Consider the following 286,517-nt stretch of genomic DNA (forward strand, 5'->3'; position numbering starts at 1 on the left):
CTGCAGACCTTTTATGCAACTGTAATACAGTATGTTAATGATATCTGTGATTCTGCCAAATACCAAATACTGTAATTGAGTAAAGAACGTAAACTTCAATTCAGTTCATAAGTTATTATATATTTGTATGCACTTATATAAAATGTATACATTTGTCATTATGCCAAACTAACACTGGGAGGAGGGACAGCAGACATTTGAGAAGTTTCATAAATGTGTGCATTCAATTCTTTATTTAAATGATTTCATCATTCTAATATAGGAGTCTGTATGTTGCTGAAAGGTCATTGCTTTCTAATAGGTAACTATTAGCCTTTAGAAATGGAGAGACTGTGTAAAAATGTATGTAATTCATGTTAACACTATATTTTTTGTAAAACTTCTTAAATTAAAGAATCTACCTAAATTCACATCCTGATTCCATCATTTAAAATCCATTAAGTTGGTGGATAGAAGCAAAATGACAAAAAGCATGTCACTGTGCACATGCTAATCCTGTTTAGTTAAGCATGGTTCTACTTGACGACTGAAGTGTTCTGGCTAACGTGGAATCTCTCCCACATGAGCTTCATTACTACAGTTTTTATTTAATAGTGGTTGGTGTGGCGCAACAGATAACACCACCACCTACCATTGCGTTACAACAACACCATGTGGGAGACCAGGGGTCGATTGCCGGTCTGTGTGACTATGCTGCGCTACACCAATAAGAGTCCCTGGGCAAGACTCCTAACACTACATTGGCCCTCCTCTGTAATACGAGTAAACTTGTAAGTCACTCTGGATAAGAGCGTCAGCTAAATGCCATAAATATAAATGTAAATGTAAATTTAATCATGTGACTCAAACACATGCATTGGTCAAAGGCCCAGTAAACACCACTTGAATTTAGTATTTATGTAATGAAATAAGTAATGCATTAAATTAACTTTATTCAAATGTGTACTTACTTTTCTCATAAAAGCATGAATTACACACACAGGGCTATAAGTGAGTACACATTTAGACGAAAAGACATTTTATTAATGTAGTTATAAAGTCTTACCGTTTAACCCCTTAACACTCCAAGGCTAATCTTTAAAAATAGAAGTTTGTAATAACACTTTTGGCCCACTGGCGGTCCATAGGCTTTTCAAAGGGCTAACAGCATTAGATATTTTGTCAACTTTTCCAAAAAGAGGAAACGCTATGAATGGGTAGTCAATTATTTTAAATGAAAATCTAAGGATCTATATGTGCAACTTGTCAGAGTAGTAACTGCATAATTTTAGTGGATACTGGATAATCCACATTAAATTCTGTAAAATTTAGAAATGCTGACTAGTATTGAATAATAGATAGATACTGAATAATCCTTAACAGATACTGAATACGTCATAGTAAATACTGAATAAGTTATGGTAGATACTGAATCCTTAATAGATGCTGATTAAGTCATAGTAAATACTGAATAAGTCATAGATACTGAATCTATAATAGATACTGAATAAGTCATGGTAGATACTAAATAAGTCAACACAGATACTGAATAATTCGTAGAGGTTCTGGAGTAATGTGATTTCATTAATAAATAATATCAAGCCCAGCTCATGTGATAGATAATACTAAAAATAGAGCCTGTCACACATGTTTCCTGTACACTATCTTATATCCCATATCAGCTGAATTCACTGTGAGGGGCCCTGATAAGACCCCACTACTGAAGTTCCAGCAGGCTCAGGGAGGACAACAGGCAGTGTGTGAACTCCTCCAGGCATGTCTGATTACAGAACACATGCTTCTAAATATTTAACATTGTTTTGGTTCATTTCCTTGGAGTTTACATGGAAAGCATCCATGTTTAAGGGTTAAACAGTTAACATGAAGGCAAAAAATGATAAATGTTGAATACTTGGATAGTAATAGTCTTGGATAGTGCTCCAGTTGGTAATATGAATGTTGTTAACTGCATAATAATTATGACTTAAATTTTCTTAGAAAATGAGATTTGGTGGTTTTGAACTGGTGAGTATTGGTCAGTAATGGTATTCTGTGATTGTCACTATTTAAAGGACCCTGATGCTTTAACAGCGCCTGTGAGCTGTGACTGATTCTGCACACTAGCTGGGATTCAAATGGGATCTATAGGGTGTCCTACAGGTTTCCAGCAGTCTCTAATGGTAACCAATACGCCTATCTCCATTAAGCAAACCCATCAGGGGTTTAATGTGGAGTTATTGTAATTAGATATATTTTAATGATGCGCGCGCACACACACACACACACATTGCACTAAACACAAAAACAGCAGCATCACGCAGGGGGATGTTTATCGCACGGTCACCATGGCAACGCGCTGGCATAAAGGGTTACGTAGACCAGCTTTGCGCATGCGCCCTGAGCTAGCACTGCAGACAGCTCCCTTTCTTTCTGTGTCCATCGCTCTCTGACACACACACACACGCACGCACGCACGCACACACACACACACACCCCTACGCTGACACGCGCGCACATACGATCCGGTTTCGTGCGGCCAGCCCGTGAGGATGAGGTCGTGCTAGTTTGTTTTTTTCTTCACACACCGAGCTCCAGTTTCCAGCCGCACACTCGGTGTGTTTATGCGGCGTTTATGAAGCCGGGTCTCTCCCCCCCGTCCGGAACCGAAGCAGCCTCAGCATGTCCCGTTCCAGCAGGCCTGCTGTGACGCATGCGGAGGACGAGCGTAAGCAGCGTCAGCTCCTCTCGTTCCTCTTCTACCAAGCCGTGAGGGACCACAAGCCCGTATGGATGCTGGAGGACATGCGCACTATGGAGACGTTTCACTGGGAAGAGAGCGCGAGGCAGCGCTCGTACACCCCGTCCGAGGCTCTGCTGTATGCCATCGTGCACGACCACCAGGCCTATGCTCAGTACCTGCTCAGCCACTTCTCTGACGGTGCCCTGGCCATGCCTGGCGAACGCTTCTGCTGCTGCGCGTCCTCCGCTCCACACCTGGCCATGGCCGTCCGGTATGACAGGCGGGACATCCTGACCCTCATCCTGCAGGTGGCCCACCGTCTGCCCAGCTTGCGCTCCTACATAAACAGGGGTGGGTGCTTCCACGCAGAGGACGGCAAGACCCCGCTGCACCTGGCCTGCGAACTGCTGAGGTCAGAGGCCGTCATGCTGCTGCTGGGCAGCGGCGCCTCGCCCCAGGCCCAGGACCACAACGGTATGACCCCGCTGGACGTCATCCTGGAGCAGCTTTGGGATTCCAAAGTGAACACGGGGCCCAAAAAACTGTGCCTGGACAGCCTGCTGATGTTCATGCCGGACGTGCGCTTCAAAATGAAGAGCTCGCTGGAAAAGGACCCGCAGTGCTGGTCTAAAGTGCTGGGGGAAGACAAATTTAAGTACCTGACTGGAAAGCTGCCAGCGCCTCTGTTTCTCATAGCTATGCAAAGGATCCTGTCTCAGCTGCCCCCAGAACAGTTCCCTAACAGCCTGGACAAGCTGCCCATACCGGCCGCTTTGAAACCTCTCCCGCAGGCCTTCAAGCCACAAGGCCGCTACACTGTGGCCTAGCGCATTTGCACTTTAAGAGATGTGCTCGCATTCGTTTGAACTGGCATGAATTGTAGTATTTTAGCACTGCGTGAATGATATGGCATGAAATGGATGATGGACGTGTGTCAAAACCATCGGCCTCAGTAACTCAATATGAACTCAGTCGAGCAATACCGTCTTCCTGTCCTCTTATGCAGTGGATTTGACTTAATAATGGAAACATCTGATTTTAAAAACAAGGGATCATGTTTTTATGTCACAAACTAAAAGCAGTTTCTGTGTTTATTACTGATTTTAATGAGAACATGAACTGGCTTCTGTTTCTTTTAACTATTTATTATTTAATTTATGCCTGTCAAGTTGTTGTTTTTTTTCTTTACAGAAAGCCAAAGATAGCCTTTGACTCATATCACGTGTTTTTTATTGTTCAGCTTGTCTGTGGGTGTGTTTTCCTACTAATTACCGCATAGCAACCAGGACCGGCACCACTCTAAAGACAAAAGGCTGTCGCAACCATCATTACTGATAAACTGGAAGATCAGGTTGATTTTGCCTACTCCCTGCAGGTCTACATTTGAATGCCGACATTTGCAAAAAAAAGCCTCCTAATTATAATGCTGTAGATTATTCCTATTGATAATATGCAGATCTGCAGTAAACATCTCTCACTGTATCTGCTCCATTGTCCAGCTGTCTATCATGGTTCTTACCTCATCCAGTCTGAAAGAGCAAAGATGACATGAATTAAAAAATCTGAAGGTCTGAACTGGGTCCAGAACTTATTCTGCGTGTCCTGCGTGTTTTTATCAGCGTATACACCCATCCAAACACCTATGCTTAGTCAGGCATGTGCTTGAGTGTGCATATCCAGCTGAATGCATTTCTGCTGTCTTGCTTGGTAAATGGATGTTGTGTGACCATATAAACAGATAAGCTCAGATGAGTGAGGATGATTCTGTCATTTAGAAAACAAATAATTTGACTGAATTGGTGAGGTGTTTGAAACCGACCCAGCTAACACGTCCATTTGGGGCCTGTATGGGTAACCAGAACATTTTAGTCCTTGCATTCCACGTTCGCCCCATTTATGGATGCCCACCAGGGTCAGTTATGGGACCAGGAGGTGTTAAGCATGGGTCCCATCTTAGTTGTACACTGCATACAGGGTCTAGAAGGGATGCATGTGATATTACAGTGGGCTGTGAAGGTGGGACCCATTTGGGAAGCCCAATGGAGTCTCAGTAGCATGTTGCTAGAAAGGTTTTCTTTACTTGTGTACAGTATTGCCTGGAACAGGGGTGCCCAAACATTCTGTCATGAGGACCGATGTGAAATGTCTGTGGTGGGCCAAGGCCAAATCAAGTGAAGCCAAATCAAGTGTCCTCTAATGCCCGATCTAGAGCAGTATACCGTCTTACGCTAAATTGTGGGCCCTCCAGTCAAATTACATGTTGATTTTTTGAAAATATGTTGAAGTGTCCTCTATAGAGACAAACCTCTATACATTCTTTAGCATAAACTTAAAACATTCTTTAGCATTAACTTTAAAAAAAATCAACTGTAGCAGGCACAAATGTACTAGCTTTTATTTTTTACAATTTGGTCAGTAAATTAATATAAATTATGTGCAGAAAATTTTAATTTGTTTCCTGTACAGAATTTCTTCACTTAGCTTAAGCTTAGAAAATCCAAACAATGTGTCCTTTGACAGAGGACAGAGGCCTAACTCCTTTTGGTAGGGATCTTTTTTTGTTATATATATATAATCATCATGATACATATTATCATCATGATAAACTTCATCACAACTCTATTCTGAGTGTACGAACACAAGCAGTGTATAGTAACTGACTGAATGCTTTCAAAGTACAGTGATAGCTATTGTGTGACTTAGGATCATCTTTGTGTCATCCTCACTCCATTAGCACATTGTAGTGCTCTGGAAGGGTACAGTGGATTATTTTACTCTTGGATACATGCTCACAGTCATCCTTAACTACAAAAAAACAAAGGTTTTATGTAAGATAAGATAATCCTTTATTAGTCCCACAGTGGAGAAATTCTCAGTGTCACAGTAGAAAAGAGAAAGCAAGACCTCTGTTCCCTGAACACGTGTGTGTAGTGTGTGTGTATGTGGTCCGCTGGAAGCAGTGCTGGTTGTGGAGTCTGACAGCAGCTAGAAGGAAGGACCTGCGATACCTCCTTCACACACTTGGGGTGCATCCCAGGACAGAGCCGGCCCTCTTTATGAGCTTATTCAGTCTCTTCTTGTCTGCTGTCAAGATGCTACTGCAACCACAGACCACTCGATAAAAGATGGCAGATGCCACCACTGTGCTGAAGAAAGTCCTCAGGAGTGCTCCCTGCACCCAAAAGGACCTCAGTAGGTAGAGTCTGCTCTGGCCTTTCTTGTAGAGTGCAGTAGTGTTAACTGACCAGTCCAGTTTGTCCACTCTCCAGAGTCCACTCTCTCAATGTTCTGACCCTGGATGTTCACTGATGGAGGCGGGTGTCTGCACCTGCGGAAATCCACCACCAGTTCTTTGGTCTTTCCCGTGTTTATCTGAAGGTGGTTCTGCTGAAACCAGACCACAAAGTCCTGAATCAGTTTTTTTTTTTTTTAATCATTGGTTATGTGGCTGACCATCCCCAAGTCATCAGAGAACTTCTGGGGGTGACAGGTCGGTGAGCTGTACATGAAGTCAGCAGTGTACAGGGTGAAGAGGAACGGTGCCAAGACCGTTCCTTGAGGGGCTCCTGTGCTGCTGACCACCATATCAGAGACACAGTCCCGTGCCCTCATTTACTGTGGTTGGTTGGTGAGATAGTCAAGCATCCAGTTCGACAGGTGACTGTTCACTCCACAATGTCCCAGCTTGTCCTTTAGGAGCCCTGGCTGTATGGTGTTAAAAAGCACTGGAGAAATCAAAGAAGGTGATTCTCACAGTGCTGCCGGGCTTCTCCAGGATATATAATGATGCTGACTACTCATTCATATTAACCATGCATAACATAAACTGTAAAATTCTTTTTCTTTTATATAGTCATATATATATATATATATATATATATATATATATATATATATACATATATATATATATACATATATATATATAGTTTTTAGCATTTGAGATACAAAATATTTAGATAGAGAGCTGTAGATAGATAGATAGATAGATAGATAGATAGATAGAAGAGGGACCATCCTCCTCTGATCAGAACTATGTATAAATTACTGATAACAGTCACCGAACCACCAAACTTTCTGCTCAGGTCTGCTGATACTAGGTTTTAACATGGTCATTAGACAGGTAGCAATGGCAGGAGGTGTGTGCAGCTGGTTTGGCATGGTGGTGGGGGAGCCTGGTGGTCGGACTGGTGGGTGGCGGCTGGTCTGATGCAGGTAAAGGGGACCCCAGCGGTCAGTCTTCTAACAGGTTGAGCCAGATGAGCAAGCAGCCATTTACTCGGAGATGGTAAAGAGACAGAGTTAGTTCTGAGAGGAATTTTATGGAGAGCAGAGAATGTTGAGCAGTATCAGTGTGTGTCTGATGACTCCGGCAGGTCTGACTATACCAGCCAAATTAAAAGGAGAGAGCCAGAAGGTAACACAGACATGGGAGCACCCTGAAACGCTAGCTAGCTCCATTTGCTCCACCGTCGACAAACCTGAGTGATCGTGTGTAAGCAGCGAGATGACAGCTCCAGCATCTCAGTGTACTACAATTCCCTGGGTCCGCGAACCCCTGGACCTACAACCTTTATCTAAGGGGAAACATTAATTACCAAAAGCTAAACTAAACAGATGAGTTTCCAGTCTAAATTTGAAGATTAAGGTGTCTGAGTCCCAAACATTATCTGGAAGGTTATTCCAGAGTTGGGGGGCTTTATAAGAAAAGGCTTTTCCCCCTGCTGAGGTTTTCTGAGTATGGGAAAACCAAATTAAGAAGCCAGCACCCTGAGATCTAAGTAACCTTGATGGTTTGTAGTATGAAATAAGATCCCGCAGGTACCCAGGAGCGAGGCCATGTAGAGCTTTATATGTTAATAGAAGAATTTTGTATTCAATACAAAATATAACTGGGAGCCAATGAAGTGCTGATAGAACTGGACTGATATGTTCAGATGGTCTAGTTTTAGTAAGGGCTGTAGAACTAGTTGAAGTTTATTGAGGTTCCTGCTGAAACAACCTGACAGTAGTGCATTACAGTAATCTAGCCTTGAGGTAATAAAAGCGTGTACTAGCTTTTCTGCATCCTGTAGAGATAAGGAGTTTCTTAGTTTGGCAACGTTTCTAAGATGTAGAAAGATGAACTAATATTACCTATATGTTGCTCAAATGTTAGATCTGAATCGAATATGACTTTTTAGCTGCTCGACCAGGAATAATGGAAACATCAGCCAAGTCTAACATTAAGTCTGATAGTTTATTTCCTAAAAGGAGTTATACAGAGAAAACACACTCACTGACCACTGACTTTATGTTTATTAGGGTTTATTCTAATGTTATATAGAGTTTTACAGTAAACACACTCACTGACCGCTGACTTTATGTTTATTAGGGTTTATTCTAATGTTATATAGAGTTTCACAGTAAACACACTCACTGACCACTGGCTTTATGTTTATTAGGGTTTATTCTAATGTTATATAGAGTTTCACAGTAAACACACTCACTGACCACTGACTTTATGTTTATATGGGTTTATTCTAACGTTATATAGAGTTTTACAGTAAACACACTCACTGACCACTGACTTTATGTTTATTAGGGTTTATTCTAATGTTTTATAGAGTTTTACAGTAAACACACTGACTGACCACTGACTTTATGTTTATTAGGGTTTATTCTAATGTTATATAGGGTATTACAGTAAACACACTGACTGACCACTGACTTTATGTTTATTAGGGTTTATTCTAATGTTATATAGGGTATTACAGTAAACGCACTCACTGACCGCTGACTTTATGTTTATTTGGGTTTATTCTAATGTTATATAGAGTTTTACAGTAAACACACTCACTGACCGCTGACTTTATGTTTATTAGGGTTTATTCTAATGTTATATAGAGTTTTACAGTAAATACACTCACTGACCACTGACTTTTTGTTTATTAGGGTTTATTCTAATGTTTTATAGAGTTTTACAGTAAACACACTGACTGACCACTGACTTTATGTTTATTAGGGTTTATTCTAATGTTATATAGGGTATTACAGTAAACACACTGACTGACCACTGACTTTATGTTTATTAGGGTTTATTCTAATGTTATATAGGGTATTACAGTAAACGCACTCACTGACCGCTGACTTTATGTTTATTTGGGTTTATTCTAATGTTATATAGAGTTTTACAGTAAACACACTCACTGACCGCTGACTTTATGTTTATTAGGATTTATTCTAATGTTATATAGAGTTTTACAATAAACACACTTACTGACCACTGACTTTATGTTTATTAGGGTTTATTCTAATGTTATATAGGGTATTACAGTAAACACACTCACTGACCACTGACTTTATGTTTATTAGAGTTTATTCTAATGTTATATAGAGTTTTACAGTAAATACACTTACTGACCACTGACTTTATGTTTATTAGGGTTTATTCTAATGTTATATAGAGTTTTACAGTAAATACACTTACTGACCACTGACTTTATGTTTATTAGGGTTTATTCTAATGTTATATAGAGTTTTACAGTAAACACACTCACTGACCACTGACTTTATGTTTATTAGGGTTTATTCTAATGTTATATAGAGTTTTACAGTAAATACACAAAGGCAGTTGGAGATGTAATGCCTGGTTCCAGTACCCAAGTAGGGGCGACCACATAAACTCAATGACTTCAGGCGTTAAATTAAACAGTTATTAAAATATTGAGTTTCACCAAAATTATCCTATTTTTGGTGAAAAAAAGGGGGGGGGGGTTCAGGACAAATGCATATAGTCATTTATGTATTTTTAAATTATTACAATTATTTTTAGGGAGCTTTTCTCCTCTTGCTGTGACGTCACTGCAGACCACGCCCCTCTGCTGCTGCCGCTCTCACCGTCAGATGAGTGAGAGCTCTGAGATGGACGGTGTGTAGCTGCTGAAGTTCCTCATTAGTACATAATTTAATTGAATTTAATTCGTTATTCATTCTTTAAAACATTGTTCTAACACATTATAGGAGCATGTAGTACATTTTTCAGAGTGTAGTTGTGCTTATAAATGCTGTTTTTTATCGAATTACTGCTCAGACTTGTGCTTCAGCTAACTGAGCCATGGCAGCAAAATAGCTAGCTAGGTTAGCTAGCCTAAACTTTCTCTCTGCAGCATTATTCGGATTATAAAAATAAATAAACCTCTCATTTCTCTCATTACATGTTTTTAAATGTTCAGCTTGTGTGGTCTGAAGCCGTCTAAGACAAGAGAAGATGAACACACTATAAAATCTCAAGTCTCAGGTTTGTGCTCCCTAATCTGTTGCCTCAGATTAGTGTGCAGGGCATGTTGCTGCTGCTAGCCACGCAGCGCTAAGTGGGGGGTTTGTATTTGTTCTGCAGTTTGTTCATTTTGTTGTGCAATGAGAAAATAATCACTTTTCTGTGTAGTTTTGAATTTTTTATAATGTGAACAAACTATATGATCTTGTGCATGTTATGGTACTATGAAAATTGCTCTTTCAAAAGAAATACTGTAAGCTCAGATGAGTGAGAGCTCAGAGATGGTTGCTTGTGTGATCTGCAGCCGTCTAAGACAAGAAAAGATTATAATATACTATAAAATCTGTTTCAGAATAAACAGAGTGGAAAGCGAGCCTTGTGTCTGACTGCTTGGGGCCAAATGGTGGTCGTTACACGTGCTAACATCACATGTCATGAAGACACTGGAACGCCTGCTTCTATACCACCCTAGACCCCAGGTTCAACATGCAATGTACCCCCTGTAGTTCACCTACAAGAAGAAAGTGGGAGTGAAGGATGCTATGCTGTACTTTCTCCATCAGACTCACTCTTATCTGGACAAGGGGGGCAGTTCTGTGAGAGTCATGTTCTTTGATTTGTCCAAGACTTTTAACACCATTCAGCCCCTCCTACTGAGAGACAAGCTGGAGAGAATGCAAGTGGATCCACACCTGGTCATCTGGATTACTGACTACCTCACTGACAGACCTTAGCAGTACACCGAAGACTGTGGTCAGCAGCACAGGACATTTACATTTACATTTATGGCATTTAGCAGATGCTCTTATCCAGAGCGACTTACAAAGTGCTTTGCTATTTACCCAAGAAAGAAACCTTAGCTAGTTAGAATAGACCAATAATTCAAAGATAAGGAGCACCACAGTTGACTGAGTTATCTGTATTATTTATTTTCATTATTCCTCATTATTGTATTGTATTACTGTGCTGTGTTGTGTAACTGCTACTGGCTGCTGAATGTTTTTTGGAAGCAAGCAAGCATCCATCCAGGCTGTTTTACCTGTAAATTGCCAGACTGTGCTGCCCTCTTGTGGCTGTTGTGCTAAATGCAGTGCTGGTGTCTCATCAGCACTTCTCAGGACTAAATCAGTTTGAACATGCTCACGTGATCAGATTTTTGGTCTAATTAGATGCCAGACTCTCACCGGCCCTTGTCATGCCCACAGTGAATCACAGAAGGCCCTCTTAATGGCACCTTTAAGCATCTTGACCTCATAGACATGATTCATTCTTACCACATTCTGATGTATCTACGATAGACACCTGTTAGTAGCGGCTGGTAGACTAACTGCAGCCTTCCATAGTTTATTCAGATGAGATGGGTCAAAGCAATATCAGATTATCTGAAGAATGTCACATCAATGTCTACATTTTGTTTACCTCACATTTCATTTTCATTCTTTTTTCTTTTATTTATTTATTTATTTAATGTTTAACATTTTAATCCTTTCACTTTTTTATTACACTGTGATATTTTATTTTGTGGCTGTTGGAGCCTTAAAAGTTTTGTTTTGTTTTGTTTTTTAGCTGGAAAGAAGCTGCTGGGTGATGGTCTTCTTCTGCTGGAGGGGAACTGAACAGACTCTGTTGCGTCTCAGCTGTGAAGGTTAAGGTACGACTGAACTGGAAGAGACAAACGTAAAAGAGATTAGAGGCTTTTTTCTAATCTCCCTAAAACACCACCTCTAAACCACTACTTCACTACAATTCCCACAATTCCCTGGGACATACCTTCTAGTTTCTGCAGCTTTCTCCTTTCTTCCACATTTTCCTGGAGCTTCTCCATCAGCTCCAAGAACTCCAGGAGGGTTTCCCTCGGCCAGATCATGCGCTGAACTTCCTGCTCATCAATGCCCTGCATTTTTTCAGTCACAAACGCATCCCAGTTTACTTCCTCTCTCGCACACTCAGAGCTACAGAAAGAGGAAACGGGAACAAATTAGAACCTCAAACCAATACAGAGCAAGTCTGAGTAGCATATAGGAGATAACAAGGTGCCTCAAACACTTGTTAAGATTAAAGGCTGTTAACGTGAGGCATACAGACCAACTGTGGGGTCATCTGTGGAAAAGTATGGCATGGGCTGACCACTCACCTGTTCAGTTCCCCTTGCTTCTGCTTTATCTGTTGGACCTCTTTGGTGAGCTCCTTCCTCGTGTGTTCAAAGCTGCTCACTGTGGACAAACCACATTGTGGAGCGTGATTTTTCATCAAATGTAAAAAACCACTGGAACTCCTCTGCTGCTGCTCTGTGGTCTATGCACTTCAGTACTTCAGTGTTTTCAGCAGTTTACAGTGTTTCCTAGCACTACTTACCCACATCAGCCATCAACACCATCTTCACCATGAACCCAGCCAATACCACCCAGAGGACGATGAAGATGTTCACTGCAGTGCTGTGCAGGTCTGGAACCCTCCAGGTGTCTTTTAGAAGGTCGTGCCAGTTGTCTCCAGTGAACAGGATAAACAGGGTGCAGATGGAATTGCTGAGGTCTCTGTATCAAAAGTGAGGAGTGTTAGTTATCAGCAGACCTGTCAGACTACGTTGTAGCAAAAGCCTCAGAATTAAAGAAAGACTCTAGAATAGATTGAGGCAGAGAGAGAGAGAGAGAGAGAGAGAGAGAGAGAAAGGGCGATCAGTGACTGTTTCCTAAAGAGGTCATTCAGTAGTGGGGTTGTACGATACTGAATGCAGTCAGGATCTTAGAAAGGATTCAGAAATCAGGGAAAAATGAACTCACTTGAAACTGTCCTTGTAATTCAGGTTTTCTGTGTCTGACTGAGTGTACTCTTCAAACAGGACGATGCCCACCAGAGCGAACACGTATCCCAACACAGCGAGGAGCAGGAATGTGGCAGTCGTACCCTGCAGAGAGAAGCCATCGCTCTCAGTACTTCTAATAACAGGATGTTTTACCAAGTCAACTGTGTTTGTGTTTTACTCCAAACCTTTAAACTTTTGACGATGATGAGCAGAGTGAGACGCAACGGTCTGATCCTAATGACCATCTTCAGTGTGCGGAGGACTCGGAATTGCCGGAGAATCACCAGAAAACCAGCAGTTTGTGTTTCCGTAAAGGCATTGATGACCTCAGGAAGGACGGACTACCAGAACAAGACATACAGAACAGTGAGATACAGCACACTGCTACATGACACGGCAAACTGACCTGTACTAATGGTTCTTTCACACACACACACAGACACACACACATACATGCACACACACAGCTTCATGGTTCTCACCAAGATAGTGACAGTGAAGTCAAAGATGTCCCAGGGGCTTTTCCAAAACTGCCGGAAATTGTCCAACCATTTGAGGAGCATCTCCAGGAGGAAAATGACCAGTATGCACCAGTCCAGCGCAGTAAGAACCAGCTTGGCTCTCTGCATGCTTGGGTCAGTACTATCAGAAAGCTCTGAAAAATAAAAGAATGGAGCAGGTTACTCTCAGGTCTCAGACTGAAAGAGACACACAGTTGTTTTCCATATATTTCCTGCTTCCTCAACCAGCATTTCTGAACCACATTTCCCACAATCCTCATGTGTTATGTAATCTTGACCTCACCTGCCTGGACCACCAGCACAACCACGTTCAGGATGATCAGAAGCACCATCACATTCTGGAACAAGGTACCTAGACACACTGGTTAAGGACAAGGCACTTTCATTTCATGGAAGCCATTCATGGCTTTCCCAGTGAAGAAGCATGGCTCCAACAGAACATTCAACATGGCAGGTTACACTCCTGCTGAGGTTTAGTAGAAGCACAGATATGAGAGGATACTTCCTAGGATCCTCTGAGCTGTGTCCCTGGGCAGGAATTTAGCCATGTAGCTCTTCATCCCTCCCCTCTGCTCTTCTTCACACAGTGATGAGGTCATGGTCCTGTCTTGATTGAAGCTCACAGCAGTCTGGAACTCCTGGTGCTTTGCAAGATCCACGCTACCTCTGTAAAACAGTTAGTTAGTAGAACAAACAGAAGGACTACTTACCTGACTCTCCGTATAGTCCTTCTGAAGTTGATTGCATCCAAACCACACTTCCTTTATGACAGCAAGTGTGTCTCCTTGGTCTCCTAATACCGCGTCTGAAATTCAGTGCAGCTCACTCTGCTTTATACTGACCAGCTGATGATGTCATAATGCCTCCCCTGTCTACCACTGTGATGTCATCAGTGCAGACATTCCACACTCACTCAAATATGGAATATGGAGATCTGATAGAGGACCAGGGGGTGGGGCCAAAGGGTGGGGTACCTGTCCATCATTTCCTACTGCAGCCACTCTCCTTAACAGTTCATCAGAAAGAAAGAAAAAAAACACAAAATCACAAAATGAACAAAAACAACCATCATTTTAGATCAATCATTCTTGATTTGTGCTTCATGGCAATAAGTAGCATGATGAAGTTACTTCAAACAGAGCAGATTTACATTATTACTTTATTATTTCATCAGCAGAGATGACAGTCTGAAAGAGAAATAAAAAACACCTATTGATCTGCATTTACAAAATTAATAATCCAACAACCATCTAGTGTTTCATATTTATTCAGAATTCTGGGAGATATGTCAAAGTGTATATTTTTTCTGAAGTTTGATAAGTTCAGTCAAAGGATTTGATACCAATTTTTAAAACATGATATCAGAAGCTTTTAGAACAGTCATAAGAATCATTCACAAACGATGCTACAGACAATCCAGAGAAACATGACTTACCTCCCCCGAGGCGATCCCGAGCCGCCGCCCACAGACCCATATAAGGACTTCCTGTTTGTTTGTGTTTGTTTGAGTTGTTCCTATTTGTTTGTGTTTGTTCGTTGTTCATGTGTTTCACTTGGGACTGGGAGCACTTAAGGAGCGTTACCCCCTTTGTTCACTGCCGTGAATCGACTCTGTTGGAGACGCTCATAGATTCCTCACGTGTTACCGGCGTGTTCAGGTCGGCTCAAGATTGCGGTCCATGTTCGGGAGAAGGTCTGCACCCTACTCTAGAGGCAAGCGTGGTTTGTTTGCTTCCGGCTCAGGTTTCAAGGCGACCCACGTTCAAGGCAGTACGCTGCAAAGTCAGGTTAGGTCGGCCTTGCCTTTTGGGCTAGCAGAGCACGGCTCTGTCCTTAGCTTTATATCTCCCCTTTAGTTCTCCCCCTAGTTTTACCTCTCGTTTAGCTCCCTGCTCCTCACAGTCCTAGGTTTGTTTTGTTGGCTGTCTTGTTTGTCACGTTTAGGTTCTGTGCATGGTTTTGCCCACGTTGCTGCACTTCACGTTTCTTGTCCCTTTGTTTGGTCTTTGGTTTTGTTAATAAATCGTCTTCCTTTGATCTCAAACTCTGCAAGTGTTCATCCCTTCAGGTTTGGCCCCACACGCCATGACAGAATACACTGCCGAATACTGCCGCCACGCTAGCTGAGGCAAGGAGGAGAACTTGATAAATTTGGGCTGGACCCCCCTTGCCAGGTAGAGGTTGAGTATGATTGGAAGATGTGGAGGAGCAGGGGCGGTTTTGGGGTGCAAGTTTTTGTCACAAGAACGAGAAGGGAGAGGAACATTTTTAAAGTATGTAGAAATGGAGTGGAGGAATTTGGGCGTGGTCGTTCTCCCAAACTTTTAGTTATTACATAACTCCATTTTGCGAATGCGGACCACGCTAGCTGAGGCAAGGAGGAGAACTCGAGAAATTTGGGCTGGAGTTCTGGGGAGCTTCAAGCTGATGGGACCCGAGGCCAGACCCCAAAGGTTCTCGCTTACAGTGAGGCAAGTTGCTCATGTGGTAGTCTGAGGTTGGAAGCTGTAGAGGCTGCACCAATTCTGAAAGAATGACCAGAGAAATGATTAGAAGGGTAACAGCTGAGAGAGCGAATGTGTCGGAGGTGAGTGTGGAACCATTGACGGATTATGGCGGAACCTGCTTCTGTGACGAAAAGTGGGTCTGTTGATTGACCATTCTGTGAGAGCCTTCAGTTGATATGATGTACGAGGGGTTCATATGGACTAAATTGGGAGTGGGAGACGGGGTTCTTACTTTTGAATTCCTTTGAGAAGAAGCAAGATCTGGGGGTGGTTAGAGGACGAATGAGGTAAACCGGTAATGAGTTTTGTGAAGAAATTGATGGCAGCTAGATATACTTTTAAGGTGGAGGATCGGATTGAGTGCTGTGAGCTGGCTGATGTGAGGAAGGCTGAGGTTATGAAGAGGTCGTTTGAGGGGAAGGTAATGTTGTGCAAGGTGTGGAGACAGAATCAGCAATGGCATTTGATCGGCCCGGGACATGAACAACCCTAAGAATGTATTTGTGTAGTACTGAATGGTAAGTGAGGCGACGGATAAAGGGTGTAAAAGATAAGGTTCTGGATCTGCCTTTATTGATTATGTGAACAGTGGCGAGATTATCAATGTGGATTTGGATGGCCTTTCCTGTCCATGCATGTCACCAAAGAAGGGCGGCGACGACAACTGGGTAGAGCTCCCAGAGGGCTGAACAATCATCAGGCCCGGACATGAGGTGAATGAACTGAGTAGGCCAGGGAGAGGCAAACCAGCAACCATTAGAGTAGCCCCCGAAGCCGGTAGAAGGATCCGCGTCTGTAAAGAGCCGAACATCCGCAGGGTCATAGACGACATAGTCGTGAAAGAAGTATATGCCATTCCAGTGACGAAGCAAGGCAAGCCAAAACTTCAGGAGGCAGGAGTCGTCCAACATGACTGTGCGATGCAAGGATTGGACTGAAGAAGCGAGGTGAAGGAGGTGAGATATGAAGGATCGACCCTGTGGAATAATTCGAGTCGCGTAGTTAAGGTGGCCCAGAAGGGAGAGGAGCTGCTGTTTGGTACAGGTAGGAGAACTGAGAAAAGCAGAGAGAGACTGAGCAATGCGGTCATGCTTCTCCTGAGGAAGGGAGGGTTGGTACAAAACGGAGTCCAAGGTGATGCCAAAGAACTCAAGGGTGGTTGAAGGACCCATGGTTTTCTCATCAGAGAGGGGAATTCCCAGGTGACGAAAGGTGTTGGAAATAGCTGTGAGACTGTGTGCTTGGGGTGCAGATGGGGGGTCGATGACTAGAAAATCGTCAAGGACGTGGAGAACAAAAGGCAGCCTTTGTATGTTAAGCAGAATCCAACAGAGGGCTTCAGCAAGGATATCAAAAATCTTTGGACTACTTTTACAACCAAAGGTAAGATGAACTGAAAAGTAGAATTTGCCATCCCAGAAGACCCCAAAGAGATGCCAGAAATCAGGGTGGAGAGGTAGGACCTTGAAGGCAGAGATGACATAAGCCTTAGACAGCCAAGCACCACGACCAGCCAGTCTAATCAAGGCAATGGGGTGGTCCATGGTGGCATAGATGAGACGGAAATCCAAACTGGGGATGAGGCTGTTGACAGAGGGCTCAGAGGAACCATGAGGGGCCAAAAGATCAATGACAAGGCGCTTCTTGCCAGAGTACTTGCGAGTAGCTGCGGCGATGGGGCTGATCCGGTGAAATGAAAAGGGGGAGAGGAGAAAGGGCCAATCATGAAACTCTCAGATACTTTCTTCGCAAAAAGGGACGTGACTACAACAGGCTCTGAGAAGGCAGAGAGAAGGTTGCGACACGAGAGTGAGAAAGAAGGTAGTGCAATGAGGCCAGGGGAGAACCCAAAAAGGATACCATCCAGAAGGTAACAGGCAAAAGACGCATCGGGATGGCTCGCCAGATCAGCAGCCAGGGCAGGCACGTTAGAAGGAGTGGAGAGAAACCAGAGCTGTCAGCTACCACCGAACTACCCACCTAAACGAACAGCCAGATCCAGAATGGTGGCCAGATAATCGCCCAATTCCTGGCAACAAAAAGGGAAGGCAGAACACAGGACATCTCGATAAATAGAGAAGGCGAGAGAAATTTGGAGGTGTGAAGGTGAGAGGAATGTAGAGTGCGAGGAGCAGGAGAACCTGGAGATGAGAGCAGCAAGGAGGAGAGAGCCACGTCCGTACCTTGAAGGATACACTGCCTCAAGGCGGTCGAGACAAGAGGAGGGTTGAAGATACGAGCGTTGGCAGGCGGGGCGGGCAGAGGCATGGTGGAGAGGGTGAAAAGAGGTGCGGCGGAAACAGGAGGGGGCACGGTGGGCAGACTTGGAAAAGCAATAGAATAGGGTAGGGGAAGGAAGAGTGAAGCAGAGGAAGGGACGGTTGAAGGAGGGGGCGGACAACTGAGGAAGGGGGAGAGGGACGATTGAGGGAGGGGGAAGGACGATTGAGGCGAAGGGGTTGTTTACCTCCCAAGGACGAGAGACAGGAAGAAGAGTTGAGCCTTGGGAGCAGAGCGAGCGAAGGAGACCTCACAGTCCCGGAGAACCTTCGGGAACAGGCCCGTCTCTGTTCCTGTCCAGGCCAGTGCCAGCGGTGCCCGCCGCATCTGCTCTAGTGCAGGTGGTGCCTGCCACATCTGCTCCAGTGCCAGCGGTACCCCTTATCAAGGCTACCTGGGGTACCGACCACCACCGGCCCCCTGGAAGGCCTCAGTGGTCTCATGGAGGCACCAACAGTGGGACAAACTCCCTGTTAATGCTCTTGTTCTCAGATGCTGGAGAAGCAGGTGTTCACAAACAACTGGACACATGTGAAATGTGTTTGACTGAAAAATGCCTGATTTTTAAAGGGTCTCTTCTCTTTTAGTCTCAGTGATGGCGAGCAGCACAGCGGTGGTAATGCGGCAGGGCAAGCTAGCGCTAACTAGCCGTAGCTAACCCGAACTAGTCACACACCCACTGGTTCACTTCAAACTGATATCCATTCCAACCCAGAGAAAAGCTGTGTTTACTCACAACCAGCTGTGCCCAACGCCAACCAGGCAGGAAGATGCCCCCAATGGCAGTTTTCTGCTAACGATTTTTAAATAATAATTATATTAATAAACAACATTTATTTCACTGGTTCAAAGAATATGAACATCCAATCTCACCAGACCAGTTCAGAAAGATTATCAGATGAACGTCGTCTGATTAAAACACATTTCATTTAGAAAATGGAAAGGTGTCTCATGGAGGAGATCAGATTTCTATCAAATAGATTTCCTTCATGTTTTTATTGAGAAGACTGAAGCAGAAAGAAAGAAGGAATGTCATTCACTCTTATTTGGTTTAAACTGATTATTATTTATTCATCCATTTTTAATCCTGCATTTCTTTGCCTAATTAGTTTCAATTCTATTTATTAATAATTTTTAACCTAATCATTTTTATCTTATTCCTTATTATTAAACTGTAGTATCTTTTTCTAGCTATTTGAGCTTTACTTTACTTTAGTTTAATTTAATTAAGTTTAGTTTAGTTTAGTTTAGTTTAGGTTTTTATTTTTGGGGGGGGGTGTAGTTGTAAGAAGCTGCTGGGTGATGGTCTTCTTCTGCTGGAGGGGAACTGAACAGACTCCGTTGCGTCTCAGCTGTGCAGGTTAAGGTACGACTGAACTGGAAGAGACAAACGAAAAAGAGATTAGAGGCTTTTTTCTAATCTCCCTAAAACACCACCTCTAAACCACTACTTCACTACAATTCCCACAATTCCCTGGGACATACCTTCTAGTTTCTGCAGCTTTCTCCTTTCTTCCACGTTTTCCTGGAGCTTCTCCATCAGCTCCAAGTACTCCAGGAGGGTTTCCCTCGGCCAGATCATGCGCTGAACTTCCTGCTCATCAATGCCCTGCATTTTTTCAGTCACAAACGCATCCCAGTTTACTTCCTCTCTCGCACACTCAGAGCTACAGAAAGAGGAAACGGGAACAAATTAGAACCTCAAACCAATACAGAGCAAGTCTGAGTAGCATGTAGGAGATAACAAGGTGCCTCAAACACTTGTTAAGATTAAAGGCTGTTAACGTGAGGCATACAGACCAACTGTGGGGTCATCTGTGGAAAAGTATGGCATGGGCTGACCACTCACCTGTTCAGTTCCCCTTGCTTCTGCTTTATCTGTTGGACCTCTTTGGTGAGCTCCTTCCTCGTGTGTTCAAAGCTGCTCACTGTGGACAAACCACATTGTGGAGCGTGATTTTTCATCAAATGTAAAAAACTACTGGAACTCCTCTGCTGCTGCTCTGTGGTCTATGCACTTTAGTACTTCAGTGTTTTCAGCAGTTTACAGTGTTTCCTAGCACTACTTACCCACATCAGCCATCAACACCATCTTCACCATGAACCCAGCCAATACCACCCAGAGGACGATGAAGATGTTCACTGCAGTGCTGTGCAGGTCTGGAACCCTCCAGGTGTCTTTTAGAAGGTCGTACCAGTTGTCTCCAGTGAACAGGATAAACAGGGTGCAAACGGAATTGCTGAGGTCTCTGTATCAAAAGTGAGGAGTGTTAGTTATCAGCAGACCTGTCAGACTACGTTGTAACAAAAGCCTCAGAATTGAAGAAAGACTCTAGAATAGACTAAGGCAGAGAGAGAGAGAGAAAGGGCGATCAGTGACTGTTTCCTAAAGAGGTCATTCAGTAGTGGGGTTGTACGATACTGAATGCAGTCAGGATCTTAGAAAGGATTCAGAAATCAGGGAAAAATGAACTCACTTGAAACTGTCCTTGTAATTCAGGTTTTCTGTGTCTGACTGAGTGTACTCTTCAAACAGGGCGATGCCCACCAGAGCGAACACGTATCCCAACACAGCGAGGAGCAGGAATGTGGCAGTCGTACCCTGCAGAGAGAAGCCATCGCTCTCAGTACTTCTAATAACAGGATGTTTTAGCAAGTCAACTGTGTTTGTGTTTTACTCCAAACCTTTAAACTTTTGACGATGATGAGCAGAGTGAGACGCAACGGTCTGATTCTAATGACCATCTTCAGTGTGCGGAGGACTCGGAATTGCCGGAGAATCACCAGAAAACCAGCAGTTTGTGTTTCCGTAAAGGCATTGATGACCTCAGGAAGGACGGACTACCAGAACAAGACATACAGAACAGTGAGATACAGCACACTGCTACATGACACGGCAAACTGACCTGTACTAATGGTTCTTTCACACACACACACACACACACACACATACATGCACACACACAGTTTCATGATTCTCACCAAGATAGTGACAGTGAAGTCAAAGATGTCCCAGGGGCTTTTCCAAAACTGCCGGAAATTGTCCAACCATTTGAGGAGCATCTCCAGGAGGAAAATGACCAGTATGCACCAGTCCAGCGCAGTAAGAACCAGCTTGGCTCTCTGCATGCTTGGGGCAGTACTATCAGAAAGCTCTGAAAAATAAAAGAATGGAGCAGGTTACTCTCAGGTCTCAGACTGGAAGAGCCACACAGTTGTTTTCCATATATTTCCTGGTTCCTCAACCAGCATTTCTGAACCACATTTCCCACAATCCTCATGTGTTATGTAATCTTGACCTCACCTGCCTGGACCACCAGCACAACCACGTTCAGGATGATCAGAAGTACCATCACATTCTGGAACAAGGTACCTAGACACTGGTTAAGGACAAGGCACTTTCATTTCATGGAAGCCATTCATGGCTTTCCCAGTGAAGAAGCATGGCTCCAACAGAACATTCAACATGGCAGGTTACACTCCTGCTGAGGTTTAGTAGAAGCACAGATATGAGAGGATACTTCCTAGGATCCTCTGAGCTGTGTCCCTGGGCAGGAATTTAGCCATGCAGCTCTTCATCCCTCCCCTCTGCTCTTCTTCACACAGTGATGAGGTCATGGTCCTGTCTTGATTGAAGCTCACAGCAGTCTGGAACTCCTGGTGCTTTACAAGATCCACGCTACCTCTGTAAAACAGTTAGTTAGTGAAATAAACAGAAGGACTACTTACCTGACTCTCCGTATAGTCCTTCTGAAGTTGATTGCATCCAAACCACACTTCCTTTATGACAGCAAGTGTGTCTCCTTGGTCTCCTAATACCGCGTCTGAAATTCAGTGCAGCTCACTCTGCTTTATACTGACCAGCTGATGATGTCATAATGCCACCCCTCCCTCCCCTGTCTACCACTGTGATGTCATCAGTACAGACATTCCACACTCACTCAAATATGGAATATGGAGATCTGATAGGGGGTGGGGCCAAAGGGTGGAGTACCTGTCCATCATTTCCTACTGCAGCAACTCTCCTTAACAGTTCATCAGAAAGAAAAAGAAAAAAAAAATCACAAAATGAACAAAAACAACCATCATTTTAGATCAATCATTCTTGATTTGTGCTTCATGGCAATAAATAGCATGATGAAGTTACTTCAAACAGAGCAGATTTACATTATTACTTACATTATTTCATCAGCAGAGAGGACCGTCTGAAAGAGAAATAAAAAACACCTATTGATCTGCATTTACAAAATTACAAAATGAATACTCCAACAACCATCTAGTGTTTCATATTTATTTAGAATTCTGGGAGATATGTCAAAGTTTTTCTGAAGTTTGATAAGTTCAGTCAGAGGATTTGATACCAATTTTTAAAACAGGATATGAGAAGCTTTTAGAACAGTCATAATAATAATTCACAAATGATGCTACAGACAAACATGACTTATTTGCGAATGCGGACCACGCTTGCTGAGGCAAGGAGGAGAACTCGAGAAATTTGGGCTGGAGTTCTGGGGGGCTTCGAGCTGATGGGACCCGAAGCCAGACCCCAAAAGTTTGCACTTTACAGTGAGGCTGCTCGTGAAGTTGCTCGTGTGCTAGTCTGAGGTCGTTAAGATTAGAGCGGATGTAGGTGTGGTAGGCTTGGGAGGACCAACGGAGGTCCGAGACGTTGGATGGTGTGGTCGGGAAGTCCTTTATAGGAGGCTGTAGAGGCTGCGCCAATTCTGAAAGAATGACCAGAGAAATGATTAAAAGGGTAACCGAGAGAGAGAACGTGTCGGAGGTGAGTGTGGAACCAATGATGGGTTATGGTGGATCCTGCTTCTGTGACGAAAAGTGGGTCTGTTAATTGACCATTCTGTGAGAGCCTTCTGTTGATATGATGTACGAGGGGTTCATATGGACTGAATTGTGACTGTAGCTTAAAGAGGTAGATGGGGACGGTTTTCCCCAGCTGATCAGTTTTACTTTGTTTGAGGTTGAAAATTAGAGATAAGCAGAAGAATTTGGTGCCACTGAAGCTGATGTAAATTCTGAACATCTAAGAAAGCCAAAGAACGCTAAAAGAAATATGGCTTCGAGTGTAGAGGAGATGGTAGCCGAGTAATGACCAGAACAGAGTGTCTGTAAGCAGTGCCATAGAACATCTGAAGTGATAGGTGATCTTTGCAGTGGGAGACGGGGTTCTGACTTTTGAATTCCTTTGAGAAGAAGCAAGATCTGGGGGTGGTTAGAGGATAAATGAGGTAAACCGGTGATGAGTTTTGTGAAGAAATTGATGGCAGCTAGATATACTTTTAAGGTGGAGGATTGGATTGAGTGCTGTGAGCTGGCAGATGCGAGGAAGGCTGAGGTTATGAAGATGTTTGAGGGGAAGGAAATGTGCAAGGTGTGGCAGTTCTGGAAGGATTTCCAGCCTGTCCAGTAGGTTGACAGCGTTCGCGGGGAAACGGCAGAGAGGATGGTATCCTGGGCTTGGGATATAAGTTGTACTAGCTGAGGGTTAGATGGATAATGGTGTCTGCTTGAGGTGCTAAGGATCTGAATTTTGAATGGCATGTGAGGCGACAGATAAAGGGCGTGAAAGATAGGGTTCTGGATCGACCTTTATTGATTATGTGAACAGTGGCGAGGTTATCACAGTGGATTTGGATTGCCTTTCCTGTCCCCAAAGGAGGGAGGCGACGACGAGGGCTAAAGAATCAGGCCCGGACGCAAGGCGAATGAACCGAGTAGGCCAGGGGGAGGCAAACCAGCGACCATTATAGTAGCCCCCAAAGCCGGTAGAAAGAGCCGCATCCGTAAAGAGCTGGATGTCCGCAGGCTTTTACGACATCTTCGTAAAAGAAGGATATTCCATTCCAGTGACGAAGTAAGGCAAGCCAAAACTTCAGGAGGCAGGAGTCGTCCAACATGACTGTGTGATGCAAGGATTGGACTGAAGAAGCGAGGTGAAGGAGGTGAGATATGAAGGATCGACCCTGTGGAATGATTCGAGTCGCGTAGTTAAGGTGGCCCAGAAGGGAGAGGAGCTGCTGTTTGGTACAGGTAGGAGAACTGAGAAAAGCAGAGAGAGACTGAGGAATGTGGTCATGCTTCTCCTGAGGAAGGGAGGGTTGGTACAAAACGGAGTCCAATGTGATGCCAAGGAACTCAAGGGAGGTTGAAGGACCCATGGTTTTCTCATCAGAGAGGGGAATTCCCAGGTGACGAAAGGTGTTGGAAAGGGCTGTGAGACTGTGTGCTTGGGGTGCAGATGGGGGGGTCGATGACTAGAAAATCGTCAAGGAGGTGGAGAACAAAAGGCAGCCTTTGTATGTTAAGCAGAATCCAACAGAGGGCTTCAGCAAGGATATCAAAAATCTTTGGACTACTTTTACAATCAAAGGTAAGATGAACTGAAAAGTAGAATTTGCCATCCCAGAAGACCCCAAAGAGATGCCAGAAATCAGGGTGGAGAGGTAGGACCTTGAAGGCGGAGATGACATCAGCCTTAGACAGCTGCTGCTCTTCATACTTGCTCATACTTGCACATAAAAGCACATGTAACTTTTATTTAAATTTTTTAATTGTAAAAAGGGAAAAAGTTTACTTTAATTTTATTTACTTCAACTTATATTATTATACTTTATTTATTTTGCATATATTTTTTATTATTAATTTCTTTTTTGTTATCTTTATCTATTGAATGTGAATGGAGGGACAGCAAAGTAAGAATTTCATTGTACAGCGTAACTGTCTGTTTCTGCTGTGCATATGACAATAAAACTCTTGAATCTTGAATCTTGAATCTAGACAGCCAAGCACCACGACCAGCCAGTCTAATCAAGGCAATGGGGTGGTCCATGGTGGCGTAGATGAGACGGAAATCCAAACTGGGGATGAGGCTGTTGACAGAGGGCTCAGAGAAACCATGAGGGGCCAAAAGATCAATGACAAGGCGCTTCTTGCCAGAGTACTTGCGAGTAGCGGCGGCGATGGGGCTGATCCGGTGAGATGAAAAGGGGGAGAGGAGAAAGGGCCAATCATGAAACTCTCAGATACTTCCTTCGCGAAAAGTGACGTGACTACAACAGGCTCTGAGAAGGCAGAGAAAAGGTTGCGACACGAGAGTGAGGAAGAAGGTAGTGCAATGAGGCCAGGGGAGAACCCAAAAAGGATACCATCCAGAAGGTAACAGGCAAAAGACGCATCGGGATGGCCCGCCAGATCAGCAGCCAGGGCAGGCACGTTAGAAGGAGTGGAGAGAAACCAGAGCTGTCAGCTACCACCGAACTACCCACCTAAACGAACAGCCAGATCCAGAATGGTGGCCAGATAATCGCCCAATTCCTGGCAACAAAAAGGGAAGGCAGAACACAGGACATCTCGATAAATAGAGAAGGCAAGGGAAAATTCAGGTACGGAGAGAAATTTGGAGGTGTGAAGGTGAGAGGAATGTAGAGTGCGAGGAGCAGGAGAACCTGGAGATGAGAGCAGCAAGGAGGAGAGAGCCACGTCCGTACCTTGAAGGATACGCTGCCTCAAGGCGGTCGAGACAAGAGGAGGGTTGAAGATACGAGTGTTGGCAGGCGGGACGGGCAGAGGCGTGGTGGAGAGGGTGAAAAGAGGTGCGGCGGAAACAGGAGGGGGCACGGTGGGCACACCTGGAAAAGCAATAGAATAGGGTAGGGGAAGAAGGACGATTGGGGAGGGGGGGAAGGAAGAGTGAAGCAGAGGAAGGGACGATTGAGGGAGGGGGTGGACAACTGAGGAAGGAGGAGAGGGACGATTGAGGGAGGGGGAAAGACGATTGAGGCGAAGGGGTTGTTTACCTCCAAAGGACGAGAGACAGGAAGAAGAGTTCAGCCTTGGGAGCAGAGCGAGCGAAGGAGACCTCGCAGTCCCGGAGAACCTTCGGGAACAGGCCCGTCTCTGTTCCTGTCCAGGCCAGTGCCAGCGGTGCCCGCCGCATCTGCTCTAGTGCAGGTGGTGCCTGCCACATCTGCTCCAGTGCCAGCGGTACCCCTTATCAAGGCTACCTGGGGTACCGACCACCACCGGCCCCCTGGAAGGCCTCAGTGGTCTCATGGAGGCACCAACGGTGGGACAAACTCCCTGTTAATGCTCTTGTTCTCAGATGCTGGAGAAGCAGGTGTTCACAAACAACTGGACACGTGAAATGTGTTTGACTGAAAAATGCCTGATTTTTAAAGGGTCTCTTCTCTTTTACTCTCAGTGATGGTGAGTAGCATAGCGGTGGTAATGCGGCTGGGCAAGCTAGCGCTAACTAGCCGTAGCTAACCCGAACTAGTCACACACCCACTGGTTCACTTCAAACTGATATCCATTCCAACCCAGAGAAAAGCTGTGTTTACTCACAACCAGCTGTGCCCAACGCCAACCAGGCAGGCAGATGCCCCCAATGGCAGTTTTCTGCTAACGATTTTTAAATAATAATTGTATTAATAAACAACATTTATTTCACTGGTTTAAAGAATATGAACATCCAATCTCACCAGACCAGTTCAGAAAGATTATCAGATGAACGTCGTCTGATTAAAACACATTTCATTTAGAAAATGGAAAGGTGTCTCATGGAGGAGATCAGATTTCTATCAAATAGATTTCCTTCATGTTTTTATTGAGAAGATTGAAGCAGAAAGAAAGAAGGAATGTCATTCACTCTTATTTGGTTTAAACTGATTATTATTTATTCATCCATTTTTAATCCTGCATTTCTTTGCCTCATCAGTTTCAATTCCATATATTAATTATTTTTAACCTAATCATTTTTATCTTATTCCTTATTATTAAACTGTAGTATCTTTTTCTAGCTATTTGAGCTTTACTTTACTTTAGTTTAATTTAATTAAGTTTAGTTTAGTTTAGTTTAGGTTTTTATTTTATTTGGGGGGGGGGGGGGTGTAGTTGTAAGAAGCTGCTGGGTGATGGTCTTCTTCTGCTGGAGGGGAACTGAACAGACTTCGTTGCGTCTCAGCTGTGCAGGTTAAGGTACGACTGAACTGGAAGAGACAAACGTAAAAGAGATTAGAGGCTTTTTTCTAATCTCCCTAAAACACCACCTCTAAACTCAACCACTACTTCACTACAATTCCCACAATTCCCTGGGACATACCTTCTAGTTTCTGCAGCTTTCTCCTTTCTTCCACGTTTTCCTGGAGCTTCTCCATCAGCTCCAAGAACTCCAGGAGGGTTTCCCTCGGCCAGATCATGCGCTGAACTTCCTGCTCATCAATGCCCTGCATTTTTTCAGTCACAAACGCATCCCAGTTTACTTCCTCTCTCGCACACTCAGAGCTACAGAAAGAGGAAACGGGAACAAATTAGAACCTCAAACCAATACAGAGCAAGTCTGAGTAGCATGTAGGAGATAACAAGGTGCCTCAAACACTTGTTAAGATTAAAGGCTGTTAACGTGAGGCATACAGACCAACTGTGGGGTCATCTGTGGAAAAGTATGGCATGGGCTGACCACTCACCTGTTCAGTTCCCCTTGCTTCTGCTTTATCTGTTGGACCTCTTTGGTGAGCTCCTTCCTTGTGTGTTCAAAGCTGCTCACTGTGGACAAACAGCACATTGTGGAGCGTTATTTTTTATCAAATGTAAAAAACTACTGGAACTCCTCTGCTGCTGCTCTGTGGTCTATGCACTTTAGTACTTCAGTGTTTTCAGCAGTTTACAGTGTTTCCTAGCACTACTTACCCACATCAGCCATCAACACCATCTTCACCATGAACCCAGCCAATACCACCCAGAGGACGATGAAGATGTTCACTGCAGTGCTGTTCAGGTCTGGAACCCTCCAGGTGTCTTTTAGAAGGTCGTGCCAGTTGTCTCCAGTGAACAGGATAAACAGGGTGCAGACGGAATTGCTGAGGTCTCTGTATCAACAGTGAGGAGTGTTAGTTATCAGCAGACCTGTCAGACTACGTTGTAGCAAAAGCCTCAGAATTAAAGAAAGACTCTAGAATAGACTGAGGCAGAGAGAGAGAGAGAGAGAGAGAGAGAGACAGAGAGAGAAAGAGAGAGAGAGAGAGAGAGAGAAAGGGCGATCAGTGACTGTTTCCTAAAGAAGTCATTCAGTAGTGGGGTTGTACGATACTGAATGCAGTCAGGATCTTAGAAAGGATTCAGAAATCAGGGGAAAATGAACTCACTTGAAACTGTCCTTGTAATTCAGGTTTTCTGTGTCTGACTGAGTGTACTCTTCAAACAGGACGATGCCCACCAGAGCGAACACGTATCCCAACACAGCGAGGAGCAGGAATGTGGCAGTCGTACCCTGCAGAGAGAAGCCATCGCTCTCAGTACTTCTAATAACAGGATGTTTTACCAAGTCAACTGTGTTTGTGTTTTACTCCAAACCTTTAAACTTTTGACGATGATGAGCAGAGTGAGACGCAACGGTCTGATTCTAATGACCATCTTCAGTGTGCGGAGGACTCGGAATTGCCGGAGAATCACCAGAAAACCAGCAGTTTGTGTTTCCGTAAAGGCATTGATGACCTCAGGAAGGACGGACTACCAGAACAAGACATACAGAACAGTGAGATACAGCACACTGCTACATGACACGGCAAACTGACCTGTACTAATGGCTCTTTCACACACACACACACACACACACACGCACACATACATGCACACATACATGCACACACACAGCTTCATGGTTCTCACCAAGATAGTGACAGTGAAGTCAAAGATGTCCCAGGGGCTTTTCCAAAACTGCCGGAAATTGTCCAACCATTTGAGGAGCATCTCCAGAAGGAAAATGACCAGTATGCACCAGTCCAGCGCAGTAAGAACCAGCTTGGCTCTCTGCATGCTTGGGGCAGTACTATCAGAAAGCTCTGAAAAATAAAAGAATGGAGCAGGTTACTCTTAGGTCTCAGACTGAAAGAGCCACACAGTTGTTTTCCATATATTTGCACTGATATGGAAGCAAAGTGTTCACAGCTGTTCCTCAACCAGCATTTCTGAACCACATTTCCCACAATCCTCATGTGTTATGTAATCTTGACCTCACCTGCCTGGACCACCAGCACAACCACGTTCAGGAGGATCAGAAGCACCATCACATTCTGGAACAAGGTACCTAGACACACTGGTTAAGGACAAGGCACTTTCATTTCATGGAAGCCATTTATGGCTTTCCCAGTGAAGAAGCATGGCTCCAACAGAACATTCAACATGGCAGGTTACACTCCTGCTGAGGTTTAGTAGAAGCACAGATATGGGAGGATACTTCCTAGGATCCTCTGAGCTGTGTCCCTGGGCAGGAATTTAGCCATGTAGCTCTTCATCCCTCCCCTCTGCTCTTCTTCACACATTGACGAGGTCATGGTCCTGTCTTGAGTGAAGCTCACAGCAGTCTGGAACTCCTGGTGCTTTGCAAGATCCACGCTACCTCTGTAAAACAGTTAGTTAGTGGAACAAACAGAAGGACTACTTACCTGACTCTCCGTATAGTCCTTCTGAAGTTGATTGCATCCAAACCACACTTCCTTTACGACAGCAAGTGTGTCTCCTTGGTCTCCTAATACCGCGTCTGAAATTCAGTGCAGTTCACTCTGCTTTATACTGACCAGCTGATGATGTCATAATGCCACCCCTCCCTCCCCTGTCTACCACTGTGATGTCATCAGTGCAGACATTCCACACTCACTCCAATATGGAAAATGGAGATCTGACAGAGGACCAGGGGGTGGGGCCAAAGAGTGGGGTACCTGTCCATCATTTCCTACTGCAGCCACTCTCCTTAACAGTTTTCACAATAAAACAGACCAGATTTTCCATAACAGACCATAATTTCCTTATGATTTCAGCAGAAAAGAGAACTGTCACAAAGAGAAACAAGAAGTACCATTGGACTATTGAGATACAACATTACTAATCCAACAACTGGCTAGTACTTCACTTTTATTCAGAATTCTGAGGCAATATTTAGTTTTTCTGAGGTTTGATAAGTTCAGGATTGTAATAGTCACTTTTGAAGACTCTTTAGTGAAAGATGCAGTTATTCAGTTTTCTAAAAGTACAGTGATATCCACAGTATGATCAGAAATGTACATTACAACATAATTCATCACAACAGTAATAAAAATGGTCACATTGCCGCAGCTTCATTCAGAATAAGTCACATTATGTCTCACTCTCATACGTTAGTTCATATGTAAGTTAGTTCCCCTAATAGAAAACCTTTCCCATAGTGCTTTCTCTGTCTCTGTAGAACATCTACCAAGTTTTACTACACATCTGCACTCTTCTGGATGATGAGGAAACATTAACAAGCCTCTAATTCTTTCAGAAGGGAGATGGTCATGTATTAAACATGTCCACTGTTTGTTTCCCAAGGCTTGTTTTGTTGCATGTTGAGGGTCATCTTCACTGAAAAGAACAAGCGATTACATAATAAAACATTAGTTACTGTAGAATTGAATGGTTTGCTTTAATGTACAGTTGTACTACGGAGGGGAGGGAGTCAGTTTGGTGGTATGGTGTGTGCTGGGGAGACATAGATTGGAGTGTGAAGACAGCAGTTTAAAAAGGTAAAAGTGCACGTATTTGTCAGTGTACACTGTACAGCAAAATGTGTCCTCCACATTTAACCCATCTCTAGTGAACACACACACACTAGTGAGCTAGGGGCAGTGAGTACACACACACACCCAGAGCGGTGGGCAGCCAACTCCAGCGCCGGGGGAGCAGAGAGGGTAAAGGGCCTTGCTCAAGGGCCCAACAGTGGCAGCTTGCTGAGCCCAGGAATCGAACGCCTGGCGCTCTAACTGCTGAGCCACCACTGCCCTACATGTACTGAAGTTTAAAAAGGGTAAAGTTAGTCTGGACCCATTGATTGCATGCATTACGCACAATTCAGTGCATTGTAGCATTGTTTTCAGTGGATGACCAAGGGCTTGTTTACGCAGGGCGATCTGCTGCACGCACAGCAGTGAGCTCACACTCATAATGAGGGGTGTGGAATCACTCACTACCCTGCGGAATGCTGTTCCCTATAATAGTGCACTATGTAGTGATCTGGAGTTTCACACGTAGGGCGCAGGGACTAGGGTCCAGTTCCATGCGCCATCATTTGGTGTCAATCATAATTCTCAGATTCACACCAAACCACTATAAATGACCTTGTCTAAACATGGAAACATCGTTTGGCCCATTAAGACATTGCTGGCTTGATTTTTCCTTCAACACGCAGCGACTGCCTACTTCCGGGATGGCTCACACCTGAGCAGGCAGAAAGGGGGTCAGATCGCAGGTGTGTCGGAGTGAGAGACAGCGGAAACAGCGTGAGCAGACGGCGCCTGACTGAGCCTGTACTGAAGCCGTGAAGGAAACAACGGCGTCCAGTGACAGTATTTATATGAGCAGGGTTTCTGTTCTCACCGCTGCTGGGAGTGCTGGAAGTGTTTGTGCGCTCGTGCGCGCGGCGACATAGAAGATGGCTGTATTCCGCGACGGCGCTGTGGGGTTAATGTTAGTGGTGGCGGCGGCGGCGGCGATGACGGTCGTCGGAGCGGAGGTCTCGCGGCAGAGCTGCTCTGAGCTCTTTAAAGCGGGGCGCGAGGACTTCGCTGTGATCGCGGAAGACTCCGTGCAGGAAGGAGCCACCTATCTCTCCAACCCCGTCGCGCGCACCGCCGAGGACTGTATGAACGCGTGCTGCGAAAACCCTCGGTGCAACCTGGCCCTGATGGAGCGCGCGGCGGAGGTGGCGGAGGTGGAGGAGGTGGAGGAGGACTCGCTCGCGAACTGCTTTCTGTTCGACTGCGTGTACCGCAACAAGTACGTGTGTCGGTTTGTGAAAGCAAGCGGCTTCACCAACTACATCCGGCACTCCGTTTACGACGAATACCTGGGCGGACCCCCCGGAGCTCACGGTCAGTCAGAGACCCCCTCCCGAGTTTACCTGAGAAGTGCTGAAGGTTCAGGATTTTCATAGTTCAGGGTGTTGAGTACAGTGTAGTGCTCCGTGTTGTGGTTTACTGGTCAGCCAGCGCCAGACCAGCTTAAACCAGTATGTGCTGTGTTTTGAACACTGGTATACTGGTCAGCCAGCGCCAGACCAGTATAGCCTGTATTATGAACATTGATATACTGGGCAACCAGTACCAAACCAGTACATGTTTTGTTTTGGCCCCTGAAATACATTGGTCAGTCAGCACCAGTCCACTATGTCCTGTATTATGAACACTGGTATACTGGTCAACCAGCACCAGACCAGTATATGCTGTGTTTTGAACACTGATATAATGGTCAGCCAGCACCAGACCAGCTTAAACCAGTATATGCCGTGTTTTGAACACTGTTATAATGGTCAGCCAGCACCAGACCAGTATATGCTGTGTTTTGAACACTGTTATACTGGTCAGCCGGCACCAGACCAGCTTAAACCAGTATATGCCGTGTTTTGAACACTGTTATAATGGTCAGCCAGCACCAGACCAGTAAATCTTGTTTTGAACACTGGAATACTGGTCAACCAGCCCAGTAGCCAAGTAAAGCCAGTATAGTTTATTTTTCAACTCTCGTATACTGGGCAACCAGTACCAAACCAGTACATGCTTTGTTTTGGACCCTAAAATACACTGGTCAATCAGCACCAGTCCAGTAATTCCTGTATTATGAACATTGATATACTGGGCAACCAGCACCAGACCAGCATAAACCAGTATGTGATGTTTTGAACGCGGTTATACTGATCAACCAGCACCAGACCAGTATGAACTGTGTTTTGGACACAGATATACTGGCCAACAAGTGCCAGAACCAGAACACCCAGTCACCCAGAACAACATTGTCCTAAACCAGCATCTGACCAGCACCAGACCAGTATAAACCAGCATGTTGTTGCTCTTGTGCAAAAACCTTGTATCTTCAAATTAGCATCTTTACAACAGAATAAGTCTGTTTGGAGCTGTTCTATTGGTCTGTTCATCATGAAACTTTATGTCACTGTGTTAAGAACAACTGCCAGATTCCAAAATGTCAACATTAGTGGCACAAAGAGATGAAAGGCAACCTTTGCTTGTCACCTTTGCCACCCAGCCTTTGCATCGGACTAGTATAAACCAGTATATGTTATGTAGAATCTTAGCGGGTAAGGTCATAAACGTACAGTGTAATTTAAGATGTTTAAGATCTTTTAAAATATGTAAAAGGTGCTAGACTGCCTCTGGGGTGGAACGTCTTCAGTACCTTTAGTGAGAGAACAGATCTAAACAAGATTTCACAGCCCCTGTGTTTTAAAGCTTTTGCTCTGTCTGACGCCATACGCTCTGTCTGACGCCATACGCTCTGTCTGACTCCATACGCTCTGTCTGACTCCATACGCTCTGTCTGACGCCATACGCTCTGTCTGACGCCATACGCTCTGTCTGACTCCATGCGCTCTGTCTGACTCCATGCGCTCTGTCTGACTCCATGCGCTCTGTCTGACTCCATGCGCTCTGTCTGACTCCATGCGCTCTGTCTGACTCCATGCGCTCTGTCTGACTCCATGCGCTCTGTCTGACGCCATATGCTCTGCCTGACGCCATATGCTCTGCCTGACGCCATGCGCTCTGCCTGACGCCATACGCTCTGCCTGACTCCATATAGTTGCTGTCCAATGAAATACACGTATCTCTGTTTTTGTGAGTTTTTAGTTTTCTCCCAGGTTTAAAGCTTGTAGCTGCTATGTCCACTGTAAATAACTCTGGATGAATAAACCAATAGAAAAGCTCTAATTAACTTGGAACAAACTTTTTGTTTTACATCCATGGTTTTCATTGGACAGTGACCATATCCTTCACAGAGGAGTCACACAAAGCACAGCTACACTGCTAGAGGAACAGAAACTACAGTATTTTTGGACAGGGTTATCAGAAATGTGGACTCTGTGAGTAAAACCAGTCCCAGTTCAGTTCAGGGTTAATGTGTCACTGCTCTGCTCTGTTACTGAAAGACTTCTTACACACTTGCATGGTGTGCTTAATTACAGGGGTCACCCTCTGTTCTGGTGGTTTTCTGTCACTGTAACTGAATGTGACCTTCAACTTCAAAATGCTCCAGTGACCTGCTGACCTGCCTTTCAGTTTGGACCAGCTAGTTCTGTGGAATGCTTATTTCAGGTTCTGACGGTTCTGTGATGTTGATCGAATAGAATCACCCAACACACCTGGCTGGTCCAGTCGTAGACTTTGCATTGTGTTCGTGTGCTGTGGATGTCTCCTATTAGTCCACAAATGTTTTAAGTCATTTAACATTTAACATGCTTCTAGAGGTGTTTAAAGGTTCTACCTCCCTCTGTATCACACAATTTACAGCACAGCAGCAGTAGCACAGCAGAGTGAGCTTTTTATTTATTACCATAACCATTCATAAACTGAGAACACCTTTAGGGTTCCAATATTGACCACTTGAAATACATTCAGGCAGTGAGAGAAACTTGTTGTTTTGACAAACCTGCATAGAAAAAGAACTAAAATATATTAAGAAACCAAAAGTGACTGAAACTATCTAGACCTGAAGGATTGATCTTAGGCATAGCTCTCCCCTCTCTTCGGCATGCTCAGTAGATTAATTTTCCACAGCTTCGCTTGGTGAGCCCAGATTCTTGAACTGAAACGATTGCCTGAATACAGTTAAACTCATTCACCCATTCAGGGAATCTTAAGTATAATAGTTCTTAGGCCCCAAGTGTTAAAACTGTGACAACAGTGATTCTTACATGGTTCTTTGACTGGTTAAAGGGGTCTAAATAGCACCAAAAAGGGTTTCACTAATCTTACAGATCAAAGATCGCCTTTTCTGTACTATATAGTCCCCTTTTTGCTCAGAGTGTAGCTCCTCTGCAGGTAGTGAAGATGTTCAGTTCAGTTGGCCCCATTAGAATTGAGGATTAGTTCAAAAACGTAGTTGGTGGTGGGTTTAACTTTTACTGTTCCTATAAATGACTGATTTCTTTCTCTTCTGTTCCAACCCTTCACTCTTAGGTGAGGAGGACAAGCGTCCCATCGCAAACGCAGGGCCAGATGTGGTGGTCAGGCCTGGTCAACCGGTGACCCTGAATGGCATTGAGAGCTGGGATGACAAAAAAATTGTTAGCTACGATTGGAAACAGCTGAAGGGAAACACCTCTGTAGAAAGCGAGGTACAATTTTACTTATGTTTTAATGTCATGATGTAAACTTCCTTCTTCCGTCTTCTACAACATAAGTACCACTATGTACAAAAGCATTCTACTTCTAATTAGTAGATTTAGCTGCTTTAATCGCGTAAATCCTAAGATGATGATTTGGTTTTAAATCTAAATCCTAAACTGACCTAAATGCTAAAGCGAAAACTACTGTATAGTCATTTTCCAGACTTTGTGGAGTACTACTGGGTTCTATTTTAGGGTCAATGAAATTGTCATAAATTGTAATATTAATGAAGTTTACACCATTTAAAGGATTTGAGGGGTTAAAGCAACATTATGTAGCATTTTGACCTTAAAGTAACCAGCCTCCAAATCATTGTGATCCTCCACTGACTGTAATAGGAAGAGAAGCACTTCTGTCATTGCCACTCCAGGTTTGGCAAGCGGGCAGAACCTATTGCTGGGCGATATGACCTCAAATCAGTATTGCGATTACTTAAACACGACCTTGATTGCGATTACTTAAACACGACCTTGATTGCGATTAATGAGTTTTTTAATGAATGAGCTGCTTGAGTTGCTCGAGTGGCTCTGTGTTTGATTTCTTCTTCGTATTGCTTCTATGTCACAGACTGAATGGGGCGGAGTCACATGTCTACACATGTTAGGATGTCTTTAAAGGGACAGTATAGGAGCACAGTGGGGAGGGTATTAACAGTATTAAAAAAATAATATACACATAAAAATTGCAAAATTGTTGATTAGAGGTCCTGAATGTCGATTTCAATTAATTGCACAGCTCAGGCAGAACCAGAAGTGCTTGCAAGAACTGCAAACTGCTGCAAAATATTCATATTCATGTAATATTCATATTTGTGTAGAATTTTGTAACTTTACTGTGTCAGTCCACAAGCTTCTTTCACTTTTAATAACTGTTTGGTATCTCTCGGTTTGTCCAGAAATGTCTGTCCTTTAGGGGTGACTCAGTGCAAATTCCACTTCCCAACTGTATGGGGAGCTCAGGAGCAAGACAATTCTCGCATAATGCTGCTTTAAGGTGTATCTGTTGCTGACATGTGTTCACACGCTGCTTTGTGAAGTCTCTATAGAAAGGAGCTGACCAATAAAACATGATCATCTGAAGCTTTTTTGTTTGTTTGGTTATGCTCGAACACACTGACCAAGCTCTGCAATTAAGGGGTGAGTTATATTAGGTGTGCTTAAGCACAAAACTTTGCAGGATTCTGATTTCCATGTTGTTTCAGCAGAAAATTATTTGAATACTGGGTGTCAGTAGGCCTTTACGGGAAGGCACAGGCAGAAATGGGCCAATACCTTTAGGCTGTGGCTGCCTTTTTTCATCTGGTAGAAGAAAACTCATTTTAAACAATGTTTAGGTTTGCTCCCCTCTAATAAAAATGGAGTGCACATGCTCCACTTGCTCCATTGCTCGATTGCTTACTCTGTTCAGGTGCAGTTTAGCTCCACCCATCCCTTGCCCACTCATATTGCAGTCCTCATGAGTGTTTCAGCCTGGACTGTAAAAACGCCAGTCAGAGCAGAGAATATTTACATTTTTATTTAATTCTGGAAGAAATACAGGTTGGAAATTGTGTAAAAATGAGTTCTGAAAGCTGCAAAAACATTGTAAGTGGAGCTCAAGGAAAAATGACAGAATTACAAGAAATAAAATAGTATATGGGCCCTTCAAGTGGGAATCTCAGTTAACTGGTAGAGTCTCTTCAGTTTATCAGATAAATTTATACTGCAGTGTTGGAGATGCTCCTTAATGTATTAATACATGACTTTTTTTTTTTTTTTCTCTCCCAGAAAACGGATTTGCCTGACCAGCTGGTGTTGTCCAACCTGCAGCCTGGAGTGTACAAGTTCCAGCTTACAGTCACTGATTCAGCCCATCAGTCAGACTCGACATCCGTCACTGTTCTGGTGCTGACCGCCGAACAGGCTGAGCGTGAGTGTTCACTCGAAACCCTAATCTGAGATCTTACACTTGTACACTGTACAATGTTATGCTGTGATAGTGTTATACTGCAACAGTGCTGCACTCCTACACTGAGCCACATTTGGCCCTTGGCATGGCTCAGAGATTGTCTGAAATGTAAACCAAGCAGTTTAAAACATATAAAAACCTTTTTTTAAGCAACCATCCAAATCACAAGAGACAATTTCTACATCTTTATGTTTGATGTTTAAATCCACAACCTGCGTTTTCTTGTACTTTCCATTATTTTTTTGAGCTCTGCTCTGCTTTATGTTCCAAAAACAGCCGTATTCATTGTCCAACTTCTGTATATCTTGGAATGAAATGGGTTGTGTCTGTTTCTGCACCCTTAGGACTGATCTGTGTAAATGAGCTTTGTTCAGACTGGCTGTCCTGTATTGTGCCTGAACAGGTGGAGATATGTAAAGGAGTTTGGTTCTCGTTACATCAGAGAAGCAGTTAATTTACACTCGCTGGAGTGGCACAGGGGTGGGTTATTGTAGTACCCCTTCATAAAAAAAAAAAAGCGAGGGGAATTCATGCCCTTTAAGAGTAGCTACAATTCAATACGTAGAAGTATGCTTCTGTACACCCCTAAAAAGCTTCTTAAGGGTTCTTTAGTTTTAAATGGTTATATTTAAAATATAGGAGGAACAGTTGTGGATGATTGTTTTTAAAGAATGTTGGTTAAATGGTTCTCTATAGCATTAAAGATGGTTCCTTGAAATGGAACCCCAAGCTTACATATGTAAGCAAAAATTGTGTTTATATAATTAAGACGTCTTCGTCATCGTCGTCAGTCAGGTGACATCAGAGTCTGGAGTTCTGGAGCCTGGCTCAGCTGCTCTTTTGTGTTCTAGGTGCTAGTCTGCCCCTCCCACACTGAGAACAGGTTTGACACGTTTGCTAGTGATTCAGTGTGTTTTGAAAGCAGGGTGGGAGGTGAATTCTCACCACACCCCCCAACAACACAAACCGCCGCCCACTGATGAGCTCGTGCTTATTCCAGCTATCCTTTACTGGTGATTAGAAGCACAGATTAGTGTTGCCTAACGGAGAGCCAGAGGAGGGAACGGAAGAAGCAAAAGAGTTAACCTAAGAGGGAGAAATATAGCTGCTGATCTAACAGAAATAGCAGTTAGTGTTCTCCCCCAAGCTTGTTAAGCTCCAGTGGTGGTGTGTTTGTGGCAGTTCGAAAACCTTAGACCTTGATCTAACTCTGGAGAAGAAAATGTAGGCCTTTACCCTCCCAGCGCTGGTGGCATCATGTTATGGGGGGTCTTGGACACAATTCAGTTAAGGAATTAGTAGTTTGGGTTGAGTTGTGTACAAACAAATTCTGGAATTTCTCTATGTAGCTCTAGGCTGATTAGTGTGGTTTGTTGTTCCAGCCTAAACAGAGCTGCTAGCTCAGCTGCAGAAGAAAGATCAGAAGAGTTGGAAGAATTCCTCTTGGGTTGGTTACTGTGGACTAAAACGCAAAATCCAATCACAATCAGCAAACTGGGGCTGTAGCATTTTGGTCAGTTTATGAGCCTGGTGTAGAGGGCAGCTTGTTCAGACTCTGCATGTCAGTATGAATCTGATGCTGGTTAATATGACAGGGAGTGGTCTGCAGCCTGTGTTACATTTAGCATTGTTTAAAGCCAGTATAGCCACAGGCAATGGAATGCTGTGCCATTTTATGTGGAACGGAAAATTCACATAATTTAACTTGGTGGGTCAGTTAGGGTTGGAGCTTCAGGTCTTCAGGAAGATTGATCTTAAGGACAAGGGTTGGTGACCACTGTCTGCTGGCACTTGCAGTATGACACAAGTCTGAAAGTCCCGACATGTCCTGACATGCTTACCTGAAAGCCGGCGGTGAAAAAGGACCTGTACGAAACACAGAAACGTATTTCCTTCACAACTCATGAAGACCAATTCTGTGTTTTGGATTTTGGCTGAGTGATGTTGCACCCCCAATAACACCTGATTCTTGTTGCGATACCAAAAGTTTAGTACAGGACCTCTTAATTGCAAGGCAGTTGTAGACCATATAGGAGTTCATTTCATTTGCAGCTTTCTACCTTGACTTTTGTTTGCTGTCAAACTGCTGATTTGTGCTGGATTACAATCCTAGTACAGTTATAATTGTTATATATTAAAAAAAATCTACACACATTGCTGATTCATGCTGGATTACAATCCTAGTACAGTTATAATTGTTATATATTTAAAAAAATCTACACACACTGCTGATTCATGCTGGATTACAATTACTGTAAAACTCTGTTTAGGTTTATACCAGATTAAAATCACAGCACGGTTACTACTGGCAGTCTGTAAAAACATGCACTACAGATTCATACTGAATGGAAATAACTGCAATTATTACTGCCAAACTGATTTTCTTTTTTTCACCAGTGAAAGCGTTAGAATACAAATGTCAACAAGAGTTATTTGCTTTTGGGCTTACTGGGCTGCATTATTCTCAGTATTGATCAGTGTGCTCCCCCAGGTCACTGTTTGACCCCAAAGAAGGCGGGTCCCTGTCGTGGGTCGTTCCCACGCTGGCACTACAACGCTGCGTCCAACAAATGTGAGGAATTTATATTTGGAGGCTGTTCAGCAAACGGCAACAACTACCTCTCTGAACAGCACTGCTCTGACGCCTGCAACGGCACCACAGGTAATAGAACAGAAATTATTATTATTTTTGTGTATTATTATTTAGTGGCAGCAGTGAAACTGTATACAAGGATTGTAAGCTCCAGGTTTGCTACAGCATCCCAAAAAATGCACGATTGTTATCATGTGCATGTTTCACTCATTTCTTATTTCCCTGTGGGGTTGCCAGATTTGTGACTTTCCCACCAAATAGAGATATTTTGAGAATGCAGCCAGATGGAAATGCTGAATTTGCAGGGTGCATCATGTATTTTTCTAAAGATGATTTTCTAAATAAGCTGCGGCACCAAATAGATTCAAAACTTTCATTTTAAACAGTATAAAAATAAAAACAAATAGTCTTGAGAGAGAATAGCTGTCAACCTAAGGACGGCACATATGGTGATTTAAAAAAAAAAAAGGAACGTTAGCCAGCTTAAGGCTTCTGACATTATAAAAATGGATTTAGTGATGTAAAAATAGTGTTGTTACAAGGTCAATAAAAGGATTTGTGAGTAACATGAACTTACAGAAGATTAGTGTTTTATCCATAGATATCATGAATGTAAAAACGTAACTGCCTTTATGTTACGTTACTGTCCCTATCTTAAATCAGTCGTCAATTCGTCGTTCTTTGATTAGAAAATCTCAGTTTCAGTAAATGTTTTTGTGTATTTCATTAAATTAAATTATCCTATGTTTCATAATTATTGATAAACATGTGCCTGGTTTTGCTCTCTTTTTATGTTTACGTCTGTTTGGTTACGTTACCAAACTGGCAAACATTTTATATATATATATATATATATATATTTTTTATAGCTGACTGTTTGCTATCTAGAAAAACAAATCTTTTAAAAATGGACATAAAAAGACAAGACACTTGTGTAATGTTTCTACACTGTCCACATGAGTACAGCATGACTGGAAAAATAGCCCTTTGATTTCAAGGTTTTCCAGACTTTCCACTGTGGGTGCACAGTGAACAGTATGAGTAATTTCATTAATGAATGATCACCTGTATCTGATCTCTCTGCAGTTACTTCAGGAGCGAGGAAAGTTAAGGCTGTTGTTGAAGGTAAGTTATTTCATGCTTTCTGAATGTGAGAGCTGCAGCTGTTGTGTGTTTGGTGCTTTATGTTTAGTTTAAGGTGTATTCTGCCCTATGAGATGTGAGATGGTTCCCTGGCATTAAGCTTTTACAGGTTACCTGTAGTTTCTGTTACGTGAGGAAGTACTAAAATTAATATTAAACTAAGTAACATGATGATTGATGAGTTAATGAGTTTAACTGAAAAATAATAAAATGCCCAACAGGTTCTAGATAGGTATATAGATGAGTTAAATGACATTGATATTTGATTATTTAGGTAATTATGTTGACTGAAAAGGTACCCAGTATAAACACTAAAACTAAGGCACTACATTACAATTATGTTGTAATGATTCAACCTATTAACAGATGGTTTGACATTTACATACAGGATTTGCTTCTATAATCAATACTGCCAACATTGCTGCTGGGCACACAAACCCCAAAACGTGGTATATGTACACACCCATACTTCACAGTTGGTATTCTTGTAATGAAATGCAGTTCCTTTATTTTTCCAAACAAACCTTTGTTGGTTGTGAGTTTTTCATTCTTACCATAGTTTTCTGACCATACTTTTATATTCTGCCCATAGTGCTTGTTTCCAAAAACTCATCTGGCTTCTCTGGATGTTGTGTAGCACCTTTTAGACATGGAGGTTTGTGATATGGTCACAGGCAACAGCCCCTTTTTTGACTCCTCCAGGAAGATTGTTTATGCATTGTTTATCCTGACCTCTACAGTTCCACTAAAATTACCTGTTGGAGTAACCTTAGTTTAATGTGTTGGAACTGTATCTAAATAATGTTACTTAAAAGAAGGACTTTGTAGTGAGTATGTACCTCACACATGCCTGACTAATACCTAGAACATTAGGCACTGTGATAGAACACATTGCAGTGTCTGTATGGAGACACTGATAGTTTGAAATGTCTGATGCAAATGAGTTAATTCATTTGCATTGTGTGTGTGTGTTTTGCTGCAGTGTGTAAGACTCCATGTGAGGACGGTGAGTTCAGCTGCTCAAATGGCTGCTGTTTAGACGCAAGTGGAGAGTGTGACGGAAATAGAGACTGCAGTGACGGCTCGGACGAGAATAACTGCCAGCGCTGTGAGTCTGACGGCCCCCTCACAGCTCTAACCCTTACTTTATTAAATGATCAAATTTACTTTATTATGCCTTTATTTATCTTATTACACATCTGAAAATGAAAACAAAGCAAATTCAGACCAAAGAGTACGTTTTAACGCTCTGTGTGTGTGTGTGTGTGTGTGTGTGTGTGTGTGTGTGTGTGTGTGTGTGTGTGTGTGTGTGTGTGTGTGTGTGTGTGTGGGTGATTTTCATCAGTGAACAGTACTCTCTCCAGACTCCTGCAGATTCCTGTAAATGAAGAAAAAGGTGAGGTATAGGTCATAATGTAAACTATAATCAATTGCACTGCTTTAATGATTCCCAGGTGGTTGCAGTGGTATCCCATGTTGTTGCAGTGCTGTTCCATGGGGTTGCCATGGTTTTGCTAATTGGCTGCAGTGGTTCCAAGGTGGTTTGATTTGCTGTGTTGCTCCATGGCTGCTATGGTGTTGCTAAGTGAGATGATATGATATTCCTGGTAGTTGCTGTGGGGTTACTAAAAGGTTGCTGAAGGATCCCTATGGTTGCAGAGGGGTGCTAGGCCTTAGATGTTATGGGATCTCTTGGGTTGCTATGGGATTGCTTGTGGCTGCTAGAGCGTTGCAAGCTAATTGCATTGGTACTCCAGGTGGATGCTAGGGTTACTATTAGAGATGGACGATATGGAAACATTTTATTGTGTATAGATTAGGATCAAAAATATACCTCTAAGCTCTAAACCATAGGTGTGTGTGTGTGTATGCGTGCGCGTATGTGTGTTTTCAGCGCGATGTGTTGACCCGCCAGTGACCGGACCCTGCAGGGCGAGCATGGCCCGTTGGTATTACGACCCTCTGAATCAAATTTGCCTCCGGTTCACGTATGGCGGCTGCAGTGGAAACAAGAACAACTTTGATGGGAAGGAGAGCTGCATGGAGGTCTGCAGAGACGTTACAGGTCAGAGAGGTCAACAAAAAACTTATCAACAAAACCTCCCAACTCCAGAATTCCCTTTTACTCAATTTGCTCTCTTGCTGCTCTTTACCCTCAGAAGAGTGCATGATGAACGTTTGATGAAGTGTTGAATGTGTGTACTGCTGATGGTATCATCTCTGAATGTTTTTTTTGTTTTGTTGTTTTAGAGAAAGATGTGTTCGCTCGGGGGGTGTTTGAACGCTCTGAACAAGAGGAACATCATTCAGGTTGAATCTTTCAGAAATTGTGGTATAATCTGATCATTGCATTGTGTAAATAAGCCCCTAACCTGATCCTGACATTCTTCATATGAGCGCCTACTGTGGTGAGGATTTTAGATAGAGCATCAGCCAATAAGCAAGATTTTCAAGAAATCTCGCTCCATCAGTAAACACAAGCAAACTAAACAGCGCTAACTCTGACAGTAGCATGGTCTTATTGTTAGCTTAGTTACATGGACTAGTATGAACAGCACAGACGAACTGAAATGATTGACTTTTCTGCTATTGTGCAATAGTGCTGCTTGGCACGAATTTCAAAAGGATTTCAGATTTCAATCTTTGTGTTAAATGTACAGCAGGTGAACTAAGTATTAGTATAAGTATATAAGTAAATACATTTCTAAAGGTGCTATTGACATGAAATTCTCACCAGATGTCCGCAACATCCCATTCAATCTACACATGCAAAGAAACCAAACCCATGATTTCCATAAATTAAGTCATGTGTAATGATGAGAAATGACACAGGGGGAAAGTATTAAACATGCTTACTAAAATTGATTTAATACGGCGTACAAAAGCCTTTGTTGGTGATGAAAGCTTTAAGACTCCTCCTACATGGAGAAACAAGTCACATGTAATGCTCAGGTGTGATTTTTGGCCTATTCTTCCACACAAACACTCCTCAAATCCTGAAGGTTCTGTGGGCTCTTTCTGTAAACTGTGAGCTTTAGGTCCTTCCATAGATTTTCAGTTGAATTCAGGTCAGGTGATTGGCTGGGCCATTCTAGCAGCTTTATTTTCTTTCTCTGAAACCAATTGAGAGTTAATTTATTAAATTTCTTGGCTGTGTTTGTGATCATTGTCTTGCTGAACCATCCACCCTCGTTTCATCTTCATCACCCTGGTAGATTGCAGCAGCAGATTTTTATCAAGAATGTCTCGGTACATTTTGTCCATTCATCCTTCCTTCAATTATATAAGGTGTGCCAGTGCCGTATGCTGAAAAACAGCCCCACGCCATGATGTTCCAACCTCCAAACATTTTTGTGTGTTTTCAGATTTGGTCTCATCTGACCCGACTATATACTCCCAGTATTTCACAGGCTTGTCTGAATGTTGTTGAGCAAACTTTAAACGTGCTTCAACATGCTTTTTCTTTAGCAACGGAGTCTTTCATGGGGAGCGTGCAGATATGGTGGTTGAGTACATTACTTATTGTTTTCTTTGAAACAGTTGTACCTGCTGATTCCAGGTCTGTCTGTAGCTCTTCACAGGTGGCCCTTAGCTCTTGGACATCTCTTCTGATGATTCTTTTCACCCCTCGGTCTGAAATCTTGCAAAGAGCACCTGGTCGTGGCCGGTTTACTTAAGTAGTTAAGACCTTCTTCTGTAACTAATGCCATCAGTATGTTTTGCAACAATAAGGTTGCAAAGGTATTGAGAAAGCTCATTGGTTTCACCCATCATGAGACCGTTTTATAGGCCATCAGTTTAAGCAGATGGTATTAATTTGCACTAGAGGCTTTCCATGGCTTTTTGCACTTCTCTTTCTTCATGTGTTCAATACTTTTTCCCTGTGTGGTTTCTCATTATTATACATTATTCAGATTATGGATATCTATGGTTTGATTTCGTTGCATGTTTGGATTAAATGGGTTGTTACCGACATCTTGTGCCACCTAATACAAGCCTACCGACATCTGGTGTCTGTAACAACCCGGTAAGATTTCTTGTTAATAGCACCTTAAATTTACTTTGAAAATTGATGTGTTCAATACTTATTTCACCCGCTGTATCTGAAGTGGCACTTTGCAATAGACAATACTGTAAGTGGCTGAAATGTGAAGCATATAACTAAGCTAATGCTAACATCACTACTCAGTCATCATGGTTGATGCGTTTTATCATTTAACATGCTATAGTTCCCTGTAACATGATGAGATTTAAAACATAAAAAAAACGAAAAAAACTTTCTGTATTTGAGTTTTGTATTTGTGTCTCAGGTTCTGTGGCAACAGCGGTGATCCTGGCAGTGGTGATTTTAGCTCTGCTATCTCTGCTGGGGTTCTGTTTCCTTAAGAAGAGGAAGAGTCGGTCTCAGCGTCAGCGCGTCCCCACGGCCAACCCAGCAGTCACGCTCACTGAGGACACGGAGCACCTCGTCTACAAACCCACCACCACCACCAGCTCCTAACACACACACACACACACACACACACACACACACACACACACACAGTTGGGATTATTAGTGCAAGGTTCTGGTTCACTCATTGTGGTAGAGAATTAAGAGTAAAAGGAATATTTTATGTATTTATGTTTTTTATTCATCTTTTCATAGTTTTTAAACTTTATTTCTCGCTTTTCTAAATCCTCAGGGTTCTGTGTTTAGGACAGCACATCACTTTACTTGTTTTTAATGTTTTTCTTCATTTGATTTTTCCCCCTCTTCTTCTGTGCTGTGGATGCTAGGGATATGTGTGAAGATGATTTTAAAAAAAAAAAAAAAAAAAAAAAAAAAAACTTTTTTTAAGGTCTGTTTGTTATAATTCTCCTAAAGACAACTGCTGAAATATTTTTTCTGGTCTAAACAGATATGAAATATTAACCTGCAAAGGGTGGTTATGGTAAACTTAAGTGTTTTGTGCTGAAACGGTGATGTTTAAGGTAAGAGACTGATATGATGTTCAGGTCGGAGGGGCGCCTGTGGTAATCAAGTGTATGATTTAAATGTTTATAAATAAATACAAGACCAAGTATTGATACGTTTATTAAAACATCCTCCATTAATAAATGACACCTAAACATAAAATATTTACTTAGTCTCGTTTTCATTGCCATAATCTATAGCGGTCATGGATTAGACCTACAGTATTAACTTTTTTTTTTTACATATGTATTTAAAATGATTTTGAATTCAAAATATTTACCTAATTCAATTGTATATTAAATTATCTTTATATTGAAATATATTTGTCTAATTGAATGTGGCTGAATGGGCAGTAAATACACAGGGGCAGTATTACCTTTTTATTCTGTATTTAGATTTTGGGGGATGTTTTATTGATTTAATTTTTATTGAATATTGCTTTATTTGGTTTTATGCGAATCATTGACGCAGCAGAGTTGCCTTGTAGCCTTGTTTTGAGCTTTTTGACCTAAACCTGTAGAGGGAGCTATTGCGCTGATACACAATGGTGTGCTGGGGGGTGGGGGGGGGGAGGTGGATAATGTGGAGAGTTGTTTGGGCTCATGACTTTGTGTGTAACGTCTGGCGAGTAAAACCACAGACCCAAACATTACTGTCTCCCCACCTGTCTCTGTATCTGTACCTTAGAGCCATGCCTCAGAAGAACCACGTTTGGCTCCAGAAACCACCATGATTGTAGTAGAGATGAGCGCATCACTATTCTAGTCCTTTTTGGAACCAAAGGAGGTTCTTCTATGCTTCTATTCCAAAGAAACATTTGTAGCAACCTCTCTGTTTAATAGTGTAGTTGATGTGTTGATGCAGGACGTGTCTGATCAGGCCTGGATAGGTGAGCTGAGTTTCCTGTTGCTTCACCTCAAACCAGCAGGAAGCCCATGCTGCTCTGCAGATTAGACAGGTTCAGACGGGAGAGTCAACCCCTGGGTTTAGGTGCTGTCAGGACGCAGTCCGGCTGTCAGAGCTGATTAGACGTGGTTTGTGGGTTCTGCTGAACCTCGCCCTGCGGGTGAAATAACAGAGCTCTAATGATGTGCTAAACTCTGATCAGACGGGCTGTTCTGAGTCGGAGTCTCTTTCTGTGGGAGGCCGGGTTCTCCGCACTCTGTTGCTGAGACGCTGTTGTGGGTTCTGCTCTGCTGTGGTTCCCCTACTTCCTGGACAAGACCTGATTCATCTTCCTTTCTCTGTTTCGCTGCAACTCATCTTTCTCTTTCTTTCTCTCTACAAAGACCAATATCATCACATTTGCAATCAAATAAAGCTTCAGAAATAAAACAGCAGAAAAGTGGTTGTGGCATGCAGCACTCAGTGATGAGCGTTAAAAGGGCTAACAGCTGTGGTCAGTGTTCTTGCTCTAGAGACTCCCGAGGCCTTCGCCTGACCCCAAGTCGACAGCTTTTGTCGTCCGAACTTCAGTGTATGATGAACTGGAGCAGCATCAGACAGTTGTCGTGATGTCGATTGCTCTTCACTGGACATTTGTATAACCCACAAATAACAGCCCACAGCGTATTCCAAACAAGGCCTGATCAGAGTGGAGTAGACTGGGAGCAGGTCCTCCTGGGGAATCGTGTTTCTGGCCCTTAGAGGATGGTGTAAGGACCAGTAGGGCGGTCATCTTATTATGAAGGTCACTGCATGAGATGTTTTCTAAGTGATAACCCAGTTTACAACAGCCTACCAAAACCTACCTGCTCGTACTACTGCTTACATTCACGGCCTATATTCACAGCCCTGATTCCTAATCATGTTGGTGGTTAATGGAAGACCTTCAGTCCACTTCATCTGCCTGGAGAAAATGATCTTGATTGGACAATTATATAATTGGGCGTTTCGAAATTTCAGCGGTATCCTTTTAGGTGTGTAGATTTTCTTTAAAATCCCATAATTATGATCCTGATCCTGATCAAGTCAAGTCAAGTCAAGTGGGGTTTTATTGTCATTTCAACTACATACAGAGTACACAGTGAAACGAAACAATGTTCCTCCAGGACCATGGTGCAACATAGACACAGTGCATACAGAACACAAGGGCAACACAGTACAGACAGAGAATAATGAATAATTAGGGGTAGTGTGCAAATTATGCAATGTGTAATAAATATTGAGTCCGGTGAGGTAGTAAAGTTATTAGTGCAAAATGCTTTGTGCAAAAATACTTGTATCTGGGGTAAATGGTTGGAGAGAGAGAGTGAGTGTGTGTGTGTGCATGTAACAGAAAAGACATCAGTTCAGAAGTTGAGTTGAGTTGAGAAGTCTGATGGCTTGGGGGAAGAAGCTATTGCAGAGTCTGGTCGTGTTGGACCGGATGCTGCGGGACCTTCTTCCTGATGGCAGGATGGAGAACAGTCTGTGTGATGGGTGGGTGGAGTCATCCACAATGCTGGTTGCTTTGCGGATGCAGCGGGCAGTGTAAATGTCCATGACGGAGGGGAGAGAGACTCCGATGATCCTCTCAGCTGTCCTCACAATGTGCTGGAGAGGACTGTGCAGGTCTGCAAGACCCTCCAACGCATTGTGATATATTCTCTCCAAAGCCTGGATCTGATAGGATTCTGATATACACGATATCGGCACTGCTCATATACATCATCATACATACTACTACTAATGCTATTACTAAAATGTTCTTATTTATACTAATACCTAGAAAAGTGCAACACTCAACCTGCAGGAAATTCAGAAGGGGGGGCACAGTTTTAATGGTTCCATCTTTCATGCTGTTGCTAGGCTGTTTCTACATAGTTCAGAGAGTGAAACTGTGCTGGTTGGTTGCTATGGTATTCCAGGTGGTGGCTATGAGGTTGCTAGGGTGTTGCAAAGTTGTTGCTAGAGTGTTGGTGTCATATCCTAGGTGTTTACTATGGTATCGCTGAGTGGTAGCTAGACAGATGCCAAAGTATTGCAGGTGATTTAGTTGGCTGGATGTCAAAGGTGTCAAAAGTACTGACATTCATTACTCAGGTAGAAGTGGAGATACTAGGGTTTAAAAATACTTCTATGGAAGTTGAAGTATCAACTTAAGCTTTTTACTCCAGTAAAAGTGTGAAAGTACTGGTTTCAAAAACTACTTTAAGTGTAAAAGTAAAAGTAATGGAAGGAAAACAAAGGCCAAAAGCTTAGGCCGCACCACGGGGGTCTATAGTGCACTACCCCCCCTCCCCACATTTTTCTCTAAAAGCCATAATGACTATAATGTTATATTAAATGTTCATATTGAAAAATGTTGGGATGCACTAGGCTGCCTGTTTCAGCTGCAGATCTGCCCATTGAAAATCAAGCATTTTAGTAATATCAGATATATTAAAGGAGCATTAACGTGTTTCATGGAGGGGAAAATATGATGAGCAGTTGCCGCTAAGTATTGTAATGGTGCAAAAAGTCAAACTTCAGAGGAATGTGATCAATAAGCTTTACTGGAATGTAAATGTGGAGCTTAGTCGGGACATTTCACTCCAGTTCTCCGGAGTCTCTGCCCCAGACATCTTCATACTAGGCTACACACGTCTGCTGTGTCCTTGCTGGAGTGTGATGTCAAGTCAAGTCAAGTTAAGTGGGTTTTATTGTCATTTATTGTCATTTTTTACATAAAAAATACACAGTGAAACGAAACAACGTTCCTCCAGGACCATGGTGCAACATGTGATGTGTGCAGGTGCGAGGGATCGCTTACAACACTGAGCCCATTTTAGAAGAACACACTGGTTTGAGTATTGATAAAACAAAGTATCTGATCCAGTTCTGTAAGAAATCTATCCTGAAACAGCACACACTCACACTGTGTGATGACATGGTGTTTAGATGCTAATTTTAAATGAAGGGCTTCAAATAAACCCCCAGGGCTTGATTTCATAAGTGGTTATATATAGCACCAAAAAGGGGTCCACAACTTTTATGGATTGGCATAAAAGTTGCATAAATACTGTAATGTTTATACTTCTCATCCAACCACAATCAAATTCACACTTTCCGGATAGCGTGATTGATCTGGATAGGGTTTTATTTGTTTGTTTGTTTGTTTGTTTTTCTGAGCCGGAATAAAACAAACGGAAATGAAAAAAATAAGAGTAACAAGGCTATTTTAAAATGTACGGAGTAGAAAGTACAGATAATTGCGTGACATTTTAAGAAGTTTAACTAAAAAGTAGTCTGAAAATAATAAAAAATAATTACTCCAGTAAATAATAGATAACCAAAATATCTACTTAAGATATTTTACATAACTTGACACCTCTGCTGGATGTTACTAGCATATTTATGTCATTGTGTGCCATTAGTGTACACAACTTTTGCACTTAATTTACTCCCATGAGAAAACAAATCTGATAGAAAAAACGGCAGACAGATAAGAGTAAAAATAATAATAATAAAAAACAATAATATAAATAACAATATAGTTGATAGCATAATGCCATACAATAATACAATCCACCATACTGTTAACAGATGTTTGTGTTCTGTAAAGCCTCTCTCTCTCTCTCTCTCTCCCTATCTCTCTCTCTCTTTCTCTTTCTCTCTCTCTCTCTCTCTCTCTCTTTCCCTATCTCTCTTTCTCTCTCTCTCTCCCCTATCTCTCTCTCTCTCTCTCTCTGTCTCTCTCTCTCTCTCCCTATCTCTCTTCTCTTTCTCTCTCTCTCCCTATCTCTCTCTCTCTCTCTCTCTCTCTCCCTATCTCTCTCTCTCTCTCTCTGTCTCTCTCTCCTCTCTCCTCTCTCTGTCCTCTCTCTCTCTCTCTCTCTCCCTATCTCTCTCTCTCTCTCTCTCTCTGTCTCTCTCTCTCTCTCTCTCTCTCTCTCCCTATCTCTCTCTCTCTCTCTCCTCTCTCTCTCTCCCTATCTCTCTCTCTCTCTCTCTCTCTCTCTCTCTCCCCTATCCTCTCTCTCTCTCTCTCTCTCCCTATCTCTCTCTCTCTCTCTCTCTTCTCCTCCCTATCTCCTCTCTCTCTCTCTCTCTCTCTCTCTCCCCTATCTCTCTCTCTCTCTCTCCTATCTCTCTCTCTCTCTCCTCTCTCTCTCTCTCTCTCTCTCGGAACCGGTTCGGGAATAAGCTCCGCTCCGCGCGCTCATTTCCTTCTGCCGCGAGGCGCATGCGCAGACGGGATTTTTCGAAAAACGCCAGTTGTGAGTTTGAGGAGGGAGCAGGGAGAAGGAGAGGGAGAGACAGAGACAGCGAGAGGAAAAGGAAGAGAGGCTTACTTACTTACTTACTTTCTTAGCTAGTTGGTTAGTTTCACGCTTTTTTGCTACCTTGACAGTAAAACCCGATTTAAATGCGACTCCATTAAAAACACATTTACGGATAAAGAGCAGCGCGTGAAGTTTGTTACACTGTGTTCCTTCTGGCGGTGAGTTAACTCTAGGCTACACCTCTTCCACACACTCACACACACTCACACACACACACTCACACAGTCCTCTAACACTGTACCTACCCGCTCTGCTACTGTTCTGTGGTTTAACATTCATTTGTTTCTGATAGTAAATGAAGGTCTGAGTAGTTCTGAGACTTTTTAAATGCTTAGAATTAAGTTAGTGAAAGAAGGTTAGCTAGTAAAGTGCTGCAGCTCCTGAATACAGTCTATATTAATTAAACCTAAGTACAGGAGTCTGAATGTATTTGCTGTGAAGTCAGTTTAGTTCAACCCAGTTTTAGCAGATCTTAGATAAGTGTGTGTGTGTGTGTGTGTTGTCTGTCCTGTATCACACTGTACTATACTGCATTACACCCCAGCTGGTCTCTTCCAGTGTCTTCTTCTGTACATGGCTTTATACTGTGTGAATACTAATGCAATCATTCACGCATTTCACAAAATTTATTGCACACAATACAGTAGGATGTGTATTTGATCATTTTTTAAAATGCCTGAGAATGTGCCATCTGTTAAGACCCTTATGAAAATGCCTTCAATAATACTGAGCTCTGTAGTTCTGAATATTGCTTCTGTAATGACCTGCCTTTCCCGTATACCCGTTACCTGTGTACTAGACTCCCCTGATCAGCACTGACATTAAAACCCACTGCCTAATATTGTAAGTTCCCCTTGTGCCGCCATAACAGCTCCAACCCGTCAAAGCACGGATTCCACAAGATCTCTGAAGCTGATCCTTTATATCCTGTCATTTGTGAGGTGGGGCCTCCATGGATCAATGAGCCTTGGGCGCCTATGACTCTGTTGCCAGCTCACTGGTTCTCTGGTTGTCTTTCCTTGGAGCACTTGTGGTAGGTACTAACCACTGCATAACTGTAACACTGCACAAGACCTCAGGTAATAATCGTTTAGCCATCACGGTTTAGCCCTTGCCAGAGGTGCCTAAATTTTCCCTGCTTCCACCAGCCCAGTTTCAGGAACCGACCGTTCACTGGATGCCCGAATACGTGCATGTCACCCCTGGAAAGGTGCTGTCGTAATGAGATAGTCCGTGTTGTTCACGTCATGCCAGTGGTCATAATGTAGTGACTGATCAGTGTGTGTTATGTAAACTTTACGGGTGTTCTGTAAACCCGCTCGTCTTTGCTTGCCATTCACAGTAAAGGAATGTGTCCTCTAGTAAAGTACAATAGTCGATAGTACCGGTGTAGTGTTCCATAGTAGACTGTATGTAACTTATAGCCCTGGTGTAACGGCTTGTAGTAAACTCTAGTAATAATCTATAATACTAATAATGTAGTGTCTTATAGTCAACTGTAGTTGTTTAGTTAAAGTTAGTGTAGTTAAAGTAGTTGAACTAACTTATTGTAGTAGACCAGACAAGTATATTTGTACAGGACTTCCAACTGCAGGCGTTATCACAAAGCAGCTTCACAGAGATGAACAAACCAGAGGATTAATTCTGAACGGCTGAACAACTCAGAGAAACCAAAATGCAAAAAAGGAACCCATCCTCAGTAAGTTAAAGTTAGTAAAATATGTTGCCGTAAATACATGTTGGTTTTATGAAAGCCACGCTGTGTGTTGAGAACTGTGTATTGCTGCATAACCCATGCATTATATGTATATGTATGTGTGTGTATATATATATGTGTGTGTGGTGTGTGTGTGTGTGTGTGTGTGTGTGTGTGTATATATATATATATATATATATATATAACTGTGATAGGTCTGTATCTCTCAGCTCGTTTAAAATGCATGTGAACTATAGAGGAAGCCCAGGGGCAAGAAATGACAATTCTCCATAAGGCTGCTTTAAAGTTTGCATTTAGTAGCTTAGTTAGTTTAGTTTAAGATTAGTCAACATTAATTTATGCTTTAGTTAATATTTAATTCAAGATAGCTTTAAGTTAGATTATGTCAGTTTAGTTGAATTTTGTTAAAGCAGCATTATGTAGCATTTTTACTGTAAAATAAACTTAAGCTTCAAAATCATGCAGATTCTCCACTGACACACTGTAACAGGTACAACAGCATCTCTATTGTTGCCATTTCTGGGCTTGGAACATTACCAACCGCATATATAACTTTGATAAAGAGGGCAGGACATTGCTCTTCAGAACTGCATAATAAGTCATATCTGTGTAAAATCCTGTAATATTACTCTGCCACATCAGTCCACATGATTCTCTAAGCTCGTCCAGAAGTGCATGTCCTTTACTGCTGTCTCAAAGTGCAAATTACACTTCCCCACTTTTAGTTAAAGTTCACGTTATGTTAATGAAATCAATGTAGTTAATATGTAAAGGGTGTTAAGTTAACTTCAAGTTACTAAATATAATAATTTAAATGAGCTTAGCTTTAGTTTACATCAGGTTAGGTAAAGGTAGTTTAGATAAGTGTTTATTTATCGTTAGTTATTGGTAGTTAAATTAACAAGTTAGTTTAGTGGAATTGAGTTCTTTAAGTTAGTTAAAGTTAGTTTGGGCAATGTTTAGATTAATTTATTTAGTTTAAACTAGTTTAACATTGATTTAATGTTTAAATAATAATTCAATGAAGTTATTTGGATGAAATTTAGCTGAAGATAAAATAAAGTTATAAAGCAAATGTCAGTCAAAGTTCAGTTGGTTGATGGTTTGTTTGGTTTAAATTTAGATTACATTTATTTAGTTCAATTTAGTTTAAATTAGTGTTGTTAAAGTTAGGCATAGCCAGTTAGTTCACTACACTACACAAAGGATCTACAGCTGGGTATTTTTTATTTAGTCTAGTACTGCATATAATCTTAAAGTAGGTGAAACGGTTGTGAAATACTGATACCATCAGACAGGGTGAGTTCAGCTCAAAGGAATGTTCCAGTCAGTGCAGTGTATTCTCTAAAGTGGTGCAATGGTTCTTCAGCCGTTCTTGAAGTTCAGTTGAACCAATTGGATGCTTAAATGGTTCTTTGCCTGGTTCAAGGATTCTTCAGATTGATGGAAACTGTGGATTCGGATGACTCCACTATATTGTTATGTGTTCGAGAACCATTTGTCCAAAATTTGTAGCACCCATTTGCTCAGTGTGCAGGTGTGTGATGCTGATACCTGAGTTGCTCTTGGTCTATCTTTTACTTTACACTGTTTACTGACACTGCAGGATGTACTGTGCACAATACAAACATTGCTCCTTCTCTCTAATATTGATTTAAGGAATGTAAACTATTGTAAATAATGTCTCTTCACTTCTCTTTCACTCCGCCGCTGTTCCCATAGTCCTCTGCGTGCAACTCCCACCGGGCTCCATAGAACTGAATGGATGGTCCGCTGTTGCGTGAGCTGTAAACAGGCCTCTGTCTACTGTGCAGCAGTCAATGTGTTGCATTTACCGACCATCTGCATCTGATCAGTTAATGATTATACAGCAGCACAAAAGCAGCATGGAATAATAATAAAACCACAATTTGCCTCAGCCTGAGCTGGATGCTCGCGATTTGCATTGCGACTGTTCTGCCTGGATTTGTTTATGAATGTACTAGATCTGCTTTCTCTGAGCTGTGAAAACCTATATTAAAGCAGGGTGCAGAAAGAGTACAAGAGCAGGGGGGTTTAATTATCTATAAAGTCGGTAAATATGAAGCGCTGCTGTTCTACAAAGACTCATCAGCAGCTAAAATAGTCGACGATGGAAAAAAAATTGCCTGTAATTTCATAATAAAGGAATTTCTGAATTACAAAACACTGCACAGCCTGCCCAGCCACACCACTGTTTATTGTCTTAGCGGGTGTGTGTTGACAGTAATGCGCATAAATTTGTGTAGCACAACCGTCCATTAGTGCCGCCGCAGAGAGGATCCCAGAATAGGACTTCTTGTATCTTTTCATGGTCATGTGACCCTGCGCCGGCCTGCAAGGGGCTGTTTGTTCATTGTTAATCTTCAGCTGCGTCATTTAACCCCCTTTCCTCTGTGTAGCCGAGACTGAGATGCTTCTTTATGGTCGCTGATTAAAAACATTCAGATTCTCGTTTATAATAATCCGGAGTGTTTGAAGTGTTCTTCTCCGCTCAGCTGCCGCCAGGGCTGCAGTAATGGTGAGTAATCGTAGAGCCGTTTTCCGTAGTCAGTATCACTCCCTTCATTTCTCGGAGCGTGTGTGCTGTTGATAAATATCATGATGTCATGCTTGAGGACGTGACTGTGAGAAGAGTGTGATGCTGATTGCAGGGTTGTTCTTCTCAGTATGAGTTTTCTGAGTGCAGTGGAAGGCTCACCTGGGTTCCTCACAGGTTTTAATGAAAAGTCGACGATGACGTCGCTCTTTCGACTGTCCTGATCTGTAATGAGCTTCATGACTGGAAGATTTGCAGGAGCTCCTCAAAGAGACAGTACTGGGTAGAGCTGGGCGATTTGAAAAAATACAATACACAATATTTAAAGACATTTTTTACGATATATGATATTTATCACAGCATTTCATCATGTAGACAAAATGCACCAACAGCGTAACTGCTATCCAAATACTCGCCCATAGTGAGTACTGTGATTTGTACTCAATACACTCTTTGTAATGAAACTCTTTAAGCACTGGTGATATTCGTGATAAACTCACAGAAGCATATTGTGGACCGTGGTAACAAAATGTATCACAATATGATAAAATATTGTTCTATTTCGCAGCTCTAGTACTGGGGTCAGTAATGGATTTATGAATTTTGATGAAAACCCTAATAAACCCTGTTTTGCTTTATTATGTAATGAATGCACAATCACTGAAGTCCTGATTTGAGGATTTTAAACAGTTCCAGCCTCTTTACAGAAACTGCGTGATTAGCAGTAATCATCTGCTCATCTCTCTTATCGCAACAAACCATTTAAAGGAAGTTCTGCCTCTTACACAACAATATTCATAAAAAATATCTTTAAAAAATTACGTGTACTGAAGAAAAGACACGCTCTTTTTATTTAAAGTGATTTGCGGTTGTTTAAGTTGTTCAAAAATCTCAGGAAAAAATGTTCAGGAAATGTTTCCACAGTGTTTTTTTGTTTTGAGTTCTGGTTCTTCTGATGTTTTCTTTTTGAGTCTAGATTGGAGACTCTTGGAGAGTCTCCACTTTTAGGTCTCTGCTCCTTTCAGTGGTTCTTTCTCATGTTCTCATTTTGAGTCTCGGTTGCTGGCTGTGCTTCTTCTGCGTGCTCCTAGACAGGTTCTCATTTTGAGTCTTGATTCCTCTCTGTGGTTTTCTTAATGAACTTGGGGAGGATCTCATTTTTGAGTGTTCCCTTTCAGTTGTTCTTCTTCATGCTCTTGGGAAGGTAAAGTTCCTTTTCGAAAGAATTGTACAGCAGGATTCTGAATCACTGTAATTTTGCCTTTGCTGCCATGCAGCATCCAGCTCCGGTGAGGTCACATGGTCCAGCAGATTGAGACCACATCCTTACCTAGAAACCAAATTTCTGAGCTTGCGTAACTCCTTCCTGTTGTATCGGTTCATTTTAAATGCACTCATTGGTTGCAGTTATAGTTTAAATTATGATAACCCTGGTAGTGCCCCCTCAAGGCATTTGGAGGAAATTACACACCAAATTAGACTGGTGTAGATGGTCTGTTTGAAGGATTAGAGTTTGAAGGATTAGAGTAGGCTGTCAGTGAGATAATCAGTCTAATCACAATATTTAACCTCCAAATACCAATGGCGTTGAACATTAATAAAGTGGGTCTTAAGGAGCTCATAACATGGAAAGCTCAGCGGAGCGTGAGGGGGATATAACCCACAACAACACAGTGGGGATATTAGTAGGGCTGAGCAGGTGGAAACCTTAGCTCAAGTGGATTCTGGGTTAGTGGGGTTGGATTTATTTTAAATCAGGGTGAATGCAAAAACTTGGGATGTGTGTGTGTGTTAGCCTGCTTTGGCTAGCAACACATTAGTGTTGGCCTTAGCAATTTACATGGCCGTGCAGCAGCCAATGGTTGTGTTTTGCAGCATTTAAAGCAGAAACTTTCTCACCACACTGCTCTGTTCTACCAAGCTGTCAGAGAACATCACATGGTATCATCTCTCTATAAAGTTCACCTCACTAACAGACACCTGATGACTGAGTGTGTTTCTAAGGAAACTGGGGTTTGGGTGTGGGATCCTGATGTTCGCTTAGTTCTTTTTTTACTTTTCCTCAAATGCAGGAAGTGGACGGACGGGCAGTAAGGGATGAATGTTAATGACACTGCAAGATATGTTCATAATGCCATGGTTAAAATTAAATTTTTCCTCTGTGTTCTAATGGACAGTTTACAAAAGCCATTATATAATCAACACCCCACCTCCCATAATAAAAAAAAGGAATGGTGGGTAGATGTCCAGCTGTGAAAACACCAAAGCCTGCTTCTGCTTTCTCAGGCCAACTCAGGTGAAATCTACTGTACTGATCTGCTGGCTTTTACAGACAGACTCCTGTTTCACCTCTGTAGCTTTGAATCCCCCAGCCCTACTGTCCCCATCTCTAAATGAAGCTAACATGTAATGGAATATGACGTCCCACCGATTAGCAATGGTGCTGAATAGATGTCTAAATCATTACACACTCTCCTCCAAACGTTGTGGTGGTGGTGGTGGTGTTTAGTCATTTCTAACAGACTTGCTTATGTGGTGTCAGGCATTCTTTGACACTTCCTTATCTATGAACATGGACTAAAGTACTGACAACAGTAGCAGCATCTGGACATCTGACTTTGGTCTATATATTTGTTCATGTTTATAGATAACACTGCATTTTCTTTATCTAGATACACACTTTGTAAGGTCTACACTTGGACTAAGTATGCATGATCGTGATCATCATAATCATATGTTTGGTGAACAATTGTTTTAAAGTAGTCTAGTTTAGGGTGCTGGACTGCAACGGCTGCTTGACTCTCTCTCCCATTGTTTTACAGGACTGAGGTGAAGGTGGCATGCCCGAGGGATCCCACAGCACAGCCCACGACGTCCCGATGGGCGAAGGTAAGACTGTCTTTAAAGCATTGCTGTGAACATTCTCTCAAACTCTGCCAAACTGTGATTATACAGCAGGAGGGTTACCATTCAAAAGGTTGTCTGGGATACAGAGGGGATAAAGGCAGCAGGGTTAATGAGACAGGCAGAAAAATCCTCATACAGACGTGCTTTAAGGAATATTTCATTAAAGAAAACACTGTGTGTCTGTGTTTCTCTGAATAGTGTTATTTTTATTTATTCTCATTTTGTGAGTTATTATTCGTTTCTCCTGTACATTCACGTGTAAGGATCAGTTGTTCAGTTGTAAGGATCAGACAACACCCTGGTTCACACCTTTTTTGCACTCTTTTACCCTTCAATGAATCATTACATCACATCACTCTCACTAACTGTAACCGCAGTGTTTTGCTGCCTCGCTAGAGCTTGTCTTTTGGTCTTTTTTTGTGTGATGCAGACTGTACAGTCAAGTCCTGGATGTAAAGAAACCCACCTGCCTTGCTGGGCAAACATTACATCCTCACACGCTGGGATGAAGCAGAGTGGTTACTGTGCAGATGGCTACATTAATAAACCATATACCTCACCATGTGAGCGAGACTTAAAGCATCAGAGTTGCCTTACTTTACTAACTTTGTAAAACAAACTATAACAAATAAGCACAGATATAAATGTACAGCATTGCTGTTTATTTGTCACAAAAATTAATATTTGTGCTGGACCTCTGGCTCAGGGCATTTATTCTGAAATCTAGCTAGCAGCTCCTCCCTTCTCAGTTCTCCTTATATGGAAGAACAGCTGTGGCAGTGATCTCATTACCCCCTCTCCCTCGCTCTTGGCTTTCCAACATTACAGGCGCAAGTCTCCAACCGAGCAGTTCATCTCTGGTCTCTCTCTATCGCTGGAAAACAGCAGAAACAGCAAAGCTGTGGCTTTTAAAAATGGCGGCAGATCAGTCCGTGGATTTGCATAATAATCCGATACCCAATTGTGTTAGTATCGTAGTCGATATCCAATCCTGGTATTGAATTGGTGCATCCCTATTAATTAGCCCTGAAGGTATGAAGCAAATGTAGTTAACATGTAATTGGAGCTTCCACTCCATAATTTAGCACTGGAGCTATGAGGCCTACGTTGCTAACAATTAATAGAACCTTTTACCCTAGCAAATATGAAGCTAATTTAGCTACGATGTAATGGAACCTTATACCCTGCCAATTAGCAGTGTTGCTACAAAGTGCTAACCATGTGCCAAAGACATCCAAACACACCTTAAGCAGCCTGAAGTTTGTTAGTATATCTTATAGACTGAATAGACTTGCTAATGTGTTTTCTAAAAGCTCTCACTTTTTCATTCACTTGAAATCATTCAGTACTCGTGCTGCTGTAAGGTGTACATGTCTGTGTGTGCAATGCTGCTGTAATGATTCCAGGGGGCGCTAAAGCAGTGGATCCAGCAGGTCATTAGAGTTTGACCTCAGGTCTCCAGGTCCATGTGGATGAACACGTTGTGGGAAGAGTGCGCAGGCATGTGTCTGTTTTTAAAACAGCTAACTGGATTAGCGGGATTAGCCCAAGAGCCGTCCTTAACCTGAGAGTGAGAAAGTGGGAGGAGACTTCTGTGTGGGTGCAACAACACACACACATGCACACACACGCACACACACACACACTGTTAACTTAAACCAGTCTTACAAAAGCTGCATCTGCATGTAATCTGGATGCTTGAGGCATGTGTGTGTTTATTAAAAATGCTTATTTTGTAAATTATTTTTGATTTATTGTTATTCACATCATCAGTCACTGCCCAAAACAGCCACCCCTAGAGTCCTCATTAACACCTCAGTATGTACAAATATTTACCAAGAGCATTGTTTAAAACACACACACAGATAATCAATCTGAGGAAGCTGTCCATATCCACGCATGAGGAGTAGGCTTTACTTTACTGTGTATTATAATGTTCCACACCATGTTTTTGAAGATGATGCCAGTGTGTGTTTTTCTTGTCTCGACTGCCTTGCCTTGCCTTGTATTGTGTTGGAGACTCTGCATGTGTGTTTGTGAGTGAGTGTGTGCATGTCCCATGGGTTGGCTGTAACAGGGGGCTTACCCTCCATGTCTCTCATGTCTCTCTCTCTCTCTCTCTCTCTCTCTCTCCAAACACTCACTGATTGGTCGAGTATTTCTGTCTCTGCAGAAGAGAGAGAGAGAGAGAGAGAGAGAGTGAGAGAAAGAACAGCAGCAATTTATTTAATGTTGGTGTTTAATTATTGCATTTATTTTTATGCATAATAGTCTGTGTGTTGTTTGGCTCAGGCTGGAGCTATTAAGTCAGGCTGGAGCTAAAGCTGATCATCAGGTGTGTTTTGGTCTATAAGGTCAGTTAAACAGTCAGAATTTGCTCTTTAGTGAGTCGTGTGCAGCTGGACTTCACCAGGAGATCTTTCATTAAGAAGAAAAAGAAGAAGGTCGATGCAGGTTTGCAAAGCTAATTTGATTTGAATATCTTCAGAACTTTTATAAAGATGTGTAAAAGTTCTGTACAGTTATTGATTTTCTGTGGTCAGTAAGGTACTTGAAGTGACTTAAACAGTTTCATTTATTCTGGTTAAACTTTAGTCTGATTTTGATTATATAACTTATTACACACAGTCATCCCACTGTTCTCCTTTATCTGCAAGGCATTTTAGTCATGTCGGTTTCAATCGTTTAAATTATTTCAGTAGTATTATTTTTTCCCAATTATTTCAGTGGTGTCAGTTATTTCAGTCATGTCAGTTGTTTGCCATTTTAATTGTGTCATGTTTCTGTCTGTCAGTTGTTTCTGTTTCTGTCATATCAGTTGTTTCAGTAGTGTCAGTAGTTGTTTTGCCTTGTTCCAGTCAGGTCAGTAGTTTCGAGCATTGCAGTCGATAGTTGTTTCAGTCGTGTCAGTTATTTCAGTTGTTTTAATTGTCAGCTGTTTTTTTTTGTTGTCAGTAAGGTCAGTTGTTTTAATCATGTAGTCCTTTAGTTGTCAGTTGTCTGTTGTTTTAGTTATGTTAGCTGTTTCCATTGTTCCAGTCATGTTAGTAGTTTCAAGCTTTGCAGTTGTGCCAGTTGTTTCAATCGTGCCCGGTTTTGTCAGTTGTTTCTGTTTTATTCGTATCAGTTGTTTATTTCCATTGTTTCAGTTGTGTCAGTAGTTTTTCAGTTGTTTCAGGTGTCAGTTGCCGTCTGTTTATTTTTGTTGTTAGTTGTTTTTCATTCTTGTCAGTTGTTCCATTATTTTTGTGTCAGTTGTTTATTTCCATTGTTCCGGTCATGTCAATGATTTCTTTCATGTCAGTCGTGTTGGTTGTCTTTTTTTTTTTTTTTTTTTTTTTGTGTCAGTTGTTTCTGTTTCAGTAGTCAGTTTGCGGTTTTAACCATTTTAGTCATGTCAGTTGTTTTAATCATTTTGGTTTTCATTTGTTTTATTTTGTTGTCAGTTGTTGCTGTTTTAGTGCGTATTGTTTTTTCTGTAGTTTTAGTTGGTTGGTGTTTCAGTTACATGTTATAAAAGAGAACTAGAATAACATCATTTTACAGTGCTCTTACTGTATAAGCCCCCATCCCCACCTGGAAAAGCGTTTTTTTTTTTTTTTTTTCATGGTTTTGCCTCAATTATGTAAACTGTTTCAGTAATGTCAGTTCATGAATGTATTTCAGTTAGTCCTGACACTAAACTGTTTTCTGGTCAGGTTATAAAAGAATTAGGTTTACTGGATACTTGAGAAGTTCAGACCATCAGGAAAATCTTTGTCACACACAAACAAATGACATGCCTGACCTGCATGCAGAGTTCAGCCTTGCACACAAGCGTGTAATTACACACAACAAGATAATTACACCTTTCAATAGCCCCAAACAAAAAATCTGAGTTTTCCTAATGTGTGCTACCTGCATCACTGCACTGACCAGTCTGTATTGATGTATCCATTTAGAGCAGGGGTAGGCAACGGAGGCACAGAGTCCAGCACAGTTAGCTGATTTCCTACTAAACCTTGCAATTAACCGACGAATCAGGTGTGCTTGAGCAGGAAAATCACAAAACTGGCCAGGAATCCGTCCCTCCTGGACCTGAGTTACCCACCCCTGCTTTACAATATGCTGCTGTTGCTGTTTTTGTTGTCTTATACGTTCAGTGTATGTCACAAACTGGACTGTACTGGATAATTTGTACTTTGGAACACCCTGAAAACCAGAATCTCCGGTTAGAGTTACAGACTGAGGAGTTGTACTGAGGAGTGTTATTAAATATGCTCTGTGATCAGTGATAGCCAGTGATTAGCCAGAGTTCTGTCCAGCAGGAACCTCAGTGACTCTCCTACATCTGTCATCTCTTTACCATGCAAAGAAATATAGGTTAATATCTTCAGAGAATTGATAACCAGAAGCCTAAGTACTGATATTTTAGTTCATTATTATTATTTTTGATAGATATTAAGTCTGTTTGGCCTCATTCATCAAAAAAAAAAAAGTTTTTACAGTTTCTTCTGATGTTCACCAGTGTTTTCTGATTTGGAATTTGTTCAGCGGGATCAAGCATTATAAGAGCATAGCTGTGAACAGGTCTGCAGTTTACTAAATTAAATGGAGGATTTGTGAATGGGTATGGGGATAGTTATTGTGATGTAAACTGAGGTGTTAGTTGGTTAGTCATTAGGTGCAATATTTAGATTAGCAAAGAATGACTATTCAGGAGTAAAAAATGAACAAAAAAAGACCTGTTTATAATCAGCAACGCTATATAGTCTGAATCCTGGATACATATAAACACTCATGGCCTGTAACACTGCTGTGTACACACCACTGGGCCTGGGGGAACAGAAAGGTCTAAAGGGGGATTATTTCTCAGGTTTTGCAATTATGTATTCCAGAAAAACATGCTGTTAGAGTGTTACAGTGCTCCTACTATAAAAGGGTTTATGGAAACATGACCCCTCCGGAAAAGCACATTTTTTAAATAGTTTTGCCTCACCGGGTTATTATTGATAAACACATTGTTGGAAGCATTTTTTTTTATAGGAACTACATTAGTGTTAAGCCGTGGTCACACTAGGCTTAAACTTGGGCTCACACTAGGTAAGTGATTTTGCATTCATGTCTTCTGGAGCAAATAAATGTCTGACACAAATTCAAGTCCATGTCCATTAGCTGCACTGGCCTTTTTAGGGGCGGTCTAGCTCTGAAGACTCCACAGACTCCAAATAAGCTGATAAAGCAGAGAAATGCTGCAAATGCAGGCACCAGGGAACTGTATCGTCATCTTTCTGTAGTAGTTGAATATTATCACAACATGGCAATAATACAGGAAAAGGACAACAAAGCTTTCTTATATTTCATTTTATTAAATTTATTTAGTCATTCAATATTCTGTTCAATTCAATTCTGACAATAGAGAAACAAGGTTTTTGCACCACAGCAACAATATGCATTGCAATATGCATGTGCAATGTACTGTAGTTTTTATGCTTACTTTGCTATATTATTATTTGTGCTAACCAAGTTAGCTGGCATGCTAATCACTAAGTTAGAAGATGAACTCCTGAACCTTATGTTAAATCACCCAACTGTCCCGACCATGGATACTGTATGTAGTTTTATACATGGGATAGTGTACTGAGGTGAATTTACACAGTCGTATCAGAATATTATGACCACCTACCTAATATTGAGAATAAGCACCCTTGGGTCAGATATATAGTTGGTAACAGCACCTAAATGAATGACTGTTTGTGCAGAGTGATTTTTATTGTGGGGGGGAGGATGAATGATTTTGCGAGACGATGTAAAGTGTATTTAGACTTATGAGAGGGGTCATGGCTATATCTAAGTTTGTTAGATCTATTACCATTTTAATATATGAAGAATGTGAGTGTATGTGAGGTGTGTAAAGGCGAACAGTGATGTTACACAGCATTCTATACATCAGTCAGACGAATCTTAACATTAAAATCAACTTCCTAATGTCATGGAGAATCCCCTCGTGCTGCCAAAGCAGCACTGACACATTGAGGCATGGACTCCACAAGACCTCTGGAGGTATTCTGTGGCATCTGGCACCAAGATGTTACCAGCAGATCTTTTAAGTTCTGTAAGTTGTGTGGTGTTGGCCTTTTGGTAGTTGCTGACCACTGCCTGCTTGGAACACCCAACAGGACCACCGTTTTGAAGATGCTCTGATCATCTGGCCATAACAGTTAGGAACCTGGCTAAGTGGTTCAGATTTTTACGCTTGCTAATTATGTTTTGCTTCTAACACATCAACTTCAAGAACTGACTGTTTACTTGTTTCCTATTGTATCCCACTGTGAGCAGATAATCAGTGTAGTTCACTTTGTTGTTGGTTACAGTAAGTTTGCGTGTTTGAGTTTGAGGTTGCTTGATCAGTTCTGCTTTAATCTGAAGGCCGTTCTGAAGGTCAGTTTGTATCGGAACCACTTTTTCAGTTCAGTTTATTTCATTTCAGTAAGCTGCTGCTGTAAGCACTTTGTCCAGTCAGCTCAAAACATTAAAAAATACTGTAGTTTATTTTGAATGCTGTGACTTGTGCTGTGATTTGAGGCAGTTTGAAAGAGTTGTCAGGTGTGATTGGTGCTGGATGCAGGAATCTAAGCTTGTAATGATTCCTATGTTGTGGACATAAGTCCAGGACTGTGGCAGTTACATTGTTTCCAGTCCTGTACAGAAATATATTTCAACAGAAAACACCAGAGGTAGAAAGTAGCAGCTTGTAACTACTATTGTTAAATGACTTGAGCATTGTCTTACCTCCCTCTACTTGTATTTTCTGCCTAATAATTTGACCTTAATAAAAGACCTTTATGCCCCACCCACACACTCCTGGCCATCTCTGAAGTGACCTTCAAAGCAGAAACGACACCGAGCTCCAAACGTGTAGCTCTGAAGAAAGGTCAGCTGACCTGCAGGGGGGTTACAGTTCACACAGATGGGCAGTGTGTGGGGGTGTCTGTGAGTGTAATACACTACAGTGTGTGATTAAAGGCATTTGGTTTTTGGTCTACTATGATTATTTGAATAGAGAAATATGAGGATAATAAATGGCCTGATGAACACATTTTTATATACCTGTTTCCACGTGTATAATTTGTCCTCTAAACTGATTCATGTGGCGCTTTTAACAGTGTTCACACAGAATGCTGCAGTTTATACTGGCTTCTGTAGTTAGGAATTGTTATTGTTTGCTCCTGGGCTCCCCCTACAGTCGGGAAGTGGAATTTACGCTATGAGACTCCACTAAAGGACACGCTTTTCACATGCACTAGAAAAGCTGAGGGATACAGAACAGTCACTGACGGTAAAAGAAGCATGTGGACTGAGGAGCTTGAGGAATACTACAGAAGTTTATCACAGCAGTACACAGTCAGCGCTAGCGTTGTCCTGCCCTGAATCTCCAAAGTGTCATAGTGCAGTTAGCAGCGTGCTGAGCCCGGAGTATCAACAATAGAGACGCTTTTCTCCCTGTTACAGTCAGTGGAGCATCGACATGATTTCTATAACGCTGCTGTAATGCTGTAGCTTAGCCTGAATGCAGTATTCCCACATGTAATTTGTCATCAAATCTTTACATATATATATATATATATATATATATATATATATATATATATATATATATATATATATATAGCGTATAAGAGCTGTTTAATTATACAATAATAGCAGTAGTGTCCAAATTAACTGTGGACTTTAAACTCTCATGTTCCTGCCTCCTTCTGTTTTACTGCACTGTATATATTATACAGTGTATTATATCAGTGTCAATAATTTAAAGACATTCGGAAATCTGTTTTGTATTTCTCACATCCATTTCTGACCTATGTTGATTGATTCTCAGTCCCAGTTTCTTACTTAAGCTTGACTCCAATTGAACGTGAGGGCAGGACCTAGTAAATAATTAGCTACTAAACAAGCAATACAGCCCCAGTAAAAACACAATGGATTGAATGTGGTTAATGCAATATTAAATTCCTGGTAAGGCTGAATGAAGTCTAGGCTTCAATCTCACCCATCAATTCCTTCATTTCAAACCCACTGAGGTAGTGGACGCTACAACACTTGTCACTGTCTGTATATCAGTCTCAAAATCACAGAATCCAAAACGGTCTATTTATTTTTAGTTATGTCTCTTTGGTTCATACATAAACCCACACAAGCTTTAGATGGAGCTCTGGAGGTGAAGCGTATAAGAGCTGTTTAATTATACAATAATAGCAGTAGTGTCCAAATTAACTGTGGACTTTAAACTCTCATGTTCCTGCCTCCTTCTGTTTTACTGCACTGTAGAACCCCTCCTTTTATACACACATACACACTGCTGTGCTGACCTCCCTCCTACCTGAGAGAGGCGTTTTCCTCCTGAACTTGTGGCACACGTGCGTGTGTGTGAGGTTCTGATGGTTGGAGCAGCAGATGCAGATGTTTCTCTGTGGAGAAGAGCTCTTCAGGAATGTGGAGCTGGTTCTGAGTGTGCGTGTGTGTGAGGTGGTAGTGATGAGCATAATGGTGCGGAGGCCACAGCAGGCTTGGGGTTCGATTCTCCTGCCGGAGCTGAGGAGTGTTTGTGTGTGCGGTGTTGGTGTGTGTAAGCGCAGGATGTCCCACTGGTTCGGTAAGTCCACTCAGCTGCTTCTGGGATTTTTAGGCTTCTTTTGAAGGGAGGGGGAAACAGTCCTATCTGCAGAACGCCAGTTCTCATTCAGACCCAGCAGAAGACTTGGCTCTCCTGGTTTACTGCGCTGATCTCAGATGGAGAGATCAGGAGCTCCTGCTGGGTCAGACTGAAGGCCAGCTGTTTGTATTCGAGATCAGACACTGGGTCCAGATGTTCTTTGTGTGTGTAAGTGTTGAGTTGAATCCGACCGATTCTGAAAACAGTCTGATCACTTCAGGTTTTCAGTTCTGCACTGTGTAGAATACTGGAGCTGCAACACAGCTTGTCCAGAACGCAGTAGTTTTCTCACACAGGACTGTTATGAACATGATCACTTTAATAACCAATTATTATTATTGTTGTTGTTGTAGTTGTTATTATTATTATTACTATTATAGTGTGTGAATGTAGTGTCCCTGGCTGTGTTTTATGGTGCTGGGTGAAAGTCCAGCTCAGTGCAGAGTGTGTGTGTAAGCTGAGCTGTTTGAATGTGTTTACTTTTAAATGCACCAGTAGCATACGAGCAGGTGGAGCCGAGAGCCGGCATTTCCTCCCTCCTTCCTGCTGGTCACCTTCAGTCACCTTCTTCCAACCATTAATAACACAAACACAGAGCTGCTGACCACTACTCTCTACACTGCCCAGCACACTCTCTGCATCTGCTGAGGTGAACTGAAGACTTTCAGTGTCCATAAACAAACAAGACAAGAATATAGAAGATAATATAATATAAAATATGGACAAAGTATTGGGACACCTGCTCATTCAATGAAGGGTTTCTACTGTCTAGGAAAAGCACCTCATCCCCAACATCCCAGCTCATCCCCAAAGTATTGGATAGAGCATCATCATTCCGGACAACACCGTTCACCTGCTCTGCTGCTCAATGCTGCTGTGTTTTATACTCCTCTAGTCAATGCCTGGCATTAGGCATGGCGCCAATAGACTCTGTTTATCTGTTCCAGAGAGTCCTATTCTATTGGTGGTAGTTCTCTACAGGGACTAGACAAGCTGTGCTGAATTAATTAATTAGAAGGGATGTCCACAAACATTTGGACATCTAGTTATGTTAGTTTAATTGGCTCAGTGTTTTAGTGTCATGATGTTCTTGGCTGTTGTGGTTGTTACTGGGTTTTACCTGCAGATCTGATCTGTAAACTGTATGTTTTTATCTCTGTATCAGGTTCAGTTCTGCTCAGATTTACTGTGAAACCGTCTCTCAGTGGGCTGCTGGGTATGTTTTACATATTAAACCTCACCTGGATATCAAACATCACCGATCATTCCTCCATTGATTCATTGTGTGTGTGTTTGTGTGTGTATGTGTGTGAATAGCTTTGCATGTTTAGGCATCACCGCAGACCTTTGCATGTATTAATGATTCATGTAACGGCTGATCTGAGTGGATGATTTGACTTTGATGTAATGGAGGAGGCTGGGTCAAGTTTATTACTGGTGTGAAATATCTGTTTCATTGCTGGTGTTCTCTGTGGATTTACTATCCACTGCTGCTCCTTAATCATTGTGTATTTTCCCTGGAAATCTGCTCTTTCTGCCAAAGTTCATGTCTGTTTAATTGTTCATTGTGTTTGCAGGATGCACACTTCATGCACAGTGTGTTCTTAAGGGCTGTGGGGCATTTCTTTATGAAACACTTTCATCTAACAGTACTGTAAACAGCATAGCTAATTAGATGGTTCTGAAATTCAGGCGCACAACTCTGATACAGCCACGTTAGTTTGAAAAGTCCAGAAATTTCTTATTTTGCTGGGTAAAAAGCATCGTTATGAAGGTGGTGATTTGGATTTAATTTATGGTATTTAGTAATTAATATATTATCAAGGCAGATTTTTTTATTTAGTATCATTTATTATTACATGTTTACACCAGATTTATCTATTCTGACACCACTAGGCTTTCTACTGTTTTTGTTTATTAGGATTTAATGTGTTCATGGGGCAGTGGTGGCAAAGCGGTTAGAGCAGTTAGAGCTCCGGGCTACTGATGACAGGGTTGTGGGTTCAATACCCGGGTTCGACACATTTCGCTGTACACAGATACGTGTACTTTACTCTATTATCATCTGACTTTTGAATTATTGTTTATAATTGCGAACTTTTCTCTCTGTTCATCTGCAGAATCTCCTCGGTTGTCCACCGCCTCGGTCAGTAGCAGTGACCGGGCGTCCACAGCCACACTGTCCGACTGCTCTGACTTCCCGGACAGTGTGAGGCCCGTGAGCGTGGTGTCCACGGTCTCATCTGGATCTGGCTCATCACGGGACGACATCGGCCCTGTCGGCGCCGCACTGATCGCTGAGGATGACCTGGAGCTGGACCTGTGTCCTGCCGCGGAGAGCGTTGCGACGCAGGAACTCGAACATTCGGCCCCGCAGCACTGCGGTGTGTGTGCTGAGCTGAGCGACCACAGCGCAGTGTGTGTGCAGAATCAGAATAGCGACCGCTCTGTAAACAGTCTGATCCCATACGCCTCGAAAGCTATGGCTCCCAACCCCCAGCTCACATACCTGGACCGTGTCATCATGGAGATCATTGAGACGGAGCGGATGTATGTGCGGGATCTCTGCAGCATCGTGGAGGTAAATGCTTACCTGCCCTGAATTAAAGCAACAGTTCTATGAGAAGTCGAACTTGCCCACTTTCCCTCTCTTATCCAAAATTTAGTCCAGCAGCCAAGACGTGTTTGCCTCTTGCCAACAACAGCAGTCGCTAAACAATAAAGGCTAATAACCCGTCAATTAGCACTGCAGCTATGAGGCTAATGTAGCCTAACAAACAGTATAAGCTTATACCCCACCAATTAGTGCTGCAACTACAAGGCTAATGCCGGTAACAAACTATATAAGCTTATACCCCACCAATTAGCACTGGAGCTACAAGGCTGATGTAGGTCGCGAGGCTCCATGACATCATCTTATAGCATTCTTTAACCGGTCTGGAACAATTACATTGAAGGTACACACACACACACACACACACCCCAAACAGATCTGAACACTAATGGAATAAAGAGCTTAACTAAATGGCTGCACAGTGAGGTGTGTGTGTGTGTGTGTGTGTGTGTGTGTGTGTGTGTGTGTGTATTATTGAACCAGGACAGTGAGTGTATATCTCAGATTATCCTCCACACCTGGTTAACAGTTAAATCATTGCTGCTACTGAAACACTCCTGTCAGGTGTACATGCAGCCCAGTTTTACTGCTGTAAAAGCAGGACACTTTGCCTTTTCATCATGATCAGGCTACACTGTACAGTACATTATAGCTCCAGTGCTAAATGGTGGGGAATAAGCTTCCATTATTGCTAGCGTAGGTTTATGTTAATATGCTCCAGAGAGTCCAATTCTGTTAGCAGTACTTCTTTACAGGGACTCTGCAAGCTGTGTGTGTGCATTTCTGTATCCGTGTCAGCAAAGGGTGCAACTTTATTAAAAGGGGTGTTCACAAATATTTGGACATACCGGGACAGTACAACGGGTGCAGCATGCCCCAGGCAAGGACTAGTTCGGACTTGTTCGGAAGAAACAGTGAATGAGCAGCTGTCCCGATACTTTTGTCCATATAGTACATCATGCATGATTGGTGTAGAGGTCAAATCTGCAAACAAGTGTTCAAAATAAAAAAGTTAATTCTAGCTGCTACAGTAACTGAGGGGTGACTCCCTCCTGTAAGGTGTAGTTGTCGTAGTAACTGAAGGCTGACTCCCTCCTGTAAGGTGTAGTTGTCGTAGTAACTGAAGGGTGACTCCCTTCTGTAAGATGTAGTTGTCGTGGTAACTAAGGGCTGACTCCCTCCTGTAAGCTGTAGTTGTCGTAGTAACTAAAGGTTGACTACCTCCTGTAAACTGTAGTTGTCGTAGTAACTGAAGGCTGACTCCCTCCTGTTGGGTTTAGTTTTCATAGTATCTAAAGGGTGACTCCCTCCTGTAAGGTGTAGTTGTCGTAGTAACTGAGGGCTGACTCCCTCCTGTAAGGTGTAGTTGTCGTAGTAACTGAAGGGTGACTCCCTCCTGTAAGGTGTAGTTGTCGTAGTAACTGAGGGCTGACTCCCTCCTGTAAGGTGTAGTTGTCGTAGTAACTGAAGGGTGACTCCCTCCTGTAAGGTGTAGTTGTCGTGGTAACTGAGGGCTGAATTCCCTCCTGTAAGGTGTAGTTATTGTAGTAACTGAGGGCTGAGGGCTGACTCCCTCCTGTTGGGTTTAGTTTACATAGTATCTGAAGGCTGACTCCCTTCTGTAAGGTGTAGTTGTCATAGTAACGGAGGGCTGACTGTGTGTGCGTGTGTGCGTGTGTGTGTGTGCGTGCGTGTGTGCGTGCGTGTGTGCGTGCGTGCGTGCGTGCGTGCGTGCGTGCGTGCGTGCGTGCGTGTGTGCGTGCGCGTGTGTGCGTGTGCGTGCGTGTGTGTGTGCGTGTGTGCGCTCACAATAGGGTTGATTGGTTGTGAATGGGTTTGAGGGGTTAAAGTCCTAATAGCTGCTGACCTTTAATGAGCTGCTCATCCTGTGGATTAGTGTTGCGTAACTCTCAGCGTCACTCCTGAACGTGCAGGAACATGCAGTCCAGATCTGCTCCGCCCATAATTACTCAGTGAGGAGACTGCACACACACAATCACTATACCAGCATTTTGTTTGTCACGTTTCACGTGTATAACAGGCACACTCTCAGTTTCGACAACAAGAGCGCTGTTGGGTTGTACAGGAGCTCCCATATTTGTCTCTAACTGCTATTCAGTTAGAGACAAATTCCTCTAGTCATCTACTTAAGTCTCTCCAGTGACCCTTCTTCTCTTCAATCCTCCTTGTAAATTTTAGCCCAGATGAGAATATTTTCCCTTTCTGAGTCTTGGTTCCTCTGTGTGTTTTTTTTTTTTTTTTTTTTTTTTTTTTTTTTTTTTTGGTCTTTTTTGGGTTTTTGGAATGAATAATGGACCTTTGTTGGTTAAAGTTTATGCACTCCTATTTCTTGTTGCACTGGCAACACTTTTGCAACCATGTGGGAAACCAGAGCAACCACCTGGGATACCAGAGCAACAACCTAGCAACTTTATAGTAGAGCTGGGTAAAAATACTCCATATGGGAGAGTATTTGGATTTGTATTTGGTTGTTTTTGTTGTTGTTGTTGCTGTTGTTTTACACTGTTGGTGCATTTTGTCTACATGACAAAATATTGCGATTAATATTGTAGATCGTAAAAAATGTTTTTAAATATTGTGCTATAAATTTTTTCCATATCACCCAGCTCTACTTCATAGTACAACAATTTAATTACTTGGTTGGCACATTTTCTACAATTATTGTCAAGTCAGTGTCTATTGGCTTAGGATAAAAATGGACCCTTGAAGTTAAAAGGAGTAGCAGCGTCCTAAAGCCTGAATTGTGTCTGAACTTTAGTCCATGACTATAGATAACCATGTGTCAAACAGTGCCAGAATGCATTTATAATGACGCATTTATTGGTGTCACAGCACTGGGCGCCTCAAATGACCACATTTTAATGAGTAACAGACATAATAATGATCCTCCTGTTTTTCTGAGGCAGACTTCCTCAATCTCCTAATGGTACCAATACTGCCCCCTGTGGTCAGAACACTAAATGACTATTGTGTTTTTGCAGGACTATCTGGCCCACATTATCGACACAGCCGACCTGCCCATCGGCCCAGAGCAGGTGTGTGCTCTCTTTGGAAACATAGAGGACATCTACGAGTTTAACAGGTGAGAAACCTGTATACTCTGCCCACACGACTCTCTGACCTCATTTTTTAATCCACCTTTAGTTAAACTCAGAATAAATGAAAGATGACCCTTATTTACAATGTGGTCGAGCATTATATAGAAGGGTTAGAAACGCGTATACATGTATGGTTAGCAAAATATGCAAATAAGACCACAAATTTAATTAAAATAAAAGTAGGATGCGATAAAACAAACACGCTAAACAGGGCTACCAAATAAAACTAAAAAAAAGATTTTAATAATAAAAGTAAATAAAATAACTGAAAAGGAAAACTAAAAATAATTAAAATAATAAAATAATAAACCCAGAAATATCATAGATAAGAAAAAGTTAATATTAATAAATAAGAAATCACTGAAGTCAACTAAAATGAAGAAATAAAGAGGTTAAAATGGTCAAGTGACTGAACAGGAGAAGTTGTAGATTTGTGTTTTAAATTACAATTAGGGTTTTTTTTGAGGAATTGTGTCTGATATCACCATGGTTCAGTTCCATTACTGCGATACAATTGAGCTCTTAAAATACACAGATATAACTGGAGTGGAGTACAGACAGCCGCAACAGCACAGCAAGATTTGGTTGAAAGTAAGCTCAGATAAAGATAACAGATATTCTTATAGGGAATAAAGTTATCCCCTATACAGTCTCCACGTTACTTTGATATTAAAACTCTGAATGTAATTTATTTTGTAATAAATTATGAATTATTTGTTTTATTTTGCAGTTTTTCTATGGAGAAATGTTCAAATAAGTTTAGTTTTGTACAGTAATATCAGTTGGGTACTGTAACTTTGTAATAAAAAGGACTACATTTTGCCCTGTATTAGCAATACAGAAAATATGAATATTTTTATTATTATGTTTATTTATAATTCAAATGGTAAAGAGCAATGAAACACCACATTATTTCATTAATGACATATACATATGACGTGTCATATTAGCACTCAGTATTTCTAACTGAATCACTTCATTAAGATGGTGATCTCCGCACTCGGACTGCCCCAACGCTTTCCTGCCTTGCAGCCAAAAATACAACTCGTACACACTGCATCTTTCACAGCACACACACACACACACACACACACACAAGAATATGCTTAAATACGGAAATGAGAACACACATAAAACCCTAATCAGATGATGGGTATAATATAGTGTAATATTTATCTGATCTCTCATTACTGTAATAGTAATGAGCAGAACGTAACTGACCTTAACACTGCTATCAGCTTCAGGAATCTGTCCTCACCACCCCTGCTCCCTAACTCGTCCAGTCACAGTGAGGGATTGACTGAGGTAATGAAGGAGTGCTGTGAGGTGTTTTGCTGAAGAGTTTGGAGTGTTACTGAAGTGGTTGTTGGTTGGTTGTGTCTGTGTTTTTTTTTTGTTTTGTTTTTTCTTGCATGCTTTCAGAGCTGCACATTTAAACTTACAAAATCCAGATAAACCTACAGGACAGATTTTAATGAAGACAGAAAACAGACGCTGTCGTATCTGATTCTGTGTGTCTGTTTAGAGGGGTCCAAGTTGATTTTGTGCATAAGTTGGTTTAGAGGGGTCCAAGTTAAGTTGTTCGGTTTGTAAACGTGTAGACTAGCATTTTCTAGAGTGAGAACGTTCATTCCGGTCATTGGTCAGACCTGCCTGGGACAGGAGCAAGAAAGTAAATACAAGAAGGTGGTCCTGTGTTCTGGACTAGTGCGTATTTCTGTGCAGTTTAACATGGAGCAACGGCCGAGGTGGCATCTGTTCATAGCTGTAGTAGTTAGCTGGGCAACATACCAGGTTAACACCTGGCTATGGGACCCGTTTCTTGAGGAGTACACCTGATTGTTGGGTCGGCTCGTGGTCAGGTCACATTCACACCACGAATAAACCACTCTGGAGTTCGTTAGGACCGGGCTAAGACCACATCTTCTCAAGTTTCTCCCATAAGTTGGTTTAGAGGTGTCCAAGTTCAGTTCGTATATGGGTCCGTTTAGGGGGGTCCGGGGTCAATTCCTCTGTAAGTTTATTTAGAGGAGTTGATCTGAGTGTAATACACCCTTAAAATCTGTCCTCAAAGACACAGATAAACAGTGCAGCTCTGAGCCTCTAACCAATTACAATGTGTGTTATTGTGTGCTGTGAGCATCCTGACCAATCACAGCTCCAGGTGAGTAAGCATGTGTGTGTGGGTGTTGTGATGAATCACATGGACTCTGTGTGTTTACAGAGTCTATAACAACTATTTTAGTTAAAACAAAGCAGATATTTACATTAATGATCACCAGTAAGTTTTAATTGTGTAAAATGTCACAATTACAGTACATAGTGATCTAGTCACTGTGTGAGATCATGCAGGTGTGTGTGTGTGCACTGTGTAATCATTGTTTTTCTAATGGTGTTTTGTGCTATTCTGTGGTCAGTGAGCTGCTGCAGGCACTGGATTTGTGTGAGAACGACCCCGTGGCCATCGCCAGGTGCTTCGTGCTCAAGGTCAGTTTGAACAGTAATGTGGGTCAAACTTCAGCAGATTTTTAAAGCAGATGTGTGAAGAAGTTTGATTCCCTCGAGTGGAGCAGCTGTCTAAGCATTGCTTGGCTGGTTTGATCCCCAGTGACGCCACAGTCAGCTAGGAGTCCCAGAGAAAATAACCAGCCTCACACTCTCTGTGAGGGTAGGCTGGCCCTCCCTCTCCCCCAGCACTCAGCGTAGTACTAGATAGTGTGGGCATCTGTTGACTGATTGTTAAGATTAGAATCCTAGATAGCGGAAAGAATTGGAAACAACTACATTTAGGGGAAATCATATAGAGATTTTCTCATCTGAAAGTGATTTCTGCTGAAGCATTGGCTCACTGCTGAGTTTTACACATATTTGTTATGTTTGTTGTTTTGAAAGTGTAAATAAACAGCGATTGTGCTGAAATGTGTGTGAAGTTTGTTCTGTACACATATGGCCTGAATGGGTGCTTAAAGTGTCTCACAGCTGTTCTTTGTGTGTATTTACTTACTCATTTAAAAAAGGTGCATTATTTTCAAAACAAAGAGAAAATGTGGCGAGCAGTGGGTGTGGGTAAATGTGACTCAGAGGAGTGTGTAATCTCTCCTGTGGCTGTATGATCTGTGTAGTAGAACAGTGTGTAAACATGCTGCTAATGTTGTTTTTGTGTTTTATTAGAGTGAATACTTTGAGATCTACACTCAGTACTGCACCAACTACCCCAAGTAAGTGAAACAGCTGTTAAAGGACGTTAAAACTGTCCTTAATTATGGTGCATCAATAAACATCCTTTCTTACAGAAGTGTTCATTAAGATTTGGTGGACATTAACTATTATCATATGTGTAGTTTAATCTAAAAAGCTGATGCAGGGCTGCCCCCTGGCTGTGGGAACCTGCCATCTGTCTTCTATTTCCCTTCTGTGTAGTCCTGGACTAAACAACATTCATTTCTTTGTTCAAATGGGATAGTTCAACCCAGGATAAATCCATGATGTTTTATACCCTGCACATAGCAAAGCTAAGGGAAAAATAAGTATTATGTATAATTTTTCATAATAAACAGTAAAACTGAAGAATTGTGTTTGTAAAATCATGAAAAAAAATATTGTTGTTTCAAAAGCCTAAAATTAGAATCCGGTCCACATCAGCTGTAGATGATTAGAACATGATTAGGGAGGATTTTGGAGGAGCCTGTCTTAGACCCTAAGACATTTAGTTTGGTTTGCTCTTGATTGGTAAAGTGAGTGCTATTACCATGGTGCGATACAAAGAGCCCTCTGGGGTCTTCAGCAAGAAGGTTGTAAAGGTAAAGGTGCACGTATTTGTCACTGTACAGTGTACACTGTACAGCGAAATGTGTTCTCCGCATTTAACCCATCTGGTAGTGAACACACACTCACACACACACATGTGTTAGGGGCAGTGAGTACACACACACACCCAAAGCGGTGGGCAGCCAACTCCAGCGCCCGGGGAGCAGAGAGGGTAAAGGGCCTTGCTCAAGGGCCCAACAGTGGCAGCTTGCCGAGACTGGGAATCGAACCCACAACCCTGTTATCGATATCCCAGCGCTCTAACTGCAGAGCCACCACTGCCCATAAATGCAGATGCAGAGGACTCTGGTGAGGGATTTTTAAAAAATCTCAGCACACTTAGAAATAAGCCATAACATTTAGACATGTAGAACAAAACAGCAGCCAACATGACTAAGTCAGTAAAGAGGTTTCCGAAAATCCTAAAAGGTCATTAAGGTCATCAAACAGGATCTACAGGTAGCTCTTGCCACAGCTGAAGTCAAAGTACAGCATCTGCAGAATCAGAAAATGACTACACACCTTAGATTTTAATTGGAAAAGTGCACATTAGAGCAAGACTAAAGTTTTCCAAAGAACAAAGACCAGGACATCTGGAACAATGTGCTTTGAACAAGTGAATACAAAGTTGATTTTTTTTAGACACAGTAACAGAAGCCATGTTTAGTGTGAGCCAGACACAGCATTTGAGCACAAAAACCCTGATCAACTGTGAAGCATGTGGAATGCCATGGTTTGGGCAGCTTTTCTACAGTAGGGCCTAAAGAGCTCTCCAACATTGAATCTGCTAGGATTTCTTTATTGTATCAGAGGGAGCTTGAGAAAAATGCTGAATCATCACACAGCTGAAAGAATTCTGCATGTGGGAGTGGGAAACACTTTCTCCCAGTTGATGTCAGAGACTGGTAGATCATTATAGGAAACGTCTAACTAAAGTTATTTTAGCCAAGGAGGGAAATACCGGCTATTAGGGCATAGGGTGTCTTAACGTAATGCGGTGTCTTAACTTTTTTACATGACTGTGTGTGTATGTGTATGCAATCGGTATGACTTTTGATTATCTGTCCTCTCTGTGTTCAGCTCGGTTGCGGCTCTTACAGACTGCATGAGAAACAAAACTCTAGCAAAGTTTTTCAGAGAGCGGCAGGAGGTTTTGAAACGCTCACTCCCACTTGGCTCCTATCTGCTCAAACCCGTCCAGAGAATCCTTAAATATCACCTTCTGCTTCAGGTGAGATACTCACTGTAGAACACGGTCTCCGTGATAGATTTATGATGTCAAATCTGACCAAGATGATCTGATTAGAGGAGCTAAAATGTCTAGCTGGTGAAGGACAGTCCATGTCAGTGCACACACTGACCAGACTTAACATGATTCTTTACACAATCCGTTCGTGTTTGTCTTCAGGAAATAGCTAAACACTTTGATCCTGAAGAGGAAGGGTATGAGGTGGTGGAGGAAGCCATCTACACGATGACCGGAGTGGCGTGGTACATCAATGACATGAAAAGGAAACATGAACATGCTGTTCGTCTGCAGGTAGGGTTCTCTCGCACTCTCTCGCTCTCTCTCGCACTCTCTCTTGCCTGAAATAAAACATTTGAGCAGTTCCCTGAAAGAGAGAATAACAGAACCCATGAACATTTAATCTTATCTGAATAGGGAGTTTGTGGACTGAATGGTATGAGCCTTTCATCTGTTGAATTATTTAATTAAACCCTTTTATTGTTCATCCTTTTTACATTTGTGTATGGATTTTGTCGGTGTTGTACTTACAGACTATTTGTGTTTAGGGGTAAGGGATTGTTGTCCGTCTGTGTATTAGAAAATATTATAATGTGTGTGATGTTCTTCATCTCATACTAAGTGAAAAGATTTCTCTTAAGTTGATCATTTTATTCACATCTGACCCAAAACAGGAGATTCAGTCGCTGCTCATCAACTGGAAGGGGCCGGACCTGACCACATATGGAGAGCTGGTGCTGGAGGGTACATTCCGCGTCCATCGCGCCAAAAACGAGCGAACGCTTTTCCTGTTTGACCGCATGCTCCTGATCACCAAACGCCGTGGGGAGCATTATGTCTACAAAACACACATTTCAGTAAGACTGAGCTAAATTGAGCCGCTTTAGTACTGTGTATTAATAGCGTTTTACTGTTATGTTAACAGTGAATTAATCAGAACTCTGAGTAAAACAGTGGCAAAGGGCCCATTTCCTGTTAAACCAATTATGAAATAAGAGGTTTAGTCTGCTTACACTGTTAAAGATTCAACACATACCTCTCACCCTGTATATAGAAACAAAGTTGCAGATGTTATTAAAGTTATCATGTCATGAAAATCATTATTCCAATACCTGCCCATTCAACTTACAGCAGTTTTGACCTAGCCACTGACTTACAGCACTTTGCTCCAATCATTCAGCCTACAGCAATCATTCAGCACCCATTCAGGCCCACGGCAGTTTAGCCCCGGCCATTCAGGCCCACGGCAGTTTAGTAAAAGTTTGGACACCCGTGGCCAATGACATCTTGAGAAGTAGTAAACACGGCCTCTGTAGCTAATCCGACAAAACCCACAATATTTACAACAGATCCTTATGCACCGTTACTCTGCCTTTCATAACGTAAAAATAAATAAATCAAGTCAATTAAATCAGATGCTGAGGCTTGTGATGAGGTTGCAGTACATTTTTTTAAATTAACTCTTTCATGAAGATTGTTTGTGCAGTCTTCTGGATTTAAATGTTGATGTATGTTAATGTGTTTTTGTCCGCAGTGTTCGACGCTGATGCTGATTGAGAGCGCCAAAGACTCACTGTGCTTCAGTGTTACACACTACAAACACCCCAAACAGCCCCACACTGTGCAGGTGTGTCCACCTAACTAGCCTTACGTGTCCAGTCTAACCTCTGCAGCTTTACATCATTGAAATAAACTCCCTCTAATGACTGTGGACTCTTTCCCATAGGCACGAACTGTGGAGGAGAGGAAACTGTGGGCTCACCACATCAAACGCCTTATTTTAGAGAATCACCAGGCAGTTATTCCACAGAAGGTACTGAATGTTGAATGTTCTGCTTTTGCCTTTAAGGAAATCTCTGTACAGAGTGTAAAGGGTCCTGTTCAACATCAGAGTGTAACAAAGTTGTGTAGAACATCGCATAGTTTACGGGGTTCAGTGTTCTGACTCTGTGGATGTTTCTGTTTTAGGCAAAGGACGCCATCCTGGAAATGGATTCTATATGTGAGTATTTCACATTGTTCCTCAGTATAGGGAACCTCTGAACCTCTGCTAACTGAAGAACTATATAAAAGTTTATGCTTAAAGTGTATACTTGAATGCACTGTTCCACTGTGAAAGGGTCTGTTACTATTCACTTGTGAGGGCTGAGCCTTGGGCTTGGGCTTAAAACATCAGATTAGTAAAATATGTTTATTGTGGTTCTTATTTTGTTTCCACATATCTTTCACATTTCTGTTCATTTACCTATCACCCAAAACCAGCTTGTGCTCTGAATTCTGTTTATCAGTCTGTCGTTCCATTTACATGATTTACTGATGATGTGATGACTCTGTTCTGTCATAAAACATTGTTGGTCGCCAGACAGTCTCCAGTATGGCTAATGCAAATCCATTTTTTTTTCTCATGTTTTTGTTCATTTAAACTTCCCCACAGACGTAGTAAATGACCTTTCATGTTTGCCCTAACTAAAGGCATGCCCCCTCTTTATTTTTAATGCCCCCCTCCTAGTCAAAGCAGCCTAGAACAGGTGCCGGACACAGTGAGAATAATACCCTCAGTCTGGATCTTTAGTTTAGCTGCTGGTGTAAAGTTGTTCCTTTGTTGAAGTCTGAAATTGGAATGTGGATACATTTATCACACACAGATCCAAAGTACAGGTACAGTCCAGAGAGACTGAAAAAGGCAGTAAGTCAACAATCAGAGGACTTTAACGGTTACCACGGACGACGCCATTCAGGTGTGTAGCCGGTGTTTAAATCCATCTGACTTTCAGACAACAACAACAAATCATTACTGTGGTCATTTCTCGACATAATTTAAATATATAATCATTTTATTTTACAGTTAAGGCTTCAAAACAGATCCTGAAAAACACCAAAGGTGAATATTTAGATTTTATGATCTGACTGTGAAGAAACATTTTATACTGTATTTTAGTTCATATTTTCTTTTTCATTGACCCACTTCACTGTATTAAGCAATATATAACATACCAGCTTAAAATGAGCTTATAATGTTAGAATGATCACTTCTGGGCCTTTTTAATGTCCTATAATAATAATAATAATAATGAAAATCTCTCTCTCCCCCTCTCTCTCTCTGTGTCTCTCTGCTGGTGTGAATCAGATGAAAAGGTAAGAGCTTGCAAATGAAAACTTAATTATTTTTGTTTGTTTTATTAAAACATCATTATGTAGCATTTTTACCTTAAAATAACAGCATCAGAGACATGCAGATGCTCCACTGACTTGGAGAATAACGCGTCTCTGTCACGGCTACTCCGGACTCTTTTAAGAGGCAGAACAGAATCACCACTGCACCTTTTCTCCATTCCGTAATCTGTGCCATATTTTGACCGGTTGCTCCAGAATGCAGACAGTGAAGGGGAATTATCTGCTGACCAGCAGCCGTTACAGGCTGCCGCAAGCATCAGCAGTTTAGGCTCGAGCATAGGCGAACCTGACGCTCTGAGGCTCGACCTGGCAGAGGACTCGCGTGGCCTGAACCCTAGTGACTGTGAAGAAGCTCCAGATTCACCCTCAGCGAAGCCCAAGCTGTTCCGGGAGGAGGAGAAGGGGGAGGAAAATGGATCTGATGATATTCTAATGGAGGATGACCAGGTAGCAGACTTTGCCAGCTCCATGCTCGCAGCCATCTCCTGCTGGCATTACAGAGCCCGAGCTTTGCTTTCCTCATCAGGGTTCTCAACGGTGAGGTTCTCTGTTGCTGCGGGGGGTTTTTCCTATCTTATTTACTAGACTTACATCTCATCTATACATCACTCCTGCTGAGCTGCATCAACTTTTCACCCAGCTAACATGCGGACACCCCGATACAGAGAGTTCCTAAGATTCACTAACAGACTTGGAAATGCATGAAGCTTCTTATCTTCTGTTTGTGATCCTCCACCTCACAACGTTTGAGTTGCGCCTCCCAAGAAATGCTCTGCAAGTGTTTTTGAGTAACGGCTTGAGTGTTTCTGTGTGCAGTTTATTATAAAGGTTAAACTTTTAGGAAACTTGATCTCCCACATACAGCATCGTTGCGAGTTTGCAGGTTCGACGACAAGTAATGCCAAGGCAGTCTGTGGCCGGGAGTCCCAGAGAACACAGTTGGCCTCACTCTGGGTGGGCAGGATGAGTAAACTGGGGAGAAAATTGGAAGAAATGCAGTTAAAAGATCTACTTGTATACAATAAGCTTTTCCATTTAAAAGCATGTGATAACTGAAAACCCTGAAAATAGAGAAAATGAGAATCCGTCCTTCTCATAATGTCTGCTTATCTACCATTCATGTAGTTACTGCAGCCCTCTGGGTTTAAATAAACTTCTCTGTAGAATTGTTTGGAGTGGAATATACCATTTATTTATTTTTTTGAACTGCAAAAATTCTGCATGTTTCAGTGGGACGTGTTCCTGTGAACTTTTTCTCACGTATAACAATATTTCTAATCATGTGCATGAGCGCATCCCTAATCCATTTTGACAGTGTGGTCAGTGTGGCTTTCTTAGTTCAGCCTGGAAAGAAACTAAAAGTGTCTTAATTTATTTCTGCTCTGGTCAATCCTGAAAACTTTCATTCTTGCGTGAAAGGATGAAGATGGGAAAGATTTCAATGATAATAACTGCAAAAACGGAAACGTCCCGCCAGCCAGTCAGGAAGAGTCCCGGGAGACGGAGACCCCATACAGCACAGAGCAGGTGGGCTTTCACTTTCAGACATTTCCCCCTCATACAGTTTGGCGATGACAATATAGTATCACAAAAAAACATGTCATCATAAGCATATCTTGATAACAGTCCTTCCATAACACTAAACTGCTGGGTGAGTTGAGGAGCGTTGCTCTTGGAGCTGGATGTAGTACTAGGATGTGAACTACTGAAATGAACAAAAAAAACATTGGACTCAGTTTGTGGTGATGCTTCTTATCAAATGTGGCATTACGTCATTTTCATCACAGTACATTTTGCCATGTGCCAGCCCCTATGTTTAATCAAAATTTGTAGTGAAAATGAGAAAATACCCACTGTACCCATTTTTTACCTACTGTTACTCCCTGCATTCATTTGGTCTCTTTCATTCTTCAGTCTAAACACTAATGGTTTAAGGACTTACGTTTACGTTTAATCTTTTCATGACAATAGAACTCTTAATGTATGTGTTTCCTGCTTTCTAGGCCTCAGAAATGACATCAATACACACTAACACACCTCAGGGGGGTTCTTCAGAAGAACTGCCATTAAAGTTTGTGTCTAACACCGAATCTACTGAAATGGAACAACAGAACAGGAGCGACCCTAATTTTGTGGGACCACAAGAGAATAAAGATGACCAAGGGAACATGAAAGAAGAGAGAGGGGAAGTCCCACCTCCATTGCAGCAAGATTTGACTCCTGGAGAGTCCTCAGAAGAGGAGGAGGATGTTGGGCATCAGATGCAGCCCAGCAGCATTCTGCCATCCTCTGTGCTCGACAAGGCTAGCGCCATTGCTGAACATTTTATCAGTAACACGCGACGCAGTAGCCTGGTAGGAGATGAGGTTCGCTCTCTGGGATGTCCATCTCCGCGGCTACCCAGTCGGACTGGAAGCAGCGTCAGTCTAGCTGAAGGCCGTGAGCGGTCACACCGGCGTGGCAGCACCTCTTCAGAACAGCAGGGACTTCCACTGACCCAAGAGGCTTTTTCAACAGCAGATTTTTCCTTTCTGTCCCCAAGGGATGACAACCTGTTCGACTTGGATCGAAGCATTAATCGAAGAAGGGATTCGACTCTCTCGAAGAAAGACCAGCTGCTTATTGACAAGATCAAGAGCTACTATGAGAATGCAGAACACCAAGATGCAACGTTTAGCCTCAAGCGTAGAGAGAGCCTCACTTATATCCCCAGTGGGCTAGTCAGGAGTTCGGTTAGCCGTTTTAACAACATTCCCAAGGACAATAATCTTGTGGTAGACAAGTCCACACCTGAGTCAGCAGATCCAGCACGAGAAATGTTTTCTGTGTCCGAACCCAGTTTAAGTTCCACTGATGTGTTCGGGAACCACGTTGTTACCAGTGTATCTACTGATTCCATTGCGTCTGATAAAGCCAGAGATGAAGACTTGTTTGGTTCTGATGTGGACGGCACTGTGAATCTGCAGGATGTTAAAACCCAGCCAGAGGGACCTCAAGAAGAGTTTTTCCGTCCGTCAGCTGAGATGATCAAGGTTTGGCAGGATATGGAAAGAGAGGTCACCAGGTCCAAGCAGGAGCCCAATAAGGTCATAAGGCCCAGAGAAACGGCTCGATTTAGAGGAGCTTACGCAAGCCTTTCCAGGATGACCCAAAATCCAAGTCAAAGCACAGAGGCTCCAGATGGAGATAGCATGATGATACCTGAAGGCCTTGGCACCATTACGGAGGAGTCCTCTACTCCGTCACCGGTCAAAGGCAAAGGAAAAGGTTTGGGTCGTGCAGCCAGTCTAAATGAAGCAGTCAGGTCCAAACCTTTGGAGGAAGAGTGCAAGCCTTTCAGAACTTTAATTCCAAGGATTGTCCAGTTGAGAGCTGAGGCGGAAGATGGGGAAGGCACAGATCCACAGTCATCAGAAAATGCAGACAATGCCCAGAATAAGGTCATCCATCTTGCACGGAAGTACAGTCAACGCATCAAGTGCACCCCCTCTGTGGTCCAGCAAAGAGGCCAGGATGCAGAGATGATGTTTGTCAAAAGAAATTTGGCATCTGTGATTGAAGAAAATCCTGAAAAAGAGAAAGGTAAAATTTATCAAAGTTACTAATTTAATCTTTTATCAAGCTAATTTGGTCAGATGAGAGCTTTTTGGCAGCAACAATGGCACCAGTCATTTTTGAGTGTTGTACGGTCTATTTTAGCCATGCACATTTATGTAGTATTTGTGTGGTACCATTACAGTACTGCTTAAGCTTGTTTACCTTCAAGAGTCTTCAAGAGTCATATTTCATTCACGTTTTCATTTTAACACTCCTTTGTAATGTGTTTTTTGATTGATTTACAGGGAAACCGAACCTGACCTTGTCCCTAACTGCATATGACAAGACTCCTCTTGACCAAAAGACACAGGTTGACCCCACCAGTTCCACCACCAGCAGCAGCTCGAGAGTTTTATCTCCAAAATGCCCACACTCAAAGAGCCCTCTGAGCTCGTCATCAACCGAGAGCTTCAACTGGCCAGATGTGCGTGAACTGCGTTCAAAATACGCCGACCTGCACACCACATCTCTACAACTGCCCCCTGCTGGCCGGAGCCGCTCTGTACCCGAGAGGATGACCGACTGCGGCCCGAGAAGACGCTCCAGCTGCAGCTCCAGTCTGGTTCTGTCTGGTGCGAGTGCAGAGGCTCCAGCCCACAGGACCAACTCCAGAAAGGACTGGGAGGATGCTCAGGTACGCATGCACCGAGCTGGCTCCCTGGACCAAAAGCTTGGTGGGCTGTATCTGAACGACCTGCAGAACCTGCAAAACAAGAAAGTCAGTAGTGGCTACTACGTCTCTGCTGAGGCCACCTTACCCAATGACAAGAAGGTTATTGTTGTGGAGAAGGTTTCTGAAAGTGCACCACATGCTGAAAAGGAGGACCCTTTGAACGAACCACTGGAAAAAACTGTAACTGTGATGGAAATGGACAATGTGGATGACCACTATGTGCAGATTCGTTCACCGACCTCTCGGGAGAAGATCTCTATAATGGCCGTCATTGACCGCTGTCGTGCTTATCAGGAATCTGAAGAATACCGCCAGAGGGAAGAGTGTGTGTCTAAAATGGACAAATGTAAAGAACATGACAAAACTCTGTCCTCCAGTGAACGGTTAGATGATGCCCTCAGGGATACTGTTTCTGTTTCTGATTCTGGGAAAAAGACTGATGCCAGTCAGCAGGGTGTTGTGAAGAACCTCAGAGAGAAATTCCTAAATTTGAGATAGAAAAAGCTTACAGAATCCTTGTATAATGGAATCTTTATTTCGGATTTGCTTTAGAAGTTTTAAGTTTTACCTTTAGTGGTTTTTGTTTTAAGATACATGGTTTTAATGTATATAAAACACATAATTAGATCATAGAGGTGAACAGGCTCCTGATAAGCATATATTATAGTCATGTACCTTCCTCTAATGTCCAAGCTGCACAAGTCAAACCTGTATCAAACCTGTGGTCAAAGATGAACCCTCCTGATTTTCCAAAGTTCCTACATAATTCAGTGGTTGATACGAATTCGGAGTGGGTTTGGTGAGAAATTGTGGTTTATTGTAGAGAAACTGACCGACTCTTTACAGTGGTGATGATGGGAATCTGGCGTCACCATGAGTGCAACACAAAGATAGCCATATTTTTCACTATCCAGAACCACAATTAAAGCTACACATTTTAGAACACAAGAAGCTTCTTTCTGAAACTCTGGTAAAACAGTGCCATAGGCATAAGATAGTGTATTCATAACCATTTGGTGTAATAACCTTCTGTGAGGAAGCTTATAGAGGGGCATTAAGGTCCTAGATGACTTTGTTCACTTTGTAAGTGTTTAATTATGCAGAACTTTGGAAATTTCCTTTAAAATTATGAATGTAGCCTTTGTCTGTGAATGTAAAACTTCCCGGTGATGAACTGCAAGAATATGCACCCTAACAGTTGATTTTCTTAATGTGTCTCATTCTCAAGCACAAAAGGACCTTGATGGTAAAATGGTGAACTCACCATTTTACTGTTCCTGTTTTAGCACAATGCATCTGAGAGAAGAGTGACAAACTTTGATTACTACAACAGTGTCTGAATAGCTCACTCAAGTTAGCATCATCATGCCTTGGCATTTTCTTTTTAAGAATATTCTGACCACTCAAAAGAAAACCCAGGGAACAGGACCACTTGTATGCTTCTTATATATTCCTGTCCAGACCACTCTAGCACTTTTCCACCTTCAGTTATAACACTGAACTCATCATACTGTAACTGTGCAACATTACATCTTAATTGTATTTTATTATAGAAAGTTATAATGTTTGTTTCTGACCTTTACACACATGTAAAAAACTCCAGAGTGCTGAAAAGGATTTTATTGGCATTCCAGCAAATCATCATCTGTTAAAATAATGTAAAGGTTTTGCTTTTGCTGCATCTGGGTAGATTTGCTGTCTGTGTGTTTCTGTGGTTTCAGCACTTAAAGACTTAAATCACTTGTTTGCACAAAATGTAACATGTAAATGTCTGTAGTTTTCTGTAACTCATATTTCCTAACACTGTATCTTGTGTTTTGATCTTTCCTTTTCCTGTTTTTTTCCTCTTTACTCTTTTATTTCTGTTATTTATTAAGATTCTGTAAATGATATCATTCCTGTCTGAATTTATAGAAATATACTATATATAAATACATGTATATTCTGGTTGTGTAAATATCCTGCATTTAAATGCTGATGGTCCAATGTACAGGACACACAGTCCATCAGTATCAGTCACACATTTTATCAGTATCAGTCACACATTTTGTTCTAGATTCTTGGTTCCAGGGTTCTTTTAGTTTTGTGTTCGTCCGTCAATCGATCACTGACCTTTTGCATCCGTGATGGTAATATGTAAACCTTATGCAAATCTGTCATTTTCTAACCGATGGTGAGGACTTTTATTAACATAGCGCACGTAGCCGCTTTTCAGAGAGCTCAGGTGTAAGAGACCTACAGGACAGGTTTATTTAATTAGGTAATAGTGAAATTTTAATTAGTCTGTGGAATAAGTCAGTGTTGTAGAACAAGGAGAGTGTGCTGACATTTTCCTGCTACTGTATTCCACATCTACACCAGGAATTTATTCGTATTTATTGTGGGGTAAGGGGAAATGGGCTGTACAGGTTCCACCGAGCAGGAGCTCCAGTGTGAGCCTATGGAAGAGCTGACCGTTGTAAATCTTGGTGAAAAGCAGAAAGAGCTCATCAAGGAGTCATGGAGAGCACTTCAGCGTGACGCTACAAAAGCTGGAGTCATTATGTTTGTGAGGTGAGTTGTGTTTCTAAAGTGTTTGTTGAATCCTGTAATAAACTGTGAACATTAACAGCAACATATACAGTCCTATGCAGAAGTTTGTGCACCCCTGTTTTAATGATGTTGATGTTCTAAATGTAAAAAAGTTAACAAATCATCTACAGGAAACCTGAAAGGGGCATTTTACAGAACACATTTTCATGTTTATTTACTTAAATTTAACATATTGGAGAAAAAAACTAGGTGCTGTAATCTATACGCAGTTAGACAGTTTAGCTGTTTTTTATTACAGTATGTAACGTTGTAACAAGATGTGATCTACTTTCACATCAACATGCATGAAGCCCTAGTCCATGCCAGTAGCCTGAGACTTGTCTTTATTACAATGAGACAATCATTGTCCATTTCTGTTCTTTGGTGTCTGAATTCCACATAACTCTCAGACTTACACACGATTAAAACTTACTTCCAAACAGTGAATTTTTAAAATGAAGTTTAATAATCATATGCTTTTGGTCACATATGACCTCTGACAGGAATTGACCACAGGTACTGTTTGATGACCATTCAAGGTGGCATTTTCCCCCTTCCCCATCATAATAAATAATAACTGATGGGCATGAAGCATGGATTGTGAAAATAGGTCAGAGAAAAGTTCTCCTCTTAGGAAGACTTACCAGATGTTCTGGAATTTCTCTCTTCCCTCATTCTGAGCTGGCAGTAAAATGCAGAAGTCATGATGTATATGTAGGGATAAGTGCCGAATCCGTTTCAGAGGAGGGCAGGGGGTTGAAGGAACTTCAAGCTGAAAGTCTTCATCACACTGAAGCACCATTTTATATGTACCTTAATGTTGCCCATGTTTGGATGGATCTCATCTTTTCCCTGAAGTTCCTGTTGTTGGATCAGGGGGTGGAGCTTAACTCTCCTGGGTTGTCGATCATTAGGACCAAGGTTCAGGCATCAGTTGGTGCTCCATGCGAGGAGCCTATCTTTATCCTGTAATTTAGGGATGCTCAATCCTGGTCCTGGAGATCTACCACCCTGGAGAATTTTGGGTCCAATACATCTAAAGGTGGGTTGATCTCCAGAGAAAGATCTAATAACTAATGAAAAAATTAAAAAAAGACTTTTTTTTTTTTTTTTACCTCACAGACAGATCCAATAACCCAAAAAAACCCAACCTCCCCTTGTTTAGCCATTGCTCATCACCCAGAGGCTTCCTATTCCTCTGAATTATGCATGTTGTCATGTTGTTTAGAAATCCACAGTGATAGATTTGACTAAATGGTAGATATTTTGAGAAGATAAACCTCCACAGATCAGATTGTTTCTTCTGAGGAAAATGTGTGCTGTGCTATTTGATCTTGAACACAAAGAGGAAAACAGGTAGTGCTTGTAGAGAATGTGAAGGTTTCTTTTTGGTTCTTTTGACGTCAGGTTGTTTGAGAACCACCCAGAGTGTAAAGATGCTTTCTTCGACTTTCGCAATGTCACAGATCCAAAGGTCCAGGCTAGCAGAGAACTGCGCACTCATGGCCTTCGGTAAGAAAGAGCACACACTGATCTTTAACCTTGTTCTCCACGCTGCAGACAGAGTAATGTGTTTAACTTCTCAAAGCCCAAAACCTTGTCTTTTCCAGAATGTCTGCGAGCGATGTGAAAGATCTGCTAGAGCCCAGGGGTCCAGACTTGTAATCAGTGTAATGACTGTGGTCGAGAGCCAATAAGACAAACTAGTTTGAATGCAGGTGCATTTTAAAATGCTATAGAATCACATTGTAGACAGGTTTAGGTCTAGTCATGGACTAAACTGATTTACTAATTATTGGAAATCCAGTCTACTGGATTTAGTGAACTGGTCCTGTAGGTTTTGTGTTGAGAAGTACCTGATAAAAAAAACAAGCGTACTAAGAAAAGCATAGTAGAAAAATCTGTTCCGTCATTGAATGAACTGAAAGTGGTTCTGTGACACTTTTTTGTTGTGTTTCCAAAAATAGAATCAGTGAAGCCTTGAGATCAAGCAAGGCCTGAAAGATTAAGTGTTTTAACATTGAAATCGCTATTTGAATTAACGCAGTTTTCTAATCACAGGAGCTGCACTTTGAATTAGCTGCTAGTCTGCAAATTTTACACTGTCCGTGAATATGAAACTTCCTGCTGATGATCAGTCAGAAGCCACCAATAATGCATATGCTAAGCGTGACAGAAATACAACTATTTAATTAACAAGCAGCTTCACGACTACTAATTAACAAGCAAATTGACACTAGATGTCTGGGAAAAGATGAGTGCTTCATCTGAGCATGCGAGTAAGGCATAAGGTCCAGTTGGACGAGTTTACCAAAGGAAAACAGCACATCATGTGTGTGGGAGTGCTTTGGTTGCAGGAAACCTTTGAGCTTTGGTGCGAACCTCACGAGGCAACACCACAAACCTCTATCAACATTTGAAGAAGCATCCAGACATGTATATAGTACTAGAGAGGTAGAAGTGTTCTTTAAGATCCTTACTAAAGTATGGAGCTTAAAGCTAAAGTATTCAACATTTCTGTACTTAAGTATTGTGAGTAGTTTATTCTGAAATGTACTTCTACTTTCAGTATGTTATGTAGTTATTACAGAAAGCAGTCAAAAGTTTGAGTATCATTGTTTATATTATTTCAAATGCTTAGACTTAGGGACTGTTGCAATTCATTTGACTGTAGTAGAAGGACAGGAAATACACAGGGCAGAGTTAATGTACATGAGTCTTCAATTAACTCTCTAAACAAACTCGCCCTGAAGAAAGGCTGAACAGAATTGACAATTAGCAATATGCCTAAAAACCAGTGAGAAGAGCAGCTTAAAACACTAAGCTTCACTCTCTGTAAACTAAACTACAACTAAAAGATCTCAGGCCATTAGGCCACATACAAGTGTTTGAAGGTGGTGAAGACGGAGTTTCTTCTGATGGTTCTTCTTCCATCTGGACATAAGCTAGTTAGTGTTCTCACTGCAGCAGCGGAGTGAAAGGTCGCTTGTTCTGCTCAATGTTGAGGCGGCTTCATCAAACCCGGTGACGGTGTCGCCTTTTAGTACTTCAGTACAGTAGTGAAGTAGTTCCACTTCCTTACTATACATCTCTGGAAGCATCACAGACATCTGTATGATGAGTGCATGTCTAAAAGGTCCAGCCAGTCGCAATTTCCTAACGTGGCGGCCAGGCAAGGCCTGTGATAGGCAAGGCCTGTGATAGGCATGGCCTTATGTGATGAGATAGCTCTTCTCTCACTAATACCGCTTCAGATCCACGTTATTGTGTTGTATGTGTGTGTGTAATTGTACAGTAGTATGACAGGCCGATCCTGTGCCAATTATTATTTTTAGTGTCTTATTTTATTACACTCAGTTATTTCATGAAGTGACCTTTTCTTCTACTCGTCCTGTTTTCTGCAATCAATTTGAATCTCTAAGCAGTTTATTTTGTGTTAAATTTGCTTCTCTGTTCCAGAGTGATGTCCTTTTTGGAGAAGTGTGTGGCCAGGCTGGAAAAGCCAGAGCGTTTAGAACAGCTGGTGCTTGAACTCGGACGGAAACACTACCATTATCACTCCAACCCTAAATACTACATGGTCAGTCTGAAAACATGGCTGTCACTGCTGGAGTGGACAATGTAACAATGTATTATCAGTACTGTGTACTGAGTGTTCTGTTGTGAGTGTGTGTGTGATACAATATGGTCAACACTACTACAACACTGACCACCTGCCTGAATCCTAGTCAATCACTATTTAAGTCACTTGTGATGAGTCTATAAACAAGTGGCTAGACTACACTCTTACAAATAAAGGTGCTTCAAGAGAGACCACTTTTTTTGTAATAACACATGTGCGAGTGGTAAAGGAAATTTTTAATGAGGTGACGGTCCTTGAGACCTTGCGTCCTAATATGGGGACATCACATTTCTGCTTCTCTGCACCATGAAACTTCATTTTTTAAAACTTGTCTAGCCTATTATGAGGATGTTGTTTTTTGCAAAAACGACTTCCTGTACAAAGACAAATTTTAGGTCCTACTAATGGCCAATTAGGAGAAAAAGTAAAAAGCAAAAGTCCAGGTCTCAGGAGGTTTAAAGGTTCCTCACACTTACCCATCTGTTTTGCAAACAAAGTGGTTCTTCCATGGCATCGCCTAAAGAAGCACCTTTATTTTTAGGAGTGTAGTGTCCAAATATAGTTTTGAGCATGACTGCCCAGTACGAGTTTGTGCTGATACCCAGCTAAATACAATAAGAGTTGTAAGTGTAATCACAAGCCTTGGGCCAATCCGAGTGTGGATGGTATACGTGAAAAGAGTTGCAGTTGCTAAGCCTTGAGAGATAAAGGGAATTCTCAGAGTAGAGAGCAAGATCGAACTGAGGATCTGCAGTTTCTGCAATGTACAGCAGCTTAGTCCTGCTGGGGTGATGGGCTAGCAATTATAATAAGAAGTCAATGAGACGTTCTAAAATATATAAATAGAAACCTAGGTGTCAGACAGTGCGAGCGGGCGAGTTGAGTGTCCTCAGCGTAGCAGTGGTAAAAGAACCCATGAGAGTGAAAAGTGTACAACAAGAGAGGTTCCAGTACAGAGCCTTGTGGGACACCGCTGGAGAGTCTGCATGTAGGGGATGACGAGCGCTTATCTTGGTAGGTTGCGAACCACTGCCAGTTTGCTGATTGGATGGCACTGTTATGAAACCACCTTTTTTGTTCTTTCTTACATATTATAAATAAAAGTATTGTTTTTGTTTTCCTGTCCAAATGTGGACCTAAACAAAAATGCTAATAACTATGGCTTTTTGTGGCTCTTTCATCAGGATGTGTCCTTGTGTTTTTGAGGTTACAGTTAGTGAACGCTGGTTGGAACAGTAAAAGTTAAAGACTAACCTATTTTTAATTTTTTAAAAACGCTGATGATTTTCCTGAATGTTTGACAGCACTTTCCCCTCTCTCTGCAGAACCTAACCTACCCCCATTCAGCAACCGTTCTGTCAGTAGCATAGTAGCATGCTCTGCTGATGGTTTAATGTGAAATGTGTTTATTTCAGTATCTGGGGTTGGAGTTCATCCGTGTGATCAAACCAATTCTGAAGGAAAGCTGGTCCTCAGAGCTGGAGGAGGCCTGGAAGGTAAACACACCCTTTCTCTCAATAACAAGGCAAACAGTATATGCTTTATGAGCCCCCCCCCCCCCTTTTTTTTTTTTTTTTTTTAAAGAATTGTATAAATTCTGTATTTGGTTTTCTCTCTCTCTCTCTTACTCACAGACCCTCTTCTTATATTTGACACAAATGATGAGGCTAGGCTTTCAGGAGGAGGAGGGGACACGGCGGGTGGGCAAACCCACACTATCACAGCCTGTAGAGAAGAATTGGAAGTAGAAACACAGAGCAGAACCGAGGAGCCTCTCCGTACTTCAGTGTTTACTGGCACACTGATTTTAGATAACGGGCTTTTATACAACTCCAGTCGTGTGTGCACCCCTGTACAAATAACATTTTGTGTAGCTATTTTCTGAGTGTAAATAAGTAAACAAGTCCTCAGCTGGAAACATGGCATTAAAGATGGCATTTCTCTGCACATTTTTAGACACAATTCCTGAAGATTTTATTTTCTGAATTTCGCTTATTGGACAAATGCCCCAATTAGTTTTTGATTCAGGCAATAGTGAGTGTATCATCAAGTAGTAGACATGGAGCTCGACCAGGGGTGCACAAACTTATGACTGTGTGTGTATCATTGGCATAATGCAAAAATCTTGCATTTCCTTTTAGGTATAAACAAAATGTGAATCTAGCTTTTGGTCTTTACACTGTCCAAATATCATACTGATTGGATCATCAGAAATGCTCCAAAATTAAAAGTTAAGGTTTGTAAAATTGCGGATAGAATGTTAGTGATTACACTATATGGACAAAAAGTATTGGGACACCTGCTCATTCAATGTTTCTTTCAAAATCAAGGGTATTATAAAAGCATTTTTTCTTTCTTTTGTTGGAGTAACTGTCTCTACTGTCCAGGGAAGGCCTTCTCCTAGATGTTAGATCATTGCTGTGAGAATTTGATTGCATTCGGAGACCAGAACGCTGGTAAGGTCAAGATGTTAGTCGGTCATCACCCCACCTCCTTCCAGACTCCCCAACTCTTTTGGATGGATGGAGCTTCATCATTCCAGAGAACACAGTTAGGGTGGGGTGGGGGGTTATACCCCTCTAGCCCCCACCTGGCACTAGGGATGGTGCCAAGAGGTTTATGTTGAGCCATGCTATTGGCAGTACTTTTTTTGGAGGGAACAAGCAGGCTGTGTGTGTATGTGCACATTTGGCTGCAACTTAAAGTAGCTGATTGCATTCATTAGAAGGGGTGTCCACAAACATTTGGACATATAGTGTATATTAATGCTTCCCCAGTATTTCTTCAGTGCACAGATTGTTGGCTTGTGTGGAGAATTGTTTGACAAAGTGTAGAAGGGAGAAGCTTCACTCTTTGAATCCGAGCCGTTGAGTTTGATAAAGAACGGAGGCCTGCGGTTCATATTCAGCACATGACTGAAACTGATTTATTATAAATGTGATGAAAAATCACGTACAGTCTAAACGGTGAGTAAAATAACAATCTGTGTCTGGTGGTGCAGTGCTGCTTAATGCAAACACAAGCTGCAATAACTTAAAAAAATGTACAAAAATAAGATTAACAATGTAGAGTATGAACACAATTCCTCAGACTGAGAGTTCAGGAGGAGCAGCAGCCCAGATCTGATTCTGGACGGTTCGGAAATTTACATATACGGTTGGGCGAGCATCACACTGAACACGCTCGCTCTCGCTCTCTCTCGCTCTCTCTCGCTCGCTCTCTCTCTCTCTCTCTCTCTCTCTCTCTCTCTCTCTCTCTCTCTCTCTCTCTCTCTACCAGTTCAGATGGTTTTGCTTCACTCTGACACTCTCCAGTCTGAGGACACCAACAGCCAGTCACATCACAGTTGGACAGTGAAAACACGCCCCCTCACAAAAAGAAAGAGTAAACAAACCCACATGACACCAGTAAAGCAGCGTGGATTTGGTGCATAAAAACAAAACCAAGGGAAGCTCAAACTAATAATTAAATAAATAAATAAATAAATAAATAACTCATGTTTAGAAATGTACAAGTGTTTCTTCAGTTGTATTTTCTGCTCTTGATCGTTAAGATTAATGGATTCGTTTAGTACAAATGTTGCTGGAACATCTGTCCACTCAGCTCACACAAATAAAAGCACATTTGGTGAAGAAGCTCAAGCCTCGACCCGCTGAGTTACACATGCAGCTTCACAAAATAACTTCAGGAGGTCTTACTTGCAAGTCAAACACACCTTCACAGCCTCTACAACACTCAAACCAGGCAACCAACCACCACTTTCTCATAAACAGCTCATCAGTGACGTCGCTGGAGTTCAGTAACTGTGCCGGTTTCTGCCGAACTTCAGCAACATCTGGATTTTTATAGAAAGATATTTTCATTTTAGTCACTTTTTCTGATTTTAAGCTGAATTCATATTTCTTACATACATCATTTTCTCCGTTTGCTAGAAGACGATCGGCTGACTGCAGGAGAGCCCAGGACATTCAGAGTGTGCTCCTTCAGTGAACGCAACAAAACAGCTCGTGAGTTTATGAACAGATCCGGCGAAATGACCTGCGGCTAGAACCGGATTATGCTAATTTTACGCACACACAAAAAAAACATTCACCAGTCAGCAAAGACATTCAAACTAAACCACAAAGTACATTAATATCATAACATTAATTCTGGTCAATAGTGGGGGAACACATTCTTGTACAATTTGAAAGGGGGGTTCTTTAATCAAGGCAGTGGTTCTATAGAGAACCTTAACAACTCTAAGAAACATTTGATTGTTTAAATAGTTTTTTTTTTTTGCCTGGTCTCTTGTATTTTATAAAAACCCTTTAAGACATGGTACTATATAGTACCAGTAAAGTTGGTTCCACTATTCAGGGTTCCACTGTTCAGGGCACAGGTTTCTAAAGCCTCTCAGAGTGCTGATCTAAGATTAGGTTAGGGTGTTACTAAAATTCTTGCATCTCAGGGGGTAAATAAAAGCTCTTGAATCTTAAGGGTATAACTAAGCGATCTCTCACTTCAGAGTCTCACTTCTGAAAGTGTTTACATCTTGAATTCAGGGTGTAAATAACACCTCTTGCATCTCAAGATGTAAATAAAAGCTCTTGTATCTCCGGGTATAACTAAGGCCTCTTGCCTCAGAGTGTAATGTAAAATCTCTTGCTTGTCAGGGGGCACATACAAACTCTTGTATCTCAGAGTGAAAATAAAAGCTCTCAAATCTGTGAGTCTAATTTAATGCTCTCGCAAGTTCAGGGGGCACATAAAGGCTCGGATCTCATGGTGTAGCTAAAAGCTCTCGCATCACAGGGTGTAACTAAACGCTCTCACATCACAGGGTGTAACTAAACGCTCTCACATCACAGGGTGTAACTAAAAGCTCTCGCATCTCGGGGTTTAACTAAAAGCTCTCGCATCTCGGGGTTTATCTAAAAGCTCTCACATCTCAGGGTTTATCTAAAAGCTCTCACATCTCGGGGTGTAACTACAACCTCTGAATTCTTAGATCTGATTCTGAGAAGCTTGTTAACCTTGAGCCATGATTCCTCTTATTTACCTGACCTCACTGATCAGCTCTTCTGCTCTGAGAGACTTACAGTCCTGATGTTCCCACAACCTCTCAATCCAAGAAACCTCTCACACTTTAAAGAACCACATCTGAAAATCATACAACAGTGCTATTGCAACCGTGACTCATACCCACACACACACACACAGTCCTACTGTAACTAAGGATGGGACAGTTACTGGTTTTCTAGAAAGTGGAACACAGTCTACCACAGCGTGAAATGTAACAAATTTTGAAATCTGCCAATTTATCCACCTTCTTTCTGAAGCCCAGACACCAGGTATGTGTGTATAAGTCACAGAATTCACTCAGAATCTCCTCTTAGTGTCTGTAACAGAGCACCATTTCAAAGCAGATCAACATCTCACAGGTTTCATTTATGGTATTTGTAAGAATTTACCACACTGTTAAGTGACTGTTACAATTAACCCCACTTATGGGAGGAGTTTTTCAATGACAACACAGTTTTACATCTTTGAAAGAGATTTACCCAAATGTTAGACTGTGTGTCGCTCTCCTGTGTGTATAAAACCCGATCATAAACACACTGTTCATTATTCTGATCTCGTAAAGTTTCCCAATGTCAGTAAACTGTCCCGTCTACTTGCAGAGCACATATCTACACCAGCAGTACAGTGTGTATCAGTGCTGCTTTTTAAACATCTGCAATATCTTTAAAACGAAATGAATCATTTAGTCCCCACTCCTAACTGTAACACTGACCCTTACACATGCAGTCATACCGTAACAGTGACCTGTCATACTTTTTTTTTTTTTTTTTTAAATCACACCAGACCACAGCACCACACACACACTTCTACCTCAGACTGGTCCAGCACCTCACCTACACACACCTCCGAGCTTTCCCTGTGGCAGGCATAAGAGATTCATATTCTTAAGGGAATGTTTGTATATCATGTGTGTTCTCTGGGCTTTTACAGAAATCAGCCTGAGCAGCATGGGGGTCGGATATATTCTCAGAATCACTGCCGTAATTGATAATAATAATAATAATAATAATCATTTTCAAACTCCTTACCATTCACTGTCAACAACAATCATAAACATCTTTAGCATCAATCACGATTACTGACAATCACAGCAGAGATGAAGAATAAGCGAGTCTCCGAGGCAGGTCATGGATGCGCCGTTTTCAGCTCATTCAGATATATTTTATAAAGCGTTCAGGAAACAGTTCTCACGATCTGACAGCGTTTGCTGTTCGGGTCCTCCATGGGGCGCTGTGGAATTGGAGCCTAACACACATTTAATACAGCTTCTTTTTTTTTTTTGCCTAATCTTACATTAGTGTGTGCAGCGTAGCAGCAGAACTCTAGAAAGCGTAACAGTATTTCCACCAGTAATGATACAGTATGAACAGAATCACAATGGTTGTATGTGGGCCCTGCAGGGGGCAGTCTCCAAGGGAGGTGCAGAGGCTGAGCACTCACATTCCGTATCGCTCCGTCTCCGCCCCGCGGACAACTTTTTTAGCACTAGCATTAGCGCTAGCGGCAGTGGAGCTGGAGAACTCCCTGGAGGAGGACTTGCTCTTTCCTGCTGGCGCCGCGGCTACAGAGGGCAGCTTCAGGGTTCCGCCCGGTTCTACAATCGTGTTGATCACTGTTGGATTTCACAAACAAACAGAAACAGAAAATCATTTTGGATAACAACCAAAGTACAAATGCACAATCTGTGCGTCCCAGCTGAGCAATAAACACTAAGGCTATACGGTTTATACTATATACTAATCTTAATGGTGTGAGTTTGGCAATTAGTACTCCAAATCCAGAAACTCAAACTACTAACATGCTAATCCATTTGTTTCACACAGCATTGTGGGATAATAGTAAAACCACACTCCAACCAGTTCTAAGAATGTGAGTATACTCAACTTTGACACTTTTATCTATACTACCTATTTCATACTCTTAGTCTTTACAGTATTATTACAATCATATTTTTGTAAATGAGCCTCTAACCAATCTCAGTTTGTGTTACTGGGTGCTGTGAGCATCCTGATCAATCACAGCTCCAGGTGAGTGTGTGTGGGAGGTCTGATGAATCAGTGTGTTTACAGAATCTAACAGAAGGAGATTATTTTAGTTAAAACAGCAAGGTCTTTCATATCGCTACAACGCTACCAGATATTTTTTCAAAATGAAATAAAATAAATATAAATAGTAAAATCTAATCACACCATATTATAACTCACCCTCTAGCTGCCTCTGGACTCTCCTCAGCTCCTGCAGAATTGAGGAGATTTCCTGTTGAACACAAAGCATTATGCAAAGTTAAACTGACATCTTGAAATATAAAAAAACAACAATATTTACATAATATGTACATGTTATTAATGTATTTTCCAAATTTTTAAAAATACATTCATAAATAAATTACTCTCAGTGTGTAGAGGTCTTAAGTTGAGTGACTGTAGCCTGATTTTAGTGAGCGAGGTGAGTGGCTACAGACTCTTACTTTGTTGGAGGTTTTAAGGATGGGAACTTCATTTTCAGCATTGATCTTCGCTTCAATCTCCTCCCACACCTCTGTCTTATTATGGAACAATGCCCTGAAAACACACAAGACTGGAGTCAAGATATCAATCAACCAACCAACCTTTATTTAAGCTCGGAAGTACGTTTTGGGTGACCCTCATTTTTCAATGTAGCCAAGCATGTTCAAAAAACAGGAATAAAAACAATAAAGATACAAAAAATAACAAATACTACATAACATCTAAGTATAAAACAAGGACAAATCATTTAAATAAAATACCTACATCACTATTAAATAAACCTAAAATATTTACATTTGCATAAATACTAAAATCAATAATCATTAAAAAAATAAAGAGAACAATAAATATTTTTTACAAAATAAAAAAAAGGGAACAAAGAAGTGAAGTAACAGTAACGAAAAAGTGCCCAATAATTTAAATAAAAGTTAAATAAGATCAGATAAAACAGGTACAGGCTGACTATAGTTGGTTAGAGATCAGTTAAACAAAAAAAATTACAGGATCTAAAGATTTATGGTGTTAGTCATGTATAAATCATCCATATAGATGGATAGATATTATTTTGCAATCTTACAATCTTTTTCCTTGTGTAAATCGGAAAGCACATTTTGTTTTGCTATATAAAATTAAAGTTGTGTTTGTTTTTGTAGTGTTTATAGTAGTATCTAAAAGTACATTTATCATCTAACTAAGCAACGTACTTATATTTATTACCTCTTTTAAGGCCAGATCTGTTCAGGACGGTGATTTAAAGTTATTCAAATTAATGCTAGAAGCTCAAACAAAAAACAAATATTTTTTTCTTTATTTAAAATTAGTTCTAAAATGCAAATTTTACAATACTGACACAACACTGCATGTACTTTCCATGTACTGTGATTGTGTCAGCTGAACAGAATCTACAGAATCCAATCATCAGCATGGAGGTGCACTCTACAATCAGCAATGGAGATAGCAATATAGTTAATATTGCTGCTATTCAATAAAAAACATGCATCTCCATTTTTAGTTTAAGTTTTAGTTGGTCTTAGTTGGTTTTAGCTGCTCTGTACACTGTGTAAATAATTCTAGATGAATAGACCAATAGAAAGAAACTCTTATTATACATTTCATACTTCCATTCAAAGTTCACGTTTCTGCCTTCTCCTGTAAAGTCACCATTTTGGAGATACATGTTTTTTACTGGACAGGAACTATATAGATAATAAACAGTATTGGCCCCGAGCACTGAACCTTGAGGAACCCCTTAGTTACTGGTAGCTATGGAGCGAAAATGAACAATGGTCTAAACAGAGCATTTTGAACTCAACGTAGCTGGAGGTGCTGTAATGTAGGGATTCTAAATGTCCAGTAAAGTCTTACTTCATTTTCTCGGCCAGCTGCTCTGTGTTTTCTCGGATAGCCTGGGAGAGCTGAGATACTGGGTTCAGCATCAAGTTGTCCAAAATGACCTGCGGGAAGATGGACGGGGTGACAAGACAGAAATAGATTAGATGCATTTTGAATATTTTTGGACAAACTTGCTGCTGGGAATCTCTGGTGTGCAGTTCGATCTGTGTCACAGTGATGTAAAGGAATGTGAGTGTTATACCAATGATCTGAGCATCAGAAGCTTCACTTACACAGGTACAGGCTAAGAACTAAGGTCAACACAGCTCTCAGGGTTTTGTCCGCTCTGTTCGGATTGTCTACCTCTATGTCTATGCATCTCCCTGCAGCACTTTGATCTGATTAGATGAGTATTTCACAGTTGCTGGATAAAAAGAAGTGTGTGAAGTGTGTAAAATCAACACATCTTGACAATAATTCTGCCATTTTAAGCATTTAGAAGTCAGCTATCCTAGTGTGTTTACCAGGCGATAACACCTTCTTTGCCTGTGGGTGTGTTTTTGCTGTAGTCTCATTTTGAGAATCTCCTGCCCCCACACAAAATCACCACAGTCTGATTGGTTAGTTTGTGTGTCAGTCAGATGGCCCTTTCCTGCCAAAGTAGGCGGTTCTTGGCCAAATTATCAAAAGCACAGCAGATTCTCTGACGACAGGCAAGGGTAGATGGTGCTGTATCCACAAATTACAAATGCAAACTACAAAAAAATGACCAAACTGAGTCAGTGAGCGCATTAGAATTTGACCTCTTCACGGTTCCAGGGACGCCGTTTGAAGCCATCCTGGTCGTTCATGTTTGAGTCCTGGTCCACTGGACTGGTTGATCCTGGGGGAACTTTCTGGTAGTTCAGACTGGCCTCGGGTATGTGGTGCACAAGCTGCAGGATAATCAGTCATATTAAAAGCAGGCAAAACCAACCAAACAAACAAACCATCAGCGGTCAGAATTAAAACTAAGGTGAATTAGGACTGATCTCTGGGACTGAGATTGGGGTGGGATTTGGTTCAGTGTAGCTGCTTAGTGAGGGTGTGTAGATGAACATGCTGAAAATAATGTGAATGGAAATAAAAGGGCAGAATGTTCACAAACATTAGAGAAAATGGTCAGCAAAACACAGATACAGCACCGTCTAGCACCCTTGGTCGAAATGAGTATACTGCAAAAATAACTTATTGGGAGGTGATCTAGTACTGTAAACTTGAGAAATGTTACCATCTGTTGTCATGAACGACAACAAAATGAGAATAAAAAGTAAAAGTAAAAGCATCCGGATATACAGGGAATCCCATTGCTTCACATAAACTGCATGCTTGATCTGAGTTACAGTTTATGTGACTGGTCAGAACGATCTCTCCTATCTATGTATCTGTTTATCTATGAATTAAAACTGACCTGCTGAAAGCTGCTGGTGTGAAATACTGATTACTGAAATTGTATTAATGCTCTAAAATCCTTCTCAAAAGGGTCGAGTTTTAGTTGGGATGTTCATCAAGCTGCTCAATCCAAACAGGCCAGAACAAGCTTTATTTAACAAGCTGGTTTAATCAGCTGAGTGTGTGACGCATCAAAACCCATCTGTGAGAGCCGAACTTTTCATAAACGTATAGAAAAGATCAGTAAATCCATTTCAGCTTCAACAATGTTTTCTCCTAATGCCATAGAAATCTGCCAGTGTGTGACATTCCTGAACTACTGTGTTACTACTGGTCAGAATACAGTGTCTGTACTAGCCACAGAGTGGGCGATCTGTTAATTTGCAGCTGTTTCAGTCACTTGATTTTAAACTTCGCATCACATTTCATAGTTTGTGTGAACACACAGCCCAGCCAGGTGGAGGAGCACCATGCATTCAGGAAGATGGAGCTGCAGGCGTGAGACAGGTCGTCAATATAAGCCAAAATCCTCCACAAAATAAACATCATAAACTGATGACAGAATTCATTCCATCATCAATATCAGTTCACGGAACTAATACTGATTACACACACACACACACTCGAGGCAAGGTGTGGAAAATGCTGCTGAGTGAAAATGAAAGATGTACTTAGGCACCTGTGAGGTAAAGAACCCGTGTAATGATGAATATGAGCTCTGCACAAAAGAGATACAACACAGTGCCCATGTATTACTATCATATCTGTCCTTCAACATGCAGCCATAAGTGGTCCTGTACATACAATCTGAATCTAACCCCTTACACCCCAAATGTAACCTTTTGCATGCTAAAGTAAACCACATAAACGTCACATTGAATCTTACACTTTAAAATGAACACATAAACTTTTAATGTAAACCTAACCACTTCAACTCCAAATCTAACCCTTACACTCAATATCCAACCCATATACTCCATATTTAACCCTTCATCAAAAAACCCTTACAGTGGAAATGTGCCTATTTAACTAAAAAAAAGTAAACTCTAAATTTACCAATTACACTTAAGCTTTATATTTAATAGTAATCAATTAATAATTCATAGTTGATATTAAATATTTCATAGTATTACTAAATAACAGGTCTTAAGGTTTAGAGCTGAATAATAATTATAAGGTTTACAAGGGGTGAAATAGCAGATATTGGCTACTCATGAATAAAATGTATCCTCTGTTTAATTAGATTTATCTTCTACCTCAGAATTGTCCTGTCATGATACTGTTCTTAAAGGAAGATTTTACAGTTTGGGGGATGGTGTATTCACTAATTTACCTATTAGGAGAAGCATCAGCATATGTCGGTGTGTCAGAAATGTCAGTGTAAATCAGTAATGTTTTCAGACCCACCTCCTCTCTGGCAGAGATGGTGGAGGCTGGAGTGTTGGGCATGGAGCTGGGAGAGGTGGTGGTTCCCATGCCTGAAGAAGTCTGAGAGTCTCCGTCTCCAGCAACGTCATGTATTTCACGCGCAAGAATGGCCAGATCTTTGGCTAGATCTTGACTCAACCTGTACAAAAATTCATAAAATAAGCACACATTAATGTCTGAATGTGTTATCTAGAGTTTATAAAGAGACTGCTGTTGAGCATTTTTACATAATTATAAATGTATGTGGTGTATTTGGTGTGATAGGTGCAGACCTCTGTAGGTAATGCACTAGATATATTCAGTATTGTATACTACACAAGCAGAAGCCTTGCAAGGGTAAGCATTACAATGCATTATTCAGGGGATCACAGTGTTCTGTATCAGCACTACTGAAGCTGAATATGAAGAGAAATGCTGAGTGAGTATTAACTTGGCGATCTCTGCACTGTGAGTAGACCAGTTCTGAAAGTGCTCGTTCTGAGACTCATCCTCCTCCATCTCCAGAGAGACGGGCTTCAGCCGAGCCTGGATGGTCTTCTGTGGCGTCTGGGTCTGTGTGGAGGCTGACGTGTGAGAGCGTCTATGTTTAGAGTTGGAACTGGTTTCGAACTCCTCCTCTGAGGTAGAAGAATAATCGGAACCTTTCTGTCTGCGTCGGGAACCTCCAGGAAAAAGTGCAAGAGAAGAGTGACAGCATGTTCTGTTAAAAAATCTGTTCAACATCATTGTCGTTGTCATACATAGGCCTCACCCTCAGTCTGGAACACATGCAGTTTGTATGTATATAAGGCAAACGTCTCAATTACATCTGAATAACACTTTTAGCGTACGGCATGTTTGTTTATTTGAGCTCAAGCTGTTTCTTCTTACGGGGAATTTACCACTAGCTTTACTAACTCTTACAGCTGTAGCTAACATTACTGAGAAAGCATCAGATTTATAGAATTCACAGTTTAGAGAATCTGTACTTTTCCAGGTGAACGTAAAGCTGCCCAGCACTATTATAACACTATTAAAGCAGCACAATGCCAGAAATGGTATTTCTTGCTCCTGGGCTCCACCTACAGGTAATTCAAGCTTTGAGACACCTCTAAAAGACACACTTTATACAGCATTTGGTGGCAAGCTAAGCGATTTGGGTTAGGCAGTGTTTTGCAGTTTTCAAGAGAGGTGTCCTGTCTGCTACACCAGAGTAATATAGTGCAGTTAGCAACATTTCCAAGTCCAGAGTGACAATGATAAAGATGCTATTCTGCTTATTACTGGACAATAGAGCATCACAATGACTTTGATACTGTTATTTTAAGGTAGAAATTCTAAATAATGATGCTTTAAGCCTCCAGAATGGAAACCAGAATAGTCCAATGTGCTGGTTGTCCATGTTTGACCTTTTTAGGAGTGTCCAATTCACCTGTTTCTAGGACAAGATACAGATTGGATTACTGTTAAAATGTATGGCAAATTATTTGTATAGAAGCTCTGTCCATTGCTTTGAAAGATGAGCCTTACATTTCTTTACTGTCCTCAGCAATCTTGGAATGGAGAAGGCATAGAAACCTGCTGCTGGATGAGCAAACTTAGCTTGTAGATTCCATAAGGTTACACTTTGATGATGTCTGCTATACTACTCTATATTTTATCCCTTTAAAACATGTGCTATTTTGTTTTGTCTTGTGCATACAGGTTGTCACACGATTTGTATGCAAATTAATGCTCTTTTATGCCATGAAAAATAACTGCCCACCAGCCCTTAGCGCTATCATGTGGGTAATATATTTGGCTAATACTCACTGGTTGTGGTACTGTGCTTGGCCTGGGTAGTGCGTGTGCGGGTAGAGGAATGCGTGCCTTTCCCTGTAGCCTGTTTTGGTTCTCCTGAAGATAACCTTCGTCCACTGCTACCGGTTTCAGCAGGACGGCTGGGTACCCCAGGTTTGCCACTAGCTGATTCGTTATCACTGGGAGCAGTGAAGGACCCTGTGCGTTTGCGGGGCATGGCCAGAATGTCCAGCCTGGAGAGCTTCTTTGGGTCACCAGGGATCTTTGTTTGCTCAGAACTCTGAGAGCCACGGTCAGTTTCTGTGCCTTCATTGTCAGAAGCCTCTCCCAGACGAGCACGGCGCAGCATAGAGGCCCGGGTGGGTCTGGGGGCTGAAAGACTGTTGGATCGAGTCAACACCTGATGATTTCCCTTGTTTGACTTGCTGGAATCTTCCTTAGGCAGGGGTGCAGTCAGTTTCTTGCGGCTGGCCGGCCGTGAGGCTGATTCATGGTCAGACGATGCAGTGTCAGGCCACTGCTGCTGGCCATGGCTCTGCTGATTCTCAGACAGATCTAATGAACCACGGTTACCAGCACTGCGCCGTAACTGAAGACGACGGGCTGACTCGGCTTTTCCAGCATTATCTGCAGTGGCATGGTTACGGCGTTTCTCTGAAAGTCGCTCACGTGCCGTTGGCTGACGACTTTTCTCCTGAGCAGACACACTGGAGGATTTGTCCTTACGGACTGTGCTTGCAGCTGTCCGTTTCTTGGGTGCGCTGATAGGAGCATTTTTACTGCTGACCAAGCTCACAGTACTGGCAGTGTCCACATCTGATTCACCAGACAGGGACTCGTCTGCTTGTCCAGGGGGACTTCCCTTTTTGGAACGCTGAGTAGATGTTGATTGCTTTTCCTCTGGAGACACCAGGGACCTCTTTTCCTTGAGTAAAACAGTGGAATCTCGGTCACTTCCTTCTGTGCCCAAATCCCTTAAGGCAGGGTGACTGGAAATGTGTGGCAGCCTCTTGACTTGGATGTTGTCACTGGGTCGATCTTTGGTGAAGCTTTCTTGACGAACGAAAGAGGATGACGGGAGCTCCTTGGTGGGAACTGCATCCCTGTCTTGGGTCTGGAGGTTGGGTGCTGAGGAGTTGGGTTTCACTGGCCTCCTGGGCTCGTGGCTACTCAGGTGTCGTATCAAGACAGTGGTTGGAGGCATCTTGGGGGAAGGATCTCTCTCTGTTTGGGACAGAACAGGACTCCGGGATGTGTCCGACTTGCAAGAGCCGTCCTCAGAACCAATGTAGAACGAAGTGGATTTAGGCGTCGCTGCAGGGGTCTCCTGACTCCTGGAATGGGGTATATTTTCAAGAGGTGAGTTGGCAGCAGTTCCATGTCGCCCCTGACTCCTTGCGCTCCTATCAAGGATGGAGCTGTCATCTGAGCGACTTGTGTCACTCAAGCTATCGTGATCCACATCTTCCTGAACCCGCAACCTCTGGGTGGGGTCCTGCTGCTGTGATACTCTGGAGCCTCTTTCTGGGGGCTCATGATCCAGGTTTGGTTCGTGCCGTATTAGGATGCTTGGTGTGGTGCTGTCCTGCTTATCTCCAGCGAGAGGGACCTGGGGAAGGAGTCTTCTGGTCCTGGAGCTCTGACTGCACTCTGATTCTGACTGATCCAAACTTTGGCTCATCATTACCACTCTGCCATCTGCAAACCAAAATAGCTTGATTTAGATGTGTTGCAAAGATGGTAAAGTATAGATTTGCTTGTGCAGTGTTTTATGTTATTTATTCCACCATATTGGATGAGTGAATAGTGATGTATGGCACCAAAAAAAAGCATGCCGAGAGAATCTGAACGCCCTCTAATAAAGTTCCACACAATATGATTTGAAAAGTTTCTGGAACTACTGGCATAAAGAGAGTCCAGAATTAATAACATATAAATGCTCATGTCCTTGCTTTGCCTATTTCATTTTCACACTGCAAATGTAATTTGTAAAAGTCACCTCTGTTTACAAGTCCTCCTTGTGGTGAAGTGCCTAAAGGTGTCTGTGTACCAGATTCACTATAAGTGTCTGCAAGGCTCGCCCATCGAGACACCCATTTAGGTCCCCCCTGGTCAGCATTTCCCTAAAAATGATCATTTTGTCTCATTTTATTACAAAGTAATACTAATCTCAGAACAACATCTTAAGCAATGAGTGAGGTGTTCTCATATCTATTGAGACTGAAATACCTGCATCAGGTCAGCTGGATCACCACTGAGGCCAGGACCAAGATCTTGTGCTGATGAGATTGGCATAAGGTCAACAGGAACACTCGGTGCATGACTAAAGAGTGCTTGCTCATTGATCACAGGTCTGTAAACCCCAAGGGACTGACCACTGTATTCTGGGGCATCCAGCACCCCAAAAACCTGTAAAATGCATAATGTGTGTCAATTTCATTTATTCATATATCAATTATTATTATTATTATTATGCATATATATATATATATATATATATATATATATATATATATATAAGAAATATGAGAAATGACCCTGTGCTCAGTGATCAAAGCAGTACCCATGTCTGGTGGGGATAAGTTCAATAAACATTATCTTACAGCTGTACTGGATAGTTCCAATGAAAAATATTTGGTTTTCAGATCGAACATTTAATGCAGCACATGAATACATTACCAGTGTGTAGGAACACCCCCATTTATTGAACTTTTACTAGTAAATCACCTACAAAGGGTAGGTCAAAGCAAGTAAGATGGACAATCAATCAAACCGTTAAAAGTGCAGGTTTTCCCTTTAGAGAAGTGTTTGCGAGGACAGTTTTCATAAATCGTCTAAAGCATATTTTAAATCTACAGGAAGCTCTGACAGGAAAAGGCTGGCAGACCAAAAACACTCACTTAGGGTCTAAAACTTTTGACCAGTAGTGTATATACATATATATCTTTAGTATGCACTAAAAACACCAACACATGTTTCACCTGATCAATCATACTCCGAGCCTCCTCCACTTCTTTATCTTGAGACTCAGTCTCAATAGTGTAGGTACCAGCATCACTCAAACTATCCTCCTCCTCTGTGCGTACCACCCTGGAGGCCTTGGGATCTACCCCTGTGACTCCCAGTGGAGAAAACTGAGGTACTGCTGAGCGCACAGGAGAAGCACTGGAGACTGGACCCAGTGCTGGTGGGTGAGAAGGGACAGGGACAGGGACAGGGACAGGGACAGGGACAGGGGCGCTGGCCGGGAGAAGTGGCTGGGACAGTGCAGGTAGTTGAGACGGAGAGGATGGGTAGGACACAGAGGAGGGCCCGTGAGGTTCTGCTGGAGATGGCAGATGAGTGTGAGATGGGGACATCATCACGGGTGGTGCAGACATGGGTGGTGGGGATGTCCGTTCTGAGTCCATAAGAAACTCAGCAGCAAAATCTTGAGCCAGTTTGGACTTCTTGCCAATGCTGCCAAAAGGCTTAATGGTGATAGCTGGAGAAGAGCGAGAGGAAGGGCCAGAAGAGGAAGGGGAAGAGCTGCTCTTGCTCATTGCCTCCTCCGTTTTCTCCCTTTTCAGAGAGCTGGACCTTTGGGGACCACCGTGACTGGAGCCTTTTAGAGGAACTGTAATTTGCTGAGTAGGAGGAATGTGCCCGTGAATAGAGGCGGGCCTTTCACCATGAGCTCCACCCTTACGGCGCTCCAGCTTAGCCTTAAGGGCGGAATAAGTATCAGCATGTGCTGGATTGTGGGTGAAAGACTGCGAACGCTTCTTTCTGGGATTGTCGTCGAAGAACTCAATGATAAAGGCCTGCTGGATAAGAGTCTCCTGGGGTCCAGACCTTTCCTGGCTTTGAGTAGGAGGGGGCATTTCCTGTACAGGCCTATCATCAGTTCCCTCAGGACGAACGGGAAAGTCCTGGGGTTTTTTAGGTGGTGAGAGGGACTGAGGCTGGTAGGGCTCCTGGGAGTAGACAGACTGCTGGGGCGGCATTGAACTGGATGGTCCAGATATTTTGCTCACAACTGACTGGTGGGACTGGACGGACTGGTGGGACTGGACGGACTGGACAGACTGGTGGGACTGGACTGACTGCTGTGACTGGACCGACTGCTGTGACTGGACCGACAGTTGTGACTGGACTGACTGCTGGGACTGGACTGATTGCTGTGACTGGACTGAGTGATGCGACTTGCTCCGCTTTCCTTTCATTACAGGATCTTCCGAATCACTCTGAGTACCATCTTCATGATGGTGACCTACAAAGAATTAAGCAAATGTAAAGAGGTCACATATTTCGCATGTAACAAAATGCATGGGGTAAAAGGCAAATACATAATATTACCATATGTTTAGAATACTCATCATAATAATCAAATAATCAAAGTGTAATTTCCAAATCAAGACCTTTGAGTGTCCTAATATGCATAGCGAGGTCACTCTTGGTGCTGTAGACGTCGTCACATGGTGGCCGCCTGCGCATCATGCTGACATCACTCTGCACCAGCCAGTCAGCCACTTTGCTCTCAGCCGACAGGACCTCCGTAGGCGCCACAGTTAGCGGCTTACCGCTCTGCTGCTGTTTACTGCGCTGGCGAGACGAGAACTTGGTCACATGATCCTTGATTGTGATCTTTCCCGGTGTGCAGTCATCAAACTCAATGGTGAACGAGGCGTGGCTCTGGACCACCGGTGGCGTGGAAGTAGGGGGGCTGTCAGTGTCTTTGGTTGGTATGTCATTCAGCTCCACCGTCAGGGACTTGGGCTGCGCCTGGAACTCCTTGGTGGGAATCTCGAAATAGCTGGGCTCTCGGTGGTACAGAAACACTGACTTGCCCTGGCTATCGCGAAAGTCCTGAAGAGAGCCGTTCACCTCCGTTTCAGCAACAGGCCCCTCTTTTTGGACCTCTGTGGACAGACAACAGTGTAGAACTCTGGGTTTAGAAATAGCCAAAGTAGTCTGCTAGTGGGTGCTAGTGGGCAATATACTACTGTATTGTACTACTATACTATATTAGTACTGTCTACTATAGAAGTTACATCACGATACTTCACAAAGACATTTTTACACATGCTAAGTATAAATATTACGTCTTTGTGACATTTGTAAACAAGCTGGAATCAATCAAATCATCAGAGGACTACAACTAGCACAGTGAGAACATGTTTTTTAGTCAAATAAAATAGTCATTCAATCATCCTCTCATGCTGCAGGTCTGAAGGTCTCCTCTGGGATGTCAAGGTGTAAGCAGCGTGGTCTGTGGTGATGAGGAGTACTTACCTGAGCGGCTGTCATCTGTCTTGCGCCCATCAATCTGCGGTTCCTTTCCCGAGTCCTCCTCTCCCCACCATGATGGCTGGCCGTAGAGAGGTGTGGGACGAGGCACTGGGGCATCTGCAGAGATATAACAGGGGCGGCTTCAGCGTGAACATGAGCCGGAGTGGAAACCCCGGTAAAGTGGCCAGCAGCCACTTTGCCAGCAGCCACTCAGCAGCCACTTTAACTGCTGGCAGATATTGAAGCTATTTTGGTCCAAAGTTGGTTTAAACAAATGAAGGGTTTGAGTGCTGATCTTAGCTGACATTACAACAAGGAGTGTGACATTTGGCTTTATTCCCAAGCTTGCACTGTTCCTAATATTCAGTCCTTCTCTAAATGACCCTGATTAGGCTTTGTTGTGGTCTGTTATTGAAAACTGAGAGCAAAGCCAAAGAGAACATGACCAGTGGTATGATTTTTTTTTAAAAGCTGAGTTCAGGATTTTGATGGGCAGTGTAACTAAATCATAGATGCAGCAGATCACTGTGAATATAAATCTCTCTTTAATAAATCTCTGGAGCATATGTGGAAGAAGAGATTTAAACAGACAGACTGAAGGTCACGTCACACTGATGCAACTCCCCACGATGGCCTGTTTCTGAGACAAAGCTGCATCTGCAGGATTATCTGAGAGCCGGAGCAGCAGACTGCTGAGAGAGACCGGGTAGCACAGTCCTAAGTGATTAACCATGACAACAATGGACAAATTTAAACCATGAGAAAGAGAAGGATCGTTATATCCTGCAGATATTGTAGAATAGATTTTATGAAACCCCCTGCTCTTTCTTTCTTTCTCACTCTTTGATTTAGATTCTCTTACCTGTGAGGCTTTTGCGTTCAGATTTGTCGAGTTTAGATCTCTCATCCTGCAGCTCTGGCCTCTTCCCCTCAGAGGACTTTAAACCCATCTGCAGCTGACTGGTGTACTTCTCATGCTGCCACAGCAGGGGGCAGTCAAACAACAATGTTAGCATTATTAGAGACTGGAGAATGTAATACATTTACAAACAAAACCACAGAATTTCCACAGGTGTATTTAATAAAAGCTATCTGGAGCCTTAAAGTATTATTATTATTATTATTATTATTATTATTATGTGCTATTTATATAACATTTAAATTCAAGGTCGGGTTTAGAAAATACATGAACAAATAATATTAGGGATAAAAAGTACAAAACTCAGTGAAAGAGTGAAAATCGAAGTAAGAAGGCTGTGATAGTGAGAACTATAGATAGAGACTGCACCAGAAGCAGCAGGAGGAAAATTCATAGATAGGAAAAGCACTGACACCTGGGTTCAGGTGAAGGGAGAAACATTTAAGGGAGCACCCTGAGCAAACTGGGTCCACATGACCTAAGGGTATGGGCTGAGGTGTAGTGAGAACTTATGTCCGCTGATGGCATTTAAAGTAATGAGCAGTAAGTTTTAATAAATGCGGAATAGAAAAGAAAAGAGAGAATCACTGATACTGAAAAAATAGCTGTCTGAGGTCAGGAAATCCAGAGCACATAACTGGCCTTGCTCTCTCACACTTCCCTCAGTGTGATACTAGCCAAATGGGGCATCTGCTAACTGATGTAACAGAATAAGCAGGTAGTGTTCACCTCCAAGCGTGTTGGGCTCTAATGGTGCTACATTAGCAGCAGTCTGAAAACAGCTTCACCAAACCAGTGTTGCTCGCAAGCATCTTAAAGGACGTATTCATAGCTAATGGGGAGGAGGGGGGACTGGATACAAGGGGGGGGGGGGGGTGTAACAGAGGCTACAAGCAGGTAAAAATCCATACTCCATACACCATTTTTTCAGAATACAGTGAACACATTATAACCTACCTTCAGCGCTTCTTCTGGAACTTTGTGTTCACTCCTCTCGAGGACGTACACATGAGAATGTGCTTTCTGAGTTAATCCAATACCTCCATTCCCATTTACAATGAACAGAATGTGTGACAGCACATTAATTACATTAATTACAATAAAAATAGAATTACTACCCAGCTAACACTGTCAGTTCCTCAAATCCTACTGTAGAACATCTAGAACCTCCAAACCGAACAAACTATACATGTCAGTTTTGGATCAGTTATGATGCTTAAAATATTTCTGAAAAAATGAACGATTAAATATTTATATTTCTGAATGTCAGAACTGAAATGACATTTTTAAATATACAGTAGACACTACAATGTATAATGGCTAATGTATAGTCCATTCTATTAAGGACAGTTCTGTGTATGTTACAGATAAGCTGTGACTACTTAAGGTCATATTAGCTCAAACAGCTTCAAGCCTAATGCTCTCGAACATAATGTACACGTGCACTGAAAGTGACTCAAAAACCAGTATGTCTGGCAGCAGAAGGATATCATAGCCAAAGCGAACGATGTCAGACAGCTTTAGGGTGATGTAGGTCTGGTCAGGAATTCTCAGGTCATTGACAAATGTCTGAGTGGAAAAAAGACACACATTAAATCTAGATTAATCTAGATTAAAAACGAAGTATTAGTCAGCATCCATACATATTTTTTTAAATAAAAATCCTAATATGACTAATATGATTATATGAATATGAATATGATTATACTTATGATCATTTAAAAAAATTATCCTTGATGAAGCTGCTGATGTTCCTGAGTGAAGAGTTAGTGTTCATTTTGAAACATACATGTGCTGATCGATTTAGGCTTATCAATAATGCCCTGCAGGTACTTGGGTTAATATTTCTATAAGACAATAATTTAAAAATACATTATGATTTTACTTATTATTTATATTTATTTCAAATACTGGAGTGAAAGGCTATAATTAATGCATTTTTGCATTAGCTTTTGCACTCAAAGCGTTTTCAGGTAGCCATGTCCTCAGTTTTGGAATGTAATTAAGAAATGGCAGTTACCAGGAATGGAGGAGGTTAGGAAGACCAATAACTGACATTACTCAAAGGACTGCCACTGTTTGGCTGCAAAAGACTTTCAGGAAGATTTAGCAGACTCTGGACTGGTGGTGCACTATTCTACTGTGCAGCGACACCTGCACAAACATGACCTTCATGGAAGAGTCATTGGAAGAAAACCCTTCCTCTGACCTCATCAAAATACTCAGCATACTAAACAAGCCTTATGCATTTTCAGAACAAGTTCTGTGGACTGATAGAACGTTTTGGCAGCAATGAGCAAAGGTGTATATCTGTCAGATCTGTCAGATCTCTCTCTCTGCCTGTGTTTGCCTGTCTGTATATAGACTGTCATTGGTATGCGATTGGTATACCATGTTTGGTAGGACAGCTGCTGCTGCGGTAGATCCCTGGTGCATGTATTAGATTATTTCTGCAATCCAGTAATAAAGCACCAGCTTCAGTCCCACTGCAGTGTTGTTCAGCACGTCCACATCGCTACCCCTCTGAACACGCTGCAAATATTTTAGAAAACTAATCTATCATTGGACTTTCCTCAGCATATCAGGTTTGACATTTTTCAAGACAAGTTGCTCCTGTAAAGCTGTTCCGCATTCTGGAAGAGGCATTACAGCCAATTTATTATATAGTGTGGAAATTTGTGAAATGCATGCATGCTCCTGTTTGTGGTTTTTCGCAAGTCATCTTTGAGTAATAGACCTAAATCTGTTTGTACTGGGATTGTAATTTCTGATCTTACCCCATTCAGACTGCCCAGATCTTTGACCAGATGCTCATCTGTGGCAGGGTTGTAGTTAATGACCGCATGCTGTTTATCCACACTGCGAGACTGGATGAGAGTGGGAGAGACAGTGTGAGAGAGCATGAGTACACCCTATTGCAGGGATGTGGAAGCTTGGTCATGGAAGGCCAGATTCAACACACTCATTAATTATGAGATTTAGTAGGTGTTGTGGAGCAGGGAAATCAGCAAACTGTAGTGGCACATGGACCCTCACCCCAGCCATACCGGAGCTCATCACAGAATCTTCAGGGCAAGTTTAGTTTTTAAATATAGCTCATTCTACCACAATGACTGGTGGGTGACAATGTGAGCCCAATAAGCACCCCAGAAGAGTCATGGGAATCTTCTCTAGGAGTGTAAGGAATAGCCACTGAGAAGAACCCATCCTCCTCTGCAGTAAGGATGCAAGTAGGACAATCCTAGTCATCTCCTGAGACCAGTGGAACCAGGCAACTCAAATGCAGGGAATATGCAGCATATGTAGCTTCAGCCAGCTATGCAGCCAGGTCCTTCCTATGTTGCCACCTCTGTCCAACATTAACAGAACCCCCTCAATTCCAGCCGTGGGTGCCACTGGTTTATTCTGTTCCAGCACTGGCCAGCACAGCAGGGTAAGGCTCCTTCTATACTGCTCTGCTTCTTCCCCAATGGCAAACCCTTGTTCTGTTTTGTACGGAGGTATGGGCACCTGGGACAACCCCAAGACATGAACAAATGGTGCCATTTGTCCATTTGGGACCACACAGAAACCCTGCTGAAAAACCCAGAGAGTGCAACAGCAAGTTAGAAATGAGAGGCAGTAATATCCCAGCATACTGTCTTCTATGTCTCCTGGAACCGATAGAAGATTGCGTATAGATATGTTGGGATACAAGCATCAATGCTGAAGCACTTGAAGGAACTCTCTACCCTGCAGAAACATTCTTTCATATAGACACTCTCCAGACGGCGTCCTGTGATTCTATCTATGAGGTATTTGTTGTGTCTACTCAGTAGTCTATGGAGTTCAAATTATACCATAAGAAATTCACTATAATTGGTTTTGTATAATGAATATAATGGAATATAATGAGTATAATTGGTTTTGTATTTCTCAATAAATTTATATTTTTAAATAAGTTGCATCCAAATCGTTATTATGGGAAATGCCTGCCAGTTATTTATTTAGAAGTTATTTAGAAGGCAAATTAATAGAGAAACTAAACCACAAGTCTTTGTGATTTCCAATTTGCACCCAGTAGGTCGGACTCATCTGTAGGTCGGACTCCTCTGTGCTTCCTCTGACACACCTGAAGCTTCACTGTGTGTTTTCAAACTGCCCTTATGCAGCGTCACTGGAGCTCAACACTAACTGCTAATTCTGTTATATCAGCTAATAGACTTTCCGTGCTGGCTAGCATCACGCTGAGTGATGGGGCAGAGATGGGTCATCCTACCCAAAGGTAGTGGGCCCAAAGCAAGTGAGGCCAATTCTGCTCTGGGATTGGCAATCTCCCAGTAGAGCCGATGCCAATGCTTTCTCTTACAATTTAATTATAGTTCAAAATTCAATTTCAGATTTTTTTGCTTTCAAATTCAAATTTATACTTTCATGATTCCAACCTCACAGTAGTCTAACAGAGAAACCCATCCACACCTCATTCATGTGACAGACAGATCTTGTGCTGTCCCTAAGAAACAACTATCAATGCCTCAATTAGAGCTCTGTGCAGCGCTCAGCACTGACCAGCTGGCTAAGACAAAGCGTACAGAACTGACCGCATTGTTCTCTCCCTCTCCTGTGAACTCATTAAGCAACTGTGCTGAATTGGCTACAGTCACACTTTTGCTGCAACAAGATGTTTGTGGGCATGCAGATCTCTGAGATTCAGGATCTAATATCCTGACCAGTGCATGTGTGTGACCTGTTAAAGAAGTGTGCAGGAGACTGACTACTTCTGTGCTAAAACTAGTTTTGTCATTCCCATCACCCCTATTCCTGTCCATTGTACAACTTTCAACAACTTTCAGAGGGAGAAGTAAGCAGCTCAGAGAGGCATTTGAAGGCACTGAGCCAGCTCTCCTGGGCATCAGCAAACAAAACCCCAATTTCATGTTTTAACTCGTCTCATCTCCTTATTTTGGAGGTGCTTAGGAGGGAGAAAAAAGATCTGTAAATTATGCCTGTAAGTCAGCAACTTAATCATTAAGTTGATTATCAATAATCAATAATTAAGTGTCCTTAACTCCAAACTCTTTGGGCTTGCCTCAACATAAGTGGCAGTTCCAGACACTATTATTCGATCAATGGCATCCAGCACTCTCTCATGCTGCACATGGATGTGGGACTGTGAATGATTCTCCTCAAGCAGATGCAGAATGTAAGAGTTGGTTTACTATCTCAGAGGCTTTTAACTCCAAAAGAAATGGAAGACGTCTACTACCCACGCTTGTGTCCTAGCATGCCCTCATGTTCCTTCAGCCTCAAAAGTACCAAACTGAAAGCTATTAGGCAGTGGTTCATATCAAAAATATTCAGAGATGAGTGATTACGTTAGATTAGGGATGCTGCCACTTTAATCATACCAGCTACCAGGATTGAGGACTCCACATCACTTCATTGCCATTAATTTACAGTATATTCCAAAGACAGTAGATAAATTAATTCTGTTTATATTTTTAACATATAGAAATGTGAGGCCGAGTTCGCTAAAACTAAAAAAAACGCACTAAGAATATTAAGAAAAAACACTAAGAATCTCATAAATGCAATACGTCCTCAAATGTTCTCTTAAGATAGGCTTAAATATTTTCTTAACATTTTAAGACATAAACGTTTTCTTCTGTAGCTATTCAACATGTATGCCTTTCCTGCTGCATTTCACAGCTTAACCCAAACGATGCAAGATACATTTAGAATAATTCAAATGAACCGCCATTTCCATTATTCCATAGAATCCACATAAAGGATGAAAAAGCATTCAATACATTTCAGTAAACAAGAGCTAGAGATGATGGTGGAGTAAACAGACAACAGGACAACAGACAACGCTGGAGAACAGAAGATGAGGCATTGCGATCATGCAGTCAATAAGAAACACTGAAGCAGTTGGAAAGAAATGGGCCAATATAAAATCTACTTAAAAACAAGGGAGCTGAGACAGTACGAGGTTTAAAGAACCACCTCCACTTGAAGCCCTGTTATAGTAAACATTCATTCATTATGGATAATGGCTTCCACCCACTCTACAGTACGGTGATGAGACACAGGAGCACATTCAGTACACGGTGACTTATTCTACCGAAATGCACCACAGAGTGCCACAGGAGGTCATTCCTACCTGTGGCCATCATAACTCCTCCCTCAGCGTGTGACGCTATGGTTCATCTGTGTAATACTCAGATTATACTGTTTATATGTGAAATAATAATAGTACTGTAATTTAATTTAATACGTGTGCAATAACTTGAGTGCAATACTTTTCTATATTTGTTATCACAGTTAACAAAAAAAAAACACTATGCCACTTACTCGACCCTGAGGCGAGTGCAAGGGTATCACACAGTCAAGAAAATATTTAGTCCACACCCCCTAGACTTCCCAGACCACCTCAGAACACCTCAGACCATCACACATGGTAACGTTCAGCTCACCTGCAGCATGAGCTCACAGTCTTCTCTGCCCACAAAAATCATCTCCCGTGGCAGCCGGTGCCGGGTACCCGAGCTGCTCACCAGGAACCATGACGTCACACTCATCTTTACTCTCCTGAGAAACCCCTTTGCATCCTGAGAAACAGAGGAGACATACATGTGAGGATACAAGGTGCAGGAACTCCTGAACTGAAAAAACAGCTCTGCAACTAAGTGAACTGATTCATTAATTGTTTGTGAATAAATATATTCCAGCCAGACAATCACAGCTAACAGCGACTAAACTGATCAGCAGAACTGTGTGGGTCTCATATATTTAATGAATGTGGGAATCAATATCTACATTTAATAAATTCATAGCTTTTTTCCATGTAATAATTAGTAGCTCACTGCTGTTAACTGTCGGAAAATCAGCTAACAAGTGACGTTTTCTTTGCATAGCGTAATACGCAGATCCTCCAAAAAAAGTTCTCAGGTTGTTCACCATATGATTAAAAATGACATTTCGGTTCCAGCATTTAGAAGTGGACATGTTTGGTCAGTCCATTTGATCAGAAATCATTCAAAACACATAAAGCAAAGGGCTCAGAGTCAGCGATCTAACGCGACTATGGCCCAGGGGTCACAAGTTCAAATTCCAGGCCATCGGCAGCCGGAGTTGGCTGCGCTCTCTCCAGGTGGGTAGATGGTGCCCTCTCCCCTTCCTGCTCTTAAGGTAATGTTGGCCGACACAGGCATCTGTTAGCTGGTGTGGCAGAGCTGGGGACTCTGTAATGAGTAGGCAGCAGCTTGAAAAGAGGTGGTGGTTGACTCTGCATATACCGGAGGAGACATGTGTTAAGTCCTTATCCTCCTAATGTTAGGAGCATTGCTAGGAGCTTTGCTTCTAGGGGGAGCCAAGAATGGGTGGGTTAATTGGCACGACCAAATTGGGACTGAAAAACACTTGGAGCACCGCCTCGTCTCCTCAAACTGCCGCTAATGCAATGTCACTGTAGCTCATCGTGCTCGAAGGAGGACTCTAACTGCTGACTCTGTTACATCATCTAACAGATGCCCACACTGACTAGCACCGCATTGAGTGCTACTCAACTGAAGAAAGTGAGGTTAATGCTCAGCTACAGCTATGTTCTCTGCGACTTCTGGGCACAAATGTCAGTGGCATGACCAGGGATTGAACCTGCGGCCCACTGGTATTGGAGCCAGTGGTTTGATGGCTGCACCTCTCGGGGGGCCCCCAGTGCTGTATTTTCTATGCAACATTCATGTCATTAACTGGAATGAGAGAGTTTTCTACAGTAACAGTGAAATCAGAAACCTCTCTCCCAATCTAAAGAGCAGCTTAATGTCAGAAGCTGAAAAGGCTTTCAGTGTTCAGTCCAGCTTAGTCTCAGCTTATTCTGAGCTGTATCAGTTATTAGCGGTCTAATGCCACAGTTAACAGCTCTGAAACCCTGATATTATCCTGCAGTTCTTCAGTCCGGTGCTTAAACCTTCATGGCTGCCTTACTTTCCTGCAAGCCAGTTTTTTCTGCAGGAAGTACATTTTTATCAAATCGTTCTTTGATTGGTGCTAGAGAAGCAGCACTTTAGCAGACTGTCCGGTCTTATCCACAGAGGGTCGGTGTCTGCAGGTTTTCTTTCCAGCCTTCACATAATTGATCGTTTAAACCAGTCCCTGCACTCTAGGTTTCTTAATGGTTCCCAAGTGGTCCATGATGTATAGCCAGGGGTCTGTATTTTTTTTTCCTGAGCCAACATACACTTTGACCTGAGCCAAAAGAAACAAGTGGTTCTCCTGTTGTTCCTATGCAGTTCTTATAGTCTCCCAGATGGTTGCTATTGTGGCTGCTGTGGTATGCCGGATGGTTGCTAGTGTTTTTTCAATGCACCGTCACTCACTAATAGATCTCTCAGGGTCTGTGGATTTAGGTGGTGGCTCCTGATTGCAAAAGGTTCAAGACCCACTGCCCTAAAGCCCTGATTGATATAGACCTCAACATGATTTGACAAAAGCATGTGTGGTGAGTGTTAAGAACCTCACAGTAACCTTTTCCTTTTTTTACAGTGTATGGCTTAAACAGTACTAATGGCAGCCTGAGGCTTCTGGAGAGAAGTGTGTGAAAAAGGGCAAATCAGACAGTGAACAATATTATCTGACGTCCTGTCTATAACAGACTGTGATCCAGCGAGAATGAACATGCTCTGTATATTGCATGGTTAATCCGGTGTGTGTGTGTGTGTGTGTGTGTGTTGACATTGTGGCTAAAATCTGCTGCCGGAGATGACAGCTGTCTGACTGCATCAGCGACTTCACCTCAGACTGCAGTCGACACACGATGGAGGAATGTAAAGATCGGCGCTGCAGATCTGAAATAAAGGGAGTATCCGCAGCCCTGCAGCCTCGGCCGGCACACTAACACCCTCCGACAGCAGCCCAGCACTGATACAGCACCACACACACACATATTTAGGAGCGCAGGAGAATGGGAACACTGAGAGCAGGCTGAAAGCTGGTGGGGTCTGGATGATAAATATGGCTTTAGCAGCCCAGCCCACTCTGTCACTGCTCTCTAATCCTACTGTTTGCTCTAAAGCCTGCTCTCTGCCATTTCTGATCAAATGGGCTGATCAAATATTTCCGCTTCCGAATGCTTCGGAGCTGAAACGTCATACAGCGAACCCTCATGATGCTCCTAGGACGTCTTTCTAGCAGATCCAGATATCCATTGTTAGCTGAATAAGAAATCTGATGATGTTCAATATTAATAATAACACTGTGTTTACCCTGAAAGGCTTCTAGTAAAGGCTGGGCTTTTTATATATAGATCCATGACAGCCCAAAGAACCATTTGGTGCTTAAATGGTTCTTTAAATACAAGAATGTGATTCTTTAAAGAACTCTTGTTCCACTATTGTTACAGTTAAAAAAAATATGATGCTGCAAGAAAAACTGACTGAACCCTTTGGAATTATCTGGATTTGTGCACTGATTGCCAATAATATCTATATAAAATCACAATTATAGTCACAATTATATACAATCACAATCTAACTGAGCTACTAAAAAACACAAGGTTCTACTGTTCATGTCTTCTGTTGAGCACACTGATTGAACCTCCCCAATGCAGGCTAGACAAAATAAAGGCACCTTTGAACTGAACCCCTTAAAATGGACTTGCCTATGGACTGCCGGTGGGCCGAAAGTGTTTTTTTTTTTATTATTACAAACTTACAAACTATTACCAAAGAATAGCCCCACCAGTTTGTGAAGACGTCCCTGTAGTTACTGAGTAATACACCTCAGTGTGTCTTTCTGCATTAAATGGTTAATAACCTGCAAAATCTGTAAACACGTTCAAATTCATTATTCCCCTCAATGGTCGCAAGGTGTTCAAGTCCTGAGACAGTACAACGCAGCCCAAAACAATGACGCCCTCTCCAACATGCTTTACAGTTGGGGTGAGCTTTTGGTGTGCAATGTTCTTTTATCTCCAAATCCAGCGCTGTGCATCTGTGGTAAAAAAGTTCCACCTTTTCCCCCAGTTGTCCATAGAATCCAGAACCACTGCAGAACATCCAGGTGATATCAGGCAACCCTGTGATGAGCTGAAATGTTTCTGTGGACAGCAGCAACTTTCTTTGTGGCATCCTTCCAAGCACACCATATTGCTCAGTGTTTTATTGTGGACTGACGTACACCCTGGCCTTTAAGGATGCCTTTTCCGGGGTCTTGTTTGCATCGAGGCATGGTTCACACTAACAAATCTTTCATTAGAAAAACAGATTTGTCACCAACCAGGCCTTGTGTGCCTTTATTTCATGAGCCAAGCACCTATGAGACCCACGCGTCCAGCCTTATCTCTATAATTGAAACGCCTTGTGCCAAACATAGAGGTTCACTTACTTTTTCTAGCCTGCACTGTGGATGTTTACTCAATGTGCTCACTGAAAGACAGCACAACTGTTTGTTAGTGATTAGAGTAATTGGATCGTGCTTGTCGATAATTGTGACTGAGATAATGACACATTTTATTTGGCCTCAATGTAGAAATCCAGATCATTCAAGAATCCATTGTTATGTTCCAGATAATAAGTCACAATTCAGGGTTCACTTATAATAACTGTAAATAAAACTCTTGTGTAAAGTATGTATCTGGTGTAGCTGCTGCTGCTGCATTCTCCATCATTGACACTGACCTGGCAAGATTAGCATGTCTGTTTTTCTACCTTTGTCAGGACCACAGTTAAGGTCACTAAGGTGTGACAATGTGTTTCTGGATGGGGGGGGGGGGGGGGGGGGGGGGCAATGTCTCATTAATAATTTTGGACTAACAGTAGCAGCGTGAGCACACGTTAGCTATACATCCCCACAAACTACAGGCCACCTGAAGCCTGCTGCATATTAAACGGCTTCTTTCTGCAGAGCCACTGAAGCTGTGCTGTGAGGGAATGAGCTCGCGCTCAGGGGCTGTGCGGGCTCGCGGAGATAAATCCGCCCAACACGCCCTGAATTTGGGGGTTTTTGGAGAGTGTTAGCTAGCGTGCGGATGGACACTGCTGGGTGCTGCGAGGCCCGCTCGGTGCTGCTGCTGCGGACAGTGATTCAGCACCACCCCGCTCCCCCACCTCCCCTCCTCATCACCCCGCTTAGCCTCAGCGTCCGGCTCGGTTCTCCGAGATCCTGCTGGGTTCCACTGGACCCGTGAGGTGGAGGATGGAGACAGATCGGCGCCGCAGCCCCAGCGCGAGCCCAGCCCTGCCCCCTCCCTCCCCCTCCCTCCCCAACACGGCGCCTCTGGACTCTCAGTCCCCCAGTGTGGACTACTGATGCAGCTTCAGACTAAAAACCATAGAGCTGTTTGTGGTGCTGATTATCATCATCACCTCCACCACCATCATCATCACCACCACCACCACCACCACTACTACCACCCTCATCCTCATCTTCACCTGGTGACGGAATGGCGCTGAAGGAGCTGTCAGCATCTGAGCGCGCGCCGTCCCCTCCACCAGCGCTATTGCGCCGTCAGGTGAAGATGATGACAATGAAAAAGACTCGGATCGTTTGGTACCTATAAAAGCAGGTCAGAGGGGGGACCGGACCACCTACCTACTGACCGTCAGTGCGCGCGGCCTCCGTCCATCATCCTCCCGCAGCTTCGGATCAGACACGAGCTTCTGTCTCCACCCTGCAGACAGCGGGTCTGCGCGCGCGCGTGTGCGTGTTTATGTGTGTGTGTGTGTGTGTGTGTGTGTGTATATGTGTGCGATCTCGTGGCATTTGCTTTCAGCGCACCGCTCGTACAGCAGCGCCACCTGCAGACCGGCAGCAGGTATGAAGAACCAGCAGGGCTCTGAGGGGGGGGGGGAGCCCCGCCCACGCGGCTACACGATGACGTCAGTCGCCGCTGCGTCAGGACCTGGCGCGTCTTGGTTGGAGGAGAAACGAGCTCTTTCACCCGGACTCTGCTATCAGACACGCGTCAAGCCCCGCCCATTTTCCTCAGGATTCAACTACAGCCAGTCAGACACGCTGACACTGCTGACCACGTGACTGATCAGTGTAGCTCCTCCTCACTCTGCTGCAGCTGAAGAGGAGCTGAGGTCAGAGTCCCTTACACAGAAAACACAGTAATAATAATAATAATAATAATAATAATACATTCCTGTTCTTTCCTATGCAGTTGCCAGGCGATCCAAGTGGTTGCTGTGCTGTTGCTATGCTGTTTTATGTGGTTGCTATGCTGTTGCTAAGCAGCTGTGGTTGCTATGCTGTTGCTAAGCAGCTGTGGTTGCTATGCAGTGCTAGGTGGTTGGTATGCTTTGCCACGTGGTTGCTATGTTGTCCCAGGAGGTTTGTAGAATGTTGCTAGGTGGTTGTTAAGTGGTTGGTAGAGCGCTGCTGACTAGTGGGTGAGACTGTCTGAATGTCTGATGGTTGCAAGTCTGCACCCTCCATCACCATTCTCAACTTTACACCCAGCCTGACCCATCTTATATATATATATATATAATATATATTTGTTCGGGGTGTGTACATGCTAAGCGTCTACACTGTGTTTCGGAGTGAGTAAAGTGTGAACACTCTGTGCTGTTCCTCTCACTGATCTGCTCAGACTGGAGAAAACGTTTAGATAAACTCTCTCTGATCTGATGCTAAGGTCCATTCTCAGGACAGGTTCTACAAAACCAGGCTCCAGGTGAAGCTAACCAACTACGTTTAGTACCCATTTCTTAATCTGGTATTAATGCAGGGTATGAATAAAGAAAGTGGAATAAATGGTGTGTTATCCTGTGACGTTATCATTTTAGTGCACAGCCAGAGGATAGATGCGATTAACCTTAAGCAAAATGACCACATCTAGGTGGAGCTGCATGCAAACATTACAAACCTTTTTTTTCATGATTTCTAGATGCCAACTACCCCAATGGCCTGTAAAACATACATTTCCCCACAGGGGGGGAAAGGTGAAGTAGGTTTTGGTAGGTTAATTGTTAACATGATAGTAAGTGGCTGTAATGCTGTAATACCACACAAATCAGGAGTTAAGATAATCTCATTATCTCCTCAGTTCCCTCATTTTCAGTTCCCCCAGCTAAATTTTCCCCAATCAAAGCTTACTACTCCTACACCTAAAGAATACTTAAAGTGTACTTTCATCAACTCAAAAGTGGAATATCAGTATAGAACTAGTAAACAAACAGCATAGTTCACTTTTAGTGCAGTTGCAGCATAAAGTAAAGCCTGTAAACTAAATGTTTACTAGTTATTACTCTTATATCTAGAGAAAGGGTGGGCAACAGGGGCCGGAGTCCAGCACAGTTTGCTGATTTCCCTGCTTCCACAGACCTACTATACCTGGTAATTAACAGGTGAGGCGAATCCGCTGTGCTTGAGCAGGAAAAGCACACATCTGCAGGAATCCGGCCCTCCAGGAGCGGTATTGGCCATCCCTGATCTAGAGTATCTTTAAAAGTATACTTTTATAAACTACAAATTGGGCCAATTTAGTCCCAAGAAGTATTGAAATAGTGCACCCACAACTAGTACATTGATATTAGTATACTTACAACATACGTTTTACTCAGGTTTACTTAATAAAAGAGCCTTTTATGTGTAATGTTTTGTGAGGGAGTAACAATGATGGTTAGATCAGAATAGAGAGGCTGCACTGGTAAGACTTTATTCTGATGGCAAACTTTGATGGATGCTTTGTAGATACTTACCATCAGCTTATATTGAACTAAATAGCTATTAAATGTACCTTACCAAATCAAAACCTCGAAACCCTAAATGCCCTAAAGCCCTGGTGCTAATTACCAGACAGGTTAACAATGTGAACCTGTGATCTGCAGATCTGTAGCTAGTGAAAAAAGATGAGAATTTGAACCACACAGAGTAACAGAACTGGTGCCGGTGTATTAATTTACTGTCCAGCAGCTCCTTACACTCAATCACAAACAACCAACATAAGCAATTCATTAATAGTAGGAGCATTAATATCCCTTTGCTCTTTCTGTTGATACAGAGCAGTGATAGGAAGCTCTGCAACCACCTACTTCACGCTTAGCTGCCACTGGCCCTGACTGCTCAGAACACGCATCTGAAAAGTTAAAGTAACTAATTCACTTTTATAAAACATGTCGTTTGTCAAGAGTAAAAGATATGAGTTTTAATAGTCAAAAAGTAAAAATTCTTCTGGGTTAATAAACACAACTTTTAAAAGCATTAACTCTGGACCAGCGTATGATGCAGACAAACAGACAGGCAGAGGCAGAGTCTTTAATACAAAGCTTTTATTTTGAAAGCTGGTGTTTCAGTTATTTTGTCCTTCACTCCACTCTCCCACTGACAGATTAAAATAAGTTAAAATCTGAGACTTCCAACCCAGAGCAGCACAATTACGCCAGAGACTAGAAAAACAACAACAGCAAGTGTGGCCGAGATTCAAATAGATAAGAACCACCAGGAAATAAACAGAACGGGAGAAGAATGAGTGACAGGAGAGACAGGACAGCCGTTTACATTCAGCATCATCCCTCGCCCCCCTCCCCCTGAGGAGCAGATTTATTGGGATGTGCGCCGTGTGCTGCTGGATATGTGGCTTTTATTTTGTATTTCTTTGAGTTGAAAAGGGACAGTAATAAGAAAACACTTAAAACTAGTGAGAACACCAGTGTGTTACACTGAGACTGAGGACCCCCTCACTGCAAACCCCAGCTTCAATAGAGTAATGTGATGTAACCATGGCTGATCTGAGCACAGGGAGCGCAGAGAGTGACGCAGCTCCTCACTTTTACAGTATTATTATAATATATTTACACTAATTCGAGTGTTTAACATCGTTTACCATCAGACAGCTGTCAGCCCCCCACGACCACCGCCACTCTGACAGCAACAGTCTGTAATGCTGATCTGATCACATGTCCGAGTGCAGTGTGGTGCATGATGGGTGCAGTGAACCTGGCAAGGCTCAAGACGGAGCACATGAAGTTGAGGGCTGAGAGAAGGGGTGTGGATCTGCAGTGCATGTACACATCAGTGTGTGTGTGTTTGTTTTTGTGTGTGTGTGTGTGTGTTTTTGTGTGTGTGTGTGTATTATGCCGTGCCGCTGGCTGAGTAGGAGAACTGAGGGAAATGGGGTCTTCTGTCGCTATCCAGTGGCTCCATACTTTCATCTAAGGCAGAAGAGAAACACAAAAATCAGCTCTGCTTTCACCACAAGAGGGCACCAGTCACCTGCAGTAACTCCACTGCCACTGAGGGACCGGATTCTGCAGCATCCCTGCCGGACCAGTAGTCAGTACCTTGTCCAGGAGGGGTGATGGTGATGGCTTGTCCTGTGAACTCCACGTCAAAATACCGCGTGTCTGTTTCTGATGTTACCTGGGGTTTAAAGGGTGGGGCAAGCTGCAAAGAGGTAGAGAAAGAGAGAGAGAGAGAGGCAAAGAGATACATTACACTGTGAGGTGCTGTACTCTGGCTTGCTGTACTACACAGCTACTGTGAAAACACTTTCCATCTCTTAAACGTTAGCAATGTCCCGATACCAAATAATCGGGATAATAATCTAAATAATACATATCGTACAGTAGCAGACTAAGCTCAGTACTTTAATACTGAGTACTTTCATAATGGGACACTTTATTATTGAAGATACCAGTCTGAGCTGAGGACTATGATAATGAGAATTAAATAACATCGGTCTGATCAAATAATTTTAATACTGAATCAGTCTGAGCTCAGTACTTTAATAAGAAGTGTCAGCTGATACTAAGCTAATTTAAGTATTTATCTTAAGTTTTACCAGGGGTGCACAAGCATTTGTATATTGCTCTTGCCTGCAGCATCCAGTGTCTGTCTGACATATAAATATTACAGATTATTAAGTTCCTCCAACGTCTCAAACTGGATGCCTTTTATTATATGCTCAGATTATTATTCAGTAATAATAATAATAAACATAATAATCCTGCACATCTTACCTTCTTTTCATAAACGTCCTTCCACTCAATACCAGCAAAGAATTTATGCTGCATGATCTGTTTAGCATCCTCCGGCCCTCCACCTAACCTGCACACAGATCACACCTGTTTACACTCCTGTTAGAAAGCACCTGATCATCTAAAAGCTTATATCCCACCAATTAGCTAACTAGTGATTGAAACGTATACCCCACCACATAGTACTGGAACTATGAGGCTATTGTTGCTAACAAGTAATTGAAGCTTACACCCCACCAATTACCACTGGAGCTATGAGGGGGTGTTGCTTATAATAGAGGGGGTGTGGTTTAAAGTACGGACAATGCTTTAGAATGGAGGGGTGTAGTTTAGGGCAGATGAAGCGTGTTTGAAGCTGACCGCTGCTTCGGGTCTTTCTGCAGAAGTCCGGCGAGCAGAGCCTTGGCCTCTGGGCTGAGTGTTCGGGGAAAGCGGATCTCCTCCATTAGGATCAGCTCAAACAGCTTCTCATGGTCCTGACTGTAAAAAGGCAGCCGACCACACATCATCTCGTACATCACCACCCCCAGACCCCACCAGTCCACTGCTCGACCGTAATCATTATCCTCCAGAACCTGGAAGAAGAGTACAGCCAGTCACTCTCACTATGTATGGGATACAACCATATGGCCCAGAACTTTACATTCCCCTTACTGTGGCCCAGAACTTTACATCCCCCTTAATAACCTTCCAAGCCCCCTTACTTTTGTCCAGAACTTTACAAGCCCCCCTAGTGTGGCCCAGAACTTCACACACTCTCTTACTGTGGCCCAGTTCTTGTTCCATAAAGAGCCATGTTTGTAACAGACATGTGTGGGCATGAATAACCTTTAAACTGGTAAAGAACCTTTAGTGGATGTTACCTCTGGAGCCAGGTACTCTGGTGTTCCGCAGAATGTTTTCATAGTAGCTCCTTCCGTTATCCCCTCCTTACACAGTCCAAAATCTGTGATTTTAATATGACCATCTTTATCCAGCATCAGGTTTTCCAGCTGTCCAGCAAAAGCAAAAACAACATCACAAACTGTTCTCACATTTCTATGCACAGTCAGGGTAGTTGAATGAACAGCCCACAAACAGGAACATGTGAAGCACAACACCACCACTGTGGAAACATACTGGCTATTGTATTACAGAAACAGGCAGAGAGCAAAGAGGAACCAGAGATAATAAAAAACATTTTTTCTGAAAAATGAAAAATGAAATTTTTTTCAGATGTAAAGGTTGACCACAGGACATGGTCAATGACAAAAAACAGCTGATGAGTAAGTTGCTGAAAAACATGCTCTATAATGTTCATATGATCCACGCAGTCCTTCTGACAGACTGTAACACACTACAGAAAGTGTAGAGGGTGCATTATAATGCTCTATAATGTTCATATGATCCACGCAGTCCTTCTGACAGACTGTAACACACTACAGAAAGTGTAGAGGGTGCATTATAATGCTCTATAATGTTCATATGATCCACGCAGTCCTTCTGACAAACTGTAACACACTACAGAAAGTGTAGAGGGCGCATTATAATGCTCTATAATGTTCATATGATCCATGCAGTCCTTCTGACAGACTGTAACACACTACAGAAAGTGTAGAGGGTGCATTATAATGCTCTATAATTTGTTTACATGTCTCACACAGTCCTTCCTACAGACTGTAACATACTACAGAAAATTTAAACGGGTGCATTTTAATGCTCTATAATGTTCATATGATCCATGCAGTCCTTCTGACAGACTGTAACACACTACAGAAAGTGCAGAGGGCGCATTATAATGCTCTATAATGTTCACATGATCCACGCAGTCCTTCTTCACAGTGTAAAATACTACAGGACTTGTAAAAAAGCGCATTATAATACACTATAATGTTCATATTACTCACACAGTCATTCTGGCAGACTTTTACACACTACAGATAGTTTAGAGGGTGCACTGTAATGCTATATAATGTTCATATGACTCACCGGGGCATTCCGGCAGACTGTAATACACTATAGAAAGTGTAGAGGGTGCATTATAATGCTCTACATTGTTCATATCATGACTATAATGACTCACAGGGGCGTTCTGGTAGACTGTAATACACTATAGAAAGTGTAGTGGGTAGTGGCTTCTACCATAAAACAATACATCTCTGTATTGAGGAAACCGAAATAAGTCAGATTAGTCTATTAATCTAACAACACTCAACAGATCAACTGATTATCGAAATATTTATAAGCTGCAGCTTTAATGGTAACAGGTGCTCAAAAAAAGCAGTGGACACTCACCTTCAGGTCCCGATAAACTACGTTTTTCTCTGAGTGGAGGTAGTCCAGAGCCGAGACGATCTCTGCGCCATAGAAGCGCGCTCTCTCTTCAGAAAACACGCGGTCCCGTGATAAATGGAAGAAAAGCTGGAAATCCAGAGAATTCACAGGAAATTAAACTCATGTTTTCTTATATTCTTCAGGAAAATAACATTCTGTAATTCTAATCTTAGACATGTAGTCTAACATCCTATTAAAACTGGATTAGTTTACACAGAGAACATTCTGTCATAGCCCAGAAAAACTACACAGATTCAGACGCTGCAGATTCATACTGGATTAAATCCACTCCGCAATGATTTCTGCCAGACTGTAGAAATGACACACGCACGCTGCAAATTCATACTGGATTTAAACCACAGAAGTGTTTGATTCAGTGTTCATATGGCTCACCTCTCCTCCGTTAGCGTACTCCATCACAAAGCACAGGCGATCTTTGGTCTGAAAGGAGTGCTTTAGACCCTGATAAAAACAAACGCACACACACACACACACACACACACACACTGCGTTAGAAAAGCCTTCTTTACTCATTAATGTTCACAGATGAAAGGAGGGAATGTGCTTTTTCCTCATCTGTTTTTCTTTTACTGTTAGAAAAGGAGTGTATGCTGTACTGATTGTCCTTACTGTTAGGAACGGGTGTTTGGAGCTCTGTAACACTCTGTTCTCTGTAAGTGTGTGAGTTACTTCATCCTGAAAATGAACAACAACCACAACAATTACACTAATAAACACGAGTTCAGTAGTCAGAAACCTGGAAGGATCATTAGTAAGAGAACAGCTTACTTTAGCTACGATGACGTCCTTCTTAAGGATCTTCATAGCGTAGTATTTTCCGCTCGCTCTCTCCTTTACTAAGATCACCTTCCCAAACGTGCCTTTTCCCAGCAGCTTGAGGTATTCAAAGTCATGCATTGTCTATAGAACACACAGAATTGCATTATTAGCTATTGTATTATATGTTTATTATTAGGTTTATGACATGAATATATAATGTTCATTTTGTAAGTGTATTAATATGTTTAAATTGTAGGTATATTACATATAGAATATATTACGTATAATAGTATATGATTACATTTATTACAGAAATATGTTATAAAGTTCATTTCATAAGTATACTTATAAGTTCATGGTTAAAGTAAGTATACAGTGCCAAGAAAAAGTATGTGAACCCTTTGGAATTTTATGGTGTTTTCCATTAATTTGTCATAAAATGTGACCTGATCCTCATCCAAGTCAAATGAATTGACAAATATAATGTGCCTAAAATATAATATGATCTTGCAGGTCTTTATTGAACACACTCATTCAAAGTGTTCAAAGTGGTAGTGGAAAAAGTAAGTAAACCTTTGGAATTAAAAGCTGGTTGACCCCCCCCCCCCACACACACCCCACACCACACACACCCTTTGGCAGCAATAACCTCAACCAGGCGCTTCCTGTAGCTGTGGATCAGACCTGCACATGATTCAGGAGGAATTTTAGCCCATTCTTTCTGCCAGAACTGCTTTAGCTTTGTCATGCTCCTTGGATGTCTCACATGTACTTCTTTCTTTAAGTCAATCCATAGCATTTCTATAGGGTTGAGATCTGGGCTCTGACTTGGCCACTCTAAAAGATTTTGTTTTTCATGAGCCATTCTGTTGTGGACTTACTCCAGTGTTTTGGGTCATTGTCCTGTTGCATCACCCAACTTCTACAGAGTTTCAGTGGACATACAGACACTTCCACATTATTCTGAAGAATTTTTGAAAACACTTAGGAATTCAACCAACTCTTCAATGATTGTAACCAGGCCCTGATGCAGCAAATCAGCCTCAAATCATGATGTTCCCTCCACTATACTTTACAGTTGGGATGATAGAATTTCATGGTAATGTGCAGTGCCTTTTTTATGGCAGATGTAGTGCTGCATGCTCTTTCCAAATAGTTTAATCTTAGTTTCCACAAAACATTATGCCAGTACCGGCAGTGTCAGCAAAATTATTTTTAGTAAACCCTGTCCTGCCACAGATACCCTGCTTGTTCAAGGTTTTAGGGACTGTAGATTCATGGACACAGATGTTAGCCTGTACCAGTGATGCCTTCAAATCTTTAACTCACTCTAAGTCGTTTTTTTTTATCTCTGATGCTTTTGGGGTCATTTTGACTGGGTGCCCACTTCTTGGCAGAGTAGCTACAGTCCCAAATTATTTCCACTTGTAGATTGTTTGCCTCACTGCAGATTGGTGAATTTCTAAAGCCCTTAAAATCACTTTGTAACCCTTTCCAGCTTTATATAAATCAACAATTTTTGATCGTAGATCCTCTGAAAGCTCTTTTTGGAGAGGCATGGCTCACATACGCATATCCTCCTGGTGCAGAGCAAACTCAAAAAGTTGAAGTGTTTTATATCAGTTAAAGTAGCTCTAGTCCACACCTCCAAACTCAATTTCCTAAGAAGACTCTAGGTATGCTAACACCTGACTCCAATGAGCTTTTTTGAGATAATTAATTCAAGGGTTCACATACTGCATCCACTAGAACTATGAGGTTTTTATGTTTTAATACGCGTGACTTGGATGAGGATGAGATCACATTTTATGACAAATTAGAGCAGAAAACCATTAAATAAAAGGGTTCAGATACTTTGTATATATGTTTAAGTGTAAGTATAAGTTTTATATAAAGGATACAAGTACATTTCTATATATATATATTAGATGTAAGTAATATATAATATATTAATCTATTTACAGATAAAGTCTTGAATCTGAATTGGATTACTCTTACATTATGGGTATATTACTAACTGTAATGTATTACTAAAAAAATTCATATATGTACAGTTTGTATTTTATGTGTTATATTACTAATGTGTCGTGGGTGTACAGGGTGCAAATAACAATGTTAGGGGGTTCAGGTGCCATGTCCCTCCTAGCTGTGATACTCCAGTGTTAGTGTTGTGGCAGTAATTGCCCCCCCCCCCCCCCCCCCCCGACACACACACACACACCCCTACTAGTTAATGGGAACAGTCTGTACCACTCTGAGACGAGGTTTGGCCAGGCTCATCTCTGTGTCTGTATCCATGGGAACAGATGAAGCATCCATCCTCTCCTGCTCCTGCAGCCCGTCGGCCACGGCCTGAATGGCCTTTGTCCACTCCTCCCTGACCAACCAGAGACAGAACACTCAGAGCTCTTCACCTTTGAGTCAGTTTTCTGCCATCTGATGCATGAACTGAGTGTTTTCAGATGCTACCTCTTTCCCTTCAACTCTAGTATATCAGTGAGGACTCAGTCATGAACTCAGTCATGTTTAAATTCATTTTGTGGTGTTGGCTCAGCTGCTGGACTGCTTTACTGTAGCTCACACCTCTCACTTTGGAACTGCAAGGTGTTTTATTTTCATACTAAAGGATCCAAAAAGAGAAGAATGAAGGCTAACACACTTCAGCACCTGTGCTGATTCTTATTTGTCAGCTTCAGCCTCACGTGCTAGAATGTAACAGCTGCAATTTTTAAGGTGGAATAGAAAATTTGAATTGAACGGCTACCGTTTCTCTTTTTATCAAGTCGTTTGTTTAAAGTGTGCTTTTCTTGAATTTTTCACAGTATGATAACCTAGTCAATAAATATTATGCTTTGACGTAGTATCATTGAAGTGGACCATTTTGAAATATAGAACAAGTAAAAATATTATATGAACATCGTATCTCAGGTTAAGTTCAACATACAGGCACTATCCTTCAACACTGAATTGTAATAATGTCTTATAATATCTTTATTCCACTAAATATTTGTGGACAATTGCGCCCTTTTAATGAATGCATTCAGCTAGTCTAAGGTGCACCAATTGCTGACACAGGTGTGTAAATGCACACAGCGCTTGTCTAGTACCTGTAGAGAAGTACTGTCAGTAGAATAGGACTCTCTGGAGCAGATACACATGAACCTATTGGTACCATGTCTTATGTCAGGCATGAACTAGAGGGGTATTAAGCCCCCCAGCATTGAGCTGTAGAGTAGTGGAACTGTGTTTTCCGGAATGATGATGGTGCTCCATCCAATATGTTTGGGATAAGTAGGGGAGTTGGGGATGAGGTGGGGTGGTGATCATCCAACATCCTAACCTCACTAAAGCTCTTTTTGCTGAATGCAATCAAATCCACAAAGCTAGTGCAAATCCTTCGCTGACAGTAGAGACAATTACTCCAACAAAAGCAGGATCATTTTTTAATATCCTTGATATTGGAAGAAGAGCAGGTGTCCCAATACTTTTGTCCATGTAGTGTATTTAATTGTGTTTATTTATTAATGTTATTTAAGGCGGCGCATCTTATGGGATTAACAGGCGGCTGCCGGAGACAATTTGATTATATAGCAGTGAGAATTACAGTTTCATACAGTCTCCCAAAGTCATTCCAAGTTAAAACATTGAGCAGCTGTGCGGCAAGCCGCTACCTTGATGTGTATCAGTTTATGTGATCATTAGCTAACTAAGCTGAAAAAGCACACAAACTATGCATATCACTCTGATCAGAATGACCTGAGCTGTGAAAGAGCTGCTGGATGTTCTCCCAGTTTTTCCTTTAAGGCTGATAGAGCCATGTTTTCTAAGCTCTAGAGTGTCCAGAGTGAGGAAAACGCAGCTAAAACACCCTGAGAACCGCAGGTTTATAGAGTAAGTATTGATTAAAACTGACAGAAATGTTTTTATCTGTATTTTGAAAATGTCAGCATTGAGGTAACTATCAAATCAAAGACTGTAAAAGCTGTTCCCTGCAGGAACAACACCTTCACTGCAGGATGGGTTCAGGACACTCTACACACAGATGATTGGATAAGAGTGAAAGTTAGCTGTGGGGGAGAGCGGACTTACCTTTCTTCAGGAGTTTCCACATGGAACGTACGCTCGATCACTGTTGTCCACTGCAGGCAGCGGATGATGAAGGTGTTCGGTTTGGGCCTTTCCGTCTTCATCAGCTGGCATTCTGCATTCACGCAAAAACACACACACACACACACACACAAATCAATTCATATTCACTTATCTCCAGTGTTCAGCTGATTTTACAGGCTTAATCTGTATATTTAAATTTTACATGTGAGGACACTCTCTAATTATATCAGAAAAAAGCCTATAAAATGTGTTTATAGTAAAATTAGTAGTAAAGATGATTCCTTTACTTTGATGGTCACAAAAAGCAATAATGAATGGTTAAGTAGCAGGAAGTTAAGCAAATCTCAGGCTGCTGCTAGGTGGATGCTATGGAGTTTCATAGATAGCTGCTATGGTGTTGCAAGTGGCTGTTATGAGCTATTAACCAGTTGTTATGGTTTGCTAGGTGGTTGCTAGAATGTTACTAGGTGTTTTCTTTCATATCCCTTTCGGTTGTGAGGGTATTGCTAGTGTAGTGGTCTCAAGAAAATACAAGAGGGCCATTTCCCTCTTTTTCTCCACAAAAGTCAGCAATTCATTCCTACAGAAAAAAATACACAATTACTCAATTACTAAGTGCTAAGTACCTTATCAGTTTCTAAGCAATAACAGTTTAATAAGACATTCAAAGGGAATCACTTCCTTATTAACATCTTAATTAATGACCTTTAATGCAAAGTGTTACAGTAAAAACTCCAGATTGTTGGTTATGAACACAGTAAAAACTTTTTAACGTTGAGCAGAACGTTCCGTACGTGCCACTGAGAAGTTATTGAGCGGAGTCTCCAGCTGATCCACATCCTGTGGCCGTTCTTTATACCCAATAAACGTCCCATCGCTCTTCAGCAGGAAATACCTTGGCCTCCATGTCTTTATATACTCTCCTGAAACACAATCAACACATACGATTATCCAGAATCAAATTCACAATATATTCTTTATGGTTCTGGTTCTAGAATATCTGCACACTACCATTCAAACATCTGCCACCACTTGTTAAGCAGTGTGGGTTTGAATATGATAAAAGAATAAATAAATAAAATAAAAATATTTTTTTTTCTTTTTAATGAGAACTTCTTTCTGAATATTAATGCTGTTAAAGTGCCAACATTGCTCATGGAAGTTTACACGTACAGTGTTTTCTGTAGTGGTGATCAGTCTGAGAGAGCCTGAAGCTGATGTCGGCTGTTTGTTTTAAAGCTAAAGTAGTCGCTGGTGTTTTCCTGCAGTGGGGAATTACCCTCAGCTGACCTGAATGAATATGCTTTCGCGTAAATATTGCAGGGACATCTCTGAGTCAGGTCTAAAAGCCAGGCTAGAACTTTCCACAACGCTAACTTACACTAACTCAGCTAACACGTAAACTAACAATTACTACATAGTTTAACCCCTTCATGTCCAAGAAGTAAATTTAGTAGGATTTTGGAAAAAGCTTCAGAAGCTTCTGATGGTAGGAAAATGGTGAAATGTAGTACAGTTGGACTTTAGGTGAACTTGTGTGATCATTTTATTTGATTACATGTCATTTTTATACTTTCATTCATAATGAAATGTGTAACATTATTAAGCAGAAGTTCCCCTGTGGCCTGGAGTAAATAAAATGATACAAGATAAAACTCTGAAATTTGCACAATCGTCACTAGGATCACTAAAATGACCAAAACCATGGCCAAATCACAAAACTTTCCAAAATCACTTATCAACAAAATAACCAAAAGACCAAATCACAGAAATGAAAAACCTCCTCATCATCAAATCAAATCCCCAAGTTCCTAAATGGAAAAGATCACTAAAACAACAAAAATCACCATAACAACAATGACACCAATACTATTAAATTACAAAAATAACTGATAAATGAGTTATTTGACTGATTTAAAAACTGAAACAAGGTTTAGACTGGACTAAAGAGCATTCAACAGTTCAGCCAGACCTTAACAAAGCTTTAACAACAAAACAAACAAACAGCTTCTGACTGTCTGATCTCTGAGCCACCTCTCAGTGGGTTAAGTGTAAACAAACGCGCCCTTATTTTGTGTGTGATGATCTGAAGCGAGGCACTGGCGGCTGCAGGGTTTGGCTTTCAGGGTTTTTCTGCTCGTACAGATTCCGGTAATCCACCTGTTAATTCTTCAAAACAGGAAGTTACACATAAGATAGCAAACACACACACACACACACACATACACACAAACACACATTGCTGACTCATTCCAGCCCCATACACTCATACACACACTTAGCTGTAGCCTAGAAGCGACAGATCAGCTCATTCGCTCTGACTCACCACGACTTCTTAACATCCTTAATCTTCAATTAACAGCTAATTAAAGACCAGTACAATCATTCACCCACACCTTACACACCAGTTAAACAACACATAGTTAAACACCCAGCCCCCTCTTCCTGAACTCAGGCCTTCTTTAAGAGCAGAGACATTAAGACATTAAAAACATTACAGAATGACTTTCATTAAGACATCATTAACTAGCTATTATTATCTATGAACAGCTGGTAATGGATTTGTTTAAGTGGTTGCTGATGTGTTCATATTCACAACTGATGTACTAAATCATTTGCAACACAGCCTTTCATGATATAATTACTTTGTAGTGTCTATCCACTGATTATTATACTGTCACCAAAAATGAACACAGATATGTAAATATGATGTATATTAGTAATATAATATAAAGAACAGCTGCCGGATTCAAATTATGAAAAAGTAAAAAATAATAATAATACAAATTGAGAAACAAGGTTTTGGAACTATAGCAGTAATATTTATACAGATGTACATATACAGTCTTATGGAACAGTTTGGGCACCCCTGGTCAAATTCTATATATAGTTGTGTATATGTGTGAATAAGTCACATCCTCTACAGAGACACACTTCTGCACAACTTAAAGCATAATTCCTGTTTATTTACCTAACAGAACTGAACAACCTCTAACGTGGCTTATGCAAAACTAATGGCCCATTAAATATGTTACATTTTCATGTTTAATAAAATATTTGTAATTGTGCGTAGAAAAATGCTATATTTAAGTCTGTTTCCTGTGGACTTTTACTCAGCTACATCTACAACATCAACTACATGTTATTTGATGAAGGGTGCCCAAACTTTTGCATAAGTCTATTTTTACTATACACAAATGAGAGAGTACTGTAAAGATTTCCAGTGAAGATGTCAGTGTTCCAGAGTGGAGGTTTACGCTTCTTTAACCCTTATTTCAGCGATCAGTTTTCCAGCTTTAGAACTTGCCAATGTTTCCCACGAACTCCGACTCAGACCTGCTGAACAGTGACCATTCACAGACTAACGCCCTCAACTGAGGATCATATTTGTTTACTTGTTTGTTTATAGTAACTTCATCCACCTTGAAAACATGGTTTGTAAATTGACTATGTAGGACTAGAAGAGACTTACAGTAGAACTGTTAAGAACCTTCTAGGAGCATGTAGGTGTTTTTCATGACTTTATATAGAACCATTAAATAGAACATTCATCCTGGGTGATCCAATCATAAGTGGCCAGCATAAAGTACCGGTGTCAACGGGTACAATGCGTCTCATAGACGCACTACAATCCCACCACTCAAACCACATTCGGAGGTGGTCAGAGACGCATATGACCACCTTATTCCTGTAGTGTGAATGGCAAAACGTCCCGATGCCACGTCCACCACGCCACTGCCCCTCAGGACAATACATAATGGCGAGACCACACCAACCACCATCCATACGAGTTAGCTGAGCACGCTACAATAACAAACTGACGAATGGATAATGGTTATATTTGTGGCTGGTATTATTATATTATTATACTGGTATATTAATGTGTGCCATGCCCCTCCTACAGCAGAATTGATTTCAACGCATTTCAAATCCCAGGTGTGAACGGCTATATGCGTTTTGGTAATCATTTGTGATTGGATCACCTGAGACACATGTTAATGCCAGGTGTGAACAGGGCCTTAGTTAAATATCCACACAGTTTACACATGAAAGCGGCCCAATATGGGATAAAAACAACATATGGGGATAAAAATCAGAACACTCACAGTGTGTAAGAGTGGTACTACATTTCTGATGTCCAAACCATGAGTACCATTATAATCCTCAATACCAAATAATATCAAAATTAAACACTGTGTGAACACTGAACACTAAATTCACTCACTTTGTATCAGTAAAACCTCTTCCAGCCTTTTTTTAAATACTGAACTGCAGAATAATAGCAGTGTGGGAAAAACAACGTTTCTGTACTCTATGCAGATCTACTGTGAAGCTCCTCTCTAACCTCATGTTTACAATCTGAATTTGTGCTCCTCGCGTCTCACTCTAAACTGCTGTGCAGTCTGAGCACTGATTAGACCGAAGCATCAAAACTAGCCTCAATGCTTCCTTTCAAAGAGCAACACTGCAATAAACAAGGCTGTTTTTTACATAGAGCTTTTAGATGTAAGGGCTGCTTCTGTAACTAAAACAGAATTTCCCACTGAATTCAGTGTGATGATGCACTCGTGTCTGTATTAGAACATACTGCATATATTTCTGCCATTTTGCTCTTTTCATTTAGAACTAGTGACTGCTTTTCTGCGTTTCTTTATTTCTTTTTTTATTTCAAACTATAAAACAGGAGTTTATTTACCAGCAGGTCTGAAATGTACTTCATCAGACCATCTGTGCCAATATCCTCCTTGATTTAAATGCACATAAACTACAAATCAGCAGCAGAGAATGTCTGTAAAGTCAACCTCAAGACCTTTTCTGTGCAAACATCTGGAATCCAAAAAAAAATCAGTGTAAAAGTTTGGGTATAAGTTGAACTCAGGGGTGAAAAACAGGCTCTAGGTTGTCCTGCATGCCCTCGCAGCCACACAAAAAAATAACCCTCCAAATCCCTTGTGGGCAAAACAAGCCTGCCGCCACACTAAGCGGGCCAAATCCAGCCTGGGCAGTGCTCTTTCTCATCTGGGCTCGCAGCGCTGTCCGTCTGCATAACTGAACTGAGATGACCCCGGCAGCAGCAGTACACAGCGGTGCACTGTCCTGAGGCCCATCTCTAAAAACTCGCCGCGTCGAGCGTGCACCAAGGCGTCCCATAGGGCTCCATTCTCGACCCACTCGCGTTTCCCGGCGGTCGCACCCTCGGCCCTTCTCCTGCCTGCTGAAGTTCTGCGGTTTGACAGCATAGACGTGTGCTCAACCTTTCCTATCTTCAAAAGCTCAAACATGGAGATGACCACCAGCTAGCTAGCACACTGCGGGACACTTTCCGTGTCAGGAAACGATTAATCGTGCTTCACCTCACATCCTCAGCTTCCGATTCCACATTTACAGGGTATGAAGCAGCTTTAATGAATCAGGGAGACGAAACGCATAAAAATGACCAATAAAATCAAACAGCAAACAGAGGCTGGGCCCAGCGCTTAGTGCCCTGAAGAACAGCTGCTCTGTCGTCAAAGAAGGCACGATTGGGCACTTTTCTCCACCAATACAAAGCCGATATCACCTACATTACAAAATCCAGCTTCAGCTGATATTTATCCAGTATTTCTGCTTTTAAAAATCTGAGTGTTTACTTTTAACTGCTCAAACCCCCCTTCATTCATACATTCACATTTATTTCAATTACATCCTATTTTATCAAAAGTTTCATCAAATGTTATTATGTTTTTATTTCATTTACCCACTTTAATGTTTTTGCTGTTTACTGTGTACTTATTTATGTAATGCGCTCTGAATTTGTTGGCTGAGCTTAGAGTCTCCTGTCTGGGAGAGTGTGTGATCACATTAGAGCGCTGTTTAGATCAGTAAGAGCTCATTACTGTTCTTTTTAATCAGAGTAATGATACAGTACAAACCGATGTGTGAAGTGTAGTACTGCCCATGCATTTTAATGTCCACAGCTGCAGTTAAGCGCACACAAACAAACACACACAGTAAACATTGCTGAAATTTCTGCAGTTTTTTTATTTGTGTATCAAATTTTTCCCTTTTTTTGGTATTGTTAATTAACCCTCCCATTCGTATCTCCCCCTAGCACTAGCAATGCTCACATATATATACTGTACAGTATGTTTATAACTCGTACCTCGCTTGTGAAGCCATCCCTCCTTCACAATCACAACTTCACCCATGGCAGCCTGGTGGACGGCCTGTCTCCAAGACCTTTACTCAGACCAGGGGAGGGGTCAGATCAGCAGCAGCTTTCAGTCTGATCATCCAGCAGGACGCCAAGCCTACAGAGAAACAGACAAAGCCATTAAAGCAGAGATACTTTCCAGCGATAACAGCTTCAAAAACTTTTAGCAGGAAGCTCTCTCTGAAGATCGCGCACCATCTGCAGCAACAGGGGTAAGGGGATCAGGGGAACTCAGGGCTGAACTTCCTTACTGTTTCTAACTCTGTCCGATCGCAGAACTTTATCCCCTTGCAACCAGGTAGGGTACAATAAAGGTTGTGGGATAAATAAGGGTTGAATGAACACCATAGCAACCACAGTGAAAAGCATAGCAACCACCTGCCAACCATAAGATGTGGTATACCAGCTAGTTATCAGCACTCCTAGATACCTACAGCAAAATCCTAGATACCAACTGGAATCTCATTGGATATTCTTAGCAACAGCATAGCAGCCTCTTGGAACAGTATAGCACCCGCCTGGGATACCACAGCAACTACACAGAAGCAGAATAAAAAATGCAAGGAAAAGCATAGCAACCACAAAACAACCCTGTAGAACCCAGCTGGAATATCATAGCACCTGCTTGGCAACAGCATAGCAATCAGAATAGCAACCACCTAGCAACCCCATAGCAGCCATTCATCCACACCCAAGTAACCACTTGAGAACGTCTGAAAAAACACTCTGCTTTTTCTTCAGGACAAAATCTGAATCCCTGTTAATAACGTCTGTCTAATCAGTGAGTGAGTCTGTAATGATTTAGTGAGTGAGTCAGTGAGTATGTCAGTGAGTGAGTCTGTAATGATTTAGTGAGTGAGTCAGTGAGTATGTCAGTGAGTGAGTCTGTAATGATTTAGTGAGTGAGTCAGTGAGTATGTCAGAATCAGAATCAGAATCAGAATCTCTTTATTTCACCAAGTATGTTACACATACAAGGAATTTGTCTTGGTGAGAGCAACACGTATGACAAGTAACAAAAAAACACAGAACACAGTCTTAAACTAAAGGAAAAAGACACTAAACAATAAATAGGGTAGGGGATCAATTAAAAAGTAAAAAGTACTAAAGGTAATAAAGAGCTGAAAATATATTTACAGAAAAGAACATCTGTACAGGTGTGCAAATAGTCATAGTGTCAGTGAGTGCGTCTGTAATGATTTAGTGAGTGAGTCAGTGAGTATGCCAGTGAGTGAGTCAGTAATGATTTAGTATGTCAGTAAGTATGTTAATGAGTGAGTCAGTAATGATTTAGTATGTCAGTAAGTATGTTAGTGAGTGAGTCAGTAATGATTTAGTATGTCAGTAAGTATGTTAGTGAGTGAGTCAGTAATGATTTAGTATGTCAGTAAGTATGTTAGTGAGTGAGTCAGTAATGATTTAGTATGTCAGTATGTTAGTGAGTGAGTCAGTAATGATTTAGTATGTCAGTAAGTATGTTAGTGAGTGAGTCAGTAATGATTTAGTATGTCAGTAAGTATGTTAGTGAGTGAGTCAGTAATGATTTAGTATGTCAGTAAGTCTGTTAGTGAGTGAGTCAGTAGTGAGTATGTCAGTGAGTCTGTTAGTGAGTGAGTCAGTAGTGAGTATGTCAGTGAGTCAGTAGTGAGTATGTCAGTGAGTCGGTAATGATTCAGTAAATGAGTCAGTGAGTATGTCAGTGAGTGAGTGAGTAATGATTCAGTAAGTTAGTCAGTGAGTGAGCGAGTATGTCAGTGAGTGAGGGAGTAAGAGTGTGAGTCAGTGACTGAGCTAGTGATTCAGTGAGTTCAGTGAGCTAAGTGAATCAGTGGGTCATTGAGTGAATGAATGATTTAGTGAGTGAGTTAGTCATTTTGTATGTCAGTGATTCAGTGAATAAGTGAGTGACTGAGTTAGTGAGTGAGTGAGTCAGTGGGTCAGTGAGTGAGTGACCAGTGATTCAAAAGTAAACAACAGAAACACACACACATAGATTCACTCAAACTGACTCTCTGACACACACACTCACACACACACTGCACTCGATAAGAAGAAACAAGATGTACTGATCAGAAACATACACACACAGTCTCCTGTCTCTCTCTCTGTGTGTGTGTGTCTATGTGCGCTGCAGACTGTCTCTGGGCCGCCCTGCCCAAAGCCGCCACGCTGCGGGAGGAAAAACACACACACTCTGGGCGAGCAGCCAGGCCTGAACTCACTGCAGCACTCAGCGTAAACCCAATAACCTCAGAGAGAGAGAGAGAGAGAGAGAGAGAGAGAGAGAGAGAGAGAGAGAGAAACAGAGAGGGGGGAACATAGGCACAGAACAAGAAGGAGAGAGAGAGAGACTGAGAGAGACAAACAGAAAGTGCTCAAGAAAAAGAGAAAGAGATAAAGGAAAAGAGAGAGAGAGAGGCAGACATAGAAACCGAGTGAGAGAAAGAAATGAGAGAAAGAGAGAGACAGAGAAAGGGAGAGAGAGAGAGATGGAGAAAAAAAAGTGAGTGAGAAAGAAAGACATAGTGTGAAGACTAGAGAGAGAAAGCAAGAAAGAGAGAGAGAGAGAGAGAGAGAGAGAGAAACATTTCTATTTGAAACTCCATCTCATACCAACCAACTGGCTATCAAAAATAACCAAAACCCACTTGATCATGAAATGACCCGGAAAGCATGGGCAGACGCTTCCATCCAAACACCTGAAAACTAAGAAAGCTTGTGAGATGCTGAAGACCAGTTCTGCTGACCTGCATAGAACCCTACTGAAACTGTTAGCACACTGTTAACATACCAATCTGGCTCTTCAAGCTGGCTGCTTTCCTGAATCCTGGAACAGGTGGCTTATCTCCCTAATCTACAAGAGTGGACAAAAACTGGACCCCAACAACTACTGTGTCTGTGAGCAGTAACCTGGGGAAGGTTTTGTGCTGTGTTATTAATGGCCGAATGCACGTCTGACCTTCTGAACGCAGTGTCTCGTACGAGGTGTGAGAACATATTGATAAACCAAAGGATCACAATATTAATTCTCAATATCACAGTTTTGATTTTAATGAATAGTTTAGATGGAAAGACTGGTGTCAGACAGCGGTTCATTTTGTGTTGTGTTTAAACCATGACCACTAGAAAGCAGTGTTGTACATCTTCATATCTTTAGATTCCACTGTTCTGATTGGATAAACAGTCATCATTTCCTTTACTCAGATTTTATACATATGATTGTGTGTGTTTTATACTGTCAGTTTTCCTAAAATGTCTCAATGTGTAGAAATACAGTACCGCTACGGCTTCCTCTTTCTGTTCCGATGAGATGACAAAAACTTTGAGTATCAGCCGATACCTGATTCCGATTCAAAACCGTTGTTGATATTAATAAACCATATATCCATACACCTGTGGAAGAGCCTTAAAGCATCAGGACTAACTTAAACATTAAACTTAAACAAAGAGGAGCTAGCAGCTCCCTTCTCGGTTCTCCTGATTTAAAAGATCAGCTGTGACAGTGCCATTATTACCCCTTCCCCTCCCTCTTGCCTGTCCTCCAATCAGTTCAGCTCTGGTCTCTCTCTGTCGCTGAAAAACAGCACAAACAGCAAAACTGTGGCTTTTAAAAATGGCGACGGGGGATTGAAATCTGGAATCTACTGATCATGTGATCTGTGATTTTGGACACTCCTGGGACTAACACAGTGTTTGGCCTTGTCTGCTTGCATGTGTGAGACATCCCCTGCTCGCTCCTCGTCCCTGTGCTGATCTTAAGTAAACAGAGCAGGCTGCTGAAGGTAGCTGTTTTCTGTGATATGTATATCATGTCTGTAGGTTACTCTGATTCTGAAGCCTAGAATACCAGCGATGCGGGAAACGGGTTCAGTGAATGGATCAGTCTGTGGATCGACCTAATTATCCAGTACCCGATTCAGCGAATTATGTTAGTATGGGGACCAATATTTGATCCTAGTGTTGGGTCGTAGCAGCCCTAGGGTCTTGAGGAAGAGTCAGATCAGACTGTTTTTAATCAGATTCTGAAATGCTGGTGTAGGGGGTGGAGTATATGCCATCATCAGGTCCACATATTTGAATAATAAATGCAGAACAAAACTCAGCAACCAAATAACAGAATACTTCACTCAAGGGCGAGAGGGTAAGACAGGACTGCAGCTTGAGTGCAACCCTGTTCAATATTTATATAAACGAGTTAGCGCTGCTACTAGAACAATCTACAGCTCCTTGACTCAACCTAAATTCCTGCTTTAGGCAGATGACAGTTAGAACTGCTCCCTAACGGCCAATCTGGACAAAAACAAAAGCCAGGTCCCAGAAAAACAGCCGCCTTTCACTCTAGGAAACCACCCTAGAGCACTCGTCACATTATGATTACCTAGGACTGAAAATCAATGCCACAAAATCCATTCATCCTCTTATTTGCTTCTTCCTGCTCAGGGCCACAGTTATTGGAGCCCACCCAGAATAATTGGGCTCAGGCTGGAAAAGCCTCTCAACAGGGGGCCAATCTATTGCAGAACAACTCATCTACAACACATCAACTCATATAACACAACAACTCATATAACACAACAACTCATATAACACATCAACTCATAAAACACATCAACTCATATAACAAACCTCATATAACACATCAACTCATATAACAAACCTCATATAACACATCAACTCATATAACACATCAACTCATATAACAAACCTCATATAACACATCAACTCATATAACAAACCTCATATAACACATCAACTCATATAACACAACAACTCATATAACACAACAACTCATATAACACATCAACTCATATAACACATCAACTCATATAACACAACAACAAATAATATAACACAACTCATATAAAGCAGCTCATATGTAACAACTCATATGTAACAACTCATATAAAGCAACTCATATAAAGCAACTCATATAAAGCAACTCATAACACAACTCATATAACACAACTCATATGTAACAACTCATATAACAACTTAAACAACACAACTCATATATAGCAACACATATAACTCAAACAACAACTCATAAACAACACAACTCACATACATCTCATTTAACGCAACTCATAACACAAGAACTCATATAACGCAACTCATATAACAACTCTCATGTAACTCACTCATATATAACTCATTTTAAAATATATATATATATATATATATATATACATACATACATATCTATATATAAACATATATTATTCACTCATTTATAAGACAACTAATATATAACTCCCATATAACCCATATATACATAACATCTAGAATCAGGCAGATGATGCCGCACCAACAATAAGTACATAAAGGCGTATCACAGGGCTGTTTACTGGGCCAAATATAAAACTCATTTCCAGACACATTTCCTGAATTCTAATTACTCTGGGCAAGACGGAGCAGTCCTGAATTACCACTTTTAGAGTTGTTTGTTTTTACGTTTGGTTTCTAAGCAACTGCCATCCCCCTCGGTTGTGAACGGACCACCTTGAGCGAACTGAGGATGGAGAGTCAGCCTCCGCTTCACTCCTCCTCAGCATAAGCACAGAGTTCCATTTGCAGCGACACTGCTTTGATCCGCTGGGTTTAGAGCTCTGCACTCAGCCTGCGCCTTTATTACAGGACAGGACAGGACCTCACACTACAATCAACACAATTCTCCACTAAACCTCCTGAATTGCAGGGATTTCCTTCTAAGACAGACAAACGGTGAAGAGTTCAAAATGCGGGTTCCTTCACCACAGCTTCAGAAATGCCTGTTTATAAGGATTATGACTGACCCCATCTCAAAACACTCTTCAAAGCCAAATGCAGACCAATAATATCTGATAAGAGCATATTAGCACTACACTGCACTGCTCTCAGTACACAGACCATCATAAACAATCTCTCGGCAGATCTGTACCTGCAAGCATGTAATAACTGACTAATGGAAAACGCAAGCGTGAGTGTTTAATTCAGACGATGCATTAAAAAGCTGTAGGTGGGAGTTTATCAGGCCGTCAGTGCTTAATGTGTGCACGCTGCATAAATCATAAACACAGTGTGATCAGTTTGTGGAGGTTTGTGCTTCCCACCTTATCTCCTACCTCTCGAAAACAGTCAGACGAGTCTGTATCACTTTGAACAATCTGTCTCTCGTTTGATTCAACTGATTGAGCACTCTGTTTATGGTCAGATGAGGCTCTGAACAGTACCTGGTTGTGTACTAATTAGCATACACAGCAGTGTCCCATTGCAGACAACAAACAGCCACAGTCATTCACTTACAGAGAGCAAACTTAACCTCCACAAACTACAGATGCATTACTACGATTATTCAGCACTATTCTTCCATCAATGTTCTGGGTCTATTATGAATTACTTAGCATCTGCTATGAAATAATTCTAAATATGAATTATGCATTATTTATTCATTTCTTTATTTATTATGCATTATAAAGAAACTAACGTTGACCTAATATGAACTAATATGATTATGAACGAATATGAATTATTCTGTATCCACTATGAATGATTCAGTATCCACTTTTCACAAATAATTTTGTTTCCTTTATTAATACTACTATACATTATCTACTGTGAAATAATTAGTCATTTTTATGAATACCTCAGTATCCAATATAAATTAGTCGGTATGTATTATTAATGAATCAGTATCTCATTTTAATTATTCAGTAACCAGTACTCCTTATTCAGTATCTACTATGAATTATTCAGTACCTACTATTAATGAATCAGTGTCCCATTTAAATTATTCAGTATGTACTATGAATTATTCAATATTTACTGTGACTTATTCATTGTCTACTTTGAATTATTCAGTACCCACTATGAATGATTCAGTATCTGCTATGAATTATTCTGTAATCAGTATGAATTATTCAGTATCTACTATAAATTATGCAGTAACCAGTATGAATATTCAGTATTTACTATGAATTATTCAGTAACCCGTATGAATTGTTTAGTAACCCGTATGAATTGTTCAGCACCTACTATGAATTATTCTGTAATCAGTATGAATTATTCAGTATCTACTATAAATTATTCAGTAACCAGTATGAATTATTCAGTATCTACTATAAATTATGCGGTAACCAGTATGAATTATTTAGTATTTACTATGAATTATTCAGTAACCCGTATGAATTGTTCAGTAACCAGTATGAATTGTTCAGCACCTACTATAAATTATGTGGTAACTAGTACGAATTATTCAGTATCTACTATGAATTATTCAGTATCCAGTATGAATTATTCAGTATCCAGTATGAATTATTCAGTATCTACTATGAATTATTCAGTATCCAGTATGAATTATTCAGTATCTAGTATGAATTATTCAGTATCCAGTATGAATTATTCAGTATCTACTATGAATTATTCAGTATCCAGTATGAATTATTCAGTATCCAGTATGAATTATTCAGTATCTACTATGAATTATTCAGTATCCAGTATGAATTATTCAGTATCCAGTATGAATTATTCTGTAACCAGTATGAATTATTCAGTATCTACTATGAATTATTCAGTATCCAGTATGAATTATTCAGTATCCGCTTGTGTGTAGCTAAATCACACGATAAAGCATAGCCCACACTTTTACTTTCTGTATTATATGAATTCAAACGCTTCCTTTCAGAAACAGGCTTGGCTCTGCTGGTGCTGAGGACCCTGTCCACACCTTCTCCGAACTCCTGTCCAGCAGGGTAGGACACACTCAGCTAGCTGGGCAGTTTTTCCACAACAACACTGGATCTGACCACAGCTGTGTCCACTGTGGTCAGAGGCAGACACGACAGTAAGGCTGCTCTACACACAGTCAGCCTCTTGCCTCTCTTCAGCTGCTGGGTTTATCGCTGTTTATCGGCCAGGAGCTCGAATCAGAGCCCGCACACCACGAAGTGAGTCAAAACAGCAAGCTCGCTAAGAACATCTACACTAGCGCACACACACACACACACACACACACACACACGCATGGCATACCCAGCGCTGCTTCACACTCGGCACATTTCGGAGCTGGCTGGATGTTCTCGCGCTGTAAAGTCCATCAGTTCCCTCCTCGTGAAGCCTCGGTCCCCCCCTTTGCGATGTTCTCCATAGAACCTGGAGGCGATCTCAAAACAGCGCCGTGTTCTTTTACCTCCACCCTGCCCTCGCCCTGCTGCAGCCAATCAGCGCGTAGCGGGTGGAGGACCTTGTCTAAATACGGGTGTGAAATACAAAGAGAACGCTTACCCCACCCGTATTCACACAAGCCCGCAGCTCGTCCGCCCGTATTCACACACGCCCCTCCCACCATACGCTGATTGGCTGCAGGCCTTACAACGCAGGCCAATTCCCGGGGCGCGCCCTCCTTGTGACGTAAATCTCTTAAAGGGGCAGTGCAGCATTTGGTATATTTACGCTATTTTTAGAAGGGAAAAAATAAACAATTAATCTGCCTTAAAACCTTAATTTAGTTCATAATAATAATTTAACAGTCTTAACAGTCTTAGTAAAATATATTTCGAAGCAATGCAGTGGCTATAGTCCAGCATCCCACTAGTAGTCAACCTAACAAAGTTTACCTTACCTCTGTACAAAAGGTAAGGTTTTACCTGTACCTGTACTGTACTGTACTGTACTGTACAAGTGTATAATGACAAAAGAGGTACTTAACCAACCTCATTACTTATACCATTATAATATGTCACAACAATGCTCACTGTAAATGCAGTGCAAATTATCATCAGACTGGATCCCCCTTTAGGTACTGAGAATTTTTACTAAAGCAGTGATCTGGATTTCACTACAGGAAACTCAGTTATCAGTTTATCTGTACTCATTTCTTCTGATCTTAGTTGGATTTTATTTCATTTTGGTTAATTTCAGCTACTGATCCTGCAGTTTAATCTCCTTTACTTATTCCATGAATGAATCTTTTTATCTGCTCCATTCTGGCCAGGATCTGGAATCATTGGGCTCTAGACAGGAACACCCCAGGAACAGGACACCAGTACATTGCAGGGTACCACACACACCCATTCACTCACACAACTCCATTGCCCAGTGTCTGTATGTAAAGAGTAATGTAAAGATTTCACAATTTACATTATATATATATAAAATTATATACAGTATATTAACCTGTACATTTTTAACATTGCAATGGTGTATGTGTGTTTTCACTACTGTAAGCTATAAGTTTTTACTCACCTTTACACCTGTGTTTAATGTGATGTGACAATAAACCTGATATGATTTTAATTCACCTACTGTGTGTCCCTACCTCACTCCCCATTTACATATTTCAGTGTTATGAAATTCATTATTTCTACAATTTTATTTGTTCATCCGTTTGACTCTGATCTTCCATTACTTTGTTTCTTCTGGATTCGTTCTTACATTTCATTTAGCTTTTTACAGTTTTAAAATATTTTTATTCCAGTCCCTGTTCTCTGGACATGCTTGGCTACAGTCCAAATGAGGGCCACCCTCAATGTACTTCCGCTTTGAATGAAAGGTTTATTGATTGATCATTAGCTCAAATCAGCAACAGAGCTGTCCAGGCCGGTACAGCACAATCCTGGGGTGTGTTTTTTACCTACTGGATCAGAACTACCCACCTCTTGGAGTCACTTAAACATGAGCTTTAAGCACATTGTTATTATATAAAATTAAAATGGTATGTTACACTATAAATATACTTTACTATATTCATATAATCTATATATATGTAAAATTTTCAAGTTTGTCTTAATTTTTTCTCTCTTTGTCTTAAGTTTGTTTCATTTTATAGTTATTTATAGTGTTTATTTTATAGACTGTTTATTCTTCCACAAACGGTTGCAACTGTAACAACTGCAATTTCTGATTCTGGATATTGTCATATTCCACAAAACCTCTTCAAAGATGAAAAATCTTAATGAGGAAGACGGTCAACACTCTGCTCTGTTTTTCTTCCTTGGTTTCTGAATTTTTTTTTTTTTGAGGCAGCCACAACCTTCCACATTTTCCAAAAGTCAGTGTTTTATTTTACTCAGAAGTACTGAAGTATTTACTGCAGTTTATACTGAAACTAACTTCTGACATTAGTACAGTTTCTGAATCATTTCATCTGAAACAGAACAGAAAACCAGTCTGCAGTGAACTGTGATTATGCATCAGTTTAAATAAATTGTAAATAAAGTGCAACCTTGTATAATAGGTGTGACGTTCACTCCCCAACACCCGATCTGTACGAAAACTGGATCAGTTCAGTCTCAGTCTCCATAAGTGAGATCCTTTAACTAGATCAGGTTGTGACTGAATGCTGTCCTGCAGGCTGATTGAGCGAAACTCTCCTACTTATCCCCTTCTCAGGAACAAACAGCTCTAACCCTTCAGAGAACCCTGTGTGGCAAGGGGTGTAATGGGGGCGTTTGAGCAGATTAAACAGGACGCTTAGGAACACTGCTTCTCCTGAAGTGCCATAAACGGCTCTAAACTTTCAGCATTTCTGAGAATAGGGTCCTAAAGACCCCGTCGGCCGAATGTCTGCTCTCTCAGCGACTTTTACCACTGGATGTGCTCCTGGATATGAAGATTTACAGCTCAGATTAAACACTTTCTGAGGGCGGTTCCTCAGCGGCGCTGTGGTCCACCCTGCTGCTGATCAGTCAGAAGTGATTTTGGGGAAAACAGCATCAGACAAAAACTCACAAGAAACCAACTTTCCTCTGAAACTGAGTGTTTAATATCACAGAACATCAAGAACTTACACCACACAATAAGATAGAACAAATATCTAAGCAATGTTTAACAAACCTCAAGCCTTCTGTCTTCTGTTCAGGTACAGAACTGAAACCTGGACATCAGGCACGTGATTCACAGAAGCTTTCCTAAAAATGATCTCAAGATAAAGAAAGATGTTCATATGAGCGCTTTCCAGATCTCGTTCCTCAGGAAAGTCTTAACAGATTTCTTGTGAAGCTGTAGGTCGGTGTGGCAAAAATACCTCCCAGTGAACTACCACACCATGTGGAAGACTGGGGTTCGATTCTCAGTCTGGGTGACTATGCTGTTCTACACCAACCGTCATGCTTTACAGGTGATATGTTGGCCAAAAAGATTCCCCTGTCCAGAACACATTGTTCCAGAACTCAGGAGGACCATCTACGTGAAGCTGGGAGGTTTTTTTTTCTCCCTTGGACAGCAATAATTTCCGCTGGGCTAATCTGCCATGGGTTCAATTCTTGCACAGCAGTTTTCTGAGCATCGAGTCATGAGCAAGGAGAAGACGGACTACTGTTCCGGTTTAGGAATCTTCTCTGTAGTATAATGTGCCTGACTGTGCAACCCATGAGCTGCCAAGTTCACTGCCCAAATCAAGGCTGATCATTAACTGATCACAGATCTTAATGAACTCTTCAGCTTGGCTGCATTACCAGGGAAGCAAACACCTTTTCACACCTCAAGATTGCATACATGACACCTTATGCAGCAAAAGCCCAAAGAATATTTTCTCCCCACTTTATTAAATAAATATTAAGTGAGTATTCATTTTTATTTTGTCAGTATTGAATTAATTTCATGCCTATAATATAAATAAAATTATTCAAACTGTGTTAGTTACAGAGGTCAGAATGGAGCCACATTTAACCGCAGCACGGATTCATCTGATCTTCTGAACACAGGCAATCGCACACTGTTACTACAGTAAAACACTGAAATTCAACACAGCTCATGCTCGGAGGCCTCATAAACAGGGATCAGTTGCTGTTAGTGTGTGTAAAATGTGTGTGCGTGTGTGTTTGTATTACATACGATGAAGAAACCAGTCAGTTGTAAAGTCACTGCTGCCCTCTAGTGTGCAGCTTTCAGCGCTCTACAAAATAGATAGTTCTCTACAGCTGTGTTCCGCACTGAGCAGATGTTTCCATCACCTGGGGAAGAAAGGTGTTACCAGGTGTTAAGTGTGTATTAACTCAGCAGAATCAACATTAATAACATTAATACAGTAAGTGGTTTTGCATGTGTGAGTGAGCTGGTGCTCAGTTTCTAGCACTCTTCACGTTCAGGCCAGCATTACCTGTAGATTATCTGAGCTGTACTTTACGATGATAAGTCAGGGGAGTTCTGATTGAACTAAACAGATGTGAGTGCTGGCTGGGGGTGTCCAGGAGAAACCTGGCACCAAACTCGGACCATCTCAGAGGATAGAGGCTACTTTTTTTTTTTTTTAACCACAGTACAGAACTCTTCTGCAGTTGTATACACACTCATTTAACAGATTTCTCACAAATATACAATTTCAATATATTTCTTCGAACTCTTCGCTGTACTGTGGGCTACTGTGATGTATTTAGTTTTTGTTCCCTGTTGTTTTTGACTTGAATAATAAATAAATAAAAATTGTAAGTCTGATTAACATTTCTGAAACAATTCAGCAGAACTGTTTTCTTTAAATTTCTCCACAGTTTATTTACACAAGTCATTCAATCAGAACAGTGGCACAGAGTTTGGTGTGTAAAAGGCTCACCTGAGACCTGTACACTCACACGGTCAGTGCGACACCAAGCCACGTTCAGACCTCTCCTTACAAAAGAAATTCAACGGCAACCAAAACCCAAAAAGAACAAACAAAACAGCTTTAAAATCAGCACATTTTTCAGTTCCACTCATTTCACAGCTGCTCAGAATGTTGTTATATCATTATATTCACGTGCTTTCAGGATTGTAGCCATAGCGATGTTTCAGAAGACACATTTCGTACCTGGAGAAAAGTACATTAATAAACAGCAGTGTCCAGCAACAGGCTGTCCACTGTGGGAACACTTTGTGGGATGCTTTTAAACTATAAACAAACTTAAGATAAACACATATTTGAGGCGGCTCAGCAGTCTAACACACCACCACTATGGTCATGCCACTTTGCCATCAGCAGCCGGAGTCCCAGACAGCACAATTGGCCATCCTCTATCCCCTCATCACTCTTATCCCAAGCGCGTTGGCTGCCTGCCAATTCAAAAAGAGGTGTCTAGCTTTGCATATATCAGAGGAGACATGTGTTAAGTCCTTCCCTCCTAGAGTTGTAAGCATTGCTAGTGCTAGGTGGAGCTACAAAAGGGTGGGTTAATTGGCAGTATAAAACTGGGAGAAAGAAAGACACATTTTGGGTATGAATAAACTATTCATTATTACTCTTATCTACTTCAAGAGAATACTACAATTAATATAATATTAACTCATTAAGATTAAACCCACATGTAAAATAATAATAAATACCAGTGAAGAAGGCGAAATGTCCATTACTGAATGGGCATTTGAGATACTGCTGCTGTTGGTTTTCTCCCTTCACTGATGCGCACAAAAGCCTTGCCTGCTAAACATGAGGGAGTTACAAAGTCAATAAAAACACTTTCATTCATTCGGTTGCTTCATTCCTTTTTCTAACTTTATTCATAAAGCACTTTCATACACACAGCAGCATTGTGCATTAGAAGCGATTAATAAATAAAAGTAGTAAAAAAAATTAAACTTGCTTGACTGGAAGAAAAGAAGACAATTTAAAGTAAATAAAATTTGCAGCAGTTTTTTTCCTCAAAATAATAGCCAAGTTAAATGAGTACATGTTCAAATGCTCTTATAAATGTGTGAACTTTGCTTCACCTTCACGAGTGGTAAAGCATCACCTATGGTCAAAATAGGTTCATAAATATTTTAAAAGCACTTTTGCTAACTAGGTCTATTATTTACATTGAAGGTTCAGAGTTGACAAGGACAAACACCAGCTAAGACAGACTAATGACTGTGTTCCGTCTGCTCATCGTTTCCTTTTCCACTAAAGCTCCAGATGGCCTTGTTTAAATGAAACCCAGTGAGAGTGCAGCAGCATTAGCAGTATACAAGTGAACAGTGATGATGATTAATAGTTACATAATAAAAGTAAAACGTGTCCCTGATCTGTCTGCATATCCAAGGCCTACTGTATATCAGTAACAGTGCACCTTTACAGCTCTCACACACGTGTGTTTAATTCTAACTATATAAAAAATATTTTCTGGTCAGGAAAAATGGTAAATATTTATACTTAATGGTAAATATTCATACTTAATACCATATTCAATGGTAAAAATTCATACTTCGTACTCACTGTGCTCTTGTTGGGTTTCTCTTTCCAGACCGTGAGTTTCTCATGGATGACTGCCAACACACAAATGTTGGACCGACCAGGCGCTCACCGGCGGCCCAATGGCATCCGACAGCTGGATTGGTGCGTCAAGGGTTAAAGTGACAATATCTGAAATGTGCTGCTCGTCAATGCTAAACCTACCTGAGAAGTGTGTATTCATTCACAGGAGCTAAAGGTTAGCACAGCAATGCACAGCAAAAACATTGTAACACTTGTAATCTACGGTATTCCTCACCCTAGGTTGCGTTATGTGATTGAGGACATCCTAGCTATTAGGGGGAACTGGCAAACATAAAGACGAAGATGGAGATGGAAATAAAAACCTAAAAGTCTATAATGCTGGTTATGTCATAACAGCGGTGTTTGTTAAGGTCTGGCAAATCTGTTGCATGATAACTGAAGAATTGGTTCTTGTAGTCAACATGCTGGATGTAGGAGAAATGGGCAGAGGGCCAAATTGTTATGGGCCTGGGTTCAAGCAAATCCCAATGGTTAAATCGGCCATTCGATGGGCTCTCAATCAGCAGTGACGAGGACCTATGGCCGGTGGTCAGTGGACTAACAGATCACTAGCGACACGACGTCGGGCGACTGTAGCTGCAGTGTTTGTAGAGTTTCTCCAAAGTGGCGAAAATTCAACAAAGTATGGTTATCAGAGGCTAACAAGACTGAGGTGCAACTTCAGTAGCCTTTCACAACTCAAACACACATAATAAACAGAATCGTTACCGAAATAACTACTCAAACACAAACTAATAAACCAGTAATTAAACTACATTTAGAATTCGGTGGCAATGTTGTGCCATAACCTGCCCAAAACTGATCTCTAATATTGCAGTTAAAACAGAGGTGTTCCCTTGAACAGGTGATACAGAACAGTGTAAACAGTGTAAACGGTAAAGAAACTGATTTCATGTTCTTACCTGTGGAAGTCTAGAAGTTAGTCAGGCCCTCCAGTTACCTGCCTCAGACAAGCTGCCCACCTTCCATTACCAACTACTCTTTAGTTTACATAAAGTGATTTACATAAACTCAAACCGCTGCTATTATTATTACCATGAACCATCATCCTAACTTACATTGTTTTTAAGCACTCAGTACTACTAAGATTAACAGCAGACTTGTGTAGTGGTACGGTGGTTTTAACCTGAGGAAGATGGTTCCCCTCCTTGGGAGTTTTGGTTTCTCCCAGGTTCTCTTCCTCCAGGTTTAAGGGACTTTTTCCATTGGCAGAGGTTTTTATCTTCTGTTTCATTACTGGATTTCTGTAAAGCTGCAACATCAGTTGAAGGAAGCACTATACAAATAAATATCATTTGATAAGATCTAATAAGGTAAATGCATGAGAATGAATCATCACTAAAGCGGAGCTGGGGGGTGGGGCAATCAAAACGAGAAAGCCAGTCGTTTGTTCTAACACTTTAATCAGTTCGGGAACAGAGTAAATGTTTCTGCTTACTTACTCCCTGTTTCTTTTATACAAAAACAAAAACATACACACACAGTGCACTGTTTATTCATTTATTTAAACCCAAACACCTTTCTCAGAAGTACATCTCTGAAGTGAATTAATTTATTTATGATTATAGAAGCTGGATCTCAAATTACCAAACAGTTATGACTCAATTTGCTCCGACCCTTTTTTCCTCCTGAACTCTGAGAGTACATTTTTACTGTTGGGGAACAGAAATCTACCTGTACAAACATGTATGTATTTAACTCACTCTGCACACAAAGACTTATTGGTATTGCTAGCAGTATTGGGAATATTAGCCTTGCTGTTTCCATTAGATGAATAAAATCAGTGATATCAGCCATCCCTAAGGCCAATTTATGCTTCTGCGTCAAATCTACATCACAGACTATGCGTAGCCATGGACCCTATGCCATGGCCTGACACACACCTCCACAGAAATGTAACCATGCAGCATAGCAACCAGCTGTGATCACCAAATTCCTGGCCTGTGTCACTGGGGACGGACAATCCCAAAAAACTCATCGTCCTTCTCTCTCAAATGATCATCTCCTCCAAGGTCTTCTCGTTTTGTCTCTTTTCGGTAAAACCGCTCTTTTGCTTCAACTCCATCAGAATCCGCTCAGTTTCAGCCGCCATCGTTTGTAATACGCCAAAAATGTCGACATAGCATAGAAACTCTTCTCGCCAGACTAGTGTTTTGGCGGTGTAATTGTAGAGCGGCAGACGCACCGACACAATAGTATAAATGCTGACTACGGTCTAGGCCACTTGCGCAAGCTACGGCAAAGATTCTGCAATGACTGGATGCAGAAGCATAAACCGGCCTTTACTGGGTGATCACCAAGCACTCAAACATAGTCCTGTTCAAAATGATGTGTTTGAACAGCTGTCATTTTCCAAGATGTGGCAGACAGTTAAAAACTGGTTGACCAGTTAACATCGATTCCTAATAAAAGAGTTGACTACAAAACCAGTGACCGCTAAAGCCCAGGAGTCCAGGATTCAGTGGACCACAGGAGAGAGGAGAGGAGGTGGAGAAGGACTGGCTGGACTTGCTTCCATCACTCAGGGAACATCTCTCTTCATAAAAATGCTCAAATCGCTCACTCGTAAAAGCCTCTGGGAGGTGAAGTTGTGGAAGTCAGGCCGAGATGCAGACCTGCTTAATCTTCTTTAAGCAGAACATTTGGAGCACTGGACATCCACTCCGTTCCCAAAAGAGGTCCATGTCCACAGACTGGAGAACCTCTTAGTACCAAAGTGTTTTTTTATTTCAAGTAAAAATAAGAAGAAAATAAATCAATAAAAAAAACCTTGTCATGTGGGATGGTCTTTAGCTAGCTATGACTTGTTAGCATTTAATTTAAATGATTGTTTCCACTGTTTTGATGGAGGATCGCTGGTAGTTGCAGCCAAACGTGTCATCATAGCCTATTTTTTAGGAAGTACTGACATAATTTGTGCCAATAATTGTATTGTAGCTGGCTTACATTCTTTACAGACTGCACGTAATATCACGGCTCTTAATGTTTGGTACAATAAGCTGGGTAAGGAAGTGTTTTTAAGTGTAAAAGTGTACTTTCTGACTTAATGCATCCCTTTACACTTCAAAACAAACACGTCAGCTTGTCTGCTGTGAGAGGAGACAAAGCTTCTAAGTTAATAAAGATTTTAAATGAACAGCTTGTTAAGCCGCACTTCTGTCAGACTAATGCATACTCCTGTTGTTTGATAATGATAAAATCTGAGTTTGAAAAAAGTATGGAAATTAAACTGGTTATTTTAACTCAACATTTCTTTTGACTGCAGTTAGTAATGTTCTTCAGTGAAGTACTCCATTAGTGACAGACTGGACGTCATTTAAGAAGCTCAAGAATGATATCAAACACTTACTTTCAGAGAACATACAGAGCACAGACAGGTCTTCAGTAAGGATGTGAGATAGATGCTGGGCTTCTTACCACAAGCCTTCAATGCTAGAGATTCTGATGGTCAGAACAGACAGAGGTGAAGTAAGAGACATACATATATATATATATATATATATATATATATATATATATATATATATATATATATATAAATAAATAAAAGGATTTTTTACGGGTTTCACGGTTTAGTTTTGACGTGTACAACAAACCTTCTTAACTTACAATGGAAGCCCATGTAAACATTTTATTCCAAGTAATTTTGGAGCATTTCTTTTGGTCCATTTCTCATTAAATATTAAAACAATGTAAAGAATTGTCAGATTCAGACTGTAAAAAGGTGAAAACCAGCACAAAGGAATAGTTTTGCGCAATTGCAACAACATTTTGTGTCAGCTGTACTGAGCGCCCCCTGGTGCAGTTTCAGAGCCTTTTACATGGCAAGTGGCAATTATGCTTGAGGAAGGCGGAACAGCAAACAAGCCGAATAAGAGCCTGCACCCAGGTCCAACTCTGGGCCTGTTTGGGGAGGCTCATCATTGCTGGTTTGCTTTCACACAGCAGAATTCCCTTCAAAGTGTGGAGAGTTTGCTCAATTTCAAACGTCACTTTTCTGCGTACATTTTTGCAAAACAGAACAGCCTAGATTCATTTGTTTAAAGCTTTTCCTCATTTTCATTGGTTACAAACACTCGAAAAGTGTAGAACAGCACTCTCTGGAGTCATGGCGTTTCACCATGCAGCCACCTGCAAACAAAGGGCCGGTTTTTGGCTGAAGGAGTGACGTGACAAAATGAACGAATCATGCAACCCCACACACTGGGAGTGGATAGCTTCTACACATGCAGCACACCGCACTACAAGCAAAGCTCAAACCACCGATTTTAGGAGGACTCGAAAACAGCTTTCACACTTCACCAAACCGAACTCACGGAGTAAGCAGACCAGGGTCCAAAAATACACACACTTAGTCTGGTTGAGTTTGACCCTTTGGGCACATGTGAACACAGTAACCGCACTTGGATAAGGACCAAAAGAACCACACAGAGACCCTTAAGAAGAGGTGGTCTCGGCCCGGTACCGGTCCCAAACAAACTGTGGAGTGGTTCGTTTGTGATTTGACCCAATTATTAGGTGTACTACGCAGGTTTGAGCTAAACAGCTCCCATAGCAAAGTCTTAACCTGGTATGCTGTATTTACTTTCTTGCTCCCGTCCCAGACAGATCTGACCAATAAGAGAACGTTCTCATACGGTTTGTTGTGAAGCATTCCGGCACGCTTGAATTTTTCCCTGTGTGAAAACAAACCAAACCAAGAGGAAAACACCTCCAAGTTGAACAGATTCAACCCAGAGCAAACCAACTATAGGCGTGAAAACGCTCCAATAAACCCTTTACGCATACCCTTGACCAGTCCCTATGGTTATTACATAAAAAATGGTTACATCGGTTGTATTAAAAGTTGTGCTGACTTCTGGGGATGATCTATGGCTTTAACCTGGACTGAGGCTGAGGGATAACCACAGGAGCGTCTCTAGAAAGTTTGGGTCCCCTGGCCTTAGAAAAAGAAGCAGTCACAACGTTGAATTTTAGATTTGTGAGTACTGTAGCTCATGTACCGACACATCCATGTATCTCCAGCTTTACTTCACATAGACTTAACAGCATTGTCTTTTACATTTTCTTATTGGTTTTGGCACCATTTGAGCTTTGAGCTTTTTTTAAATGAATTAAATGTCTAAAATTCCTGTTGCCTGCAAGCTAGGCCCTTTGGAATTGTCTTATTATTTTAAAAACAGTAAAAAGTGCTGAGTGTTGTTTAAGAAGTCTCATTTAATATTTAAAACAAAAAAAAGGTGGTGGAGGTGATGGGGAGAATTTACAAAAGCATACAGAACATCTCACCCAATTATAGTCACTCATACGGGCCGTCTTGTGCCATTAAAGACAACAACCTGGAGTTTAGCCAGTTAAATCATACAGGTTGTTTTAAAGACCGTTTAATGTGACATTTATTGGTGATCTTGGTGACCTTACAGTACAGATTTAAAGAAGAAAAAAAAACAACAACAAACAAACAAAAAACACGTATTCTGTAGAATATCCTTTTTAAAAAAAAGCAAAGTAACCGGTCCAACAGGTTTACAACTATGATCAAAATCATAACTGCTGCAGAAATTCACCACAGAAAGCATAAAAGTAACTAAAACTTGAGAGCTGGGCTAAGACTACTATTGCAGGACGCTTTACGAAAGCCAGGGTGGGCACTAGACTCATTACTATGCTCCAAAAGCTTCTGCTGGACACAGAGTTTCTCCACCCTTCACTCAGTGGTACTGTACAGCACAGGAATCCACTTTGCCAACTGGAACCTGAAAATGAGTTTAAATAAATAAAAACACATTAACTGTGAGCTCTGAGACTTAAGTCTGGGCAATAAAAGATGAAGGGGGTAGAAAAAAATAAATAAATGTGATTTTGTAATTTGTACGTTTAACTGAAGAGAGGAGTTTCTGCAGAAACAGTAAGACCTACGATGTCTTGCGTAATGACGCCTTCGATTTATGATCTCTTAAACATTAAAATCCAAAATCCTACCCCCTGCACCTTTAAACAAAGCAGAAAGAGCAAACGTGAAAAACTGCCAAACAAAAAGCACAGAAAATTCATTTACCTTTATACTAACTACAGGGGTGTTCTCAACCCAATACAGTTAAATTCTCTTTCTCTCCCCCCGCTCTCTCTCTCTCTGTGCAGCTCAGCACGAGCGCATTGTGCTTAATCTCTCTTATCTCTGACTACAGAATGTAGGGTTGTGCTAATGTATAGGTTGTTAAGATGTTTTTTCAGCTCCAGTCCTAATTATCACCCTTTCATCGGTTGGATCAGGTTTTTGGGGTTTGGGGCTGCAAAGACCTGGCCACTGTGCAGGACAGTGGGTCCCCAGGACTGGAGCTGAAACCACAGATGTAAAGAAATGAAAATGTACTGATATAATGCATATCTAAGCTTTGACACTTTTTAATGCTTTTTTTCATTAATGCCTGTCTACATAAACCCCAAGTCAATATGTAGGAAAGTGGAAGTGAGGAATATATTTACCTTGCAAGTAATAAAAAACACAGCACTGCTAAAAGTACTTTGTCCGATTGAGCGCTCTCTGAGCCAGCTGACCCGTTTCATCCGTGATTTTCTCCCAATCTGTCTGACCCACAACAAACCCAATAGCACGCTTCCTGTCAGCGTCCTTCTGCTCTTCCAAATCCGCCCAGCGCACCTACACACACAAACATATACACATACAAATGAGCAGAAGCTCGATCTACACAGACACACAGTTCACTTCACTCTGAAAAACAATGACAATAAATGTACGTACAATTTGTAACAATGAGAATTTTGCACATATATACTTTGAACAGAAGTGTAATGACAAATTGAGATTCAAAATTTGTGTGAGGGAAGTGAGGGAAGAGGTAAATATAATACTTATTATTATTATTACTGATTTCCAGGGTGTATGGAGGAGGTGGTGAGCATTTGAAGGATCAGCTGCTTTTTTTATTATAGAGTATATTATTAATGTGTAGTTCATTAGCAGAAAAGCAAAGTATGCGCTGTAAGAGAATTTAGTGTTTGGAGGCACACTTTACCCTCTTTTTGCCAGGCTCCGACATACGGCTGGCGTAGTCGTCCGGAAGCTGAAGGAAATCCTCTATTCCCGAAACATCCGTGTCCCGCTTTCTTTTTCCTCCACCCGCAAGACCGTCCAGCTTGTCTTGACGGGAAAAAAAGCATTATCAAGGTCATCACCCTTTCCTAGCCACAAATTCCACACCAAAAGTTTTAAAAACTAACTTTAAAAAAACCTTAATCTGATATTATATTGATCATCAATATTCCAGTACATTAGACAGACAAAGTGACAAACACTAAAACACTCCGGAGACACCTACCGAGTTTGGCCTCAGATGTGTCCATCTCCCATTTGCTTTTTGGAAGGTATCCCTACGTTACAGAGAGACACTCCAGTTGTTAATCTTCAAGATGGTGTGGAAAAAGAGGAGGGGGTGGGGGAGGAGGGGGTTGGAGGTGGTGGAGGGGAGGAGGGGGTAATAATGGCTCTTTTGGGTGAAAAGATGATTGCTTTAAAAGAGGCAATAGTTAGTCATAAATCCAAACAGCAGCATCACAACACGTACTGTAAACACACTGCCACTGAGGTATAGATCTAAGCCCAGCCTGGGCGATTTTTTTTTAAACAGCCGTCCCATTATTAATGAAACTTATTTTGCATATCTTTGAAAAAATGATTTCATACAGCATCTCCCAGTTCTGTATATGAAGTAAAATATTTCCACGCCAAACTGTGAGAGCATGAAATACTCTGAAGCACAGAAGAACACAAATCAGTTGTATTACAGACACCACTAAACATGCAATATTCAAGAAATATCCATTTCTGTTTGGGTAGGGGGACAGATACTGAACAAATTCAGTATCTGAATTTGGGATGAAAATGGGATGAAAATAAGTATTTATGAAGAGACTATTTCAGGGTTTCTAATACAATAGGCTTGAATTCCAGGCACGGATCAAGTCTATGCCTAGCCTAAGTAGAGGCCCCAGACTAGTTTTTTTCAGAGCCCAAAAAAACAGCCCTGAGGTTATTTAGATAATTTAAGACCGAAATTAAGGACTGTACAATAGAAATATCCTGCAGTGGTCTTCCTATTGGAGAGGTCAGACTTTGGATTAAAGATATATTTGGCTAAACTGAGAAATTCTGTTTTGTAAATTTTCCCCAGATCCAGTCATTACCACAAGTGCTTTTGTTTTGCTTTGACGTTATATGGTGATGGTATAGATCAGAAAAAAGACCATATTCTACATTTTTTCGGCTCACCCCCCCCCCACCAATTGACTAGCACTTAAAGATTTGTGTGGGATTATGTTGCAAAAGCAATTTTTTTTTCAAACCTTTATTTAGAATTAATCACGCAGCAGTGAGGGTCCCTGATTCATCATTCTGTACCTCTGTCTTTAGCAGTTAATCGGTCAGAAGGAAACACTTGGCTCATTTTTCCAACTCTTCATATTCCTATACAACTAAACTTTACATGATTGTTCCGTTCGTAAGCCCAGGCAGTTTGCCATTTAGGTGATTTACTGGATTGAGCTGCTTCAAGGTCAGTAAAAAAAAAAAGCCACAGCATTTGTGTTGGAAATGGACATGGTTCTCGAGCAAATTATGTAGAGATTCTCACACACACACACACACACACACACACACTTCAGATCATCTGCTCAGTCAGTCAAATAGCATGAAATAAAAAGGAATTTATTAAAGCCACACACTACTATTACACAGCACTGCACTGAACACACATTTGAACAATACATCTCAGATTCCTACCATATCCTTATCTGTATTCTTCATTGCACCTAAAATCCAGACTTTTCATATAATTCTAGATGTATTTTCATTTCTATATAATTATCTGAACATGGGTCTACTTATTAATCGTTTCATTTTTCATTTCGTTTTGCACCGCACGATGCATGAGACCAACAGATTTACATTACTTATTTCATAACTGTACAGTATTAAGTAGTGTCAAACATCTCATATCACTGCATCCATTACAGATCCAGATGAATTGTTCATATAATAATAATAATAATAATAATAATAACAACAACAATAATTCCTTATTGTTACTTACCTGTGTGAGACATGCATGAGTACATTAAACATTGTTTTAATAAATAACTTTTTAAGTTAATGAGTACAGACAGCCTTACACAAACATTACCTGTCTGCACAGACTCTCCTTCAGTACGCAGAATATAAGCATCTGATAACTGAGGTCTTTAAAAATGACCATTTTGTAACCTTTCTTTATCCCTTTACAAATAAACTGGCTGGTTTGGTTACCGTTTATTCAACACTACTGGTTACTGTTTATTCAATCTACTGTTTTCAGTTTTTAAGCACTGGGCTCTTTCAAGGTCAGTAAAAACTGGAGAAATTAGGGAGTTGACCAGTAGTTTGTGTCAACATGTATTTGGCGCTTTTGTCAGTCATGATCCTCACTGGCAGATCTTTTAATTTTCCTTTAGAAAATTCAAATCTAGTTTGCTGCTGTTTACACTAATGATACAAACTCAAACAAACAATATTGCACAATTCTTTTTTTTTTTTTTTTTTTTTTTTTTACACACACACACAGCTTAATTTTACAACTCTGTACAACACATACTACATTAGTGTTTGATATTCAGACAGTATATCAGTTTTCCCAGTGGGAAAAAAAACAAAAATCACACACACACACACACACACACACACACACACACACACACACACACACACACACACACACATTAAACAGATCATGCTTCCGAATGTAGCGATTGAGAGATGTTTTGTCACCAAGAGAGAAATCCTATGTTTGAGCCTGCTGTTCCTGAGTAACCAACTCTCTTTAGAAAACTGTTGCGTGGCTCACAGAGCTTTAGGTTACTAGGGTTTATCTTCAATGTAAAGGATTTTAAATCTGTATTGTAGAAAAGTGGCAAATTCATTTTTGATTGCAAGGTTTTATTAAAAAAAATAATAATAAAATTAAAAAAAAAGGTTTCAGCGATGTGGATTAAGCCCAGTTTGGGATTGTACAGAGTTACTGAACACTTTACCATTAAATGGTCGAGAAAGTCCAGAATTAAACTTAGTCAAGGTATGAGAAAGTTCAGCCATTTCAGTATGCCTCCAAAACGTGTCACATTACAGGTCTTATTATTTCAGTGAGTTATGCATTGCCAAACAGCACACACCACTGTCTGGCTATGCTCCAAAACTATGTTCTGTTTTTATTACAATACGATTATTGTGTTTGTGCCACAGAAAAAGGCCTTTACCACCAAAAAATTAATAAAAGAAGAGAAAACGGTTATTGTGGTTATAGGTGGGAAATTGATGACAAATTCTATATATAAATTCTATTGATGACAAATTCAGTTTCTGTCATAATATGCAAGCATTCTGTTGAACCTTTCAATGATCAGAAAAAATGACTTTCTTTGCAAAATGTCATGAATTTTGCCATACTGCTCAGTGAAATCAGTGCATTGTTAACTAACAGTACTATTTGTATCTCAACGCAAAACCCTAAGCACATGCATATGTAAAATATAGCTTTAGAACGATATAAAGACTTTCTACAACAGAGTAAAAGTGCATTTTTGGATATTGAACCATTTACATGTCCAGATGATTTTCTGCTATTTTTAGTCACAATATACCTAATTTAACATGGGAGGGGGGAATAAAAACATGATTAAAGTGCCATTACCTTATAACATGCCACATTTAGTGTTTAATGTTTGCAAATGTGCTCAATGAAGTGTTTTTCCCCTTTCACACTGGAGATGTTTTATTTTACACAGTTCCTTAACTAAAAGATGCTGGATGGAATAAGAGGCTCCACTGCAGTTCCAGTAGTCACAACCTACTGCTGTTGTTTCTCTACTAAAGTTGTTTCACTGCCGGAACACTTTTACTGGAGTACAGCGTTAGGACACTTCACACACACACACACACACACACACACACACACACACACACACACACACACACACACACACACACACACACACACACACACACGAGAAGAAGGGAGCCCAGTCCTAGTCCTGGTCTCACTGATGTACACACAAAGCAAACAGGATTTTATATATAGCACAGACAAAAAAATTACACATGACTGTGGAACCCTTTTTTGGTTCATTTCTGAAGCAGAACCATTTTGAAGGGTTTTATAAAGGACCATCTATCAACGCAAAGAACTCTTTATCCAGGCACAACCAGTATCGCTGAAGAACCTCTTTTTTCCTTTAAAGAGTGCAGCACCCTGTAGAGTTTAGCCCACCTTATTCGGATCACGGTAAAGAAAGTCCTTAGGGATCATCAGGATATTGGAGTCAGGCATGTTGAACCTGAACTCTCCAGGGTGTTAGATGTACAGGACCAGAACTGGGCACCCTTGCTTTATTTAGGAGCTAAAATTGCCATTTTCACCTCTAAGACGCACTTAGCTCAGGGAGTTTTCACATGTAGTTGATGTTAAACAAACGCAAGTCAGTTTTGCTGAAGAGAAGCTGAAAGTGAAGTTGCCATTTGTTCTCTTTCTGCTCCTCTTCAGCATTGAGGAGATCTCAGACCACTTTCCATTTGCTCCTTTTTTAGAACCCAGAGCCCATCTGGGGTGCACTGAATTATAGGTAGTGATGTTCAGATTCATCACATAACAGATCCGATTTGCTCAGCCATGATAAAAAGAATATACATCACATGTATGTAAAAATGACATCTACTCAATTTGTCCGACACAAATGAGAGAAACCAACCAATGCACTTTACTACAGAGAACACTTTACTACCCAGAAAGTGGTACTTGTTACATCGCTGCTTCTGTTTGGAGAGAATTATTATATAGAGTCATTTAGACTACAATCCGCAAGAACTACATGTAAAGTGTGCCCCATGTTTCACTATGCGATACTGAGGAAGTGAAACATCGCAGATGTTCTAATGTTCTGAATTTCACATTCTTTTGAGAGATTCTAGTCAATTTAGACTTCACCACTTTGTTTCATGTTTGTTTTAGAATGCAAGCAAACCAAAAGGAAAATCCATCAAATCAGATCTGAACCATTAGCATAAATACAAAAACACAGTGTACACTCAAGGATGTTTACTGGAAAGTAAACCGCCAGAGTTAACCTACTGCCAGGAGGGAGGCGAGAGGGAGTTTTACAGGCACTGGTATAGCAATGGATATCAATACGATACTATAAATACAATACGATATAATTATACGATAATTATGCAGGCCATAAATGAGAACATCTGAAATAATTGATGAAACCTGAAACCAACACTTCATTTTCTGCAGTCATGTACACCTGCTGGCCACTGTCAAAAAGACTAATATTGTCAAATATGTCTATTTTATTTAAATAAAATTAAAATAAATGTTAAATTATATTTTTTATATTGAAGAAAAAAAAAAGTTTTTTTTCCACCAGGAAAAAAGATGGAAATATATTTCGTCTCAGGCCTGGCTTTTAAGTTTTACATTTAAAATCAGTGAAAAATGCTTTGGCATCTGTATTTTCAGCATGGATGCCCACAAAATGTTCCACTGAAACCATAATAACCAGTTCGCAACAAGCAAATATTATACAGACTTCCAATTTACAGCTAAAATATTTTTTACAACTAAAACTATGCATTATATAATGTATTATAACCACTGAATAAATATGAAACGTCTATTACACTGTAACAATATTCCCGACTGGTTTCAGAAACATGTAGAACATTTTAATTTGATTAATTTAATTTAGTTTGTCTGATTTGTACTATTTCTTATAAATTATGTATAAGAAATAAAACACGCACACAAACAAACGAAGACTAAATTGTACATTGTGAGCTTTCAGAGGCCTTCAGAGGAAGCTTCTTCCAAAAAGAGAACAACCAGGGGAAAAGAAGAAGGATAAAGAAAAGTCCTACCAGATCAAACTCCTCCTCATCCTCCTTCTTCTCATCAGCCTGGGCTTCCATCTCTGACGGGTTGAAGTCCTCCATTTCTACCTGTGAGCAAAAATGAAAGACAACAAATGAATTCATAATTTAAATAAAGACTCAAATAACGAACGACGGTCAGGTTTTTGTACCATATGTTTTCAGCCTTGCAATTAAAACCCTGACAAACAAAGGCTTCTTTCATTTTATTGGTTTTACTCACCTCTTCGATCGCAGCGTCCTGCAGTAAAGAGCGGATGTCCAGGCGGATCATGTGTACAGGAGCAGACTCCCAGCTACTCGCCAGCTGGAGACAAAACATCACATTCAGTTACAACCCTTCTCACTACACCCAGCTGTGTTTTCTTGTTATCTTCAAACGTGCGGAGAAGGCTGTAGACCAGCGGATAACGTCAAAAAAAAGAATCTTTACTCCTAAATCAGCACAATTCCTCTTTATTTTCAAAGTTAAACACAATAGAAAAATGACATTTAAAAAACAAAAAAAAGAAAAACAGACCTTTGTAATATCCTTCAGTTTCCGACCATGTATGTTTCTCTTAGCACACACCTGATGGTCACCTGAGATTTCTGCCACATACACCTGTGCAAAGGTAAACCAGCGTCATAGAAATGCTCACACTTCGCAGAAAAGTTACATTCAAATTCAAAAACGTATTTTGTTAATTGCTGGAATAGCTGTACAAGCTTTCCGTGGTTACTGTAACTCCGTGTTAATGTCAAATCTAAAATGCTATCTAAAATACAACAAACAAATAAATAAATAAATACGACATGATGGTAAGAAAGCTCGATTTAGCATGATCACTTCTTTAGAAGAAAAACAGGAGTCTGGTACACAACCCCCTCCTACCCAAACGACACTATATAGACAAACCTCTGCAGCTCTTTAGTCTGGAGGGAGAGAATTAAATGCTAAACTGCTTACATCCTGGAATATTCGAACATGAAATAAAGTGCAAGTCTATCATTGATTCTGGTAACTCAACACACCCCAAATCTAGCTCTACCCAGGGCAAAACAACTTACCTCAAAACCCTTTGTCTTGGCTGAGCTCCAGAACTGATCAAAATATTTGACTTTGTCATTTATGGCATCAATTATGATGAAGGGGAAGAAACCATCATCCAGAGTCTTCTTAAACGTTTTCAGCATGCTGTTTCTGTACGTATCCTCCATTTCTGGCTCGTACTCATATTCAAGGGCCTACAGAGTGAATGCAGTTCAGATTATACACGGTTACGCTTCTCTACTGCCATCAAAGCCTTTCAAACCATCAATTCAGACTGTTAAGAAGTTCTTCAGACCTTGGTCTTTACACGTTTCCCCGTATCAGGGTCTCGTTCTTCTTTTTCAACTTCCGTCATGAAATAGTCGTCTAGGCCGAGCACCCGGGGAGGGGCCCCACCATACTCCACCTCTTTATCCTAAAAAAGCCAACAGAGATTCGTATCACAGAGTTCATATGAAGCGGAGCAAAGATCTATACCTAGGAGGTTATCAGGATACCGGATACGCTAAGTGTTTAATCATTAAACACTATTTTAGCTTAATTTATTTAATAAATGTATTGCTTTTCTTTGAAATCAGGTACCAGATCCACTTCATTCTAAAAATGTTTTCCACATCCAGGCTGCATCTGTCTGTCTGGAAACCTCTAAAGCACCAACACTCACTGACCCCAATCTGATCTAAACATTCAGATTAGTTGTACAACAAACAGTTGTTTCATGCTAATGTACTAGATTCTGTTCACAATCTAGGGGGAACTGCAGTGGCTTTCTTTATGAGAAACAGACAGATTCACTTCACTGGGATTTCCATTTCTGTTTAGCTGCTGATAAACATCTGGGGCACAGTGACTGAGTGGGAAAGGGACTTTAGTAACAGATTTAGAAGTGAAAGACGATCTCACCCGGATGAGTTTGGCAAGATGACTTTTTCCACTTCCTGGAAGGCCTCGCATTATAACCACAATCTGAAAGTGAACATGAAAAAAAACCTTAAACACAACATACAGTAAAACACCAGACCAGATCACAATCAGTCCAAAATCCTACCCTATCTGGACGATTGGTTCGACCAGGAGGTTTCAGAATGTCTTCTACATTTTTGGTGTCTGGTTTCTTCTCCACTCTTTGGGGAATGGGAGGAGGAGGAGGCAGGGAGGCTGCTGGAGGAGGTCGTTCATCAGGATAACTCCGCCTGTCATCTGAGAGGAAGGAACACAGGCATTAGACATATTTCTAGACAGATTAGACTGACAAAAATTGTAAAATCTAGACAAGAGTTATTTTGGTAAACAAATAAATAAATGATTAATTACAAAAGTAGAAACACACAACAGGAAGTGTAAGGGGCTTCTATTGGTTCATTTTAAAAGATGCTCTATAAAATGTTCCATGGCCATTTAGGCTGAATTTCCCCCTTTTCAGTCTGTAACACCTGAAAAGAAAAAAAAAAGATTTCCTGTACTTACTTCCATAGCCAGAAGGCCCATGGTCATAGCGCTCAATACTTCTTTCATATGAAGACCTCTCGTAGCCTGGCCGACTGTAAAGCTCCCGATCCCGGCTAGTGCGCCCCTGATGTTCTCGCAGGTCTCGCTCGCGTTCCCTGTATCCTGGCCGTGGAGGGCCTGATGGAGGCCTTGATCAGACAATAGAGATTCAAACACTTATCATCAGTCTTTAGCGCAGTTAAAAGCAGCGCTCTGTCAGCTGGAGATGACTGACGCCACATGAAGTAACAAAAGGCCCATTTACTGAGGGCCGAATTCTCTCTCCCACTTTATCGTAGTCCACTGAACCCCGCTTACTTTTTTGTGCACAGACAAAGACAAAAGGCTTACCTCTCATCTCTGGAGTAGCGATCTCGGTCATATCGTTCTCGGTCATAATCCCCAGGGGGCCTATCTCGAAGAATGTCTCTTTCCCTATCCCTTTCCCAATCTCTTCCATAGTCTCGCTGGTCCGCATATGCATCGCTTCTTCTATCATAGTATGGATCTCTGCGGCCTAAAGGTTCTAACGAAGGAGGCATAAAATATGTCAGGACATCAAAACTTTAGCAAATCGCTAGCACCAGCATTACTAGCAAATAATCCAACCTTTTTCATAGCGATCAGACGGAGGCGGATCAGGCCTTAAAACAATCCTTTCGCCGTATGAAATTCTCTCCACCTTGGTACCAACATCTGTTAGGAGGACACAGCAGTCGATTACTTAACGTATCCACACATATAAAACATAAAATATGACACATAAAAACACCAAAATACTAAACGCATCAAAAGATGTCTGCACAGACTTACCATGACCATGACCATAGTCCACTGTTTTGGCGATGAGAGTTGGTGCTGGTGCTGAGGGTCCATGGAGGAAATCTGTTACAGTTTCCAAAGATCTACCACAAACAGCCGGTCCGGTTTCAGATAGCAGATTGGTAGTCTTTAGATAGAGAAATGACACAATCAGAAGCTGTTTACAAGATTTTAAACCAGTAATCTTCCAGTGGTAAACGACAAATCTGAAACATACCTGGAGCGCACTTTTAACCTCAGGTGGGATTTCTAATCCAAGAAGACCAGCAGGAAGCTCAGCCCCCCGTCCAGTAGTTTCTGTAACTGTATCCCCAAAAGCCTTTTTACTCTCCTGAAGCTCTCTATTAACAAAAACAAAACAAGAGGGGGAAATATCAGTCTGCCCAAACCCACACAAAATAATGCAGAGCTAATCTTGTCCAGCCTTATCCACAATGGGTGTGCTCCCGCTCCCGTGTTTGTAATTCATCAGATTACTCCTACCTGGTTGGACTAAAACCCTGCAACACCACCAGCATTCCGCGGATAAGACTAGGCTTTCCCACATGGAGTATATTTGTTTAAAATTCTTGTAATATGTACCTTATCATTTTTAGCTCTTGAGCAGCTTTGAGGATGATCTCATGCTGCCTTTGAGAAAGAGCAAGCACAGCTGTCGCTGCCCCTGGAGATGACTGATCAAGTGGAGCATCAGGAGCACCGCTGGTTGGAGGAGCAATAGAAAGCTCTGGATTCCTTTCATAAAGGGGTCCATGTTCATCAATATGATGAGGGTAGACTCTCTCTGGTGGTGGAGGAGGTGGTAGTGGAGGAGGTCTTTCCCAATCAGGGCGTGAATGGAAAGGCGGTTCCCTGTCTCTGTCTCGAAACGGAGGACTATCAGCATAACCTGGTCTTCGTTCTCCTCTAAGCCGATCCTCGCCCTCGTATGGCAAGGGTCTCTCCCTTCCCTCCATCCACAGATCTTCTCTAAGATGGTCTGGTGGACCATGCGGCGGACGCGGAAGAAAGTCACGGTCTTGGCGCTCTCTTCCCCAATCCTCACGCGGGTGAGGATAATACTTCTCATCCTCCTGGTACTCCCGTTGACGGTAATCAGGTGGGGGTCTTCGGTATCCATCATCCTCTGGACCGTACTCGTCAAATTCCTCCCTATAGGCCTCCTGAGACTCTTCGTGAGGAAGCGGTGGCCTTCGCCACCTGTCTCTTAGATTTGGAGGAGGGTGCATGGGTGGTCTTCTCATTTCCCTCTCCATCATTTCATGAGGTGGTACTGGAGGGCGCCTGGGTTCTCTGCCATGAGGATGAGGAGGCCAACCAGGTTCCCTGTCCATTTCATCATGGAAACCCGGCTGGCCCATCCCTTCTCGCTCTTGTACTTCATGAGGTGGAGGCGGCCGCCTCATGCCTCGCCCCATCATCTCATGCCGTGGAGGTGGCCCCCAGGGACCAGGGCCACGTCTGAATCGAGGCCCCATAGGTTCTCGATTCATATGGGGAGGTCCATGTGGGTCAGGTCCCATATTGCCCGGTGGAGGTGGGCGTCGTGGACCATGGGGCATAAAGCGAGGATGGAAAGGTGGGCGTCTAGGTCCTCCAGGAGGAAATGGGGGCCTATGGTGCATTGGTGGGCGCCTCTCATTCCAGTACGGATCTCCCTCTTCCCAGTATTCCGACGGTTCCTCCTGCCAGTGTTCTTCCGCAGCCTGGGGTGGCTCCATTTGAGGACCTCTAGGTGGACCCTGCTCTTCAGACTCTTCATAATACTCTTCTGCAAAATTATGCTTATCCGGATGCCACATCTCATTGGGTCCCTGGCCATCCATCATTTGAGGTTGTTCTTGGTCTCCCCAAGCATAATCCTCTGGCTCCTCACTTGGTGGCTGGTGGTCATAAGAAACGTTCCCCTGAAAACCGGGGTCAGGAGGGGGACCCATTGGTCCACCATGAAGTCCACGACCACGTGCGAGACCTCTTCCTCGCATTGGTAAAGGGCCCTGACCCCTGCCCCTACCACGCATAGTATGTGGGGGACCAGGGTGCATGATCTCTTGTGGGGGACCAGAAGGCTCCGTGGGCATATTAGGTTTAAATGGGTCTTGTTGAAGGGGCTTTGGCCGCTGTTGGGGTCCATTACTTGCGTTATTAGGTTTCTGCATTTCTGAACTTGAATTTTGTGATGTTTTATTGGCAGTACTCAGAGGCGGCTTTGACTGAATCGATGAGGATGTCGACACAGTTTTCAAGGCTTCTTTTGACAATTCTTCCGTTTTAGCAGGTTCCTCAGCTTTCTCGCTTGTATCTGCTTTAGTCTGAGGAATAGGATCACTTTGAACAAAAAAAGCATCTACTGAATCAATTACGTCATCTGACAAAGACTTAGAAGTAGAAACATTAGGTTGTTGTGTTTTATTTTGAGGTGTTTTATTCTCGTTCTGGCCTGTACCAGTCTGAGATGGGAGGGCCTGTGCTTCAGCAGGTTTAGCTGGCTGGAATTTAGATTGATTTAAAGAACCAGGCGTGTTTTGTGAGCCAAGGACAGGCTGTGTGGGCGGCCCAGGAGGTGGTCCAGGGGGTCTCTCAAAGCAAATGGGTGGATTCTGCCTTGGAGGAGTCTCAAATCGCCCTGGAGCCCCTGGTCGAATAGGATTTCCTCTGGGAGGCCTTCCAAACTGTTGACCAGCATCAAATCTAGGAGGCCCACTAAAGTGCTGTTGTAGTGGTGGTTCAAACCGTGGACCCCTTGGTCCTTCAAACCTAAAAACATTGTAAAAAAAAAAGTCAGCAAAACAGCTTTTAAAGGCAGGGTACCAGAATACCATATCACTTCCAATTCTTATTCTTCAAAAATGTGATGAGTTGCCATTACCTTGGACCTCTAGGCCCTTCAAACCTTCCTTGAGGACCAGGCGGTCTTGTCACTGGTCCAGAAGGACCAGCAGAGTCATGTCCTCCAGGTGGGCATGATTCTGGCACATTTGAGCCTGGCATGCTCTGTGGTCCCTGAAGACGGGAGCCGGTGGATGGATCCATTTTATTTGGCAACATAGTGGGGCCTACCTGGCCAGGCATCTGCATGTGTGCATCTGGGCCAGGAGGCCTAGGGTGTCCATATGGTCCCATCACACCTCCATAGGGGTCACTGGCACCATACTGTTGCTGCATGGCTCGCAGCGTAGTGACGCGTTCATGCAGATGGGCTGAAGTTGTGTTCATTTGCTCTTGCCACTGTCTCCACTGGCCTTCATAGTCCTGCAGCTGGTCTTTGTGAGGATACGCCTGAAACTGCTCAAGCCACAGTTTGAAGTGTCTGTCCCACTTTTGCAACACTGGAGTAAACTGCTGCTGTTGCATCTCATAGTGTTGTAGCTGCATGTCTAAGGGCATGGTCTGAAGCAGAGACAAAAAAAGGACATTTATCACTGCATGTTTAGTAATAGACAACTGTCTCAGAGACCCTTCACTTCTTTCTGGCTCAGGTCCCAAGCTGGCAGGTGTTTGTGATGTGGAAGAATCTGATAATCTGTTTAACACCTATCCAAGCGAACTTACCTAGCCAGTTGGTAAAATGGTACATGATAGCCAATTGTTAGTAACGGCTGGTGGACTACGTGCAGCCTTTTACAATTTAACCAGATGAGGTGAAAGAGAGCAACATAGCTGATGCTCACTACATAAAGGACAAACCTCAACTAGCATCAGCTGCTGCGTGACTCGCCAACTAACACACATCTTTGTCTCTCAGGCGTGTACAAAAACTGTGTATTAATCAGTCAAATGAGTTAAGTCTCATTGTTTAAGTGCTGTGCTGCTACAATAACAGACCACATATTACCCATCTGTCTGGACCAGTGATATACAGCTACTAACACCTAATCGAAAGAAGCCTTTCTCAGTAAGTAAGGTCCATAAAGCATATATAAAGCCCAAGCAAGATAACCCTATGCAGCCTAAAAATACAAACCCACCATGAGCACCTACTGCACACTGAGGTTAATCAGAATAAAGTTAACAGTGATGAGTACAACATCCAACTCAGTGTAAACATACTATGATAAAGCATGTTTAAGAACCTTTTTTTTTTTGCTTAGAGAGTAAAATATTTCACACGGACATGCTACTGAAGGTGGGTACCTGTAGATGTGCCGGCTGCTGAATGACCTGCTGGTACTGCTGTAGGACCTGCTGCAGCTGGGCGTGTTCCTGCATCAGTGCCTGGTACTGGTACCCGGCTCTCTGCTGCTGTACGTGCTGCCACTGAGCCGCTGCTGCCTGTAGCTGCTGCAGACGAGCAGCCTCCGCTGGGTCTCCACAGGTAGCCACACCACTGGGCTAAATGGAGCAAAGAGTCAATGAACAGAAAGCAGTAGAAGAAAAATAACTCGCCTAATACCCAAGACATATTGTCCATTACTTTTGGATTTGTTTATTTAATTGTGTCAATGACAAAATATCACAATTTATTCCAGCACTGTCTGCAAAAGCTTCTCTTGTGTACATATCACCTCTGTCACACAAAAAACAGCATCGCCAAAGCAGCAACTTCACAGAACAAAAACTGAACTTTCAATGGAAGTCAGTAGTAGTTAATGGTGTTGAACTTTAAAGCAACATGTGGACATGCACACACACACACACACACACACATACATACATACATACATACATACATATATATATATATATATATATATATATATATATATATATATATATATGTGTGTGTGTATGTGTGTATATATATATATATATATATATATATATATATATATATATATATATATATATACACATACATACACACACACACACACATTTTATATATATATATATATAGATAGATATAGTAGTGGTAAGTAGTGGTTGTGTGTGTATGTATTCCCTCGCTGTCCCACAAAAACATATGGAAAGACAAGGTTTTTGTGAGACAGCGAGGGTATACACAACTACAAATACAACCAACTAAATGGGATCACCCCTCACAGTGTAAAAAGAGCCCCCCCTACTTTAGCTGGTTCTGGTCTGTAATTGGAAAGAACACAGATATTCCAGCTGGGTACAGACAGCACCCAGTACTTTTTCTGTTCCATCTGAAATAGGGCAACTCAGAAACAGTGTAACATCCAGAACATCAGATCAAACCAGACCCTTGTAGGTAAAAATACGCTGGGCTGTTTACCTTAGTGTCCTCAGGTGGAGGAGGTGGGGGTGGCTCGTCTTTGGGTAGGGGAGGAGGAGGCGCGTTCTTCGGGGGTTCTGCAGGAGGAGGAGGAGTCGGTAGAGTCTGTTCACTTCCTTTAGTCGGCAAACCGCCTCCTGCACTCTGGTTCTGCTTTGCCTTTTCATTCTTTAACTTCTGGAGGTTTTGAAGGTGTTGTTTGTACCAATACTCCTGCTGCTCCTGCCAGCGTAAACACAGTAAACAGTAACTCCCACGTGCTCCGTAAAGAGGGTCTACATGCTTAGTTACTCTGTAGAACATTGTTGAGGGTGTGTGGGACGGGATGGGGGCAGGACAGATCATCAGACTACTACTACTATTGCTAATAATAACAACAACAACAACAATAATAATAATAATAATAATAGCATCAACAATAAAAAACTATTAATAGCACCTTATAGTGAACATGCTTTTTAATATAGTCAAAAACGATAAAGTAATAAATATAATAATTTTAATATCTAATGCTTTGAAAGAAAGTCATATATGGAAATATTTAACTAAGCTTTTACTTACAAAGTGCACAAACTGAACTTCCATGATCAACTCAATCCTTTAAAGTTATGTGATCATCTGTTTCTATTACAACTAGCTTCAGTTTCCAAAATTCTCTGTATAATCGAACAAGTAAGACGTAAAGGTCATTCAGAGTGGGTTTGGTGTGAAGCGCTGCTCTACAGAAACTTTCCACCACAGGTGGTGGTGGTGAATGGACCAGCCGCCTGAGGAGTTCCATGCCTCTAAAAGCTCCAGCTTTTCTCCTCCCTGAGTAAGACGTAAAGGTCTGTGAGGGGTGATCCCATTTAGTTAGCTGTATTTGTAGTTGTGTATACCCTCGCTGTCTCACAAAAACCTTGTCTTTATCTAATGCATTTCAAACCACATGGTGTGTGTGTGTGTGTGGGGGGGGGGGGGGTACATTCACAACTCATCTCTAAACTTATCACTATCTGACCATCAGTATGAGTATCAGAGACAGGTGTAGGTCCACTGGCTACATCTGTGTTGTAGTCAAGATGACGCCTGGATCCCATCAGCACCACCTGGTTTCACACCAAACCCCACTCTGAATGTGTTCATCTCAAACTCTCAATCTGTCACCCAGAGCTTTCAGTAAACACCGCCACTTGCCTGTAAGGACATGGAGGAGAAGTCAGCCTTCTCCGGCGGCTCCTCTGCAGGGGGCTCGCTGGATTTCTGAGAGTTCTCCGCGACAGGGTTTTTCGGAGGTTCAGGCGGACCCCTGGCCTGCGGAGGAGGAGGAGGAGGAGGAGGAGGAGGAGGGGGCGGATCGCTGAAGACGCTGCCATCGCCAGGTTTCACGCTCGGAGGCGCCGAGGAGAAGCCGCCAGCCCCCGCCTGCCAGGGCCCAGGTGCGATGCCAGAACCGGGAGCAGGAGCTGGAGGGTATCCCGCGGTGCCGTGGTGCAGCACCGACTGGAGTTGGCGCTGGTGGAGCTGCTGAAGCTGCTGCATCTGCTGGAGGTGCTGCTCATGCAGACTGGAGAAGTTGGACTGGGCGACCGGAGCCGGAGCTGGAGCCGGAGCCCCGTAACCGCCGAACCCTCCGAACCCGCCTACGGGTGGCGCTGCGCGGGGATGCCCGGCGCGGGGGACGAAGGGCGGCTGCGGTGGCGGCGGCTGCGCCCCGCTGAAACCGCTCCAGGCCGGGTACATGATCACACACACACACCGGCACACGCTCGCAGCACCCTACATACACCACACTAACGCGCGCTCATACACAAACACACACACACACACACACACACACACACACACACACACACACACTTTCTCTCTCTCACGCACGCACGCACACACACACACACACCGGCCCTCACACACGGTTCCTCACACTCCGCCCTCAGAGCTGATGTCCTGGCTCTGTGTCCACAGCGCGTTAGGTTAACTCCGCACTCTCCGCTCGGTCTTATTTACGTTGTTTACGGTTTTTATGAATCGCACCGTTCATTGTTTTCCGCGCGTGTGGCCTCTGCGCTCCCGTTAGCACCCTGCTAACCGGAACGCTAACAAAAAACGTAATGACGTCATTACGTTCCCACCATTCGTCAGCACGTACACATGTCCGGGTGAGGCGGGACTACGCGAAGCTCGTCTGCTCGACTTCGCCCCCTACTTAGTAGGGCACTATTTAGGCGGTAACAGACTTCTAAACAGCCTTATACACGCCTACAAATGATTTGTCCACTATGTCTGAAACACCAAGAGCTCTTACTTGTGCGAAGAGTGCATTACTCTGGGGTCATAACTGCCTGGCCGGTGTGCACTACATAGGGAACATGGGGCCGTTTCAGATTCGCCCATGGACGTTAGCCGGCATAGCCTCTCTAATAATTCCAGCAGCAACAAACGAGTGACTTTCAAACATTTCAGAGATTCACTCACACTGTAAAGACCCCAGTATGAAGCTCCTGAGGTGTCAAGATAAAAAAAAAAACCTATATTTAGAGGACAATTAATTCCTTCCATTTAAAATCTGCTTCCTTCAATTAAATAAATTGTTCCCTATATTAACCAATCAAATCCCTCAATTTAATACATTTAATAAATTGTTTTTTTTTTATTTAAAAATCCATTCCCTCAATTTATTTAATCAATTTCCTTTGAGAATCTGATTACTCTATTTAAAAACCATTCTCTCCATTCAATTAATTGTTCCCTCAGTTTTACTAATTGTCCCTTAATTTCACGATCACTACATAGAGGCTCTGTCTGAACCTGGAGGTAGCTGACATGATAGTTTAGCTGTGCTGTCATTACATTTACATTTAAGGCCTTTATCTGATGCTCTTATCCAGAGCGGCTTACTTAGTGCTTCACTGTTTACTCAGAAAATACCCTCAGCTAGTTTATATCGACTAGGATCCAAAAGACCCCTCCAAGCTTAGACGCTACTAAACACAAGAGTCAGTGTGGAGACCACAATACTCAACACTACACTTCACCCAACTACTCTCGGAAGAGGTGATGAAGACAGCGAGCGACTCTGCTGTTCGGACACCCAGGAGAAGTCCGTTCCACCACTTCGATGCAGGACAGAAAAAAAGCCTGGGTGCTTGGTTCTGTGGATCTTAAGGGATGGTGGGTCAAGCCGAGGTCAAGCTGGAAGGGCTCTTGGTGCAGATCGGCTTTTGACCATTGCCATCATGTACGGAGGGGCTGGTCCATTCTTGGCTTTGTAGGCCAGCATCAGGGTTTTGAATCTGGTGCAGGAAGCAGATACAGTGAGGAGAACGCAGCAGAGGAGTGACATGACTGAACTTAGAAACGCTGAAGACGACCCGTGCCGCTGCATTGTGCAGAAAGGAAGACCAGCCCGAAGGGAGGGGCACCAATCAAGTCTTTATTATTCAAGTCTGTGTCATTATCCATCCACATTTCCACCCAATAAAAAGAAAACTAGATTATTCCACTTTGATGCAGACAAGACTGGAGGCCTTCCTGCCTGGTCTGAGTAGGCAGCATTTCTTCCTTTTCAGACACCTGAGAGTATGGGCAGGTTCAGGTTCACCTCTTCAGACGCTAAAGGGCGCCCCTGAGCGACAGTATTACTCTGGGCTATCTGTTGTAAGTGTAGGCAATCTGGTAGTTAAATAAACGAACGGATGATACTGTAAGTGTACACAAACTAACCCCCTTCTAAAAACTGTGTGGAGATCATCCCTGTTTCTGCAGCAGTATAGGCCTTCCGGATTTTTAATGATCATTTTCCTGTGGGGTTCTTGAAGCCAGGACGTTCTGTGCTACCTAATCCAGTCCAGATGTTCTCCCCTCTGCAGCAGCTGCAGCAGTGTGTAGCCTACAGTTGGAATGGAGTTGATCTCGCTCACAAAACACAGAGCTAAATGCGGCCACTTGATGGCGCTGTTGTACAGGCTTACAGCAGTGATGACTGACTGGTAGTCTTAAATGATTACAGCTGTTTTAATTATACTGCTTTACTAAAATAATTTTTTATTAAAGGCACATGTTCTATATAGAACCACAGCAACTAAAATAAATATATAGAAGGGCAATGGGCACTTATTAACCAGAAGTAGACCCCTCACACTTTAAACAGAAAATGGCCATTCAGTTACTGTGGCCCTGAACCCTTCAACCCTCCTCACTATGGGGCAGGACCCTTTATGGTGGCCCCCATTGCGGTTGCTAGAACTTTATAATCCTTTGCACTGTGGGCCAGAATTTTACAGCCCCCCCCTCCTTACTGTGGCCTAGACCTTTATAATCCTCACAGTGGGCCAGAACTTTTAAAACCCCCATTTACAATCACACAGAAATACCATTGTGGCCACCTAGAAACACTATGGCAACCACCAAGCAACACCATAGCAGCCAGCTAGTAAGACCATACATACATAGATACCACATGGAATACAATAGCAACCACAAAGGAAAAGCCTACCAACTGCCTGGAAGTGAGAACCACTTAAGCCTAGCAGCCATTCTGTGTTTCCTTTAGGAAATGCACTTTTTCTAGTCCTATCTAAGCCCCGTTCACTCTGAATTGTTATAAAATTTTATGTCTGGTGTAAAATGACTTTATTGCCTATTTATCTTCTCAGTCTTGACTTGAATTTACATTTACAGCATTAAGCTGAGCAAGGTTACTCATATTACAGAGGTGGGCCAATGCAGTGTTAGAAGTCTTGCCCAAGGACTCTTATTAGTGTAGCACAGCACAGTCACTCAGACTGGGAATCGAACCCTGGTCTCCCACATGGTGTAATAGCTCACTGCCAGGTAGTGGTGTTATCTGTTGTGCCACACCAACCACCGAATACTTGTCAGCAGTGTGTATTTGCATCTAGTGTGTTTATTATGTTGCATGTGTAACATGTGTAACTTTGCAAATTTAAATAATTCAGATGCTGAACCTAAAATGGTTCTTTGTCTGGTTAAATGGTTCATTAGATTGGTGGAAAGTCTCTTGTGCATGGTTCTATGTAGGGCCATTTGACTATGAGCCATCTAAAAGGTCATAGAACCCTCATTTCAGTACCATATAGAACCCTTTGTGCTAGTGTGTAGATTGTGTAGAGTGTAGATTTCTACTGTTGGTGTAGTATTACTGAAGCTGAATAAGTAACTGTGCTGTGAATAGGGACTTTTTTTTGTAACTTGGTCAGAACTCTGTATGAGAGGTTCTTATGCTTGGTACAAAATCCTGTCATGGGTTAACAATACTATCCACCTGGAAGTGAGGTTGCTGTTACTGTGGCGCTGAATTATTGTAGTATCTTCATCATAGATTTGTAGCTATTGTAATAAATGTGAAATAGGAGAACTGTTCTTGTAGTTATTAATGTCTCATGAAGGGCTCTGGTGTTGTGAAAAGCAATGCTTCTTGCTCGGGGGAAACATGTGGTTCTGTGCTTCCTGGAAGTAAGGAGAATAAGATCATTTTAATTACTCCACCAACCACATCTGGTAGTCTGGAAGGAGGGCGGATCTGCGGGAATGGAGGGTTGGAAGCGGGTTTCCTTCACCAGCTTTCAGAAAAACAGGAAAACTGTCCGATTCGTTAAGGTGGAAGGTGGTTCAATGTCCCTTTCCTTCAGTCTGTAAGAGAAACAAACAATAAACAACAAACACTTCTATTTAAAACCAGTAAAACACACACACACATTGGAGATACAAGCAATGCCTCAGGACACAGATTAAAATTGCTGAGTACAATGGAGTTATTGTGTTTGTGTAAGTGTGGGTGTGTGTGAGGGTGTGTGTCACTGATGTGTATGGAAAATGAAAGAGCAAAAGGAAGAAAGAAGGTGGAAGCAGGAGAAGAAAGAGAGGTTTGGTGATAGAGTGTACCTGTAGACCTGTACTCCTACATATTCATGCTATTACCTCATCAGTCACCAATCATGTCGCAGCAGTGCAATGCACTAAAATCATATAGATAATGGCCAGCAGCTTAACCATCAGAACGCGGGACGATGTGGTCTCAGTGATTTTGACGGGATGGTTTGAGGACTCCTGAGATTTTCGGAACAACAGTCTCCAGAGTTTACTCATCTAGAAACATCTAGTAAGCGACAGTTCTGCAGAGGGATAGGCCTTCTTAGTGAGAGAGGTCTACACATGGACAGACTAGGCTGACCAAAAGGCTACAGTAACTCAGATAACCACTCTGTACAACTGCAGTGAGCACAAAAGCATCAATAACAGACACGAACATTTGAGCCCAGGCTCAGCAAAACTGGAAAAACATAGCCTGGACTGATGTTGATTTCTGCTGAGGCACACAGACGGTAAGATCTGCCACAGACTATTTGGGAATTGTTGCTGACCATGTGCATCCCTTCATGACCACAATTTACTCATCTTTTAACAGTTAGTACAAGTATGATTATACACCATACCACAAAGCAAAAGTCACTTAAACTGGTATACTGAACAGTGATCTTCAGGGCCCTTCCCATTGACAGGATCTGAATCCAGCAGAGCACCTTTGAGATGTGGTAGAATGGAAGATTCGCAGCATGAAAAAGTGATCCCCAAAAAATCTGCAGGTAATGAGTGACACAATCATGTCAACGTGGACCAGAACCTCAAAGGAAGGATCTTCCAAAATTGAGGCTGATTTGCAGAGCAAATGGAGGCTGAGGGTGCTCGATGACTATGAGTGTTTATAAGTATATGAGGATACTTGTGGTTCTGGTGTTTTTTGATGTTGTTTTTTCTGGTGTTATTGATTGTGTAATTTGTCATTTTATTACATATATTTTAATTAAAAACATGATCACCAATCAGTTATTCACATGGTTGCACAATACTGCCTCAAGGTACACACCACAAAAGATTAGTGTTATTAGTAGTATCAGTAGTGGTTATAGAAGTAGTAATAGTGGTAGTATTATTATTAGTAGTAGTGACAGGAATAGGAGTGGTGGTAGTTGTAGCAGTAGTACTGGTAGTAGCAGTACTAGTAGTAGTAGTAGTAGCAGCGGTAGTAGCAGTAGTGGTAGTAGTAGTTAGAATAGATGTAGTAGTATTGGAAGTAGTACTAGTGCTGTAGTAGTAGTAGTAGTAGTAGTAGTGGTGGTGGTGGTAGTAGTAATTGTAGTGGTAGAAGTAATTGTAGTGGTAGAAGTAGTAAGTGTAGTAGTAGTAGCAGTTGTAGTGGTTAGAATAGATGTAGTAGTATTGGAAGAAGTACTAGTGCTGTAGTAGTAGTAGTAGTGGTGGTGGTGGTGGTAGTAGTAATTGTAGTGGTAGAAGTAGTAAGTGTAGTAGTAGGAGCAGTAGTGGTAGTAGTAGTGGTTAGAATAGATGTAGTAGTATTGGAAGTAGTACTAGTGCTGTAGTAGTAGTAGTAGTGGTGGTGGTGGTGGTGGTGGTAGTAATTGTAGTGGTAGAAGTAGTAAGTGTAGCAGTAGTAGCAGTAGTGGTAGTAGCAGCAGCAGTAGTAGTAATTGTAGTTGTAGTAGCAGATGTAGTAGTGCTAGTAGAACTACTTGTACTAGTGGTGGTAGTAGTAGTAGTAGTGGTGGTGGTGGTAGTAGTAATTGTAGTGGTAGAAGTAGTAAGTGTAGTAGTAGTAGCAGTAGTGGTAGTAGCAGTTAGAATAGATGTAGTAGTAGTAGTAGTAGTATTGGAAGTAGTACTACTAGTAGTAGTGCTGGTGGTAGTAGTAGTAATTGTAGTAGTGGTAGTAGCAGCAGCAGTAGTAGTAATTGTAGTAGTAGTAGCAGATGTTGTAGTAGTGCTAGTAGAACTACTTGTACTAGTGGTGGTAGTAGTAGTAGTAGTAGAGGTAGTAGTAGTAATTGTAGTGGTAGTAGTAGTAGTAGTAGTGGTAGTAGTAATAGTAGTAGTAGTGGTGGTAGTAGTAGTAGTGGTAGTAGTGGTAGTAGTAGTAGTAGTAGTGGTAGTAGCAGATGTTGTAGTAGTGCTAGTAGAACTACTACTACTACCACCACTAGTACAAGTAGTAGTAGTAGTGGTAGTGGTAGTAGTAGTAGTGGTGGTAGTAGTAGTAGTGGTAGTAGTAGTGGTAGTGGTAGTAGTGGTAGTAGTAGTGGTAGTAGTTGTAGTAGTGGTAGTAGCAGCAGCAGTAGTAGTAATTGTAGTAGTAGTAGCAGATGTTGTAGTAGTGCTAGTAGAACTACTTGTACTAGTGGTGGTAGTAGTAGTAGTAGTAGTAGTAGAGGTAGTAGTAGTAATTGTAGTGGTAGTAGTAGTAGTAGTAGTGGTGGTAGTAGTAGTAGTGGTAGTAGTAATAGTAGTAGTAGTGGTGGTAGTAGTAGTAGTGGTAGTAGTAGTAGTAGTAGTGGTAGTAGCAGATGTTGTAGTAGTGCTAGTAGAACTACTACTACTACCACCACTAGTACAAGTAGTAGTAGTAGTGGTAGTAGTAGTGGTAGTAGTAGTAGTGGTAGTAGTAGTGGTAGTAGTAGTGGTAGTGGTAGTGGTGGTAGTGGTAGTGGTAGTAGTAGTGGTAGTAGTAGTGGTAGTAGTAGTGGTAGTAGTGGTAGTAGTAGTGGTAGTAGTGGTAGTAGTAGTGGTAGTAGTAGTAGTAGTGGTAGTGGTAGTAGTGGTAGTAGTAGTAGTAGTGGTAGTAGTAGTGGTAGTAGTAGTAGTAGTAGTAGTAGTGGTAGTAGTAGTGGTAGTGGTAGTGGTAGTAGTAGTGGTGGTAGTGGTAGTAGTGGTAGTAGTAGTGGTAGTAGTGGTAGTAGTAGTGGTAGTAGTAGTAGTGGTAGTAGTAGTGGTAGTGGTAGTAGTAGTGGTAGTAGTGGTAGTAGTAGTGGTAGTGGTAGTAGTGGTAGTAGTAATTGTAGTAGTAGTAGTGGTAGTAGTGGTAGTGGTAGTAGTGGTAGTGGTAGTAGTAGTAGTACTACAGTGGCAGGACTTCTGCTGTATGGGCAAAGCTCTAGGGCGTGTGCAGGCGGGTGTGGGTGGGGTTTCTGTGTTGTGTGCGGTGTTCGGGCTGCCTCCGAGTCTGGAAAGCTGAGCTGAGCAGCTGGGTGAGTTTTAAACTGATCCTCAGAAGAAGAGCAGAGAGGAAGCCGTGATACAAACACGAAGACCACCCTCACTTTCACTCTCAGCTCACCTGCTCCCACAACTCCCCAGGTGAGGACGCGTCTTCTGAGAGGAACAGGAGAGGAGTGCTCTGGCCGTTTCCTCCTCTTCCTTGTTCTCCAGGACTTCTCTGAACCATTGTTCACACTGCCAGCCTGAGCAGCACACGTGCCTTGTTTTTCTCCTGAAGAGCAACTGGGGAATAAGGGAACCACGTAGCGGAGGAAACCTAACGAAACTTTCCCCGAAGCGCCAGAAGTAGCAGTTCCCAGCCTCGATGGTCTTTCAGGATCCTGAGCTCGTCCGAAAGCTCTTGGCATGGCAGATAAAGGCTCGGTTTTGACTTCAGTCGTGATCTTCTACCTGTCCATCGGAGCTGCCATATTCCAGATTCTGGAGGAGCCCAACTGGGTGTCTGCTGTGGAGGAGTACGAGCAGCAGAAAAAACACATCCTGCAGAAGTACCAGTGCCTCACCAAACAGGACCTGGACAACATTATAGAGGTAAATTGGCTGGGTGATTGAGGAGGACGGAAGTTAGCTAGCTTCGAGTTTCCGCTCCACCTTAAATGGTGTTGGCACCTGGACTAAACACGTTTCTGGGCAGCTTTTAAAAGACACGTCTGGCTGTTTTAAGGCGGGTCATGGGTAAGGACAAACATTTTCTCACAAAAAAAGGTGAATTAGTAAGTAAAAAGACCTTATTATCTCCTCAAAAGCTCGCCCTGAGGAGCGGAACGGCACCGCTTCACAATTTAAGGTGGAACAGAAATGTGAAATTTAGTGTTTCTACCGACTATTTTAAGTAACAGTGTGCAGTGGATTAAAGGTTTTAGAAATATAAATAAATGTTTAAATAATTAAAGTTAAATATATAGTTATATTTTATGTTTTATAAATGTCAATAAAATTGATGTTATAACTATTACTTTTTTCTCAGTCAATTTGACAATGTAGTAAATATCTAAAAAATAATAATTCTATGTATTGTCTCAAAACAATCACATTGTCTCTTATATTCAATGTAGTATCACAGAATTATGACAAATTTTCTAAAAAAAAAAAAAAAATCAAATGTAGTGTCTCAAAACAATGACTAATTTTCTCAAATATCTATGTAGTATCTTAAAATAATGACTTTTTCTCAAGTTCTGTGCAGCGTCTTAAACACCAAAATGTCTCACATATTTAATGTAGTATCACAGAATAATGACTAATTGTCTAAAAGAAAAATCTAATGTAATTTCTCAAATATCTGTAGTATCTCACAATAATGACTAGTTACCTCAAACAAGAAAACAAGTGTTTCAAAACAACCAATGTGTCTCAAAACAATCACTAATCATCTTAAATATTTAATATTATAGTATATCAAAATACATACAAAATGACATTTTCTCAAAAATCAATGTAGTGTCTCAAAAATGGCCAATTTTCACAATGCACTACTCTCAATGACTACTTTCTCAAAAATGTAATGTAGTGTCTCAAAATAACAATAATTTTGTCAACAATAGAATCTTATATTCCTCAAAAATCCAGGTTCATAAATACCATCAAATTTTCTCAGCTAAATGTAGTATCTCAAAACAGTGACTCATTTTCTAAAATTACCCCAAAGTGTCTCGAATGATCTCAAAATAACATTATTATTTTTCTCAACCATCCACACTAGTATCTGCTTTTAAAAGATAAATGAGGTTGTGTTTGGGTCATTTCTGGATAATATGTCTGTTTAGACTTCTCAGACTCTGTGTGCTTATGTGTGGGTTTGAGATTTTTGTTCTCTTCCTGATGATACAACTCAGCAAGCTAGGGCACATACCCAGTGCTGCAAGTGTTTTTAGCCTAACTACGTATGTGTGCGCACACACACACCCACCCACACATACACACACACAACCTGCAATTAGAGGGGGAGGTGCGGGACAGGAAAATGTCCCCCAAAGGCATAATTGTTAAATATGACACTGGAAATGGTACAGTGGAAATATGCACGGAATTGACTTGATTAAATAGAACAATAATAGCAACAGTAGAAGATAATAATAATAAAACTCAACTGAATGGCATGTTAGTGTTGGTGTAATATAATTTATTCATGTGGAATCTCACATTTACACCCTTACACAGCCTAATGTAGCTATTTCACTGATAAAGAAACAAACAAAACTATATATATATATATATATATATATATATATATATATATATATATATATATATAGTAATAATATCAATGCAGTATGCTGTAAAACTAAAAGTCTAGCTTCCAGAAGAGCTATTTCTGCAATATAAATAATGATGGCGGTAAAAGTAAAAAGGATGTCAAAGTAGCAACTCAAACGAGCTGAATACAGCGTAATGCTGAGAACTGCTTCTGCATCCAGCGTCTCTCAGCATCAGAACTGAAGTGAGTCTTTTCTTCTCTGTTATACAGCACAGTTGTCACCAGCTGGAGGTTTCTCGCAGCAGTATGAGAGAAAATACGCCCCTTTCTAACATTACTTTCTTATGGTTTCAGCCGTGTAGAATATTAGCATAATGTTGTCTTTATGGAGATTACTCTTCGTCTGCTGACCTAAAGTGGTCACTCCCCTTCTTTGTTTGTTTGACTGCCAACTATATGGTGATAGAAAAAGTATTATTTTCTAAATATGTTTATACTGTTTAGGCTGGTACTTTGAGATAGCAAGTCAAGCAAAAGGTAGGACTTTAAGATACATGAGACATCAATTTAACATATAACAATTGGGTAAATATTGTTTATATAAAAATGTGTCTATATATGTCATTTTTGAGAGGTTATTTTGAGACAGTATTACCAATAATACCAATATTTTGAGAATTGTGTCTTTGTGAAAATCTGTTATTTTGAGATATTAAGGTGTTAGTATCAGTTGTTATGTTGTTGGTGTGAAAACAACAATGCAGTTGGAATTTTTTTAAGTAAAAGAAAAACTAACAAAAAAACACTGCATCTACAAAGTGAGAGGAGTGAGCTACAGTGAAACAGCCCAGGAGTTGAACCAGCGCAGCAGAACCACATCACACCCAGAAAAGAAATTAGGAGCTATATGTTTGTGACTGGAATTGAACTGAGAAAGGAGAAAATCCTCACTGATATACTGAAGTAGAAGTGAAGGCTCCTGAAAACATTAGTACAAGTTAATACACATTTATTTGAAGAGTGAACTCGCATGGGTCTGAGTCCAGATTCCAGCTAGATTCAGTGTGTTACTGGTATCAGTGTGTGATTAGGACAGGGTTTACTCTCCAAAGGGAGGGCCGCTGGCAAATGGCCAAATGACTTCACACAGAGGTATTATGTGTGAATTGGGGTGTGTGTGTGTGTGTGTGTGTGTGTGTGTGTGTGTGTGTGTGTGTGTGTGTGTTTGCCACCTAACAGGTCTGGCTTTGAGTCGTGACGTCGCTGAGAGCTTTCAGGGGAAGATTGTTGCTTTTAGAAACAGTAAGCTCACTATCGGGTGGAAGTTGTAAAAGTCTGAGATCATAAACGTGATCCATTTTCCTCCTCCTTTCCTGCTGTTGCTGTAGTGCTTTCAGCAGGCTGGAATTATATCTTCAGTTATATCTTCAGTTAGCTCGAGTTCATCTGAACCTGTCCTTTGTTATGGACTTCAGACAGGACTGTATGGAGCTGCTGCTCTCTGGACAGGAGCACTTCTTATTCACAGTGTGGCGAGGTGTTAATTGCAGGGTGGATCCCAAAGACGAAAACACACTAACGATTCAGTGTACACCCATTGAATGCTCAGACTGATCAGACCAACCAACCGGTGTATACAAAAAAGTTACTGACTGTGATATGATTCATCTAGTCCTCTAGACCCGTGTAATGTACAGCCAGCACAGAACGTCATTAAACCAATATTATTAACCCCTTAAAACACATGCTTGGTGTACTATTTGAACATATTATTCAGCATCAACTACGAATTATTCAGTATCTACCATATATTTTTCCGTATCTACTATAAACTCTTCAGTATCTACTATAAACTCTTCAGTATCTACTATGAATTATTCAGTATCTACTATGAATTATTCAGTATCTACTATAAATGATTCAGTATCTGCTATGAATTATTTAGTATCTACTGTGAATTATTCAGGATCTTCTATGAATTATTTAGTATTGGCTATGAATTATTCAGGATCTACTATGAATTATTCAGGATCTGCTATGAATTATTCAGGATCTGCTATGAATTATTCAGGATCTACTATGAATTATTCAGGATCTACTATGAATTATTCAGGATCTGCTATGAATTATTCAGGATCTGCTATGAATTATTCAGGATCTGCTATAAATTATTCAGGATCTACTATGAATTATTTAGTATCTGCTATGAATTATTCAGGATCTACTATGAATTATTAAATATCTACTATGAATTATTCAGTATGTACTACAAATTATTTAGTATCTACTATGAATGAATCAGTATCTAATATGAATGAATCAGTATCTACTATGAATTATTCAGTATCTACTATGCATTATTATTTAGTCTACTACATGTAATTAGTATCCACTACAATTAATTAGTGTCTACTATGAATTATTCAATATCTACTATAAATTGTTTAGTGTCTACTATAAATTATTCAGTATCTGCTATGAATTATTTAGTGTCTACTATGAATTATTCGGCATCTAATATGAATTATTCAGGATCTGCCATGTTTCTTTAGAATTAGAATTAGAAACACACTTTAAATCCATTGCACAGCTGTACAACAGAATTCAACCTCCACATTTTCCCGTCCGTGGCAGTAAACACACACACATACACACACACCTGTGGTTATGGTATGTGAGAACACACACTTAGAGCACTGGGCAGCCACCTCAACTCCCACAGAGCAATTGGAAGTTAGGCGCCTTGCTCAAGGGCACCTCAGCCATGAAGAGTGAGAGAGTAAAAAGCTCTGTTTCTTCACTCACCCCACCCCCCCACTTCTGGCCACCGAGGGGAATGGGAATAGAACAGACGACTTTCTACCCACCCAAGCCCACTCTAACCCACTCTAACCTTTATTTATCATCCAGTATGAATTATTCAGTATCAGCCATAAATTAAGGACTACAGTTATTCAGTGTCCAGTATGAATTAGTGAATCAGTGTCCCTTAGGGATTCGTCTGTAACTACTATACATTATTCACTATTGACGAATTATTCAGTATCTAATATGAATTATTCAGCAATTAATGTCGACTATGAAATAGTATGTGTTCAGTAATCACTGTGAATTTTCAGTATCTACTCTGTGTTATTTAGTATCTACTGTGATTTTCAGTATCTACATTTTATATGATTCTGTATTTACTATGAACTGGTAAGTGTCTATTATAAAAGAGGTTTAAGGCACTGATAGAAATAAGACCCCTTGATTATCACCCTGAAAACAGAAACAGAGTGTGCATGAAACATACAAACAAATATATTATAATGGGTATCATCAAGACATTTCTTGCAAATAAACAAAATAGGGTTTCTGATAAACAAATTAATTTGGGAAACATCTTGTTAATGTTTCTAATATTTCCCCAGAACAGCAAACAAACATGTTTACATGAGCCCCTTTACACCCTCCTCCTCTCTAAGCTTTATATAGCGGCTATATTTACGCTCAGTACCCACTTTATGAGCGCCACCCACCTTATAGGTGTACAGTTACAGGCTATAGCTTTGTCCGTTACTGCAGTTTATCAGTAATTTTCTACCCTACTCAGCACTGGCCAGTCTTGGCTGTACAGGTTTAGATTTCAATGCTGTGATACACACACTGAAAGCAGTATCGGCTTCAAAACAGCATAAATAAAGAAACAGCAGTCAGTCATAAAAGACAGGGCCGGGTTTCTGCTCACTCAGAAGGCACACATACAGGAAACGCAACACAATGTACAACTGACTGGCGACTAACAGATGTACATCAGAGGAATCCAGATTTAGATTCAGGCTTCCAGTCTCTGATGTTATCATCATCAATTGCATCCTGTGGAAATGGATAAATCAGAGATGATAGGTGTGTGAACTGTCTGTGTGTGTGGGGCAGTCATAGAGTTGCATTTATAGATAACTTTGTTTATCACACACACTGTCTGTCAGTCTTACTGAGAGAGAATTTACATGAATCCTCATGATTGAAAGTTCACAAACTATTATACACACTGTTTAGCATGGTAGTGTGTGGTTTGGGACACAGCTGTGGCCTCAGTAGTTCTGGCCACAAGTAGTGTCTGAGTCAAAGCTATGCTGCCACACCTGTCAGGATTTTGTCATCTCCATTCTGAATGACTCTCCCAAGCATCCGTGTGAACACATGTTCTGCATGTCTGACAGGTAGTGCGGCCTTCTGAACTATGAATGAAGCGATCCATTCAAATTATTCACAGAAGGGGTGGGGTTAGTGCATCTGAGTGCATCCTGTGAGAGTAAAGTCAGTAGAAAGGGTGGGGTTAGTGCATCTGAGTGCATCCTGTGAGAGTAAAGTCAGTAGAAAGGGTGGGGTTAGTGCATCTGAGTGCATCCTGTGAGAGTAAAGTCAGTAGAAAGGGTGGGATTAGTGCATCTGAGTGCATCCTGTGAGAGTAAAGCCAGTAGAAAGGGTGGGATTAGTGCATCTGAGTGCATCCTGTGAGAGTAAAGTCAGTAGAAAGGGTGGGGTTAGTGCATCTGAGTGCATCCTGTGAGAGTAAAGTCAGTAGAAAGGGTGGGGTTAGTGCATCTGAGTGCATCCTGTGAGAGTAAAGTCAGTAGAAAGGGTGGGATTAGTGCATCTGAGTGCATCCTGTGAGAGTAAAGCCCCCCCCCCCCCCCCCCCCCCCCCGTAATTGCTATGCTGTGATGTATTTGACTCCCTTTTGTCTGCAGGTGGTGGCTAAAGCAGCAGGCCAGGGCGTGACCATCACAGGAGAAAAATACTTTGACTGTTGGACCTGGCAAAATGCTTTAATTTTTGCTGCTACCATCATCACCACCATCGGTAAGACACCAGAGCTATTATCACTGGAGCTTAAAATATCATTCAATATTTTTAATGACCCACCAGTGACGCCTTTTAAAGCCACATGTTATAGCAGTGTAAACCAATCTGTCTCTTCGAGACTCATTCTACAATCAAAACCCCTCCCAGTACAACCAAAGCACCAGTAATAATTGCAGCACAACAAGCAAATTTGCATATTCCATCCCACACCGCAATCGTATTTCAGTCTGACTATCTGGAAATGCACTTGACAACCCAGTATAAATGTATGTGGCTAAAATCTTATCAGGTTACAGTTTCCTGATACTTGTCACATTACGTGACCAGGTATAAACAGAGTCCTGCAGTCCCAAATGTAGGCAATCAATCAAGACATGTTTGGTGCTGTCACACCAAAAATTACAGACTGAGTAATTGTTTGGATAGTCGTGTTCAGTAATTATCAAAACATATATATGTAGACCAAGTTTCAGGAATGAGTTGTCCTAAGGTGTGTGTAATACAATACAAGTGGGCTCATAGCATAATAACTATCCTCAAAACCTGTGTGTGTTGTTTCAGGTTATGGAAACGTGGCTCCGAAGACAGTGGGAGGGCGTGTGTTCTGTATCCTGTTTGGGCTTTCTGGGATCCCACTATGTCTCACTTGGATCAGTGAGCTTGGCACGTTTTTCGGGAGCCGAGCAAAGCGTCTCAGCCAAGTGCTGATCCACAAAGGCTTTAGCGTGGTATGGTGCCCCCACATCAGGCTAAGCGCTCACAGCCTTGGATGGCTATTACCACCATACACACTTAATATAAGAGATGTACCAATGTACCAATGACGTCACTCTGGGTTGTTTCTTTACCCCATTGATGCGTCTCCGTTGTGCTCTTTGGGTCATTTTGACTGGGCGCCCTGCCCACTTCTCGGCAGAGTAGCTGCAGTGCCAAATTGTCTCCATTTCACACTTCACATACTTTATCCACTAGAACTATGAGGTTTTTATGGTTGTTCTTAATGAAGATGTGAAGGATCAGAATTGTTTTTGTGTTATTATTTTATCACATTTTTGTCAATGCGCTTGACTTGAATGAGGATCCGATCACATTTTATGTTAAATTAATGCAGAAAACCATAAAATTCCAAAGGCTACTGTACATACATCTCTACAAGCCATGTTAACAACTAGAGCTCCACCCAGTACGACAAAAAGCCTGCCAGTCGAACCAGAACACCTGCCAGTACAACCAAAATCCTTCCCAGTACAATCAGAACCCCTCCCAGAACAACCAGAATGCCTTCCAATACAACCAGATCACCAACCAAAATATCTGACCATTCAATACAAAAAAAGTTACAGTACAATCACAAAGCCTGCCAACCTAAACGACAACCTAAACCCCTCCCAGCACAACCATTTGTTCAAAACTGTCACATGATGGGATTTCTGACTAATCAAAGAGGGTAAACACAGGAATTTCAAATCTTATCATGTTACAGTGCAGATACTACTCACATGAATGAAGCATGTGTAATCGAGGGCAACAAATAATGTACTGAGCTGTGCTTTCATCTTGTCTTTTAGAAAAAAGTCCAGTTTATCTGCACAACCCTGTTCCTGCTGTGGGGTCTGCTGTTTCACCTGCTAATCCCTCCCTTCATCTTCATGGCTGTGGAGCAGTGGACATATCTGGAGGGCCTTTACTTCTGCTTCATCACTCTAACTACTGTTGGATTCGGGGACTATGTGGCAGGTGGCTGCAATCTGGAGCACAATGTTAATTATGAAAACATGAAAACTTTTTAATAATGGGTGTGGGATCTCAAGAGATGATTTTTGGAGATGACTTTCATCTGTTTAGTTGTTAAACTGGTAATTCCCCTGTGCTTACGCCCATGTTTTAGTCTATGAGAGCAGCAGAGCCACAAAAAAAGTCAACTTCTACTCTGCTTGAGTTTTCTTGATGTAGATCAGTGGGTAAAATTAAGTGTCCTGCGAGCTGGGAACCCCCTTCCTTTACTACAGTAGTCATCTAAGATAGCAAGCAGACCTTCATGCATCTGAAACATGTTCCCTTCCTCTGTGTGTCTGTGTGCAGGTGTGAACATGAACATACAGTACCAGGCGCTGTACCGCTTCAGCGTGCAGATATGGATCTACATGGGCTTGGCTTGGCTGTCCCTGTTCTTCAGCTGGAACGTGCACATGGTAGTGGAAGCCCACAAGGTGCTGAAGAAACGGAGGCAGATGCGTCACAGGTTCGCTCCGTACAACACGGACCCCGTCAGTAAAGCTCCCATGCATCCCTGCGTCAGCAGCATCGTGGATATCTTCCAGTTTATGTCTGAGAAGGGAGAGGACTACAGTGATGTCATCAGAGCCATCGGCACAGCAGAAAAGCGGAAGAAGCAGCAGGAAGAGCTGACCCGCTCCAAAAGTTGCAGCGACATTCTAAAAGAGATGGTGATACCACTGGACCAATCACCTCGGCAGAAGCGGCGGTTCAGCATCGGGGACAATGTGTTCATGGTCATCTCCCGAGCCAGGGGATCCACCGGAGACGTGGACGAGCGGCGGTCGCTTCAGGAACCATTTGCAGATATAGAACTTGGTCCAGAGAACAAGGGAGCTTTCGAAAGAGAGGGGCGCTCCAAAGCATCCTATGTCCCCCTTTTCCAGAGCCCCAAGATAGTGCTCAACTCTCAGGAGAGCTTAGCAAACCAGAATGGGTCCAGATTTTCTGTCCTTAAAGTAGACGAGGCTGATTTGTTAGAAAAGGGCAATGGCCCGGGGTTAAGAAGGCCAAGACTAGGTTCAGACCCTCTCTGAGGAAGTGTTCCACACTGCTTAAATGGCCAAATTAGCTAGGTTAGCCTAATTAGGCTACGTGTCAGCTAATTTGCCCAGTTTTCTAACCCCTAGAAGTCACAGTTATCGCTGGCGATAACAAATACATGCTGTATTTGTATTCAAATTAGTTCTCACTCATGGAGAAGCTGTCTCCTTTCGCAGTTAAAGTCAGAAGTGCAGACTCCAGACCTGTCCATACTGAATAGAAATCAGTTTGAAAATGTAATTCACTGCGTGACCCATAGTATAATTACATGTCATTAACTGATATGATTTGAGTAGCATAGCAAAGCAAACGTAATATTTCCAAGGGTTGCTTAAGTAGGTAGACACGCACAATAGATTAGCATTAGACAGTATTTTGTTGGTAACTTGTTTGCATGTGGGCTGCAGCCCATGCATTAAGAGTGGGGTACCTGACAAACTGACTTGGGACAGGGATCAACAGTGAGTAAAAGGTTATAGGTGTAATAGCCATGCTCTGTTAAATTCTGGCTATCTGCACTGCTGTGTACGCAATGTTTATCAGGTTCTAGCTTGTCACCAGTAATGAGGACTTTTCCACATGCTGTGACAACACTGAGCCTTTCAGAGCGACACTGGATTGAAAAACGTTTGGGACGGGAACAGCATTAAGCAGCCGATTCTGTAACGATAGGCAGAAGTCTGGTCAATGAGACAAGCCCTGTTTCAAGACTTTTAAGTTGCCCTCATCCAGTTGTTCTGACTATTTCTCCTTAGATCAATCTCCAACATTAGCTGGAGTGACTGTGGTAGCAGTCCAACTCATTTACCTTTTCAAATGATGCCACTTTATTTTCTCTTAGCTTGGTTAGCTAGTTAGCAAGCTGAAGGCTACATGGCTTACAACGCAAATTAGAGCAGCATTTTGTAGCATTTCAACCTGTTCTGTGTCAGTCCACATGATTCTTTGACTTTCAGTGCCAGTTCTGTATCTCTCAGCTCATGCAGGAAAATGTGTCTTTTAGTGCTGGCTCAAAGCATAAATTACACTTTGTAGCTGTAGGGTGAATCCAGGGGCAAGAAATGCCCCTATTTTCCATAGTTTTGCTTAAGGGGGAAATGCCCCAATTGTAAACCAGAGCTTGCAGCCAGACACAGCATCTATTTATGAGTATGTTCTTTTCAAACGTTAGTAAGTGGTGAGTGTGCCATGACTGAAAACTCCACTACGTTGTTTAAATCAGTATTAAACCAGGCCTAGGTCTACAGTGTAAGCAAATCGCAGTGGTTTCCTAATGTTATGTAGACTACACCCCTAGATACAATTGTGCTAATAGCCAGAATCCAGAATCAGCTATCCACTAGTTTGAATAACAGAATCCATATATGTTTTAAAGAGGCCGGGATTTTTGCACTTGAGGTCCTTAGTATTTCTGTCATGCGAGTATTTTTTATTTTTTATATCAGTGTCGACAGCATGTTGTATCAGTGAATTGGAATTAGCAGTGCTGGGTGGAGTGGAACACTTTCATCTGGACCAAGTCAGATAGCCACAGTCATGACTGAATTTAACTGACGTACCTCAGAAAGTATGAACCAGTTTTTGTAAATATCCCCTTGTGTAAATACAGCTGTGTATATCGCCTTTTTAGTCAGAACTTTCAGCCGTTGTGATTACAACTGTTGTGATTAAAATTCTGTGCTATGCAAAGAAAGTCTGAGGCCAGAAATGTACTCAAAGCACTGCAAATAAGCAGCACTCTGTACAAACTCGGAGTGTGTCCTGGTGTCGCTGTGGCGGTCTAAACGCTCTCTAGAGGACAAATTAGAGTGGATCTACTGTTATTCCAACAGCCTCAAGTACTAAACGTGGAAGTAGATGAATGTGAGCTGCTTTAGGTCCTGGTCTATTGAAGTGAAAGGGTGAGGTGGTATTATAAACACTAAACAACAAGGGTTCTTTATGTTACTGAGAGTGTTTTCTTTGTAATTAAATAGTGGAGCCCTAAAACTCTTTTTATAGAGGTTTTCGTAGTTGGCTTTATGGAGAAAAAAAAAAAAAAGACATTTCACCAACCAAACAACCGTTGAAAAGTATGGGTTGTTCTTTGAGTTATCTTGGTTCCATATAGAACCATTGTCTTTTTGTTGAGCCCCTTTTTGTTGATATGAGCAAATTAGTTCTTCCAGGGATTTTTCAAACCGCTGGTTAACAGTGAAACCTGATCACTGGCCCCTGTGTGGCTCAGCTAAGCTGTAGCTGTAGTTTAGAACCGAATGACGCTCTAATTTGTGTTTCCGTTTTCATACTTGGGTGAAGTATGTTTCTGGGCTCAATGTTACTTGACTGACCAATGTAATGCAGTGCTTGTACATGATTTTATTTTTTTAATTCCATGTCCTTTGTTTAAGAACTTATAATGTTAGCAATCTAGTCTGAAAATAATACAGATAGTACAATTAACGCCACCCTCCGAGTGGGTCGTGAACAACAAGCAGGGAAACTGCTTATATTGGTTATTTGATCAGAAGTTTAGGATTCACCCTGTACAGCAGTGCAACTGGGCCTAAAGACTTGAGTATAATATGTACTGGTGTGTTAAAAAGCACAGTCAGACTAGAGGTTATGAATCTACTGTAAATAAACTTGCTGCAAACTAATTTGTACAAACGACTGACTGACACCTCATTTCTTCATTTTGCAAAAAAATAAACAAAAAAAAAATTGTCAAAGACCAGAGCTGTGCTGGTGGAGCAGTGGTGGAGCAGTGGTGACTCAGCATTTAGAGCTCCGGGATATTGATTACAGGGTTGTGGGTTTGATACCCAGGCTTTACAAGCACCCTTGTAAGCAAGGCCCTTCATCCTTTCTGCTCCGTGGGCGCCGCAGCAATGGCTGCCCACTGCTCCAGGCATGTGTGCTCACAGTCACTGTGTGTGTTTCACTGGTGTGTATGTGTGTGTTCACCGCACATATTCCATCTCTTTCTGACACCAATGGTTTGCTTGTCTTCTTGAAGAAACTGTGCCCTATTTACTATATAGTGCACTACTTTGTGGTTCTGCCATTTTGTAGTGGTGTCCCAAAAACATAATGCAGAATATTCAGAGCTACATAAGAATCTTACAATGCATCACAAAAAGTAATGTACAAATAATCCTGTACCCTCATGGACATGGAATACCCATAATTCATAGCATTGTTTCAAACACACACATAAGGAGGTGTCCAGAGTCTGCCTTGTTGCAATCTGTTCCCTATAATAGTGCACTATACAGTGATCTGGATTTTCACATGTAGGGCACAGTTTCGGACATGGATCAGGAATGGCAGAACCAGCGTGATCCTCTATTACTGGCAAGCATTTCAAAACGTCGTAAAAAAAACATCATAATTCAGGGAAATGTCTCATTATTATGAGAAAGCGTCTTAGGAGGTTAGGCCGGACTGATAAAAGTGCTTCATGGTCTTCAATCCCGGTTTATTTAAGATATGGTGAAGTTTCTCAGCATGCTGTCTCTTAACCACTGCAGTATTTACTAGTGTTACACTGATACCGATACTGTATCAGTATCGGCGCTGATACTGGCACTTACACACAGTATCAGTATCAGCAATAGAGAGCACCGATACCATAAAGCTTATGCCGCCTTTTTTTTTTTTTTTCTTAACATATAAAATTTTTGTTTGCATACTTTATGAAACCAAATGTTTAAACAACCAGTAAACATCCACTCTTAAATAGTTATTACCATTAAACAGACATTTAGTGAAACTTTTAGGGCCACACACTGAAGTTTAGAATCTTTTTACATAGAGACGTGTACTTGTAATGAAATGTGAATTTTAAACACCAAATAAAAAGCTGTTTGGTCATGCTTAGCAAGATTATGCTTCCCTACTTGCTTTACTGCTTTGTGGCAATTACATGCTGTACGTGCTGTTCTTTTTAAGGAGTATCAGGATTTATAGTCATCCACTGAGTATTTAAGTCTGAGTCGGTATCAGTTTCGGTACTTCGTATCGGCAGATACTTGAAAATCTGGTATCGGTATCTGTATCGAAAAGGAAAAAGTGGTATCTGTGCATCCCTAGTATTTACATTTGAGATGCTGGAGGCCGCTGGTGAGAAATACTAATAATATCATATGCTGTATTATGATCTCTAAAACGAGTTGTTCTCAGCTGCAGCTGCAACCTTCACCATGATGCTCAGTCCAAACAGATCAGGATGAGCTTTTGAATATGTGGGTTAATTATTAGCTGAGTTTGGGACACACTTCAACACTGATCTGTGAGACTGAACATGTTTGAAAACATCTAGAATGTATTAAAATCAAATGCACTTCACTGTGATATTCACCGCCAGACTTGTTCAGATGGTGCTGTTTTACTGTGTCAATTATTTCCGATACACAAAGGCACCAACATGTGAACTATGAATTAGAACATCTTGTACCTTGTTTTTACTAAACTGACACAGGCAGTTATGAATTATATTTGTGTCACGTTAGTGTTTTTTTGTGTGTGTGAGGTACTGGTTTAGACTACAGAGTGAAGAAGACTGTTTGTCATGATGAGATAAACACACTGTGTCCAGGAAATAGCAGGCATTTCCCTCCAGATGCAGTCCAGCTCACACATGTCTGACCACTACTACAGTTAATGTGGGAAAAGCTTCTGTGCTGCAGTGGGGAAGCCTTTCTAAGCCTTCAGAGATGATCTAATAATTGTTGGAAATTAAAACTTTGTTTTGTTAATTCAGTAGACTGATGACTGTGTAAAACTACTGCAGTATTGCAAGAGTAGTCTTACTCAGCGTTACATGTTCGTGGCAACAAAAGGGTTAAATGCTAAATGGAAAACTCTCAGATCGGGGTTGTTTTCTCAGTAGTAACTGGGCAAAAACAGCAAAAGTCAAACATGCGTGTTTACCGTCAAATTTGAAATTGAATGGCCACAATTTATTGGACTGCATCGCTGTTATCTTAGCTCTAACATACTGCTAGAATTCCACAAGAAGGCTAGCATTAACAGGGTTTCCTCTCTTTTTACCTAGATTCTGACATTTGTGGCCTGAAAGGCTGAGCTGTAATACTCAAAGTTCAACACAATGTCTTCCACTTGTCACAAACCACAGCAAACTGGTGTTGTCCAGTGCAAACTTTAATTTTAGAAAACATGTGTAGTTGTGAGAGAGTAAAATCCATTGTGGTAGGAGAAAATCCTCAGTCATCACTTCCTCAGACCAGCTCACACCATGTTACTTCTCTCTTTTTGCATAGACTGGCCTGATGCAGGAAAAACGCTGGGGGAAAGAAGTGTTTCGTGAAGTTGCATACTGGAGTAGATAGCCCCATATATTAGTATACAGCATTCACATCACTTGTGTATACATGTACAGTGGGGAAAAAAAAGTATTTAGTCAGTCACCAATTGTGCAAGTTCTCCCACTTAAAAAGATGAGAGAGGCCTGTAATTGACATCATAGGTAGACCTCAACTATGAGAGACAAAATGAGAAAATAAATCTGAAAATCACATTGTCTGATTTTTAAAGAATTTATTTGCAAATAATGGTAGAAAATAAGTATTTGGTCAATAACAAAAGTTCATCTCAATACTTTGTTATATATCCTTTGTTGGCAATGGCAGAGGTCAAACGTTTTCTGTAAGGCTTCACAAGGTTGGCACACACCGTTGCTGGTATGTTGGCCCATTCCTCCATGCAGATCTCCTCTAGAGCAGTGATGTTTTGGGGCTTGTGAAGCAGTGAAGGTTTTCTATGGGGTTGAGATCTGGAGACTGGCTAGGCCACTCCAGGACCTTGAAATGCTTCTTACGAAGCCATTTCTTTGTTGCCCTGGCAGTGTGCTTGGGATCATTGTCATGCTGAAAGACCCAGCCACGTTTCATCTTCAGTGCCCTTGCTGATGGAAGGAGGTTTGCACTCAAAATCTCACAATACATGGCCCCATTCATTCTTTCATGTACACGGAGCAGTCGTCCTAGTCCCCAAAACAGCCCCAAAGCATCATGTTGCCACCCCCACGCTTCACAGTTGGTATGGTGTTTGTTTGGATGTAACTCAGCATTCACTCTCCTCCAAACACAACGAGTTGTGTTTGTACCAAACAGTTCTACTTTGGTTTCATCTGACCATAAGACATTCTCCCAATACTCTTCCAGAACATCCAAATGCTCTCTAGGAAACTTCAGACGTGCCCGGATATGTACTGGCTTAAGCAGGGGAACATGAATGGCACTGCAAGAGAGTGCAAGAGTCCCTGGCGGCGTAGTGTGTTACTGACGGTAGCCTTTGTAACGTTGGTCCCAGCTTTCTGCAGGTCATTCACTAGGTCCCCCCGTGGGGTTCTGGGATTTTTGCTCACCGTTCTTGTGATCATTTTGACCCCACGGGCTGAGATCTTGCGTGGAGCCCCTGATCGAGGGAGATTAGCAGTGGTCTTGTAGGTCTCCCATTTTCTGATTATTGCTCCCACAGTGGATTTCTTCACACCAAGCTGCTTGCCTATTGCAGATTCAGTCTTCCCAGCCTGGTGCAGGTCTACAATTTTGTTTCTGGTGTCCTTCGACAGCTCTTTGGTCTTCACCATAGTGGAGTTTGGAGTGTGACTGTTTGAGGTTGTGGGCAGGTGTCTTTTATACTGTTAACGAGTTCAAACAGGTGCCATTAATACAGGTAATGAGTGGAGGGCAGAGAAGCCTCTTAAAGAAGAAGTTCCAGGTCTGTGACAGCCAGAAATCTTGCTTGTTTGTAGGTGACCAAATACTTATTTTCCACCATTATTTGCAAATAAATTCTTTAAAAAATTAGACAATGATTTTCAGAATTTATTTTCTCATTTTGTCTTGTTGAGGTCTACCTATGATGTCAATTACAGGCCTCTCTCATTTTTTTAAGTGGGAGAACTTGCACAATTGGTGACTGACTAAATACTTTTTTTCCCCACTGTAGCTGCAGTGCTGGTGTGGTGTACAGTGGACACATCCCTTCCAGAAGAGTACGAATAAAGAATAAAGTCACATGCTTGTTGGTCCTACGCTGGCTGAGTGACTGGCAGGCTGGCGATAAAATGCTTGTCCCTGTGTACAATGGCAGTAAATTTCATGCATATCTGAAATCAAACCTGAAAATCATGTTACCTCAGCTGGCCCCAGGGAGGAAGTGTTGCAAGTCGTTAAACAGTCTCAAGTTTCCAGTGAAGTCATGGTGAAATTCAGTGGCAGCTTGTCAGTTAGTTTAGATGCATAGCCTTTGTGAAAATGAGGTTGCTCTTCAGCGCCAATATCAGGGCTCATAGTTTCCCTTTAATAGTTCAACTCATATGTATGGATTCTTTTCTCCAGTATCCAGCAGAAAGATCCGTCAGAAATGCTGATTATGCCAGAACTTAGCCCCACTGCATAGATTGATGCCGTCTCGCACAATATGGAGGGGTTCTCTTTAGCAGTGTCCTGATCATTTTAATTCAGTTCTCACCAAAATCTAGATTAGCAGTTAGCTTTATGCCTTCTTACACCTCAACATTGTCTGTTAACCGCTAGGTTTGGCAGTTTTTTAACAATTCAGTGAGTTATCCCATCAAAACCTAAAATATCACCTAGCCTTTTGTCTTTTTTAACGTTGTTTTCCACCAAAACAGCTTAGCAACTATATTTCTTAACATTTCTGCCTTCTCCCACCAAAATTGTACAAATCTAGCTTTAGCTTTTAATGCCTTCTTCCATTACAACCTGGGGTGCAAGCTAGATTTGATGCCTTTTCTGACATTTTTCATGCCCATTCCCATCAAAATCTGGGTTAGCAGCTAGCTTTAGCCTTTTCCCATATAGGGTTCACCCACCAAAACCTAATTCAACACTCGGCATAACCAGTTTTCCAGTAACTTCTCCCACTAAAACCAACACGTTGTGACCTGCCCCAGTCCACTCTCTCGAGTCTGCTATCCATCCTAAGAGTCCAGGAGAGTATGCCACTGGCACACCTGCCGGCCTTCGGCCTCCTTCATCTGGGCCCAGTGCTCCTCCTGCTCCTCGGTAGTGCTGTTGAGGCCAAGCGAAACCCAGCCTACCCGCTCCCTCCGCCTCATGCTGCTGCGCCGACTGTACACCATCACCTGCAGCGTCACCTCTGACAGCTGGAACAGTGCCACCTGGAACACGAAGGTCTCCTTGTAGGTGGGATTTGGCTGGCCTCGGCAAACAGACGTCTTACACTTAGACATCTCCTTTCCCTTCGAGTCCAGCATGACCAGCTTCACGTATGTGTCTGTGGAGGGGAGAAGAGTGTTGCTTAAGCTTATATCCAGTGATATAGTCCACTATTGAACAGTGGAGCAACAAGGCTAATACAGCTAGCAGGCAATGAAAGCTTTTACCCCAGCATTTAGCTCTTTATCTATGAGGTTAATGCAGTTAACAATAATGAAAGCTTATCACCCACCAATCAGCACTGGCACTACAGAGCTACTATAGATAACAGGTAATGGAAACTTAAGGCCCACCAGTTACCTTAGTTTTAGGTGTTCAGCCTCGTAATCGTCTAATAGGCTTACTAGAGGTAAACAGTTCAAAATATTAGAGTATAAAGAACCCCATTTGTTTCTCAATATTCTAATAATTATTTCTATAATTAGAATAATGATGCTGTCTGATGCCCAAAACATTAACCATAGTTTTGACAAGAGTTGCTTCCTAAGAAGTCTTTTTAAATGGGATCCATGCAGGGTGTTGTGCTGCAAAAAAAAAAAAAAAAAAAAAAAAAAAAAAAAAAAAAATATATATATATATATATATATATATATATATATATATGTATCACTATATTTTTTACCACCATCAACATTACACATAAAACTTGTGTGTAACGTGTGTAGGTTCACTGGTGAGTCTGGATAGTAAATAATATGACGATATTTCTGGTGCTGTCATGAAGACACCTCATTCCTATCAACACCACCACCACGAGTCTCTACAATGAGCCATTTTACACCAAACCCACTCTCCTTTAGTTGTGGACAGAAAGCTGAAGGGCAGTAACTTACCTCGCATAATATACAACTGCCCCCCAACGAAGCGCTTTATACAGCAGAACAGGCCACCTGCAGGCCAGGCAAAGCGATGGAGGAAATTCCGAGAGAAAGAGTGAGACAGAAAAAGGGAGCGGGAGTCAGAAAAAGAACAGGAAGCGGGGCCTTATCAGTGCCCTGCAGAAAGACAGTGATGAGTGTTGGCCATTAGTTCTTACTGGGTGGCTGGTCAGTGGCAGAGTTTTTAAAGTGGCTGCCCTTGATGACCTCGGCAGAGAGCCGGCCGGTGCTGGAGTTGTAGAGCAGGCCAAGAAGGAGCTCCGGAGTGGAGGATTCACCGGTGGAGTGATACGACAAAGCTCCTGCACTGCGGGACACGCTCACTAACGACCCACAGCCCTGCGAATGACCGCACAGATAACGGTGCTATTAATACACTTTTAAAACACACCTTCATGAATTCTTCACATTTTAAATAATGATTAATTATAAATAACCCTGTACCGTTCCTAATCTTAATTATTGTCAATTATTATTATCATAGTGTCTGGCACTGGAACAAAACCTGAAGCAAAATGACACAATTTTACCAAAAACACTGTGAGTTTGAAAGGTCCCCCCCCCCCCCCCCGACTGTGATTAGTTCTAATCACCGCTCTGTTTATTCTGAGACACCTACTCCTGCTTACATCTATGTTCACATCTATGTTGTCTGTGTGGAGTGGAGTCTTCTCCACTTCACTGTAATTGGTTTGAATATCTGCCTTGCTTTTTTTTGGCCTATGAGACCCCTCGCTCTAGGCTGATGGGGATTTAAATCAGGAATCTGCTAATATTTTGTCAAACATTACGTAATCTATAGATTTTGGACACTTCTAGAACTCAAACAAACAGTGTTTGGCCGTGTCTGCCTGTATGTGTGCCTGTGTGTGAGAGAGATTCCCCGCTCACTCCTCTTCCCTGTGCTGCTCTTGATTAAACAGAGCAGGCTGCTGAAGGCAATGTATGAGGATTTTAGCAGTTTTCTGAGCTGGATTATTTGCTGAGAGTTGATGAAAGGTTCATGCTGGTTAGTTAGGGAAAGTCTTGCTGTTTGCTGTGATATCATGTCTGTATGTTACTCATTACTGATCCTGAGCAATGGAGCCTAGAATACCAGCAGTGTGGGAATCGGGTTCAGTGAATGGATCGGCCCCGTGGATAAGCCAAATTACCTGATTCCAGGTTCAGCTATTTTGTTAGTATTGGGACAGATATCCGATCCTAGTATGAAATTGAGGCCTCCCCCTGTCTGTGATTGGTCCTAATATTCATCTAATTTGTTCTTAGACTTCTCAGCTTGATTGCAAAGGGTTTGAATGATACATTTGAGTGTATTTACCTAGAACTAGAAAATACAAGTTCACTCAGCTTGAGTGATTGTCAGAAGATCCGCCCATTAAGCATGGAGATCCATAGGATATCAGAAAACAAGGACATTGAGTTGTTCACAAACATTGTGAAATATCAAATGAAACATTATATTATGTCATATAATAATGTAATATTAGTCAGCTGATTAAAAACTGAATTTAAAACATGGAAAAGCTAAAAGATTGCAATATACATTGCATCTCGTAAACTAGTATATCACCTAAAATCCAGAGTTTCCCACATGACTTTACTGGCTGATCAAGTGCAATTTAGTGGTATTCCCCAGTTCCCAGTTTTCGTCAGCACTCGAACACAGCATAACGTTACTCTGTCTCTTTTTTCTTGCACTTCACCCTGAGTGTAACTGGGCCTAATCTTCATCTGATTTGATCTGAGATCTCTTCCTGGCTGTACTTGGTCCTAATCACTGTCTTGTTTGTTTTAAGACTCCTCCCTGACTATAATAGGTTCTCTACTGTTTACATTAAGTGAGGTAGCAGTTTGCTAAGCGCAGCTTATCAACCACTTGGAACAGATACTGTTGCAATAGCATAACAACCCAACAGCAATGAGATACCAGTCTGAGATACCATAGCAATCACACACACACACACACACAGGGGCACTTACAGGAACTGTGGATCCGGGCTCCAGGGTGACGGGCAGTGCGGTTTTGCCCTGCAAGTTAAGTTTGGTCAGGTAAAACACTTTCTCCCCTAAAACCTTCTCCTTCTTCCTGTGCCGGACGCTGTAGAGGCGGAAGCGGACGGCATACTCCCCCAGTGCGTCCTGCTCCACGGGGGAAAAGCGGAAGGTCTCAGTGAAGACAGGGCAGGGCCCCTTTTGCACCCCAGTCTTGGCGCGCTGCTTCTTGGTGGGCAGCAGTACCAGGTGGACCTGCCAGGAGATGTTGCCTGTGGTCTTCAGTGCTGGGATATCAGTAGCTGCAGTAACTGTCACGGCCAGATGCTGCGTGCTTGAGTCATATTCAAACGCAACGTCCAACGTGCCGTACTTCCCTAGTACTTCTGGCTCATACAACTCCGGCAACGGGGCGACTGAAGAGTCCTACAGGAGAGAGAGGAAGAGTGAGGGGAATAAAGAGAAAGAGGGAGAGACAGAAAGAGACAGATAGAGGATGGAGGGATGGAGTGACAGATATATCTGTGAAAGCTTTTAGAATTCAAAGTACAAGATATCAGCCATGAACCACAGAGCATGAATCATCACTCAACGTATCAGTTTAAAGTGATAGTCGAACAAGAAATCGATCAGCCATTTTTGGTGTCTGCTTCTTTACTAGAAAAAGCTAATGCAGCTAAGAAGTTAATGAAGCTTGTTCCCCACCAATTAGCAGTGGAGCGTTGTTGATAATTTAGACTACCGCTGGAGTTATAAGGCTGAAATAGCTAACAAGAAATTGTTAGCTATAATAATATAATATAAAATAATATTCAAATGTTGATTGCTGATTATTTAGACAGTGTGGGCAGTTAACTCCAGTGCTCCAGTTATACTTGTTGGCTACATTAGCCTCAGAGCTCCAGTGTGAAACTAAAGTAGCACCAAATATGTTTAGGCTGATTACATTCAGAGTAAGAGAGGTAAGAGTGTAAAAGTACAGTAAATGTGTCTCTAAAACGATGTAAAATCACCAGCTAAAGGTTTTCCACCAATGAGAAGAATGCTCTAACAATTTTACTTCTATGTAATCTCCCTTTTTTAAGGGTGTACTCAAAGTAATTAGTTAAGTCTATAGTCTACGGTCTATATCTATCTATCTCTCTATCTATCTATCTATCTGTCTATATATATATATATATATATATATATATATATATATATATATATATATATATATATATATATGCAGGATTTTTTTGGTGAAACTGGCAACTCTGTTTTAGGAGCACAGTGAACAGTTGCTGAACATACATCCTGTGGTTCACAGTTTCAAGAAAATATGGTTCATACGAATATACCACAACAAACTCCATGAGGGTGCCCTTGTTGGTGAACTGGTTCATAAATACATGCAGCATTTGCAGCTTCTGTGTGTGTGAGTTACTCCTCAGTCAGAGACGGCTTCTGTTTGTCCTGAACTGATTCTAACTCACACACTGCTGAAGCCCAGTTTAAAGCTGAGTACAGCTTAAGGAAATGCTGTCAGGGTCACCAAACTGTCTCGGGCACCCTCAGGGATCACACTTACCAAACTCAACCAGAGTGAACCTCCCCCATTCAGAACATCCACCACACCGTCCTCCAAGCTACCACTTAACTCACAAACACAGATGAAGCACTGAAATGCAGTTCCCAACTTTCTCCAGCAGAGGGTGGCAATTGTTGCAGTTCTCAATTGAGGTGCAAATGATACAATGGTTAATAATAATAATAATAATAATGATAATAATAATAATGATAATAATAAAAAGAATAGATGAGATAGGTGAATGTGTAAAATGTGATGTTTACTGAGTTCAGGTGATGACACACAAATCATTTGGCCATTAAAAAGGTACATGCATGGTGACGTCTGATATGAAAACACAACAGAGACGGCATTTCAAACGCAAGAGCAGAAAACGCAAAATTTATATCAAAACAGTTGGTCTGTATGTTTAGCTCTCCAGGCAAACACGCTGCAGACATCCCAGTGTCCAGTGTCCAGTGCTGATGTCAGAGAACATCAGGTGCATGGTCAGTGTCTGAGGTCAGTGGTCAGAGTATCATGCAGCGTTTGAAGCGGCGAGACGAGTCGCTCACCTCCGGGCCCAGCACAGCTGTGCTCTCGCTGGGAGCGTCCTCCTCGTAGCCTTTGTTCAAGTAGCTCTCAGTGTCTTCCTCCGCCTCACTGCCCTCGCTGCCCTCGGACTGACCCTGCTGCTGATCATCCTGGGCCTGGTAGGGGGGCGGCTGCAGTTCGTTCAACGGACTGGGGCGTCTTGTTCTCTGGGTGTTGCAGCCTGAATGGGGAGACAGAGAGGGACCACTGAACCTAGACATGTCTCTCAGAGGTGGATACACTATGTCCAAATGTTTGTGGATACCCCTTCTAATGAATGCATTCAGCTACTTTAAGTTGGCCCCATTGCTGACACCTATGTGTGAATGCACACACCCAGCTTATTTAGTCCCTATAGAGTACTGCCAAAAGAATAGGACTCAGATAATGTTAAGATGATGCAGATTAACATGAACCTATTGGCACCATGCCTAATGCCAGGCGTAGGCTACAGGGGTATAAAGCCCCCCAGCGCTGAGCTGTGAAGCAGTGGAACTGTGTTCTCTGGACTGACGATGCTCTATGCAGTACTTTTGGGATGAGGTGGGGTGGTGATCATCCAACATTCTGACTTCACTAATGGTCTTGTCACTGAATGCAATCAAATCCTCACAGCAATGCCCCACATTTAAGTAGAAAGCCTTCCCTGGACAATAGAGGCAGTTATAGTGTATATAAATTTAGTGTATGTAATGTTGATCTGAAAACATTAGTTTTGCAAATAACATTAAACATATGCACCGGACCAAAAGCTCAAAACTATTGTCTCAGACAGGCAGTGTACTTATAAGTGCTTGGTGTAATAACTTTCTGTGAGGAAGCTTTTCCATTGTCCGCCATTATAAGCAATTCTGACAGGGTACATTTTTCTAGAACGGAGCGTTTCACACCCAACCACAGCAGAACCGCAATAATACCTGCAAAAACACTAAGATGATTTGACTAAGTCAGTGTAAGCCTCTTTCTCTCACCCTGCTCTGCAGAGGCCTCGCTGCTGTAGCCCTCGTTTTCAGCCGAGTATCTGTCCCTGCTCTCCCAGCCATTGGCTCTTGGCTGGTGGTCTTTCAGCTTTTTGGGCGTCTCGTCCTCGCTCTCCGAGGAGCCCTTCTCCAAACTGCTTCCGTCTGGGGAAGGAAAGAGTATGTTTCACTAATCCAATTTCCACACGTGATTTATGCAGGTCCACTATCACTCAAAAAAATTAATTTTCAGTACGATATAGAACCCTTTGTGCTCAGAGTATTTGCTCATAAGAAGATGGGAAGTATTAGTACTGAATAGTACTGAAAATGGGTTCTTTGACTCGCAGTGATAGTGGAACCCTTTCTGGTGCTATACAGAATCCTTCTTTAAAAGGTTCTATAAAAACTATGAACAGTGTTCTACATTCTACATGTTTTCCACCAGTGTGAAAGGTTCTTCTCTATGTACTGATAGAGAACCTTTAAAAAATTGTTCTGTATGGCTGCGAAAAAAAGGACAACTCATGACTGTTGTTAAAAGCCAAAGAACCCTTTTCTCAGTACTAAACAAAACGTTTAGCTGAACTGGGTTCTTTGATTCACAGTGATAGCAGAACCCTTTATGGTGCTATATAAAACTCTTCTTCAAAAAGCTCTAGCAAAGAACCATATACAAAAGGTTTTCCACCAATGTGCATGGTTCCTTGCCTGTTTAAATGGTTATTACTTGTGGTAAACATATGGTATTGATGGAGAACCTTTTAAAATGATTCAACATAGGAGCTTAAAAGGAACTGTTGTCACGAGTCCTGAAAATGGGTTCTTTGACTAGATATTAACCACTTTGGTACTATATGAAACTCTTCTTTCAGAAGGTCTACAAAGAACCATCTACAAGAGGTTTTCCATCATAGAGAAGAAAGATTTAAGCATTCAGACGGTTCTTTGTTATGGTTCTATATAGAAAAGAACCCACAGAGAACTCTGGAAGAACTCTCTTTTGTTAAGACTGACCACTTTGTTATCTGCCCCATATTGTCCTGTGTGTGTTTACTCTTGGACTATGAGGCTAGTTCTGCAGTGCTGAAGTAAAGCTCTTGATTTATCACTGAATTGTGCTTCTCCACCGGATGATGCAGAAATGCATGGTACAGTAAATTCACTATTTACATTAATAATAACCCTGGCAGTCATTTGTCCAGTTACCGGCCACCTATGCCAACTGATAAGAGAGTCATGTGACTAATGGCTTGACAAATCATTGCTTATGTCCATCACATTTTGGCTTTAGCGATAATCGAAATCCTAGTGTAAAAACTTTTTTTGTCTTTCCGGTATTTTGGGCTTTTTTAATTTCAATTTACAAAAATGTGATGGATTAAACAACTGCTAGCGAGCCCCAGTGATTGGTTGATTGGTTTATTATGCTGGTGTGTAATGTGACAGTTCTACAAATGAAGTCCCAAACAACTGGAGAGCTCGATAAGCCATATCAACCCAGAAACCACTGAGAAAACAATCCTGATAAAAAAAATATGAATTGATTGAATACTGTACAGTTTAAAGACAAGCATCATTGGAATTAATGAAGAGTCCCAGCAATCAACAGGACGTCTCTGAACACCTAGGAGGCCATTAGAGTGTTTAGGCTGCGGTTGACGTGTTTTCTGTCAGTTAAATCATCCAACTTGGTTAGCCACTCCACTGTGATGGATGCACGATTGGTGGTCAGAGATACTTTCATCAATCGGTTAAAGCCTCGCACCGCACCAGTCACTAGGCAGCGGAAATAACGACAAAAAGTGGATCAGGGATTAGTAACTATACTGTACTGCACCCCCTTTTGGAAAAACACATCATCAGCAGCAGATATCAGCACTGCTACACACCTGTTTGTGTCTAAACATTGACACCATGGCGCTGTTGTGTTGTGCAAATATTTTGTGGCAAGACAGCCCTTACTCCATGAGCTTGTACTGCAGGTCACTTGAGGAGACACAGAGATGGATTCACTTACAGTTTAAAGTGAGAAGGATTGACAGAGTTGGGTTAAAGCCCCACAGGTCACGGCACACCAGAGACAAAGCAGAGACAGTACACAGCCTCACCTTTACCGTCCATTCTCCTGGATTTAGAGGATCCAGAGTTTCTACAGGTCTCCTGTCCAACATTTTTGTCTTTGCTCTTTCTTCTTTTGCCAGACTCATCTTCATTCCCACCCTTCATCTTCTGATGTGTCTGATCTTCATCTTCAGCTTCAGCGTTGTCTTGGGTGGACCTCTTGCATCTATCTGGATGCTCCTCTTGGTCTTCATCTTCAGAGAAGGCCTTAGTCTCCACGGTGTCTTTGGAAAGGCCGTCTTGATCATTCTGTTCTTCAGCGATGTGCTTCTTCTTCTTTGTTTCTACAGAGACTGGATCTTCCCGGTTGGATCCATCTGTGTTTCCTACATCCTTCTTCTCTCCTCCTCCAGGTTCTTCTTCTTTAGCATCCTCATTCCCTTTCTGACAGTCCGAACTCTGGCTTTGGTTTGGGTCTCTTTTTTTGCGGTACCATCCTTTGGCAGGGGCATAGCACCACTCCCACTCCTCTTCCTCACTCTTCCTCTCCTGCTCCTGCTTCTCTTTCTCTCTTAGCTCCTCCTCTTCATCTAAATAGGCGTTCCTTTTGTAGTTAGACTGGCTCTTGTCGGTCTTGTGGCTTTTCCGTCCTGTTCCGTCCTGTTCTGCACTGTACGCCTCAGACTCCTGCCTCCTCAGCCTGCTGTTTCGTTGCTCTCTCTGCTTTCCCTCAGGCACAGAAGAAGCCCCAGCCTCGGCCTCCTCCTTCTTCAAACGTTCCTCTTCCTCAGTCTGCACCTTGTTGATGATGGTGTTAACCTGCTCCGTTAGCTGGTCACTCACTGAGTAAGTGACGTCACTCACGGCAGTGGCCAGGTCATCCACTGTGCTGGACACGGTGTTGGACACGGAGTCCAGGATGGATGAGACAGAGGGGAGGTTTTGCTGGAAGCTTTTGAAGAACGCCATTGCTGCCTTTGCTATGAGCCTCCTGCTTCACCTCATACTATTTTCTGATGAAGAAACCAGTTCTTTCATAAGTTATACTTATGTTCACTCTTAAAGGAGCACTGTTTCCTCTAATCTGTAGCTGCCATATCTGTAGCATACAAATCAAATACTACAAATAATCCTTTCCCTGAACAGGACAGGTTCAGTACCATCAGGAAACCACTTGGCTGAGGACCAAGGGCCGGATTTACAAAAGTGTCTTAAGACAGAAATTATTCTCAGTTGTGCTTTTTTCTTAACGTCTTGCTTAAGAAAAAAAACTAAATCTTAAGAATTTTCAGATTTTTCTTGGTAACTTTTAACTTAAGAAAAATTAAAAATAACAATTGGTATTCTCCAAAAAAAATTACTTCTTAACTTTACAATGCCCTCACCCTTGTCTTAGACTGTAAGAGAAAATATGCCACTAAAATGATCCGTTTAAATCGTGAAATTACTAGAATTAATATCTAAATTAACAACGTTAAAATGGAAAGTGTCTACATAAAGAAAATTCACTCCTGGCCCTTGTTTACTGAAAATGAACGGATTGTGTCTTTCCTCTATTTTGCTCTCCAACTCACAGATGTAACTTTTTAAAAATTAATTAAAAATGGTATTTTGCATTCTTTATGATAAGATGTGAACTGTAGCATAAAAGAATGTGGCCTAAATAAGCAAATAACGATAAGTAATCAGAAAATCTTTTTTAAAAAATGCGGTTTGAATTAAGAGGAAATAGTGTCATTGTAAAATGTTCTTTCCTCTCATTTGCATAAATGAAAAGCGATCATTCTGCTGCTCAGTCAGAATTTATTAAAATGATTATACACCAAACATGCACTTTGCTCTGAGTTCCTGGAACTCCCTGCATATTGGTATGGATTTTCTTGTGTTTTTTGACAGATAAAAGTTATTTATTTTAATTCCATAGTGATTTTTTAAATATATATTTCTGCTGTTTATTAGTTTCTGTATTTTATCCACGGTTCTGATTCTGTCAGTGTCCATTTTGACTCTCAAATTGGCACTGAGCATTGATTGTTAATATATTTAGCACATGTTGGTTTTGATTGGTTGTTACTGAGGATGTGTAAAACACTACAGTTGTAAAGTGACAGCAGTGAACTGAGGACACAACATAAAACACAATAGAGTAAAGGAATTGTTAAACTGTAGCATACAGTAATATGCTACAGATCCAGCAGATGGAGATTAGATGGTAAAACTCCTGTATCCCTTTAACTTGCTAACATCTCTGTGTATAAATAAATAATAAGACATTAAACACTCATGAAATGTACAGGCCTCATACAGCATATGCTTTACATATGTATGGTTATTACTTCAATAACATTTAACAAATTCATCTTGACAAGTGAAATCATCTGAAATCTCCTCTCATATTTGAAAAAAATATCACACAATATTGTCCTGTTTTAAGTATTATTTGTCTAGTAAGGTTCCATTATTCCATAGCAAATACTTTAGTAAAAAAAAAAAAAGCTGGAACAACACTTTCACTGTATAAAATTACACTACGCAAAACAGTTCTATATAGTACTGGACCCCAGCATTCAAAAGAGTCAAGCTTGGCTAAGATACTAGTTGACCCAATTAAAGGTTTGTGAAAGGCCTCATTTAAGGGACTAAAGGTCCACATGTGAAGTATTTGGATCTGTGTTTTTGCACACAGATTGCTGAATTTACGAGGCTTGTAAGTCTTGTAGCACAGTTAAACTTGTTTACTTAGCATACTATTTTAGGTTAAGAAGCAAAACTTATAGTTATGGTCTTATGCTGTGCCATCATATAGTTATTTATTCCTCAAGCATTTCTGATTTTTAAACCACTGCCTAAAAAAACACAAAACGGGCTTGAAACAAGTGGAAAGGTTACATAAATAACCTGTAACTCTTGTAGATAACATTCTTCCAGCAGTCTCAAAATATGAAAGATCAAATTTGTTGATTAGATTTAAGATGATTTCACTTGTCAAGCTGCAAAGATGTTTACCTTTCAGCTCCTTCTTATAGCCTTCAAAACAGGCCAGGCTGTCCGAAGGCTCCACTGAGAGCTGGTTACTGAGGTAAAGAAAAAACAGAGCGATCACAGCCATGAAAACCGCGATGGAGGAGAGAACACCCAGCAGCTCAGGAGACACTGAGGATAGAACGAGAGACAGAAAGAAAGAAAGAAACAAACAAACAAAAAAAGAAGGAAAGAAAGAAGGAAAGAAAGAAATAAAGAAGGAAAGAAAGAAGTAAAGAAGTAAGAAAAAGGAAAAAGGAACGACACTCGTTCAATATACACCCTCACAAAGTAAGAGTGTACATTGTAAAGGCAATGGTGCCATATAGAACCAAGAGAACTCAGAGAACCACTTGGGTGTTTAAACGGTTCAATTCCTTAACAGGTTCTTTAGAAAATGGCTCTAGTTAGAACCGAAAAGGGTACCATTATTGCTGCGTTTAGAGTTTAGTACTTTGGAAACGGAAAGTCTTTCCCCGAGAACCTAGTTTTCAATGGCAAACAGCTATGTTCCCAAACTATGGGTGAAGAACCATGTAAGCATATATATATGGGTGTAGAAACACATAGATAGAGAGTCAATCACTTAATTGCTATAATTGAAAAAATAGGAGCTATTATTGACATAGAATATGAATATAAAAATGTATGACTACTGCTAAACATTTGTATGGTATTATGTAGAGCTGAAACACAGCAGAGTAAAGGTCCTGAAGTCATTTCAGTCCATAAGCACCATCAAACCTGTCCCGTTAGCTAGAACTCTATTCAGATGCATTAAGTGAAGAGTAAATAAGCGCAAACCTGGGTGTCCAGTGTGCAGTGTCACCCTGTAATATTCCTCAACCTGAAGATTTCACTCTTTTCTTAGCAGCACCACAAATATCCTGAGGTTTGCCCGTGTGTTTGTGCTGTTTAAGCTATTATTACCTGCTTTAGTTGCAGCAGCGGGTGAGTCCAGAACACTTCCGTCCCCAATCTATCTTCTCCAATGGTGAATAATTCACAAGCCTAAGGTTAACCTGACACCCCTGTATACTCCACACAACACAATACAGCCAGCCTGTCCATCCTAACCTACTCCACACCAACACTACACTCAACACACCCAAACTAGCATGCTAATACCTACATGTCAATGCGAATACGTGTAGAAAGTGAAGATAAAAGACCACTTCAAACACGTGTGAAGTGTCCTTCACAAGAGCCTGTGTGCATCTTCCAGATAAATGACTTAAAACATTAACAAACACTACCTACACCATGTTTGACATGCAGTCCCAGTCCACTGCACTCTACGCTTTACCTTAAAAATATTCATTAAAATAAATAACCCTGTTATTGGACACTTTCCCCCCTATAAAATATTTTGAATAGTCAAAGTCAGTCAGATGTTCAACAGGAACATTTTCATTGATATTGACACTTTGTGTTCAACCATCTAACACCAATTATAGCCTGAATGTATATTATTAATAATAAAATAATATATATATTATTTTTAAGTAAATCTTTAGAATATCCCTAGCTAGCAAGCTAATGTTATTAGCATGTATGCTAAACATGGATGCTAGTAAGCTAACTGCATTTGTTTGCCAATTTAATGCTAAACAACTCAACCTTTTGAGTTATTTTTGTAATACTTTGTAAAAAATCAAGGATCATTTTTGACAATTATAGTTATAAGGGCTGAAATAATACCCTAGTAAACCAATCTGACTAACATATGTTGGTTTTGTGAGCAGCTGTTTTTTTTCTAGCCAAGAAGATGTATAAATGTATATGTGAATAATTCCATCATTTTTATTGATCTGTTATTCAGTACATCATCTCATATGCATACTTTCTTTCCAATGGGTTCCAGAAACATCTAGCAGTAAATTAGACTGTTAGCTAACACAGTTAGCTTTAGGGTTTTTTAGGGTAGCTGCTTGAGAGTTTTCGTTTTCAAATGTCAAAGTTCAAATTGTGTTTCTGAAGTATTTTAGTGGCACGATATATTGTGATGTTCTAAAATACATGATTAAATGCTTGATTTGAAACCTGCTTTTGTCACCAGAGAGCTGAAAACCTCTAACGCTCTGCTTGCTGGTGCCACATTTTAACCTTGTAATCTTCAACCATTAGCCGGCACCTCTTAATCTGATCAGAGCTGGTTCATTTTTTAATAAACTTTTTTGGGGGATATTTTAGTTACCGTTACTACACTGTATATATTTTATTTATGTCATTATAATATTTTATATTTTATGCACAATTGTTTTTGTTATCTTTTTAATCTGGTTTATTTTATTTCTTATAATTTTTTCATTTTAGTTATATTTTATTGTAGTTTTATTGCTTTGGTCTTTCTAAACATTCAGCTACATAAAGAGGGTTCCTTTGGGAACCATTTGTATATTTTAATGATGATTTTTCTCTCTGGCTGAATGCTTTTTGGGGGGACAGTACGCCTGTTGTAAACAGACCACACATCCGGGTACCTTGGTGTAAAGCCCTCCATCACTACTATTGTAAAAGGCAGTCTGAAGGCAAACGTCTGGGATTTCATAGCAACTTAGCAACAGCATGGCAACCAACTGGAGCAGCGCAGCACGCGCCTCGCAGCACCTGCTCAGTGGCGCGCCGTGATCGTATAGTGGTCAGTACTCTGCGTTGTGGCCGCAGCAACCCCGGTTCGAATCCGGGTCACGGCAGAGCTTTTCTCTATTAATATTAACGAGACTGATAAAACTTTGAACTTCAACCCTAAAAAAAAAGCACCTAGCAACCATCGCCAAACGGCTTCAACTCTTCGGTTATATTACTGATGGCCTGTTTGGCGGCACATCTTCACAGCCTCCTGCTCACTGCTGTAATTAAATGACTGTGTTATGTAACGAGCCGCTGCGCTGCAGGAGAGAAAGTAGGACATGATTATTTAAATCTGAGCGGTTAAGCGAGAGAAGCCCTGCACTGTTTACACATGGCTCCCTCCTCCAGAAACACAAGCTCAGCTCTGAATTAATCATGACGCTCGATTTTGTTCTCCAAACTCGATATGGCATGTATAATTCAGAGGCAGGGGGGTGAGGAGGGGGGATCAGAGGGGGGATTGAGCTCCTCCTGCTCATTTCATTTACTATAACAGTGCCAGCAGCGCCAACACGTGCAGAGAGCTCTTACCTCGTCGCACACAGATGAGCTCATGCACTCCGCAGCCTCGACCTCCTGCTGAACACACACACACACACACACCACATCAAGGACAACACATCTAGAAACACACCTATGAACAACAGCATATCATATTATTATTATTATTATTATTATTATTTTATAAATATGAGACATATGAGATCATGATCTGTAAAGATGATCTTATTCTAACAAATAAACAATGCAATGTGGTTCGAACTACACTATACATGTGTCCAAATATTTGTGGACACCCTTTCTAATCAATGTATTCAGCTACTTTAAGTTGCACTCATTGCCGACACAGATGTGCAAATACACGCACGCACACACACATACACACACACACAGCGCTTGTCTAGTGCCTGTACAGAAGTACTGCCAATAGAATAGGACTCTCTGGAGCAGATAAGCATGAGCCTATTGGCACCATGCCTAATGTCAGACATGGGCTAGAGGGCTGCATAAAGCCACCCAGCATTGAGCTGTGGAGCAGTGGAACCGTGTTCTCTGGAATAATGGTGGTGCTCTATCCAATACTTTTGGGATGAGTTGAGGACTTAGGGCTGAAGTGGGGTGGTGATCATCCGACATTCTGACCTCACTAGCAGTTGTGTCGCTGAATGCAATCAAATCCTCACACCACTACTGCAAAACCTAGTAGAAAGTATTCCCTGGGCAATAGAGACAGTTACTTCAACTTCAAAGCAAGGATAAACCTTTTTGGATACCCTTGATTTTGGAAGATACAATGAATTATCACATGTCCCAATACTTTTGTCCATATAGCCTATTTAAGTGTGTGATCTTAACCAGTAAAGTAATAAACTGTGTTTACAGGTACAGGACTTATTTCTACTTAGTAAAACATTAGTAACTGGACAGCCTTAATATTGTGAGTCAGTTTACAGAGGAAAGGTGTGTATAAATTAGATTAGATGAAACTGGATTAGTTTAAGAATACAGTAAATTCTGTTCTGATTATATTACACTACTGGTGTAATCTTATAGCACCGTCTCAGAACTACTACTAGACCAGCAACTGGCCTTTCTCCCTCTCGCTCTCTCTCTCTCTCTCTCTCTCTCACACACTCCTGCTCTGTGATGCTGTGTGACCCGGTGTTGTGGTTAAGTGTGTGTGTTTTCAGTGTTGAAGGGTCACTGCTGTTCGTTCGCTGCTCTGCGACATCTGAGAGGTGAGTAAAGTATCACTCCTGCTGTATAACAGTCTGTTGCATCACAGCTGGGCGCTATGCTGATACATTATTATCAATACTACAGTACGGTCTGCACTTCTACAACACTGACCACTTGCACAAATCATAATCCAGACACAATCATAGAAAAAAGGCAACCAGTGTAGCTGCACAGACTGCATGGCAACAAGCAGCTGATTGGACATAATGTTTTACCATTTACAATTTTGCCCTCTTCTTCCCTCTTGCACAGTTATTTACAGTAAACACTGGATTTTTAATGTCCTGATTTTCAGTTTATGTAAGCCGTAGTGTGCAAACAGATGCAGATAAATAAAAAGTAGGCCAGTCGGCAAAACAGTCTATATACATTTTACATGCATAAATTTGTACAAATACAGATATTATTATTATTATTGTTGTTGTTGTTGTTTAGGGAGCGTCTGTATTTTACTGACTAAGCATATATGCATCAGCAAGAAGTTAGAGAGTGTATGTATTTCACTTTGAGCAGCAGCAGTCTGCAAATCAGGGAGTTAGGGAGCGTCTGTATTTAACTGACTGAGCAGCTCAGCAGCAGTAGTCTGCAAATCAGGGAGCGTCTGTATTTATCTGACTCTAAGCAGCTCAGCAGCAGCAGTCTGCAAATCAGGGAGCGTCTGTATTTAACTGACTGAGCAGCTCAGCAGCAGCAGTCGGCAAAGCAGGGAGTTAGGGGGCGTCTGTATTTATCTGACTAAGCGGATCAGCATCAGCCTGCGAAGCAGGAAGTTAGGGAGCGTCTGTATTTTACTGACTCTGAGCGGATCAGCATCAGCCTGCGAAGCAGGAAGTTAGGGAGCGTCTGTATTTTACTGACTCTGAGCGGATCAGCATCAGCCTGCGAAGCAGGGAGTTAGGGAGCGTCTGTATTTTACTGACTCTGAGCGGACCAGCATCAGCCTGCGAAGCAGGAAGTTAGGGAGCATCTGTATTTTACTGACTCTGAGCGGATCAGCATCAGCCTGCGAAGCAGGAAGTTAGGGAGCGTCTGTATTTTACTGACTCTGAGCGGATCAGCATCAGCCTGCGAAGCAGGGAGTTAGGGAGCGTCTGTATTTTACTGACTCTGAGCGGACCAGCATCAGCCTGCGAAGCAGGAAGTTAGGGAGCGTCTGTATTTTACTGACTCTGAGCGGATCAGCATCAGCCTGCGAAGCAGGGAGTTAGGGAGCGTCTGTATTTTACTGACTCTGAGCGGACCAGCATCAGCCTGCGAAGCAGGAAGTTAGGGAGCATCTGTATTTTACTGACTCTGAGCGGATCAGCATCAGCCTGCGAAGCAGGGAGTTAGGGAGCGTCTGTATTTTACTAAGTTTACTCTGAACACCGCGGACAGCGCAGGATAAACCTCACTGCACCGCAGGACAGCTTCATGAACACAAATAGCACACACACTGCTCTTCTACACATCCATACTGCAGCAAGAGCTGTGTGTGTGCGTGCAAGAGAGAGAGAGAGAGAGAGAGAATGTGTCCGAGCACATCCCCGATCACCACTCTCTCTCTCTCTCTCTCACACACATACACACACATATACCCTACACACACACACGCGCGCGCGCGCGCACGCACTGCAGCACCGAGTAAAGGTAATAAAATCAACAAGCAAAGCTTCAGAAACCAGATCACACTGCTGAGCTGTTTACTCACCCTCTATCGCCATGACGGTCCGATCTCTCTCCCAACACTTAGTGTGTGTGTGTGTGTGTGTGTGGTGTACAGGCACGTGCTTCAGTGTCCCATTCAGCACTGCCCTCCCCACATATATGCACACACACACACACACTCCAGTATGTTTTTCATGATGGAATGAATTACCAATACACATTTCCTCAATAAATAAAAACTGTAATACTTGTAAAAATGTATAAATGGTTTATAGATTTTTTCTACAGTGAGGTCTGAAAATATATAAATGCTGCTATTATGTTACAAGCATGTGTATTCTCCCATTTAAGGGCTCAAAAGTAATTGGTCATTTGATTATTTATGTGTGTGTATGTGCAAAAAGGTCTGTTACTATAAATAGCTAAGAGAGCAAAAGATGACCTAAGCATAAAGATAAGGTAAAGATACAGCATTCATTTAATATTTCATCACAGACTTTTTAAAATCTCTGTTTTACAGTATCACAAAGAAAGAAAAAAAGAACTAAAGCAAAAGTTTGGGCAGCATGTATTCTCAATACAATTTGGCAGTTGCAGGTGTCTCTCCACAGCAGAACCGTGAACCACTGCTCCCGAGTCCAGAGGGCTTGGGCAGCTGCTGTGAGGAGCTTGTAGCTGAAGATTGTTGGGAGAAGGAGTCAGTGTATAAAGCTTTGCAATTTGCATCACCTGAATAACAAGCCACAGCCCTAACAGGCTAATTAAGGTAAGAGACTTTGGTTATCTGAGCGCTCACATCTCTTGGAGCGCTCCTTTGATTTTTTTTTACTATAATACAAATTCTCTATTAATGACTAATATTAATAGAGAAAATAATGTGATATATATATATATATATGGAAATAGATAAGGCAGCACAACATAGAGGTTTCCAATAAAGTGGCCAGTGAGTGGAAGCATGAGGTAGGTGTTTCTAATAAAGTGGCCAGTAAGCGGAAGCATAATGTAGGGGTTTCCAATAAAGTGGCCAGAGAGTGGACGCACAAGGTGTATGTGTTTCCAATAAAGTGTCCAGTGAGTGGAAGCACAAGGTGTACATGTTTCCAGTAAAGTGGCCAGTGAGTGGAAGCATGAGGTAGGTGTTTCTAATAAAGTGGCCAGAGAGTGGACGCACAAGGTGTATGTGTTTCCAATAAAGTGGCCAGTGAGGGGACGCACAAGGTGTATGTGTTTCCAATAAAGTGGCCAGTGAGTGGAAGCACAAGTTATGGGGTTTCCAATAAAGTGGCCAGTGAGTGGAAGCACAAGTTATGGGGTTTCCAATAAAGTGGCCAGTGAGTGGAAGCACAAGTTATGGGGTTTCCAATAAAGTGGCCAGAGAGTGGACGCACAAGGTGTATGTGTTTCCAATAAAGTGGCCAGTGAGTGGAAGCACAAGGTGTACATGTTTCCAGTAAAGTGGCCAGTGAGTGGAAGCATGAGGTAGGTGTTTCTAATAAAGTGGCCAGAGAGTGGACACACAAGGTGTATGTGTTTCCAATAATGTGGCCAGAGAGTGAAAGCACAAGGTGTATGTGTTTCCAATAAAGTGGCCAGTAAGCGGAAGCATAATGTAAGGGTTTCCAATAAAGTGGCCAGTAAGCGGAAGCATAATGTAAGGGTTTCCAATAAAGTGGCCAGTGAGTGGAAGCATGCGGTAGGTGTTTCTAATAAAGTGGCCAGAGAGTGGAAGCATGCGGTAGGTGTTTCTAATAAAGTGGCTAGTAAGCGGAAGCATAATGTAGGGGTTTCCAATAAAGTGGCCAGAGAGTGGACGCACAAGGTGTACATGTTTCCAATAAAGTGGCCAGAGAGTGGACGCACAAGGTGTACATGTTTCCAATAAAGTGGCCAGTGAGTGGACGCATAAGCTGTTTTCTTGTGGAGTAGTTGAATGTCATGCCCCCTGCTGGTGGAACAGTGGAAAAGCCTGAATTTCAATCTGCTCCTCTTCCCGTTCACTTCCCCATCAAATTTACGCCAACGAGGAAGTAACTAGCCAGTCTTTAGTGAAAGAGTCTCGAGTGATAAACTGTTCAGATATGAGTGATATTAAGCGCACAGAGGAATCTCCGGCCACTGCAGGGGAGGAGATTGGAGCCGAGAAGGACTGGGCTGCGGCTAAAGCGTTTTTTGACAATTTAAAGACTAAAAAGCCGAGACCTGTAAGTAGTCTTCAGTGGAGGGAGGTGGGCTGAGAGATCTTGCTCTTGTTGTTTTACTGTTATTTCGTTTGGGTTAGCAGACACGATGAAGACCCAGTTTAGACACCTTAGCTCATCATTGGAGTGAAGCTTCATTTCTCAAAAGAAGTTGCTGTTTGCTGATGCAGAATGATGCAGAAGTTGTAGCTGTGTGTGTGTGTGTGTGTGTGTGTGTGCGCGCGCGCGCGCGCGCTATGAGTTTGCTGAACTGCTGTGCCATGTAAGATCAGGGAACATAAGTCTTTTCTAATTGCCCTGCCCTGTGTGTGTATCTGTGTGTCCAGCCAAAACCCAACACAGCCGTGACCATAGCTGTGTCCTCTCGCACTCTGTTTAACATGGTGGAGGAGAGGAGGGTGTGGGAAAAGGAAGGACTTGAAAGGTATGTGTCTTATCAGCAAGAGCATGAGGAGCAGCCTCTAAAGCCTGGAGCAGCCTTTCCTTTCGTTAAGGTGTGTATTATAATTATTGCATGTATGTGCAACTATAGTATAGAGATGTACAGAGACATACAGATATAAATCACACACAGAGCATTATTACTATTACATATACACTGATATAGGTGTAATACATATGGGGTACATTAATATTACACAGAGAAACTGACACACTGCATATCATTCTTAACTATCATTCTTATAATATCTTGAAAGTTTGTTGCATTTTGGAGCATTTCCATTGGTCTGTTTATCATAAAATTATAAAACAATGTAAAAAGCTTTTTTTGTGTGACAGCAATGATATAAATAATACATATAGATACTTATATATATATATATATATATATATATATATATATATATATATATATATAACTTAAGTAAGTATATACAAGTATATATACAAATATACTGTCATACAAAAACTCAGCTGTCCTTCACTTTTAGTCAAAATTTAGAATTATACATCATTTTAGAGACGACAAATTATATAATAATACATAAGTGGTGGCTCAGCGGTTAGAGCTCCGGGCTGTCGATAACAGGGTTGTGGGTTCGATTCCCGGGCTCGGCAAGCTGCCACTGTTGGGCCCTTGAGCAAGGCCCTTTACCCTCTCTGCTCCCCGGGCGCTGGAGTTGGCTGCCCACCGCTCTGGGTGTGTGTGTGTACTCACTGCCCCTAACACATGTGTGTGTGTGAGTGTGTGTTCACTACCAGATGGGTTAAATGCGGAGGACACATTTCGCTGTACAGTGCACACTGTACAGTGACAAATACGTGCACCTTTACCTTTACCTTTAATGATATGCTTCAGAATGAAATCAAATCTTTTGGGTAGACAAGGCATGACTATGATGGTATATATCCATATATGGCATCATCATGACCTGTGTCATCCATAAAATACATAAAATCCATCCAAAATACATATTTGACATGATTATATGCATGTGTTTATATATATTTATATATACACACAAAGCAGATCTGTTACTATAAAGATGAGCACTGTTGCTGCAGTAAGTACTGTTGGACACATTATTCCTGCAGGCTGTGATGGCCGTTAACACTCGGCTCAGGGAGCTGTACCCCGAAAGTGAGGAGCTGTTTGATATTGTTCTGATGACCAACAACCACGCGCAGGTGGGGGTGCGGCTCATCAACAGCATTAATCACTACGGTATGCCTAACACCTTGCACACACTTATACTTTCACACACCTAGTGCGTTAATGTGCTTCTCTCTGAACAGCTCCAGCTGTGCACCTGAGTAGCCAGAATTAGTTTAGTTTGTTCTTTTGGAGATTGTCTTCTGGCTGCTCCTCCCCACAGTGTTAAGTGGTCTACAGATGATCATCTCCGCTGGCTGTGTTGTGGAGCAGCTCCGGGATCTGAAACTGGCTTGATTGGTTGTATGGAAATCAGAATCATCCTAAGAATTTTCATAATTCAGTCTCTGCAACAGCAACGAATTTACAGGCAGACCGCTGAAGAGAAGCTGTGGAAATAATTCTGCATGATTTTTTTATGCATCAGATTTTTAATTTGTTTGAGATTATGAAAATACATTTTCCCTTAAATACTTTGCAGTGGATTTCTGTGGCTGTTACTCTAGTTGACCACTAGGGGTCCAGTTTGTCCAACCAGTTAATTTCAAAATGGATCTCTATGTTTCAAACAAGTTTTATTTTCTCTTTTTCTGTTCTAACAGATCTGCTCATAGAGCGCTTCTGTATGACGGGGGGTAAAAGCCCGATTGGTTACCTGAAGGCCTACATGACCAATCTGTACCTGTCCAAGGATTCAGACAAAGTTCAGGAGGCCATTGAGGCAGGTGAGTTGTGGGAGATAGTAATGTTGGGTTGGTTTTTAGAAGGTCTTTAGAAGATTTGTAGGACTGTAAATCAATACTACAGTGATGAATCTTATAAAGTATAAGAGTACATTTCTGAATGGATTTCTGGGCCAATATAATAATGAATCCAGATTTTTTGATTAAAAAAATGTTCAACTGAAGAACAGATTTCTGTCAGAATTCATGTTCATTGTGGCACTGAGATGCTGTTGAGGAGCCAGCAGAGGGCGCTGAGGTGCTACCGAAAAAGACACTTCCCAACACTGACTCATATGGATGTATTTCCATACATGCAAAATTGTCGTTTGAAGTTATTTGCTGTACATTTTAACCATTTCATGCCATCATGCATCACTATATTTCATGTGATAGTCATTGGTAATTGCTGTGTTGTTTGTGCCAAGCTGCAACCAGTTTAAATAAACCTCATTTGAAATAAAGTAAACATTAGCTGACATTGACTAATGTTCACTTACCTTAACATCATAGCAGGGCTAAGTGTAGCTTGTTTAGTCAGATTAGCCACATAGCATGCAACCCGTTACACCTCTTTCAGTATGTGAGGACTGATTTTGTGTATTTATAAAATAAATACAAATTGTAAGATGATGGAAAGGAAGTCATTGAAAAAAAGCCCCTGGAACTGGTGCCCAGTGTAGTGCTGAGTCCTTAAATCTGGCTTTCTGGTTTCCTCAGGTATTGCAGCAGCCACCATGTTCACTCCGGATATGGAAACGGAGCTGAGTGAGACACAGCTGCGCGTGGCGTTTGATGGTGATGCTGTGCTTTTCTCTGACGAATCAGAGATCATCGTCAAACAACATGGCCTTGACACGTTCTTCGCTCACGAACAGCAAAACGAGAACAAGCCGCTCGCTCAGGTTCACCATGACTTCAGCTGTTCACCTGCAGCTCCAGTACTGACACAGCTGTTCACCTGCAGCTTCAACACTGACACACCTGTTCACCTGCAGCTCAACACTGACACACCTGTTCACCTGCAGCTCAACACAGGCCCCCCTGTTGACTTATCTACCATCTGTTTTCACAGGGCCCTCTGAAGTGCTTTCTGGAGGCTCTGGGAAAGCTCCAGAAGAAGTTCTACGCAAAGAATGAGCGCCTGAGGTGCCCGATCCGGACGTATCTGGTGACGGCGCGCAGTGCGGCCAGCTCAGGGGCACGAGTACTGAAGACACTGCGTAGCTGGGGGCTGGAGATAGACGAGGCTCTGTTTCTCGCTGGAGCTCCGAAAGGACCTCTGCTGCAGAAGATCCGACCACACATCTTCTTCGACGACCAGATGTTCCACATCGAGGGAGCGAAGGAGCTAGGCACCATCGCGGCCCACGTGCCTTATGGGATTGGGCAGAAATACCACAAAGGCAAACTGATCGAGCAGCCAGCCAAGAAGAACTAGGAGATATGGTAGAGGTGATCAGATCCAGCTGCTGCCACCATGAACACATCACAAGCGCCGTTATCAGTAAAGCACATTTAGAAATATGCACAGTTATTTTAGTAAAGTGATAGTTTGGTGAAAAAACATTTAATTCCCCTTTGTCCTAAATGTAGTCTATCAGCCAAGACTAGTTTAGTGCTTCTCTAGTTTCTCACTGAAGGTAATGAAAGCTTATACTTTATACTTATATTTTTATAAATGCTACACCATGCCTAAATCATCTCATCTTCCCAGAACTAAACTGTTGGCGTCTTCCGAAATTCTTTAGTCCGAAAGCTTCGCCCACACTTTGATGCTAAGCTAAGCTGCTGAAATTTTGAGCTCAAATCTGGCTGTTAATGTAAACGCACATCTGCTTTGAACTGATGCAAAGCACTCAGAACTACACATACTGCTGGCACCTGTTGGTCAAACCGGTATAAATGTATGGCAATACTCAAATTTATCAGCACTTCAAAAATAATTTAATAATGATTTTCATTATTATTATTTTACTGTTATAGCTAATTTTCTTTGCATCATTTTAATATAAAACATTATATATTTTTATTTTATTTTATCAGACTCATGATTTAACTGCTTTTGTACAAAGGTTCAAAAGACTACATAAAATCAAGCGTTTTAGTCTAAAACAATCACGAAACACAGCCGCAAAATCCTGTTGGGTCTGGAAATGGAGGCAAACGTCCACCTTGTCTTGCCTTTAACAGAAATCTGTGAGCTGTTCATTCCGCCTTAATGGTACAGCAGATACGTCCTGGCACCTTCGGTAATTTAAGTTTCTAGAACGTAGACACCAGAACGCAAACGCTGCATTGGACAATTCATAATAATAGGACAAATTGGATTTTTCACCAAACTATCTATGATTGATATATATATATATATATATATGTGTATGTGTATGTGTATGTGTGTGTGTGTGTGTGTGTGTGTGTGTGGCGCAGTAAGTAGAACACCAGAACTACATCAAATAGAACTTATCTTTTTAGAATCTAGAATCTGTCTTATCTAAATAGAATCTAACCTAATCTAGTTTGTTCAGGATTTAGTGTTTATACTCTTGGTGTACAGTACATTGTTACTCTACAGGTGTTTCTATTTTGTATTCTGCAGTACTTATTAGGGTTTTTTTGTAATTGTCTGCTGTTTATGCACTTTTTTTGTCTTCACTAACTTTTATAATAGAAAGTTTTTAGATATTTTATAATGGTCAAACATATTTTGGATATATATATTTTCTAGAATTACTTTCAGTACAAATATAGGGAAGGTTTACATTGTTTGTGTATGAGACAAGCTCAAGCTTATTTTACAAACAAGTTCTCATAGTCCATAAAAAAGCATGTGTTAGTGGACAGACAGAGATAGTCACAGTTTAGACCTTCATTATCAGGGTTGTGATTTTGCTCTGTAGAGTTGCTCAGTAACAAAGGTTTACAGAAACAGTTACGAGAACAGAAGAAGTTTACAGTTGATTCAGTTTGAAATCTGTCTTTCATTTTATAAAAACATTGGATACCTGCTTTTTAGAGGTGTGTTATTCCAACAGACTTATTGTCCAAAAGTAAATCAAATGAAGGCAAAACTTGAAGGGACATACTTCATTACAGGGAACCAACAAATACATTTTAGTCAGATACCCTCAGATCACAGTGTAGTGAGACAGTAAGACAGTTCATACTAGATGTTTCTCAGACCAGAACACTACAAATAGGGTTAATGTTTTTTAATATGAATATGTGATGCTTTGTCCTTGGAGCTCTTGTGTTTATGTTTTCCAATAAACTGCTCAGTTACTCAGTGTGCTTTGCTTCAGTAGTAAATCAGTCCAGAAGAATGCGTTACTGCCTGTTCTTGTTTTTTTGAGCTGGGTAGTAAATCACTGGTGGGATGGTCTATTGGGTAATTTCCTTCCATTCTTGCCACAGTTTGAGCTTCTGGTGGACTAATGAATTTTCTGTTCCTGTCATCCACATCCTCATAAGTCTGCTTGTTGTAACCATATCAGAGATCTCCACAGTTTTTGACCATTTTGATTATTTTGAAATACATTCGTATTTGAATATTAATTATAAAAGCAACTAGAAAAGTGATTGTGGTTGTTCAGGTTTGTAGTGTGTTACTGGGTAGTTGCTATGCTAGTTGGTATCTCAGGTGGCTGTGGAGTTGCAGGGTGGTTGCTGTGGGGTTCCAGGTGGTTGCCATTGTGTTGCTTGGTTTTTGCTAAGGTATCCCAAGTGGGTCTATGGGTCTTTGTGTATCATAGTAACAATCTTTTGTTTACAAATGTTTTCCATTCATTCAAATGAGAAAATGATCAGGAATTTCAACACTTACTACACTGATCAGCCATAACATCACTAGGTTTTCATCAACTGTGCCATCTGTTAACGGGCGGATATTTTAGGCAGGCAAGAGAACAATCAGTTCTTGAACAATTAAAATCAGGAAAAATGGAGATGTGTAAGAATCTGAGACATTTTAACAAGGGCCAAATTGTGATAACTAGACGACGGGTCAGAGCTCACATCTCCCATCTCACATCAGGCAGGTCTTCCTAGTATATAGTGGTCAGTAACTACCAAAAGTGCTCCAAGAAAAGACAACCGCTGAACCAGCAACAGGCTCATGGGCACCTAAGGCTCATTGATGAAATCCATGGAGGTCCCACCTCACAACTGGACAGGACTTAAGGGATCTGCAGGTTAATGTCTTGGTGCCAGATACCACAGGATGCCTTCTTGTGGGCTCAATGCCTCGAATAATCAGATCTGTTGTGGCAGCACAAGGGGAACACTCCATATTAGGCAGGTGGTCTGAATGTTATGGCTGATCGATATATACAAGCACACCATTCCTAACTGCAGCGGATATTCTGCAACACTCAGAGTTGGTTTGGTGGTGATTTCTGTGCATTTTCCTTGCATATAGACTCCCTCAGTCTATATACTCCATATATCTAAATTTACAGTTTTTTTGTGATGTCACAAAATATCCATAATGCGGTCATTACGGAGTATTTCAGCCAATCAGAGCAGCACATGTGTTACATTTACAAATATTAGTTCTGAAGGCACAGTAGCAAAAAACTGTTTAATTCAGAGAGATAAAGAGAGGTTGGAAAATGGTGGTGAAACATGAATCGTGGCTGTGGTTTCCATAAACACACACAGAAGCTATAAGTGGAGCTTAGGGGAAAATGAAATAGCAGAGAATTGTGGGATATGGGCTCTTTAACTTGTGGAGGTAGATTAAGGCTTGTAAAGAAAATGGCAGCATGTGTTTGTGTCTGTGCTGTGTGTTGTTCCCCCAGAGATCCAATAGATGGTGCTGTTTCTTCACAGTGCAGTACTGCTGGTAATTCCAGTGCTGAGGCCTCCTCCTCTGTAAATCTCAGACAGGCATCCAGCAAGAGGGGTGCCTTTATTTCAGCCTTCCAGAGAATAATAGGAGTGTGAGCTTGATAAACGTTCATATTACCATGTGTGTCCCAGCTGCTTCTTTTGGTTTACGTTTTTGTGTTGTGTTGGTATTTTATTCAGACCGTGGTATTTTCTCTTTCCTTTGATATTGTCCTGTAAAGCTATGGAGGTTGAACACTGGTACGCTGATCAACCAGCAGAACCACACCAGCACCAGACCAACATACCCTAATAAGACTGTTTAGATCAGCATAATTCATCCTACTATACACTGTTATTTTTTCAGCAGGATAACTTTACATTCAGAACTTAATTTAAATGATTTCTTTGTGCGTATAAAGCATTCATTATCATTCAGCACAGTTAATGTAAATTCTGCTTCCTGTACAATTGCAATATCAGAGAGGTCTGTATAGCCTGGGTTTCATTTACTGGCCATGCAATGCAGGAAACTTATAGCTTTTGATGTTTGTCAATGGTTCCTTACTTTTGAACTGTAATATCTGCTTAATACAGACCTTTGAATTCAGGCTTCAAGACGTTTAATAAAATAAGAACTAAAAGTAAACTAAAATTGTGTCTGGAGTTTGTGTTCAGTTGAGCAGGAATATGAAAGCCGAAATTTCATTATATGCTCTCACGCTTTTGGAAGTGCCAAAGAATTAAATTTCAATTTAGAATTCAGTTTTAGCTTAAAGTTCAATTTGAGTTAAAATTCTATTTTTGGAACAAGAAATTCAGTTTAGAATTCAGTTTCAATTCCAAATTCAATTCAAATTTAACATTCAATTTGAGTTTAGAATTAAAATTGAGTTCAGAATTAAATTTCAGTTTAAAACTCAATTTCAGTTCAAATTACCTTCAGAATTCAATGTAGTTCAGAATTCAGTTTAACTCAAAATAAATTTCAGCTCAAAGTTCAATTTGAGTTAAAATTCTATTTCAGTTGAAAGTTCAATTTCAGTTTAGAATTCAGTTTCAATTCAAAATTAAACTTCAGTTCAGAATTCAGTTTCAGTTCAGTCATTTCTTTTTGAATTCTATTTCAGTTTAAAATTATGTTCAGAATTCTATTTCAATTCAGGATTGGGTTACAGCTTAAAATATAATTTCTGTTTTCAAAATTGAACTAAATTCTAAATTGTCTTTTTAAATTCTGTACATTTGAGAAGATGTTGAGTTATGTGATGTGTATATAAGGCGTGTAAGTGCTGTAGTAGAAATAAAGACTAGTCATTTTATATGATTAATTTCCCAGCAGTGTAGTGCTGCTTGAGTCCACATGGCGACGGTGGCTTTGCGAAGCAAAAGTAACAAGTGTGGGTCCGCTCTGGGCCGACAGACTGCCGCTCCCTGTGAGCTCTGCCTGTCTGCCAGTTGCCATGGATACTTTAGCACTGACACTGGGAGAAGTGGGTAGGCTCACTGTTTCTGAGACATAATTAATGACAAAGGATTAAAGACACGAGCGCCTCCGGCTTCACTTAAACAGGCGCTTCTGCACCCAGCCACCTATAATTAGGGGTGCGCAACGGATAGCAAACCATAGGTTCGCTGTTTGGGCAGAAGCATGAACTTACAGCACAAGAAAACATGATTTCTGCCATTTGAGCGTGTGTGTGTGTGTGTGTGTGTGTGTGTGTGTGTGTGTGCTTGTGTGCTTGTGTGCATGCATGATGTACTGAGCCTGGTGTACTAGCACCAGTTTCAGCCACAGAAGCACTAGAGAAGTCAGTATAACCACAGTACTGTTATTTTGTCCACTGATCTGCTTTGCAATTCACAGTCACTGTTAATAAGTTTCATTTATTTAGCGCCTTTCTCACACACAAGGATGCTCTGACGGTGTTAGTATAAGAGCTGTACAAACACACTAAGGCAGAAAGAACAAATGCTAGACAGTAGTTTAACACAATGCCGAGAATCTCCGGGAAACAAAACAAAAAAATCTATTAAAATCAACATATAATCATAAACAGTGAAGGAGCATTAAGATTCAGAGAGTCAATGTACTGAGAGAAGCTTAGAGCTGGGCTTTTCAAGGCACGGCAGCAGCGCTGTGGAAAGATGTTCACTCATTCATGAACAAGGATTATGGATTATGGCATGTTTTACAGTTTCTATGAAATCGGACCTGCTGTTTACCCTCGACTGCATGTTGTTGTTAGTGATTCATAACACCACACCGTCACACAAAAAAATACCACATGAATGCGGCCAACAATAAATGTCTCAATAAGATGGTGAAATGGATCTGATGGATTTTTTTTTGTAAGTTTGTAAACATAATCATCTAACAGATGAGATGCACGTCACACACTCATCTGATCAACCCACATATTTAAATGCTCATTCTGATCTGTTTGGATTGCAGCTGCAGTTGAGAAGAACACATTTCTCTTCAGAAGGATTTCAGAGCATTACTACACAATTCAATATCCAGTATTTCACACCAGTGGCTTCCAGCAGCTCAGTCTATCAGATACAGACACAGAAACAGACTGAGGAGAGATTGGTCTGATGCTCAGGATCAGAATTTAAAATTAGACAGCATCTCATAGCAAACGTGCAGTTTATATGAAGTGCTGGGACTTACTGTATATCTGGATGCTTTTACTTTTACTTTCTATTTTCAGCATGATTTTGACAACAGACCAATGTTATTGTTACATTTCATTTGATTGATATGATTTGTGTACTAAATATGCTTATGTATGTGTTCCGCTGTACCAAACTGGTACCAAACAGTGTTTCTGCTTCTTTTAGTAGAGTTCAATGTTGATATGCATGAGGTCCTTGACATGTTGATCTTGCTTGGCTGTTAATGAGTTCACATGTGAAAACACTATAGTGGTAAAAAAAATAGATGCGTGCTAAGAAATGCCATATGAAAAACAGTAAAGACACTGAACCCTTGTTTGTATGCTTAATCTTATTTCAGTCCAAATACACCATCAAACATTATGAACAGAACCATTAACACTGAGTTCATTCAAAATTAAACATGGGAAAAAGCTATAGAAATATAATACAACAGCAATAAACAGAGTAAATAAAGAAAAGAAAAGTGATGCAGGATAAAAGCAACACTAAGGCCAATAAAACAAAGACAGATCACCAACACACTGAAAGAAAAGTAGTAGGATATGTAACTGCAGCGAATCCCTGGCATACCTGAGCGTAGATCCTGTTGCCATAAGGGTTGCATGCCTGTTAGTGCAGTGTGATGATTTGTTTGGAAAGCGGTGTAACTGAAAACTTCACTGCAAAACTTTATCATCTTAAATATAGTCAAAATATGTATGTATTTGATTAGAGCCTTATTCTGGATTTTAACGATATTAGAACTTCATTCTGGATATTAATGATATTAGAACTTCATACTGGATATTAATGATATTAGAACTTCACTCTGGATTTTAATGATATTAGAACTTCATTCTGGATTTTAATGATATTAGAGCTTCATTCTGGATATTAATGCTATTAGAGCTTCATTCTGCATATTAATGATATTAGAGCTTAATTCTGGATATTAATGATATTAGAGCTTCATTCTGGATATTAATGTTATTAAAGCTTCATCTGGATATTTATGATATTATAACTTTATTCTCAATATTAATGTTATTAGAACTTCATTCTGGATAATAATGTTATTAGAACTTCATTCTGGATATTAATGATATTAGAACTTAATTCTGGATAATAATGTTATTAGAGCTTCATTCTGGATATTAATGTTATTTCAGCTTCATTCTGGATATTAATGTTATTAAAGCTTCATTCTGGATATTTATGATATTATAACTTCATTCTGGATATTAATAATATTATAACTTAATTCAGGATATTAATGTTATTAAAGCTTCATTCTGGATATTTATGATATTATAACTTCATTCTGGATATTAATAATATAACTTAATTCTGGATATTAATGTTATTAGAACTTCATTCTGAATATTAATGTTATTAGAGCTTCATTCTGGATATTAATGTTATTAGAACTTCATTCTGGATATTAATGATATTAGAACTTCATTCTGGATATTAATGATATTAGAACTTCATTCTGGATATTAATGTTATAACAGGTATAACTGTATTAACTGTATTAACTTTATTAACAGTGTCTAAAGCTGTGAAGATGAACAGGATAAGACATTAAATTTATCTGTGAGTAAAAAGGATTTGCAATACTGAAAGAAGTGAGCATGTGATGGTTGAATACTCTTGTACTATTCTTAGGTGTCTGATGATTCCACTTTTGAAGATATCAGCTGTTGCAGGGATAATCTGCTCTGAAAGGTAAGACCATGTCTACGGATGGAAACAAAGGTTTATAATGACTAATAATGAGTTATAACAGATACACAGTGCAGTGTGAGGTAATGGCTCGTAGAGGAAAGAACGCAGTTGGTGTGAGGATGCAACACCCACCCACAGCAGCAGCTCCACCGCCAGAGAAAATGTAAACAACAGACATTTTTAAAGAATGGAGAAACTGAACACACTGACCGTTACCATGGTTACTTCTGGGTATCTTTTCATTGGACAGAAATTCAACCAATGCCGTTCATTCTTCAGTGTGGACCCTTAATGGAGTGTAATTGGTGAACCACACTGTAAATGTGTGATCCTTCAGCTCCCTGATTACAGTCTGGATCAGATAATCAGAGTGTGTGCCCGACCTGTGCATTTGAACTGTATTAGCTATGTGTGTGTATGTGTGTGTGTGAGTGTGTGTGCGTGCGTGCATGCGCACGTGTGTGTGTGTGTGTGTGAAGGCTAACCCCATGGTGGTACAGTGAGCTGTTTGGAGTAGTGTACGGTAATGACATGCATTCAGGTCAGAGCTGTCCACCCCTCAGCAGCAGAACACACACACATTCAGCACAGCTGGGAAATCCAGTCAAAACACACCAAACCTGACTTACTGTACCTGTTTACAGCAGAATATAACCCTTACCATTTTTAAGAGAATTTTATAATAATAATAACATCCAGAATGAAGTTCTAATAACATTAATATCCAGAATGAAGCTCTAATAACATTAATATCCAGAATGAAGCTCTAATATCATTAATATCCAGAATGAAGCTCTAATAACATTAATATCCAGAATGAAGTTCTAATATCATTAATATCTAGAATGAAGCTCTAATATCATTAATATCTAGAATGAAGCTCTAATAACATTAATATCCAGAATGAAGCTCTAATATCATTAATATCCAGAATGAAGCTCTAATAACATTAATATCTAGAATGAAGCTCTAATAATATTAATATCCAGAATGAAGTTCTAATATCATTAATATCCAGAATGAAGTTCTAATAACATTCATATCCAGAATGAAGCTCTAATAACATTAACCTCAACTCTTCCTGTTAACTGCCACTTCTTACTGAAATTATGAGGTGAGGAACTCCCTGAAAATGCTTAGAACTCCTGCTTTGTTTGAATCAGTTATGTAATATTTTAGGTGCTTGGCCAGCTGATTAGAGAAGCGCATGCCTGCTGATTGCTGGGAGAAGGTTTGAAGAGTCAGAGTATTCATAAAGCTTTAACATTTCCATCGCCTAACCTTTCTAACGATGACTGTAAACATAGCCCTAAAATACTAATTAAGGTCAGACATCTGGATAAAAGTTACCTGAGAGCTTAAATCTGGATGTGTGCCCAAACATTAGCATGCTGCTCACTAAAAACAAATATTATACTAATGCTTGCTTATTATAATATGTTGATTATAATGTTTCATTTGAACTTACAACAAAATGCTAATTGTAACTATAACAAGTGCAATGTTGGCTACACGTTACCATACCATTTCCATTCATTCATATTGTATATTACTTGCTTTATGTGAAATTTTCTTTGTCGTAATATCACAAATATTATATGACAGTTTAAGAGAAGCAGGCCTTGGTTATCAGCAGTGCCAGAAATGTTGCTGAGCCATTTTTAAATAAATTAGTAATGAAATTCAATATTTTAATATGTATTTGACAACAATGCCACAACCACTTAATAGGCATTGATAATAGGGGATGCGACTATCACTAGTGCAAAATGCACTGTATGATAAATGTGTACTACATTCATGCAAATTTCTCATAATGTCACAAATATACTACTACTTTTGCCTATGTGAATTTCCCAGGGTGTTTTTTTTTTTTTTTTTTTTTAATTAAAAGTGTTAGAGAGGTCTGGTTCTGTGTGTGTTTCTGTCTCTCGGGGATGCTGCTGTTCCTCTCCGCTGATCCTCTGCTCGCCCTCAGCCCAGAACAGCCTGAGCCTGTGTTTCTTACTGACGGCTATTTTATTAGTTTACCCACTGAGTTTCTGAAAAAAAAACCACGACAGAAAATATCTGCACTATTTGACAGCAACGCTCAGCGCCAAAGCAATTCAGAGGGGGAGGGGCATTGATTTAACTCTCTCTCTCTCTCTCTCTCTCTCTCTCTCTTTCTCTCTTTCAACTACTGGGAAGAAATGTGGTGTATGAGTTTTTGAATAGTCCAGTAAAACCTAACCCTAACACTCACTGTAATCTATAAGACGCCTATAAAACGCCCTATGCTGAAAGAAGTGACAGTTTCTGCCATTCGAGCTCCTTTCCTCTACCAATACTGTGATGCCTCACTGATGTTGCTGTATTTAATGAAGTTGATTTCATTCATAGATTCATAGATTTACAGATTTTGATTCTGTTGTTGTCAGAAACTCTCATTCTTCAAACTACACTCTAAATAAGCTTGCACTTAAGCTTGCACTTAGGGAAAAAACAGTGCATCCAACGAGGCAGAAAGCCTTGCCCTTCTTTTGTACATCAGTAACACATAGATCACAGCTGTAAGGATGTGTATGTTTTAGCCATTCTAAATTAAACATTAAATAAGCCTGGCACAAGACTGTGATCAATGAAATCAGAACGGGCTTGGTTTGTTTCCTAATTATTTTTAAAACATAGGGAGTCAGCTGTTTTGTTGTGTTGCTTGAAATCTCAATGGTAAAAAACTCCTAAAACCTTATCCCAACATATCAGCAGCTATGGGCTCCTCTAAGCAGCTGCCTAGCACTGAAAATGAAAATAACTAATTTGCACAAAGCAGGAGAAGACTAGAAGAAGATAGGACATTGTTCTAAGGTAGCCATTTCCTCAGTTCATACTGTAATTAAGAAATGACAGTTGAAAGATAGATAGATAGATAGAGAGCTGTAGATAGATAGATAGATAGATAGAGAGAGAGCTGTAGATAGATAGATAGATAGATAGATAGATAGAGAGAGAGCTGTAGATAGATAGATAGATAGATAGATAGATAGATAGATAGATAGATAGAGAGAGAGCTGTAGATAGATAGATAGATAGATGGATAGATAGATAGATAGATAGATAGATAGATAGATAGATAGATAGATAGATAGATGTAGATTTAGTAATTTAGTAATTTCCAGTTCCCTTACTAGCTAGGACTCCCCCTACCACACAATACTGCCAGCCATGAGAGGGTAATGTCTAGCATGTGCATACTCCGAGCTCCAACATAGCATCATGCTGAGAGATGTGTGGAGAGGGAGCTCCACCCTGCATGTCCAGAGAGAGTGAGGCCAGTTATAGCCTTTGGGACTTTCGGCAGATGGCTAGGGCATCACCAGAGATTATACCTGTGGTGTTCTAATGACAGGCCCAGCACTTAGATGTCTGTCATTTAAAAGTGTTGCTCTGACGCCACATCTGTAGGTGCTGTAGTGTCCGTCCTCCTTTAACCCCTCTGGAATAAAAGAGCTTGAGAGCTTCTCTTCGTTTACCACGAGTGGGGGTAAAGCATCCTCCAACTCAGCCGTTGCCAATTATCCCCTCCTCTCCTGCGTAGTAGGAATCAATTCCTCATCCGCAAGCTCTCTGGGGGCCTTTCGCCTCATCGTCTTCCTGTCAGAGGCAAGGAGGCTAAACTGGCCTCCAGCTCCTCCAGAGAAACAGAGGAGATTATTAAAGACATTTATCATCGCAGAATGTTTAAACCGTCCACTTTATTACGGGGTGGACGCCTTCAGGAGGCCGCAGGGTCCACTCCGGCCTCGGCTGCGATAACGAACGGCAGTTGGAACGAGTCTGCGGGGGACATGTGTTTATTAGCTAGAGATGCACATACAGCCCAGCAGCGAGGGGCGCTGTAGAGCATGCTCCTCCAGGAGTTGCTATATTTAGCTTCAGAAACATCAAGCAAGCTTTGATTAGAGCCCTGGGTGCTTCATCTCAACATAGTGCTGTGCTGCATGGAGAGAGCAGGCTGTGCCAATAGCTAGCATGTGGCAGCATTCACTTCAGGCTAACATGCTAACATGTCTCAGGGCATTTATAGATTTTTAGCTCCTATAAGAAAGATCCTACCCTACGTTGTGAGAGGGTATCAATGAAACATTGATGCAATAACATGGCCATCCTTTATCCTATAATCTTGAGGCTGATATACATTCAGGTGCAATTTCTTTGTATGTCTGTGGATTTGAAATGAAGCAATCAAGATGTGATGAACAAAGTGTAGACTTTCTTATTTAATTGAAGGGGAAATTATTGCATTCTCCATTTAGGACTTTTTAATAGCATTTTTAATTGTACCTTCTACAGAATCAAAAGAAATTGATAAAAAATATTAAGTTAATACTTTAATGCAACTTCTTTATTTTGTATTATTAATTCTTTATTGCAGATGTTTGTAGGTTTTTATGCCTCTATTTTGTCTTCAGTAAACAACCCTTTTCTTAACTGTGGTTGTCAGCCTACCACAGTTTAGGCCTGCCCAATTTGCCTACCACTTTTAGTTCCGCCCATTCATATCAACATTCTCAGAAGTATTTCAGCTCTGAGGCTCTGAAAGATTTTTGAATGAGACACAATACAGGACAGCCAATCAGAACAGAGCCAGTTAAAACCAAGATTAGATTGCCACATGATCTGTCAAACATGGTGGAGGCTGTTTTATGTGTCACTAGTGTTCATTGATGATGTGACTGTTGACTGATAATAATAACCTCAAACCTACTGCAAAAGCTACCCTAGAGCTCTTTAAGGCAAAGGAAAGGAATGTTAGTCACTTGTGCTTAACACAACTAAGCAGGTTTTTCACTTATGGAAGACAAAACTAAAGCAGAAAGGCCTACAAACAAGCATTTGCAATAAAGAATAAAGACTCCGGGCAGTCAGTGACTTTATAAGTATTCAATTAATGTACTCAATATAAGTATTTTTTTCTAATTTCTTTTGAGCCTGTAGGAGGTACTATTTCAAAATGCTGCAATTCCTAAAATTACATTTATGGCATTCAGCTGATGCTCTTATTAAGAGTGACTTACAAGGTTACTGGTGTTACAGAGGTGGGCCAATGGAGGGTTAGGAATCGGTCTCCTAGATGGTATAATAGCTCACTGGCAGGTTGTGATGGTACCTGTTGCGCCACACCAACTAAATGGTTAATGCAATAATTTTCCCTTCTAATAAATCTGAAAGTCAACACTTTGTAAATCACATCCTGACTGCTTCATTTTAAATCCACTGATGTGGTGAACAGAGGCAAAATCACCAAAAATTGGACCTAACAGTATATCAGATATAGGATAAAGGATAGCATAACAGGATTAGCATGTAACCTCCAAAAGTGCCTAAGCTGATAGCTGTACTACATAAAATAATTAAAACCTATTAAAAGAACTAATAAAGAAGTTCAATAGTCTTATTATGTTCTTGTCACTCTCCTAATGAGAAATATTATACATATCAGCTACATTTCCGAGCATTCCTCTAGTTAAAGTCTTTTCTGCCGTGTAAATGAAGTTCAGTCTGCATTACCAGGCCACTGCTCTCAGCGCTGGTGCCGAATCCGATCGCTCCCAGCAATCAGGCTTTGTGTTTTATCTGTGATCAATCCTCTCAGCAGGACGCGTTGACCTGGAAAGTGTCTGAAAAGGAGAACACAGGCAGTGCTGCCATCAATAGACGGCCTAATTAAAGCCATAACTCTCAAAAACACTCTCACTGATGACCTGGCAAGTCTCCGTTTTACATGGGTTTAGCCTCATTAGCTTCACTTTGTGGGTCACATGCTTTGATTCAGGGGGTTCTCTGAAGTGGTCCCTCACTCAGCGGAGCTGTGGGACCATGGGATGTGTTTGGAAACACTCACGCTGAGCACACTAACGGTGTGAGCATGAGTGAACATACACGCAGGGTCACTCTCTGAAGCACTGACCGTAACTGTAGGGCTGGTACTGATAACAACCTCCAACAGAAAAAATAGAGTTCTGTACATTTACTCAACATGTGTTCTTTGGTACCATCTACAAGAAGATCCACTGATGTAAAGAATCATTTATTCTTGCAACCATTTAAGCAGTGGTTCTTTAAGAATACAGAACTGTTGACTTTATTAAATATTATTATACTAAAGATATTATATTTCTTTTTCAGCAGTTTACGTTATTACAGATGTTCCAATTATGTACAAACTGTCTGGTGACAGTGTTTTGGACCAGGTTAAGCTTTGGATTGAGGTTTTAATTTTTTTCTATATTGTTTTATATAGATTCCTTGTTCATTAAATTCATCCTGAAGTACTTAGGACTTACTTAGTAGTATACAAAGAAAAAACATAATGTGTAATAACAAGTAAAATAATACAATATTATGATGATAAAATTATGATGATAAATATAATTATTATTATTATTATGACAATCACATGATCAATTGTCTGTATTTTCATTCTACTGGATATTTAAAAGCAGCCTGAATGCTGAGTAAGAAATGGCGCAGCCTGACGTCAGGCGGAAAGCACTTTCCTAATTATTGAACGTTGTGGTGTTTTTGGGACACTGTTTGGGGTTAAACGGTTTAAAATCAGGACTGCTCAGCCATTCGTGTCCCAGCCATCACCGCGTCCACTCCAGCCATGCAGGACAGCAGCATGCTGACCAGCTGCTTCTACACCGAGACTCGGAGAACATCATGGAGCTCCACCACCACCTCTTCTACCTCCTCTTCATCCCCTTGTCCTCAACCTCTTCACAGAGGTCCAGTATGGCCTCCAGTGGCCTTCAGAAGCTCCTCAAGCAGCTCCTCCTTCAGAAGCCTGAGCTCCAGCAGCAGCTGGGACAGCGTGGAGTCAGATGCATCCAGCATCCAGCGTCCACTTCTGCCCGGAGACCAAAAAGTGGAGCGCAGCGAGGAGGTCCAGCAACACTGGCCGAGCTACAGAACAGCTTCATGTGGGTCGGTGTCAAGCAGCAGCCAGCAGGGGGCAGCGCTAAGCTGGGAGCAGGGCCGGAGGGGCTCTGTCCTAGGAGTGACCGCTGGTCAGGATTTGGCTCTGATGGGCGGGTCGCTGCAGCAGATGGAGCTAAAAATCGAAGCCAAATTGAAGTTCTCCCAGTTCCTGGACGAGGTGAGCTACCAAGTGCTGAGGCCCACCAACCTGCTGGCCTTGAACTGCCGCAGAAGATCCAGCTCAACCGACTCCACCTGCGTCTCACCACAGGTGCCCTGGGACCAGCTGGAGAACAGGTCACTGCAGGTCAGCATGCAGGAGACAGTGGGCAGAACATACCTGGAGACGGACATCGACAGCGTGTTTAGGGGTGAAGAGCTGAAGGAGGTGAAGGTCAAGAAAGAGACAGCCATAACTTTCGAAAGCAAAGATGCAAAGGATGGTCCAGCCTCTCCGGAGTCCAGTTCCGGATCCTTCCAGAGTTTACGGAGCTTCTCCAAGAACTCGCCCAGAGCTGTTGCATCACCCAGAAGCATCAACAAGGTGGGTCTCCAACCAAAAGGCCTTCTTTACAACAGCTGTCTGTCTTTAAGGTGAAGTTTGTGAATTTTTTTTTTAAAATGATCACATTTAATTATCATAGTTTTATCTTCTATAATGAATCTGTTTGTGCTTTCTATTGATTTGCTTCACTAGTTTTAGGCAGTGGTGAGTGTATGGTCATTTGGCGGCCATTGTAGGAGGTCCATAAACCTGAAAATGTGTCCACAAAATATCAAATATTACCTAAAATTATAAAAATGATACAGAAGTATAAAGTTTAGTTTATTTTTTTATATAAACATGAATATACAGTTGACGTAAATGCTGAATTTTTGTGAGCAACATGAACTTACTCCATTGATTGCTTCAGCCTCTGCCGTCGGCATGGCAACAACCAAGCCGACTGGACGGTTGTGCCCCAGACACTGGAACTTTTGTCAAATGTCTAAAGACTGGGTTTCATTTTAAAGACTCATTTTCCTTTGTGCTGTGAGTAAATGTGCAGATGTGTTGTCCTGTGTGTGTGTGTGTGTGTGTGTGTGTGTGTGTGTTAGAGTAGTAAACAGTGCAGGCAGGCCTGACTCATCCACTGCTCCTGAATCAGACTGTTGTCAGCAGGAGCTCCTGCATTACTCTCTCTCTCCCTCTGTCTCCTATCTCTCCGTCTCTTCTCTCACTTCTTTTCCCTTCCTCTTCTCCCTCTCTCTGCCATGCCTCATTTCCCTGCCTCACACTGTTAAACAGGCTTATATAAACCACACTGCAGCACACTAGCTTTACACACTGCCGCTCAGGCCCGTGCACAGCCATTTTTACGGTGGGGAGGGGCAACATTAGAGACTAACCTTAATGTGTATTAAACTTGCATTCATTTACAGCGTTGCTAACTCTCTTTTGACATCACAGCTGTGTTTCAGAGGAGATTAACTGTGGTGTTAGGATTTTCCCAGTGCAGCCAGGGAGCAGAAATACTGGCAATGGAGACTTGAACCCTGATCACAAGGCTGTGCCCCGATACCTGATTGAAGTTTTGTGCTGCCAGCTTTCCTTGATCTGTTGCTCATTTGGACGGACATGCTAGTCAGCTCTTGTAATGTGATCTGATGCCATGAGCTACAGATCAGACAGAACCATGACAACAGACTGGAAGCAGTGGAAGCACACTGCTGATGCCGATGATACCAGTAATTCCAGCAACTTTCGGACTGGATCAGGCCTTTAGCAGACTAAGCAGGACCGGGGGTTATAGGACAACTGGAGAAATCAACTAGAAGGAAACACATGCAATAAAAGCAGCAGAAAAGTATAAAGCTCCTTGAGAGCCTCCAGTTTAACCTGGATCCATCAGCATGAGAAGCTACAATCTCAGAGTGGTCTGGAATATCTGTTAGATGGTAACTAACAGTTCTCATAGCCGATACATTGGGTGTGGGAGAAATGGGCAGTGTGAAGATCTGAGCCTCTTTGGTGAGAGCCTGATTGTTATGGCCAGACGACTGGGTCCAAGTCCAAGTTGTCCAAGTTCCCAACAGCAAGGCCTGTGTGGGCCCCCAGTCAGCTGTGGTGATGAGCTGATGGTGATGGTGGCTATCCTGTCTGGTCTGAACCAAAAGAACGGCTACTTGTGTCACAGAAATGTGTAAAGATGGTTACAAGAGGAACATGTTACAACACACAGTGCACCCTCGCCTGCCGGGGTGCCTAGCAGACTGGTTTGAGTGCTAAACCCTCATGCTAAGCCCTGCTCAATGTCAAAAGTGCCTGCGGTGAACATGTGTGCATCGAAACTGGACTTAGAGAGATGGATAAAGGTGTTCTGGTCCAATCAGTAATTTTTGTTTTACCATTATGTGGATTGTCGGGTATTTGTGTGCCATTTAACTGTGGGAGGTGCTGGAACAAGAAGTGCGATCAGCGGTGGCTCCACCCCTTAACTTAGATGGCTCAGAGGATCTGCTGTAATGTCTTGGAGCCAGATACCACAGATACAACCTACCTTACCGAGGTCTTGTAGAGGCCGTGTGTTGAGAAACGGCAGCATTATGATATTAACAGTTCAAAGGTGCTGGGATTTTGGGTGTGAAAAACAGTGCTATATGTATATAATTGTGATAAGCTACACAAAATAATGCCATTGATCATGATTAAATATTTAGATAATGTGATTAATCACACTTTTTTATAATCACACTTTTTAAATTATACAACATTTATCACTGATTATGATTTAATACTCAGATAATGTCACAATCACATTTATCACTGATTTTGATTAAATGCACAAATCATGCGTAAATTAATTACACAATTGATGTGATTGGTCACAATATATTACACATGATATATCACTGATCATAATAAAATACTCAAACAATGTGACACTATTAATGACACATAATATATAACTGATCATGGTTAAAAACAAATAATATGATTCATCTATTTCATTTTAATTCGCTATGCAAAATAATGCTACTGTTCAGGATTAAATACACAAATTTGTGTATAAATGCAATTAATCACTTGACTACACAAACGCATATGTGATTAATGAACAATGAATGAATAACAAACTGAATATGATGAATCACAATTAACTACATGAATAATGAGTATTAAATATTTTAGATGTTTGACAGCCCTGATCTAAAGGCTTTTGGGGGTCCAAGGAAGTAATTAAGTGGTCCCAGGGCCCAGAGGACCCTTCTTCTGTACCCGGGTTATAGTTGCGACAACTGAACAGTCTGTTATTGTGCATAAAGAATTGGACAAAGACTGTTCAACCTCCTTTTCTTTCAGCTGCAGATTAACACTGTAAATATGACATGTCCCGAGTTAAAGGACGGGCCTGTTTACTCTGGTGCTCTGTAGATCAGACACTGTGCGTATGTGTGTGTGTGTGTGTGTGAGAGAGAGAGAGAGACTGGTGGGATTGATCTGTGTTTATGTAACGGGCTGAAATGTCGCCTGACTGAGCGCTGGTTCGGCTTGTACAGATGAGCTCTCAGCACAGCAGCTCCATTCACAAAATGTTACGGAGAGAAAAAAGGAGTGAAATAAATAAATAAAGATAAAGTGCATTATCTCCTCATTATCTCAGGACATGTTTACACCACAGATCCATACGTACAGCCAGCGCTGTGCGGCGCAACAGGAGCGAGCACGCCGCCTTCATTTACTGTCTGATTAAAATGCAGCCGTCACCTTAGCAACTGCCTGAAAAAAAGGTGGGCGGTGAGGGGGCAGAGAGACGAGCCTGTGTGTTCCTGCGAGAACGCCGAAAGTGTGTGTGTGTGTGTGAGAGGGTGTGTGTGTGTGTGCCTGTCAGCAACAACACTGTTCCTGTGCTGTCTGTCAAAGTGTGGTTCAGTTTCCAGTTGACGCAGAACACATACACACACACACACACACACAAAACACACACACACACAACAGCCCAATATCCAAGCAACAATTTCAAACTACAATTAACTGCAGTCTCAGCAAACAGGGTTCTACATAGCACTGAAATGGTTCTTTGACTTATAAAACTACATAGAACAATTCTTTGAAGAACAATTTAATCATTTAAGGGGTTCTATGATTGTGATTCTATGATGAAGACCTAAAGAACCTTGGAGAACCAACTTTTATTATTATAGAGAATAATAGTCTGGTTCTATGGCTGGTCACAGTTCCACACAAACCCATGATTGTCACTAAAGAACAGTCAAGAACACTGAGAAGAACAGTTTAAACATTCAGAAGGATTGTACACAAAACCACTGTGTTCACTAAAGAACCTTGAAGAACCCCATTTGTTCTATCATACAGAACAACTGGAAGAATCAAATTGTTCTTTGAGTTGTGACAGGTCTACGCAAAACCACTATGTTCACTAAAGAACCTTGAAGAACCCCATTTTTACTGTCACAGAGAACAACGGGTCTACACAAAACCACTGTGTTCTCTAAAGAACCTTGAAGAACCCTTTTTTTCCAATCATCAAGAGAACAATTGAAACACCCAAACCTTTTTTTTCTGATGTCACAGTTCCACCCATGGTCCTCACTAAAGAACACTGAAGAACCCCCTTTATTTATTGTTCTACACAAACCATTTTGTTTTACTAAAGAACCTTAAGAAAGCCCCTTTTTAAGGGTGATAACACTGTTGTTTTTTTTGCCCATACACTAACTCATCCCACACTCCCCCACTGTTTGGATCTGAATGTGAATGGTTTAATGACTTGTATACGGCCTTTTGACTGAACCTATGATATTTTTTTCCCAAAGGAATGCATGGAAATGGGAAATTCTCCACTGTGTGTGCAAACGTTTGTGTCAGCATGTCACAAGGACACTAGCAACACCCCAGTAATCACCCAAGGATATCACAGGAGCCACCTAGCTGTACCCTTGCAACTAGCTAGAATGCCACAGGAACCACCTCAAGAGATACAATAGTACCCTAACAATGACCTAGCAACAGCCTGGCAATAATCTCCAATACCAGAGCAACACAATAGCAACCACGAGAGATACCCTAAAAACATGCTCGCAACACCAGAGGTATCATAGCACTCTAGCAACCACCTTGGATACCACGTAAACCACTTAGCAATACATGCAATATAATGACCTAAAAAATAAAAAACAGAACCACTTTACACAAAACAGAAACAGCCTAGCAATATCCTAGCAACCACATTGGATACCATAAAATACTCTTATAAATACTATAGCCACTTTAACACCATAGAAACTGCCCAGAAATCACCTAGCAACACTCTAGCAACCTCTTGAGATACCACAGCATACCACTCACCTACAACACTGTAGGAACTACCTGGGACAACATAGGAAATGCTTAGCAACACCTTAGCAACCACCTTAATACAACAGAAACTGGCTGGCAACTTCCTGAGAATTGCCTGAACCCTTCTGTCTCTCTTTTCATGAACTTTTATAGTTACATCATGAATGTTTATCAACAGAACACTGTATTCTCATCATTCTCCTGATGGGTACATATTGTGTGTGTGTGTGTGTGTGTGTGAGAGAGAGAGAGAGAGAGAGAGAGAGAGAGAGAGAGAGAGAGTGTGGATACTGGAGAAATCAGTATTTAGAATGTGAAGCATCTGTTATTTGCTAACGCAGCATTTTACAGCCCTGATCTGCATATGCAAATATAATCAGCATGAACAGGCAGATTTTGTGCTGAAGCGGTTCTGCCATGTGTCTGACCAAACATACAGAACCCGTAACGGAACACCGGCACTGTTCTAATAAACACACCTGAATACTAAGCTGAATGAGAACACGAACTCCAGCACCATCTCACCACTGCATTATTCACACACACACACACACACACACACAGACACACACACACACAGACATACACACAGACACACACAGACAAAGAGAAAGGAGAAAGCTGAAAATGCTCCATCTATCAACAGATGGGACCACCTGTTATCTCTGTCTCTCTCTCTCTCTTTTTCTCTCTCACTGTCTCTCTCTCTTTCTCTCTCTCTCTCTCTCTCTTACTGTCTCTCTCTCTCTGTGCGCAGTGTGGCAACAAAGATTTCCACTCTCACTCTAATCTGTCAAGATCCCCCCTCTTTATTCACACACTCAGAGAGAGAGAGAGAGAGAGAGAGGGAGAGGGAGAAAGAGAGAGAGAGAGAGAGAGAGAGAGAGAGAGAGAGGAGGGAAGGAGAGATGCTGTGAGAGTTGGAAATAGAGGGACAGGGGAACAGATAAAAAACAAGGAGGAGACAGGAAGGGAAGGGAGAGAAAAAAAAAGAGAGAGAGAGAGAGAGAGAGAGAGAGCAAGAGAGGTGTAGTGTGTATGGGAGAGAGCGGGAAAGAAGTAGAGGAGGGAGAGAGAGGGTAGAGAGAGGTGCAGTGTGTGTGTGTGTGTGTGTGTGTGTGAGAGAGAGAGAGAGAGAGAGAGAGAGAGAGAGAGAGAAGGTAGAGAAGAGACAGACAGAACTGGGTAACGAGAGGTGTAGAGTGTATGAGGGAGAGAGAGGGAGATAGGGAAGGGAAGAGAAGAGGGAAAGAGAAAAAAGAGGTAGAGAGAGGTGCATTGTGTGTGTGTGTGTGTGAGAGAGAGAGAGAGAATGTGAGGGAGAGAAGGGGGTAGAGAGAGGTGTAGTGTGTTGCAGTGTCAGTAGCAGTGAGAGCGCAGTGCTGTCTTTTTCACTCGTGTCTTTTCTTCTTTTTATTCCTCTCCATCCATCCATCCAGGCTTCTGATGAGGAGATGAAGACCATAAGGTAAGCTCTCTCTCTCTCCCTATCTCTCACTCTCTCTCTGTCACTCTCTCGGGCTGGGTTTTCCTCAGTGTTTATACAGCAGGTTGCAGATCATTCTGGTGCTTCGCTTCCGAGCGCAGGATTCCCCGACGTTACTCCATCCCTCCATCTGCAGGAGATGAGGTGGTGTGTGATGGGAAGGTAGATGAGGAGCAGCTTTTCCCTCAGTCTGCAAAACAGCAGGATGTTTGATGATGCTGAGGGATTTTTCTGCATGCTAATGTAAGGCTGTGTATGTGTGTATGTTTGTGTGTGTGTGTGTGTGTGTGTGTGCTGCAGGGCAGGGCAGTGTGTCGGCTGGTGCTGATGATGCTCAGTATGTATTTCTGTCAGTCCTCTCTGGTTTGGATCATTCTAGACATCCACCACCAAAATGTTCTCAGTGGTGGGCTGAGTGTGTTTATTAGGCTTTAAGCTTCTGCTGAGTGCTGTGGCTCCATCCTCGGTCTGAGTTAGTCAGAGGAAAGCACGGCAAGGCGAGAGAGAGGCGACAGAGGGGCGAGAGAGGCAGGATGTACGTGTGAAACTCACAGCTTCCCTTGTGTGCTCCAGGAATTATTGCCATGGTGACACACACTGTACTCAGCAGGGCTCCGGCGCAGCACCGCTGAACGGGAGAGCCGACAGAGTCTGATGTGTTTTAGAGAAAGCATGTCTTCAAAACTGTTCCCTGTGCTGCTTCGTTTATAGAACCAAGAGAGGCACGTCATATTAGAGCTCATGTTTCCAGCCTGGTGGAGATCCCTGGTTGAGGTTTTAAAGCATAACATCAATGAATCACTTACAGTAACAGCAGTGATTCAGTAATGGTTCTGATTTAGTAACAGCACTGATTCAATAAGAGCACAGATTCAGTAATAGCACTACTTCTGTAGCAGTACTGATTCAGTAACATCACTGATTCAGTAATACTACTACTTTAGTAGCAGTACTGAATCAGTAACAGCACTGATTCAATAAGAGTGAAGATTCAGTAACAGTAACAGCACTGGTTCAATAAGAGCACAGATTCAGTAATAGCACTACTTCTGTAGCAGTACTGATTCAGTAACATCACTGATTCAGTAATACTACTACTTTAGTAGCAGTACTGAATCAGTAACAGCACTGATTCAATAAGAGTGAAGATTCAGTAACAGTAACAGCACTGGTTCAATAAGAGCACAGATTCAGTAATAGCACTGCTTCAGTAGCAATACTGAATCAGTAACAGCACTGATTCAATAAAAGCACAGATTCAGTAACACATTACTCATTTAGTAAAACCATAGATTCAATAACAGTAAAAGTAACTGGTGTGACTGAGAACACATAACACATCCAGTAACAGCACTCATTCAGTAAAACCCCTGATACAGTTACACAGATTTAAGAACAGCAACAGCACTGATTGAGCAACAGCAATAATTCAATATCACTGATTTAGACATAGTACTGATTCAGGAATTGCACAGTTAGCAACAATAACAAAAGAGATTTACTTACAGCAACAACACCAATTCAGTAACAGCACAGACTAAAGCAAAAGTAACAGCACTGATTCAGTAACAGCACTGATTCAATAAGAGTAACAGCAGCAGTTTAGTAAAAGCACTGATTCGGTTTCTGTAACAGCAAGCATTTAGAAACAGTACAGATTCAGTAACACTAACAGTAATTTACATTTACGGCATTTAGCTGACGCTCTTATCCAGAGCGACTTATAAGGTGACTTGAATTACACAGGTGGGCCAATGTAGTGTTAGGAGTCTTGCCCAGGGACTCTTATTGGTGTAGCGCAGCATACGGCCACTCAGACTGGGAATCGAACCCTGGTCTCCCACATGGTCTCCCTGGTCTCCCACATGGTGTAATAGCTCACTGGCAGCTGGTGGTTTAATCTGTTGCGCCACACCAACCACCGGTAATGATTCAGTAACAGTAACAGTACTGATTCAGTAACAGTAACAGTAATGATTCAGTAACAGTAACACTAACAGTAATGATTCAGTAACAGTAACAGTACTGATTCAGTAACAGTAAAACCACTGCGTCAATAGCACTGGTATGTATATCTATATATCTGAGTCAAGCATTGATTTGAACTTAACCTTAACTTAAAATATGGTCATAATATATTAATAAATATATGCCAATAAAATAGATGACACTGTGTCAACACAGTGACAGCTAACAGTGAGTAAGACACAGTAATGTGGAAACTATGAACACGTTTTAATCAATACATGTTCAATACATGACTCTTGTATCTACCTATCTGTACATCCATCTGTCCGACTAGTGCTGTAGCATTCTAAGCTAAGCCCAAATTAAATATGCGCTGATTATTTAATGATGAAGAAGCTGCTCTCTGCGGGTGCCTGAAGTGTCAGTGTATCTGACGCCCGGGGGAGGAGTGGGGGCTGTCTGTTCTTTTCTCTTGCTCCAGCCCATCATTAGGCCAATTCAGCCCGCTGGAGTGATAGTGTGACACTGTAAGAAGTGAAGGACTGAAGGCTGAATGACAGCGGAGGAGGAGAGCAGTACCCAGCCATTCTGATTCATAACGAGCAACCCAGCATGGCCTTGACCCCTGAGCGCCAAATCTGATGAAATGCCCTGAAATTTCATTTTCCATCCCCTTATTCCCTCACTCTTCTGCTTTAGGAGAACGGTTATTTCAGCCTGACTCACAGTCCAATGAGACATCCGTTTTCTAATGTCCGTTTGCTGACACTTCTACAACAGGGGTAGTGCAGGGCTGGCTGCTTATGAAGATGTAGATTGGATGGGTTACACTGGATTAGTTTTGTGAGGCTGGTGTTAGAAAGTCTAATGCATTTTGTGGCCTAACTTGGCCAAGAACTGCCTACTGTGGCAGGATAGGCCATCTGACTAACAAATAAGTTGTTACATGCATACGGTATCCTGATGTTCTGGGTCAAACCAAGGCATTTTTAAGAGCTGTAAAAAAGACTAGTCTATTATTCAAAACCTGCATGTCAATGTCTGACTGTATAACAGTAAACGCTCCCTAAAGATCACACTAAACCTTTTCAATGTATAGGTTCTCTGTCTTGTTTATGTTAGAGCTAAGGTTAGCTAAGGTTTGGTCTGGTTTAGGGTTTAGATTAGCTTTAAAGCTCTGGGCTTTTTTAGGTTACCTTTAAAGGTTTGGTCTGGTATAGGGTTTAGATTAGGGTTTGGTCTGGTTTAGAGTTTAGATTAGCTTTAAAGCTCTGGCCTTTTTAGGTTACCTTTAAAGGTTTGGTCTGGTATAGGGTTTATGTTAGCTGTAGTGTTTGGTCTGGTTTAGGGTTTAGACTACTTTTAAAAATCTTGTGTGGCATAGGGTTTAGGTTAGCTTTAGGGTTTGATCTGGTTTATGGTTTAGGTTAGTTTTAGAGTTTGATCTAGTTTAAGATTTAGGTTAGCTTTAGGGTTTGGTCAGGTTTAGGGTTTAGGTTAGCTATAGGGTTTGATCTGGTTTAGGGTTTAGGTTAGCTTAGGGTTTTAGGGTTTTAGGGTTTAGATTAGTGTTAATGTTTGATGTGGTTTATGTTTACGGTTTGGTTCAGTTTAAAGTTCAGGTTTTCTTTAGGGGTTAGTCTGATATGAGGTTTAGGGTTTGGTTTTCATGTTGCTCAGAGGTCAGTGAGGCAAGACAGGATATCGCTGGTGGCTGGCTGCATCCAAATAATTTCCTGAAACATCCTCTCCTAGATTCTGCCTGACCTGGTAGACTTGTAGCCGAGTTGCCTGGAAATGCAAAAGATGACAAAATGAGGAATCACAGATTTGTAACTGTTTCCATCAACCTTCTGTGCAAATTACAAGCGATAATATAAACAAAATGTGTTGCTTTATTTATGAGCAAAAAATAAAATAAAAAACCTTTAGATTGAGTGTTTCGGAAGCTTGCTATGTTTATATGTTGCTGTTTGCTAGTATGGGATTCATTTAATCCAATCTGACTGACCTCTCTGGTCATTTTAGGGCATTAGGCTTGCTTATACCTTGTGTCTCCAACAAGAAGCTCTTGAACTGTAGCTTTACATGTTTGGAGCAACCATCCTGGTGTAGACCAGAGAAAAGAGTTTTTCCTATTGAACAGGTGAACTCAGGTGTGTTTTCAGGTGTGCACTATTATTGGGAAGGTTTCTGTTTTAGGTCGGAACTCACAATGACTTGTGCTGGTTACAGAGTTCAGTTGTGATCTGGTGGCCATCTTCATCAGTATCATAGTCTCTATTATCAGGAGTGTTAGAAGTGGTACATCAGGATCATCTGTGTTGAAAGAAGTTACACGTTTCTGGCAATCACACAGCAATTTCTCATGTTACTTAAATTCTGAGATATTACTGGGTCATCTTGCTGCACAGCTTGTTTAAAGTCTATCCACAAATGGTCAATGATGTTCAGGTCAGGGCACTGTGAGGACCACTCTAAAAGCTTGGGTTTGTGTGCCGTTTCCAAAACTCGTCTGGCTTGTAGTTCTGTAGCATACTTCAAATGTTGAGTTTTGTGATGAGTTCACAGTAAAGAGTTCCTTCTTAAGACTCTTCTATGAAGATTGTGTTTATGCAAGTAATGCTGCACAGTGGAACAGTGAACCACCCTCTAAACCTGCAGGTTCTTGGTAGTCATATGGGGGTATTGATTTTCCTGTTTTATCATTAGACAAACAATCACTTAAATCACATGCACGTACAAGTAGATCCCAGGGGTGTTCAGTGGGGTTGATATCCCACAAATATCATGGCTTTTAGCAAATGCCTGATATTTAAAACCCAGGGGTAAAAATGGATTTTGGAGTGTGCCATTTCTGAGGTGAGTCATTCGCATCAGTGGAAGTGATTGGACTGAAATCACATGAGGGTTGATTCCATATTTGGTGGCAGTACTACACATCAACGTTAGCCGTGGGAGAGAAATGCGAAACCTTTATGTCCAAAAGCATCTGGACGATCTTCTAATGAGTGAGTCCAGCTTTAAGGTGATTGACACAGGCGCCCACACACAGCTTGTGTAACATGGGCTAGAGGGGTGTAAAGTCCCCAGCATTGGGCTGTGGAGAAGTAAGAACATTTCTTTTAGCAAATTTAATGATTTTAAGTCTAAATATCTAATATTTGGAAAATATATATTATTATTTATTTATACACCTTTTTACTTGTTTTAAGCAATTGTATCTTGTGACACTGCTTTATTCCACTGACAGATACAATTACTGTGCTTGTAGTGCATCCAATACCTCTAATCCATTATAAATGATGCTCTCATGGGGCAGAATGCAGTCAAATCCTCCTCACAGCAATGTTTCAATACCTAGTCATACTAGATGTCTGTTACTGCAGAAAGGGGGACAAACTCCCTATTAGCACAGTGTGTTTGCTGTGTTGTGTGATGACTCTGAGGGAAAAGAGTCAGCTCTAAGACATAACTCTTGCCTTAAATCTGTGAACAAAGTGCTGCAGTCCTAACAGTCTATGTGTGTATGTGTGTGTGTGTGTGTGTGTGTGTGTGTGTGTGAGAGAGAGAGAGAGAGAGAGAGAGAGAAAGTGTGTGTACACACGTGTGCCTTGTGCAATTTCACATGTCCTACACAGTCAATACAATATTCATCCAGTAATAGGCAGCGATATTCAATAACGCTGATCTATAGCTCTCAGCAAAAAGCCTCATTACACCACTGCAGCATAGCCAGTGTGTGTGTGTGTGTGTGTGTAATGTAGAGTCAGGCAGGGCAGACGATGAGGTGATACAAGCGTGAGTGGCTTTTATTTAAAAGATCAGAAGGAAAGCAGTAGTAAAACAGGAGCAGATTTGGCAGATTCATCTATATAGACACTTACATGGACTCGAATGGATGCTAAAAATGGATCTCACAGTTTAGCCAGATAACCAAAGTCAAACCTGTCCAATAGAAGAGGAGCTGAGGGATCATCCTACCGGACAGTCCTGTACTTTTGGCTACACCTATCTACACTCCTGTAGACGTCCTGTTAGTTTTTGTGGTTGTTAGCCATGGGTGCCAGTATTACAGCACTTTCTAACACAGAAACATTGAAGATGCTATTTGAATTGTTCATCAGGAACACAGGTACTCTTACTACATGTCTGAAGGTCCATCTCAAATATTACTGAGTAACTGCTAAATTAACATCAGACCTTTGATGAGCTCAAATGTGTTACTGCATATGTTACATAATTCAATTTGACCCCTTGGACTCTGTACTACAGTGCTTTCATAATGAACATCAGTTTCATAGGCCCTACAGTAGAACCCTGAGGGATTTCACAGGATATGCTAAAGCAAATGGTTGCCAAATCATCCAATCAATAGTTTCTGCATTAGGATTAAAAACCGAATAAGAAGCCTGGGGTTCATTGGGCAACTTTACTTTAATTGGGCAAGGTTAATTGTAGGTGACATATTAATGTAAATCTTGTAAGTGTTTAGTGTGTGTTTTCTTTTCTCTTCGACACACACACACGTTTTTTTCAGAATATGTGTTTACACTATACGTAAATTTTCAAAGCAAATGCACAGTATTGACAAAATTATTGGGACACCTGCTCATATCATTGCTTCTTCAGAAATCAGGGGAATTAAAAAAGAGTGTATCCTGCTTTTGTTGGAGTAACTGTCTTTACTGTCCAGGGAAGAAGGCCTTTTACTAGATTTGATTACTTTTAATACTTTTTCAACTTTATATATTATTATTTAACTTTATTTATTGTTTAGTGTATTTTTTATCTCTCTTACTGTAATACTTGTTAGTCAAACTTGTGTTGCTCTCACCAAGCACAATTCAAGTAAGTGTGACATTCTTGGAGAAATTGAGTGATTCTGATTCTCATTCTAAATCTGATTTGGAGCATTGCTGTGAGGATTTGATTGCATTCAGTAACAAGACCGTTAGTAAGGTCAGGATGGTGGATGATCACCACCACACCTCATCCCCAACTCATCCCAAATGTATTTAATGGAGCACCATCATTCCAGAGAACACAGTTCCACTGCTCCACAGGTCAATGCTGGGGGCTTTATACCCCTCTAGCCCACATCTGGCATGGTGCCCAGAGGTTTATCTGCTCTGTGGAAAAGGCATGTTGGATCAGGTATGCTGGATTAGGTGTGTTAGATCAAATGTGTTAGATCAGGTGTGTTTGATCAGGTGTTCTGGGCTAGGTATGCTGGATTAGGTGTGTTAGATCAAATGTGTTAGATCAGGTGAGTTTGATCAGATGTATTGTACCAGTTGTGGTGGATAAAGTGAGTTGGATCGTACATGTTGGATCAGATGTGCTGAATCAGGCGTGCAGCATCATGTGTTGGGTCAGGTATGTTCGATCAAGAGTGCTAGAGTAGATGTGGTAGTTAAGGTGTGTGGAGCCTTGGATCAGTTGAATTGGGTGTGTTGGATCACATGTTAAATCAGGCTTGTTAGATCATGTGCATTGGATCAGGACCTTTGGATCACGTGTGCTGGATCAGGTGTGGTACAGCAGAGTTGCTGGATCTGGGGTGTTGATCAGGTATGTTGGAATATTTGAGTTTGTATAGAATCAGATTTCATCACTTACACTCACACTAACTTTTGTATGAGACTGTCTATGACACTGTGTGGAGTTCCAAGTAAGGGATTGTAGAGAACGGGGCGTTGGAAAGCTCTGGACTATATTTAGTGGGTATGTAAAATTCTGGGCCACAGTAAGTGGGTATGTAAAATTCTGGGCCATGGTAAGTGGGTATGTAAAATTCTGGGCCATGGTAAGTGGGTTTGTAAAATTCTGAGCCATGGTAAGTGGATTTGTAAACTTTTAGGTCACAGAAAGTGGGTTTGTAAAATCCTGGGCCACAGTAAGTGGATTTATAAAATTCTGGGCCACAGAAAGTGGATTTGTAAAGTTTTGGGTCACAGTAAGTGGATTTGTAAAATTCTGGGCCACAGTAAGTGGGTTTGTAAAATTCTGGGTCAGAGTAAAGGAGCTTTGTAAAGCTCTAGACTATATTTAGTGGGTTTGTAAAATTCTGGGCCACAGTAAGTGGGTTTGTAAACTTCTGGGCCACAGTAAGTGGGTTTGTAAAGTTCTGTTTGAAGTGTGAGGGCTCCATCATGGTTAAAAGGGTCTCAGCTGTTGGCATGTCTAGTTGTGCAGGCTTTGATGGTCCTGAGTCTTCTTTCAGTGAAAAGGTGATGTTTAGAGTGAGAGGGGTAGACTATAATCTTGGCAGAGCGCTTTGTGATCCTACTGTAGCAGTTTTACAGAGACTTTTTCAGTAACGAATTCTGGCACAGAACTGCTGCCACTGTTTTCCATTTGTAACAATTGACTGCAAACTGCAACATTGTCTCACATTCACTTCCAATCCCATCTAAATCATCCTTATCTAAAACACCCACATAAATTACATATATTAGTGGTTATTTTTCCTGTGGAAGTGGACCAGTGAAGAGCTTGCTTTGCCATGGTGCTAGAAAAATTGCCAATTTTCAGTTAACCTTTCCAAGATTTTAACACGTTTGTTTCCAAACAAAACTTACAAATGAAATTTATGGGTCAGTGGCGTAACAGTGTGAGTACATTACATATCAGTGATGTTACAGTAGGGAGTGTTTTATGGGTCAGTGATGTAACAGTGTAGAGTAAATGTTAAAGTATAGAGTGTTTTATAGGTCAGTGGTGTAGCAGTATAGAGTGTTTTAAGGGTCAACTGACATAAGAGTATAGTGTTTTATGGGTCAGTGATGTAGTAGTATAGAGTGTTTTATGGGTCAGTGATGTAACAGTATAGAGTGTTTTATGGGTCAGTGGTGTAACAGTATAGAGTGTTTTATGGGTCAGTGGTGTAGCAGTATAGAGTGTTTAAGGGTCAGTGGTGTGGCAGTATAGAGTGTTTTATGGGTCAGTGGTACAACAGCATAGAGTGTTTTATGGGTCAGTGACGTAGCAGTATAGAGTGTTTTATGGGTCAGTGGTGTAGCAGTATAGAGTGTTTTATGGGTCAGTGGTATAGCAGTATAAAGTGTTTGAGGGTCAGTGACGTAACAGTATAGAGTGTTTAAGGGTCAATGGTGTTGCAGTATAAAGTGTTTTATGGGTCAGTGGCATAGCAGTATAAAGTGTTTTATGGGTCAGTGGTGTAACAGTATAGAGTGTTTTATGGGTCAGTGGCATAACAGTGTGAGTACATTACATGTCAGTGGTGTTACAGTAGGGAGTGTTTTATGGGTCAGTGACGTAACCGTGTGAAGTAAATGTTACAGTATAGTGTTTTATGGGTCACTGATGTTACAGTATAGAGTGTTTTATGGGTCAGTGATGTTACAGTATGGGGTGTTTTATGGGTCAGTGATGTAGTAGTATAGAGTGTTTTATGGGTCAGTGATGTAGTATAGAGTGTTTTATGGGTCAGTGGTGTAACAGTGTGAAGTATGTTATGGGTCAATGATGTTACAGTATAGAGTGTTTTATGGGTCAGTGATGTTACAGTATGGGGTGTTTTATGGGTCAGTGATATAACAGTATAGAGTGTTTTATGGGTCAATGATGTTACAGTATAGAGTGTTTTATGGGTCAGTGATGTTACAGTATGGGGTGTTTTATGGGTCAGTGATGTAACAGTATAGAGTGTTTTATGGGTCAGTGATGTTACAGTATGGGGTGTTTTATGGGTCAGTGATGTAACAGTATAAAGTGTTTTATGGGTCAGTGATGTAACAGTATAGAGTGTTTTATGGGTCAGTGGTGTAGCAGTATAGAGTGTTTAATGGTCAGTGGTGTAGCAGTATAGAGTGTTTTATGGGTCAATGGTGTAGCAGTATAGAGTGTTTAAGGGTCAGTTGTGTAGCAGTATAGAGTGTTTAAGGGTCAGTGGTGTAGCAGTATAGAATATTTTATGGGTCAGTGGCATAGCAGTATAGAGTGTTTTATGGGTCAGTGGTGTAACAGCATAGAGTGTTTTATGGGTCAGTGGTGTAGCAGTATAGAGTATTTTATGGGTCAATGGTGTAGCAGTATAGAGTGTTTTATGGGTCAGTGGTGTAACAGTATAGAGTGTTTTATGGGTCAGTGGCGTAGCAGTATAGAGTGTTTTATGGGTCAGTGGTGTAGCAGTATAGAGTGTTTTATGGGTCAGTGGTGTAGCAGTATAGGGTGTTTGAGGGTCAGTGACGTAACAGTATAGAGTGTTTAAGGGTCAGTGGTGTAGCAGTATAAAGTGTTTTATGGGTCAGTGGTGTAGCAGTATACAGTATTTTATGCGTCAGTGGCGTAGCAGTATAGAGTGTTTTATGGGTCAGTGGCGTAGCGGTATAGAGTGTTTTATGGGTCAGTGGTGTAACAGCATAGAGTGTTTTATGGTGTCAGTGGCGTAGCAGTATAGAGTGTTTTATGGGTCAGTGGTGTAGCAGTATAGAGTGTTTTATGGGTCAGTGGTGTAACAGTATAGAGTGTTTTATGGGTCAGTGATGTAACAGTATAGAGTGTTTTATGGGTCAATGGTGTAGCAGTATAGAGTGTTTAATGGTCAGTGGTGTAGCAGTATAGAGTGTTTAAGGGTCAGTGGTGTAGCAGTATAGAGTATTTTATGGGTCAGTGGTGTAGCAGTATAGAGTGTTTTATGGGTCAATGGTGTAGCAGTATAGAGTGTTTAAGGGTCAGTTGTGTAGCAGTATAGAGTGTTTAAGGGTCAGTGGTGTAGCAGTATAGAATATTTTATGGGTCAGTGGCATAGCAGTATAGAGTGTTTTATGGGTCAGTGGTGTAACAGCATAGAGTGTTTTATGGGTCAGTGGTGTAGCAGTATAGAGTATTTTATGGGTCAATGGTGTAGCAGTATAGAGTGTTTTATGGGTCAGTGGTGTAACAGTATAGAGTGTTTTATGGGTCAGTGGCGTAGCAGTATAGAGTGTTTTATGGGTCAGTGGTGTAGCAGTATAGAGTGTTTTATGGGTCAGTGGTGTAGCAGTATAGGGTGTTTTATGGGTCAGTGACGTAACAGTATAGAGTGTTTAAGGGTCAGTGGTGTAGCAGTATAAAGTGTTTTATGGGTCAGTGGTGTAGCAGTATACAGTATTTTATGCGTCAGTGGCGTAGCAGTATAGAGTGTTTTATGGGTCAGTGGCGTAGCGGTATAGAGTGTTTTATGGGTCAGTGGTGTAACAGCATAGAGTGTTTTATGGTGTCAGTGGCGTAGCAGTATAGAGTGTTTTATGGGTCAGTGGTGTAGCAGTATAGAGTGTTTTATGGGTCAGTGGTGTAACAGTATAGAGTGTTTTATGGGTCAGTGATGTAACAGTATAGAGTGTTTTATGGGTCAATGGTGTAGCAGTATAGAGTGTTTAATGGTCAGTGGTGTAGCAGTATAGAGTGTTTAAGGGTCAGTGGTGTAGCAGTATAGAGTATTTTATGGGTCAGTGGTGTAGCAGTATAGAGTGTTTTATGGGTCAATGGTGTAGCAGTATAGAGTGTTTAAGGGTCAGTTGTGTAGCAGTATAGAGTGTTTAAGGGTCAGTGGTGTAGCAGTATAGAATATTTTATGGGTCAGTGGCATAGCAGTATAGAGTGTTTTATGGGTCAGTGGTGTAACAGCATAGAGTGTTTTATGGGTCAGTGGTGTAGCAGTATAGAGTATTTTATGGGTCAATGGTGTAGCAGTATAGAGTGTTTTATGGGTCAGTGGTGTAACAGTATAGAGTGTTTTATGGGTCAGTGGCGTAGCAGTATAGAGTGTTTTATGGGTCAGTGGTGTAGCAGTATAGAGTGTTTTATGGGTCAGTGGTGTAGCAGTATAGGGTGTTTGAGGGTCAGTGACGTAACAGTATAGAGTGTTTAAGGGTCAGTGGTGTAGCAGTATAAAGTGTTTTATGGGTCAGTGGTGTAGCAGTATACAGTATTTTATGCGTCAGGGGCGTAGCAGTATAGAGTGTTTTATGGGTCAGTGGCGTAGCAGTATAGAGTGTTTTATGGGTCAGTGGCGTAACAGCATAGAGTGTTTTAAGGGTCAGTGGTGTAACAGTGTGGAATACATTACAGGTCAGTGATTCTCTTTTTGTCTCTTCTGTCTTACCCAATTCTTAATGTTTTCTCTCTCTTTCTCCTTTCTCCCTCACTCCCTTCTGTCCTTTCTTTCTTTTCCTCTCTCACAATACAGAAAGACTGATTATGTCTCTCTCCTCTCTTTCTTTATTCTTATTCTCATTCTCTTCCTTATATCTGCACATTATCTTTCTTTGTCTCACTTTCTAACTGGCCTATCTACCACCTGGATATGATGGTCCGGCCCCTCACACTGTGTAGTTTGTAGTATGATACCACACAGTGTGGGCATCTGTTAGCTGATGTAACAGAATTAGCAGTTAGTGTTCTCCTCCAAGTATGTTGAACTCCAGTGGTGGAGCAGCAGTTTGAATAGATGTGGTGGAGCTTGTGTCTCGGAGGAAGAGCATGTTAGTCCTCACTCTCCCAGAGCTGGTTGCATTGTGCTGGTAGCATCTCCATCTGCAGATGAACAATTCCCATACCGCTGCGTCCCGGTGTGAGTGCTCTCTCCATGATTATTCAGTGCTGCTTTCCATTAAACATCACAGCAAATATAGGTGTGTATGTGAGTGTGAGGTGTGAGTCAGCCTCACTGGGTTTCCGAGGATGCACTGCGGTGAAGGAGTTTCCTGGGAGGAAATCAGTCAGGACTGAGAAACACAATACAGAGAGACTGATTATCTCTCTTCCTTTCTCCCTCTTTCTTTACATCCCCTCCTCCTTTATTTTTCTCATATTTACTCTCTCTCTCACACATTCCTTCATCTTCTATCTCTTTTAATTGCCCTCTCTCCCATCTTTCTCTCTCCTGCCTCTCTCATTCTTTCCCCTTTTCCCTTAATTTCTCTCCATGTCTCCAGTTCTCCTCCCTTGCATTCCTTCTATCTCTCTTTTCCTTGCACTCCCTCACCTCTTTATCTGCCTCCTATTTTTCTACCTCCTCACTTTCCTTCCTCTCTGTCTCCAATTTTTCTCCTCCCCCTTTTTTATCTTCTCATTCTACTCTTCCTCTTCTTTCTTGACTCTTTCTCTCGTTCGTTTCTCTCTCTCTCTCTTTCTGTGTTGGTCAGTGTTAGTAGGTGAGATATTTAGGAAAAAATGGTGTTGAATTAACCTCCTGCTGTGTGTGTGTGAAAGAGAGAGAGAACGAGAGAGAGAGATAGAGAGAGCGAGAGAGAGAGAGAGACTCACACAAGCACCAAGTGATGACTCACACATAGGGAGTGAAGAAAAAACACACATACATACACACATACACACACACACACACACACACACACACACACAAAGCCTTCGCCATCTGGATAGACAGAGGCCAAAAAAGGGGAATTAGCACAGGGACAGTGTGTGTGGGGGTGTGTGTGTGTAAGTGTGGTCTAACCCTTTCTTTCCTAGTCTGTTGCTTTAGTGACCCTACTGTCGGCCTGCTCCGTCACTACCAATCTCTCTGTTCAGGAGCACAGCCGCACCAGAGACCAGAGCACCAGAGGGGGCGCTACATCTTCACCAGCACCTTTACCAACACGTTAAAGCGATAGTCTAGTGTCAAAATGCCCACTTCCTCCCGCTTCTTTACACTAGAGCTATGAGGCTAATGCTTATGCCCAACCAATTAGCACTGGAACTAAGTAAATGTTAAACCATCAGCTTCCTATTCGGCATCTCCATATTCCAATTTTTTGTTCCACCTTAATTGAGGCAGTAGCCTGAGGTGCCAGAATGTCACTGCTGCACCACCTTAAGGTGCATTTTTTATAGAAGTGTTACTGTCTTGCCTTAAAGCACTAGTACTTATTTGGTGGGGTATAGGCTTTCACTGCTTGTTAGCCACATTAGCCTTAAGCTGCAGTGCTAAACAATGGGGTCTAAGCCTCCACTACTTGTTAGTCTCAAATCTCCAGTGCTAATTGGTGTGTATAAGCTCCCACTGCTTGTAAGCCACATTTGCCTTGAGCTCCAGTGCTAATTGGTGGGGTATACGCTTCTACTACTTGTTGGTCACATTCACCTCATAGCGACAGCATAAGAAGAAGCACCAACTGTGTCTTGGTTAATCGACTGGAGGACAGTGGGGAAATCATACTTTCTTTGCCGAACCATTGGTTTAATGACATCTGTCCTCTTGCTGCTACCTGTGTTTCTGTGAATGATTGGCAGCGTATGGAATGCCTGAACCTGCAAAACCTCACCTGGTTTTCTCTCCCCTGTTGGCAGGACGCTCACCCAGCGGCGTCTCAGAGCTTCAGGGAAAACGTAACAGAGTCCCACCGTGTGTCAAGCAGAGAAGCGAACAAAGAGATAGAGAGAGAGAGCGAGAGGGAGGGGGAACTGGGTTTAAAATCTACATGCGAGCTGGCGTTCCCAAACAAACCATGAAAAAGATTTATATCGGCAAAACGGCCCTCAAAACTGCTCGCAATGGTTGTAAACACCAGAAAAAGAGGTAAGAGAACACGAATGTCCGTGCCTTCCGCCCACCTGGATCATCTCATCATCCATTATCGAGTGTCGCATGCGCCTGCAGTGAGTGTGATTCTGTAAACAACAAACGCGCAACAGAACAACACAAACAACACAAACAACTGTTCATGCAGCTCGTGACTAAGAGGGAGAGTTCTTCAGTGGTTCAGATGATTCATTTCCAGTGTAAAGTGGGGTTACAGGTCACACAATAACACACACTGATTCACTCGGGACACTTTCCAATTAGTGTGTTTAGGGGCATGCAGGCTATGTTAATGCTACAATATTAAAGCAGTACTCCAGGGTTTTCTTCCTAATAGCTATCTGCCCTAACTCTACCATGCCGCTGATTACCACAGACAATCACTCCAATATGTTTCCCTGAACTTACAAAATTACTCTTATACTAGAAGTCAATGGGAAGATGCTTCAGCAAAGTTGCTCTTCATAAATAGCAGTTTGTATAAATTACACAGTTATTTACAATACTTGGATTGATTCAGAAAGATGTATAGATGTCTGTTAGCAAAGTTTTACAATCACAAGACAATGAATGTTATATATATATATATATGTGTGTGTGTGTGTGTGTGTGTGTGTGTGTGTGTGTGTGTAAAAAGTGTAAACACAGTTAAAGTCTCAAAATGTTCACAGTCCAGTCCATTCAAGCCATATTTAGCATTTTAGCCCTGCCTATTCATAGTAGAATATTTCAAGACCACTTTTAGAACAAGGCACGATGCATGGAAGCCAATCAGAACAGAGCTGATATCAGTCTCAAAGACACTGCAGCAGAAACAGACTGTTAAATACAAAAAGATAAAGAGAGGTTGGAAAACAGTCGTGTAAAATGAATTATGAGAATTGTTCGCAGTGGTGGTAAATGAGACCTCCAGATGCCTGAAGCCTACATTTTTTCACGTATATTTAAAATTGTCAAGAGGTAGGCAATGTGCAGAGACGAGGCGCAAACAATATTCCCCATGTTTTCAGGTTTGACATCAGCATTCCATGTAAAAGAAGCCCTAGAACGTCCACCTGGATTTTCCTTGGCATAGTTGAATAGTGAGATTTTGGGAAATGGAAGTAGCCTGAACCTCAAACAAAAACTGTTGTGTCCTTCTTTAAAAAATGGGCTCAACCAAAACAGGGCTGGAAAAGGTGCCAAATTCTGTTTCGTAACAGTCTTGGCTCGTTAGATTTACACCCCAAAAATAAACATTAACTGTGGCTTGGCTTTTCCTGTGCAAGAGTCCATATAATAGGGAGCTTGAATTCAACACATGACTATTGTATACACTATTTAAGCTTATATACTTTACAACTAAGTTTCATTTTGTACTGCAACTATACTAGGAGTGAGCTTTTAGTTTACGAGTTATATACTCCTACACACTTTTTTACTTGTGTGTATGAAAGTACACTATAAAGTATACTCTCTGTAAACTACTAGTTTAATTGTTTAAACACCCTGCTAAGATTTCTTTATATGAACGTATACCACTAGTTTCTATTAAGGTATTATTATTTATATTCACTTTTATGAAATATAAAAACATTAACTGTGCTTTAAGTACACTTGAAGTTAATGATTGTGGAATAGATAAATAGGTAGATAGATAGATAGATAGATAGATAGATAGATAGAGAGCTGTAGATAGATAGATAGATAGATAGATAGATTGATTGATTGATTGATTGATAGATAGATAGATAGATAGAGAGCTATAGATAGATAGATAGATAGATAGATAGATAGATAGATAGAGAGCTGTAGATAGATAGATAGATAGATAGATAGATATATTGATTGATTGATAGATAGATAGATAGAGAGCTGTAGATATATAGATACTTTATTGAACACAAAGGAGATTTAGCAGACAGTAGCAATTACACAATACAGCACAGTAATACAATGCAATAATTACAATAATAACAATAAATAAAATATTTTTTTTTTCATTTTAACCAATTGGCAGTGCAGTTATATAGATTATAAAGTTATAAAGAATATGTAATGACTGTATATATAAACAATCATAAGACAGTATTGAAAACATATTTGTTTTCTTTATTAATGAACATTTAAAACATATATTGTATTGGACCAAAACAAATAAGAGTATAAATCAAAACAGGTTTTAGGGGAGGTTGATACAGGAATTTGTATCATGCAGCCTCTCCATCGAAATCCATGCCACCCCAAACCACAAGCCAAGTATACTACATCTTTATGTACTTGGCAAGTTTGTTGGCAAGTTATACTTAGTCATACTAAAATAAAAATGTAAAATATCAAAAAAAGAATGTAGTATGTCAAATGTACTTAAGGTTTTCTTGTTACTTGGTATGAAGTAAAGTGAATGTCAACATAATTTTGGTTACAATGTCTTTAAAAAAAAACTGAAATAGTAAACAGAAAGCATATTCACTTGTTTTTAGTTTAATAGCAGTATACCAACAGCATGCTTGAATGAACATATTGTAAGGGTTGCTAAAAGCGTGTTGTGCTTAGAGGACACAGAGAGGACAGCAACACTATCTGATAAGAACAGTCATTTTGTATAGTATAATTTAACTATTTTACAATGTGGGCTGTCACAATACTGTAAACCTGTAAATAAAGAAGAGAGTATCTTCTTACTTTTACCAGCCCTCCATAAGCGAAAATCAGCATTTTTTATTCTGTATGAAAATAACGGGGTTGTCAAAGGTAAATAGCTTGTAAAACGTTATCTGAGCATTTCACCACCAACCACAGTCATACTCTACCTGTTTATACATCAAAAAACAACCACAATTACTGCAGCATGTGACACCTTTAAACTCAAAGGCATCTGCAGGTTCACTGTGGTTCTGGAGAGTGAAATGGCTATAAATACTGTGTTGTTATCATGACAACGTCTGGTTCCCACCCCCTCCATCGTAAAGAAACCAGAGTCGTTATGTTTATTTATAGTGAACCACAACATCAGACCAAACCCCACTCTGATTGTGTTCATCTGAACCATGGAAATTATGGCAGTTTGGACAATCATTGGAGTCCTCTTTTAAAAGCAGTTGCGTTCTGACAGCCTTGCACTTCCCACTGGATTAGCAGATGAGATCAGATCACATCAGATCAGATCAGATCACATCTCATCAGATCACTCAGGCAGAAATGACTAGAGGTGTTTTGAAAGACACCTGATAATAATGTGTGAATCTCTGAGGGAGGGGCTGCGCTGTTTGTGCCTTGTGCATGTGTGTGTTTGTGTGTGTGTGTATGTGTATTGATTTCCAATACTGTGTGATGCGCATGATTGTCTCATTTGTCTGCTGTGCGAGCACACTCCATGCACTCTCTCACTGTGGGTGGGCTTCTGACCACCAGGGGTTTGACCCCAGCCCCAGCAGTGATATCATCAGCACTCTCTCTCTCTCTTTCTCTCCATCTGTCCATCAATACATCATCAATCACTCTCCATCTGTGTATCCGTTCCCAGTCATTAGTGCTGCTGCAGAAGGGTCTGTGACGCCCCCTTCCCTCTCATGCTGAGGGTTTGATCCTGAAATAAACACATAATGGGTCATATGACCTGGGTCGGTGTGACAGACGGGTGGGAAGCACTTTCATGCCAAATTGCTTTCCTGTAGCACTGACTCTGAAAACACGGTTCAAAAAGTGCACTTCAAAATGTACTCCACGCTCCATACGGTTGTTTATCCCCACCTATTCAGCCTACATCAGTTTAGCCCCACCTATGCATCATATAGCTGTTTAAATCCAATGATTCAGCCTCACCCATTTAGCTTACAGCAGTTTAACCCCACCTATTCATCCTACAGCAGTTTAACCACACCTATTCGGCCTACTGCAATCTAGCCCAACCAATTCAGCCAACAGCAGTTTATCCCCACCTATTTATCCCATAGCAGCTTCCCCTCCACTCCTTCATCCTATAGTTTAACCTCACTAATGAATCCTACTACTTAACCTCCAACCATCCAGACTATGGTAGTTTCACACCAGCTATTTCACCTACAGCAGTTTGGCACCACCCATTCAGTCGACAGCAGTTTATCCACACCCATTTAGCCTACATTCATCATTAAAGGATCCTACAGGTTCTTTGCATTGTCATGGTTCTGGGTAGAACCACTGACTTTCATAAAGAACTAAATTGTACTAAATGAACTATGTCTGTCTGGATTTACCAGACTGATCCACCTGTTTATCCCACCCATTCCACCTACAGCAGTTTAGTTCCACCCATTTATCCTACAGTCATTTTCCTGCAGTAGTGTTTCAGCCTGGACTGCTTCTTGATCGGGTACAATTACAAGCAAGTGTGACTTGGGCATCTCATTGTGACATTCATACTGATATTCATATCTGATCTATCAGGATAAAGCTACACCCTCTTTCAGTGCACAGCAGTAACACTGCATTTCCTCTTTAAACCAAAGCATCCATCTATCTGTTCCAGTTTATTCACCTGTGGAATTTGTTCATTGTTGAGTGTTGGTTCTTTCTAAATCTCTGCATCACCCTGGGGGCTGAAACCAAGTGCAAACACTACACCTCACCTCACAGTCAGGGTTTACTGTACCAGACTGAGGGGTGAGCTGTAACACTCACTGAACAGTCTGGTAAATCCATATAAACTTAATTCATTCTGTACAGTTCTGTTCTTTAATAAAGTCAGAGGCTTTATTGAACCACGACAGCTCAAAAAATGATGCTTAAATAATACTTAAAACTTTAAAAAAAAAAAGGTTATATTTAGCCTCAACACCACTTCTCAGTACTATATAGGCCCTCTTTGCTTAAAGTGTAGTACTGAAAAAATGTCCTTTAACTCACAGACAACAGGTTATCCTTGCTGACCTATGCAAAGAACCATTTAGCCAGGAAAAGAACAAATGAAGCATTCAAATGGTCATGCCTTCACTAAAGAACCCTTGAAGTACCCTTTTCTGTTTTTCAGGTTCCTTATATGCAGTATATGTGTAGATGCACTTTGTTTCAGGGCCCTGTGAAAAAAATGTACTTGATGGTGTGTTTCAGCACTGTGTGTGTAAATCAGGGTGTGTGTGTGTTTAAATCGGGGTGTGTTTGTGTAGCTCTCTGCAGGAGCAGAAGGAGGATCTGCGGAAGCGTCTATCCTACACCACCCATAAGCTGGAGCTGCTGGAGAGCGAGTTTGACTCCACGCGGCAGTACCTGGAGACCGAGCTTCGCCGCGCTCAGGAGGAGCTCGACAAATTCACTGATAAACTGAGAAGGTACAACAACCACTGATGAGGGGATCGGTTAAGCACTCTGGATGAACGTATGAGCCAAACTACAGCCTTTTAGCCCCACCCATTCAGCATATAGCAGTTTAGCTCCACCCATTTAGTCTACATCGGTTTAGCCCCACACATTAAATTTATGACAACTTAGTCCTACCCATTTAGCCTACAGAAGTTTAGTCCCACCCATTCAAACAGTGACAGCAGTTAGGCCTCACCCATTCATCTTATTGAAATATTCATCAGATTTTCAGTTTCGTTAGGTTAGGTATTCATTAATTGTTTTATTTTGTTTGTTTTTCTCTTAGTTACTCAATTAACCAATTATCCAAATCTAGTTGATAACCGAGATCACTTAAACTAATTTAGATACACCTAGGCATGTCTACTGCCAGCCCTGCTGAATCTAAACACACCTCAAATTATGTATTTCTGAGGCTCTGAGACTTAACAAACCACAGTAACAGCCACTGTCTCGTCTCACCGTCGGCTGAAAGGTTGAAAATGGAATGTTCTGCAAGAGGTGCAGATACATCAAGCTACAAAGCTAACAGAGCACTCCACAATAAGAATGTAATACCAACAGGCAAACGTGATGGTGGCAGTGCTAATAAGAGAGGGGTGCTTTGCTGCTTTAGGGCCTGGGCAGCTTTTCAAAATGGACAAATCCATGAATGCACTTCTTCCAGCACTGTAGTTTCTGCTCACCTCTTGTGGTTTAGATTCTGACTGGTTGAAGCTGCAGACTGATGAAGCCGTATTAGAGTGTATGATGGAAACCTGTTGTGTGTGTGCGTGCGTGTGTTTCAGAATACAGAGCAGTTACTCAGCTCTGCAGAGAATCAATCAGGACCTGGAGGACAAAATCCACAGAACAGTGAGTCACTTTCTACAAACGTCATCCACCTTTCATCTCACCACTATCAGAACTTCATATCTGTGAGACGACTGTAACTGTACAGGAGAAACAAAACACACTTGTAACTTTGATGTACTTTTATTTAATCAGATGAGTAACATGGGGTCATTTCTATTGGTCCACATTAAATATTCACACAGGGGGTAAAGAGCAGCTGGAGTTTATTCATGCAGTCAATGTAAAAACCTTCAAAAATAGTCATATATAGCATTAAAAAAGGTCTACTGCTTTTTGCAGAGTGTAGTTACGTATAATATTATGTCACTTCAGATTTTAACATTTCAGTAAATATAATAGACACACTATATGGACAAAAGTATTGGGACACCTACAGGAGCTTTTATGATGCCCCATTTTTAATCCATAGGCATTAATATGGAGTTGGTCCCCCCTCTGCAGCTCTAACAGCAGGTTTGGAACTCTGCAGTTATTGAGTAAGCTAAGCATTGAAAACATTTATGCACTATGCTCTGAACTTGGCACTCTGTAACTTTACATGGTCTGACACTTAATGGCTGAGACGCCAAGTGTTCCTAAACACTTTCACTTTCCAATAACACATTTACATTTATGGCATTTAGCTGACACTCTTATCCAGAGCGACTTACTAGGTTACTTGTATGACAGATGTGGGCCAATGTAGTGTTAAGAGTCTTATTGGTGTAGCACAGCATAGTCACCCAGACTGGGAATTGAACCCCAGTCTCCCATGTGGTGTTGTAGCTCACTGGCAGGTAGTGATGTTAACTGTTGTGCCACACCAACCACACCCCTCACAGCTGATGGTGGAATATCTAGGAGGAAAGAAATTTTACTCGGCTTCTACTACAGAACAACACTGGAATTCAGTGAGCTCTTCACAACCACCCCTCCTTTCACTAATGTGTGTAAAGGCAGACTGCATTAATTCTATACACCTGTGGCAATGGGCCTGAATTCAGTGATTTAAGAGGTGTGTCTCAATACTCCACATAGTGTAGATGAATAGCATAAATAATAATTTTAAGTTCAAAGAGACAAATAACTTTACAAATGTAGGTCTTAGTAGAGTTTTAACAGCCTACAGCAGTTAAGCCCTTATTGAAATATTCATCAGATTTTTTGTTTGTTTTTCTCTTAGTTACTCAATTAAGCAATTATTTAAATCTAGTTGATAACCAAGATCATTTAAACTAGACACACCCAGGCAGACTGTATGGCTATGTGCTTCATATTATACACTTGTCGCAATGGTACTGAATGAAACACCTGAATTCAATGATTAAGAGGTATATCCTAATACTCCATATAGCGCAGACTGATGAAGTTATGATTTTATAATAAAGTTTTAATATAATTATTTGTTAAAAGAGAAACCATTATATATATATATATATATATATATATATATATATATATATATATATATATATATATATATATATATTTTAGGGACTTAATTTGTATGGGTATTTGTATTTGTATGGATATTTGTATGTATTGTATTCAGTGTGTGTGAGTGTGTGTGTGTGACTGAGTGCAGTGCTGGACACTGTTTGAGAGAATTTGAATATCAATACACTGCTCTGTCTGCTTCTGCTGTTAATTATAGTCTTTTACAGTAGCCTGTCCGCCTTCGAGCCGCATGGCGATACTGAGTGTATTGCAGCAGCAGCAGCTCAGTGGCTCACAGGATGCATCTCCTGCGGGACTGAAATAGGGGGGGTGTAATTAGCCAACCTCAGCAGAGCGCTGTACGACTGCCACACGTCTTTATCACAAACACTCAGATTTCCCCTCAGTCTGTTTAAGCTTCAGCAGAACCTCCTCACACGCTGCTCAGCCGGTCATTGTAGGAATGTAAATGAATATGAATACATCATTAGTTCTAAACAGATGCAAACAGGTGGTGCAGTATGTTCATCAGTAACGTTTTATCAGCAGGAAAGAAAACAAATATGAACAGGGAAGAAATTTGCTGCAATTTTAAAGACACATTATGAATAAAAATCAAATTCAAATATAGACCCATCATTTTTACCATACCCAAACCTGTATACACCATGCCTACTGTGGTATGTGCCATGCCCTTTTCTGAATTACATCACACTCACTGTTTACACAACCTCCACTTTCTGTATACATCACACCCTCTTTGGTCTATGCATACCCACATCTGTACACACCACATCGGTGTGTAATGTCCATAGGGGACAATCCCAGAACATCTCATATTATGTAAACTTTAAAAATATCCTCCATACTCACACTTCTTATTTGCAGGATCTTCTGGAGGCCCACTGCCCTGTACATTTTAGAGCTTACACTGCTCCGACTACAGAGGGTTCTAAATAGTTCTGAAAAGGATTCTTTGACTCAAAGGGTTCTACCTTGTACTTATTAGGGTTCTTTGGCTCAAATGGTTCTATATATTACTTCATAAAAGATTAATGATGTCCTACATAGTACTGAATAGCATTGTACCTAGTATTTATTACGGTTCTTTGGCTCAAATGGTTCTATATAGTACTTCATAAAAGATTAATGACGTCCTACATAGTACTGAATAGCATTGTACCTAGTACTTATTAGGGTTCTTTGGCTCAAATGGTTCTATATATTACTTCACAAAAGATTAATGATGTCCTACATAGTACCGAACAGCATTGTACCTAGTACTTATTAGGGTTCTTTGGCTCAAATGGTTCTATATAGTACTTCATAAAAGATTAATGACGTCCTACATAGTACTGAATAGCATTGTACCTAGTACTTATTAGGGTTCTTTGGCTCAAATGGTTCTATGTAGTACTAAGAAATGATTCTTTGACTCAAATTGTTCTATACAGTACTTCAAAAAATCAGCAGGAAAGAAAACAAATATGAACAGGGAAGAAATTTGCTGCAATTTTAATGGCAAATTATGAATAAAAATTAAATAAATTTAAATATAGACCCATAATTTTCACCATACCCACATCTGTATACACCATGCCCACTGTGGTATGTGCCATGCCCTTTTCTGAATTACATCACACTCACTGTTTACACAACCTCCACTTTCTGTATATATCACACCCTCTTTGGTCTATGCATACCCACATCTGTACACACTACACCTGTTTAGACATATGCCACACAATGCCCGCTTCTGATTTATATTGTGCCCACTTTGGTATACACCATGCCCAGTTTGATATGTGTCATGGCCACATCTGATTTACACCATGTCTCTGGTTCAAATCTGAATACAGACACATGTATATTGAGCCCTAAACAGATACAGACACAGCTACACATAGTGATAGAGGCTCTGCATTACATCCTTTAATATGCATTACGATAGCATGTGATTATCTGAGAGAGTTTGGAGGTTTGTCCGAAATTCTCTGAGCTAATTATCCGCTGTAAGCTCTAAGGAGACTCCCGCTGTATTTCATAACTGCGCTGAATTTACTACGCACAGAATTCATAAGCAGGAATAATTTCCACCGTTGTTAATGAGAGAGCTGTTGTAGTAAATGGTGATGCAAAGATTGACCTCTCCACTACTTATCACCTCCTCTCCCCCCTCTCTCCTCAGTCGCAGCACCACGATGATGAGAAACGAGCGCTGAGTCGAGAAATCATCGTCCTCAACAACCACCTCATGGAGGCCAAGATGACCATCGAGAAGCTGAGGGAGGATAACGTAAGAGCCACACTGGTCTCGGTCATCGTTTAGCAGTAAACACAGTAAACAGACATTAAAGAGCCTGTAGCATGTGTGTTTCCCCGTAAACTCCACTCATTGCGTTTGAGGGGTTTTTATGACATCACAACCATGCTGGGCTGTTTCGGCAGCATAGTTTCCATGAATGCACTGCATGGACTGGGAAGAAAACTCTAATGGAGAGTGGGGCACACACTACTGTTGAGTAAAATGTGACACAGATATTTTATGCAGGGTCCAGTAGGATGTGCTTTTTGTTCCTATAGAAAAGCTATGTGCCAATTCTCACAGCAATATCTGAAACTGCATTAAATGAAGTGTGTTTGTATGTATTTAAGTCTACAGCAGTTTAGCCCTGCCCATTCACGCTGAAGTAAGCTGCTTAATTGAGCTTATTTACATACGTATATCTCTTAAAGGCACAGCCTGTTTGATTTTAAGCAATATAGAGAGGTTGGAACAATTGTTCTGTAAAAATGAATTATGGGTTAATGTTATAAGTGAAGCTTAAAATTCTGAAAAAGTTCTGAAAAAACGGTCAGAGTGGCTTCAAGTGTAAAAAGATGATCTGTGCTCCTCACAAAACAAGCATTCGGTGACGTCAGGAGGCAGCGTCCTAATAACTGAATGAAACCGCTTTACTATCTGCTCTCCTTGTTCTTGCCTGACCTGGCAAAACCAAGGACAGCAGACAGAAAAAGAAGTGTGTAAGTAAGTAATGTCAGTATTTAGAGCAGAGCGTCTCGGTGCATCGCGGATCAGATGTTTGAGCTGTTTTTAGAGCTCAACATGGCAAACTGACAATTTTTACTAAACGTTTATTAAAAATCTTCAGTTGCTGTTGTCATGCCAATCCCAGAGACAGCTGCGCAAGATATCATCACTTCTACATGGGTTCAGATTTATTTATTGACATCTGAATGAATTACACCACAAAACGTGTTCGGTGTGTAATGTCCATAGGGGACAATCCTAGAACATCTCATATTATGTAAGCTTTAAAAATATCCTCCATTCTCACACTTCTTATTTGCAGGATCTTCTGGAGGCCCACTGCCCTGTACATTTTAGAGCTTGCACTGCTCCGACTACAGAGGGTTCTATATAGTACTAAAAAGGATTCTTTTACGCAAAGGGTTCTACCAAGTACTTATTAGGGTTCTTTGGCTCAAATGATTCTACACAGTACTTCAAAAAAGAATGATGACATCATCCATAGTACTGAAATGCATTCTAACTAGTACTTATTAGGGTTCTTTGACTCAAAGGGTGCTATATAATACTGAAAAAGTGTTCTTTGACTTTTAACGCTACTGGAAGCCTTTTTGGTTTGGAGAAATCTTTATTTCTTCTTTTTCTTTCTGTCCAATTTCCTCTCTCTGCCCCCCCACCCCACCTGTTCTCACTGCAGGACCTGTACAGGAAGGACTGTAACCTGGCTGCTCAGCTCCTACAGTGCAACAAAACACACTACAGAGCCCAGCTCTCTGAGGTCAGCTGCACTGCAATGTGTGTGTGTGTGTGTGTGTGTGTGTGTGTGTGTGTGAGGGGGTATACTCTGGGTCAGATCTGGATTTCCTTCTGACAGATATGACCTGGGTTTTTAGAAATCTCCACTATCTCCCACATGCTTCTAAACCCCATATGTTTAGTCTTGTGTACATCTAGCCCTCTCAAATGTCTCTGGATCCTCTGAACTACAGGTTCATGAAGGTGGTGAAATATGAACATTGGCACAGCCAGCTAACAGTGTTAGACTAACAGTGATGCTGCATGAACGTGTAGCTGTTATTAAACTCCAACACTGTTATGGAACACAATTCTAGCTACTCAAACTTTAGCCTAAAACTGTCAAAGCCTCTGTACTCCCACACTGGACAGAGCTTGCTACTGTGAAACAGAATTTTGTTCTGAAATTGAATGTTGCAGTGTCAGTTTCTGAAAAAAATGCCCAGGTTCTACATTATAATAACTAATTCCATTCTTACATTTTTTACATTTTCTTTCAAGATATTATCAAGGTAACTTACAGGCAAAAGCAAGGAAAATGTGAGCTTGAGGAATGATGTTATTAACTTTTGTTACATTATAATACTGACAAACAACCCAAGATCTTAAGAAAGCAAGTAATTAACTATATATTCTGTGTATATTATTTCCTTATTTCCAATCTGGTTCAATCATACAACCTCAAATGTGAAATTCAGATTCAGATTTCTTCTACACAAACCCCCAAATTCAAATTTCAGTCAACCTCAATTTCAGACTCAGATTTCTAATGTTATGGCTCTAACTCCATCTCTCCTGGAGTGAAGCTGAGACAATAAACACAAGCCCATCAGTTTCCCTGTCAGTTTTCCCCTTGGCAGAACTGTGATCTGGGGGAGACATGGGATTTTTCTGTGACCTGTTTTATTCTTCTGCCACAGAAAAACAAGGACTTGGACTCAGTGCTTATTATCATGCACTATAATTAGTCTGGTATGCTCTGCTAGCTAATTAGACACTCTTTACTTTTCTCTTGTTGCTATGGAGAAAGAGGTGAAAATTAGAGTAGAATAGAAACGGATAGATGCCTCATCAGTGGCCAAAGCCTGCCATTTACTCTCATTCAGTTCATACTTGCTCAGGTTAATACAGAGCTGCACTCCAAAAAATGGTTCTTTACTAGAGACAATGGTTCGATATAGAACTTGAGGAAGCATTTGGTGCATACCTCTTTTTTTAACTGGTTAAATGGTTCTTCACATTGATGGGAAACATATTTTAAACATGTGGCTTTATGGCACCAAAAACGGGTTCCACTATCATTTAAAGTCAGAAAACCCTTTTTGTAGAGTTCCTATTTGAGCTCAGCCAGCTCACTTCAAATGTAGTTTGTCTCACAACAGTGGATCACTTTTTACCTGGCTACATCGCCGTGGCAACTAATGCAGCATTTTGGATCATAAACAGCTTCAGTACTTTTCAGGTCATTTTTATGGCAGAAACACATATTGCTTTTAAACAAATATAAATGATTTAACAAAATAAATAAATAAACAATTACTTACAAGTCAAGAAGTCAATGTAATTATTTTTTTCGAAAAATAATTATGATTAATAGGATATAAATATTCATTTATTTACAATGATTTATGCATTTTATCCATCAGCGCGCAACCTTTGCTTTATGCGGCCTCATTATGTGAGACTGGCTCTCTGATGGAAGATATATATGTTTATATATATGTTTGATTAGTCCGCTGTAATCACTTGTCATGGTATTTCTTGGTGGAATACACTAATTTGAATAAAAATGTGTTGAACAAGAATTATGTAGCATAACCAATATCTCTAGCAGCTCCCAAAACTGGGAAAATGACATTTAGGATGGATCTCTGCAATATATCCCTGCTGTTTTACGTACAGTTAAGTGGAGTCCATTTACATAATTTGCGTTTGTCAGCACTTTCATGGTGACAGAGGCACCAGTATGGCTTATTACAGCTGTGAATGCTTTTCTATACTCTCAGCAAAAATAGAAAATAGAGGGCTAAAAATAGAAGCCTTTAAAAAGGCTCATTACACACTAAGGTGTTTTATTCAGTAACTACAGGGACTTCTGTACAAACTGGTGGGAATAGATGTTTCGGTTGTTTAAGGGGTTAAAAAAGAGAACGAAGAATCAGGTGTGAATCTGCTTGTTTGGAGTGAAAACCTGCAGCCACCCGAGTCTTTTTTGGTGGATGAGAGCAGGACGTCCCTGCTGAAAACGAAGCACTCATCGCAGGAGTGTTCTGGAGTGCCTCATCATTGCAGAATTTAGTGTTTTCCCTGAGTTAACACACCTGATTCCACTCAGCTAATTACAGAGCTCTTCATGATCTGTGGTAGATCTCTAAGGAGGTTGTAGGTAAACTTTGAAAGGTGGCAGATCTGTGGGTTTACACATTTTTTGAGTATAGGCAATAATCATGTTGACAACTGTAGTGTTGCAGTGCTTGATTAGTCTTGCATTAGTCATGAAGAGAGCACTGAAGGGTTATTTCCAGCGCTGATCATTTCTCATCTATGCTTGTCTGGTAGAGTTAGTGTGTAATTTCGTACGCTTCCATGTGTTTCCACGGCAGTGTAAGATGCAAAAGTATCAGCAAAATCAATGATATTATTGCTCCATTGATCTGCTGGAACCAGCATAGAAGGGTACATGGGGTGACATCATCAACAGGTAAAGTCCTTTACAGCAGTTTATCCATCATTACCTAAAAGATGTTGAACAAAGAAGAAATAGGCCGACTTCTATGCTGTCTTTTTTGCTGAACAGTGTGAAGTACATAACTTGGAAAGTTCCTAAAGGAAAGCCAAGGTGTATGTAGAAATACAGAAGGCACCAGGTTCACAAATTGAACAGATTAAATGGAGCGGAGTTGTCTAAGGGCTAAGGATCACCCACAACTAGCTGCATAATTGTTTGGTTCTCAAGCTGGTGGAAACACAAAGATATATAATTTAATCAATTCTTGCGTCTCTCTTTCTCTGGTCCACAGTTGCCTGCGGAGTTTCAGGAGCGTCTAAGTCTGCACATGGAAAGTTCATCTCTGTGCCACTCACCATACTCAGACACTGTCTCCACCTCCATGATTGCCCAGGCTTTGGAAAAGCCAGAGGAGGCAGAAGCGGGCAGCATTCAGGCCTCCCGCTCTCCCAGCCCGCAACGCCACCAGCCCCAGGGCTTCCTGGTGGGCACAGGCCTGGGAAGCACTGAGCGCCTGGGTCTTCGTGCTATTTACAAATCTGACCTGTACAGCAGCGATACAGCTCTGTACTGCCCAGATGAGCGAAGGCGGGAACGCAGGCCTAGCATGGATCTCCATGGCCAACAGAAGCTTTACGGTCCTCAAAACTCCACTGACAGCACCCCAGAGGAAGGAGAAGGGTCACTTTCCCTGCAGCAGGGCTTCTCTCAAGAGCGCTTCAGCAAGTTCGCCACATCCCTCGGCGGGGCGTCCAGTTCCTATTCCAGCTTCAGCGGTGGTGGTTCAGAGGATAAAGGGGCAGATCCTCCGAGTAGTGCTGGCTCGTCCCCCCGACACCATGCCCATGTCTACATGGACTGGAGAGATGGTGCTGCTGAATATGAGCACAAAAGTGACTCTTCTTGGGAGAGAGACAGTCCAAGCGCCTTCAGCAGCAAAGCCCACGGCTTCCAGGCAGCTGAACCCAGCCACCACCAGAATGGCAGCTCGCCCATCTACAGCAGGACCATGTCCTCCTGCTATAGTGAGCCTTACGAACCACTTCCCCCATCCACTTCTCCCAGTGTCACCTATGGTGACAGTCGCCGTGGTAGTGCTCTTTTAGCCCCAGAGGAAGAGATGGAGGAAGAGGAGCTAATCGTGGGCCGCTGGAGGCAGCTCAGTGTTGAGGACGTGAGCGCCCACTCGTATCGCAGTCCTGGACGAGCCTCCCCCTACAGCTTCTCTGAGCAGCACTTCTCTGTTCGGCCCGCAAAGATCCGTCTCGGGCCGCTTTATAGCAGCTTCCAGGAGGGCACTGACGTGTATCACCACCACGGCGGGGTTTTGGACCCCTTCTCCAGCCCAAGCCCGGAGTGCAGCCCCGGCATCCACCAGACCCACCTGTACCGGGCCAAGGATGACAGCCAGGAATCGGAGCACAGCCTGTACAGCCCCAAGGAGCAGAAGAGCGAGTATGTGGAAGTGAGTCCAAACAGCTCAAATGAATCTCTCCAACATGCGTCCCTGGAGATGCCTGCGGATCTGCAGCACTACCAGCCTGATCGGCACAGTGCCTCCCCTCAGGGAACCAGCCCTCCCCCTCCCCAGCCACCGCCGCAATACCAAAAATTTGGCACCCTGGGTCTGTCACGGAAGGACAGTCTCACCAAGGCTCAGCTCTACGGTACCCTGCTAAACTGAAGCTACATGGGCTTCTCCAAGTAGTCCCGTTCTCCTTCCAGCAGGACCTGAATGTGATACCACAAATCAAGCCAAACATATGGAGATCTTTGTTTAAATAGTTTCTAAGTTCACTCTCTTTTCTCTACTTCGGTATTGGTCCATGTTGTTTTCTACGCAGTGGACATGAAGTGTGCTCATGGATTCTGTGATTGATATGAAGCTCTGATCTTCCACGGCATTTGTACAGCTCGCCTGAAAGACCGCGTTACTGGTCCGTGTGGTTGGTGCAGGCTTTGTTTTCTTTATGGATTTTTGAGAGAAATGTGACGTAAGATTTGATACAGAGTGTGTGTGTGAAGTGAGGTAATGTTACGCCAAATCTTGGCCAATCTGAGATTACCTAAAGCTTAACAGGATAGAGGAGATTGGATAGTGCTACGCTAGTTGTATAAAGAAAAACTAATTTTGACAGTGAAATCGAAGTTCTATTTTATGCATAGCTGTATTTATTGTTCAGTATGATATATCAGTAAATGTATCACAGAACTAAGTGGTACACACTGATCGGGCCAGGTGACTTAGTTGGCTGGGTCTCTGCAAAAGTACTGACCACTTTGTGAAGTGTAATTATAACGACTGCTGTGATTTACCAGATATTTTCAAAAGAAAACCCTTGAGTGGAATTGTTAGCCAGACCTTGACCTATTCCAAATAAAGTCATGACCATTGTGAAAAGAACAGGATGGTTACGTCAATATTCCCCTGGGCTTTTCTTTCAAGGCCAGTTTGCGACCAAAGTTCCACTTAAGTTCAGCCCTACTTCAGCTCAGATAGAGTCTGGAAAGCGCTCGAGAACGATGGTTTATTCATTCATTTCCTTTTTTGGTGTGCTTTGTTACTGATTGGATTTTCTGAGGTTGCTGTTCTTTTCGGTGTTTTCCCTCTTGTGTTTCTGCAGTGCTCGGAGTCTCCCCCAGGCCCTCTCTACCTCATGCTTTCTGATCCTCCTTTCCTCTCCTAATCAACTGCCACCCTATGTAGGCTGACACCATGATGCATGACTCTATTTCTTCTGTTTGGTTTTCTCTATCTAATAAAGCACAAGCGCTGCGCTGTGTTCCTCTCTCGCTTTCTCTCTCTCTTTCTCCCTGCAGTCACCGGCTGCCTGTCGGGCCTCTATGGTGTGATGTACGAAGAGAATAAATAATTGAGGTCGCTGTTTACAGAGTTAAGTGTTGCATTGTAGGACGATATTAACATGCAGGAGTGTTTGCCGCCGCTCGGCTACCTCTCCAACATGGACGGGGAGAGAACCTGAGAGGTTTACGCATCACTGGCACAGCTGTGGGTCTGCCAGCTACTTTCATTTACCCAGGCTGCACACAACACGCAAAAGACATTTACACTTCAAACACTTCATGACAGGGGCAGCAGTCATTATGTACTACCAGCATCCAGCGAGATCCAGCAAGAGTCATGTAAAAATAGCTTTCTGTGGCGATGTGATGATATTTAGACACTTGATGATACATTTTCAACAAAGCTACAAAGCTTCCTCTAGCCACCATATAGTTTATGCATCCATAGACATTCATACATTCCTCTTTGACGCTGTGGCTTAGAGCATTACTTGCAGACATAAACAAAACACTGATACAAAGTTATAACTTCATTATAGAGAGCCATTAATCCTTTGCTGAGAGTCATGTGAAATATTCATGACCCATGTTCAGATTTCCAATGAGCCATATGTTCCACTGGCCCTTTGTTCATCTGATTTGTATTCAGGGGAGCTGATGGCATCCTCGATTTTCTGGCTCCTGTTCACTAGGCGGGAGAAGAGTGAGTCATGGGTCTGCAGGGCATCTTCTAACACACCAACAGCAAAGGCAGTGCAGACAAACTCTGCTCTCAGGACCTTTTCACGTCTAGTCTCTTATCCTGAGCATTCCCACAGTTCCTCTACGTGGCTCCCACTGGATTAGTGGGTTCGAATGTGCTGATGACTGAGTGAGAGATCTTCTTGCACTCACATAAAGACACGCTTCCCATCTTAGTTCTTCAGTCCCACTGTGGGCTCATTCGTGTCCTGTGTTTGCATTTGGTCACAAGCTCGTCCATTGCTTTGGGCAGGATCTCCATCTCTTGGCAAGTAGCAACAGCAAAGCACTTCCTTCCTTATCACTTGGGTCATGGTGAGGAAGCAGGCCAGACATGGTGGCTCCTGGGCGCCCTCTAGTGGGCTCTTCAAGAACAAGCAGGGCACCGGACATAACTGGGATTTGCCAGTAGGGTGCCCACTATCTCATGAGCGAGAAGGCCTGTTCTTAGACAAAATCCAGGAACACTTTCAGGCTTAATGCTGTTCACCGATGTAACTCCTAAATGTATTCACTCTGATCTTCCATGAAACACAACATGACGTCTTCAGCATGACTGCCAGACAGCTTCTTCAGACACAAAGGCAGAACTCCATCAGTCGCAACTACTTTAGCACAGAATCCCTAGAATTCTGGAACCATGTACTAAATCCACTGCGTTTTCACTTCCAACAGTACACCAAAAGCTGCTGTTAAAGTAAAGCACTGCAGAAGCATTCCACTCTGCCGACTGTGATCCAGAACCTCACAGGGTTCCCCGTTGATGTATCGCCTTCTGTTCATACATGACCCATCCGGCATGATGATCTATTGGGAACTGCATTCTTGCAGGAAAAGTGTCATATTCACTTCACTGGGATTTCCACTCCGGTTCGCGTTCACACGGATCCCCTTACTGTTGCATTACCAGGTAAAAGTGTGCATGTGAAAGAGGCGTAAGAACGGGAGCGTCTATTCCTATCTGCAAAGGAACGATATGGCAGGAGCACGCCTAATTCCACTTGTTCAATCAGTCAGTCTTGGTTGTCAAACCATTTGTTAGTTCTGTGCGGTGAGCTCCGGCTTGAAGTAAGTACCTGCAGCCCTCTTTAGATAAGATTGAACACCACCCGGCTAAGGTCACCGTGGCCCTGCTTAGCTAGCGAGCTAACCACGACAATGGCAAGCGACACTCCTTCTAATGAATACATTCAGCTATTTGCAGAACCCTTTGCTGATGTACAGCTTGTCTTGTCCCATTTAGAGAAGAACTGAGCAGCTAAATATGAACCTACTGGCATCATGCCAAGTGTCAGGCATGGGCTAGAGGGGTATTGAGCTGTGGAGTAGTGTAACTGTGTTCTCTGGAATGATGGTGGTGCTCTATCCAATACTTTTGGGATGAGTTGGGGAGTTGGGGATGAGGTAAGGTGGGGATCATCCAACATCCTGATCTCACTAGCACTCTTGTTGTCAAAAGCAATCAAATTCTCAAAATCTAGTAGAAAGCCTTCCCTGGACAGTAGAGACAGTTACTTCAATAAACACTCCTTTTTAATACCATTGATTTCAGAAAAAACATTGAATAAGCAGGTGTCCCAATACTTTTGTCTATATAGTGTATGTTTGAGGCATTTCATCTGTTTTGATTAACAACATTCAAAGTTATGTGACACCACACCAACACACACACACACCACATAATGTGTGGAGTGGAAATACAAGTTGACTTCAGAACAGCCTTGATCACAGAATTCATCTAAAATGACAGATTTAGCGTGTCCCGGGAATTTAGTCTTTATCCAGTTTAGTTTCCACACATGTGCAGATGACTAAATCAGAGTAAAGGTGCGCATGCACTCAATCTAATGAACTGGTATATGCTGGCCATATGAGCACTTCAATAATCAGATAACTGTCGGAATCTGATTATGATCGTGGTATTGGTTTGCTTGTAAGTCTCAAACAAGCTAATGCTGTCAGGGCAGACTACCCCATACATTTGCATCTACAGAGCATTTAGCAACTAATTAAGTTATAGATAAAGGACTGAGTGTGTAGTGCTGATGGATGCTGCTTAAGGGCACCCCTGAATACCCCGGTAAACATTTAAATGGGTTTATGAACCAAAAACAGTCCTTTACAGCTTTTTGTCAAACTCTCTTTACCCCTTGAAGGCTGTGCCTTTAAGACTGAAATATGTAAATGAGCTTTGTTCTGATTGGCTGCCACAGGTTTTGCCAAATTCCAAAAGCAGTCAAAGCTAAGTGGGTGAATCTACACTGCTGAACTGGCAGCTACAAGAAACTGTGTTGGTACACACGTGGACAAAATTGTTCGTACCCCTCGGTTAATGAAAGACAAACCCACAGTGGTCACAGAAATAACTTGAATAGGACAAAAGTAATAATAAATACAAATGCTATGAAAATGAACAAATCTGACATTGATTTTGAACTATGCTTCAACAGAATTATTTTAAAAAATAAACTCATTAAACAGGCCTGGACAAAAATCATGGTACCCCTGAAAATAATATGGCCAAAGGGACATGTTAAATCAAGGTGTGTCCACTAATTAGCATCACAGGTGTCTATAATCTTGTGATCAGTCAGTGGGCCTATATATAGGGCTACAGGTAGTCACTGAGCTGTTTGGTGACATGGTGTGTACCACACTCAACATGGACCGGAGGAAGCGAAGGAAAGAGTTGTCTCAGGAGCTTAGAAAGATAATTATAGACAAGCATGTTGAAGGTAAAGGTTATAAGACCATCTCCAAGCAGCTTGATGTTCCTGTGACTACTGTTGCACATATTATTCAGAAATTTGAGATCCATGGGACTGTAGCCAGCCTCCCTGGATGTTACATCACTTCAGCTACAAGCAGCTACAGCATAAGCAACTTATGTTACTGCTAAAAAAACAGACTCATATTTAACTGCAGCAATTCATAAGCTGGTACAGAGGAAACAAGCTTCCAATGGTTTAGCACCTAGCAAAGAAAACCTATCTGGCCTGCTCGTGAAAACAGTACATAATCGTACATGAAGTGAAATCTGTTGTAGCTCAGTGCTCCTGATCTTGTTTGGTTTGGATCAATGACTGTAGAAAACAAGGATAGCGCAAATGTGATGCCAAATCGCTGATCGCCAATTACTGTTCAGATCATGTGAACTTTGGGCAAACCCACCTCGTGTGGACTTGGTTTAAAATGATTTAAAAACTGATGAATGTCTCCACCACTGATTTAGACAAAACAAAAAACTGCTGTTGAGTATTGTTGGCATTCCTGCTGCTTTTCCAGGCCTTTACTACATCTGCCTGATTGTTTGTTGGCCTTTCTGCTTTCAGTTTTGCCTTCAGTGAGTGATAAACGTGTTCAATTATGTTGAGGACAGGTGACCTGCGAATATTCCATTTCATTTCCTTGAGAAGACTCTTCAATCCATACTCCTCCTACGTTAATTTTGGTTTCAACAATCCAAAAAGTTACAGAACTGGGAAAGTTTTAAATATATATATATTTTTAGATGTTTTCAATCTGCCTAATCAGGCCATTTTGTTCTTAAAGGTAACCAGTGTTCTTCTGCATCTCAGAGTAAACCATCTGTATTTTTTTCATGAAGGCATTTCTTGATTGTAGACAGTGATACACTTTCTTGAGAATGTTTGACTGAGATGAAGGTTTTTTTTTCTTTGCCAAGGAACAAATTCTGCATCACACACTCTACATTCACCTTTATTTCTGCAATAACTTTAAACTGACAAAGTCATTGGTGTGCATAATTGTTTATTTCATCTCTAATAAAATCATACTTTGCTTTTGTTATTTCAAACGATAAAACAAATGGAATTCACACAAACAAAAAGAACCCATGACCTTAAATTGTGTCGCACAACCATTAGAGACAAACACTGCAAACAAGTGATTTCTGTAGCTCTCAGTGAGACCTCTGCACTTGCCAGCAGATTCTGCTTTTTCAGCTCTTTCCATGGGTATTTGATAGGATTCAGATCAGAACTCATGTTCACTTCAGAATAGTCTAGTGTTTTGTTCTTAGCCATTCTTGGGTGCTATTAGTTGTGTGCTTGGAGCCATTATCCTGTTGGAGGACCCATGATCTGTGACTGATGTAGAGCTGTCTGACACAGGGCAGTACTTTTCACTTAAGAATGCCAGACACAGCAAAGCAGCCCCAAAACATAATCGAGCCCCTCCATCTATCACAGTGGGTACAGTGTTTTCTTTTTTCTTTGAAAGCTTCATTTTTTTTGTCTGCGAACACAAAGCTGATGTGACCTGCCAAAAAGCTTGTCTCACCTGTCCGGACATTCTCCCAGAAGCAATGTGGACTGTCAAAATACCTTTTAGTAAATTCCAGTCTGGCTTTTTATAAAGTTCATCTTTCAGCTGTGAAATTGTCATGGCTCCTATTCCATGGAGCCCACTGTCGCCAAAAAAAGCCATGCCATATGGACAAAAGTATTGGGACATCTGCTCATTCTTTGTTGATGGGTAATGAAGGGTATTAAAAGAGTTTATCCCGCTTTTGTTGGAGTAACTGTTTCTACTGTCCAGGGAAGAAGACTTTCTACTAGATTTTGAAGGAACATTGCTGTGAGGATTTGATTGCATTCAGCGGCAAGGGTGTTAGTGAGGTCAGGATGTTGGATGATCACCACCTCAACTTATCCAAAAAGTATTGGACTGGAGCACCACCATCATTCCAGAGAAGGCAGTTTCACTGCTCCACAGCTTAAGGCTAGCCCAGGCCTGGCATTAGGCATTAGTGCCAATAGGTTCACGTTTATCTGTCCAGAAAGTTCTATTCTATTTACATTGACACAGAGAAGCGTGTATGTATGTGTGCATTTGCATCACATCTGTGTCCACAATGGTGCAACTTAAAGTAGCTGAATGCATTCCTTCGAAGGGGTGTCCACAAACATTTGGACATATTGTGGACCTTGTAGTCACAGAAACATCAAGCTGCTTTGAGATGTTAGGTACTGTTGATCGTGATGCTCATCTATAATGTTCTTTCTGATCTCCTAAGACAACTCTACCCTTTGATTTGTCTGGTTCATGTTCAATGTGGTGCACAGACTGACGCTAAACAGTAGACTGGCTACTGTTCTTCATGAAAATAAGCTAAATGACTGATTATAAGATACTAACTAATTTATTAGTTTGATATATCACTATAATCCAGTCTTTTCTAGGGGTAGCAACAAATCTATCCGGTTCAGAGTGCAGGCATACACAAGACAGTAGCTTTAATTTCACCACTGCTCTGCCCCCTACAGAACACGGCACACATCAGTTCAGGCTAAGCTTTGGTAGGTATGACCTGTTTTCTACTGTCTGTGTGCATGTACGTTTATGTATTTATGGTTCTGCTGCTGTGTTTGACTCACTCCCTGTTCTTGCCAGTGTCAGTAGGGTTTAGGGAAAGTGGATTTATTTTAATAAGCTGCTAAACTCAATTAAAAAGGATTAGCAGGCCGCTTCCAGCCTGTGGGCCATATGTGTGACGCCCCCGCTCTGGATAATATATAAGCACATCAACAACAAATGCTTTGTTTGCTCTTATTACTCATTCTACTGTTTTAAGATCACTTTTTTTCTTTTAGGAAGGCCAGGACATGACCTTAAGCTGGTCATGAACATACCATAAAACCTGCCACCCTTCTCTTACTCATGTGAGGGTGATTCATTTGCAGTTGCTCCAGATGTAGTTCCAGATGTAGCTGTAAATATTTGGACCCTGCCAATGTAGAATGTAGAATTTCCACATGTATTGTATTGTGACCCTGTGAACATGACATTTGCAGAATTTCAGATCGTCTCATGAATTTGCACATACCAGCATAACAGTGGACAAACAATATTCACAATGCATTGTGCTATACAACACTGTGGTATAGACAGGTTTGCTGTTTACAACCATTAGTGGTGCATGTGCAGCCAGGGTGCAAACATGCTTTAGAAACATAACCAGTTAATAGATCCCGGTTCAGAACCAGTTTCAGAACTGCATGTTTGTTTTTCATGTTCTACAATTTCTGGAAAGAAATGTGATCCCATTGGAATATTGAACATTTTCCATCCATCTTCTCTGCGGTTGGTGGAGTTTACTGCACAACACCTTGTCATTTTTGCTGAGACTTTAAAAGTTAATAAAACCTGTAATCTCCAACTGATATCCTGGATTACTTCCTAGAGCAGGACTCCCTAGTTAGCTGGAACTAACAAATCTTAGTAAAATAATTAAAATAAAAACTCACACACAGACAATCTGTAACTTTTTTAATGTACAAAACTCTTTGACAT

At 41.5% G+C, this 286,517-nt stretch overlaps 15 protein-coding genes, 1 non-coding gene and 2 pseudogenes across 28 annotated transcripts in view; 8 read left to right on the forward strand and 10 right to left on the reverse strand.

Moving 5' to 3' along the window:
• The first annotated feature begins 2,392 nt into the window (after positions 1–2,392).
• On the forward strand, positions 2,393–4,310 carry LOC140535396 (ankyrin repeat domain-containing protein 9). The gene has a single exon (XM_072656739.1). The coding sequence runs from the start codon at positions 2,659–2,661 to the stop codon at positions 3,544–3,546; it is 888 nt and encodes a 295-aa protein (XP_072512840.1). The 5' UTR covers positions 2,393–2,658; the 3' UTR covers positions 3,547–4,310.
• Positions 4,311–11,552: 7,242 nt separating this feature from the next.
• On the reverse strand, positions 11,553–14,313 carry LOC140535402 (cation channel sperm-associated protein 2-like). 2 transcript variants are annotated; one of them, XM_072656750.1, is made up of 10 exons: positions 14,215–14,313; positions 13,804–14,106; positions 13,585–13,653; positions 13,263–13,435; positions 12,966–13,121; positions 12,758–12,882; positions 12,333–12,511; positions 12,112–12,190; positions 11,748–11,929; positions 11,553–11,639 (listed from the first exon to the last, which is right to left on the reverse strand). In XM_072656750.1, the coding sequence occupies exons 2-10, from the start codon at positions 13,898–13,900 to the stop codon at positions 11,611–11,613; spliced, it is 1,089 nt and encodes a 362-aa protein (XP_072512851.1). In that variant the 5' UTR covers positions 13,901–14,106; positions 14,215–14,313; the 3' UTR covers positions 11,553–11,610. The 2 variants fall into 2 exon arrangements, with proteins under 2 accessions (XP_072512851.1, XP_072512861.1); XM_072656760.1 differs by having other exon boundaries at positions 14,276–14,301.
• A 1,468-nt stretch (positions 14,314–15,781) lies between these two features.
• LOC140552889 (uncharacterized) lies at positions 15,782–18,445 on the reverse strand (annotated as a pseudogene).
• Positions 18,446–19,243: 798 nt separating this feature from the next.
• On the reverse strand, positions 19,244–22,046 carry LOC140535413 (cation channel sperm-associated protein 2-like). Of its 2 annotated transcripts, XM_072656782.1 has the most exons (10): positions 22,030–22,046; positions 21,610–21,912; positions 21,393–21,461; positions 21,071–21,243; positions 20,774–20,929; positions 20,566–20,690; positions 20,159–20,337; positions 19,938–20,016; positions 19,574–19,755; positions 19,244–19,465 (listed from the first exon to the last, which is right to left on the reverse strand). In XM_072656782.1, exons 2-10 carry the CDS (start codon positions 21,704–21,706, stop codon positions 19,437–19,439), a joined length of 1,089 nt encoding a protein of 362 aa, XP_072512883.1. In that variant the 5' UTR covers positions 21,707–21,912; positions 22,030–22,046; the 3' UTR covers positions 19,244–19,436. The 2 variants fall into 2 exon arrangements, with proteins under 2 accessions (XP_072512883.1, XP_072512875.1); XM_072656774.1 differs by lacking the exon at positions 22,030–22,046 and having other exon boundaries at positions 21,610–22,001.
• A 483-nt stretch (positions 22,047–22,529) lies between these two features.
• On the reverse strand, positions 22,530–26,072 carry LOC140553048 (uncharacterized; annotated as a pseudogene).
• A 906-nt stretch (positions 26,073–26,978) lies between these two features.
• Positions 26,979–29,642, reverse strand: LOC140562364 (cation channel sperm-associated protein 2-like). The gene is made up of 9 exons (XM_072687945.1): positions 29,340–29,642; positions 29,121–29,189; positions 28,772–28,944; positions 28,457–28,612; positions 28,249–28,373; positions 27,794–27,972; positions 27,571–27,649; positions 27,207–27,388; positions 26,979–27,093 (listed from the first exon to the last, which is right to left on the reverse strand). The coding sequence occupies exons 1-9, from the start codon at positions 29,434–29,436 to the stop codon at positions 27,065–27,067; spliced, it is 1,089 nt and encodes a 362-aa protein (XP_072544046.1). The 5' UTR covers positions 29,437–29,642; the 3' UTR covers positions 26,979–27,064.
• Positions 29,643–31,351: 1,709 nt separating this feature from the next.
• Positions 31,352–46,094, forward strand: spint1b (serine peptidase inhibitor, Kunitz type 1 b). Its single transcript, XM_072687933.1, has 10 exons — positions 31,352–31,986; positions 35,083–35,240; positions 37,059–37,200; positions 39,731–39,901; positions 40,919–40,957; positions 41,958–42,083; positions 42,321–42,371; positions 42,870–43,040; positions 43,226–43,285; positions 45,286–46,094. Exons 1-10 carry the CDS (start codon positions 31,548–31,550, stop codon positions 45,474–45,476), a joined length of 1,548 nt encoding a protein of 515 aa, XP_072544034.1. The 5' UTR covers positions 31,352–31,547; the 3' UTR covers positions 45,477–46,094.
• A 5,033-nt stretch (positions 46,095–51,127) lies between these two features.
• On the forward strand, positions 51,128–87,184 carry plekhg3 (pleckstrin homology and RhoGEF domain containing G3). Its single transcript, XM_072676658.1, has 19 exons — positions 51,128–51,336; positions 58,275–58,341; positions 69,172–69,632; positions 72,668–72,768; positions 75,202–75,271; positions 75,956–76,002; positions 77,672–77,822; positions 78,000–78,131; positions 78,512–78,694; positions 79,372–79,464; positions 79,564–79,650; positions 79,806–79,839; positions 80,483–80,575; positions 80,683–80,718; positions 80,965–80,972; positions 81,177–81,548; positions 82,431–82,538; positions 83,015–84,593; positions 84,854–87,184. Exons 2-19 carry the CDS (start codon positions 58,293–58,295, stop codon positions 85,777–85,779), a joined length of 4,530 nt encoding a protein of 1,509 aa, XP_072532759.1. The 5' UTR covers positions 51,128–51,336; positions 58,275–58,292; the 3' UTR covers positions 85,780–87,184.
• A 200-nt stretch (positions 87,185–87,384) lies between these two features.
• Positions 87,385–93,470, forward strand: LOC140562373 (neuroglobin-like). Its single transcript, XM_072687956.1, has 5 exons — positions 87,385–87,834; positions 89,260–89,364; positions 91,312–91,432; positions 92,890–92,970; positions 93,109–93,470. Exons 1-5 carry the CDS (start codon positions 87,677–87,679, stop codon positions 93,220–93,222), a joined length of 579 nt encoding a protein of 192 aa, XP_072544057.1. The 5' UTR covers positions 87,385–87,676; the 3' UTR covers positions 93,223–93,470.
• Positions 93,471–94,371: 901 nt separating this feature from the next.
• On the reverse strand, positions 94,372–122,912 carry cep170bb (centrosomal protein 170Bb). 4 transcript variants are annotated; one of them, XM_072687992.1, is made up of 19 exons: positions 122,782–122,912; positions 117,661–117,795; positions 113,983–114,072; positions 112,694–112,774; positions 112,163–112,219; positions 111,149–111,263; positions 110,290–110,403; positions 109,416–109,916; positions 107,997–109,267; positions 107,245–107,424; positions 107,015–107,138; positions 105,028–106,713; positions 103,667–103,898; positions 103,216–103,375; positions 101,181–101,312; positions 100,411–100,499; positions 99,006–99,099; positions 98,743–98,794; positions 94,372–98,150 (listed from the first exon to the last, which is right to left on the reverse strand). In XM_072687992.1, the coding sequence occupies exons 2-19, from the start codon at positions 117,763–117,765 to the stop codon at positions 97,975–97,977; spliced, it is 5,259 nt and encodes a 1,752-aa protein (XP_072544093.1). In that variant the 5' UTR covers positions 117,766–117,795; positions 122,782–122,912; the 3' UTR covers positions 94,372–97,974. The 4 variants fall into 4 exon arrangements, with proteins under 4 accessions (XP_072544093.1, XP_072544073.1, XP_072544083.1 ...); XM_072687972.1 differs by having other exon boundaries at positions 122,774–122,912; XM_072687982.1 differs by having other exon boundaries at positions 122,736–122,912.
• A 2,531-nt stretch (positions 122,913–125,443) lies between these two features.
• On the reverse strand, positions 125,444–148,763 carry LOC140562393 (RAC-alpha serine/threonine-protein kinase-like). Of its 3 annotated transcripts, XM_072688011.1 has the most exons (14): positions 148,571–148,758; positions 140,513–140,660; positions 135,165–135,293; positions 134,350–134,461; positions 132,511–132,637; positions 130,270–130,401; positions 130,111–130,176; positions 129,874–129,942; positions 129,442–129,567; positions 128,031–128,159; positions 127,528–127,742; positions 127,150–127,237; positions 126,472–126,574; positions 125,444–126,342 (listed from the first exon to the last, which is right to left on the reverse strand). In XM_072688011.1, the coding sequence occupies exons 2-14, from the start codon at positions 140,556–140,558 to the stop codon at positions 126,263–126,265; spliced, it is 1,422 nt and encodes a 473-aa protein (XP_072544112.1). In that variant the 5' UTR covers positions 140,559–140,660; positions 148,571–148,758; the 3' UTR covers positions 125,444–126,262. The 3 variants fall into 3 exon arrangements, 2 of the variants coding, with proteins under 2 accessions (XP_072544112.1, XP_072544122.1); XR_011980140.1 differs by lacking the exon at positions 125,444–126,342 and having other exon boundaries at positions 126,486–126,574; positions 127,150–127,232; positions 148,571–148,763; XM_072688021.1 differs by lacking the exons at positions 140,513–140,660; positions 148,571–148,758 and having other exon boundaries at positions 134,350–134,950; positions 135,165–135,251.
• An 11,194-nt stretch (positions 148,764–159,957) lies between these two features.
• ylpm1 (YLP motif containing 1) lies at positions 159,958–179,337 on the reverse strand. 2 transcript variants are annotated; one of them, XR_011980142.1, is made up of 22 exons: positions 177,435–179,337; positions 176,259–176,480; positions 175,214–175,411; positions 173,949–174,469; positions 171,662–173,836; positions 171,297–171,420; positions 171,071–171,206; positions 170,867–170,953; positions 170,609–170,783; positions 170,237–170,406; positions 169,818–169,969; positions 169,673–169,735; positions 169,065–169,184; positions 168,787–168,963; positions 168,257–168,340; positions 167,960–168,043; positions 167,725–167,805; positions 162,101–162,152; positions 161,798–161,922; positions 161,247–161,421; positions 160,636–160,751; positions 159,958–160,516 (listed from the first exon to the last, which is right to left on the reverse strand). XR_011980142.1 is itself a non-coding variant. In XM_072688037.1 (21 exons), the coding sequence occupies exons 1-20, from the start codon at positions 177,978–177,980 to the stop codon at positions 161,275–161,277; spliced, it is 5,439 nt and encodes a 1,812-aa protein (XP_072544138.1). In that variant the 5' UTR covers positions 177,981–179,337; the 3' UTR covers positions 159,958–160,516; positions 161,247–161,274. The 2 variants fall into 2 exon arrangements, 1 of the variants encoding a protein (XP_072544138.1); XM_072688037.1 differs by lacking the exon at positions 160,636–160,751.
• Positions 179,338–185,279: 5,942 nt separating this feature from the next.
• Positions 185,280–197,844, forward strand: kcnk5b (potassium channel, subfamily K, member 5b). Its single transcript, XM_072688053.1, has 5 exons — positions 185,280–185,858; positions 192,261–192,372; positions 192,937–193,103; positions 193,944–194,112; positions 194,458–197,844. The coding sequence occupies exons 1-5, from the start codon at positions 185,673–185,675 to the stop codon at positions 195,186–195,188; spliced, it is 1,365 nt and encodes a 454-aa protein (XP_072544154.1). The 5' UTR covers positions 185,280–185,672; the 3' UTR covers positions 195,189–197,844.
• Positions 197,845–200,310: 2,466 nt separating this feature from the next.
• On the reverse strand, positions 200,311–220,555 carry syt14b (synaptotagmin XIVb). Of its 5 annotated transcripts, XR_011980147.1 has the most exons (11): positions 220,533–220,542; positions 217,634–217,681; positions 214,454–214,521; positions 211,495–212,460; positions 209,396–209,548; positions 208,406–208,605; positions 206,270–206,707; positions 204,445–204,625; positions 204,242–204,298; positions 202,341–203,466; positions 200,311–200,482 (listed from the first exon to the last, which is right to left on the reverse strand). XR_011980147.1 is itself a non-coding variant. In XM_072688065.1 (10 exons), the coding sequence occupies exons 4-10, from the start codon at positions 212,414–212,416 to the stop codon at positions 203,150–203,152; spliced, it is 2,268 nt and encodes a 755-aa protein (XP_072544166.1). In that variant the 5' UTR covers positions 212,417–212,460; positions 214,454–214,521; positions 217,634–217,681; positions 220,533–220,542; the 3' UTR covers positions 202,135–203,149. The 5 variants fall into 5 exon arrangements, 4 of the variants coding, with proteins under 4 accessions (XP_072544166.1, XP_072544198.1, XP_072544184.1 ...); XM_072688065.1 differs by lacking the exon at positions 200,311–200,482 and having other exon boundaries at positions 202,135–203,466; XM_072688097.1 differs by lacking the exons at positions 200,311–200,482; positions 211,495–212,460 and having other exon boundaries at positions 202,135–203,466; positions 214,454–214,600; positions 217,634–217,678; positions 220,533–220,555.
• Positions 217,093–217,164, forward strand: trnah-gug (transfer RNA histidin (anticodon GUG)). The gene has a single exon. It is a non-coding gene; the product is annotated as a tRNA-His (tRNA).
• A 1,964-nt stretch (positions 220,556–222,519) lies between the features above and the next one.
• nt5c1bb (5'-nucleotidase, cytosolic IB b) lies at positions 222,520–228,295 on the forward strand. The gene is made up of 6 exons (XM_072688109.1): positions 222,520–222,693; positions 223,017–223,184; positions 224,227–224,356; positions 224,887–225,009; positions 225,727–225,911; positions 226,082–228,295. Exons 1-6 carry the CDS (start codon positions 222,571–222,573, stop codon positions 226,445–226,447), a joined length of 1,095 nt encoding a protein of 364 aa, XP_072544210.1. The 5' UTR covers positions 222,520–222,570; the 3' UTR covers positions 226,448–228,295.
• Positions 228,296–240,889: 12,594 nt separating this feature from the next.
• Positions 240,890–279,449, forward strand: LOC140562454 (brain-enriched guanylate kinase-associated protein). Its single transcript, XM_072688118.1, has 7 exons — positions 240,890–241,732; positions 247,969–247,997; positions 267,639–267,800; positions 268,620–268,686; positions 272,291–272,398; positions 273,831–273,911; positions 276,949–279,449. The coding sequence occupies exons 1-7, from the start codon at positions 240,890–240,892 to the stop codon at positions 278,338–278,340; spliced, it is 2,682 nt and encodes an 893-aa protein (XP_072544219.1). The 3' UTR covers positions 278,341–279,449.
• A 7,029-nt stretch (positions 279,450–286,478) lies between these two features.
• Positions 286,479–286,517, reverse strand: part of crip2l (cysteine-rich protein 2-like) — a 13,232-nt gene continuing 13,193 nt past the window's right edge. The window contains exon 8 of the mRNA XM_072656794.1: positions 286,479–286,517. This exon is cut by the window's right edge and continues 437 nt beyond it. The gene's annotated coding sequence lies outside the window, so the exon portion shown is untranslated.

Source organism: Salminus brasiliensis, chromosome 1, assembly GCF_030463535.1.
Source record: "Salminus brasiliensis chromosome 1, fSalBra1.hap2, whole genome shotgun sequence".
Lineage (NCBI taxonomy): Eukaryota > Metazoa > Chordata > Actinopteri > Characiformes > Bryconidae > Salminus > Salminus brasiliensis.

Bases quoted from the DNA above. Each gene is read 5' to 3' on its own strand.
- syt14b (XM_072688065.1), bottom strand. From the start codon at position 212,416: ATGGCGTTCTTCAAAAGCTTCCAGCAAAACCTCCCCTCTGTCTCATCC. The intron at 208,606-209,395 runs GTGAGAGAAAGA...CTCCCCATTCAG, and splicing joins CGAGGCCTCTGCAGAGCAGG to GCTGCAACACCCAGAGAACA. The intron at 204,626-206,269 runs GTAAGTGCCCCT...GGTCATTCGCAG, and splicing joins AGCCCGGATCCACAGTTCCT to GGCTGTGGGTCGTTAGTGAG.
- LOC140535396 (XM_072656739.1), top strand. From the start codon at position 2,659: ATGTCCCGTTCCAGCAGGCCTGCTGTGACGCATGCGGAGGACGAGCGT.
- cep170bb (XM_072687992.1), bottom strand. From the start codon at position 117,765: ATGAGTGTGACGTCATGGTTCCTGGTGAGCAGCTCGGGTACCCGGCAC. The intron at 106,714-107,014 runs GTGACTTTTACA...TTTGGTTTGCAG, and splicing joins AGGAGGACTTGTAAACAGAG to ATGGCAGAGTGGTAATGATG. The intron at 98,151-98,742 runs GTGAGTTATAAT...GAAATCCAACAG, and splicing joins AGTCCAGAGGCAGCTAGAGG to TGATCAACACGATTGTAGAA.
- plekhg3 (XM_072676658.1), top strand. From the start codon at position 58,293: ATGCCCGAGGGATCCCACAGCACAGCCCACGACGTCCCGATGGGCGAA. The intron at 78,695-79,371 runs GTAAGACTGAGC...TTTTGTCCGCAG, and splicing joins TCTACAAAACACACATTTCA to TGTTCGACGCTGATGCTGAT. The intron at 79,465-79,563 runs GTGTGTCCACCT...TCTTTCCCATAG, and splicing joins AACAGCCCCACACTGTGCAG to GCACGAACTGTGGAGGAGAG.
- ylpm1 (XM_072688037.1), bottom strand. From the start codon at position 177,980: ATGTACCCGGCCTGGAGCGGTTTCAGCGGGGCGCAGCCGCCGCCACCG. The intron at 176,481-177,434 runs GCAAGTGGCGGT...TTACGCTGGCAG, and splicing joins TCTCCTCCATGTCCTTACAG to GAGCAGCAGGAGTATTGGTA. The intron at 167,806-167,959 runs GTGAGTAAAACC...TTTTGCTCACAG, and splicing joins AGGACGCTGCGATCGAAGAG to GTAGAAATGGAGGACTTCAA.
- LOC140562364 (XM_072687945.1), bottom strand. From the start codon at position 29,436: ATGACCTCGTCAATGTGTGAAGAAGAGCAGAGGGGAGGGATGAAGAGC. The intron at 29,190-29,339 runs GTATCCTCCCAT...CAGTGTGTCTAG, and splicing joins AGCTCAGAGGATCCTAGGAA to GTACCTTGTTCCAGAATGTG. The intron at 27,650-27,793 runs GTAAGTAGTGCT...GTTTGTCCACAG, and splicing joins GGTGTTGATGGCTGATGTGG to TGAGCAGCTTTGAACACACA.
- LOC140562373 (XM_072687956.1), top strand. From the start codon at position 87,677: ATGGGCTGTACAGGTTCCACCGAGCAGGAGCTCCAGTGTGAGCCTATG. The intron at 89,365-91,311 runs GTAAGAAAGAGC...TCTCTGTTCCAG, and splicing joins CTGCGCACTCATGGCCTTCG to AGTGATGTCCTTTTTGGAGA. The intron at 91,433-92,889 runs GTCAGTCTGAAA...TGTTTATTTCAG, and splicing joins CCAACCCTAAATACTACATG to TATCTGGGGTTGGAGTTCAT.
- spint1b (XM_072687933.1), top strand. From the start codon at position 31,548: ATGGCTGTATTCCGCGACGGCGCTGTGGGGTTAATGTTAGTGGTGGCG. The intron at 40,958-41,957 runs GTAAGTTATTTC...GTTTTGCTGCAG, and splicing joins AGTTAAGGCTGTTGTTGAAG to TGTGTAAGACTCCATGTGAG. The intron at 43,041-43,225 runs GTCAGAGAGGTC...TTGTTGTTTTAG, and splicing joins GGTCTGCAGAGACGTTACAG to AGAAAGATGTGTTCGCTCGG.
- kcnk5b (XM_072688053.1), top strand. From the start codon at position 185,673: ATGGCAGATAAAGGCTCGGTTTTGACTTCAGTCGTGATCTTCTACCTG. The intron at 193,104-193,943 runs GTATGGTGCCCC...CTTGTCTTTTAG, and splicing joins TCCACAAAGGCTTTAGCGTG to AAAAAAGTCCAGTTTATCTG. The intron at 194,113-194,457 runs GTGGCTGCAATC...GTCTGTGTGCAG, and splicing joins ATTCGGGGACTATGTGGCAG to GTGTGAACATGAACATACAG.
- LOC140535402 (XM_072656750.1), bottom strand. From the start codon at position 13,900: ATGACCTCATCACTGTGTGAAGAAGAGCAGAGGGGAGGGATGAAGAGC. The intron at 13,122-13,262 runs GTGAGAACCATG...TTGTTCTGGTAG, and splicing joins ACTTCACTGTCACTATCTTG to TCCGTCCTTCCTGAGGTCAT. The intron at 11,930-12,111 runs GTGAGTGGTCAG...CTCTTTCTGTAG, and splicing joins AAGCAAGGGGAACTGAACAG to CTCTGAGTGTGCGAGAGAGG.
- LOC140535413 (XM_072656782.1), bottom strand. From the start codon at position 21,706: ATGACCTCATCACTGTGTGAAGAAGAGCAGAGGGGAGGGATGAAGAGC. The intron at 21,244-21,392 runs GTGAGGTCAAGA...TTTATTTTTCAG, and splicing joins TGTGCTGGTGGTCCAGGCAG to AGCTTTCTGATAGTACTGCC. The intron at 19,756-19,937 runs GTGAGTGGTCAG...CTCTTTCTGTAG, and splicing joins AAGCAAGGGGAACTGAACAG to CTCTGAGTGTGCGAGAGAGG.
- LOC140562454 (XM_072688118.1), top strand. From the start codon at position 240,890: ATGCTGACCAGCTGCTTCTACACCGAGACTCGGAGAACATCATGGAGC. The intron at 241,733-247,968 runs GTGGGTCTCCAA...CCATCCATCCAG, and splicing joins CACCCAGAAGCATCAACAAG to GCTTCTGATGAGGAGATGAA. The intron at 247,998-267,638 runs GTAAGCTCTCTC...GTGTTTGTGTAG, and splicing joins GAGGAGATGAAGACCATAAG to CTCTCTGCAGGAGCAGAAGG.
- nt5c1bb (XM_072688109.1), top strand. From the start codon at position 222,571: ATGAGTGATATTAAGCGCACAGAGGAATCTCCGGCCACTGCAGGGGAG. The intron at 223,185-224,226 runs GTGTGTATTATA...TTATTCCTGCAG, and splicing joins CAGCCTTTCCTTTCGTTAAG to GCTGTGATGGCCGTTAACAC. The intron at 225,912-226,081 runs GTTCACCATGAC...CTGTTTTCACAG, and splicing joins AGAACAAGCCGCTCGCTCAG to GGCCCTCTGAAGTGCTTTCT.
- LOC140562393 (XM_072688011.1), bottom strand. From the start codon at position 140,558: ATGGGTGAAGTTGTGATTGTGAAGGAGGGATGGCTTCACAAGCGAG. The intron at 132,638-134,349 runs GTAAGTCCGCTC...CTGGTTGGTCAG, and splicing joins GTGGAAACTCCTGAAGAAAG to GGAGGAGTGGACAAAGGCCA. The intron at 128,160-129,441 runs GTGAGTGTCCAC...TTTGCTGGACAG, and splicing joins TAGTTTATCGGGACCTGAAG to CTGGAAAACCTGATGCTGGA.